General features: G+C 42.2%; 10 protein-coding genes and 1 long non-coding RNA gene across 25 annotated transcripts; 4 read left to right on the forward strand and 7 right to left on the reverse strand.

Moving 5' to 3' along the window:
• Positions 1 to 562: 562 nt before the first annotated feature.
• On the reverse strand, positions 563 to 7,687 carry LOC149303612 (ferritin heavy chain A-like). Its single transcript, XM_089479924.1, has 4 exons — positions 7,387 to 7,687; positions 2,870 to 3,016; positions 2,179 to 2,304; positions 563 to 873 (listed from the first exon to the last, which is right to left on the reverse strand). The coding sequence occupies exons 1-4, from the start codon at positions 7,486 to 7,488 to the stop codon at positions 715 to 717; spliced, it is 534 nt and encodes a 177-aa protein (XP_089336050.1). The 5' UTR covers positions 7,489 to 7,687; the 3' UTR covers positions 563 to 714.
• Positions 7,688 to 17,340: 9,653 nt separating this feature from the next.
• LOC149303613 (apoptosis regulator BAX-like) lies at positions 17,341 to 25,460 on the reverse strand. Of its 4 annotated transcripts, none has more exons than XM_089480329.1 (7): positions 25,310 to 25,460; positions 23,469 to 23,523; positions 22,341 to 22,376; positions 21,910 to 22,071; positions 21,562 to 21,694; positions 20,447 to 20,533; positions 17,341 to 17,996 (listed from the first exon to the last, which is right to left on the reverse strand). In XM_089480329.1, the coding sequence occupies exons 1-7, from the start codon at positions 25,362 to 25,364 to the stop codon at positions 17,961 to 17,963; spliced, it is 564 nt and encodes a 187-aa protein (XP_089336455.1). In that variant the 5' UTR covers positions 25,365 to 25,460; the 3' UTR covers positions 17,341 to 17,960. The 4 variants fall into 4 exon arrangements, with proteins under 4 accessions (XP_089336455.1, XP_089336457.1, XP_089336456.1 ...); XM_089480331.1 differs by lacking the exon at positions 25,310 to 25,460 and adding an exon at positions 24,504 to 24,652; XM_089480330.1 differs by lacking the exon at positions 22,341 to 22,376.
• Positions 25,461 to 28,196: 2,736 nt separating this feature from the next.
• LOC149303614 (apoptosis regulator BAX-like) lies at positions 28,197 to 44,722 on the reverse strand. The gene is made up of 6 exons (XM_089480021.1): positions 44,596 to 44,722; positions 41,275 to 41,323; positions 40,550 to 40,717; positions 34,763 to 34,898; positions 34,422 to 34,526; positions 28,197 to 33,513 (listed from the first exon to the last, which is right to left on the reverse strand). The coding sequence occupies exons 1-6, from the start codon at positions 44,666 to 44,668 to the stop codon at positions 33,412 to 33,414; spliced, it is 633 nt and encodes a 210-aa protein (XP_089336147.1). The 5' UTR covers positions 44,669 to 44,722; the 3' UTR covers positions 28,197 to 33,411.
• Positions 44,723 to 47,729: 3,007 nt separating this feature from the next.
• Positions 47,730 to 74,138, reverse strand: SLC6A16 (solute carrier family 6 member 16). 2 transcript variants are annotated; one of them, XM_089479829.1, is made up of 13 exons: positions 74,052 to 74,138; positions 67,214 to 67,349; positions 61,831 to 63,013; positions 61,071 to 61,228; positions 59,647 to 59,773; positions 59,364 to 59,539; positions 57,924 to 58,034; positions 55,492 to 55,733; positions 55,013 to 55,202; positions 54,564 to 54,765; positions 52,960 to 53,119; positions 52,598 to 52,760; positions 47,730 to 51,995 (listed from the first exon to the last, which is right to left on the reverse strand). In XM_089479829.1, exons 3-13 carry the CDS (start codon positions 62,024 to 62,026, stop codon positions 51,729 to 51,731), a joined length of 1,992 nt encoding a protein of 663 aa, XP_089335955.1. In that variant the 5' UTR covers positions 62,027 to 63,013; positions 67,214 to 67,349; positions 74,052 to 74,138; the 3' UTR covers positions 47,730 to 51,728. The 2 variants fall into 2 exon arrangements, with proteins under 2 accessions (XP_089335955.1, XP_089335956.1); XM_089479830.1 differs by lacking the exon at positions 74,052 to 74,138 and adding an exon at positions 71,938 to 72,018.
• A 17,714-nt stretch (positions 74,139 to 91,852) lies between these two features.
• On the forward strand, positions 91,853 to 110,227 carry CD37 (CD37 molecule). Of its 3 annotated transcripts, none has more exons than XM_089480217.1 (9): positions 91,853 to 92,041; positions 96,682 to 96,785; positions 97,490 to 97,562; positions 98,399 to 98,523; positions 99,077 to 99,151; positions 102,579 to 102,683; positions 104,665 to 104,853; positions 105,482 to 105,565; positions 107,793 to 110,227. In XM_089480217.1, exons 2-9 carry the CDS (start codon positions 96,720 to 96,722, stop codon positions 107,895 to 107,897), a joined length of 822 nt encoding a protein of 273 aa, XP_089336343.1. In that variant the 5' UTR covers positions 91,853 to 92,041; positions 96,682 to 96,719; the 3' UTR covers positions 107,898 to 110,227. The 3 variants fall into 3 exon arrangements, with proteins under 3 accessions (XP_089336343.1, XP_089336341.1, XP_089336342.1); XM_089480215.1 differs by having other exon boundaries at positions 108,457 to 110,227; XM_089480216.1 differs by having other exon boundaries at positions 96,711 to 96,785; positions 108,457 to 110,227.
• Positions 110,228 to 111,832: 1,605 nt separating this feature from the next.
• Positions 111,833 to 130,469, reverse strand: TEAD2 (TEA domain transcription factor 2). Of its 3 annotated transcripts, none has more exons than XM_089480223.1 (12): positions 130,444 to 130,469; positions 125,275 to 125,484; positions 124,267 to 124,331; positions 123,949 to 124,011; positions 122,379 to 122,504; positions 121,509 to 121,567; positions 121,102 to 121,166; positions 120,876 to 121,009; positions 118,849 to 119,019; positions 117,815 to 117,877; positions 115,306 to 115,461; positions 111,833 to 113,356 (listed from the first exon to the last, which is right to left on the reverse strand). In XM_089480223.1, the coding sequence occupies exons 2-12, from the start codon at positions 125,420 to 125,422 to the stop codon at positions 113,243 to 113,245; spliced, it is 1,164 nt and encodes a 387-aa protein (XP_089336349.1). In that variant the 5' UTR covers positions 125,423 to 125,484; positions 130,444 to 130,469; the 3' UTR covers positions 111,833 to 113,242. The 3 variants fall into 3 exon arrangements, with proteins under 3 accessions (XP_089336349.1, XP_089336348.1, XP_089336351.1); XM_089480222.1 differs by having other exon boundaries at positions 117,722 to 117,877; XM_089480225.1 differs by lacking the exon at positions 122,379 to 122,504 and having other exon boundaries at positions 117,722 to 117,877.
• A 13,024-nt stretch (positions 130,470 to 143,493) lies between these two features.
• DKKL1 (dickkopf like acrosomal protein 1) lies at positions 143,494 to 152,871 on the forward strand. Its single transcript, XM_089480343.1, has 5 exons — positions 143,494 to 143,549; positions 146,187 to 146,364; positions 148,382 to 148,516; positions 149,010 to 149,099; positions 151,450 to 152,871. Exons 2-5 carry the CDS (start codon positions 146,209 to 146,211, stop codon positions 151,786 to 151,788), a joined length of 720 nt encoding a protein of 239 aa, XP_089336469.1. The 5' UTR covers positions 143,494 to 143,549; positions 146,187 to 146,208; the 3' UTR covers positions 151,789 to 152,871.
• On the reverse strand, positions 144,807 to 157,350 carry LOC149303619 (uncharacterized). The gene is made up of 4 exons (XR_016271972.1): positions 155,666 to 157,350; positions 155,442 to 155,571; positions 152,661 to 152,852; positions 144,807 to 144,953 (listed from the first exon to the last, which is right to left on the reverse strand). It is a non-coding gene; the product is annotated as an uncharacterized LOC149303619 (long non-coding RNA).
• A 2,412-nt stretch (positions 157,351 to 159,762) lies between these two features.
• Positions 159,763 to 191,632, forward strand: KASH5 (KASH domain containing 5). 6 transcript variants are annotated; one of them, XM_089480408.1, is made up of 18 exons: positions 159,763 to 159,994; positions 163,630 to 163,759; positions 164,433 to 164,549; positions 166,894 to 167,074; positions 169,624 to 169,785; positions 170,998 to 171,115; positions 171,236 to 171,286; positions 171,690 to 171,767; positions 171,890 to 171,946; positions 173,453 to 173,512; positions 176,625 to 176,689; positions 179,569 to 179,656; positions 180,736 to 180,846; positions 181,833 to 181,987; positions 183,070 to 183,148; positions 188,056 to 188,105; positions 189,697 to 189,804; positions 191,360 to 191,632. In XM_089480408.1, the coding sequence occupies exons 2-18, from the start codon at positions 163,684 to 163,686 to the stop codon at positions 191,556 to 191,558; spliced, it is 1,755 nt and encodes a 584-aa protein (XP_089336534.1). In that variant the 5' UTR covers positions 159,763 to 159,994; positions 163,630 to 163,683; the 3' UTR covers positions 191,559 to 191,632. The 6 variants fall into 6 exon arrangements, with proteins under 6 accessions (XP_089336534.1, XP_089336536.1, XP_089336537.1 ...); XM_089480410.1 differs by having other exon boundaries at positions 159,763 to 159,956; XM_089480411.1 differs by lacking the exon at positions 159,763 to 159,994 and adding an exon at positions 161,125 to 161,460 and having other exon boundaries at positions 180,739 to 180,846.
• A 4,509-nt stretch (positions 191,633 to 196,141) lies between these two features.
• Positions 196,142 to 203,591, reverse strand: LOC149303621 (GTPase KRas-like). Its single transcript, XM_089479618.1, has 5 exons — positions 203,439 to 203,591; positions 200,278 to 200,410; positions 199,589 to 199,767; positions 199,016 to 199,175; positions 196,142 to 197,873 (listed from the first exon to the last, which is right to left on the reverse strand). The coding sequence occupies exons 2-5, from the start codon at positions 200,386 to 200,388 to the stop codon at positions 197,763 to 197,765; spliced, it is 561 nt and encodes a 186-aa protein (XP_089335744.1). The 5' UTR covers positions 200,389 to 200,410; positions 203,439 to 203,591; the 3' UTR covers positions 196,142 to 197,762.
• A 14,941-nt stretch (positions 203,592 to 218,532) lies between these two features.
• LOC149303622 (galanin peptides-like) lies at positions 218,533 to 224,897 on the forward strand. Of its 2 annotated transcripts, none has more exons than XM_089481299.1 (5): positions 218,533 to 218,613; positions 219,891 to 219,945; positions 222,503 to 222,628; positions 222,722 to 222,796; positions 224,806 to 224,897. In XM_089481299.1, exons 1-5 carry the CDS (start codon positions 218,533 to 218,535, stop codon positions 224,856 to 224,858), a joined length of 390 nt encoding a protein of 129 aa, XP_089337425.1. In that variant the 3' UTR covers positions 224,859 to 224,897. The 2 variants fall into 2 exon arrangements, with proteins under 2 accessions (XP_089337425.1, XP_089337426.1); XM_089481300.1 differs by having other exon boundaries at positions 222,539 to 222,628.
• The last annotated feature ends 1,897 nt before the right edge of the window (positions 224,898 to 226,794 follow it).

Below are 226,794 nucleotides of genomic sequence, written 5' to 3' on the forward strand. Positions count from 1 at the left end.
TCCACCCCTAGACCACATAAAGCAGCATTCCCAAACCTAACATTCCAGTGGTTCATGACTATGTAAAAGACACCAGATTAGGGAAGATTGGCAAAGAATTTGAATTCAACTAGGGATGGCCAATTGTGACCCTTCTGTTGGTGGACTGCAGCTCCCATTATCTACAACCACCATGGACTGAGAGAGCAAAGGAAATACAGTGCATGTTAAGGTGGAGAGCCATTGTGGTGCAGTGGTTTGAGTGTTGAACTAGGACTGCAAGAGACCAGGGCTTTAATGTAACAGCAACCCACTGAGTGACCTTGGACAAGTCACACCCTCTCAGCCTCAGAAGAAGACAATGGCAAACCTGCTCTGAATAAATCTTGTCAAGAAAACACTCTGATGTGGTAGCTATAAACCAGAATTAACTTGACATAACATATTTAGAGGGTGACAAACTGGCCATCCTTATGTTAAGGAGTGAAATCTCTTCATTATGTCTTTACAACAGCACTTGTTTGGAATTGTTGAATTTTCCTTCATTCTTAGACACACACACACACACAAATAAAAGGCAAGCTTTAAACTGGTGAACCCTTGTTTATTGGAAGCATGCCAACTGAGAGATGGCAGGTACACATCCCCACTTGACTGGGGCACGGCAACTGTGATGGAAGTGGGTTGGTTTCTGTGGGTTCACGGAGGGAGCGGTCACAGGAACTGGGGACACAATCAGCTGCTGCTCTCCCCCAAGGTGTGCTTGTCAAAGAGATATTCTCCAAGCCCACCCTGGGCGGATCCCAGCCGACGGAGGTTGGTAATGTAGTCACCCAGGACTTTAATGGCTTTGACTTGTTCGTCAAGGTAGTGTGTTTCCAAGAAATCACACAGCTGGCAAGAGAAATACAGAAGGAAGGAGTGAGATGCTGTGAACAGTAATCCATGTCTAGTGCAAAGATCAGACAACCCACCAAGAGTGCAACTTTAGAAGTAATGAAGCCATGGCTCCATCTTACACAATCCTGGGGTTTGTAGTTTTGTGGGGCACTAGCACTCTTTGGCTGCAAAGGCTAAATGCCTTATAGAACTATAAATCCCAGGATTTCATAGGCTGCAGCACTTAACACTGTGTCAAACTGCATTATTTCTACAGGATGCATCCCAAGTCGCTCTGATTAGAAGCAAATCTATGTTTTCTCCACAAGCCAGACTTTCTGGTGCAGGGGTCACACTAGGTCAGTAGTAATCCAGAGGTAAAAAGATTGTTATAAAAGCTACTGTAGCTTTAGTTGGAGGATCACATGAGCAGCTTTGCAGAGATACTTTCCTCTTTTCTTCATGCCCCCCCCCCCCCCCCGGGCTTCCAACCTGGATTATAAAATTGGCTCTCCCCATAATCCCTCATCCATTATTGGTGTTGCTTGATTTCCTACAATCCTTTACACCGCTGGTGCTGTTGGTTTTGTTTGGAGAGGGCAGAGTGCCCAGCCATTTCTGCCCAGGATGAAAATACACACGTGCTTCTATTAACAAAGCCTCTGACAAAGAAACTCCTTTTCACAAACTCTTTTTATCCTGCCTAGTTCCCTCCTTCCCCTTGGTCCTCTATCTGGCAAAAGCAGTATTTAACCTTCCTGACAACCCATTGGATTGTAGAGAGAAGAGGGAGAGTCAAAGAGGAAGAAGATGTAGATTTCCTCCCAGTGAAACTGGTCCTTGATGGAAAAAAGTTCCTTATCTCTGTCTTAGGGAAGTGGTGAGACACTTGTGGTCCCTTAGATATTGTTAGCTTACCCTCACCGATCATTCTCAAGCTATGTTATTGGAAGTTAATGGATTTTAAGCAACAACATTTGGAAACACACAGGTTCCCCACCCATGATTTGGAGTATAGCAGAGGCTCTCAATCTTTTGCCCTCCAGATATTTTTAGGACTTCACCTCCCAGAATCCTCTACTATTAAGCATGCTGGTCAAGGTTTCTGGGTGTTGAAGTCCAAAATATCTGGAGAATCAAAAGCTGAGAACCACTGAAAAAAAGCCCACTACTGGCAAAGATGTCTGGACCATTAAAACAATAGTCCAGCAGCACCAATTTTTTTGCAGTCCACTATCATTTAGCATCTCAAAGAACACTCTGCAGGTAGTAGCAGCCAAAGGTGGACTCCACAACTCTACCAGCACCAATAATACTCACATGTGGGTCTCCCTGTTCACTTGCCAGTCTGTGCAAATCCAGGAGTGCTTTGTTTACACTCTTTTCTAGTTGAAGGGCTGCCTCCATGGCGTCAAGTGTTGTGCCCCAAGCATCCTTTTCTGGCTTCTGTAGACAGAAAGCAATAGATCTGGTTTTGTTAAAAACAACAACTAACTGCTGTTTTAGCTCCTGGGACAGCGACTTTCACCATGGGTAGAGGTAGGGTTTGGAATGAGATGAAACAGAGCCAGCAAGGGTCTCAATTCACCCTAGTCTCAGTAAGCAATGTTGAGAGGGAAGGGGGAGATGGAGGAGATAGAAAAGCTTGAACAATGGAAAGGACCTTTACAATTTTGTTTAAAGAAATTGTTAAAGGTATTATCAAGAGTCATCTGGGAGAAGCAACATCAACTTTGTTCTTCACATGTAGCTAAGAAAACAGCATGGCAATGCTGCCTTCAGAAGGTGTTAGAGAACTTCTCCCCCCTTCTTTTTCAGGGGGATCAAAGGGTAGCCCTTAAAGGAGGCCAATGCAGCCCACTGATCCTAAACAGTTGCTCTTTATGATGGGTACCCATGCATTAGGAGTTCTAATTTGATACTTCTGGGCAGTGTGAGGTCAGGGAAGTCAGTCCTACTGGATTGCACTCAGTCCTAGAGATCCAGGGCACTTCACCCATCTAATGCATACCTTGACATCTTGCAGAAGTACCCGGCCACCACGCTGGCTCTGGAACTTCAGCAGCTTCTCAGCATGTTCCCGCTCTTCATGTGACTGTGACCGGAAGAATTTGGCAACGTGTTGAAGGGCAACATCATCCCGGTCGAAGTAGGAGGACTGTGAAAGGGAACAGAAGGAGGCAGAGATGGCATTGGTATAGCAGGTAGACTAGAGCAGGATGAGCAAAAGGTGAATTTATTTTGTTTATTTATTTATTTTTATTCTGCCTTTCACCCAAGTTGGGGCCCTTTAGGATCTCCTAGTAGAATTCCAGATGCTTAGTACCACATCAGCCACAGTACAAAAAAGTAAACCCATGCAAAAAAGGAGGGGGAGGGACTGTAGAAGGTAAAATTATATATGAGGTTTCATGTAAGATTTGAGAACATGGTTCTGGTATTGCCAGAAGTTAGTTTTTCAAATTAATTTGGTATGCAATTTGTTACAATCCCCACCACAATATTGTAACAAAATTTAAAAACCTTATAAGCTAATTCCACTACTCCATTGTGTAAAAAATCTACATTGAAATAAATGGCTTAAAATCTGGAGGGAAAAATATGCTTCAAAAAGCACCACAAAACCTTAGTGCAAAAGTAGCAAGAAAAATAAACATTACTTATTGCACAAAAAAATAATGTTACAAGTTGCTAAATCATTTGCAATAGGAGCATTATTATATTCTTGCTATTTACCAAACTGAAGTGTTATGGGCAATTGTTATTTTGCCAAACTCTGGCAATGCTTGGGCTGTTCCTTCATGAAACATGAGACAAAATAAAATTTAAGTTTATTTGATCCTGGGTTGAAAAGCCTAGTTGGTTTGAAAAGAGGTATAGGGATACGTTTCTATGAAACTAGGAAGTATGTGGGATAGAGAAAGGTTGAGGAGAAAGAAAGATTCAGAAGTGATACACAGAACACATCTATAAAGTTCGTACAAAACAGGTTGTTCATGCGGTGTCTCTACACTCTGTAAGGAGGTATGGAAGGAACTCAAAGTTTTGGGGAAAGCCCACAACCTTTGGGTCTGTACTAGTCAGGGCTAGGTTAACACATGCTAAGGCCATAAATTATGTCAAATGTTGATAAGCCCTAGAGCATTACCCCATAATATAATGTGAGACTGGGAATGGAGGCTGTGTTTTTGCATAATTTTGTTTTTAATTGTTGTGTTTGGCATTCCCTCATATTCCGATGCCCTAAGCTATGTCTTACTTTGTTTATACATAAACCCTGTACTGCTGATGGTTAAAGATGTGCCAACACAAAATGGCTCCCAGCAAGCTGATGCTGCTTGTTTGGTTTGCTGAGGCGCCAGAGAAAACAAGAACTCCATTCAGCATGTGCACACTGAGACCCAGAGCATCATCCTACTGCTTTTCATTTACAAAACAGTTGAGCATGTCATTACATTCATTTTTCCTGTTGTTATATTACATGAGCAAGTCGTAACAGAACAAGGAGGTACTGCACAAGCCACCTCACACCAGACACACTTGGTTTGTGTGCACTGGACCAGTAATTTTGTACAGAATGTTATTTTCTCTTGTTGTGATAACAGTGTTAGAGCAAAAATAAAGATAAACAAGCTTGTTCATAAGGCTGAAAAGGAAACAGCTGTCTCCATCGGACAGACACAGCAGCCTTTTGCTAGTTCCATGTTTATCAAATGTACTTCTGTCCAGCCACACAAATTTAAACCAAGAAAACAGAAACTATCAGGAATCCATTGATCCATGATGCCCAATATTGTTGTTTAGGGGCATAAAAATAGAGCTTGGAGCAGACACACAGAACATTTTCCATGTCTGGAAGATATACTGTGATTATACACTGTTAAAGGCAAAGGAAACTGGACAAAGATGAGAAAAATGTGAACATGTTATAGGAAGGGGAAGTCAAGTCTGGGGTAAACATAGGACTGTATAAAGCAAATGAACTGCACAAAATGGAGAAGTGAGATTACAGCACATGTTGGAAGCCATTTAGATTTCAGTGTTTCCAGAGAGTTCTTCTCTAACTTTACATCTTTTGGATGACAAATCCCATTAGCTCTATAGCAGACATTGCAAATAGTTTAGGATGATAGGAATTGCACTACGTTTCTGGAAGTCTTCTCTAGAAACTGGTAATGTGGAGAGAAAGTGTTCTACGTATGAAGAGTTATGTGCATGTAGTGGATCACGAAGTGAACTGTCTAGGAACAAGACGTAACATCTTAGAATATAAACCAAATAAGGGTAAGAATAGATTAGATTATGTGCTTTAACATTTCTGTTTTTTTAAAACTTGTTTTTAAGGTGTTTTTTTATCTCGTGACCAACCTTGGATCCCTTTTTGGGAGACAGGCAGCTTAAAAATGAAATAAATAGATAAGAATAAGATTTGGTCGGCTCAGAGCTGAAGAAAACACATACAAAATCCCTTTCTCACATGGACACTGAGGAGCAGGCATCAGGATGAAGGGGATTTCATTTATTCTGAGTTAGATCATTCCTTTTGATAACAAGAAACAAAAGGGAAAAACTTACACCTTTCTTGCAGTCCTGGAAGTGGGGCAAGTAGAGATTATAGTGGGCAAAGCAAAGAAAGAAAAGGTGGATTGGGAAGGGAGGTGGCAAGGGAGAATAACTGCCAGGGGAGGGACGTTGTTATCACCCCAACCCAATGGATTATCTCTCCTTCCCACACTTGTGGATCCACCCGAAACGGGGCCTGAACACATCATGGGCAAAAGAAACAGTTGGGATGGTGAGTCTGGGGGAAGATGGCTACATTATCAGAATAAAGGTACTATTCTAAAAGAAACAAGAACTAAGACATTCTGTGGACAAAGGTCTCAGCAACTACAGCAGACATCCAGAAAAAGAGGATGTGAATTAGTTGTGTGCACCTCCAATTTCCTTGGCTGACTTAGGAAGACCCCATTAATGACACTATTCAGTGGTGTTTTGCCATTACATGAATGTGTTAAATTGGTTTTGTGTGTTCTAATCTATGCTGTAGTCTGCCTCAAGCCTTGGGAAGAGGTGGGTAAGAAACAAAAATGTATTATTATTGTTGTTATTATTCAGAGGTACCTTGTCATTGCTCTCCTGTGGATTACAGTTGATAGCCTCACTTCCAAGTACTAACCAGGGCAAATGATGCTTAGAGAGTAGGATAAGAAAGGAAAAACCTGGTTACCAAAGCCTCTTCCATTCTTGTGCTGAGCTACTGGCTGAAGTAGGACAATGAAGAGTTAGCTAAAGGAAAACGGAACTGCAAAGCTTACTCTTCTCTCCTTCTTTCTCTTTGGAAAGGTAAGAACTGTTGCAAACAAAGGTTCTTGGATAGAGGGAATTGTTCAGGGAGGTTCTCATAAATTGGGATGCTCCACTGCATTTTTAGGTGGGCTTCCCCTTCCAGAGTTTAGGAAAGTTACTTCAGGAAAACGAGAGAGTGTCTTGCCCAAGGGCACCCAGTGGGTTTCTCTGGCTGAGCTGGGATTTGAACCCTGGTCTGCAGAGACATAGTCCAGTGCTCAAACCACTACACCACACTGGCACTCATGTTGTTGTTGAAGAAAAATAAAACTGCAGATTGGGAAGGGGCTGCCTCTGTGTGTGTCTGTGTTGTGTGCCGTATGGCCACCCTATAGGCGAACTTACCATGGAGTTTTCTTGGCAAGGTTTAGTCAGAGGTTTGCCATTGCCTTTCCCGAGGCTGAGAGAGTGTGACTTGGCCAGGGTCACCCAGTGGTGTTAACATGGCTGGCCAGGATTTGAACCCAGTGTCCTAGTCCAATGTTCAAATCGGGCTCTCCTAATAACATAATGATGATGTCTAGGTTTGCCACTACCTTTCTGAAGGCGGAGAGTGTGTGACTTGCCTAGGGTCACCCAATAGGTTCACCTGTCCCAGCAAGGATTCGAACCCTGGTTTCCCAGTGTCCTAGTCCAATGTTCAAACCACCTTAAGAGATTTTGGATTTCAACTCCCAGAATCCCAGCCAATAGCCTGGGATTCTGGGAGCTGAAGTCCAAAATCCCTTAAAGAACACAGTTTGGGGACCACTGCACCACACCATGCTGTCCCTCCTAATAATAATAATAATAATAGTATCTAGGTTTGCCATTGCCTTTCCCCTGAGGCTGAGAGAGTGTGACTTGCCCAAGGGCACCCAGTGGGTTTCATGTCTCCAAAGACAACAGCCCCCACACTCTCTAGGGCAGTGCTTCTCAACCTCTGGGCCTCCAGACATGCTGGACTCCAATTCCCAGAAGCCCCAGTCAGTACCCTCATTGTTCAGGAATTCTGGGAGTTGAAGTCTCAAAAAATTAAACCCAGAGGACCCAAGGTTGGGAAGCACTGGTCCCGGGGGCCCTGATATAACACACCCACACCAGCCTTCCAGCCAAACTGAATGGACTGCAACTCCCATCATTCCCATAAGGAGGTTAATGGGACTAGTTGGAACCCATGAGAAACCCTGCACTCCTCACCATGGAGAGGTAGACGTAGCTGGCATAGAGCTCCATGTTGACCATGCGGTTGATGGCAGCTTCGCAGTCGCGGTGGTAGTTCTGGCGGACCTGGGACTCCATTTTGTCTGGAAGGAAGGATGGCTGGCAGTCAGTCAGTGGGTGGGTCTCTTTCTCTCCCTGGGAAGCGGAGCAAGGGAGAAATGGGAAGAGGCTGGTTCTAGACGGAGGAAGAAGAAGAGGAGGAGGAGGGCAAGAGGTGGAGTGGAGCCGATTCCGTTCAAACACTGTTGAAGCAAGAACCCAGCTCTGTCCGGACAAAGGGAGCCGCGGCCCTTTTATAGTCCACGGCGGCTGGCCGAGCGAGAGGGACGTGCACAGCAGCCAATGAGCGCCCGCCGCCACACGGCTCTGGCCGAGGAGAGTGGACGAAAGGAGGAAGGCGGGACCAAGGGGAGGTGGGTGTGGCCTAGAGCCAATTTAGCCCTCTGAGGGAAGGCTGGGCGCCAAGCCAAAGAGGGAAAAGGCGCCATTCTGAGGAGAGACAGACAGAGCCCTTCTAGCCTTTCGCAGGCTCTGGGGGATGCGCCTACATGTTATAACAACAACAACAACAACATATTATATATTATAATATATATTATAATATATTATAATATATAATAATAATTGTAATATAATGATGTCACTTGTGAATGATCAGTGAGAGAAAGAGGGGAAGAATCTAAGATTAAAGAATTGTTTTTATTCTGTAAATATATCAATAAAGAATATTATATAAAAAAGAACAGAAAGCTGTTTAATCTCATGGTTTGGTTCTCTTTCTCTTGGATGCCTCTTCTTAATGGATGTAAAAGGCCAGTGTGGTGTAGTGGTTTAGGCCTTGGACTAGGACTCTGGAGACCAGGGTTCGAATCCCCTCTCCGCCATGGAAGCCCATTGGGTGACTTTGGGCAAGTCACATCCTCTCAGCCTCAGAGGGAGGCAACAGCAAAACCCCTCTGAACAAATCTTGCCAAGAAAACCCCATGATAAGTTCACCTTAGTGTTGCCATAAATTGTAAATGACTTGAAGGGGTGCAGCAACAACTATCCAGAGCCCAGACTCTTTTCAAACCGATGGAGTGTCTCTCTTGAGTGCATCACACTTAGCAAGAAAACCAATTCTTATGAAGCATAAGAGTTTTCCAACTTGTGCCTGGAGCTAGAAAATATAAACGGCTTCATTTACGTAGACAAATTAGAGGGAATATGCTCAGGCGTGCCTGGGAAATCTGTGTGTATCCCATAACACAATGATCCTTGGAGAGGGGCCATATCATGATTACTTTTTAAGTCTGCTATTTGTCTTCCTTCTGGGTACTTTAAACTTGCATAATAACTCACTGTTTTATAACGCCTACCAGTGTTTGCACACTTGGTACACTTCCAAACCAAGGAACTGGTTAAGATACACAGGGATGGGATATTTTAGGTACCTTAAGTCACAATTTGCTTCAGAATCTCTATGGAACTAGACCCACAAAATATGCATTATCTGGCCTTGTCACATGAACAGTTGTGAGCAAATGTACCGGAGTTTTACACACTTGTTTTGTACGGTTGGCTAAATCGGCTAGGACTGATGGGCCTGTATGTGTTCACAATTCCCATCCTTGTTCTATGCTAAAACTGACCCAATCCTAAACTTAACTCAGATGTGTCTGTGTGTGTTGTGTGCCTTCAAGTCGTTTCTGAATTATGGCAATGCTAAAGTCATGGGGTTTTCTTGGCAAAATTCCTCAGAACAGGTTTGCTGTTGCCGCTCCAAGGCTGAGAAAGTGTGACTTGCCCAAGGTCTCCCAGTGGGTTTCCATGCCCAAGACAGGATTTGAACCCTCCTCTCCAGAGTCCTAGTCCAATGCTGAAATCTCTTCACCACACTGTCTCTTTTGCATTGCTAGAAAAGTTCACAAGTTAAGAAGAGGCATCCATCTAGGAGGAGAAAGAGAACCAAACCTCATTGAGAGTATACAGATTCTGCTCTTTTTATGGGGTTTTTTTGGCAATATTTGTTCAGAGGCTGAGAGAGTGTGACTTGCCCAAAGACACCCAGTGGGTTTTATGGCTGAGCTAGGAATCAAACCCTGGTCTCCAGAGTTGTAGTCCAACACTCAAACCACTATGCCATGTACCCCCAAATAAATGTATTCTGGGTGATTTTACAAATCCTGACACCCAATCTGCCTTTAGGACCAATCCATACTAGCTTTAACTATCATATTAGCAAAATACAGAATCCAGTGTTCTCCTTTCAGTGAGTTTTCATATCCCGCAACTGTTCCAACTACAGTATTTGGAACAGACAGTCCCAATTCATTCTCTATCCTACCTTTCCAGCTACTTTTAAAAGATTGCAGTTTCTCTCTCCTGCTCCCACTTTTCACCTTTGTTTTTTGTCTTTCCTGGCAAACTCAGGCTGCATCTGCACTGCAGAAATAATCCGCTTTGACACCACTTTAACTGCTATGGCTCCATGCTATAGAATTCTGGGGTTTGTAGTTTCGTGAGACATTGAGAGCCTTCTCTGTCAGAGAGGGCTCTGGTGCTGCAAGACACTATAAATCCCAGGATTGCATAGACTGCCAGGGCAGTTAAAACAGTGTCAAACTGGATTATTGCTGCAGTGTGGATGGAGCCCTAGGCAAAGTCAAACTGCTGCAGGCTCTCCAAGCTTGCATTTTCTTCCTCATTCATAACTTTGGCCGTCTTGACCATACTCTGATGTTGCTTGGCCACATCTGTCCCAATGGTCATATGCAAAAAGTGGAGGAGGTATGAGGTTTTTGTGCTTGGTCATGGTCACAAGGCTTAGCTGGTCTGTTTCCTCACCGTGAGTCAGCATAATCCAGGGTTGTAAAGTGTGTGAGGAAGGTCAGGGGAGGAAGGAAAAGGGGGGAATTTAAAGCTTATATGAAGCACACACCCTGCGGCTATTAGGTTTCCGTTCAGCCAGGAAACTGGCTCAAACTGGATTATCTGACGTCAGCACTTCCAAAGCACGCTACTCCTCTCACGTCTCTTACTACATGTCCCTTACTACAGTCCTATGTATGAGTTTGCTCTTCTTTCAGTGCCCTAGTTCCATGTTCAGTGCAGATCTTGGAAATTTTCCATTTGTTCTGAATCCCAGCTCCCTTGAACCGCCAGCCAGCGCCATTGACCATGCTTCCTGAGAGATTCTGGTGTTGTCGTGTAAAAAGTATATTATTTTCAAGCTGCGTTTTGGCATTTGTGGTCACCAGTACAGGACTGACAGGCTGGAGCATGTCTAGAGGAGGGTGATCAAAATGGTGAAAGGTCTGGAAACCATGCTTTATGAGGAACAGCTTAGGGAGCTGGGTATGTTTAAGCTGAGGAAGAGGAGGTTAAGAGGTGACATGATAGCCATGTTTAAATATCTGAAAGGGTGTCAAAGATGGAACAAGCTTGTTTTCCGCTGTTTCAGGGACTAGGACATGGGACAATGGATTCAAACTACAGGAAAAGAGGTTACACCTAAACATTAGGAAGAAAGTTCTGATGTAAGTACAGTAAGAGCTGCTGGACAGTGGAATATGATGCCTTGAAGTGCAGTGGATTTTTCTTCTTTGTAGGATTTTAAACACGGTGTGGATGACCATTTGTTGGGGGTGCTTCGATTGTGTCTAGTTGGACTGGATAGCCCTTGGTTTTTCTTCTTACTCTATGTGAGTCTGTGATTCTACTAGCAGGCACAGTGGGGTAGTTGTCTCAATTCAGGCAGCAAATGAAAAGGCAAAATTTGGGCTGGCATCCTGTTAATGACATGCATAAACCGCCCTGCAGAACCCACTGGCTGTTTGTGTCTAACCCAGAAGTCTGAAGCTTGCAGAAGCAGAGTTGTATATGATCACACATGTGGTGCCATGGCATCCTGCACATGGAGGTGTACATTGCCTATTACAGTTGTGTATTTCACATTTGTTTGCATGCTCAGTTGCACAGTGTTGTTGCTCACTAATGGACAATCATAACTCTGTGAATGTAAAGTTAGGGCCACGCATCTAAATGACACACGCATCTTAAGAGGCCAGAAGCTGCATCAAAGCGTGGCTTTGGCATGGCTTCTGGCCTCTTAGGACGCATGCATCATTTAAACAGCATACCTCCAAAGTGACCCAAAGCAGCTTTATTTTGCCCTATCTGTTTGGGCCCTTACACTCCATCTCTTTGATGTAGGATCTCAGCCACATTTAGTTCATTTGTTAATATTCTGTTTGTTTTGATTTCACAGCCAGCAGTGGGAACAGGTGCTTGTGAGATATTTTTAGTGCCAAAGTAACTTGTCTTGCTTTGGATACACCTTCATTTGTTGTTGTTGTTGTTGTGTGTCTTCAAGTCATTTTGGACATATGGCAATCCTAAGGCTATCATGGGGTTTTCTTGGCAAGATTTGTTCAGAGGAAGTTTGCCATTGTCTTCCCCTAGGGCTGAGAGCGCATGACTTTCCCAGTGGGTTTCATGGCTGAGCTGGGATTCAAACCTCGGTCTCCAAAGTTGCAGTCTGCGCTCAGACCACTGATGCCATGCTGGCTCTTCCTTTGGGTGCATGGCATCATTTGCTACTCTGCCTCAGACAGGAACTTGACTCGGGCTGGGCCTGTTGTAGGAAACTGGAGCCATGGAGGTTAAGGTCTGTTGGGCCTGGAGGGAGTGGTTTGCTGTTCCTATAAATGCAACCTTGCTGTTCTAAATTGCTTAATCAGCAAAACCTGAAACATAGTCCTTCAGGCACTGAAGTTATTAATTGCTAATTAAAAGCCACTAATAGTACCCAGAGCTTGCTGAGCTAGAGTTTTTTTGTTTCCACTCCTGTGGCTAAGGCTATATTATTTTAATTAGATACATTAACAGATGACATCTTTGGGGTTACAACCCTTAATCTCTCACCACTCTTCTTGTCTTAATCTCCCAGCCTTGTGGAAACTTATTATTTTGCTGAGTGTGACAGAGGAAAAAATACACACAACACACACCCTCTAGTTTAAATTCCCATGAGATGGTGTCTGGCTTCTGAGGAGGCTGATGGAAGGTTTTAATTTGTGCTCATGAGCAAGTGGATTTGCTGATGGGCCAATCTGTAGTACATATAAGGGTGAGGAGATGAGGCCTTGCCTCTTTTTGACATGATGTCTCACATGCATTACCAGAGGGATAGTGAAATATCCACTCCAGCATGACACCTGAGACAAAAGGAGTCAGAAAGAAACATACAGGCTGTGCTCCCACTATGATTTAAAGCGAATTGCTGATCTGGTTATATGACCATCGTTCCCATTTGAAACTGGTTCTGATCCTACTGTGATTGGTTTCAATTGCGATGAAGTGAGGCAAACTAAAAAAAAAAGCTCTTTCCTCACACTAGTTCTTCGGTGGTTCTTTTGAAAAGAATCGATTCCGAAGCGTGTTCAACAAGTGGGAACGACGGATCTGAATTACATCATTCTGGAAGGAAGGGACTAATGTGGCAGAGGGGTGTTTACCATCCCTCCTCAGTTTTTGATAGATCCACCATTCCCACCTGCCTTTGTGCTTGTGGTGGGACCTATGGGCACATGACTTTTTAAAAATAAAATAAAATTGATAGAAGATGCAATTCACTGATTTTGCAACTACTTGCAATCAGTGAGGCAAGTAGTTGCAAAACCAATGAATCGAATCTTCTATCAATTAAAAAAAAAATATTGAGTTCCCAAGCTGGGTTGCTGCTTACGTCACAGATGACACATGGATGATTGACATGCATTTTGAAGTGGAGCAAACTAGTGAGGATGACAATTGTGCCAAAAAAGAAGCGATTACAAGGCGATAATGAAAAGATCTGCTTTCATAGTGGGAACCATGGACCTTTTGGAATCAATTTACCAACACAGAGTGAAGGGGAATCATAAACCAGTTTAAATGTTAGTGGGAATGAACCCACAGTTGGCACTTTTGATGGTCCTTCAGCCAACCATTTGAAATGCTATTTTTACAGAGGTGGTGATGGGGGAACCTTATGCCTTGAGTCTTGAATCTAGACCTCTTGGTACAATGGGTCCTTGGCATATGCTGGGGTTTTGGTGTCTGTTGATGCTCAAGTCCCATTATATATAATGGTCTAATAAAATGCTGTCCCTTATATAAAATGGCAAAATCAAAGTTTGCTTTTAGGAATTTATATATACAGTCAGCCCTCCATATCTATGGATTCAAGCACTCATGGCTTGAAAATATATTCCAAAAATAAAACCTTAATTTTGCTATTTTTGTAATAGACACCATTTACTATTCTGTTGTCTTTAACTGGACTTCAAAATTAGGAGTCCCCAGTCATTAAGTTTTAAAACACAATGCTTATCAGCGCTTTCATGAAGAATATGTTCCAGGGCTACAGAAAGCTCTATATTTCTATAATTTTGGTATAATTTTAGGACTGTTGCCACACTGTAGAATTAATGCAATTTGACACCGCTTTACCTGTCATGGCTCCATCTAATGGAATCCTGGGTTTTGTAGTTATGGCACTGGAGAAGGCTAAATATTTCACAAAACTACAGATCCCAGAATTCCATAGCACTCAGAAATGACAGTTGAAGCAGTGTCAAACTGAGTTCATTCTGAAGTGTAGCTGCAGCCCATATAACCATAATAATATCTTTTTTAAATCATTTTAACAGTTGCTAGTTGCCCTGAATGTTACACAAAGATGAAAAGGGCAGGATATAAAAAAAAATTAAATAAAAAACATAGATAGAAACTGTAACATACCCACTTCTCACCTGCAGCACCCATCAGTTCTTTTGTCTGTTTGTCTTCCATTGCACATAGGGTTCTATGGTTGCTCACGTTTTCCAAAGAAGGTGGCACAGCTGAGAGACTGGTGGGACATAAAAGGCAGTGACTGCATCCTAGAGGTTGGACAATTCACTTTTTTTTATTCCAGCTTCCAGAATTTTTCAGCCAGCATAGCCAGTGACAAGGCAGGCTGCAATATTTAGGGAGTTGTAGTCTGAGAAGTAACTTCTCCAAGCTGTGGATTGTCTCTTCTTTTAGTGGCTAAGAGTTTTTTTAAAAATAAGAACACAAAAAGCTCTGTAGGATCAGGTCAAAGGCTTCTCCAAGTCTACCATTCTGTTTACACATCTGTTAACCTCTTGCCAATAGAAGCCCAAGAATCAGGATGTGCAACTGATATGCAGTGGCATATTGCCTCTGATAAGGACTAAATACCTTAAAGGCTCTCTATCTTGTCTGATCTTGGAAGCTAAGCAGGGATAATGCCAACAAATGCCAGATGCTGTGGGATGTATTTCAGAGGAAGAAACTGGCAAAATCGCCTGTGAGTACTCCTTGCCTAAGAAAATCCTGTGAAATTCATGGGGGTGCCATAGGTTGACAGGTGACCTAAAGGCACATACAGTACTCTGATACTGGAAATGGCATAAAGCCATTCTAAATAAAAGCTTTTGATGGCCCAATCCTTCATTACATTAGCCAATTCCCTGTTATAGTCATCCAAATCAGTAGCCACAATTACATCATGTGGCAGTGAATTCCAGAGTTTACTATGCACTATGTGTTGTACTTTTAAAAGCTATCATGAATATTTCACCATGAATTATGGCGGGTTACAGACCGCCCGTTTGGGGCGGGCTGCACCCGCCCCTTTCCCCGCTGTATCGGGGCCTCAGTGTCCAGAGCGGCAGCCACTGAGGCCCCAATCAGCCGCTTTTCAGGCTGCGGGGAAGCGGCAAAAGGCCCCTTCCCTGCAGCCTGGAAAGGGGTGTCCTTGGGGCTTCAAGCCCCAAGGACACCCCACGGCGGCGGGGAGGAGGAGAAAGGGGCCGCTTGGCCCCTTTCTCCTTTGGTCTGCTGGGCGCAGCCGTGTGAAGGCTGTGCCCAGCGGACCAAACCAGGAAGGAGCTCCGAAATGGAGCTCCTTCCTGCTCCGCGCTAAGGGCGCACTAAGCGCCCTGGCGCGGAGCGAGAACGTCACGTCCGCTCCGCCCTGTATAGAGGCGGTGCGGTCGTGACGTCCTCATGGCGGCGGCCGTGTGGAACGGCCGCTGCCATTTTGTGCGCGCAGAGTGCACACTAGGGTTAGGGGGGTGCGGAAGCACCGCCCCTTTCTAACCCTAGTATGCACTCCGCGCGTACTCATGGCGGCGGCCGTGTGGAACGGCCGCTGCCATTTTGTGCGCGCAGAGTGCACACTAGGGTTAGGGGGGTGCGGAAGCACCGCCCCTTTCTAACCCTAGCATGCACTCCGCGCGTACTTTCCTGCCCGTTTGTAACAGGCCTTAGTGAAAGCAGAGTATATTATTATGCTAGCAGGGCTTATGTGGAAGCTCTGATCCAGAAAAGTTACATTTCTAAGTTCTGCAGTGCATCTTCTCTTGGTGGCAGAAAATTTTAAGAGTACTTCTACATTCTTTTCTGCACATGCAATAAAGGTACTGAAGAGTTTTCAGTCTGGCAACCATACACACCTTTCAAGGCAACACTCTCTCTCAGAGATTCCCCAATTGCTTGGAGAGCTGGAGAAAAGGGGCCAGATCCTGAAATTTAGCACTGCCCCAGTTAAGACCAAAAATAAGCTCTGGTCCAATCTCCCATGCCTCTAAAATTTTGCACCCTCTCCATGTAGCATATCTAAATCACTGGGACATACATGTTTGTGTGTGGGAGAGTCTGTCATGACATGATACAGAGCCCTGGTCAAAAACCAATTTTTGTAGTACTGTAGTATTGGCAGTTTGAAGTGAACCATATTCTTTTCCCTATCCCTTGTGGACTATCAAAACTGCCATTCTATGCTCTTTGTGTGTGAAAATGTCAATTCCCTTCAGGTGGCATCCTATTATAATTTTGTAATATGTTAAATAGTTCAATAGAGAATGCTGCCTCAGGGCTGGCCCTACAGTTCAGGAGAGGGAGGCAGGTGCCTTAGATAACTGATACTGGGAGGGAAGTTTCAGTGTGTGGAGTCTTCCCAACATTGCTAAGAGTGCTTGCTGTGACTCAGACATTATCACTTTTCTTCTGCTGTATGATTTTTAACATCTTTGCCTGATGAAAAAGCCAGTCAAGTTTCAAAAGCTTGCATCATGTACTGTATTTTGTGTATTTAGTTAATCCAATAAAGGTATACATTTTTGTAGATTCTGTTGTAAATTGGACCGTCCACATTCAGAGGTTAGGGGTACAGGACCATGAAAAAGACCGCAAATAAAACCGTGGCCCCATACAGACAGGCCAAAATAAAGCTGCTTCGGGTCAATTTGGAGATATGCTGTTTAAATGATTTATGTGTCCTACGAGTCCGGAAGCCATGCCAAAGCCATGCTCCAGTCCTAAGGACTGGAGTGTGGCTTTGGTGCAGCTTCCGGACTCTTAGGATGCATAAATCATCCCTGAATAACAAAGTCTGCAAAATTCAAAGCCACAAATGTGGAGGGCCAACTATATTTTGCTGAATGGCTAACACTGCTAGTCATGAATATGTTTGGTGTCCTCAGGTGTGTTGCAGGAACCTGTCCCATTGCCACTGTTAAAGTAACAGTCAGCTGCCATTTGGTGGGTCTCTATATACAAAACAGGAGAGAAACCATTTTGTCTTTTTCATGTAACAAAATGTCTTGGACCAACTTTGTGTTCTTTCAGTAAAACACAGAATACACTGTTCAATATAATCTGCTGTTTGGAAACGTGTGAAGTAATATCCATTAAAAGGACTAGGCGTACCCAAAGTATCTGTACTATGTTACTCAGTAACCAAAATTAACCTTTTCTCTTCTTGAATTAGAAGAACAACCTTTTGTGGGTGGATCTGCATCTCTTTTTGATTATTATACAGTGCCAAAGGGCAACTTGGTCAATGAAAAAAAAGTACACAAGAATAAATTTCCAGGAAGATGGAGAAAGAAACCAGCGTTATCAGAAATGGTTTATTAAAAGGTCATATAACTGCTCTTGAAATGGAACACAGGGCTTGCCAGAAATAATTGATTCATTGTGTTACTTAAAAATTAGTTTATTAACTTTATATCTCACCTGTCCTGCCAATCAGTTTTGGATAGTAGGAGTGATTTCCCCCCCCACATGAACCTTGCAACAACATTTTGATTGATTGAAAGATACTGACTGGTTTAAGATTTCTTAGCAAGTACTGTAGTACTGGATTAATACACAAACTAAGAAAACTACAAATTAGGGCCCCTGATTATGAGAAGTTTCTAAATAACAAGTTATAATACTACATATTTTGACAGGTGATGCTGTGGGGCCTCTTAAATTTGATATGAGTTAGGGCAGTTAGGGTAAAGTGCAACTCTACAGATGCTGCTGAATTGTAGCTCCCAGCAAGTATAGTTAATAGTAAAGGAACATGGAAGTTGTCATCCAACATCTGGTGTATTTCTTTTCACCTCACTTCCCTATTATTTTAGTTAGGGCCAAATCCTGCCAAGAAGGAGCCAAAGTCTTTTTCATTTTTGACTCCAAGTGCATTTGGTGGCAGTGCTAATAGTGTTCCATCTTCTTCCTTCATGTTTCTATTCTGAAGATGGAGAGTAACTTAGCATAGAAATCTGCAAAACAAAGATCAAGAATGGAGACATTTTGGTATCAGTTTATTCATAAAGCCACATACAGTGCAAGGGGGGGAAGATGCAAATGTTTCCAGATCATTTGTCTGCAAGCTTTGTTAACTGCTCTTTAAAGATATTTAATCAAGGAATGGAGTATAGTGTTTTTGTACAAATTGGGTACAACAGTGATTTATCAATAGTGATTCATGTTGGGAATTTTGGTCAGGACTATGCTAGAGAAAAAAATAAAATTTCTGTTTTGAAAAATCAAACCCAGGTTCTGCTCCCAGCTTAAAAGTCTGTATATATTATTTCTGTGTCCTCTGACTCCACAAGTCAAGTGGATCTGGAGTCCAACAGCCTGATCACAGGAAACCCTAGGACTAGTTTCAAGTTCTGGATTTCTTTCACAACTTGGCAAGTTTGCTGCTTGCCTTTGCAGTCTTGTTGTTGTGTGCCTTCAAGTAATTTCTGACTGACGCTGACCTTTAGGCAAATCTATCATGGGATTTTCTTGGCACTATTTGTTCAGACAGGGTTTGCTTTTGCCTCCCTCTGCAGCTGAGAGAGTGTGACTTGCCCAAGGTCACCCAGTGGATTTCCATGGCTAAGTGGGGATTTGAACCCAGGTCTCCAGAGTCATATGAGTTTATCACACAGGGGAAATCCTGTGCAGAAACAGTATTTAAATCAGAAAAAAAAAACCCTGCAAAAGCAGGTTGATTTTCACACAACGTCATTGTTAGGGTGGTGTTAACCTGAATGGAAAGTTGACAAAAGCTGCTCCTTTTTACTTTTGGAAAATCCTGAAAGTGGCTTTTTTCTATTTTCCATTCAGGTTAACTTCAGTTTAACGATGTCTGTGAAAACCAACCTGCTTTTGTGGTCCCCCCCCCCCCCCCAGTTTTTAAATCCAGTTTTTGCACAGGATTTCCCCTGTGTGATAAACTCCATAGTCCAAGGCTCAAATCACTACCCCATGCTGGCAGTCTTAGGCAATGTTGCCAACAAGCCTTGAAGAGATTCCCTGGAAAGTTTTACCAAAATCCCAAATCCCTGGAGTTCCCTAATATTTATTATTATTATTTAGTCAAAATCCCCAGAAAGAAATTAATTAAATTCCCCAGAAATTGGCAACACTGGTCTTAGATAACTTAAAAGTAGGAACGTAAAAGAAGATAGAAAATGTAATCCTTCTGCATTTAATTACTTTGCACATTCCACTTTCAAAGAACAGGAGTTGTCAAAAGAACAGTAATGTTTGGAAATGTGTTTTTGTTGTCATGTCAAGTAATTTTCAACTAATGGCAACCCTATCAGGGGATTTTCTTGACAAATCCTCTTAAAAATTGCTGGGTGATTTGAAGTCTCCCTAAAATATCTATAGAGACTGGCCTGTGAGTGACAGATGTGGTGTGCCTGCCCCCTGTTGGATGTGTTGGAAATTAACTAAATAAGAATAGATTTAAAGTTAATCCAACAAACACACATATGATGGTGGTCTCTAGCAGACATTTGTCATAATGACAGGCAAACTCAATCCAGAAATGCAGTTAAGAAGAAATTTTATAAGTGGGTTCATTCAATGCTAATCATTCTTGTTGTTATTGTGTGCCTTTCTGACTTATGATGATCCTGGTGGCTTGAATGTTGGACTACAACTCTGGAGACTAGGGTTTGATTCCCTGTTCAGCCATGAAACCTACTGATGACCTTTGGCAAGTCATATGCTCTCAGACCCAGGGAAAGGCAATGGCAAACCTTCTCCAAACAAATCTTAAATAAAATAATAAAATAAATGTTTTATTTGTATACTGCCCTTCCGTGAGATCAGGGCGGTTCACAGCATTAAAAAATACACAAGAAACTCCAATAAAACGATATTAAAATTACAAAACAATACAAAGATAAAAACAACAACAAATGCCCCCGGGTTAGCCAACCCTTGCCAAGGGGACCAATCTTGCCACTGGCTGTCCAGATTCTGTCATCCTCTAATTCAGGGCTGTGGAAAATATGGCCTTCTACATGTTGTTTGACCAGAGTTCCCATCAGCCCTGTGCAATGGCTAGTGGTTAAAGACCAAATTCTAGTCTAAATAAACCCAGAGGGCCAGTTTCCCAGCCTCAGATCTAAAGGGAGATGATAGGAATTGAAGCTTAGGCCTTGTCTATGCGGGAACCAGAGCTTGAAAAATCACTTTTAAGGAGGATGAGTATAATGAATGCTGAAGCCATTCAAAGCTGTACAGTGGTAGGTCTGGTGGAACTTCAGCATGTAATTTACTGCTTTTAAAAGTATTTTTTCAATCTCTGCAAAAACATGTCTTCTACCCCTGAGCTATGACCCTTCTTTTGAGAACCAGGGTCTTTCTTCCCAGATGCAAGACAATCTCTTTCCCCCTTAGGAAACCATGGGGTGTGGATTATCCCCCCATTTATAACACTTACCCAGCCCCCCTTCTTCTGGATCCAGTCCGCCAGATATCCCTTTAAGAAGTTCATGGCCCAGTCCACCACAGTATCCAACAAACTGGACTAAGATCAGAGAAAGAAAGAAAGAAAGAAAGAAAGAAAGAAAGAAAGAAAGAAAGATTATTTCAGATTTTTAAAGGAAAGAAAAAATAGTTTAACAATGTTATAACCAGCAAACAGCATAAAAGTAGTGAGCAGGACTGCAGGTCCCATGAACTGGATGGTCAGCTCTTGTGGCAAGCAGCAGCACATTTGCTCTTCAGCGTCCCATCTCAATAGGACTGCTGCTATTAGTCCTTCCTGCGTCCCAAAAAGAGCCCCCCCCCAAAAGAAGGCATTACAAACCACATGCTACAAGGAGAAGGTAACTGATTATTGGAATGAGAGTCCTAACCACGTATTCCAAAATTCCTGATTGCTTTTAAGCACCTTTCTCATCTATTCTTCACTCACCTGGAATCACAGAGACCACAAGGGTCATCCAGTCCAACCCCCTGCCATGCAGGAACACAGAATCAAAGCACCCCTGACAGATGGCCATCCAGCCTCTGTTTAAAAACCTCTAAGGAAGGAGACTACCCTACACTCTGAGGAAGTGTGTTCCACTGTCGAACAGCCCTTACTATCAGGAAGTTCCTCCTAATGTTGAGGTGGAATCTCTTTTCCTGGAGCTTGCATCCATTGTTCCAGGTCCTAAACTCTGGAGCAGCAGAAAACAAGCTTGCTCCATCCTCAATATGACATCATTTCAAATATTTAAACAGGGCTCTTAACCTTCTCTTCACCAGACTCTAAACATAACCAGCTCCTTAAGTCTCTCCTCATAAGACATGGTTTCCAGATCTTTCACCATTTTGGTTACCCTCCTCTGGACATGCTCCAGCTTCTCAACATCCTTTTTTGAATTGTGGTGCCCAGGACTGGATGCAGTATTCCAAGTGAGGCCTGACCAAAGCAAAATTGAATGGCACTATTACTTCCCTCAGTTCAGACACTATATTTCTGTTGATGCATCCTTTAATGACATTGACCTTTCTAGCTGTCACTACCTTAATGCTTTCTGGGGCTTTCTTTTGCTTCTCTGTTTTTACCTGGGCAATAACTTTGTAGGAAAAGTAGAAAAAGACAACAATCCGACCCCAGTTGATCCCATTAGCAAACATCGACTCAGACACATCAGCCAAGGCTTTCAGAGGGTCTTCACCACTGATGCTTTCTACCATGCTGCAAGGAAAGAGAGGTACCAAGGAGGAGTCTGAGATAGCCAAAGTTAAGGGGAAATTGTTAAGGAGAATGCAAGGTCAGAAAATTTTATCTTGTCCAGCATTCTTTGCAATCACCAGACATCTGATGGTCCCCCAGAAATTGGCCAGTGGCTCATGAGAGAAGCATAATCTTCCTTGCTCCTATTTTAGCAATTTACTTCAAGATCCTCATACCTGGGGATCTCTGCATTATTGCGGAGATCCTGCAATATGCGTAGCATGCAGTCTTGCAGTGAAGTGACTTGGACAGCATCTGGGACGTCCTCTTCCACTGGCAAGTCTTCCCTGTGTGTTAGCTCTGAGGCTTTGTATTCCTGCCAAAGGGTCTTAATGAATCTGGAAGAGAAAAGGAGAAGGATGTTATCGGGTTGGCCTCAGGTAGCTGAGATGTGGGTTGGGTATTGGCAGACAGCACAGCCCTGGATGTGTGGGAAGATGTATGAGACTCTTATGGCCGCTTGGTACAATCAGAGTGTATGCCTTGCAGGGAGATTGCAGTAAAATGATTCCTGAAAACCTTGGATGGATATGTTAGAAAACTGGGGAGACTATTTAGTGTCAAGGGCTCCATATTTTTTTTTATATTTATTTAGTTTATATCTCACCTTTCTCCAACATGGGACCCAAAGTGGCTTGCAAAACTGAAACAAAATGGCTAAATCAGTATGTGATACACGAGTTTAAAAGCATTAAGCAACCCATCTAATTAAAGTATTAATATAAACATGATTACAAATACATGAAATAGTTTGTTGTAGTTTTTAACCTGTACTGGGTTGATTAATTTGTAAGCCACCATGAGTCCCAATATTGGGGGAAAGGTGGGTTATATGAATGAATAAAATAATATTATTAATAATAATACATACATACATACATAAATTCTACATATAAAAACAGCACACCCACACCACACCTTTTAATCTCAACCAGTTAAAGGCCGAAGGCCTGCTTGAATAGTAAGAACTTTGTTTGCTGGTGAAAAGACAGCAGAGAGGTGGCCAATCCAGCCTCCATTGGGAGGGAGTTCCATATCTTAGGAGCAGCTACCAAAAGGGCTCTCTTCCATATCCTCACCAAGCAATCCTGTGAGCGTAATGGGATGCATAGTAAGCCCTCCCCCAAAGTCTGTAAGACTTGTGCAGGCTCATGTGGGGGAGATATGGACTTCCATATTGTCTGAACCTAAGTTTAACAGAGTTTTATAGATCCTAACCAAGATTTTCCTGGGGGGTTAATGTGCTGAGGGCCACATGATGGTGGAAAGACTGCACCCTGTGGTGGATGGGATCATAAGTATGTGATTTCTACCTGCTTTGCACTCACTGCCATCCTTTTTCTCTCTCCTTCTCTTTCTTCACCTTGCTGGATGAAGCAGAAGGGACTAATGATAGAATAATTGAGTTGGAAGAGACCCCAAAGGTCATCCAGTCCAATCCCCTGCCATGCAGGAATACATAATCAAAGCACCTCAGACAGATGGCCATCCAGCAGAAGCCTGAAGTTATCATTTATTGCAGAGGAGTTTTGAAATTAGGCTGAATTCCAAGGGCCACAACTGTTCTTAGGGCTTTATAGGTTGCTCTCCCTCACACACACCCCATAGGCACTGGGGGTCTGCTTTATTAAGGCAGTGGGAACATGTACTTGAAGCTTGTGCTCAGTGCTCAACGCTCAGTTATGTTATGCTCTAGGACTGGGAATACCACTTGCAGAATGCAAATCTTGCTTACCCAATAAGGAGCGCTTTTCCAATTCGAAGGATTTGAAAGATGCTGTCGGACATTGCTTGGCGAGAAAGAAAAGACAATAAAATTAATTCTTTTATCACCTGAAACCGCAGTTGCAAAGGAACCAGACCCTACTTTCCACTTTTGCAGATCTATGGCTGCATCCACACTGGAGAAATAACCCAATTTGGCACCGCTTTAAGTCTTTCTGGCTCAAGGCTATGAAATTCTGGGAGTTGGAGTTTGTTGTAGGCCTAGAACGGAGCAGAGATCTGCTCTGGGCCCCACAACAAACTCCCACTCCCAGAATTCCATAGCCTTGAGCCAGAAAGACTTAAAGCGGTGCCAAACTGGGTTATTTCTCCAGTGTGGATGCAGCCTACCTGCTTGGTCTATGACAGGGGAAAGAATCTCACACTTATGATCTTTCTCAAGTCCCATTGTCTTGGCATGGCAAGATTACACTGTGAGCATTTGGCAACCTATGGCTTTAAATGGCTTGGCTGTGGTTTAATTCCCTTTTAATCGTCCTTTCTGTATGTTTTCAATTATATTTTTGTAAATTTTTAATTGAAGGTTTTTAGACTGTAAGGTGCTTTGGGTCCCAAGTTTGGGAGAAAAGCAGGATACAAATGGTCATAAGCTGGGAATGACTTGAACGCACACATCATCATCATCATCATCATCATCATCGACTCTTCTGACCACCATCTTGAGGGGGAGAGAGGCCTGTTATGTTTGTTTGTTTTTTTACTTTGTATTGTACTTCCTGTTGTACACCGCTTTGATCTAATTTGGAAAAGCGGTATATAAATAAACATTATTATTATTATTATTATTATTAGCTGCATCTTCCAGAATCTTGAACTCTGTACATGGTTAGATATTAGAGCACTCTGGCAAATGATGATGATGAGTCGATCAGAGAAACATGCTGGTGAACCACAAACTTTACTTCCCAGAATGCCATAGCATTGAGCCAGGACAGTTAAACCAGTGTCAAACCAGATCATTTCTACAGTCTGGATGCAGCCTTACCTTTCTCTGGTGCCACAACAAACTACAGTTCCCAGGACTCCCTAGCACTCAACCAGGGCAGTTAAAGCGATGTCAAACTGGATTATTTCTGCAGTGTGGACTGGACCAGGATTTCCAGCCTCTTTTTCCTGAGCTCAGCTTTCTAGAACCCAGGGCAGAAGTGGGGCAAGTGCCTTTGGGGGGGGGGGGGGCTGTAACTCCTAGGATCCCCAGACAGAAACGGAGTCCAAAAAAGGAACTTTTCAAAACGCTGAGTCTGCAAGTGCTGATTGTTTCGGTTTCGAACTGAATCGGGCTTAGCTATAAAAGGGAAGCGAAACCTCAGAAGTCCACCGTTGAATGTCAGTTTCACTCCAAAGCAATTTGTTGGCTCCTTCCATCCACACTGCGGGAAGAATTCGGTTTGACATCACTTTAACTGCCATAGCTCAGTGCTATGGAATTCTGGGAATTTGTGGCACCAGAGCTTTGCTCTGTAATAAATTTTTTAATAGCTGCCGAGAGGATAAATTAATTATTTTTAAATCGACTGATAAATTAAAATCAACTTTCAGGACCATTTTAGAAAGTGGTCCAGAACACACTGCAGCAATAATCCAGTTTGAGACCGCTTAGAACTGCCCTGGCTCAATGCTAGGGGATTCTGGGAACTGTAGTTTTGTGAGACCTTTAACCTTCCCTGTCAGAAAGAGCGCTACAATTCCCAGGATTCCCCTAGCATTGAGCCAGAGCAGTTCCAAGCGGTCTCAAACCGGAATATCTCCGCAGTGTGGATGCAGGGAGGGTACTTGTCCCATGCCTCCTACCTGATCCTCCATCAGATGGGGCAGTTTGCCAGGGTTCTTGCCCCCCTGAAGCCATCCAAAGTGCCACCTCGCCTGAGAAAGCCAAAAACAGTGCCCCAGGGCAAGGGCCAAGCCTTCTCTGACTGCGAAAGAAGTGGGTTCCGGTGGGCAAGGCTTTCGATGTCGACCTTCCTTCCCTCTGGGGCTATGAACCTCTCCCAGCCCCACCTTTTTAAGGGTGTCTGGAAAAAGGCCCCTGAAACTAAAACAGAAAGGCATCCACTTTGGGCAAAGAAAGTCCCAGTTGGCGAGACTGGGCTTGGCATGGGACTCCAAAGGCATGCCAGGCTGCTCTTTACAGCTGCAGACTTCCATTATTCGCCTGGTTGCGGTTGTGATGGTGTGCCTTCAAGTTCTTTGCCAATGCCAACCTATCACTTTCAGTGCCAGGGCTACCGGCTACAGCCTCCAGAATCCTGAGATCTGGAGATGGCGAAGAACTAGAGCACTCTGGCAAAATAATAATAATAATAATAATAATGTGCCTTCAAGTTGCTTCCAAATTAGGGCAGTCTTATGGCGACCCTATCATGGGGTTTTCCAGCCAAGTTTCTTCAGAGGGGGTTTACCTTTGCCATCCTCTGAGGCTGAGAAAGTGTGACTTGCCCAAGGACACCCAGTGGGTTTCATGGCCAGATATCCCCCAGTTGTCTCCACCCAAGTCTCCATTGAGAGATCCCCTTTTCCAATACTTAGCCATTTCCAATCTTGCAAAATAGTGAGCAGTAAGCTGCATATAAAGTGGAAGGCAAGAAGAGGAAGTTGGTTCCATAAATTAAGCCACAACCCTGAGTCAGCAAGACCTTGATGGACCTTGCTCATCCTATTAGAGAATTATAGCACTATGACTTTAACTGTTATAGCAGTATCTAGTGGAATCCTGGGCCTAGTAGTTTGGTGAGGCACTAGAGCTCTCCAGCTGAGAATACTAAATACCCCTCTCTAAACTACAAATCCCAGGGTTCCATTGGACAGAACAGTGGGAGTTATAGTGCTATACAATGGGTCTCTATCCACTGGGTTTGGTTCCAGGACCCGCAGTGGATACCAAAATCCATAGATGCTCAAGTACAAATACAATAGCATATTCAAATGGTGTCTCTTATATAAAAAGGCCTCTGAGCAGGGCCATTGATGACCAAGGTACACTGGTGCCTCGGGATACGAAATGATCGGGTTACGAAATTTCCGGGATACGAAAAAGTTGGATTGGCAAAAACTGTTTCGGGTTACGAAATATTTTTCGGGTTACGAAATTCATTTCGGCACGAAATTCAAATGCTGCAAAGTGCAGCTATAGGCTTTCCAGTGCTAACGGATTATTTTTCGGGTTACGAAATTTTCGGGTTACGAAAGGAATGGCGGAACGAATTAATTTCGTAACCCGAGGCACCAGTGTAGTTGGAAGTCTTCCATTTATAATAGTCACGAATCAGGGCTGTGTGAATGGTTGATTTTAAAGGCTCTTTTTAAGTTGAATCAGACGTCTCCATTTGTGTGCCTTCAAGCCATTTCCAACATATGGCAATCCTGTCATGGGGTTTTCTTGGCAAGTTTCTTCAAAGTGAGGCTGCCATTCAATGTAGTACCCAATTATTATATCCCATGATCAGAAAAAGAAACATTGGTTCTTACCTGTGAGATGTTCATTTGCAGCGATGTAGGTGGGAATATCCTATATTATAATATGGGTTGACTCTAGTCTTTTTCCTGCCTATTTCGGAGCAAGAGATAGAATCAAGCCATGTTATAGGATGTTTCCACCTCCATCGCTGGAAAAAGATGCATTTCTGGGGAAAACATGCAGGCATTTCAGTGGCAGGGGTGTCTGGGGAGTTAGAAGTATAGCCAGTGGTTGTGCACATACCCTAAAATGGTAAAGGAGGCAGCCCTGCCAAGTATACAAGCTGCTTATTGAGACACAGTAAAATGAAATGCCTTGCATGATTTCAGGGTGCAGAAATGAAAAAGCATTTTTGTTTTAATCTCAATTTCTGCTATACTCTTGAATAGTAAATCAGGCAGGAGGCAGCTAGCTCCAGTTCCATGCACTGCTAGTTTTCTATCTACATGTATTTCCCCCTTAATGCTGCCTCCATGTATGCAAGCGATATGGAGGTAAAAGCCTCCAGGTGCTTTTTGTCTTGTCTAAAACTTTGAGGCAGTCTTTAAAACAAATGTTTTTTGAAACTAATAAGGGCTTGCAGTCTATCTTGGCAAATACAGGAATAGGGGAAACAAGAGGCAAGAGGTTCTTAGCTTTGGGCAGGCTCCTAATTACTCCTTACTTACTTTGGGCCCTTTCACACTATACAATTATAGCACTATGATACCATTTTAACTGCCACGGCTGTATTGTATGGAATCCTGGGTTTGAAGTTCAAGGAGGCATGAAAGGCATCTCTGGCTGAGAAATCAAAATATTCCTTCCTAAAAATGCAAATTCCAGGGTAACATAGGAGGCAACCATGGCAATTAAAAGTGGAACTATAGTGTTCAAATTGTGTACTGTGAAGGAGCTCTTAACTGCCATTGCATCTGAAAACCCAAAGGACATGTACCTGCTGAAATGTATTTACCTAGATCATTGCAATCTGGTTGTCTTGTTTAGGTACATTTGAGTTAGTGTCACCAATGGAAAGCTAGGGCATGTTGACTCTCTTGCAGCCTAAAAGCCTCTGATCCCAAAACAGTAGGTATGAATAATTTCTTCTGCAGCATTCAGAGATATCTGTTAGGTTTCCTTCCTTCTGTGTGTGCATATGAGCTAGCTAAATTCTGCATTTCAGAGATAGACCCCATCTTGTTTCCACCTCACAAACCACTCTGGAACTTGCAATCTGTTTTCTTTTAATGTCCACACACCAACAAAAATAACCAGCAAAAATATTAATGTCATAGCTGAACAAGTAAAACAAATCATAAAAGATGTATCAAACATTTCTTTTAAAAAAATTATAAAACAGGAAGGTAGATTTAATTTCTTTTTAAAAAAGCATAGGAACTATTGCATAAGGAAGGAGGCAACAATTGCACAGAACAGCCAGATATGAACGAACCTCACCATTAGGAAAGCTGTCCTAAATGCAACCAGATGAAAGTGATGTTGGTTGTGCCTGTTAAAGAGTCAAACACCAAGTATGCTGTCAAGACTGTGGCTGTTTCATCTATGCTAGAACTCTAGAAAAACGCTATCAAAAACTTGTTTGCCACTAAAACAAGAAGGCATATGAAGACAATGGTACTGTTGAACAAGCAAGCCCATACTAAGATTGTGTTGCTCATATGGGTTCTCTTGAAAGTACAGGAGACCCTTCTCATCCACAGGGGTTTCGTCCTGTGACCTCCCACAGATGCTCAATGGGCAGTGACATGCGCACATCCACATGCACATGGCACCACTGAATAATATGGAACATCCAGAGATTGAAGCCTGTCAATCACCTGCAGATCACTAGTCTGCCGATATGGCTGGCTCACTGTATCCATCTCCCCAGTCCCCAAAGAAAAGCCTGGGGTCAATCCATAATTAGGTTTAGGGAATGGGGCAAAGTGTAACTAGGCCTGATGTTTTTAAAGCAACCACTCACATGTTGCTAGTGTTGAGTCTTCTCCAGTTTTCACTCTGGCAGAGCTATCTGAGGAGTATCCATTGGCAGCACTGCCAGAATGAAAATTGGAGAGGGCTCCTATGATTTTAATGTTTGTATAAACATGGGGGATTTCATCAGGTGTTGTTTGTTACCTTGTTGTGTGACAAACATGTGCTGAAACTCCATCTTCTACACAACCATTAAAAGTACAGAAGCCCTCTCCAGTTTTAAGCCTATACATGGGCAAACTATTTAGGACTGCAACTCTCAGACCACCCTATCGAACCAGTATGACTAGTAGCCATGCTACCCAGAGGATTCTGGGAGATGTAACCCCCCCCCCCCCAAGTTATATTTTCATATTCTAATAAGGAGTCCTTTCTTGGAAACAGAATCCTGAGGCCCTTTTAAACTACAGTCATAGCACTATGATTCCACTTTAACTGACATGGTTCTATCCAGTTTTGTTAAGTATTTAGACTTCTCTACCTGAGAGCAATAGTGACTTGCCAAACTGCCTTCTGCAGGAGGCAACCATGGCAATTAAAGTTAAATCATAGAATAATTTTGTCATGTGAAAGTGCCCTTGGATAGTAGAGGATGTTTCCAGCACTGTGCATGGAGTGGAAGAATGAGAACCTGTGGCTGAACACCGAGCAGCTCTCTCATCTTTTATACAATGGCATTTACTTGTCTAGGACTAGTTGTATGTTCCATATCTACCTGGCCTTAATGGAATGAGCTGGCCAGTGCAGACACCTAGATATAATCCTTCAGCACTTGCTTGCCTCAGCACCTTTAGCCCTTGCCCACACATACTATAAGTTCAGTGGGTTCAAGATGCTGGTAGAGGGGGAAAAAAACCTCACAGTGATAACCAAGGGCCCTTTTACAAGGCACAGTTATAATGCCATGATTGCTGGGGGTTGCAGTTTGGAAAGGCAGTTGAATTCTCTGGCTGAGAATACTAAATACCTCTCCATGAACTACAAATCACACCCAGGATAGGAAAGGAGGGAACTATGGAAATTAAAGTGGAATATAACCATGTTGTAACAGTGTAGAGTGGAGGGGCCCCAAGTGCTTTGTGGGAAAGACAGATGATGTAGCTGGGGGTGTGGATTGTAGAGACAGAAACAGGTGTCCAGACATATGCCCATGAAAGGGGCAAATCTGGAGACAGACAGTAGTAGTTCAAGAGAATTGAAATTAATCCTACAATTAACAATGAAAATCACATTGCAACTGTCACAAAACCCATAACATTAGGAAATGTTTTTGGAAAGGAGAACTTAATCCGACGCAAATAACTCAAGAAAACCTTCCTTCATGTTCTAACTCTGTAAACCAACCCCATATGAAAAGCCAGACGCCTGGAAAAAAGATGGGGAGATAGATAAAGGAAGATCAAAGCTTGAATTTACAAAGCACTGAAGATCTGGGACATTTTTTTTAAAAACAAGCCCCCACCCAGGAGAAAACTCTCCCTCCCCACCCCCGGCTCAGTAAATGCTCATCCCCAGATTGTTTTAGTTCACAAACCCAAAGTCATGACCTCATGAAAAACAGTATATATATTTTAAAGACTTCTCACAATGCCTCCATGAGCCCAGCATTCCTAACACATCAACATATATTCTGTAGTTCTTTTCACCTCTTATCTGTAATAACTGGAGTTTCCCGTGTCCATCCCTTAATGACATTACACTTCCAACCCCTGAGGTAACAAAACTGTCCAATATTTATATTTATTCAAGTAAAATTGGCTATGAAACACCCCACTGGATCCTGTGCTCACCCCCCACATCCCTCTCGTTTTCTCACTAACATCTGACCAAATCAATCTGCCTAAATGAGCAGAAGGGGAATTCACAGCTTTAAAGGGGCTTTCCTAATAATAAATATTGCCCCAACTCAGCATAAAGTTAAGAGATTACTTACAGCTGTAAGATGTTCCAAGACTCTGGTGGGAAATGTATGACCCTCCAAATATTGTTGAATTGCAATTTACATTAGCCCTCACCACTGATTTATGCTGGCTAGGGCTGCTGAGAATTGCGATTCAAAATCTGGAAGGCCACCCATTCTAGCCTTTATTTATGAACAACTGGAGACTTCTTAGCCTTTGGCTCTTCATATGTTTTGGACCTCACCTCCAGAATCTTCAGTCAGCACAGCCAGTCATCAGGGAATCTGAAGCTTGAAATCCAAAATGTCTGGAAGACCACTGTCAAAAATCACTCCACTAAAGTTCCTTTTTTGGATTACCACACCAGGAACTCCTAGCCAAAGTGGTAACAATTCATATTGATGGGGGAATTTGGAAACTTGTAATCCAGAAAAGTAATTTTGCCAAGCTCTGCTTTTCACTACTTCTTGCCTCTACCCGTGCCCCAATCCTGTTCACTCATAGACCCTTCTCAGCTGAAAGATGTCATCTCCCTGCCTTTAAAATGGGTTGAAAGGATCACCCTCTGCTGCATCAGAGAGAAGCTATGTTGTCAGATGTGATAGTCCTAGCATTATAAAATGATGCCTTATTACAGTGCTGATCCAAGCAGTGGGAGAGACTAAGCTACCCCATCTTGCCAACTATACCTGTCTCTGTGCCACTATGTTTCCTTAAAATGAGCACAACCCACTCCTACCCACATCTCCCTTGGCACACGAGTGGAGGCTTCAGGGCCATACAATTACCTAACAAAGAAAAGAGCCACAGGAAGTGGGTGTTTGCTGGCTCTGGAGGAAAAAAACCCAGATCCATGATATGTCTCAACAATAACAAAATGTTATACTACATTTAGGGCCCCCTGTCTGTGCCTGGCTTGGAACAACCTGACCTGAAATACCAAGGAAGATAATAACCGGTAATCAGTATTTTGTTTTTAAAAAAGAACACACTTAGATGCATGTCCCGGAAGACAGTGAAAAAACAAAGACTTCGATGGCACTTTGAGGCTACAATATTAATACAAAAGCCCTGTTCCTTTTGAGTAAGGAAGTTCCTAAGCGCCAGGAGACAGATACACAGATTCCCCACACTTCAAGGTGCATGTCTGCAGGGTAACTCCGTAATCGGAGTGGGTGCCTGTTGCAGATGACTGTCATGAGGGGAAGAAAAGGAAAAAGTGAAGTCACTTTTTTTTTACCATACCCAAACTGTTTCCCATCATAGTAATTTACAGGTATTTCATACTGGGACTTTCTTTGGGACAGTGGGTTTGATAGAACTGTTTGGTGCTTTTTTTTCTGAGCTGAAAGGCTAAACAATCTCAGAGGACATTAATTCAGTAAAATAAACCACAGAACAGGCCATCAGTAAGAGATGCTTCCACAGCACAGAGAGAAACCTGACATACTCCCTTTCCCCAATTCTTAAGCCATCAAAGCCTCAATGTAACTGGAAAGTTCTTCCTCAGATGAACAGAAAGCAGCAGATGAATCCTTCATACAGGCAAGAAAATTTGCAGAGGTTTGCATTGTTTTGCAATGTCTTCTATTTGGAGAGCAACTGTTGTATAAAGCCATGTTTTTGCTTTCTGAATCTGAGGCAGGTGGTCCATCTAGGTATAAACACTTGTTCTTTTCTCTGGTGCCCCCTGGAGCATTTCTCTAGAAAAACAGATAGATCCGGTAAAATGAAACATCGCTCCAAATTGTTTGCTTTACAACTGCAGTTTCTTTAAAAAAAAAAACCAAACCAACACAACGAACAGGTGCCTCAGTTGCTATGCAGAATCTGCTGAAATTCACCCACTCCGCTGTGTTAAATCTTGTCCTGATCAGTTGCCAGCTTTAAAATAAAAATAAAGATTGAACTGATGAAGCCAAAATCTTCTGGTCAGATGAAAAATCTTCAGTTCTTTCCAAACAAAAATTAGGTTTTCTCCAGTGGAATTCTGGATCTGCATTTCTGAAAATCTGTTCAAATATAACTTCTAAGATTTGCCATCCGAAGAGAGAATGGTAAAGGATAGGAAAAAACTTGCTTTACACAGATGCATTTGAATCCATTTGGATTTGAGAAAGGTGGAGAAACATACAGCTGCTGGTCTTGGTGGGAAAAAGCTAGACTCTTTCTTTCAGAAAACATATACAAGGTCAGCAGTACCAAGTGACCTCCCAGCAAACCAGAACAAGCTTGTCACAACCTTTGTCTTGTTCTCCCCATCCTTCCAAAGCTTGGATAACCTCCATGGTCCTCTGACCTCTCATCCCTGAGGCACAGATGGTCAAAAGCAAAGCCCAAAAGTACACACCCCTGGAAAAAGAAGGGGGCATATTTTCACCCCCTAAAAAGGCACCAAGATAAAGAACATCAGTATTTGTTGGCTTGATAAAGCCCACAGCTGAGGGGGGGGGGGGAATCATCATCATACATATTCATTCTTGAATAGGAAGATCAGGGGAACCTGCCCCCCCCTTGTTCCTGCAAAACAAAAATGAACCCCCATCAAAGGGGGCTGAAGATTAAGACATTTTCCAGAAGGTCAACGAGGCAGTCAAGACGCCAGCGGCAAATACAGCAATGGTTTGCCAAGTGGGGGTGCCGAAGTAGGACAGGAGGCCTTCCTGGAAGGAAAATAAAAGGGGTGGGTAGGAAATATCAGTTAGACAGCAAAAGCTACACCATGGTGTTGACAAAGCTGTTTAACATGCTAATCAGTGGTACTTATGCTTTATTAACCTTTAGAATGGATTATAATGGGTAATGCTCTCTACAGGGGTAGTTTAGACCAACCAGCACATCACACTACTGAAACTAAAGTCACAAATTGTATCATTTTCAACAAATGATTCATTGGGTCTACTCTAGTTGGGACTATTAAGAGAGCTAAGATCTAGGAATGCATGAAGAAAAATGAGGAGTATTATTTCTGGATGAAAGGGCTGCAATCTTAGTCCTAAAACAGGTAAGCAAAGTGTAGTAAATAGGCCGCATGTGGCTCCCAGCACTGTTTTTGTGGCCCCAGGGGTCAATTTTTTTTAAAGCAATACCCCCCAAAGCACTCTGGGGGTGCGGAGGACATTTCCACTATGTTTGGAGTCCCCAGGGCAAAATCAAATTTTGCAAATTGTGTTTCTTTGTTGCTTCCTGTCCCCACAACCTCTTAATGATGGGAAGACAGAATCGCTGCACATTGGCTTTTGATGGGCAAGTGATGGAAACTCCTGGGCTCAAAGCAAGCCAAATATATGGACTTTCCTTGTTTTGCACCTGATTACAGTTGGTGGACTTTGAAGTAGAATAAAAATGAACAAATACATCCAACAAGTCTGAAATCTACTTTTTCCTCTGGAGCACTGGTTCTTCCACTTAGGTGTAGTAAAGGATTTCAGCTCCCAGAATTTCTAGCCGGCATGGCCCATGATTATGGTTTCTCTGTGAGTTGTTGTGCACCACCACTTGGGGTTTCAAGTTTGGGAACCATACTGACCTGGAGTGTTCCCAAAGCTAAAGAAATCAGCTTTCAACTCACCCATCCACCCTGGGCTTGGATCCAGACCAGGACATGATTCTGTATGTATTCCATTGTCCAGCTAATGATGGTCCTTATTAGCTCTGGTAATTTAGTGCAAACTGCCTGTCCGGGGGTGATGAAAGGGAAGGAAGGAAGACGCAGGTATTAAAGGTAGTCAGGGTGGGACAGTGCTTGGAAAAGTTACTTTTCTAGACTACAGCATTGCCAATTGCAGTGCTGTTTTTGATAGCCAACACTGTCAGTGGCCATGAAAACCACTGGACTTTGTGAGTTCCAGCTCCAAGCTCTGAGCAAGAATCAGAAGATGGTGAAGGGAAGGGTGGTGGCAGAATACTCACCTTCAGGACCAACTTGCATGCAAAGTAGAACAAAGCTACAACCCGTCCCCAGTTAAAGGTCCCATCAGAGAACATCTCAGCAGCTACTCTGAAGAAAACCTCCTTTGGGGGATACATCTGGACCTGCTCTATCATTCTGCGTGAAAACAGAATAAAAAAACAACCATGGTTAGCCACATTTTCTCACTCACAGGGAGGACTGTGCCAACACTGTGGATTCTGAGAATGAAATCTCAGAGTCTAGTGAAATGCAATCCATGTAAAACAAAAATGAGGTAATAGGAACAACAGCACTGAGCTTCAGCCTCCATAAAGCTTAAAAGTCAGCAAAAATTCACCTAATGGATCTAACAAAATGGAGTCATCAGCTGGTACGAAAGCAGAAAGTAATCAAGCCATCACATCAAATTGAAAGACAGAAGGAAGATAATTTCCACCCACCCACTTCTGCCCTCCTGAGAAGCCAACTCCGTCAGGTTTTGTCTTTTCCCCAGTGGGCACCCAGTAGTCATTCTACCAGGCCATGCAACATCATAACACTGAGAACATGTGCCTAGGTTTTTTGTTCCTGGGCTTATTGTCTTCCTCATACCCCTTTCCTCTTATGTTACGTCTTTTTTAGATTTAGATTGTCGATGACAGGAAATGTCATGTCTGTTAAATGGATACATACCCCCACTGAGAAATTTTGCAGCTGCAGAGTGGAGTTTAAAGTAAATAATAAATACGTGTCCTCTCAACCAAGATGACTAGAAAATTTGAGCAAGGAAGTTAAACCACACACTACAAATAAAGGCAACAACAAATGGAACTATGTCCAGACACTAACCTCAATGCCATGGGTGGGGTTGGGGGAATAGGCGGGATTCCTTCCAGATGACCATTTCAGATGGAGCACAAAACTGCACCATTCAGAAACAGCCATACGTTCTCCAAAAGAAATTTCCTTGTTCTAAATATCAAACATCATAAATACAACCTAGTTTTTCATCAGTCAAGGCTGTCCCTTCCCTTTCCAGAGCCAGGATCTCTAAGTGGTACACATAGGATACTAAGCAGTGTTGTATCAAGTCAGACCACTCATCCATCTAATTCAGTACTGTCTATTCTGGTTTTTCTCAGTTCTACATGCAGGATGTCACGGATTTAACCTGGGACCTTCTTTATTTGAAGCATGTGTTCCATGAAAGGAATATCGCTGAATGGGTCACAAGGGGCATTCAGTCCAGCCCCTTTGCCATGCAGGAATACACTGCAGCACTGTTAAAAGGTGCCTATCCAAACTCTGTTTAAAGGCCCCCAAAGAAGGAGAGTATACCCCATTCTAGCAGTCTATTCCACTGCCACAGTAGTTAAAGTTCTTCCTAATGTTTAGGTGGAACCTTTTTTCTGGTAATTTGAATCTATTGTTTTTGTGTTCTAGTTTCCGGTCAAGCAGAAAACAAGCTCAGTCCATCTTCAATGTGACATCCCTTCAGATAATATCATGTCACCTAGCACCTAAATACCCTAAGGAAACCAGATCCTATCTGATCTTGGAAACTAAGGAGGAGTCAGCCCTGGTTAGGACTTGGATGGGAAACCACCAGTGAACACCCTGGTGACATTTAAGAGGAAGAAAGTGGCAAAAACACCTGAGTATTCCTTGACTAAGAAAACCCTATGAAATTCATGGGGTCGTCAAGAGTCAACAAATGAATAGAAGGCACATGTACACACACACACCAAGTTCTCTGTCTTCTATTTTCTAATGCACAAGATAATTTTATTTTACTGTGCTTCAACTTTCTCAACCCTTTCAAGTACAATGCCACAATATAAGAATTTCTCACTACCCTGCTTTTAAATCAGTGCCCAATCCATGTGCAAAAGACAAATGGCTGGTAGTTGGATCTTTACATTGTAAACTTGGAACTATGAGCAGATTTAGCTTTACTGCAACAAAAGCCAGACTCTTTCTCTCCTCCACTCCCACTACTGGAGGGCCTGATGCTCCCAAGAACAAATTGTATAAGAAGCATGGTGTGCTTGTATCCTCAATGCATGCAGAAATACACACCATACCCCAAGGGTTCTTGTTCTAGCTACTTGCATTTTCCTATTCAAGCAAACTTTTCACAGTGCCAGTCGGTGATTGTAAAAGGAGCTTTTAATCTAACCAAGTGCTGTCTTCTTTCCCCCCCTCACTGAAGGATTGTATTTGCTATGATTGTTTTATTGTTAGCTACCTGGATCCATTTTGGAGGGGGCTGCAGTTCTAACAAACAAAAGCAATTAGTTGTGTCTTTTATACTTTGCTTTTTTCAAATTACACTCAAAGTTGCAACCTCTCATCCAAGAACTGTCACAATCCAGCCATACTTATTTATTTTAATGATAATTTTAAGAGTTACCCTATTAAAAACTAGTACTCTGAAGCAATGTAAAATCATTTTAAAACATGATGACCAGGAATGCTCGCCCAAAAGCAGCTCAACATCTTTGATCTCTTTTTGTCACTAGGCAAAGCTTTATTTATTTTTCTGGCCTGCTCAGGCATTCCAGGATCTTGTATAGTTGGTTATCATTGTTATTGTACGGCCTGATTGGCCTTTAGTTGAAGGCAGCTACCATTTCCATGTGTTTGTACTGCTCTTACTATGGTACACCACCCTGATTTTATACTGAGTGACAGTTAAGAAGCTTATTGAAGGCGACACATAATGATCCACTCACAAACCGTCTTTTATTTATTTGATTTCTATTGTCTTTTCTTCCAAAAACATGCAACATGGGGCAGCTAACAATGGCGGGATACAGACGGGCAGGGGAAGACGTCTTGGAGGTGTATTCTGCTGAATACGGAGCCTCCAGACCGCCCGCCCCGGGGGCGTGGCTCAGGTGTATGGGGCTTCCACATGGGGGGCAGTGAAGACGCCTCACCTGGGGCCGTTTCTGACCCGCAGTTTCCAAACCGCCGCCTCGGAGGACGCTGCAAAGAGAGAGGCAGCTTCTGCACGGGCGGCCAAAAACGGGGCTTTTTTTTCTCTTTTGCCGGCTGGCGGATGCGCAGCTGCGGCACTCAGCAGCGGCGGCAGAAAGCTTATGTGCACATTTAAAGCGCCCAAGCCCCTTTAAAACTTTTTCCCTCGCCCTGCCCAAGAACAATAGTGGTCTCCTGCCAGCTGGTGATCAGCTGGTGTTGGCATCCTTGTCCGCTTGCACGTTGCCAATGTCACCAGCATCATGGATGCCTCCTCTCCTTTGGTCCCCGCGCTCTTGCTGAATCTGCAATGCACAGCCACAGCTGTCGCCGCTGCCACCGCTGTCCCCCTGCCATCCCCCATCACCTCCCTTGTACATATGTAAATATTTAAAGTTTTAGGGGTTTTTATTGTTAGGTGAAAATGGCACAGGAATGTGTGTAGGGGTTCACTTTAAATTCCAAACTTTCCCCGATTCTAGCAGCGCATGCGTACATGTTGCTCTAGGGTTAGGGTTAGGGTTAGGGTTACGAGTCTTAAAATGCGCTGCAGCTGTGCTGCAGCTTCCACACCTGCATGGCAGCTGACGCTGCAATTAAAGCCTGACTGCAAACTGCGCATGTTCCAGGACCCCGACTCATTATGACGCAGCAGACACAGAGCTTTTAAATGGGCAACTTAAATTAGCAGCGTAACAATTCTGGCGTACCGGTGCAGCAGCTTACAGACAGAGCTGCACAGCTGCGCATCATACAGAAAAGAAGCGGGGAAAAGCAGCACCTTTTTAATGCCGCTTCTTCCTGCTTGGGGCGTGCAGGCAGCGTGTTCATGGCGGCATTCAGGTAAGGGCTGTCTGAAGGCTCTACCTTCATGACGTCATGAACACACCCCTTTTTGCCCATCTGTATCCCGCCAATGAAATAAAACAAAACAAATGTAATTTTAGAGTTGAACAGACTTAATTAAAAACTATGAATGAAAGAAAAGCCATTCAGTTTTCCTTCTCCACCTGGCAGTCTCCCCATACTCTCCCAAGAAGTTCCTGCAATATTCCAGTGAAGACTTCAAGAAGGTGCTGATCAATTTAATCTGCCAGCAGCATTTGTTCTGCTGTTGGAAGGACACTATGGGATACATCCCAAAGAAAGAAAGCAGTTCCTTACTCCCTGTATTCTAGGGCTGCTGCTACACTGCAGAAATACAGCAGTTTTATTTATTTGTTTGTTTGTATCCCACTCTTTTCCCAGGAGTGGGACTCAGAGCGGCTTCACAGCATTAAAAAACAGTACAATAATAATATTTTTTAAAAAGTACACGGAAAATGATTTTTAAACTGGTCCAACATCCCAGCCTGCCTTATAGTAATTCCCTAAACGCCTGTGTGAACAGGTAGGTCTTCACCTGCTGGCGGAAGGCCATTAAGGAGGAGGCTGTTCTGATCTCCCTAGGCAGGGAGTTCCAGAGTCTAGGGCCAGCCACCAAGAAGGCCCTCTCTCGTGTCCCCACCAACCGTGTAGTTTCATAGGGAGCGCCAGAATTTACAGGGAAGGCTAAAAATCTCAAAAAACTACAAATCCCAGAATTCCATATCATGAGTCATGGCAGTTAAAAGTGGTAGCTGGTTTATTTTTGCAATGTGACAGCAGCCCAGGATGGACTTCCACATGTGCCTGGACTATATCTTTCATCACCCTTCACCAGTGGTTAGGGCTGATGCAAGTTGTAATCCAACACTATCTGGAAGGACACATGCTCCCTATTCCTTCTATACACAGACCGATACTGATGGATGTTTTTCCTACTGCTATCTGTAAAAAAAATCTCACACCAAAGTCAGGACTGCCCATCCCACTGTATTTCCAATTTCTATGTATAGTTGTAGAAGCTAGACAATGAGGAAAGCTGACAGGAAGAAGATAAACTCATTTGAAATGTGATGCTGGAGGAGAGTTCTGTGGATACCATGGACTGCCCAAAAAGATAAATACATGGGTCCAAAGAGCAAATCTATCCTGAACTCTCCCTAAAAACCAAGGTGACTGAACTGAGACTGAGAAGCCATGACTCACTAGAAAAGACAATAATGTTCACTAAGGCAAAAGGCATTAAGAAAAAGGGAAGACCACAGTATAAGGGGATAGATTCAATGAAGGAAGCCATTGTCCTGTGTCAGTGAGACCTGAGCAGGGCTGTTGATGATAGGGTGACATGGAAATCTCTCATTTGTAGGACTGCCATAAAGCAAAGTTGACTCAATGGCAATTAACAAGATCATCATCTGTAAAGAGGCATCAAAGGACTGGTAAGCTACAGGAAGGCAACAAGATTACTCACTGGTTCCACATCTACACCAACGGGAATGAAATGCTTATGCTTATCAGTAGAAAGATCAAGACCTGGTGGGCTGCATGTTTGTTATGCATAAGAAACAATCTGGGGACTTAAAAGATCCCCCCACTCTTGAAGCTATTATTCAACAAAGGTACTGTATTTCTATACATTATGCACTTCATTGAGATGTGGGAAACACAACATTTTGTTGGAATGTGCCTTCAAGTCAACTCTGACTTGTGGCAACCCTATCATAGGGCTTTCTTGGCAAGATTTATTCAGAAAGAGTTAACCATTGCCTTCCTCTAAGGCTTAGACAGTGTGTCTTGTCCAGGGCCACAGCTTTTATAGCTGAGCAGGGATTCAAGCCCTGATCTCCCAGAGTCTTAGTCCAACACTCAAACTACTACATCAAGCTGACTTTTGGGAAACACACCTCCTAAATAAATGGGAATGTGGTTTCTCAGCAAGGATTGGTAACAAGAAAACGCACCTCTGTAGCTCCATGTTTCCATCCAGCTCATCTCCGATCCGGCGCAGGCATTCACTCAACCGCTTGGTGTTAGGGTCACAAACCTGAGACTCCGAGCCCTTGAGCTCTGCCATTGTTGCCTGGATACGTTCAGAGTCCCCACAGCTCTGCATTCGATCCCAAATAAATCTGCCACAAGGCCAGAAAAAAAGGGAGAAGTGAGACAGTGTTTAGCAAGCAAGCCGACTCTAGCCACACTACTCAATCAATTCCCTGAAAAGATTCCCTTAGTTCATCCAACACATAACCTTTATGCCCTGTTCTGCATAAGTCCAGACATGCTTGCCCTTTCAGACCAAGGGTCCATTCACACTACAGAATTATAGTGCTGTTATACAATTTTGGCTGCCATGGTTCTGTTCTTTGGAGTCCTGTGACTGGCTGTTTAGGGATGGGCATTTAGTATTTCTAGCCAAAGAGCTCTAGTATGTCACCAAACTACATGATTCCATAGAATGGAACCATGGCTGTTAAAGTGGAATAATAGCACTATAATTATGCAGTGTGAATGGGTCCCAGGACTGTGGCACAAATGACCTTCCAGATGTTATTGAAATCAAGTTCTCATCAGCCTTACACAGCTTGGTCAAAGGTGAGGCATCTTGGGAACAGTAGTTCACCAAGACCTGTGGGGCTGAAGATGCTCTAGACTCTTCTAGCACATCTATTCCTGTTTGGATACTCACCCCTTCAGAAGCACAGTTCCTGTTTGAAGGATCTGGTCTGAACTTGTGTCTGTAAAGAGAAAGGACTATAAGAAAACAAGTAACCCAAAAAAGAAAACAGAGAAGCCCTGTTGAGATATGAAGGTTTACTGAGGTGAAAAAAAGAATAGAAAAAATCCAAGAAAAAAACATTTTCCTCATTTTTTCCAAAGTCCCTTTCTCCCAGAAAACTGAAAAAATTAAAAAGTAATGGATAATGAAATATCTTCTTTTAAAATGGTGAATAAAATGTTTAAGACAAGGTGTTTATATATTTACTTCCCCATTCCCCCCCCCCTAAAAACTACAAAAGAGGAAGAGTTTATGTAAGATTATATACAGTATCACATCATTGTAATTTCTGGTTTTGCTTTCCATTTCCCGTTCTTATGGACTGAGCATTTTATGTCTTTTTGATGCTATGGAAAATGAAAGGAGACAAAATGATGTCCTCTCTATTACTAATGTTGACAGTTTCACCTATTTTTATTGTAGTTGATTTGCCTATTCCTAATAAGTGCAAAAGCAAAGAGATTCCATATAGCTCCATACAGCTTTCAAGATAAAAATTTGGAAAAGTAAATTCACTTTGGAATAATTATTTAAAGGAACTATATTTTTAATATACCAAACATGGTAATTTTATGCCTATCATATCATACATAATAAATTTTACATTATTAAAGTAACAAAGTGACTTTTCGTCTGCAAAATATAACTTTTTGTTAATTTTTTTTTACTGAAAATTCTCATTTTTTTCAAAAAATAAAAGAAAAAGTTTTATTCTATGGCTTCAACATTTCCAGAAATTTTACATCTTTAGCCTTGTCGGATCAGACCAGTGGTTCATATAATCCATCAGCTTCTTACCACAGCAGCTGACCTGATACTAGAAGTCCATAAGCATGCCATGAGAGCGAGAGCCCCATCTCATTGTCATACCAAAGTAAATGGCATTCAATGCCACTGGACATCCATTTCCCATTGCAATTAATAGCCATTTAGACTCAACAAATTGGCCCTACTCCCTTTTCCTTAGCTTTGAAGCCATCTGACATCACTCCATCTTGTAGCAGTGAATTGTACATATTTACTACACACTATATAAGGGGTGAGGAACTCTGCAACTGCTGTTGAATTCTATTTCTCATCAGCCCCAGCCAGCCTTGGCAAATGACAAAGGATGATGGGGGCACTTCTCCACAAAAAGCTGGGGGCCCAGATATTTCCCAGCCATGGGCTATTTGATGAAGCACCTTCTTTTGTCTGAACTGTCTTTCTCCCATATACAGTGGACCTTGCACATTCGCTGGGGATAGGGGTACAGGACCTCCGTGAAATGGGAAAAATCACAAATACACACACACACACAAACCCTTTTTTAACCTGAGAGAATACGTCTCTAGGAATCTCTAGGTCCTCCAAGGCAATTGCATGGTCAGCATCTTCCAGAAGCTAACTATGAAATTGCACTCGAGGATGTATAAATGCCTAGAGAAGTATTCTCTTTAGGAATCTCTAGTTTCTCCAACACAGCTTTTGGGGAAAATTGACCACAGAGTCATGATGGAAGACCTAGATATTCCTAGAAAAAACATGCTAATCAAATCCTTGAATAATCAAATCCACAAAGCCGCAAATGTAGAGGACGACTTTATATCTTTTCCTGCTAAGGTATGTGTATGAGCTTTGAAGGCATTTGTTGACTTATAGAGACCCCATACATTTCATAGGGTTTTCTTAGGCAGGGACTACTCAAGAGGTGGTTTTGGCAGTTCCTTCCTCTGAAATACTGCCTACAGCACCTGATTTTTTTTTTTGGGGGGGGGGGGTCTCTCATCTAAGTTTTTACCAGGGCTGACAATGCTTAGCTTCCAAGACCAGACAGGATCCTTGGGCCTTTCAGGTATTTAGGCACTTTCCAGCCAATGCGAACTGAAAATTCACAAGCCTTTCCCAGATAAGCAAGCAAAGAGCAGTGAGGGAAAAGGTATGTCATTCTAGATGTTATTGGTTTACAGCTCTGATCATCTCTTACTATGGAGTATGGTCCAAAACACATTGCAGACATAATCCAGTTTGAGACGGCTTCAAACTGGATTACTTCTGTAGTGTGTTTTGGACCTTAGTTGCTTACTGTTGATGGAACTGGAGTCCAATGACATATAGATGACCATATATCTCCCAGTCCAAGCTTAGGTCTAACATCATGGGAAAGGGAGAAAAAACATTGATCTTTGTCCACCTCACACTTTCTAAACGGGACGCATGAGCTCATGCGTGAGATCATCTTCCTCCCGGCAAAAGACAAGGCACCTGGAGTCCACTTGTCTTTCACTCGCTGGGACTTGTTCCCCTACTTTCCTTGGGGACACGGCGGCAGGAGACGACTTAAGGAGGCAGAAGAGAGACTCACCAGTTTACCTTGCTCCGTCAATCGGAGCTGGATGTAAATATGACACAGAAAGAAGCAAACCTCCGAACTGGAAGATGTGGAAAAGGTCAATAAATGAGCAGAGCCAGTGGGGCATAGAGGGTTGAGCACTGGACTACGACTCTGGAGAACAGCGTTCGAATCCCAGCTCAGCCATGGAGGCTCAGTGGGTGAGTCACACTCTCTCAGCCTCTCTCACACCTTAGGCGAGTCACACTCTCTCAGCCTCAGAGGCAACGGCAAAACCCCTTTGAATGGGCATATTGTACTCTTCACACTCATGACCTTGGGAAAGTCACACTCTCTCAGCCTTTAACTCTTTGTCTCGCTCACTGCTATGGAATTCTGGGAGTTGGAGTTTGTTGTGGGGCCCAGAGCCCCACAACAAACTCCAACTCCCAGAATTCCATAGCAGTGAGCCAGACAAAGAGTTAAAGCGCTTCCAAACCGGGTTATTTAAAGGATGCCAATAGACAACATGAGAACCAAAGACACTTTCATGCCCAGGCATGCCCTTTACTATTATTATGGGGGAAGCCCCAGGCACACACACACATTTCAGGGGGTCTCTAGGCTACTCTCCCTCCAAAGCAGGCTCACCCACACTGCGGAAGTAATCCGGATTCACACCGCTTTAACCGCCAAGGCTCAGTGGTGTGGAATTCTGGGACTGGCAGCTTTGTGAGACAGCCTTTCCCTGTTCTCTCTCTCTTTCGAAGAACTCTGGTGCCTCCACAAAGCTGGAATCCACTCCGTGGCAGTTAAAGCGGTACGGACCCGGATTATACCTGCAGTGCGGCCGGTGTTGTTTTGTTCCCTTCCCGCCTAATTCCTCAACCGCCTCGCTTCTTCCCTTCCCGGGTTCTCACCCGCTTTGCAAGGCGGAGGCTCCGGTTCCTGAGACTTCCCAGGGCCCCCGGCCGCCGCCGCCGCCGCCGCCATCTCGCCGCTGCACCGAGATTCAAGGCGACCCTCTTTGCCCCGCTTTGCTTTGCTCTGCTTTGCTTTGCTTCCCGCGGCGCCGCCCAGCTCAGCCCCGCCCAAAGCCGGCGAGCCGAGTTCCAGCGGAGTCACGTGATCGAGGAGGGAGCCAATCAACAGCCGAGTTGGAGAAGGAGTCTGCGAGTTGCAATTCCTAGAGCGGCACACAGGCGTCCATTCAGCCGTCTCTTCCTGTTTCCGGTTTGAATGGGAAGGCCAGGCAACTCTATGGTTTCAATAGGCAAAGAGATCTCCTAGTAGTAGGTTTACCCAAAGCTGTGCCTTTTAAGGGGTTTTGGACTTCAGCTCCCAGAATCCCAGGCTATTGACCAACATGGCTGAGGCTTCTGGGAGCTGAAGTCCAAAAGCTCTTAAAGGGCACAGTTTGAGGACCATTGTTCTAGTACTTTTGAAGACTGACTGACAGTAATGTATTCCAAGTCTTTTAGTCCCAAGTCTTTGCAAGAGAAATTCCAAGTCTCAAGTGAGTCTCAGGTCTCTGCCTTCAAGTCTTGAGCCTCAAGTCCTTGCAAGATACTTTCAAGTCAGGGGAATTTGTAGTTTATTGTGACAGAGAAGGCTGAATGTCCGTCCCACAAAACTACAGTTCCCAGAATTCCCTAGCACTGAGCTTTAGCATTGCATTACTCACACTCCACAGAGCTAGATGCAGTACTGCATTGACACAACGTTAAGATAATTAGTATTAGTGATGGAGTTAGAAACCAACATGGGAATCATGTTAAAATAGACCAGTAACACCAAGGCTAGTAACCACCACCCAAGAACCAGAGACAGAGTGGTAATATCCTGCTATTTTGTACCACAGAATGAGTGAGAATGGAGAGTGATAGGGACATAGGGTCAGGACACACTGCAGAAATAATCCGGTTTGATGCCGCTTTAACTGCCGTGGCTCAATGCTGTGCAATTCTGGGAATGGTAGTTTGCTGTGGCTTTATATTTCAACAGTAGGCCTGCCTTTGCGCGTTCCTCCTTGATCTTCCTTAGTAGTCATTCCAGGTCTGTGAGGCTTTCTGCTAGTACTATGGTTCCATCTGCATATCTTAGATAGTTGATATTCCTTCTTTTTGTGTCCAATCCTACTTTCCTTACAATATGTTCTACATATAGGTTGGTGAAAAACAACAAAGGAGAATTACAGCCTAACATATGCAAAAGAAAAGGGAAAAAAAGTTAGGTATTATAAAATATAAAATGTAACTCAATCTATGAAAAAATATTTAAATTGTGTGTGTGTGTGTGTGTATGTTTTGTTGTTGTTAACAGTCCTCAAGTTGATCTCGACCCATGGCGGCGATCCTGCTGCTGAGACATCTCCAAGACTCCCTGTCCTCCACTGCTTTGCGTAGGTCCTGCAAATTCATACCTGTGATCTCCTTAATAGAGTCCCTCCATCAAACATGTGGCCTTCCTCTCTTTCTTCTTCCCTCCATCTTTCCTAGCATTACTGTTTTTCCCAGTGAGTCGTGTCTCCTCATGATGTGGCCAAAGTACGACAGCCTCAGACTAGTCATCTTGGCTTCCAGAGAGTTTTCTGGTTTGTCTTTTTGGCTGTCCATGGTATCCTCAGCACTCTTCTCTAGCGCCACATCTCAAATGCATTGGTTTTCTTCCTATCCGCTTTCTTAACTGTATATGCATATAGTATATGTTTTGTTATTAACTGTCCTCGAGTCGATCTCAACCCATGGTGATCCTGCTGATGAGATGTCTCCAAGACTCCCTACCCTCCACTGTTCTGCTTAGTTCTTACAAATTCATACCTGTGATCTTAATAGAGTCCATCCATCTAGCATGTGGCCTTGTTCTATTTCTTCTTCCCTCCACCTTTCCTAGCATTAATGTTTTTTGCAGTGAGTCGTGCCATCTCTTGATGTGGCCAAAGTGCAACAGCCTCAGACTAGTTATCTTGGCTTCCAGAGAGATTTCTGGTTTGATCTGCCCTAGGACCCATTTGTTTGTCTTTTTGGCTGTCTGTGGCATCCTCAGCACTCTTCTCCAGTACCATATCTCAAATGAATTGATTTTCTTCCTATCCGCTTTCTTAACTGTATATGCATATATGTATATAGCATTAAAAACTCTCAAATAATCCAGATAATATTGAAGTTGTACTGTTCAAAGAATACACAACAGAGGAACTCAGGTCCTGTGGTGTCTGGGAGTGCAATAATCAGTTTCAAATATCACAAAAGTCCTTTGGAAGACAGTTTCCTGGTGGGGAATAAAATCCTTTACCATTATTTCCAGCCAGACGTGTTTCGAGCGATGGTCTTCTTCACCATGGCAGTTAGAGCAGTGTCAAACTGGATTATTTCTGTAGTGTGGATGCAGAGAGAGAGCAGGGATTCTTTTAATGGGAAGTGGAAATAGAAGTTACCGTACCAATTAATACATATTAAAATTTTGTTGCAGCAGCAAGGATGGCAGATGGAATTTTTAAGGGTGCATCTCCACTGTAGAAATCGTAATGCAGATTGACACCACTTGAAGCGCGCTGCGCCATCCTGTAAAATCCTGGGATTTGTAGTTTCACAATGTCTTTTGCCTTTTCTGCCAAACAGAAAAGTGCCATACAAAAACTAAAGGATTCAGTTGGATGGAGCCATGACAGCTGAATAACTCCGGATTTGCCATCTCTGTGTGTTCTCTGGACTACATGGAATTACTTCTACACATCCCATGTTAACTGTGTTGGTGGGGCCTTTTTGGATCAATTGGTTATATTCTAGTATCACGATACTAAAATAAATTGGGCTTTTATAATGTATATCCAAGCTTGTAATATATTTTTGTAACTATACATGAAGTTTTGTCAGTGTTAATCCATTACTCTGTTATTTGGGATACTATAATTGAGGTGGGTGCTGATTATTTTTTTGGGTTATTTGTGATGTTTGTAGCATCTCCAAAGGGGCCTGCCTTACATTGTAACATGTACCACAGATTATTCTCCTCCCTGTATATTATTTATTATTATATTTATTTGAATATTTATATCCCATCCAGTATGACAAGATCTCAAGCCAGCATACAATTAAAAATCAATTTAGAACAATTTAAAACAGTACAAAATAATTTAAAAGCCTGTAAAAGCATATGAAACAATTTAATACACACAAACAGTTTTAAAACCATCTCCCTGCACAGATTTGGATGAAATGGTTAAGACGCTACCCAAAGGGCTTGGATAAAAAGCCAAATTTTAATTTGGTGTCAAAAAGGAGCCAAATGCTGGCACCAATTGGGCCTCAAAGTGGAGGGCATTTCACAACTGGGATACTACAGCAGAGAAAACAAAGATCACATTGGACTATAATTCCCTATGAAGCTTAGATCAGTATTTCTTAAAGTATCCAGTGTGGTGGAAAGGCAACCCTTTCCCCCAATATGTCAAGGACTAGTACCATTAACTGCCCAGGTTCAATGCTATGGAATTCTGGGAACTGTAGTTTGTTCTGGACCCAGAATTCCATAGCACTGAGTGGGGTCAGACCGGATTATTTCTGCAGTGTGGATGCAGCCTGAGTAGCACTGATCTAGATCACTTAATAGGTTATTTCACTTTGGGTTCAGCTTGCCTAATCAAAATGAAATATAATGTGAGACTTTTGTGTCAGATGCCCTTTAAAGAAGAACACATACCCATCACAAACTATAAGCTTGTAAAGAAGCACAGCTATGTTACAAAATCTCTACCTTGGTCAAGCAAGCTTAGCACATGTCCATTTCCCCTTAACTGCTACTAGCATTAAGAAATAATGCTGAAACTGAACACAACAAAAATTTGCTTTTATATACAAAGGTTGATTTTCCCCTCCTAGGTGTTCAGGCAGTACAACTGAAATGCTTGTTTCTAGCAAATAGCTTTTATTGGGAAGAAGGGATGGGGGAGCACTTTCTTTGATTATACCTTTGTTCTCTTGTTTATGGCTTGCTTTTGGGAACAGCAAGGTATATTTCCCTCAACTGGTAGGAAACACAGACTATCACCCCAAGAGTGGAGTGTTTCACCCGAGTTCCTTGTTTTGACCTACTTTAACGGAAGACAACTCAGAAACAAAACTCCCTTATACAGTTCATTTAATGAACTATTCATAAATGTTTAGTAATTCCCCATGGAGAATATTATAAAAACGAACAGTCTGCCGACTGACTCATATGCCCCCAACTTCCAATACCACTAGGAGGGGGAAAATACTTGGCAGATGCTGTTTTCACAATCATAACAAGCCAGAGTTATGACTTTGGTTCCCCAGAAACACAGAGGTTTTGTCCTGTTATGGTGGTATCTTGCAGACAGGTGCAATGTGCAGCTTTTCTTAAGTCCAGTCTCCCATGCTAGTCAGTGTGCTCATATCAACTGCAGGCTGAGCATCACCGTTAGTCAGTTCCTCAAAGATCCTGGTTTCCATCTTCAGCAGATCACAGCATGTGTATGGATGAGATCTTCAATTGCACAGAGAAGCACACTGAGTGAGGGAACATTGAGGGTATTACTGAAGGTCCTGTGGATGTGCAACTCCTCAGTCCAGAAGGATGGTGACGATGACAATAACAACTATTAAAAACATGGCACCATCAGGTACATGGTACCTTTTAGATTCATCAGCAAAAAACAAACAGGTCTCTGCTGTCAAAGAGCTTATAATCTAAAATCACAATGTGGAAAACAATGGTAGGAGGGAAATAAGGCATGAGTAGAGAGGGGTGTATGTTAAGCAGAGGTAACCAATGCTTTAACAGAGTCATTGTCCACAATTTCTCACAGCTTTCATGTCCTCCTAGATCTCAATTATTCTCCATACTTGGAGCTTGGCCCTCCAAAATAACCACCAGCAGTTTTATTTATCACCAGTATAAATATAGCTCCCACTTTCTGCATCCCAATTACACTCTGGTCCCATGCACTCCGACTATGTACACTGTGCACATATGCCCAAGATTGTTGAGCAAGTGGACTGTAACCCAATCCATGATAAAATAGATCAGTCTTAAAGGTGCCGTAAGAAATTTTGTTCCTTTGCTGGAACAGACTAATAAGATTAGCCTTTGAAAATAATTCCATAATCAAGTAACTTTAGTTTCCAAACTGTACATTTCTTGCTCTGTGTCGTTGATGGGAAAGCTACAAAGCTATCCTCTCAAGTAAAACAGGAATTCACGGTGCAAGCTATAAACTGGTTCCAGAGCTCTTTGAAAAAACAAACTTGAAATGCCCCTATTTCACTGTTATTTTCTAGGTCTTTTTAAAAACCCCTCTGGGGTTGTCCTGTCCATGGCCACAATCTTCACTAGGCCTTCATTCTCTCTAGGCTTTTAAAGTGCAATCCCTGCATCATGTTCACTCATATTCTACAGGGATTGTAGATGACACTGACATCCATTTGTAATTCTGCCATGTCTTCCATGTGTTGCTTCTGCTTTTTTTTTAATCACACTAAGTCCAGTTTTGTTTTGTTTTTAAAAAGGATAGAAAAGCACAATTACCATAGGTGTACATGTGTGTAGCAAAGCTTATTAAAGTTACTTGTTGGGATCCAAAATGTTACTTTCTCAAGCCCTGATCAAGCACTACTCTTGTAAGCACTGATGCCCTTATGTCCGTTCAACAGTTGTGATTTTGAAGTGGGCAGTGATTCTCTGATCAAAGGAGCCCACCACAAATCATCAGACATCTTCTTTAACTTTTGCAGTGAGTGCCATTTCATCACTTGATTTTTCTATATAAAATTATTTTCATTAGTGCCAACATGCTTTTCATCTACATTTTTTGAAAACGATATCAGTGAAATACTAGTTAAGGAGTTATTAATCAGTATGACATTGTAACATCATTTTAAAAAACCCAAGAAAATCATTAAGTCACTACCATTTCAGTAATGTGATTTCCCCTACCCACCCAATTAAAAAAATCCAATCTATAATTCTGACCCAGTTTTGAGCCAAAACAACTGGCAATTATGCGTAAGTGACCTAGTGTCCAGTGCTAAATAGTTGAATTTTAAAAGATTATTGCTTTATTTATCTATTTTTCTAATGGCCACTCGTAATTTTTCCTAATGGCTCTATCCATATATCTTGCCTACCAGAGTGAATAGAACAAGTAAGATGAATACACAAAAAAGTGCAATATCCACACTGCTGTGGAAGGTTCTAGTGCAATCGCACTTCTTGTTTACAGTGGAAAAGCAATGATTGGCACAAAGAACTGCTCATCTGGAGGCAGATTAAATGGAAGAACAGTTTGTATCGACTCAAATCAGCCTAAGCAATTTAGCTTCAGCAACCTTCTTTGGCAAGCACCCATTATACCACGTGTTGGGAGACCTTTTTTGACCCTAAAGCCAAATTTAAAGTTGTAAAGGGTCTTGATGACCACACTACAGCACTGCATGGGACAAAGGGTACAGTCCGGGGTCAAAGCAAAATAGGTAGGACCATTTGTAAACTTTTTTGAACTACTCCATTGCAATACCTTTCAAGAATGCTAAACGCTGCTAGTCTGTAAACCCGCACTTCCTATTCCACACAGAATGTTATCAGTCTTTAAATAACTTCTGCCTCCAATCACTGATCAGAGATAAGGGCAAAAGTTCTTCAGGTTGAACTTGGGGGCAAAGTAAGCTGGCCCAGGACCAGTTGTAAATTTAACCATTGTACCTTACTGCAGTAACTTTCAGGAATGCAAACCACTGCCAGTCTAAAAACCTGAGCTCAGAATGTGACCAGTCTTTAAATAATGTGTTATCTCCAATCACATTATCTAGGAGATAAGAGCAGAAGAAACTCTGTAGGCTGGATTGGGAGTGTCATGTGTTTGGAAGCTCTCTTTTCCTACACTATAAATATAGCACCATGGAGGAGTGGGGCTAAAAATCATGTCTCTCCTTATCAAAGATATCAGAGGCTGAAAAAAAATCAGCAGCAGTCTTCATGATCCAGGAGCTGGAACAATCGCACCGCACGTGGGGCACATTCCTAAGGGAGGTCGCAACTAATCCTGCCTGTCTTCTGCCTGGACCAACACATATCCATTGCCTCTGTGATCTGGATCTGCTGGGCTCTCTTTTTCTTCTGCCTCATATTCTTCCTCTGTTGGCACGCGTTCCACTGCCAAGCCGGACCTTCTGCTGCGCCGAGAAAACCATTCTATCACCAGCTGCCGAAGGAACATAACCGGGATTGGAAGAGCAGCCACAACAATAAGGCTGAACAAAACGCCCATGGCCCATGGTGGGTATTCCAGTTGCTGTTCCTCTGCCTGCAAATAGAGAGATGAGGAAGAAAGATAATGCAGGAGCCCATTTGTCATTACAGTCTATTGTGTCTAATGCTTTCAATGGCGGCAGCATTGAAACAGTTCAATAAAGAAGACTTCATATCATGGCAGAACTCCCTCACTGAGGCTGCATCTGCATTGCAGAATGAATGCAGTTTGATACTGCTTTAACTATCATGGCTTCTTCCTACCTAGACAGTCCTGGGATTTATAGTTTGTTGTGGCACCAGAGCACTCTGATAGAGAGAGCCAAATAGCCCACGAAACTTCAAATCCCAAAATTCCATAGCATTGAGCCATGGCAGTTAAAGCTGTGTCAAACTGTATTGTTTCTGCAGTGCAGATGCAGCCCTAGGGATGTTGTACCCATGACATGTGCTATGAGACACAGAGTTCTCATCTCTCATTTCCACCATCTTTGCTGTGAAGCGAACAGACTTTTGGGTGCAAAAAAAGAGTCCGTGCCATAAAGTCAGGGACCCATTTAGGGCATCAACATTTTGTCTGTAATTAAATTACCTAAACTGTATTCATTAGTTAATTTTTTTTAAAAAATTAAAATCTAAATTAATTTTCTAAATTACCTTTTCTCTGTTCCAGGACCGGTAGGTGGGCCGCTTCAAAATCATGCGTACCAAACTTGCTATCAGCAGGCACAACATTGATGCCAAGCTCACAAAGCGCCACATGTACTTGTAGATTCTCCAAGGGCGCCATCCTAGCATTTTTTCTATATCACCTAAGAATCTGTGGAAATAAGAGACATGACCAAGATGGATTATGGGACAAAGAGTGAAAAAATTAAGATGTTTTGGAATCTCCAAGGAAAAATATGCAGGATTTGTCAGGGCTACGAAGTAGACACCAGCAAATCCCAAAACAAGAAAACAGCAAGAACAAATTGGCAAGTGGTTAAATAATGTTAGAAGACAAAGTCAGGAATTACCTGTCAGCTCCATAGATCCAGGCCACAGCAAAAGCTTCAAAAGCCACAACTATAAGTAGGGGAAGAGTGGCTGAATAGTCATCAAACATGGTGACAAAATAATTGCCTGAGCGTTGAACGAAAACCAGGCCAAACAGGAATCCAACAATACAACACAGCACTGCAGGAAGAGAAAAGAAAGGCACATTGGCTGATCAGGTTACCTGTGGACCAGCAGGGGTCCTACTGGACATTTGAGATCCTGGGAAATAACACCTAGATGTCTTTGAGGGCTCAGGGGTGCTTGCTCTTGTTATTGTTCTGTGCCTTCAAGTCGTTTCCAACATATGGCAACCCTAAGGTGAACCTATCACAGGGTTTTCTTGGCAAGATTTGGTCAGGGGGAGTTTTGCCTTTGCCTTTCTCTGAGACTTAGAGTGTGACTCTCCCAAGGTCACCCAGTGGGTTTCCATGGCTGAATGGGTATCCGAACCCTGATCTCCACAGTCATAGTCCAATGCTCAAACCACTACACCACACTGGTTCTCCCTGGGAAGTGCATGTGAGGTTAAAAGAGACATGTACCTCCGGCAACCAATAATGAGCAGTTTACAATTACTGGGTTAGTCAAAGGCAGTTTAATGTTTAGGCAGAATCTCTTTTTCTATAGTTTAAATCTACAGCTTCATGTCCTAGTCCCTGGAGCAGCAGGAAAAAAGCTTATTCTTTCTTCAGTATGATATCCTTTCAAATATTTAAACAAGGCTATCAAGTCACTTCTTAACCTTCTCTTCCCCAGGCTAAACATACCCAACTCCCTAAGCGGCTCCTCATAGGGCATGGTCTTTTACCATTTAGGATACGTACCACCATGGCAATATCTTTCTTTAACTGTGGTGCCCAGAACTGAATACAATGTTCAAGGTAAGGGCTGACCAAAGCAGAACAGAGCAGTACTTCCTTCCTTCGATCTAGACACTATACTCCTATTGATACAGGCTACAATCACATTGCATTTTTAAGATGACACATCACACTGTTGGTTCATATTCATCTTACGGTCTACTAAGACTCCTAGATCCCTTTCACATAATTCCACTTTAATTGCCATGCCTGCCTTCTATGGAATCCCAGGGTTTGTAGTTGGAGCATTCTGGCTGGGAATTCTAAAGGTCCCTCTCTAAATTGTCAATCCCAGAATTCCATAGGATGAAACCATGACAGTTAAAGTGGGACTATGGTGTTACAGTGGAATTGTAGCACAAGTGGAATTGTGTACCATGAAAGGGCCCTTGATGTAGCCCACAGGTACCTTTGGTGTCTCCACAAGGAGAGCAGAAGTCAGCCTGTTTCCCACAGAATATGCCACACTGGAGCTGCGACAGCACAGAAGGGACTGTGATGGCTGGTCTTATGAGGACAAGAGGAGGTAGATAATCCAGCACATCTGGGATAAAGTTATGCTAATCTTTTCAGGTACTTTCTCACTCTACCATTTTCCAGACATATTAGGCTTCAGTTCTCTTCCTCCTTGCTGTGCACTTTGCAGCCTGATGTGGTATATCTGGAATGCTATTGAGCTCTGTTCCACACCCAGCATGCTGTTGTTGGTTGCTTTTAGGTACCTGTAAAAAGGGTCCGTCGACGCTGGAGACTGTGGAAGTTGTCCAGCAGAGGAGTGATGATCCCTTGCATGTTCCCCAGCATGGTGCTCAGCCCCAAGTTCAGCAGCATGAAAAAGAATAGCACAGACCAGAAAGGGGCAGTTGGAAACAGTGTCATGGCCTCTGTGAAAGCGATGAAAGCTAGGCCTGTACCCTCCACGCCCTGGAAGAGAAAGAGAGGGTGAATTTGGAGAATATCCACTGAAAATGGCAAGCAACAAGTTTAAGCTAAATAGAAGGGTTCACCTGGACAAAAGGCTGCATTTTCACAATGAATAGGCAAAGCAGACTTCAGTGACCTCATATCCTCCCCCCACCCCCCATGATAAACATCCCGAATCCAGATGCTTATTGGGTAGGGGACAGGGAGCTACTTTATGGCTGCCCATCTCATCATCCTCCCTGGTCACCTTGTGCATTTCATCCTCTGCACGGCAGTCTCCAATCTCCCACTTCTGCAGGAGTAGCTGCTGCTCTGTGTTGTTTTGGAGCTCTTGATACCAGGAACTATACTGTGAGGCAGAGTAATATGTGAAGTTTTCAGGGAGGACAACAGAGAGGGAGCCATTCAATGCTAGTTGTGCAAGAACTTCTGTATTCCTGCAAGAAACAAACAATATGCAAGATGTAAGTCTCAAAGGTTATGGATCAGTCAAGGTGGCTAACAAAAGTGAAATTCAAATGAAAAGAAATAAAAACATTTTTTAAAAAAGGTTTAAAATCTTAACTGAAAGAATAACAGCCCCCTTGAATTAGAACATAACTTATATCCTATAGTGGTACGCACAGCTTTTATTTTGGGGACCACAACTCCCAGAATCCTCTAAACATGTAGAAGACATGATGTGTGGGAAAGTCTGGGAGCTGCCTCATTAAGTTGGCTACTGACCTCTCAGCGCACTTCTGTGCAATGATGTTGGCACGGAAACCCAGCACAGCAAACACAACCAGTGTGGCTAGGACTGAGGTAAGGAAGTTGACCAAGGCCACAAGCAGCCCGTCAAAGTGGCAGTTGTTGTGGCGGGGGTTGTAGCTGGAATAGGCGATGATGGTGCCAAAGCCCAGGCCCAGGGCAAAGAACACCTGGGTGGCTGCCTGACGCCAAACCTGCATATCTCCCCAGATGGACAGCTTGGGGGTAGGGAAAGGGAAAAGTGAGAAACAAACAGTTAAACAGTGATCACAATATATCATTCTTTGGACATACATTTATTGCATCTTTACCTCCACTATTTCTTTTCCAGTTTTTCCCAAAGGTAGCAAATATCATCAGACTTTGGCGATTTTGGTGATGATGGTGTGCCTTCAAGTCATTCCTGAGTTATGGCAACCTTATAATGTAGTTTCTCCAGCAAGATTTGTTCAGAGGGTGTTTGCCATTGCCTTCCTCTGAGGCTGAGAGACTGTAACTTAGGCCCGGTACAGATGGGCACACTGAGGCGATATTAGTGCTCGATAGGGCTGGGCATCCAGACGTGCCCAGCCCTAGTGATGTCACAGGTGTGCGTGCCCATCCACACGGCGGGTGCCACAGCTGCGCAGCTGTGGCGCTGTGTACAGATCAGAAGTACCATCATATGCAGCCCTGATGATGCTGCAAAAAAGGAGCTGCCTAGAGCAGCTCCTTTTTGAGTGTGCATCTGTGCAGCAGCATGTGGATGATGCTGCACAGCTGCGCAGCAAAGAGGAGTGGCATTTTGCCACCTGTGTGTACTGGTCCTTACTTAAGGTCATCCAGTAGGTTTCCATGCTTGAATGGGGATTTGAACCCTGGCCTCCTGGAGTCCAGGTCTAACATTCAACTCACTACACCATGCCGGCCAATTGCAAACTAGAAGTGAATTCTATCTAATTAGCTCCGATTTCAGTTGGATTCAACTCCTTTAGGACAATGAGACAAGGTAATGGCTTCCTCTCCTGCTAATGGAGAGTTGGAGAGCCTATGGCCTTCCAGGTATTGTTGAACTATCAGTTCCCATCAACTCTATCTAGCCTGGTCAATGGTGAGGCAATTCATCAACATCTGGAGGACCAAATATTTCCTGACCCTGAACTACAGGCTGTAACATCAACCTACCTTTGTTATATTGCATATCTCCAACTGCTTCTGTGGTTGATAGTCACTGTGTTTATCTTGTATGGCTTCGAGCCTTATATAGAAATATTGTGGACTGTACTTCTTGCATTTCATAGTCATTAGTACCTATTGTTCACAATTTTTCTCTGCTTCCATATATTTAGCTACCACCTGAGAATAACACCCTGTATTTCTGACTAAGTGCTCTCTAGTCTATGACACCTTATGTCACAATAAACCTGGTATAGCCCCACCTTGAGGATGTTCATTCAAATTCAAGTTTCACTGTTGTTCATATAAATAAATTGACTTCAGTGGGGCTTATTGTCATAGATCTGCCTCTTTAGACACAAAGCTTGTGTTGCTTTTAGTGTGTGGCACTATATCTTTCCACAACCTCATGCCAGAGTTTGCAAAAACTGGCTTGCATATTCTACTTTGGACTATTCATATTTTGCATTAATCTATGTGCAGACACAATGGCTTGGGTTCTGGGTGTCTTAAGGATTATCTGCTCTTAAAGCTTGGAAAAGTTACTTAACTACAAGTTACAGAATCTTACAGCCAGCATAACCCTTGGGAATTCTATGAAGTGGAGTAAAAAAACGAATAAACCTTCACATTGACCTACTCTGGCTTCCATTATGATTACAAGGCTAATTTGACTTCAGCTAGAAGCAAGGTCTTCTTGACTAGAGTCATGGGTTTGTGGATTGCCCTTCCATCCTCCTTCCTGACCCTAGGCAAACAAGCTGAGATAGTACTCTTTTGATTTTTGTTGATTATTTTGGGTTGGACCAAAACATTGTTGTCATTGCAGCAGACCCACTGAAATCAAGGTAGGCATGGTTAAGCGTGATTACATATGGATCCAGTCGACTGTTCTATTGCTTTACTGAATTATTTAAAAACATTTTGGTTGCAGTGCTTCTATTCATTTTATTACTCAGAGCTTAAATATTACTTGTGTAAAAGAGCCTAGCAAGTCTGTTAAGTAAACAAAGGCAATAACAATAGTCCATGATTAGTGCTAAAAAGGGGAGTATACATCTTGGAATGAAAGAAACAACGTGCAATAAAAATGTTATGTCCTGAGTATGGAGTAGTTACTTTTTGGGGGCTTACAACTCCAGAAGCCAGGAACCTCCAACAATCATGCTGGCTGATGGATTTTAGGTGTTGCTGTCCAAAAAAGTAACTATTTCAAGCCCTGATTAAGCCTACATGGAGCTGTGATCTCTTACCTTTGGTGTAAACATGATCCAGATTCCATCAGCAGCCCCTTCTAGCAGAAGTGCCCTTATGAGGAAGCAAAAGAGAACCACGTAGGGGAACAAAGAACTGAAATACAGCACCTGGGATGGGAGGAGAAACAAAAGACTAGGAATCACGAAAAGGTATCTACTCACAGAAGAGCCATTATTGGTACAAGACTTTAGTGCAAGACACCCTGTAGCTTCCTTCCACAGACTCTTTTATCTGAAAACCTGCCAATAGATTGGGGACATTTTTAGAACTTTGTATACTGCATTGATCCCCTTGAAAGATTTTAAAAACCCAACTGCAGTTCATTTTCTTAATGAAGTAAAATGCACACTGTAACATCCATGGCCTTAATTGATTTATATTCTGTATTTCTCCTTGTATAAAATCCAAGGCAGCTTACAAATGTTTAAAAAACAGGATACTTTAAAAATATGTGTATGAAAGGTTTTTTTGGGACAGCACAAATTGGGAGAACACAAAAATGTTAGGTATGGTCTTCTTGGTGTGACTCCTAGACCTCTGGACACTATCCACTCTGTACACTACCCACTCTGTTACACACCCCACAAGTCAAAATCCCAATATCCGTTTCTATAGCTGGCAGCCACTGACAGTGACACAGTATCTGAGAAATGGCAGACAACCAAAACACCTGCTATCAACAGCATTGTAGGGACAGGGAAAAGGTACATCTGCCCACCTACACATATGACTCATGAACATATACACATTTCTCCTGAGAGTATGGGATGCAGGTCCACAGGCAGAGATGGTGGGTGGACAGGGGCATTAGAGTACAATCAAGAAAGAATAGCCAGAACCAAGATATTTTAAATTATTTAATTTCCAGTCTTCTGTACTTGTTTGCTCTTATTTGCCATCAAGTTGGCCTTGACTTATGGCAACCCTACAAATGAGAGCTCTCTATGAGCCTCAGTCATCAACAGTCCTGTTTAGGCCTTGCAAACTCAGGGCTGTGGATTCCTTAATCAAATCCATCTATTTGTAATGCAGTCTTCACCTCTTCCTACTGACCTTCACTTTACTAAGCAGTATCATTTTTCCCCCAAGAAGGCATGATGTCTCATGATTTGTACAAAGTACAGTGGCCTCTGTTCAGTCATTTTGGCTTCTAGTGAGTGTTCCACTTATTTTACTCTTGGACTCATTTATTGATCATTTTGGTGAACTATACTAGCCATAGAACTCTCCCTCCTGATAATTGTTTGTATGTAACAACCCTAGTGTTTATAACTTCTTATTCCAATACTGTCTAAAAACAAAAGTAACAGGACAAGAGATCTTGTCCTAGATTTTTTAAAACACCAAATGGTGAAAATGCAGAAGTCCCCACCTCCAACTCATGGCTATGGCCCAGATAGTAAGCTTGAAGGTGGAAAAATGTATTAATGACTGACCTTGCCAGAGGATTTGATGCCTTTAATCATCGCCAGACCCACCAGAACCCAAGCAGCAAAGAGGCAGCCAGTAAGTGCTGGATCAAGACCTCCACTCTCCTCAATGGAATTGGTCACATGCAAAGCCTTACGGTACCAAAAGTAGACAGTGGCAGAACTCTCCAGACACTCTGTTTCTATAAAAAGAACGAGCAATTTAAGTCTGTGGTGCATAAAAACCCTTACTGAGTAAAGCACAGGCAGAGGAGACTGTCTGTCTGTCTGCCTGCCAATTTTCAATTACCTGGGACAGTTTGGTTGACTGTTTCTGGGCAGTCGTTCCAAGGCAGAGGAAACTGGAAGGAGTTAGCCAAGTAGAAAAGACTCCATGCAATAATGACATTATAATATAGAGCAACAAAGGAACAAACCTAAATGGAAGGAGAAAGAACTCAGCATCTCAATAGTCTCTCTAAATACCAATGCAGCTGCCTCTAGCAGGAGGGTAGCTAATTATATTAAGGTTGTGTTTAGAAATCACAATATGTCAAGGTTCTGCAGCAATCCCGGTGTACTGAGGATGAACTCTCTGGCTATAAGCCTGGAATGCCTATAGATTTTGACCAAGTTATATTTTGGACTACTATTCCCTGAATCCCCCATAAACCATGCTGGCTGGGGTAGTTCTGAGAACTGCAGTCCAAAAAGTAACTACAGCGTGCCTTCGGCTTATGCGGGGGATCCGTTCCGGACCCCCCCGCGTAGGCCAAATTCCGTGCATGCTCAAGCCCCACTGAAATTGAATGGGGCTTGTGCATGTGGTGGCGTGGCGGTGCACGCGCGCCATGGGCACATGCCCCATTCATTCCAATGGGACGTGCTGCTCATTGCACCTCCGCGTGGCTCTACATGGGTTTGAGTGTATGCCAGTTTCTGTCCATAACATTCAGAGAGATGACATACAGTAAGAAGAGCTCAGGGTGGGAACCATGTCAGGATCCTTTTATCTCTTATAACCACCTAACCAACTAGTACTTACTCCATGAACTGGTTGAAATGTCCAAGCCACCAGCTGCTGACATGTGATACTCTCTCATATTGTACAGATTGATTATCCCTTATCTGAAATACTTGGAACCAGAAGTGTTCTGGATTTTTTATTTTATTTTGCAATACAGTGCATCTGTTCCATACGCGGACGCACCATACCTGGCTTCCTATTTACGTGAAAGCTGCGCAGCAATCTGTTGAATGGCACACATGTCTGTAGCGCACGTGTGCTGTGCCGCCGCAAGCACGAGCCCCATTATACTGAATGTGACTCGAGCATAGGCAGAATTTGCCTTACGCGGCTGGATCTGGAACGAATCCCCGTGTAAAGCAAGGCTCCACTGTACCTGGATTTGCATATATGTACATAATGAGGTATCTTGAAGATGGGACTCAAATCAAAACACAGCATTCATTTATGTTTCATATACATTTTATACATATAGCCTGAAGATAATTTTATAAAATATTTTTAATTATTTTGTGCATGAAATTTGAGATACTGAATCATCAGTAGGCAAATGTGTTGCTATCTCAGCCACTCATGAAAAAAGTTTTGGGTTTTGGAATATTTCAGAATTCCAGATAAGGGACACTTAACCAGTATTTTTTAAAACAACACAAATATATGAACAAAACTCTGTGACATTTCTGAAAGTGCTACTGCAGGATACTCACCACACAGCTTGCAAAGCCAATGCCCACCAGGCGGGGACTGATGTACTTCCAGACCCCAATGCTGCCCTGTCGGATAATTTGTCCTGCTGCCAATTCCAAGAAGAAAAGGGGGATCCCAATGACAAAGAGGAGCAACAGGTACAGGAGCAGGAAAGCACCTGTGTCCAGGGAAAGAAAAAAATAAGCTGTAATTCCTTTCATAGACTCCAGTCTCCTGACACCTCATTCCACCCAGCCCTTATCTTTCATCCACAATAATTAAAAGTTGAGGACAGATTCACTTATAAGATAGAGTAGGCATGGGCAGTCATGTTTGAATGGGAGTCAGGTTTCAAGGCTGGTTTTAATTTGCTTGCTATGGTGCTTTAGCATTGTTCCTAAACAAACCCTTTGAAAGCCAAGCATGGTGGAAAGATGGCATAAGGATTTTAAAAATGGAAAAGAAATTACCAGTACAATAGCCCTCCTTGGAGGGAAAAAAGGTAGCAATCTTACTGTTGTTTCTGTTGTCCCATCAGTTCTGAACTGTGGTGACCCTAAGGCAAATCTATTACAGGGTTTTCTTAGCAAGATTTGCTCAGATAGGATTTTTCATTGCGTGTCTCTAAGGCCGAGAGAATGTATCATGCCAGGGTCACCTAGTGGGTTTCCATGACTGAACAGGGATTTGAAACCTGGTCTCTTGGAATCCTAGTCCAACACTCAGACCATTACCCACACTGACTCAGTCCTAAATTTACTCAGTGCCCCATCAACTCACCTCCCCCATTTTGATGGCAGAGATAGGGAAACCGCCAGACGTTGCCAAGCCCAACAGAAAAGCCAACCTGGGCCAGGATATATTGGGCCTTTGATCCCCAAGCAGGTCGGGCAGCAGACTCTTCGGAGAGCAGATCTTGGTTGGATTCATCTTCAGGGGTCGCTACAGATTCTAGGTCTGCTTTGGACTTCTCCATTGATGGTGCAGTTATTCAACACACAAACACACACACACACACAGAGTACACACCAATAAATCCTTGCACATTCACACACTTTCAGACTTGTGATTTGGATGTGCATACACAAATACACACAGTGAGGACACAACTGCCTGTTCTAGCACATGCTCTTATGAAGTGCAATTCTGGACAAACAGAAAGTACACGGTTGAGAATTCATAGTTTTTTTGCCTATTAATCGGCAATTGGAATGTTATTTTTAAAACCCCAATGCATTGGCAGTTTATTCTTTTAAATTAGAACACATTAATGTTCCTTGCCTTTATTTTTACATTGCTTTATAAAAGTATTGTTTTATAAAGCCTTTAAAAATAAGATGGCCAAGAATGACCAGTCTTCCCAAATGACCTTTAAAAATGTAAAGTTTTATCTGTAACACATAAATGTTATTAATTACACCAAAAATCAAATCAAATAACTCATTAGTGTTAACACTAATGGGAGAATGCTTGTGTTAACATTTATGGTAGTATTCTTACTCCTTCTTTACCACCAAAAATAACATATTACAGGTGATGTTGTTAATTGTAACACACTACTTCTGTGTTAACAAATATAGACACCTTCCGCTCTCTCAGATTTACGCATTCATGGGCCAATAATCTTGCATATTCATTACTGTGTAAAAATACACACACAAAAATTCTTCCTTCACACTGTTGGGTATTCACAAGTATAGATGCTTCTACACTTCTTTTTAATCCAAACAGTTGTGCTGAAAAATTGCTAACACAAAAAGGAGTACTTGCTGGTGTGTTGATCAGTTCTTGCCTGTTTTCAGTTTACTGAATTTGGTCTCATTCAGATATATAAACTTGCACATTTAGAATCACACACACAGAAGGAGGAAATAAAACACTGTCCAATAGGCTTAATGATCTTCACATACAGTAAGAGGCACACACACAAACTAATCCTTATCCAAAGCAAATGGGTTCCAATCTGGAAAAGAAAAAAAGAGTCACAGAAAAGACAAATGACCAAAAGGTAAAAGAAGAACAATATGCTGAAGAGTCAGGTTGGTTTGGATATAACACACCCAAGTCTCCAAACCAAGGTTTTGAAGGTTGGGAATTTCTCCCAAACTTCCACGCTGCCTCCTTCCCCTGTAATTACAAGGATTGCTCAAGTATCTTGAATCAGCATATAGCCTTATCTGAAATGCTTGGGACCAGAAGTGCTATTGATTTTTGATTGTTTCGGATTTTGGAATACTTTTATTTATCTTTACCTTTACATAATGAGATAACTTGGAGATGGGACACAAGTCTCAACACAGCATTCGTTTATGTTTCATATACACTTTATCTACATAGCCTGCAGGTAATTTTATACATTTTTTAAATAATTGTGTGCATGAAACAAAGTTTGTGTACACTGAAACATCAGAAAGCAAAGGTGTCACTGTCGCAACCACTCATGAAAAAGGTTTTGGTGTATTTTGAATTTCGATATTATGGATAATAGAGACTCAACGTGTATTATAAATTTGCCTCCAAATCAGGGAATCGACCAGAAACCTAATTTAAAGTTTAGCCTCAACGGTGGCTAGGAGGCTGGGCACTAGAATAGATTTAGGTTTGTTTGGGTATAAAAGTACAATCAGTGTTTAGAGTGTTGCTAGCATATTCATAATAGGGATTATCTCTCTGCAATGTATACTGCATTAGGAGTGGAGAAAGTGTATCTTGAAAGCTGGATTCAACTCCCACAGTGCTGCATTTTTCTAAGATTGCTTTTTGGAATTTATATTTTTTTTGAATATTTTCAATATGTGGATGGTTGAATCCGTGGATAAAGAATCTGTGAATGAGGGACAACTTTAAAATGGAACACTATATAATGTTTGTCAGAAAAGCAATTAGGATTGGTGGGAGAGTATAATAGACAAAGCGATGGATTGAACCCTAGTCTGTTTTTGAGCTGCAGCTGCCTCCAGTCTGCTCTGCAGAAGATTAATGAGAAGTATTGATAACCACAAACTGGGTGCAACGGCTCCTCCAAAAATACCCCAGTACAGTGTAACTTTTCAAGCACTTGTTGGGGCATCTTCTTACTATTACTGTCAGGGGGATTCAAAACATTTCAAAATGCACATCCTTCTAGGTCTATTTTTGGGCCGTTGGAATTATTCAAATGGACATGAATACACTTCATTTAGCTGCTTTGCAAATTTCCGTTGGTATCATTTAAAACTTGTTTGTTTGTTTTTGAACAAACAGGATGGTTGTTCGTGGTTGTGAAAGACAAGCTGCTTCTTAAGAAACAGGACAGATGGAAGGAAACAAGAATAAATAATTCTCTGGTAGTTTGAAGGAACTTTAGGCAGAGACTGTGTACTAAATTAAAAGCATTTAACCCATTCCCCAAAGTGTTCAGTTTTATCCTCCTCGGAACTCTCAGCAACTTTCCAAAAACATTCCAGTTTGCTCCTCAATAGATATGAATAATGCAAACTTAAAAATAGTAGATAATAATTTGGCTATCTAATTCCTACATTAGCAGAGTGAAATAAAGGGAGCATACATCATGGCAACTGGAGGTCTCTAGATCTCTGGCCTTTCAGATACTTTACAACAGGGGAGGAAACCTTCACTAGGGCTGCATTGACATGGGAGAATTAATGCAGTTTGACACCTCTTTCAGTGCCATGGCTCAATGCTATGGAATTCTGGGATCTGTAAGTTTTATGAAATATGTAACCTTTCCTGTCAGAGAGCTCTGGTACCACAACAAAATACAAATCCCAGGATTCTATAGGATGGAGCAATGGTAGTTAAAGTACCGTTAAACTGCATTAATCCTGCAGTGTGGCAGCAACCTAGGTCTTGATGTTTTCAGAACCCACTATAGACTATTATTCCACCCTCTCAATAAATCAAGGACTTGCATTTTGTGTTAGAGGAGGGTAATTGTTCCTGGAGGTTTCTAGAAACAGATACCCACCTCCCTTGTGCATTTTTTCTCCTGAAGCAGTATGTAACTGGAGGATTCAGGAGCTGCAAAAACAGCTTGAAGGTTGCATGTGTTGTGTGATATGCTCCTTATAGATCCCCACTTTTTGCTATCCCATTTTCCTACCAGTCTCCAGTTTTTCCAGGAGCACCTTTTTCCTTTCTTTCTCTCACTAGTTAATGCTGGACTAAAATGGTAAGAACTGGTAAGAGCCAAGAAAAGTAATATTTGGATTGTAACCAGGCAGCAGTTGTCATGCTGGCCAGGAGATTCTGAGATTTGTAGTCCAAACAGGAGCTCTCCTTGGCTCTCAAAAATAGTAAACCCTTTCTTTTTGCCCACTGGGTAACCGTTCAAATTTGCCCGCACTATGCCCCTGTAAAACCAAAAGAAAAGGGTCATGACAACTTCAGTGGAAAAATGAAAGGCAATGCCAATCAACATACCCAGATTTGTGTTCATGGTAATCTTTTGTTCTTTGCCCACCCCTTTTTCCCAGTAACAATGTCTGTGCCAAACTCTCATTATTTTCCTACAATGAGGACTTGGGGCTGCTGTAACCTTTGCAGAAGAAGAGTGCCCAAGGTCAGATATGAAACAAAAGGAGCAGGTGCCAACTCATGAGGGAAGGGAAGAGTTCAGGAAAGGGGCAGTGCCAGCACAGGACAACTTGTGCCTACCTATCAGGCAATGCCAGCCGTCTTTCCACAAAGGCTCCAAGGCTCTGTTTACAAAAGACATAATCTTTTGTAAATTAGAAAGAGGCATTTGTATCTTTACGTCTGCATATTACGCACACGACAGTTCTCCAAGGCAGATATCTTATAGTCAAATATGAAGCACAACTATGCATGTTTGTGGGCTGTCTCATGAAAGATCTTCCACATGACTTATCATTTTGTTCCCAGGGAACATTTGCTTGTCCTTGGCTCTTTCATAGTTTATGTTGTCAGGCAGATTTAAGTTGTTAGCATGGGCATATAAAACCTCAAACAGCTCAGGATCCAGGTACTTAAAGGAGTGCCTCATTTCCTACCAAACCACCCAGGATTTAAGATCAGCTGGAAAAACTCTATTTGCAGTTTTCCAGAGTAATGTAGCTGACTGTGCTACCACATGTTGCCAGGCTTTCTTGGTTGTGGTGACCACAGTTGTGAAGGAGGAGAAGGTTGCTCATGGCAATGGAGCCACAGGTGGAGGATGGTTCACCTGCATTCTACCTTTGAGGTAAAAAGCTTTTTTTTTTTTTTTAGCTTTATATGAGAATGGAGATTGGCTACACTCTTTCAGTGATAAAATACAGTCACTCTGAACATGGTCTTTAGGACTGGCATGCTTTATGCCTTAATCCCAACACTTGAAGCAAGCAAGGGGCCATAGCTCAGTGGCACTGCAAATGGAAAAGAGAAATACAGAAAACTACATTATATCAAGTTAAATCACACTGGTCCCTTCAGCTCAATATTGTTGACACCTAACAGTAGCTCTCCAATATGATTCCAGCAAAAGTCATTAATAGACCTACCTGGATATATTAAGGACTGGCCCTGGGACCTTTCACATGCAAAATGTATGGCCTAACAGTGAGCTATAGTCTTTTAAATCAGGTATGTATGCATGGAAGTTGGGAGGACTATTTGCATGTTCTCCTATATGGCCCTTGGCAAAATTATTTTCATGAACCAGAAATTATGTCCCAGTTACTTCTGGTCAACGTTGAAGGAAATGTTTGGGTCAAGATTGTGGCCCCAATTGTATTTGGAGGGCTTAAAAAGCTCTTGTGCTTGTAAGATACATGATTCTTGTCCCTGCCTTACACACAGAAAGTCTGGGTTCAGCCTTTTTACAGAGTGAAAGAGAATCTCTCTCTCTCTCTCTCTCTCTCTCTTTTCTGAGATTTTGGAAAGTCATTGCTAGTAAGTGCACTGTATTGGGCAAGGCGGGCTAATAGTCAGAGCTTGAAGAATTTAGTTTCTTGGGCTACAAATCCAGAACTTCCAGCTAACATAACCAGTAGCAAAGCTGGTTAGGGAATTCTAGGAGTCATACACCTATCCAAAGTAATTTTTTTCCAAGTTCTCTCTGATTTTTTATGAAGCAGATGCATATATGAAAAAAGGCAACAAAACTAATCCCAAACTCCAGTTAAGTCACATCCATACACACGAAGAAAGGCTTCATATTTACCTGCAATGGAGGTTTCTCATGTACTCATTGAAGAATATGATAGGCAAAGTATGGTTCAAAGCAGAGTGTATGTTTCCAGTTTCTCTTCTCTCAACACTTGGGCTTCTTTAGTTCACAAATACAGATGTGGTGGCCTCTGTAGATAGAGCAACAATAACCTTAAGTAATACCCTAAAGGCATCCATTCCTATCTGATTGTGGAAGCTAAACAGGATAAGCTCTGGTTAGTATTTGGATCGTAGACTGCCTATGAATACCAGGTGCTGTAGAATATATTTCAGAAGAAGCTACTGGCAAAACCACATCTTGAGTATTCCTTGCCTTAAAAAATCCTATAAAATTAATGAGGTTGCTATAAGTCAACAGGCGACGGGAAGGTGTGCACGTGCGCACAAACACATGCTGGACTGTGTATTCAGACATTTATTTACTTATTTCTAGCTGCCTTTAAAGGCAAAGCTCTCACAAGTCAGTTTGTGAGAAACAACTATGAAATCTCACAAGTCAGTTTATGAGAAACAACTATGAAATTCAATTAAAAACAGTCATTTAGAACAGCAGTACAAATCAATATGCCGTCTGGAGATAACATCATGAAGAAAAAGAATGAAAACAACTTGATACCACCAGCATCATCCTAAAACCGTTAAGACAAAACATCTCAAGATAGAGTTTTAAGAACTGTTCACATGTATCTGAGGAAGGGGTTTCCCAACTGTGGGGCCATTGCTGGAAAAGCCCTATCTCTCAGCCCTTGCTAACATTACTTCAGTCCAGTGTTAGCAAAGCATAGTTTCCAGTTTTGATTTTGTCCAACAATCACAAACCCTAGTTTGGCAAATCAGGCACTTCAGCAAACCAAATTTCCCTAACTACTGCTTGGCATTAAACTTGACAACTGCAAACCTCCATCTGTACATGGCTTCTGACCAATTGCACACACAAATACACATTCAGTGGCTTTCTGCTCCACAAAGAAAAAAGTACATGCACACATACAGAGCACAAGTTTTCTATTTAGATTGCTATCTCTATGACTGCATTTTGCCATACATAAAGAAAACCAACAAACTAGGAACACTGGGACCCAAAACTATGCATGACTAAGCCACACATATAGCTGGAGCCACCAGGTACACAAGGATCTTGCTCTTTGAGGTGATCCATGTTTAAACAACTGGGCATGGTAACTGGTATGCTGGCATCCCATGAAACAACAATCTCAATCCTTTGAGGAGGAGAACTGCAGAAGTCTCACCCTGCTGCCAAACTGGTTCAATTGTGCCACTCTATCTTTATGCAAAAAGAGCTTCCTGTTACCTGCCCAAAAGGCTGCGTTTACCAGGGTGATCAAATCCCCAATGACGTGCTGGGGTTTAAAGAGTTCAGATGAACAGAGGTTTTACAGACCCAGTTGTTTAACTGGTAAACAGCCTGTCCTGACCGAAAGGGCAGCAAATAATGGACAGAGCTGTTTAGCATAGAGGGCTATTTTCATGTTAGTGGGTTACTATAATAAGGATCCAAGAAGAAAATAACTGACAGTCAGCAGTAGCTTGGCCTCCCTCTTTTAACAGAGTCCGAGTGTTATAGGAGCAGGCTTTGTGGTATAGTGGTTAGAGCGTTGGCATGGGATCCACATTCTAGTATCCAATCAATCATGAAAGTCACTGGAAATCTTGGGCCAGTCTCAGCCTCACATACCTCATAGGGTTGTTCTGAGGATAAAGTAGAGAGGAGAGCTAAATACACCATGTGAAGTTCACTGGAGGAGAAACAGACTAGCAATGTAACCAAGAAATAAATGCAACCAAGGCCTTGCCTGCATGGGTCAAATGAATCAGCTTCTCCATGTCCTCTCCGTGTGGAGTAAAGACGATGATGGCCCAAACCCCAGTTCTGGTGCAAACAGACTGGTTGTACCCCTCTTAATACACATTTAAATAATCTCAATGTTCTTTGCTGGGCCAGAACAAAATGCCCAGCCATGAGATCAAGGCTTGGAGCCTTGTTGTAACCTCAGAGCAAACTGACCCAAAGTGGTAGTGAACTTGCCAAGTGGCACAGCAGGCCATGCATGTGAACAGCTGGCCAAGTGACATAATGGAGGGTTAGGTAATGGGGGAGGTTGGGGCATCTCTGGGGCCAGGATACTCCAGCTTGCCTCCAAACTATCCTGGATGATGCAAACAAGGCCCTTGTTGCATGTACCTTTGCGTCTTAATTTTATACTTGATGTCTCTCAGGAGGAGAGATCTGTCTCATTTGTATGAAACTCACTAATGGCACTGTAGAAATATTTTATTGCATGGCAAAGTGGTTTGAGCATTAGGAAAGTCACATATTCTCAGCCTGGTAACCTACTCCAAAAAGGACAAGTAGGTGAAGAAGCAGGGATGGCAAGGAAATGAAAAAAGAGGGAACAGTCACAACTACTGGCACAATCGACGCTGCCAACTATTTAAAGAAAGTGTCTAGAACACACAAAACAGCCCAGCACTGGATTTGCACCTAATGGAAAGCAAAAACAAAGAGAGATGTGAAAGACATTCATATACATCCCTAACAAATTCAATGATGGTTAAGATAAATCAGGTTTCTGTGCACTGGCCATGGACCCCTTCAACACTGATGTGCCTTCAAATATATAGCCACTTACACATATGGTATCACAAAATCACATGGGTAGGTTTTTAAAGTTATGCAAGGACTTCACAAGTTATCAGAAACATGTAACTGTTATCTTTTTTCCACAGACCATAAAAAGGATAATGATACCCATTTACCTGGGGCAGTCTTGCAGCGATATGGGCGAGACCAGGGTATCCTGCTCCAAATTTTTAAATAGGATTCCTATCAAGAGGTTCTCACTAAACTAAAGCCAAAACTAAAGATTATATCGTACTATCAAAGCTAAAGATTATATCTTACTAAGATGCTTCTGGCAACAGGTCGACTTTTTGTTGTAATACATCAGGTCAATCTCAGAGCCTGTTTCCAGATCCTCTCTCCCACTCATCCCCTTGATCGTAAGCTGGGCATCGTGTTACAAAGTGACCTACAAGCCTTGGCACAGAGGATGCTGTCACTTCAAAGTTTTTGGCCTTGAGTTTTTGCTTTAAAAGGCAGGGGCAGAAAGCACAATTAAACCCCAGACCTGCCATTTGTCCCTTCCTCTTAGATCAGAGGACTATCTGGTTATAGCACTGATTCTCCTGTCTCCACCTCACTCTCTATTTAAACCCATGCTTTTGGGAATCATCCAGCCTATAAATGAGCCTTGTAGAACTATATGCAGCTTGCTGCTATGTAAAAAATCATGGGGTCAAGTTTCAAGTTGGCTAAGAGCAACCCTTGACAAATCAAAACAAAGCAACTGGCAACGCAGCTCAGCTCCTACATGAGCCATGTACCCATTTAACGCTATTTCAATGGGCAGTTACATGTGGTTATCTCATCTTATTATTACTATTTATTTATTTATGTATATCCCATCTTTCTCCCAATATAGGGACTCAAGGCAGCTAACAAAATTTAAAATACCAAATGCATCTGAAGAAGCGGACTCAAGTCTACGAAACCTCATGGTACCAACTCCTTTCTTTCAGTTAGTCTCAAAGGCGCTACAAAATCTCTCTACATACCAACATTTTAAAAGGCACAAGTAAAAACAACCACAACAAAACATTAAAATGTAAATACAAAGTTTAAAAAACAATTAAGCCATTTTAAAACACTACACATTAAAATTTAAAATATATTAAAAACAAAAATGTAGTTAAATACAATATTTCTGGAACAGATGCTGTTTGGTTGCAACTCTTCCCTAGGGCACACATCTCCATGGGAAAACAAGACAATCCCCAGCTGTCCTTATCCTTTTCTGACAGAGGTGCCTCAAGGCCAGATTCTCTTTTCCACCACAGAAACAACCTTCCGTATCTTCTCATTCCCATTGCACCACTCCCTGGGAATGGGAGCTGCACCACCCTTAAAAACCACACGCCACAAAGCCCATGGTGCCTAAATACTAGTGGATTCTGGGAACCTTGGTTCGATTTTCACCTCCATTTATCATCCAGGCCCTCCCACTTCCACATATACAAACATGCTCATGCTACCAATGACCAGCTCAAATTTAGACATAGTTTAAACTCTTCTTTTGCTGCCTCTTCTACTAAGACTACATGGTATAATGGTTTGGGTGTTGGACTATGACTCTGGAAACCTTGATACTGGAGATCAGATTGAGCATAAAAACCCACTGGTTTTACCCCTTGGGCAAGTCACACTCTCTCAGCCTCAGAGGATGGCAATGCAAACCCCCTCTGAAGAAACCTGTCAAGAAAACCCTATGAAAGGTTCACCTTAGGGTTGCCATGTATCAAAAATGACTTGGAGGCCCACAACAATATGGATACACTCATGTACTTTGGGGGAGGAATGGGAGAAGCAACTGTAATGTTTTCAGCTTCCTAACCTGGCCAATGAAATTGAGCACACAATGTGGCCCTAATGATTATTTCACATGTTCTGAATCTCAACATGTTTCAAGAACCCACACTAAACATGTCTACAACAGCTGGTGCCAAATAAAACCTGTTAGTTCATATGATGCCACCAGGCTCTTTGTGGTTGTGTTGATGTGACAGACTAACCCAGCTAATTCTCTGCAATAAGCACAAATATGTTCCACAACCTCACAAGTCTCCATCCTGGCTTACCTTTCGAACACTGGGAACCTCTCCTTTCCTCTCTGACTTCTCCTGCCCAACTCTACCGAAGTTTGCCTTGCTACCCATTCTCCCATCTGCAGCAAAAAATAATATTTTATTGCACCTATGCCACCGATTAGCTGCCTTGAGCCGCTGTGGGACAGGCAGAACTCCAACAGGTAAAGCATGCCCCAAGATGTCCTCCTTTTCCAGGACATAACCTACATTTTGGGCTTCTGTCCAGGAGGAATTCCAAAACATCCTCTGTTTTGAGCGTAAGTAAGAAGCACTAATGTGTGGAAGCAGACTGAAGTTTATGAAAGCTCATGCTGCCAATCTCTTTCTTTCTGTTAGTCTCAAAGGTACTACAAGATCTCTCTATGTACTGATTCTACAGACTAACACAAGTATATTTACATAAGTATTTTTTAGCTTTTCTTTTGCAATGTCCTACATTTTTCTTTAATGCATGAAAGAAAGGGGAAAAAGGCATTAAAGAAAAATGTAGGACATTGCAAAAGAGAAGCAAAAAAAAAAATACTCACGCAAATTTAAATTACTTGCTATTTACATTACACTTTGCAGTGCCTTGTCCTCCTTTGCCTATGGATATTTGGTCACCCTGAGCATTCCCTCACCTGAAGTTGTACACATAAACTGGAAGCAGAGGAGGAGGAAGTTTCAGTTATGGGTGCATTCACATTGAAGAAATAATGCGGTTTGATACCACTTTAATTGCCATGGCTCCGTCCTACAGAATCCTGGGATTTGTAGTTTTGTGAAACACCAGCCAGTGTGGTGTAGTGGTTTCAGCATTGGACTATAACTCTGGCTTGGTCATGGAAACTCATTGGGTGACCCTGCCCAAGTCACACTCTCTCAGCCTCAGAGGATGGGCATGGCAACCCACTTCTGAAGAAACATGCCAAGGAAACCCCAGGATAGGTTTGCCTTCAAGTTGTTTCTTATTTATGGCGACTCTAAGGTGAACCAATCACGGGGCTTTCTTGGCAAGATTTGTTCAGAGGAGGCTTGCCATTGCCTTCCCTTGAGGCTGAGAGAGTGTGACTTGTCCAAGTGAGTTTCATGGCCGAGTGAGGAATCTTTCTTATACAGTACCTGTTGCGATGCAATTCTCCCCACATTACTCTGGCTACTTTTGGTTGTGTTTCCTCCCAAATCTCCCCTCCCAATGTTCCCGCCAACATCACAGGTTGCATCCACACTGCAGAAACAATCCAGTTTGACATCCCTTTAACTGCCATGGCCCAATGCGAGGGAGTCTGGGGAGTGTAGTTTAGTGAGACAATTTACCTTTCTTCATCAGAGAGCTCCCTGAATCCCACAGCAGTGAGCCATGGCAGTTAAAGTGGTGTCAAACTGGGTTATTTCTATAGTGTGGATGTACCCACTGCTCTTAGTCCACACAACTATTTTGTATGGGGAATCCATTGTACAATAGACCATGTTCTTTTTCCCTTGATGGGTTACAATATTCCCTCTTTCCATACCACACACACACACACACACACACACACACACAGAGTTGTTTGTTGTGTGTGCCTTCAAGTCTTTTGAGACTTATGGCCACCCTATCACGGGGTTTTCTTGGCAAGATTTGTTCAGAGGAGGGGGTTCCCCATGGCTCATCCTCTGAGGCTGAGAGAGTGGGACTTGCCCAAGTGGGTTTACATTGGCTGAGCCAGGATTCGAACCCAGGTCTCCAGAGTCCAAACACAGACACGTGTATTTCTTTCAGTGGAGGAGCCACAAAACGGGAGTCAAATGGGGCAGATGCCATCCAATGCAACACAAATAGGGAATACAGAGTGGCTGCATCCACACTGGAGAGATAACCCGGTTTGGCAGCGCTTTAACTCTTTGTCTGCCTCTTTGCTATGGAATTCTGGGAGTTGGAGTTACTCAAACTCCCAGAATTCCATAGCCTTGAGCCAGAAAGAGTTAAAGCGCTGCCAAACCGGGTTATCTCTCCAGTGTGGATGCAAAACCAGCCCCTCTTCTGCCCCCAGGGTGGATCTCAGGCAGGATCCTCAACCCTGGGGGGTCCCCCTTAGTATCCCAATGGCCCCCTGGACCACCCACCCTCCAGGAGGACCACCCACCTGCTTGTCGCGGGTTCGTTCCGTCCGGACGCCTGGCTGGGGATCAGGCAAGGGAGCTGGGGCTGCTTGCAAGCGTGGCCACGTTGCATCAGCCAGGGATGGAGGGAGGGAGGGAGGGAGGGAGGGGTGGCGGCAGCAGCAGGCGAGGCGGGATCCGAACCCAGACCAGCCCCTCTCTCCGCCCAGTGGGCCTGGCATAACCTTGGGTCTCTCCCTGGCTCCCATCCCAAGGGCTCCGCTTTCATCGCCAACGCCAAGGAGGGAAGGAAGGCAGGAGAGGCATCCCAGCCAAGGGGCCGCCCAACACAATTTGCTGCCTGAGGACAAAAGACTTGGAACAATATGAGTGTGTGTGTGTGTGTGTGTGAATTTCACATGGAGAAACAGTGGTTCCCAGCTGGCAAAGGGGTCAGGCAAGGCTGCATCCTCTCCCCATATCTGTTCAACTTGTATGCAGTTATATGTACATCAACTTATATGTACTGTATAAGAAAAGCAGGCTTGGACCCAGAAGAAGAAGGAGGAGTGAAAAGAGGAGGAAGGCATATCAGCCATCAGAGATACACAGATGATACCATACTCCTAGCCAAAAACATCACAGACTTGGAACTCTATGTATATGTTTATGAATATGAATATAACATGGAGAAACAGAGTGGTTCCCCAGCTGGCAAAGAGGTAAGACAAGGCTGCATCTTCTCATCCTATCTGTTCAACTTGTATGGAGAACATATATGAAAAGCAGGCTTGGACCCAGAAGAAGGAGGAGTAAAAATAGGAGTAGAACGAATATCAACCGTCTGAGGTATGCAGACAACACCAAAAAGTTACACCGATTCAACCTAGACAATGAGCAAATAGAAAGAGTCAAAGAATTAGACTCGGACAAACCATTGTACAGTCCGTCCTCACCTTACGCGGGGGATCCATTCCGGATCCCTCTGCGTAAGGCGAATTCCACCTATGCTCGAGCCCCATTGGAAACAATGGGGCTCGTATGCGGCGGCGCGGTGGTGCAGGCGCACGCGGGGCGCAACAGGCGCACGTGCCCATTCAATTGAATGGGACGCGCCGCCCCTTCCGCCCTGCGCACGCCCCGCGGCTTGAGCGCGTATGCTCAAGGCCGCGTATGGCGCACACGCGTATGGCGCGGGCGCACTGTATTCCCTATTACCATGTATGGATGTGAGAGCTGGACAGTTAAGAAAGCAGATAGGAAGAGAATTAATTCATTTGAGATGTGGTGCAGGAGAAGAGTGCTGAGATTACCATGGACAGCCAAGAAGTCAAACAAATGGGTCCTAGAGCAGATCAAACCAGAAATCTCTCTGGAAGCCAAGAGGACAAGACGGAGGCTGTCGTACTTTGGCCACATCATGAGGAGACACGACTCATTGGGGAAAAAATAATGCTAGGAAAGGTGGAGGGAAGCAGAAGAGAGGAAGGCCACACGCTAGATCAGGGGTAGGCAACCTGCGGCCCGCGGGCCGAATGCGGCCCGGCAAGGCCTTGGGACCGGCCCCAGCCCGGTCCTGCCGCCGATTGCCACCGGGGCCTTTGGGGGGCAATTGTCCATAGAAGCCTCAGAAACATGCATTTATATTAACATTTTTTTAAAAATCAGCAAATTTTTTCGCGTGTCCTCCATTTTTTTTTAAAAAGTGTCTTCCATTTGAAAATTTTGTCATACATTTGTCCTGGTTTATTTATATATTTAAATTTTTAAAAATTATTTATTTATTGGCTTCGGCCCCCCAGTTGTCTGAGGGACAGCAACCCGGCCCCCGGCTCAAAAAGGTTGCCTACCCCTGCGCTAGATGGATGGACTCTATAAAAGAGGTTGTGGGTATGATAAAAAGATCCATGGATATGGAGGGCTGGCTATACTGATTTAACAGACTATAATAATAAATAATAAATAATAATAAATAAAATTTTTATTTATACCCCGCCCTTCCAAACGATCAGGGCGGCTTACAAGAGCACCAGAGTGCAAACATCATACAAAGTTAAAAACAGCCAAGACCAAAAACATAATAACAATCCTTAAAAACAATAAAAAGCCCCTTAGCCCAACCTCTCGGCCACGAGAGAGGAGGGAGGCCCGTAGGATATTTAGTCGGGGAATGCCTGATTAAATAGGAAGGTTTTAAGACCCTTCCTGAATTGGGCCAGGGTGGTAGATGAGCGGAGCTCCATGGGCAGCGTATTCCAAAGGGCTGGGGCAGCTGTGGAAAAGGATCTTCTGGCAGTAACGGCCAACCTGGCCCCAGGCACCTTCAGGAGTTGCTGCCCAGATGTTCTGAGGGTGCGAGGCGGAATGTACGGGGAGAGGCGGTCCTTCAGGAAACCTGGGCCCAAGCCATTTAGGGCTTTATAGGTAATAACCAACGCCTTATATTGAGCTCGGAAGCGGATGGGCAGCCAATGGAGATCTTTAAGCACAGGTGTTATATGGCTGGTCCTGGGGACACCAGTGACCAGCCGCGCTGCCATGTTCTGCACCATTTGCAGCTTCCGAGTTTGGTATAAGGGTTGCCCCATGTAGAGTACATTGCAGAAATCCAATCTCGAAGTTACCAGAGCATGTACGATGGTTTCAAGGTCCCTCTGGGCCAGGTATGGGCGCAGCTGGCGAATCAGCCGAAGCTGATAACAGGTACTCCTGACCGTCGCATTCACCTGAGCAGTCAGGTGGAGGGACGAGTCAAGAAGCACCCCCAGACTGCGCACGGAGTCCTTCACGGGGAGCGTGACCCCGTTCAGGACAGGTGGAACCACCACCATTCCTGGACCAGGGGAACCTATCACCAGTACCTCCGTTTTCTCTGGATTAAGTTTGAGTCGGTTTTCCCTCATCCAGCCCATTACTGACTCTAGACAGGCCACGAGAGGAGAGACGCCATCCGTGGTCACTGCATCAGTCGGAGACATAGAGAAAATAATTTGGGTGTCATCAGCGTACTGATAACCCCGCGCCCCATATCTCCGGATGATCTCTCCCAGCGGTTTCATGTAAATGTTAAATAGCATGGGAGACAGAATGGCTCCTTGAGGGACCCCGGTTTTAAGGGCCCGCTCGCTGGAGCACACGTCTCCCAGCTGCACCATCTGGGACCTCCCAGAGAGGTAGGAGCGGAACCACTGGAGCGCAGTGCCCCCGATTCCCACCTCAGCCAGGCGCCCCAGAAGGATACCATGGTCTATGGTATCGAAAGCCGCTGAGATGTCCAAGAGCACCAACAGGGACACGCTTCCCCCGTCAATGCTCAGACGGAGATCATCGACCAAGGCGACCATGGCCGTCTCAACCCCGTGACCCGCCCGGAAGCCAGTTTGAAATGGGTCCAGATCACAGCTATATCTTTGAATTCTTCCTCTGTGTTCTTGTTCTTGCCTTCAAGTGCCCTCCTGTCTTACATTTATTATTACTGTATTTTATTTGCTGGTACTTTACCACACTTATATTGAATTTTGATGGCTTATGTTGTTGGTGTGTGCCTTCAAGTTGTTTCCAACTTGTTGTAACTTGTTAACTGCCCTGGAGTGAACCCCCTGCTACTACTCAGGGTGACCCTGTGGAGGAGACATCTCCTTTCTGCTCAGGCCTTGCAAGTTCATAGACCTGACCTGCCTAATAGAGTCTATCCATCCAGCATTTGGTCTTCCTCTCTTTCTGCTTCCCTCAAACCTGTTCAGTTCAGTTTGTCTTTATTACAGTCACAGGAGTTTAACACACAGGAGGGAAGTGTCCAAATTCCGTGGATAAACGGGTTACATCCGGGAATATCCCGCAAAAGTGAGGTTGTTTTCAGACGATGTTCCCCGATGTTGCCATTATCCCACACTTAACCTGTGATTAAAGTGGCCAAAACACACCTCTTTTTACTTCTGGGATTTCCCCGAAAGTAAAAAGTGGCCAAAAGCAGACAAAACGTGCACTTTCATTCATGAGTTAAATCCGGGATAATGGCAACATCGGAGGACATTGTCTGAAAACAATCCCACTTTTGTGGGATGTTCCCGGATTTAACCCCCATTTAGCCACAGGATTTGGGTACTTCCCTCCTGTGTGATAAACTATATAGACCAGTACAGCTAAAAAGGGGATACAGAATAAAAGATAAAAGAATGTAAAAACAAGGTAAAAGCACAGGTTGAAAACATATATTTAAAATATGTAATATCAGGGTTGGTGTCCGAAAGCAGCAGAGAAGTGTCAAATGGACTGGTGTGTCCTTCGTGTTTCTACAATAGAGGTGAAATAAGCCTGAGGTGGATGTCCCTGTAGTAAGAGCACTGGAGTAATACATGGTCTGTTGTCTCTATTTGGCCAGAGTCACAGGGGCATAATTCGTCTGAGAAGGGTCCCTCCAACCTTCTTAGCATTACAGTTGGCCTTCCAGATCCACTGATTCTTTATCCATGGATTCAAGCATCCACCCTTGAAAATATTCCCCAAAAGTCTAAATTCCAAACAGCAAACCTTGATCTTGCCATTTTATATAAGGGATACCATTTTACTATTCCACTGTATTTAATGGGACCTGAGCATGCAAGATGGGGAATACAGTGGCTTGGGCGATTCTCACTTCAGTGCTCAGTTGTATCTCCTTTATAGGGTCTCGTCTAGTTCCTTCCTGGCTGCCCTTCCCCATTCCTAGACTTTGCCTTATTTCTTGACTGCAGTCTCCTTATCAATGTTTGATTCAAGGTACAGGAAGTCTTTAACTATTTCAATTTCCACAGTATCTAGGTTGAATTTATGTACATCTTCTATGGTCATTATTTAATGTTCAGCAGTAAAACTGCCTTTCCACTTTCTTCTTTAACCTTCCATAGTAATTGTTCCACATCTGTGATGTTTTCCACTAGTAGTATTGTGTCATCCACGTATCTTAGATGGTTGACGTTTCCTCCTCCTACCTTCACTCCTCCTTTCTCTACTTGCTCTTTGTATGATATGTATTTTCTGCATACAATATGATGCCTATCAGTTTTACTTTTGTTTATAATGTTGTATCTGCAGGGGGAGGTGAAGTACAAATAAAATTCAGTTAAAAAGAAAAGACGACAAAAGAGCAAGTCCTTTGTGTTGTTAGCGTAGCACACACACACACCCTTAAATCAAAAGAAGTGTATCATCATCGTAAAGGCTTATGATGTTTGTACAAGATCTTCCACTGTAGAAACTGCCAGGGCTAGAAAAGGGGAAACTGCAATTCTATGTGCCTCTTGTGGTGAATTGTCATAACTGCAGCTCAGAATAACAACTTTTCTGATCGTGAAGTAGGCTGCATCTGCACTGCAGATTTAATGCAGTTTGACACTGCTTTAACTGCCATAGCTCAATGCTATGGAATCCTGGGATTTGTAGTTTTGTTATGTATTTCGTTTTTCTGTCAGAGAGCTCTCATGCCAGAACAAACTACAAATCCAAGGATTCCAAAGGATAGAGCCCTGGTAGTGCAGTGGTTAAATGCCGCCACAACACTGCCACCACAACATTGTGAGTTCGATCCCAAGACTCCAAAGTTGACTCAGCCTTCCATCCTTTCGTAGGTCAGTAAAATGAGTACCCAGCTTGTTGGGGGCAATTGGTTTACAGATGCAGTTCACTGGTAAGTGGTACAGAAATATAAATGCTATTGCTATTGCTATTGCCATTGAGCCAAGACCGTTAAAGCAGTGTCAAACTGTACTTGTTCCCCAGCATCTGTAGTGGCAGCATCCTTAGTTTCAGGTTGTTGACCTGCCTGAATCTCCCCATTGGCTACAGTGCTATTGAACATTGCTTTTTGGACGTCTTGTTGTTGTGTGTCAGAATCCACCTTCAGTCAAGCATTCAGGGTGTATTCTGCCATATAGATAGATAGATAGATAGATAGAGATAGATAGATAACCAGACAGCCAGACAGACAGATAGAAAGATAGATAGAGGGATGGATAGATAGATAGATAGATAGATAGATAGATAGATAGATAGATGATAGACAGTAACGTTGAGAATAGGGGGGGATGCCGACATGGGGACTAAGCCGGATGGTCACGTAGGGCATGGCAGTTAGGCAGTTTATGAGGGGTTGTTGGGAATCTGAAACCAACCCTGTATACAGCCTTAGATCTCTACTTGGTAGAAGAGCCGGGAACCAAACGATCAAACCCCCCTTCCTTTCCTCCTACAGATCAAAGGGAGGGATTCTACATCAAAGGCAGAAGAGTAGGGTACCAACTCAAAGGGAGGGGTTTGGGGAATTTTAAGGTTCTGACTCTATTTGGGGCCCTCAGTTTTGACAAAGACGTGGCAAGAATACTTACTTCCAAGTTCTTCAATAAATTTTCTGTATTACCTGAAGTTTGTTGTGGATTTTTGGTCAGAGTATTTCCAAAGTTTCACAGTTGTGTGCCTTCAAGTCATTTCCAATGTATAACAATCCTAAGATGAAGCTGTCATGGAGTTTTCTTGGCAGGTTTCTTCATAGGGGGCTTGACATTGTCATTCTCTATGGCTGAGAGAGAGGGTCAGCCAGTGGGTTTCATGGACAAGCTGGGAATCAAGCTCTGGTCTCCAGAGTCATAGTCCAGCATTCAAACCACAACACCATGCTGGATCCTATAAAAAAGAGTTGGATTACTACAATTGCCATCATTCCTCAAACAGCACAGCTCTGTTGGTGTGCTAGAAAAGGCTTTCTACTTAGGCTGGGACTTTATCTGACCAACAATGTCTCCCCATTCTGCTGCGCATCTGTGAAGCTGCTGACTCAGCTCCTGATTCACCTCTGACAGGTGCCTACAGGCCTGACAGCCCTGGATCTTCTATGTAGGTTGAAATTACAGTCACGTGGCACAAACTTCCTCAGGTCCACAGATAGTTTCAGAGATCCAGCACTACATGTCACTGTTGCAGTACAATTGGCAAAAGAAACAAAAATCCCAAATATTTAAATAGACTCATGGTGCAGGCTTTCATAGTTTTTGATGGACACATCATTACTCCACCACTGAATCACAGTAAATCATATGTATCTCCTCCATTCTGCAGAAACTAATAACAGAATGCAGCATCACAATAGTGTGTGTGTGTCTGTGTGCATGCACACACAGAGAGCTCCACGGAAATCCTTAGAAATTAATACATTTTTAATGTGCAGATATCCCTAATTCACTGTCCAGTTACAAATCACATAGTGATGACAGTCTACATTTTTGAAGCATCAGTAGACAAACTGGTAATATCAACACCGTGGCTCAAAAATCTAGACCTAAGTAAAAGATCTTCATGGTGTTTTAGAACATGACGGGGGAATACTGAGAGCTGCAGTCCAACAAGTAACTTTCCCAGGTTTGGTTTAATGCAGCCTTTCTTGATCTTTTTACCCCAGAGGAACACTTGGAATAACCTTGGGGTCTCAGGGAACCCCTGCATAATTTTTTTATATCCACAGATTAAAAAAAATATATTGTTAAAACCATAATCTGTCATGGAACCCTAGGGCTTCAGGGAGTCCTAGTTGAGAAATCTTGGATTAATGGATATAGAACATGCTGTGTAGAATGTAAATCTCAGTCTTGCAATAGAAAGGAGTGGTTGCAGGGAGGGAATTTATTGTTAAGACATCTGGTCACCCTGCTCTTACTCTTTGCTTACACCGATATTCAACTGGTATATTCATAAATAAACCAAATACTACATAATATCACAAGTCTCCTGTGACTTAATCTCCAAAATGAAATCAAATCTTAGGCTAAATCCACACTGTTTGCAAAGGGATCTTATAGCAATTGTGAGACTAACTCAGGGGTAGGCAACCTGCGGCCCGCAGGCTGGATGCGGCCCGGCGAGGCCTTGGGACCGGCCCCAGCCCGGTCCTGCCGCCGATTGCCGCCGGGGCCTTTGGGGGGCAATTGTCTATAGAAGCCTCAGAAACATGCATTTATATTAACATTTTTTAAAAAACCAGCAATTTTTTTCGCATGTCCTCCATTTTTTTAAAAAAAGTGTCTTCCATGTGAAAATTTTGTCCTACATTTGTCCTTTTTATTTATATATTTAATTTTTTTTAAAAAATTATTTAATTATTTATTTTTTGGCTTCGGCCCCCCCAGTTGTCTGAGGGACAGCAACCCAGCCCCTGGCTCAAAAAGGTTGCCTACCCCTGGACTAACTCAAAGAAAGAAGTTGGTAGTTCATGCTACCAACTTCTTTCTTTCAGTTAGTCTCAAAGGTGCTACAAGATCCCTTTGCATACTGGTTTTCTAGACTAACATGGCTATAATATATCCACAATGAATAGTCTTCAACTACCATGGTTCCATCCCTTCCTTAGAATCCTTGGATTTCCACAATGTAGATAGCACTATGGTAAAGTGATTTTAATGTGTTCCCCTGAACAACAGCACAATTACACTTCCCTGAAAGAGAATTCACAAATCCCGTGATGGGTCTATGACAAGTTAAACTGGTATTAAAATGCAACAATTGGGTACAGTTGACATGTTGTTTCCATCCCTGAAATTTTCACTGGTTGGGGAAGTAGAAAGTGCATGACACAATATACCACAAAACAGCCGGACGTTCACAAGGTTAATGGGCAGACATACATCTGACACTTTGCATAATCCTGAATTGCACAAACCCAGCTTCTTGTCAGCTTGAGAGAACATGCCCTTTACCAAAGATCAAAGCTTCCTACTTTTTGGCTGGTCTTCAGAAAACATATTTTCATTATCATCTTTGGCACATTTATTTTAAAAAGGAAGAAAAACATGTACGAATATCCGGATCTCACATCCATGTTTTTATACAATGAACTATCACGGTTGTGATTAGTTATTGCATTATTTGGAAATGAATGTGAGCTAGGATTGAATTGTTCGTAAGGACTGCTGTAATTTACTAATGAAAATCATAAGGATCCATATCTTACATCAGAATATCATGTAAACCCCATACTTTTGTACCTCAGACTGAGGTTTTTGTAGGGACTGAAAAAGTTTCTTGTTCAATGATAACTCCCAGAATCCTGCAGCTTCCATGATGACAGCTATAGTCCAAAAATTAAATATTGCAAAATATTTGTGTCTGTTATCTGTAAGGTACAATTTAAATTTATTTGTTGTTTAGTAAGCATTTCTCAGCCAGCCCTAAGAGGGAATCGTGTACATTTTTTGTTCATAAAGAAAGTTTAATCAAACAAGTTGGTACTTTTATCCTCCAAACACATTTTGATATTCACAAACAATATACACTTTGCAGTGTTGTTAGCAAGAAACAAAAGGAGCATCCAGTTCATGAAAGCCACAAAGAGTAAAAATGAAACATAAACATTTTTATTTAAAGGAACTAAAACAAGAATTCTGGTGTGAAGAGCTCAAACCTTACAAAGATGCAGGAACTATAGAGAGAATCTTTCCTAATCTGGTACTAGACAGATGTGTTTGACTACAACTCCCATTATCTCTGGGTTGGCAAGAGATGCAGTATCACATAGTAAAAAGGACTTAATTCTGAGAGGACTGGATTGTATTTAGGAGTGTAGTTGGACGATAAGGATAAGGGTGTTGGTCCCTGCAGTTACATTTTGTTTCAGTTCCCAAATTTCTAGCATTGCAGAGAGTGAGATACTGAATATTGTTCACACCCAGAACTCATATTTGTTGTGGTTGCATTTTCTTGGTGACTTTGCCTGCCTCTTTGCTTTGAACGTCTACATTGTATTTTTAAATTGTTCAAATGAAGTTTTAAGTTACTATTATGCTAGAAATTTGGAGGCTGAAGGAACATTATACAATACCTACTTGGGGGATCACTCCCCCAGTGGTTTTAGATGCCTCTTCCCATAATTCCTGGGAACAAAATGCAATTGTGGGAGTTGAGTTCAAAAAGTATTTTCCTTGCTATGTAAAAATTATAATGCTGTTTTACATAGTGTGCTGGTGCTTTACAGAATACAAGAGGATGGGACCCTGTTTGGAGGGATATTCAATCTAAAACTCTACACAGGGACACAATAAGTTCTAGAGGTAACAAAGGCTGCATCCACACTGGAGAAATAACCCGGTTTGGCACCGTTTTAACTGCCCTGGCTCAAGGCTATGGCATTCCTGGGAGTTGGAGTTTGTTGTGGGCCCGGAGCGGAGCTCCACTCCGGGCCCACAACAAACTCCAGCTCCCAGGGATGCCATAGCCTTGAGCCAGGGCAGTTAAAGCAGTGCCAAACTGGGTTATTTCTCCAGTATGGATGCAGGCACAGTCTGCTAAAAGCACAAATGAATGTGTCTTAGAGCAAATCAGCTCCTAACCCTCAGTAGAAGCTAAAATGACTAAAGTGAGGCTGTGACATCTCATGTAATAATGTGACTCACTGGAAAACCCACACTACAGGTGGATTGATTCAGTTCAGGAAACCACAGCACTGAGTTTGCAAGACCTGATCAGGACTGTAGATGACCTGAGCTCTTAAAGGTCTCTCTTTCATTCATGTTGTTGTTAACAGTCCTCAAGTTGACCCTGATTAATGGTGACCCTGTGGATGAGACATCTCCAAGATCCTCTGTTTTCTACTAGTCTGCTTAGGTCCTGCAAATCTATTCATCTGGCATGAGGTCTTCCTTTCTTACTACTTTCTACCTTTCATAGAATTATTACCTTTTCTAATGAGTCATGCCTTCTTATAATATGGCCACGGTATGACAGTGTCAGTTTGGTCATCTTGGCTTCCAGGGGGATTTCAGGCTCGATAGGGTCAAAGGCCAATTTGTGTGTCTTTTTGGCTCTCCACAGTATCTTTAGCACTCATCTCCAGCACCAAATCTCAGATTAGTTTTCTTCTTATCTGCTTTTTTCACTGTCCAGCTCTCACATCTGTACATGGTGATGGGGGATACCCTGGCTTGGACAATTCTAACTTTAGTGCTCAGTTCTATTTCTTTATTCCTTAGAGGCCTGTCTAGTTCATTCATAGCTGCCCTTCCCATTCCTAGTCTTCTTCTGACTTCTTGGCTGCAGTTTACATTTTGTTCATTGTTTGCTCCAAGGTACGGCAACTTTTCAATGTTTCGATTTCCTCTCTGTCATTCACTCTCATTCGTAGGATCATCTTAGGTCAAAGTCGACTTGATAGCAAAAAACAACAAAGCAATTTGTTGACATTGAATTACACCTAAAATCAGATGTCTGAGGCTCAAAAACCTTGTATGAACCACCCCAGCTTCCCAAAAGGGCACAGATTTCTCTATCATCTAGAAATAATCACCCATAATATTTGTCTTTGGCAAATCCATTCCTTCATGCGGGCCAGAATTTCAGAATGGTCCTGGGCAATCACACTTTAATCTGTCCCAAGATTTATACTAGACTGGAAGTACATGAAAAGGCAAGGGGATTCTGGAAGGAAGAAGAGCAGACTAACTTTGCATGCAAGCAAGAAGGAATACAGTTAAACAATACATCTATTAAGCTTGATCTGACTGAATCTAGAGCCATATTTCCAAGACTCTCCAGCCTTTGCATGCACCAAACAGGCCTTGTAGAAGGAATCTGAGAGCCTTTGAAGTCCTTTCTCTTGCCCCCAGCTGTGCAAAGAAAGAAGCTCTGTATTCATAGAGGAAGGGTAGCCCAGAATAGTGTGTCTAAAGTAATTCAATGGGGTGTACAAACAATAGCAGGGGCTTTTTGATTCTGTCAGCCAAGGCAACTATTCAGCAATGGCATCCATAGCCTTTTAAGTGCCTCTCTGATTAAGATGAAAGGGTTTGAAACCTTGTTGCTTCATCCACCCACTGCTGCTGCTCTCCCGGGCCATTAATAGCCTATGACTTGATAAAACAAACAAACCAAACGAAACTCACAAACAATGCCTTTCTTAGGATCAACAACAATGCCACAGAAGTCTGCAAGCTTTAAAATCCTCCAGAAGCTGTAATTAATTTACATACGTTTATATACTGCTTAGATCTGGAGATTTTAAAGTGGTGTACCACCGTGACAAAATATGTTGTTATTGTTATTGCTATCAAGTCAACGTTGATTTATGGTGGCCTACAAAATGAAACATCTGAGAACCTCAGTCATCAGTTGCTTTACTCAGGTCAGTTCCTTTATTCAATCAATCTACATCATGCAGACTTTCTCTTTTCCCAAAGTCTACCACTTTGCTGAGCCTTATGTATAATCTTTTGCAGTGAGTCATGTTGTCTAATGTCTCATGATATGTTAAAAGTACAATAGCCTCTGTTTAGGAATCTTTGCTTCCAGGGATTGCTCAGGACTGATTTTCTCTACAACCCATTCATTTGTCTTTTTAGCATTCTTCAGCAACATATTTCAAATGGATTGATTTTCTTCCAGTTACTTTTCAGTACTGCCCAACTTTCACACACACAATGGAAAACAGAAATACTATGGCATGAATTATTCTGGCTTTGGTATGTATTGTGTGCCTTCAAGTTGTTTCTGACTTATGGCGACCCTAAGTCAAACATATAATGGTATTTTCTTGGTAAGACTTGTTCAGAAGCCTTCCTCTGAGTCTGAGAGAGTGTGACTTGCCCAGGGTCACCCAGTGGGTTTCATAGCCAGGTGGGAATTGAACCCTGGTCTCCAGAGACCTAGTCTAACACTCAAACCATGACACCACACTGAATATATCTTTATACTTGAATAATAAAACATATAATATTGAGAGAGAGAGAGAGAATATACAATACTTCTATTGTTCATAAAACAGAAGGCTTGCAAAATAGTTTCAGCATGTGTCAAAAAAGAAAAAAAGAATTGGTGCCTGTTGTGTATTAGAGCAAAATATGTTCCACGGATGGGATGCCACCATGCTAAAGAAATGCTTTGCAAATAAATGGCTGTGGAATAGACCTACATATGTGGGGCATTACAAGGCCTTTCCAGCTGACCCAAAGGACCGAATGAGTCTATAAGGGAGAAGGCTGTTCCTTAAGGTGGTACACAAAATAAGGAGACAGCATACCCATGCAACCCAATTAGAAGCGCTGAAGAACTTGGAAACTTGCACATTTTTGTGGCATTTCAGTTGGTGCTAATAAAAGGCCATTGTCTGAGCAGGGATGGTGTGCCACATCCTACCACTGTATCTCCTCCCCCCCCCCCCCCCACCACAACTCCCTTGCACACACATCCAGACCAATATAGCTACAGTAGATATGTTTTTGTATAAGACAGGATAAGAAACCCACATAAAGCCTGGGCAGCTCTCCTTGAAAGAAAGAAGGTGCTGAGTTGCCAGTTGCTCAGAGAAGAATAACTCTGGAGCATATGAAATAGAAATATTTCTCTTAGTCAGTGTCACGCTCTCGTCTCCCTCTCCCTCTCTCTTTCTCTTAGTGGCCTGAACAAAGAGATTCTGCTGCCCATTGGAAAGGACAAAATGTCACACATACACACACACACACACACCACAGAAGCTAAGTGAATTTTGCTTGAGCACTTCTGGCAGAACTGCAGGCTAGTTTAGCAGGCACAGGATGGGATATGTGACACATGCAGATTGGCCCCTACTTCCTTGATGTTGCTTGGTAGCACTTGCTACCACCTAGCACCTGCCATCTTTGCCAACTGGTAGGGCTGGCCTGGTTCTTTCTCATCCTCTTCCCTGGAACCACCATGAATTACTGATAGTTCCCTCCTCCCCCAATCCATGCTTTTTATGGTCCTGTGTGTGGCTAAAAAAATTATACAGTGGACTTTTGGTATCTGCTGAGGCTTGGTTCTAGGACCCCCCATGAATACCAAAATCCGTGGATGCTCAAGTCCCAATCAAATACAGTGGCATAATGAAATGTGCCCTTTACATAAAAAGGCAAAAACAAGGTTTGCTTTTGGATTTTATATTATTTTTTAATATTTTCAAGCTGTGGATGGTTGAATCAGTGGATAAAAAAATCAGAGGATAGAGGGGGCTGACTGTATTGGAAAGGAAGGAGGGTTAAAATTCTAATTTCACCATATGGGTTTTGAATAGAAAACAGGACATCCTGAACTTTTCCCAGAGCTTGGCATGAATTGGCTGAATATTAATTATGGTGTGGTACAGAACGCTCGAAAATGGCGGTCTGCAGGTGCCTGTTTTAACTCCAGACGGACGCCACAGCCACCAAACCGTGTGATGTCCCTCTGGAGTAAAAAGAACCCGGTTCTTTCAGGTTCTTTTTGCGGTGCCCGGCTTACATCGTGAGTGTGCCACTGGCGCACTCATGACATGCAGCGATGCGCAGCGACGTGTGGACACTGCGTGTCTGTTATGTAAAGATGGCGGTCCCTGTGTGGATGGGAGGATGCCATTAGGCCGCCGTCCACACATCATAGGGCTCAGGACTGTGCGGTTGGTGTGCGGTCCCGAGCCCTACTATCGCCACCAGGACACCGCTTCCTGGTGGTGTGTACTGGGTCTATGTTAATTATTTCATCATATTAATTATTTCCTCCTAATAATAAAGTTAGAATTTATTTTAAAAAACATAATTAAATGCTTCCTAATCCAATGCCAATCCACATGGGATTTAAGATCAGATGAGGAAACTGTGTGGGTGATACCCCTGAGCTGTGTAGATGGGAGGACCATCACATATAGCAGGACTTTCTTGGTGGTTGATCCTTGTTTGTATAACTCCCTTCCTTAAGAAATTCAAGGACCCCCACAGTTCTGTCTTTTAGGTGCCAGTGAAAAACACATCCATTTGTACAAGTTTTTCTGGAATAAACAACTATTTAATTTGTCCTTGCTCCTGCTCATATTATTGTTGTTTTTTTAAGTTGTATTTTAGTAACTACTTCTACTAATTGTAGATATTTGTAGCTTTAGACTTATGTTTGAGGGCAATGAGGAATATGAAAACAATTCTGTATATATAAATTATATGCTCAAAGTAGACCTGCATTGCAGCTTCCATTTCATTCCCTCCAAAACTTCTCATCCCATTGCTTCCCTCCAGATTGCTCATCAAAACTGATATTACTCTTAGATTCTTTCCCCATTTCCCCAATAACCAGCTACATTCACTCTTGAACAGTTCTCTCCCAATTACACACTTAATCATTAAGTTAGTGAAATAAGATCACTTACTACATATCTAATGTTATTATTAATACATCATCATTAATGCTGTTTAAATGCTGCATGCGTCCTAAGAGGCCAGAAGATGTGACAAAGCCATGCTCCAGTCCTAAGGACTGGAGCACCACTTTCGCACAGCTTCTGGCCTCTTAAGATGCATGTGTCATTTAAACAGCATGCCTCCAAAGTGACCCAAAGCAGCTTTATTTTGGCCTGTCTGTTCATACCCATAGTCTACCCAATTGGGGGTGTTTCTGTCAGCGCATGAGTCAACAAATGTATTTTTGTAAAAAGTTTGTCATGATCTAAGATGTTCCATTCTGCAAAAGAGCCGGAAAACTAATTGTGGTTAACAACAATCACATACTTTGTTAATGTGTTGATGGCAACAACTAAGCAGATGATACACTGTCCTTAACACAAGCTGAGTCAGAGGTTATTCACATGGAGTTCAAGAGAGTCACTTATTACTCCTGGTAACTATTTCCAGGGAGGGGGGACCTGGTCAGTCAGGAATTATGCTGCAGTAACTGTGGATGTATCTGTTGCTGTTGTTGTGTGCCTCCAAGTCATTTTTGACTTATGGCAACCCTAAGGTGAACTTATCACAGCGTTTTCTTGGCAAGTTTCTTCAGAGGAGGTTTGCCATTGCTGTACTCTGAGGCTGAGAGAGTGTGACTTGCCCAAGGTCACCCAGTGGGTTTTTATGCTGTAGTAGGGAATAAAATCCTGATCTCCATTTATAGTCCAACACTCAAACCGCTACACCATGCTGGCTCTGTGTCTATAGTGTATTTACAGTGCAGAAATAATGCAATTTGATGCCACTTTAAGTGCTGTAACTCCATCCTATGGAATCCTGGGATTTGTGGTTTTACAGGGCCATTAGCCTTCTCTGCTGAAGAGTGCTGGTGCCTCACAAAATTACAAATCCCTGGATTAATTCGGATGGATCCATGGCAGTTTAACATCACTCTAACTGCCTTGGCTCCATCCTAATTAAAGTGCATGATTTCTGCAGCAAGGTACAACCTGTGTTAATCTTTAAGGCAAGGCTGGGAATCATCAACAGTTTCTGTGGTCATTATTTTTGCTTTCGTTATGTCCAGCAGTAAACCTGCCTTTGCACTTTCTTCTTTGACCTTCCTCAGTAGGAGTTTATCACATGAAGGGCGAATTGGTAAAATCCCGTGCAGAAATGGGATTTTAAAATTCAGGTGTTCTTTGTCAGATACTTTGGTGTGAAACAGAAATACAGTCGGCCCTTCTTATACACGGATTTTTTTACACAGATTCAAGCATACACGGTTTGCAAATGTTCCAAAAAAAAGAATACATTTCAAATATCAAACCTTGATTTTCCATTTTTTATAAGGGACACCATTTTGCTCTGCCATTATATTTAATGGGACTTGAGCATATACGGATTTTGTTATACACAGGGGATCTTGGAACCAAACCCTAGAGAATAACAAGGGTCCACTGTAATGCAAAAATAATCCCAATGGAAAGCTCCTTTATACTTTCGGAATTTAGCGAAAGTAAAAAGGAGCTGGTTTTGACAACTTCGTGTTTGGGTTATTTTCGCGTCATTTCTCTTTCACACCAACATTGTCTGAAAAACATCCTGCAAACGCGGTTTTCCCCCAACTTTCTGTTCGAGTTAACCCCAAACGTCATCTGAAAAACCACCCACACATGTGGGTTGTTTTCTGTTTTAATTTAGTTTCTGCATGGGATTTGTCCTGTGTGATAAACTCCTGTGAAGCTTTCTGCTAGTAATGTGATGTCCTCTACATATCTTACAGTGGTTCCCAAACTTTGATCCTCCAGATTTTTTTATCCCAGAATTCCTGTTAGCTAAGCTGGCTGGGGCTTCTGGGAGTTGAAGTCCAAAACACATGGAGAACCAAAGTTTGGGAATCACTGTTTAAGATTGTTATTATTTTTTCCTCTTGTTTTCACACCTCCTGTTTCTGATGATGGTATGCTTGCAAAAAGAAAAGGGAAAAAAAGGGGGGGACCCATTCCTAGGCCGCGTTCCCACTTAGAAATAAATTGCTCTGTGATCCGAATTGATGGATCGGTTTGGCAGCGGAGTGTGGTTCACACTACATTTGCCCCAATCGCATTTTCTTACTGCAAAATAAAATAAAATAACCCACTTGTGGTTTACATTCATGAATGAATTGATTCAAAATTGACCCGCTCCAGCCAGCCAAAGGGCAAATTTAAATCGATTCCAATCCGCATCTGGTTCACATTTGCACGAAATCGATTTATCCAAAAAGACGCAGAAAAAAACAGCATCAAAAAGACGTGGATTAAATGGGTCTAGCACATGCCCCCCCCACGTCCAAATCACTTCAGCGGTTCGGTTCAAGTGCGAACCAGAGTCATTTAAACCGATTTGTGATCCGGTTTAAAAGGTAGTGGGAATGAGGCCCTAGTTTTGTGTAAACCTAGTTTTTAAAAAGGAGGTGATCCCTTCCTGGGTGCTGAGGGTGCTGAAAAGAAATGTCATGTGCCCCCAAAAATACCCTAAAGGAAAGGTTCCACCTTAATGAGCAAAGAAAACCCCAGCCTTGGAAAGCTTGGCTGGAAACTCTAAGCAGTGGGTGGAACTTTGGCATCTATTAATTATTAATATATGCACACCGCCTCCTTTTCTTCTTCTTCTTTTTCTTCCCAGGGACCAATCAGGAACGAGAAAGGCCCATGAAGGAGGTGGGCTCTTTGGGGTGAAGTTTGGAAACTTTGTACTTTCAAAAGAAAAAGAAGGAGGGAGTGGAAAGAGAAGAGAGAGTACAGTACTTGGGGGTGAATTGCATCGGAAGAGCAGCTCCAGCAAAAGAACAGAGAGAGAGGAAAAAGGGATCCCTGGAAACTGATCATCTTAAGGTAAGCCATTCAGATCTGATACTAAGGAAAAGGCTGGAGTGCAGAAGGTTATACAGAATGGGGATGAGTTGGAGTGATCTTGTCTGAGCAATCTGGAGTGGGATGGATTGGGGGAACAACTCTTGGTTCCCTACCCCAGATTTTCCAAATGCCCTTCTCCAGGATCCCCAAGAGAATTTGGCTCAAGAGCAAGGTGACCAGATGTCCTGACCTCAAAGGGGGACAAGGCACCAGTTAAGAAGACACCCATCATTGTAAGGAGTTTAAACAGGCTTTTGCCATTGACATACATTGACAAACTCAATGAAGAGTTGTTTATTTATAATTTTTTATCGTTTAATTTATTCTTAATATTTTTTTTAAAAAAGGACAAGGCACTTCAAAATATAGGGCATTGAAGAAAAATGGAGGACATTTCCCAAAGAAAAGCTCAAATCAATCATAGAAATATAAATTACTGCCTCTTAGTCATGCTCAAAATGGAGGAGATTTTGGAATTCCTCCTGGACAGAAGGTTGAAATGTTGGAGATGCCTTGGAATAAAAGGAGGTCTGGTCACCCATTCCCAAGAAGACATGAATATTCATCAGTGGGGCACACGAATGGGGTAGGACGTGGCTGGAAATATGTGATGAGAAAAGGTTAGTGGGATGTGTGTTGTTATTGTGTGCCTTCAAGTTGTTCTTGACGTATGGTGACCCTAAGGCAAACTGATCATGGGGTTTTCTTGGCAAGATTTGCTCAGAAGGGGTTTGCCATGGTCTTCCTCTGAGGCTGAGAGAGTGTGACTTGGCCAGATTTACATAGTGGGTGTTCATGGCTGAGCGGTGAATCGAACCCTGGTCTCCAGAGTCACAGTCCAACATTCAAACCGCTATGCTGCACTGGCTCTGTGTGTAGGGACCCCATAGCTATTAACAGACTTCCAGCCTGGTCTACCCCATTAATGTGCCCCACAGATGAATACCCATGTCCTCTTGGGCTGAATAAGTTCCCTTGTGGATACTGGAGAAGAGAATAATGGGGTGTAGGTATGGGGTGTTTTGGGTGCAGCCTGATGTAAGGTGAGTTTGATTATGGATCTGTTTTGCGAATGAAACTGGCACACTGAGAGTTTTGGAAGCTGGAAGATATGTGGAGTGTAGGGGGGTCAGAAGTGGTCTGGGTTTGAGTATGGGGAGAGATGGGGAACATTGGCACAATATGAGAATACAAGGGATCCTAAGTGTGTTAATCTGTCTCGGTTTGCATAACCTTTTTGTCCATAACTGCATGTTCAGGCAAGCTAAACAGAATTTGGGAAAGTTACTCTTCGGGAGGATAACTTCCACAGCCCTGCAGACAGTATAGCCCCTGGTGATGCTGGGTAGGGGATACTGGGAGTCTTTGTCCCTCCTGAAAAAACATTTTTCAGACTTTGTCTAAATATGTGCATGACTGCTGCACAGAAAATTCAAAGGCTAGGGAGGCTTTGCTTCAAAAGGCAGTATGGAAATATTTGAAACAAGTAGGTAAAAATGCCCAGTGTGCATGTCTGTGTGGATGAAAGCTGGTGTGCATTAGCACTACAAAGGGCCAAGTATCGGTTGTGAATATGCATGTCAGAGACCACACTTGTGCGCACAATCCGAGAAGCCATTGTGCAACCCAAGAAGTTCTCATGCATATAAATGTGTCATGGAGGGGGTTACATAAGTGGTAGAGATTGCACACCCTTTTTTGTATGCATGAAGATGAGCCTAGCTCCAAATGTCTTGTCTGAATTAGGGCGTGAATAAACCAAAAAACAAACAAAAAGACAACACCACCAACTGCAGACATGAAAAAGCTGTATGGACAAACCTAGATAGTGCTGAATGTTTCTGTAATGTCTGCATAAAGTAAATGTATGTAGAAATAATTGTATCAATGAAAGTGTGGAGAGAGGTGAGGTTTGCACATACACTCAGCCCTGCATATCTATGGCTTCTTTATCAACCATCCACAGTTTAAAAATATTCCAAAAAGCTATTTGCTATTTTATATAAGGGACACCATTTTACTATGCCACAGTGTTTATTGGGACTTGATTTTGTTATCCTCGGTGGGTTCTGGAACCAAACCTCAGTGGATATGAAGGGCCCACTGTATTATCTAATATTGAGAGTATATATTTGTTTGTAAGGAAATATGATGGTGATGGAGAATAACCACATAATTGTACAAAGCAGTCCGTTATGAATGCATGAGAAATATTGTTTTATTGCAAGCAATCAAATAGGAGATCAGTAGCTGCCGGGGAGTTGGTGCTTAGTGTCTGTTGGGCAAGATGGCAGTTTGTGAAGCTGCATGAAAAATACGATTAAAATCAATTACATGAAGACCCCAGGAAGTGAGCCTGTCTTTCTGAGAATCCATGATGCATGGCAACTTTGAAACTCACCGCTTACCGCTTCCTCTTCTGCTCTCTTTAGACATCATGTCACCTTGTCTTGTTGCCAAGGCTCAGCTTTGAAACATCTTTGTGAATGTAGAAACTGGTGACGTAGTAGGAGAGGAGGGCTTGGGAAAGTTACTTTTGGGGGACCATATGTCTCAGGGTGGTGCAAAAGGAAACACCTCTTTTTACAGAGTGCAGAGTTAAAACTGGAATTCAGATGAGTGATGGCTGCCAATTTGGAAAGCTTTGAAAGGAGGCTGGATAAATTCATGGAGGTTTGGGCTTATCAATGGCTACTAATCAGGGTGGCTGTAAGTCATCTCTGCTATCAGCAGTGGTAGGCCTCTGCATCTCAGTCACTGAAAATGTGAGATAAAGGAACAGTTGGATTTGTGGCCTGCCAGTCAGATTCCCATAGGCAACAAGCTGCCCTTTTGTATGCAAAAGTTTGCTAGACTAGATAGGCCTCTGATCTGAGCAAACGTGGTCCTTCTTAAGTTTTTAAAGTATATGTCATATTCCTCTCCTTTATTTATTTATTTTGTGGGAAGAAAACAAGAGAGATGTGGTGGAAAAACATAGGAGGGTTACAAGTGGAATATGATACACCCACTAGAGCTGGTTTTCCCAGACTTTGGTCCTACAAGTGTTTTGAATTTCAGTTTACAGGCCCCAGCCAGTTTGGCTAATGGCCAGGGATTCTGGGTGCTGAAGTCCAAAATACATGACTGACTAAAGCTTGAGAACCAACAGACCTCTTGCAAAATTCATTAATCAATGACATGAGAGACTTGTGAAAGGACCCCTATCTCTAGCCCTATGGTCTACCACATTTTAAAATAAACACCAGGATAGTTCTTAATATTGGGTGCCTTTGCTTTGAGCCTTTGGCCAGAACTGTTAAAAGTGTTGGTGTGGTGTTTGGAGTACTGAGACCTGAGACTTTATCACACGTGAGGAATTTCTCTTAATTTCAAATGAAAAGAAAGTGGGGCCAGAATGCATTCATGCGAATTCGCTAGTTCAGCAAATTTACGTGAATGCAAATTACATTTGGACTGGCTCCGCATTGCCTGAAAATAGCATGCCATTGCCTGAATTTGCGTGTGGTAGTCTATCACGCAATAACATTAAACCCCATGATTGCGTTCGGATTGCCACTGGATTATACTTCCAATTTCCCTTGTTTGATAAACTCCTTGGAAAATTCAGCTTCAAATCCTTCTTGAGCCACGTAATTCGTTGGGTGATTTGGGGCCAGTTGCTCTCACTCAGCCTGACCTGACTTGCAGGGTTGTTGTGAGAATACCATTGGAAGGAGGAGGAGAGCCATGTTATGTAGGAGGTATAAATTTAACATATACATGCACTAACTGTAGGTCTTGGAGGAGGCAACAGGCAGAGATGACAGGCTTCTATAAATTCCATGCCTTGATTCTTGCAGTCAGATAGAGACTGTGGTTTTGTGGAGGAGGGGTGTGTGTAATGAATGATCACCAAATGATCAGAGGGAAAAGCAGCCTTGGACTAACAAATTATGCTTTCCACAACATAGTAATAAAGATAATGCATGGTTTGAGTGTTAGATTAGGGCTCTGGAGGCCAGGGTTTGAGTTCTGGCTCAGCAATGTAAACCCACTGGATGAACTTGGGCAAGTCACACTCTCTCAGCCTCAGAGGATGGCAACAGTAAACTCCCTCTGAAGAAAATTGCCAAGAAAACACCATGATAGGTTCACCTTAGGGTTGCCATAAGTTGGAAGCAACTTGAAGGCAAACAACAACAAACAACATGCTGCTGTATAGCTTGAGCTGCTTTTGAAGGCATGGCTACAGTGGCTGGTTATGCATTTAAAAGCTGCTTTGGAGTGCCTAAATACCATAAAGGCACCAGATCCTGTCTGATCTTGTATGCTAAGCGTGGCCAGCCCTAGGTAGCACTTGAATGGGATACCTCCAAGAAAGACCAAATGGCATAGGCTGTATTTCAAGTGCTGGAATGAAACTAGCTCCAAAGATGAGAGACTTTGTTTCCCAAGCAACCATGTGAGCCATGATTGTGACCTCATGCCAGAGATAAAGACCCAGGCCCCATCTTTTTAGGAGGCATTTTTAAAAAGAAAATCACAAAGGAATGAGTTGGACTACAATGAGATCAGGATGAGAATGGGCCCCAGCTAAACTAGACTGAATTGAATTTGCATTTTCTGTTTCTCTACAGCAACCCTCTTCTCCGTCTTCTCCTTACAGGAAGCCACCATGTCCCACAAAGGATGTCTCAGCGTCATAAAGTACTTCCTCTTCATCTTCAACCTCTTCTTTTTTGTGAGTAATTGGCATGGCGCAGGCCAAAGGCCAGGCTAAATGGATCCCTGGGTATGATCCTCATGTGCTCCTAGAGTTCCCCATTTGTGGGAGGATATGAAAAAGGCAGCTATGAAATAACTAGAAAAGATCCTAAAATGTAAATATATACCACTGACCACAAAAGTTAGAATCATACAAGCCATTGTATTCCCTGTAACCATGCATGGATGCCAGAGCTGGACAGTTAAGAAAAGCAGATAGGAAGAAAATCAATTTATTTGAGATGTGGTGATGGAAAAGAGTGCTAAGCACTCTGGGGATAGCCAAAAAGACAAACAAATGGGTCCTAAAACAGATCAAGCCAGAAATCTCCCTGGAAGCCAAGATGACTAAACTTGAGGCTGTTGTACTTTGGTGACATCATGGGAAGCCATGACTCATTGGAAAAAACAATAATGCTAGGAAAGGTGCAAGGAAGAAGAAAGAGAGGAAAGCCACATGATGGAAGGAAGGACTCTGTTAAAGAGACCACAGGTATGAATTTGCAGGACCTAAGCAGAGCAGTGGAGGACAGGGAGTTCTGGATATGTCTCATCCACAGGGTGGTTAATAACATAAATGAAAAGATGAGAGAAAAATGAAAGAAATGTTGAAGCAATATCTTGTAACATACATTTGTTATGTTAAAACATTTTCTCCTTCCTCTCCTCCATCCTCTCCAGATGCTCGGAAGTCTTCTCTTCAGCTTTGGCTTATGGATCCTTTTTGACCGAAATAATTTTGCTTCTGTTCTTGGTGAGTATAGAGGATTCTCAGTCCCATCAAACATACAGTGCACCCTTAGCATATGTGGGGGATCCATTCCGGATACCCCTTCCCCCACGTAAGGGAAAAACCTCAGGACCTCAAGTCCCATTTGCTTCAATGGCTGTGTGCTCTTGCACGTGGCACTGAGCAAGTGCCACTGATGCACCCACCATTTTAACATCCGGGGCTTGCCATCGGATGGGACTGGCACACTGTACTTTTCTTTTCATCTTTTCCTAGATTTGCTAATATTCCCAAACAATACTGCTCCTAAAGACCTAAACAGTACTAGCCCCTTACCCTCTTAGCCCACTGGGAGAGAATTGGGGGAACCAAAAATGAGCCTTCAAAACATCTGTCATATTTTTCACTTCCCATTCTGTGGTCCGTGTCAGATCCTTCATCTTCTCATTTTAAGAACTGAAAGAACATGACAATTCTTGCAGAAGATTTCAAGTACTTTGAAAAGGATCTGAAAAAACTGTTTTTTGACTGCAACTTCTGGAATTTCCTGGCATGGGCTTGCTATTTGGGTGTTATAGTCAAGAAATTAGCTTTTCCAAGTTCTGGAAAAAAGAGGAATATCTTTGAAACAATCTCCACTACCTTTGCCAGTATGGTGTAGTGGTTTGAATGTTGGACTTGGATTCTGGAGACCAGGGATTGATTCCCTGCTCGGCCATAGAAACCCACTGGGTCAGTCACACACTCTCAGCCCCAGAAAGTCCCATGTATGATTTGAAGGCACACAAGAACAAGCCTTTTCCATCTTGGGTTCTCTTTCAGGTTGGTCTGGATTGACTTGTCTGCTTTTCTTTCCACAGGATCATCATATTATGCCCTAAAGGTCTGGTCCTATATTTTCTGTGGCGTTGGCATCCTCACAATGTTGATGGGTTTCCTTGGATGCCTAGGCTCCCTCAAGGAAGTCAAGTGCATGCTGGGATTTGTAAGTATCATCTGGGGAGATATGGGGAGCCAGGTTTCTGGAGCTTTCTAAGTAGGAAGGAATGATAAGTCAAAACATCTGGAAGACAACAGCTGCCTGCCTTTAAAGTAAAAAAGGGCTATTATAGAGTTTGCAACATCTAGGTTGAAGAGATGTGGGAAACCTGAAAGGTTTCTTAGTTTTGGGAGCTATTTTAAATGAACCTCAGAAAAATCTTGGACCTCTTTTTAAACAGTCTCTCTCATTTTCTTCTGCCGTTTATTTCTAGATGATACAATTTTATTTCCCCTTGGAAGCACTCTGGGGCATTTTTTCAGCAGATATTGTATGTTTGTGTGTGTTTACATGCACATTTATGTACATATTTATGTGAAATGTGTGTGTATATATACATATACATCCATCCATATGCATCCATATACATCAAGACACATACAGATGCAGTGAAAGGCAATAGTAAAAATAAAAAGTTAATTTGGTATGAAAGTTGTAGCAGCTTTGTAAAACCTGATAGCTGAGTTTTGCTGGTCTCTCTTGTTTTCTCTGTCAACAGTACTTCGCTTTCCTGCTGCTTCTTTTTGTTGCTCAGATCACCATTGGGATCCTGATCTATACACAGCAGAACACGGTGAGTTTGTATCACAAGTTAGGGGAGAAAGTGTGTAACCTTGGTGTGTGTGTCTCATGGGGAAAAACTTCCCTCCTCACCCTGAGGAATAAAACCATTTGTGTACTTTCTTCCCCCTCCCGAGTCCCTGAGGTCAGGATTTTACATCTTTCCGATGGCAGGTTCTTCTGCTAAACTCTAAACTATAACTATTCTGTCTTTTAAAAAAAAAAAAATAGATTAAATTGTTCCATCTTTATTCTTCTTATGTTTCATATCCTGCCTGTCCCACAGTGTGGGGCCCAAAATGAATAACAACACAGACTGCAAGAGAATATGGCTAATATGGAATATAAACACGTATAATAGTTTAATTTTTAAAATTACTTTTTACTATCAGATCAAAATAGCACTGAATCAAAAATAATGTAAAAGCATTTAAAACAAATAAGAGAAGAAAATGGTGCAGGAGCATATATACACATTAAAAACTGTTCACAACAACAAATTGATGGTTAAATTAGCATAAATTTAAGTTAATTTATAAAAGGGGCTTTGCATTACAGCAGAAGGAGAGCAGAGAGGAGCCAGCATGGCTTCCCATGGGAGGGCATGTGACAGGACTGAGAGCAAACCTTCCTCCAAAGGAGAACATGTGGCCCTTTAGATTTGTTAGACCAATCTCCCATCATCCATGCCCTCAGTCTGCTGCATCTGTGCACCATTTTTGAAAGTTTCATTGTATAATTTTCCAAGTTCTAGTCTAATGCATTTCCTGTGGGCAGATTTTGCTCTGACTTTTATGTCTTGACAATGGGGAAAGTGTTCCGTCTTCAGAAAATGTGCTCCACCACTGTTTTGTGAAACTAAACCATCTGTTCTGACATCTCACAAAGGAGCAGGAGAGAGAAACTGGGACATTTTAAACACAACTGAAAAAGTGGAATGGCAGAGGGTTAATTGTGACTGTCTCTGCCAAATCAGGACAGTTGGAGAGTACGCAGTAACTTTCAAAACTTCAGTAGTTGAGACATCCAAAAAGGCAAAGCATAGTTAAACAGGAAATGCGAACACAGCAAATGTAAGAATTCTAGGTGTCAATGATTTTCAGTGCCTCCTTCTCTGTAGTGCTGGATATTGGGGGACTGAAGGAAAATATCATTTGCAGGGATAGAATTGTTATTGCAGGAGGCAACTATCAAGGGACTTTGAAGAGCTCCATTGGCTTCCCAAGGGACTTTGGAAGGTCAGAAACCCTCTTTGGTCTTGAAAATTTTTAATCAAAAATTTTGGACCCAAAATGCCCCCAATTAACATGATGGCAGTTTCACCAGGTTGAATCCCCAGCTTGAAAATGGGGTGGAATTGCTCCTATATCCTTTGTGGATCATTTGGGACAAACATTCTCTCTCTAATTTAAAATGTTATTTTGAAAAGAAAGTAGGTGCTAGGAATCTCCAGGGACTTTAGAAACAGCTTTATGCAGCTATGAGGAACCTGTGAGCCTCATTTTCCCCACCCTGGTATAGACCAAGCCTCAGTTTCTGCCCTGCCCAGCTTAGGGAACTGGGTGGGGAAGAATGACCAAGCCATGCGGAGTTGGAGAGACTGTTCAGGCCAGGTGATCTCTCAGTCTCCTTCTGCTTGTGCTTGTGACTCAAGGCTGGGAGAGGAATCAGGGAGGCGGGAAGGAGCAAAGTCATGAAGAAGATAGGTGTGCCTCCCTCCAGGAATGGGTGTGAGATTTTTTGGGGCTGGAGGCACATGGGGCTTCTAATCATCCTTGTTCCTCTGGCCCTGTCTCCAATGCAGGTTTTTGTTCTCCCTCTGTGGCTTCAAACAGGTTTTACATTTGTTTTAAACTTTTTTCCTTAGGCACCCAGCATATTGATGCAGTTCATTTATTGGGCATGTTTTAAAAAAAAAACTTCAAGCAATCAACAATTGGTTGTCCTCTCAGATGAGGCTTTGATCTTCCTCTGTCTCAAAACACCCCAAGTCTGGAGCATGGAAAAATGACGTCTTTAGATTATATGTGTGGGTGGATGTGCCTTCAAGTCGCCTGTGGTTTTATGTAATCCCATTAATTTAATATAGTTTTCTTAGGCAAGGTATACTCAGAGGTGGTTTTTCCAGTTCCTTCCTCTGAAATATAGCCTAGAGCACCTGGTATTCATTGGCAGTCTCCTATCCAAGTACTAAGAAGGATAGCTTCCAAAATCAGACAGGATCTGATGCCTTTAGCGTACAGTATTTAGGCCTACAGTTAAAAAAAACAACCCCAACAAATATGACAAGCGTTCTTACTGGTTGGTGTTCTGGGGAGTTATAGCCCAAAAAGCACCTTTCCTAAGCTGTACCTAAGACTTTCATGTAGGAAAACTACAGTTTATGGACTGCATGGAGCCTCAAGGCTGTTTTGTGTCCCCGGGGAGCCCAGTTTTTGGTAGGTGCAGGGACAGACTCATCACATTTCTCTCCTCTCAGATTGGGTAAAATGCCATTTGTGTGCCTAACATGTGAAATTGCCCCCAGAAGGTTTTGGGAGGCCTTGCAAGACAAACTCTCCCAAACAAACTGTCATCTCATTTAGGGTGGGATAATTGTGACTCCTCCTCATCTTTAACAGGTAAAACTCAGATGAAATCAGCAGACCTTGGGAGGGATCATGGGAGCTGCAGTGCAGCAACTTCTAGAGGCTACCATGTTCCTTTTAAACCTTAAACTCCTCCAGGATGGGAGATGTAATTGTGTGATTACCACAAAGGCCAGCTGTGCACTCTGCAGGTCTGATGGGAGGGTGGGGGAGATGTGGTTTTGTGATTATTGTAATCAGTGTTAGACAGCGCTGGTGCCTCTTGTAAAGAGGAAAAATGGTTGCTCTTGCGATGAAGTCTGTTTGGACGTTCATGAGGTCAATGTGGATCCAGGGCAGGCTTGCTATGCAGAGTTATCTGTCAATTTACATGCAGGGGCTTTCTTTGCTTAAAACTGGGCAGCTAGCACAGAAGCAACCAACACCAGAGATTAATGTTTTTTCAAACTACATTACAACTCCTAAAATCCCCCAGCTAGCATCATATGGCTCCTGGTTACATAGTAATTTGCCATCTCGGCTAGGGGATTGTTGGAATTGTAATCCAGAAAAGTAACTTTTCCAAACTCTGTCCTAGACTCAGGCTAGCCAGTTTGCCTGTCTTTGTGGTCATGCCAGCATGGGGACTTGGGACTTGGCATGATAATTGTTGTGGCTCTGTGCCTTCGAATCATTTCTGACTTATGGCATCCCTAAGGGGAGTATCATGGGATTTTCTTGGCAAGATTAGTTCAGGGGAGGTTTGTCATTGCCTTCCCCTGAGGCTGAGAGCATGTGACTTGAATGTAATTATGCCTACTTTTGCAATAGTGAAAGACCTTTTTTTAACCTTTCTTTTCCTTCCTTCTTCAGCTCAGGAAAAGAGTTGGAGAATATGTAAATGGCATAATTGAAACATATGGAACAAAAGATTCTTACTCGGATCATGATGAGAGCTGGGATTTTGTGCAAAAGCAGGTAAAATGCTCACCTGAAGAAAAAATTATTCCCCCTACTTTCATCCGCCCCAAGGCTGAAGAATTTGTGGCTCTCCAGATTTTCTTGAACTAAAGCTCCTATCAGTCCTAGCCAGCATAGCGAAGGCAAGGGGTTATGGGAGTTGTAGTGCAACAAAATCTCAAAAGACACCATTGTCAGTCCTTGCCTTATCCCATAGACACCACCTACTAGCTGTGGTCTTGTTTGTGGATAGTCCTAATTTTAGACTTTTTATTTCAGGGATGGGCAAAGTGTGACCTGCATTATGACACGTTTATTTTGCCCCAAACAGCCAGTAGCATCCTGTAGCGCAGGGGTGTGCAAAATCCAATCCAGCCCCAGAAGCCCCTCAATAGTTGCCTGAAGCTCCTCACTTAAAAAAAAACTTTTTTGGGAGGGTTTCACTATCAAACATCACAGAATTCCCCCCAAATCCATTAAAACACCCTCAGCCTCACACAGAAACCTTTCAGGACCCCTCTCCCCGGCATTCTCAAATACCACTATTTTCATTTGAGTCCTTCTCAAAATGGCAACAGGAAAGGAGTTGACACAATATCACATTCAGACATTTTGGGAAGAACACCAGGAAAGATAGAAGTATGGGGTATACTATTGGGATGTATGTGGCTCATGAGTCTGGTAGAGGAAGGAAAATTGACCCCAGTGCCCACCTTTGCTCTAGGGCATCGCTTCATGAACTATCAGATGTGGGAGACGGGTAGGGTTCCCCCTCCTCTCACTGTGTCAAGAGCCAGGACCATATTTGTACCCATTGACTACAACTGTTTCATTCTTTGTTGGAACCCATCTGTTTGAACAACACTTGTCTAGAGGATACAGTAGGCCATTTTGCCTATACGGGGGAGTGTCATATTTTAGTCCTCTGAGCGGCTTTTTAGTGACTGAGAGTGGGGTGGGGGAATATAGGAAAATCCTCTGCTGCATTCCCGAAGAGCAGTGGTTTGCAACCAGGGTGCCCACACCCTCAGGATGTGCAAGATGGAATTTCAGGGGGGTACGGCGACTGGTTTGTTTCCTTCAATGCTGACTGAGTGACAAGTCACTCCTCAGCCAGTTCCCAGTGTGCCTTGAGAAGTAGTAGTAGGTGGCTGTGTTGCATAGATAGTACTCCAATCATTTATTTAATCAAAAGGAGAGCACTTTACAGTTTACAGTTGTTTACAATTTTCTTCTGAATAAATTAGAATCTGATCACTCAGTCTACATTGGCATTTTATGCACTGAGTTAAATGCTAATTTTTTTAAGTTCAGTTTTTTCACCCACGTTATTGTAAGTGGTTCAATTTGCACTTCTGAAGTTAGAAATTAGATTTCAACATCTTCAAATGTGATATTAGTTTTGTGAGGAGTTCAGACATTAACCAAGCATTCCCTTGGGATGTAGGGCATAGAAAAGGTTGGGACTCATTGCCCTAGAGAATGGTATTTAACATCTGGGGTTGCTTGGAGCCTCCAAAATGTGTGTGTGTGGGAGAGGGAGAGTTTGAAGGAGTCCCCATTATTGCCTTCTGGGATGGGTGAATGTGATTCTCAGGCTGCTGGAAGTCACCCACTATCACCATAAGTATTTTAACTGGACTGGATCCTTTCTTCTGCTAAATAAGATGAAGCCTGGATCCAACCCATTATCATTATTTTTATTTATAACTTTCCTGCCTTTCACAACGGAGCTTAAAATAGAGATCTTCCATCCACATACTGATCTGACCCAGATCTACTTAGCTACAGCCATGCAGCAACATCGCAGGTCTCCTGGCCATACCTTGGTTCTTTTCCCTGCAGTGGCTTTCAGTGTGGTGGGAAGACAAGAGGCAACAGATCCTGCACAAGGGACAACTCTGACACTTCTCAGATGGTGTAATACTCCATTATCTCCCCTCCTCTACCTGCTCCTCTTCATTATGTTCAACCCATTACCCCTTTTTAAAACCCCTAGCTCCAGTGTTGCGGATGGATGTCCTACAGGGACTGGAAGGAGAACAGCAAAGTCAAAAATGCCTCTGACCTCTATCCCTGCTCCTGTTACAACACCTCTCAGTCTGGCCTTCCAGAGACCAACCAGACAGCAAGCATTGAGCCTCCAGGCTTCTGCAAGGCTCTGGGAGCATGGGCAGTTTACAAGGAGGTGAGTGGCTGAGTGGGGAAGAGAAGAAAACTCACAGCTGCATTGAACTTCCCGTTCTAAGTTTTTTTCATTTTCATTTTTTCATGACTAAGGGATGGGGGAGCATGACAGAGGTTTAGGAAATGCTGTGTGGGCAGGAGGAAATGGATGGAGAGAGAGATTGTTGCTTTCTCCACAGAGAGAAGGAGAGGGAAAGAAGGAGGGAGGCAGGAAAGGAAAGTACACACACACTTCTAGAAGCTCAGTTGGACCAGTTAAATTAATTGGCAGTGCGTTCAGGACAGACCAGAAGCAGCAGCTCTTCACACAATGCCTAATGAGTTTATGGAATTCATTGCCACATGATGCTTTTGCCATGGGTGGCTTTAAAAGCCACAGGTAGAGGGGGGGAAAGGGCTACAAGGAGGATAGGACTAACAGTGGCTATTGGCTGTACTAATTATATGAGGTTTCCATGTTCTCGGAGTTTTGGGGTTGGAATCTGGGATCGAAAAGGCTAATCCTGTCATGTCCTGCTTGGGCGCTTCCTGCATAAACTGGATTGCATGCTATTGGAAGCAGGATGCCAGGCTTGATCTGACAGTACTCTTGTTCTCCACTTTTAAAACCAGATTTTGTCCCATTGTAGGGCTGCATAAATAGCGTTGAAGTCTGGCTGACCAATAATATCATCACCATTGTGGGGATCTGCCTTGGGATTGCCCTCCTTGAGGTAAGAGATCTTGACTAGCAAGGCGTATGGTGCAGTTGCAGAACCACAGTTGGGGCTGCAGTTGAACTCAGAGCTTGGAGAAGTTCCTTTTTCAGATGCAGCTTCCAGGTGGCTGAGGATTCCAAGTCCAGTCCAGTCCTGTTTTTTTGTTTTTTTAAATGGAAGGTGAAAATCCTACACATCTCTCTTTCCTCGTCTGGCACTAAAAATGCAGCACAAAATTAAGTAACATATGAAGTGACACATGTGATACTCCAAACTAGCTGCTCATGGTGTCTTGTCTCACTACCTAATGGTAGGGCCAGCCCTGCTCTTTTAGGAGAAGAACAGATGCTTCTTAGGCCTGCAGTTCTTCTGTCTTCTGTGTTTTCCCTCTGTTCTCGTGGTCTTCAGACTCACATCCCTCACTTATGTGCAAGGAATGAACAGAGGGGGAATGAATGGTGCGTGCTTGGGGCTTGAATATGTGAATCTCCATTTTTGTGAAGGGGTCTGGAATGGATCCCTCGCAAAAAAGGAAAGGCGACTGTATAAGTTAGGGTGGTTGTTTGCTATAGTTGCTAGATAACCAAGGGTATTTTAATATTAAATAGGAGGGCAAATATGACAATTCTGCAACACAAAGAATGTGCCCTCAGAAGATTATCATGAGTAAATCCTCAGGCAGTGTCAGTTGTATAGCTCTAATCTTGCCCCCTAAAATGCTGCTGTTTGATTGCAGAATTGTATGTATGTATGTATGTATGAATGTGTGAAAGAAATTGGATCTGAAATTTCCTCTCCTCATACTGAACTTTCTTATAGTTCCTCCAGCTGCTGTGCAGGTTACTGATCAGTGTCATAGAGCATAGGGATTTGCACAGTGGTGGCTCCGAGGAGATCCTCTACTTCTCTAGCAGGTGGCACTTAGCAATGCATTTGTATACTTGCATGGATGTATTCTGCTTTCTGGCATATCTTTTTACATGCATTTATGTCTGCCAGCATGATGTGAGGGTTGCATTACTCCATGCTTCATTTTATGTTGGTTGCATTTGTGTTTGCACCAGTGTTTGTTGTAGGTGTGTGATTCTCTTGAGTTCTCAAATGCTTCCCAGATAGGTTGTACTAACATTTCCATGTCCCCAGCCAGCATTGGAGATTTTGTCTTCCTGGGCATGAGGGATTCCTCTTTGCTATATCAATTGGATTTGTTATTGCAATCTGGATTGCTTTACTATATCAATTGTGGCTTGTTTTTCCAGGGAACAGTTAATTTGGAAGACTCTGCTGTTCTCTGCTGCTTTCCATTGGTTTTTAGGAAAAACAACTACAAACACTACTGCTAGGTCAGCTATCAGTGTTGAAAACTTGAACGCATGGCATATGGTCAGGGTCTGGGTATTAACTTAGGAAGCCTAGTGTTGCCTGAATTATACAATTTGGGGAAACCCAGCCTGTATGTCTGACCATTGAAGGCTAAATCACCTTTGCATTTGGAAGGTCTATATAGCATTGATTAGTGGCATGGATCTAAATTTTAAAAAGGAGTGTTTCAAGTTCCTTCTCTTGTTTGAATACTTCCTGGCCACCCAGACTGGGCAGGAGAGATTCTGGCTCTGCCGTTCTTCCTCCTTCTCAAAAAGTAGCAGCTATCCTTTTTGATTGTGGCCTTCCAAACATTGTTGGACTGCAACCCCCATTGCTCCTCACCATGTCTAGGGTTGGTGACAGAGCTTCTGGCAGTTGTAATCCAACAGCATATGGTGAGTGGCTTGTTTGTAGTCCCTGTTTTTTATGGTAGTTGTTCTAAAGCCAGTTGCAGGCTGTTTGCATGCGTTTGTGAATGGTGCCGAGGCTGCTGCAGTCATGCACACAGCTGCTTGTCTTGTGGTTCTCTGCACATGCCAACCATGAGTGTCTATGAATCTCTTTTGGTCTGATAGGCTACCAAAAATGATGCTCAGCAGATCTAGCATGTGCATGTCTTATTCTTCTTTCCGGTGACTCCCTTGTTCCCACATACTAACTCTCCCATACCTGCTTTATCTCTCTTTTAATTACCATTTTTTAAATCCTTCTGGGCTGCACAGGGATTTCTACTTGGAGTACTGGCAAGGTAATGACTCCAGGCAAAGCAGGAGGGCTGAGCTTTCTCTCTTCTGCAGAAATGGGGATTTAGCTGTTGCAAATCTGTCTGTCATCAGCACCTCCTCTTTCCCCCCACTACCCTGTTTCCTGCTTGCAGGTAAAGTGCCTCTATCTGTCTTGTCTGCTGTTTGGTGAAAAGAACTTTGGTGGCCCCAAAGGGAAAGAAGAGGAAGTGTGCCATCTGTCTAGTCCCTGGATCTAATTAGAAGTGAATCTGAGCAGCCAACAGGGAAGCTAGGGAGTGAGCACACAGCAAAGAGCAATAAAGAATTTAAAAACATTACAATGCGACAGGGAGTTCACAGTGAAGAGTGGTTATTTCTGGGGAGCAAGAAAATGGGAAAATCTTTACACCTTGAATTACTACTCCCTTTCCTTAAAAGGTGTTTACTGTGTAATTCTCATCTCTTCCGTGTCTCCTTTCTTCCTTATCTGTTTAAAACAGCCTTCCCCAACCTGGCACCTTCCAGATGTTTTGGATAACAATTCCCATTAAGTCCACTCATTCAGGCTGATGGTTAGGGGTTCTGTCATTTTTGTGCACAACAACTGCAAAACTGCAGATTAGGGAAAGATGATTTAAAGATTAAAAGCCAGATATCACATTTAGCAACTTTTCTAGATTCCAGGGCTCGGGGCTGTTGCAAATAATGAAGATAGTGTCTGTTTTATTTTGGATCCCTTCCCGCATGATCTCTAGCATGCCTTTTTCACATGACAGCAACATCCTATCCTTTAACAAGATCTCTCTCTTTCTACAGCTCTGCCTCATGACCCTATCGATGTTTCTGTGTAGGACCATTGGCCCCAACTATGACAAGCTCACACGTTATTCCTAGAAGGAGACTCACCAGTTCCCAAAGTTGGAAATCATTCCCTTGAATGCAACCATTCCACTTCGGGGATTTAAAACAGCATTTTGCATGGTGCCTTGGGAGGTTCCGTACCTAACCTTCTTACCCTTATCTTGGTAAATGAAACTAAACCTGCAGGAATTGCTGGCACAAGCAAAGAAATAGGAAGTGCTGTACTCCACAAGAGTGTTCAGTTTCATGCAGCTAAATGGATTGTTTAGATCTTAGTTCATCTCCAAAAGCCACAACCATACTGCCATTTGCCTTTACAAAAGGTGCAACAAATCTATAAAGCAAGATGCCATTCCTGTGTTTTTATATTACTTGGATGTTCAAACTCTTAACATCCAACCCCAGAGTGTGCTTCGGTATAATCCGAACTGTTTGACAGGAAATTACCCACACACTGTTAGAATCTGACAAGTCTCAAAAGATAACATACAAACTAACTCTGTTTTCTATTTTAAAAAAGGGGAAAGAAGTTTGCCTTGGTTTTAAATCCCCTAAGGATTGTGTGGGTATTAAGCCTAGAGGTTTTTGATACCAAAATATACCTGCAATTAAAATCTAAATTTGAAATGTTATGTTAACTATGGCAACAAAATTAGAAGGGTAGTGACACCCTGGCTGTTGAACTGTGTTTTTGAGCAATGCCTTTTGGGTGTGCTTTGCTGAGTCCACCCAGAATGCAATGCCAAGAAGGCACTGGTGCAAAGGTTCTCTCTGTGTGTCCAGGCCTGGCATTCATATGTTCTATGACATTTATGCAACCAGAGCTTGGAAAACAGGCTCATTTGGACTGTATCTCCCAGAATCTCCCAGCCAGCATGGTCATGTGCCATGTTGGTTGGGCAACTCTGGGAGTTATAGTACAAAAAGCAACTTTCTCCAGTTCTGCTTACAACCCACTTCAGTGTTTAGCTTGTTGTATTGCTGTCTCAAAGTCACTGTGATAGGATTTCATGGTGCAAAGGCCTTATTTAACAGGGTTGGAATTCTGCTGCCTAATTTTAGTCAACCACTAGTCCTGCACTCTGAACCCCCAGATAGCTCCCATGGCTTGAAGATACTTTCCCCACAGTATAGAAATTCTTTTTATAGAATTTCTTTATATAGACATTCAAGCGCCTCTAGGAAGAGCTGCAAAAGACTTTTCCATCCATATCACTTGCAGAGGGGCCAACAACCAGGTTGGCTGTACTTGTGTGCAACTCTTAAAACTGATCTGAAAGGAAAGGACAAATCCTTTGCTTGCATTGGGCACTCATGCATTGATGCTGCTTTCTCAAGGTTTGGATGGAGCTACATTCCCTGGAGCCCTGCTCCCGTGCTGAGTTTGGTAACTGTACAAAATAATTACGTTATTGAAGGACCAGGGAAACCAATTGTCATGGATTTACGTTCTGTCTGCATGTCGAATCTTGTAGAACGATTGATGGAAAAACCTACTTTTAACCTTTGCTGTATTTGTGTATTTATGTATATATTCTACATGGATGTTTGATACAGTAGAATGGGGAGGGAAAACATGCCAAGGCGAGCAGGTAGGTGGAATGAGGTACGCATACAGTTTCACTTATCTCCTCGTCTTGTGACATTTTGTTCATAAAAATTTTGGGACTGTGTGTTCTTTTTTAATTCTCCCATTTTGTAAATAAATAAAAAAAAACCTACAATCCATCAGTAGTCTTTTTTGGTTCATTGCACTTGTGGAGAACAAGAAACAAACCCTAATACAATGGTTCTAGAAGGGATAGTTAACCAGACATCCAAAAATCACAAACCTTGATGTCAAAACCAAAAAGCCAGTGGAAAAATTCAAGGTTTGGGGCTTTTGTTAAAAGCTAGAGTGCCAACTTCAGAGCTTTTAAAACCCGTTGTTTTAAGATTACTGCCCGGGGGACTCTCAAGAGTTGTAGCCCACCAAAAGTTACTTTTCCAAGCTTTGGCTGGGTTGAGACATTGTGATCTAGTGACCAAAGAGCAAGCAGACACCACAAGCTCAAACCCAACATGGCAGAAGCCAATGTCTGGTTTGTTGTGACATGCAAAAATATCAGCCAATCAGTGCAGGGGGTGTGGCTTTGTGTATGCTTAGCCACACACTCATGCTCCAATGGGTGGGTCTATTCTGATTGGTCACGTTTGAGTCATAAAGGAGCCTTCTGAGACACAGTTGAGTTCCTAGCAGGTTGCACCTTAGTTGGCTCTTAGCAACTGGTACCTTGGACAAGACTGGTCTATGTTAAACTACTTTATTCAGAATCTTTCAAGGGCTGGGTTCGAACTCTTCACAAGTGAGGTAAGTGTAGCAATCATCTTTTGATTGGTCTTTCCTTATCCAGCTTTCATTGACTGCTACAATCTTGCTATTTGTTAATGGCTTTGGTTCCACTTCACAAATTCCTCCACCCAAGTTAACCTTGCAGTAGAACAGTGATTCCCAAACTCTGGTCCTCCAGGTGTTTTGGACTTCACCTTCCCAAAGCCTTAGCCATCTTGACCAACAGTGTGGGATCCTGGGAGCTGGATTTATATTCATTCATTCATTTGGAGTATTTATACCCTACTCTTCAGCCAAAAAGGCTCTCAGGGTGCCTTACAAATTGTTAATTACAGTTCCCTGCCCTCAGGCTTACAATCTAAAAAGACGTGACGCAAAAGAAGGGTATGGTAGTGGGGAAGTGGATCAAGTCCAAAAGCCTTGAAGGCCAAAGTCTGGGAATCATTGTGGTAGAGGAATGGAAGTGTAGTGACCTGCCAAGATCCTCCAGTACAGGCCCCAGCTTAAAATGGACAACTGTATCTCCCATAAGCCTTGGGAGAAGGGCACAATTTTCCATTTTAATGACATTTCATCTCTTTGAGCTTGCAGTAGCCTTTTACAGAAAACACTTGGAAGTGATCAATCACTTCTGGTTTCCAAAATAAAATGGGCAGAACCAGGATCATGAAAGAAAATAAATATGCCACCACTCTGAACTTCCACAGTTGACTATGTACCAGGACTGAGTATGTTTCAACGCAGGGTTACCTCCAGGTGGCAAGAGTGGACATTTGCCAGGGGCCAGTTTCCATTTCCACTTTGTATAGGCTATTCAAAATGTGCAAGTATGGCCTAAGAGATTGCAAATCTTACATTCTTCTTGCTAGTGAGGGCCACTGATTATACCATGCCTAAAGCCTCACACTGGCACTTTTCCAAGATAAACTAGCAGGGTGTGCATCTCAGTTCTGTTTCTTTGCTGTGGAGCCAAACACCAAGTATCCATATTATGTCAAAATAAATTTTATTCAATATCAGCTTGTTTTTACCTTTTCCCAAAAAGGTAGGGGCCTGTTACAGTTCCTGTATGCCACAGGGAAGAGGTTCATATAGTAGAAAGTACACAAAGTCCGGATGAGACTTATTCACACTGCACTTTAGAGCAACACTCCCCTCCCTCTTACACTTTGCTTCTTTTTAGAATGGCTCTCCATCTCTGCAGCAAGAGACGTTCACAGAATAGGCTGAGGAGATAACTTCTTGTAATGTTTGCCTAGATATAAAATCCCCTTTAGGCAGAAAGCCAGCAGAGAAAGATGAGGGCTAGAACAGAATCTTTATCCCAGCTCTATTTGTGCAGAATTGTTATCAGTATCTAACAAAATATATCCCTGCACAATTGCACACAGAAGAGGCATAGTCAACATCACCATCCTCCACAAGCAAATGATGCCTAAATCTCTTCCAAGATGAATATATATGCTCGTGGTCAAGCCTGGTTCTCAGTACTTAGCAGTGTCAACAATGGGTGGGGAATATGTGGCCCTCTTAACATTTTATCAAACTTCCATCAGCCCCAGCTAGTGACAATGGTAACTGATGTGTGCCTTCAAGCAGACACAGATTTATGGTAGCCTGTTCATAGGGTCTTCTTGGCAAGATTTATTCAGAGGAAGTTTGCCACTACCTTTCCTCTTAGGGTAAAAAGGTTACTTGCCCTAGGCACCCAGCGGGTTTCCATGACTGAGCAGAAATTCGCACCCTGGTCTTGGGAGTCCTAGTCCAACACTCAAACCATTACACCACACTAGTGTTGCCTACCCTGAGGAATCTTCACCTGCACTCTGACATGGAGAAACAGACTTACTGTCCTGTTTTTTGTTTCGTGAGAATTAATGGTCAGATACACTCTTCTTCAACCATTTTCTAAAACAGGGGTACTAGGAAATGTGTTCCAGTTTGTTACAATGGAGTGGTTAAAAGCCCAGGAGAGGTAATGGCAGCTGCAGTGTGAGGTCAACTATTGTTCCACATACAGAGGTCAACTGATGAGACAAAACTCATTTCGTGAGCATGGCTGCTCTGAATGAATGACCATGTTGACTAAGATGTTGCCATGGATATAAGACCGGCCACTGAATAATAGCAGTGGTTAAGGTTTCGGCCTAGAACCTGTTCTTGTAGACCATTAGAAAGACAAACGTCATCATCTTGCATAAGTAGATGGAGCCCAAATCTCTTCTAAGGTGAACATCACTGGCAAACACAGCAGTTGGTAGCCCAACGATTGTCAAGGAAAAGAAAAACCATTCTCAGAGAAGGTCTCATGGCATCTCATCCAACCAGTTCAAAAGAGGCTGTAGCCGGAGTATCCAGAGAGGAAGGCGAGTGGCTTGATGCTAAGGGTGGCAAGGTAAAAACCGTTCATCAGTCCCGGCCCAGCCGGTAGATGTGATGCTGTGCCCCCCGCTCGCTGGCAGACACTTCAAACACAAACGCCACACATAGTAGTAACTCCTGAGTTTCTTGATCCCGCAAAACCTGTTGTGAGATACATTGTAAGAGTTGTTTCACAGATGAACAAGCATTTCCTATGTTAAGCGTCCCTCCCCACAAAAAATTATTGCAACCCATCTAGTAAGTGCAAGGCTCCTGCTCTCCTCAACTCCTCAAATCTCTTATTTCACAAAAGCTACCAAGAATTTATTGAATTGTGGTGCTTCCAACTTCCCTTCACTAGTTTATCAGATCTTTTCCCTCAATGGTTAGATCACAGCAAAGCTGTTATTTTACTGATAGCAATAACCAGAGATTGTAAGTAACTACTCACAAATAACTAGCTGACTGCATTGAATACCTTTTCCTAACCACAAAGACCTAACTGCAATACATAATAAGATTACTGTTATTAAGGGATAATTTGACTTGTGATACAGTATGACAGTGATTGTTTTAGTTATTTTTATAGTTCCATGGTTGTTGCCATATTAAATGAGGAGAAAAGAATCTCCCACAATTCAAGTACTGACATGTGCTATTTGACACCTGGTCTGTTGTTGATATTGGGGCAATGTTGAGTCAGATGAGAGGAAAGTGTATTGTCTCATAGACCAGCACTTTGTACCATTCTATTTTTTAAAAAATTAACTAAGTTTATTGTACGAAATGGGAAAACAACTTTCTGAAATCTCTGCCTATGATGCAAACTAGTTACTTTGGGGGTGACAGCTTGGTATGGTAACTATTATTTAAAATCAATATTCTAGGCTCTGTCTTTGATTCAGTTGAAGAAATTTAAGTCTAAATGATAGTCAGTTAACGATATGCAGATTTAAAACACGTACAGAGGAAAACATTTGCACATGAAACATGTGCATATATGTGAAAATATAACTCCAAAGAACATGTTTTTAGATGGTGCATACTTTGTTATCTTAACCAGAGGGCACCCCCCAAAATAAAAAACCCATTTCATTTGACACTGAAATTAATGCCTCTTCTATGAAGGTGCTTATCATTGGCATATTTTGTAAACACTAGTACATGCTGAGTATCCTTTATCTAGAAATCTAAAATCCTCCAAAAATCCAAAAGTTTTTGTGTGCCAATATGATGATTCTTCAACACTTCATTTCCGGAATATTTTGAAATTTGTAATATAGTACACTGTACAATTAGCTTAATACATACCTGCACTGTATTTGCAAGGCTGGAGAGAGCCACAAGGATCTATGAAATGGCTGTAGATTCATGTGAAACACTATGCTTAAATTCCTTCCATTTAACGGAGATTTGCCTCTCTCTCCAGCCTCACAAATACAGTACAGGTACATACTAAGCTAGCTACGTGTAATCCAAAATTCGGGGGGGGGGGGGGGGGAAAGAAACCTAGTTCCAAAATATTTCAGGTCCCAAACATTTCACATAAAGGATACTCAACCCCTTAAAAAACAAAGGTTCTTTTGGTTCTGAACCTGCTTCATTACATTACAGGCACTTTTTCAAACATACAAAACTGGATAACCTAACTGATTAAATGCTTCAAAGTTAACTTTAATTGTCCTCTAACTGTCTTGTGATGCTGGGGACAATGGGAGCAGACATCATCCTGTCAGTGGACACTAAAGCAAAATAGCTTTCTTCAACCTGTTGTGCCCTCCTGTGGAGATGTTTTGGTATCCAACTCCCATAAGCACCAGCAGTCAGGAAATCCTGGGTGATGTAGATTTGGCAGGGCTGGATGGTGTTTTTTGTTTTGTTCTGGAACTCAATTGCCTAAGGGACTTGAAGCAGAATTGTTCTTCCCAGGGCATATGTGGGGCATACCTGAAATTCTGACAGTCACCCAAGGGTGCAACATTGTGACTCTAAACTTGTTTCTGTTTACACAGAAATCAGATTTTGGGCATACAACTTGATCCATCTCCCTACCCCTTTCCCAGAGTAGTTGCTTTGGAATAAGAGATCCTCAGACCCTTCCTCCAAAATACCTGTAGGATGGTAAAGTTTTCAAGCACGCTATCCATCATTGGTTTTTCCGGCAGTGTTCGCAGTTTACGGATAAAATTGATGAGGTACTCGCAGAGCGGTGAGCGCTGCAATTGGAAAACAAAGCGCCCATCTTCCCAGTGGGGAGGCTCAGCCGTCTGTAGAGTTAAGTGTGTAAAATGGGATGGTTAATGGCAAGCTGGTTTCAGGAGAGAGAAGCTCTAATCTTACTCTCACACAAGTCTAGAGAAATCATTTCTTCCTACAAGGGTACCTTTCCAAAAAGGCACGTGATCCTAAGCAAAAATATGTAAAAGTGAGTGCCACTGAAATTAAGGTGAATAGTTTCCAGTTGGGATGTAGAATACTTAATCGCACCATTTGGAGCAAAACTGGCTTAACTCTCTTTACATCTTGAATGTATTTGTTGGGTCCTGACATCTCACTTTCTACTAATCTTGCTGAATTGCAAGCCCTTCCATCACCATCTTAAATCATGTAGCCTTAAATCCCCATGTCTGATTCTGGCCTAATGCTGCTGAAGTTTGGACATTTAATGGCCAGCTTCTTCATTGTCCTAACCTTGAAGTGATCTCTCCTAAATGTTATGAGCTATAGATTAGCTTGCAAATGCAATAAAATGAAGTAAGTAGAATCAGTGAGTGATTCATGCCACTTCTGAATGGTCTCAAAAATGGAAGTGAAAAAATCTTCCTTCGTGTTTTTTAAACCCAGCACATCAAAACGAAAGGTTCTAGCTCATCAAAATCACTTCTGTGCTGATTTTCCATGTATTCCCTTCTAGTGATCCTTGATTGCAATTTGATATTATCCAAGAGACTATTGGGGGTGGGCAACCTGTTATGCCCCAGATGTTCCTGGAATGCAACTCCCATCAGTCTTAGTCAATGATGAGGAATGATGGGAGCTATAATCCAACAACACCTGAGGCAAGAACCAATGGTGTATTTATGCTATATCCCACTATTTCTGCCAGAAGTGTCTATTCCCCTTGCTCCTGCAGCTTTCCGTGCTTCCTAAAAACCTGCTCTGGAGGGCTGGGAAACAATTTTGCAACATTTGTCAACAAAGTATAAACTTTTCAAATCAGTTTTTTCTTATTCAAACTATGGAAAAAATGAACTCTTCCCTGAAATGGCCTCCCCAACTAAACCCCAAGCAGGGCAACATGTGAGGGGCAATAACTTTGCAAGAAGGAAGAAATATTCTTATTATTCACAAACTCCATGGCTGAGTATCAACTGCGAAGTCTTGGTTTTGGTAAGTGCCAGAATTTATAGCTATAACAAATTTGGCTTCTCCTCTGCCTACTACCATTTGCTTGCTGTGTGAAAAGTAGTCATGCATAGTTCTCTACTCCACCAGTAGAGAAACCCAAAAGTTCTCCTAAAGAAAAGCAGAGAAAGTGAAGGGAACTGCAGGCAAGTGCAGAAAGAAACAGGAGTTGTTGGCCCCCTTTATTCTACTATGCAGTTTTATCCCTGATTTTCCTTAGGAGTTGGGAGAGGCAGGGAACATTGACCAATGAAGAGAAGGAGAAAGTCTCCATATTTTCATGTGCTCATCTACTGTCCTTTCTAGATGATGTTGCTTCTCCTTAAGCTATTGCTCAGCTATTGCCAAGCAGGCTAGGAAAACAAAGCCAAGGGAGAAAGAATTGTGCTAGATGGAATCTGAACTAGTCCAAGGCAGGATCCTACACAGTAATACAGCAGAGCCGGGGTTTTCAGGGTCAATGTAATAGGACTTTTTTTTATTAACTGGGATAAAATAATCATATATGCCATCTTGCTCAGAATTCCCTGTTCCATGGAAAGGATGGAGGACCATGAGCTCTCCAGATCCTTCATACCTCAGCTGCCATAATCTGTTATCAACCATGCTGATTGGACTTCTGGAAGTTGAGGTCCAAAACTTCTGGAAGACCAAAAGGTTCTTACTCCTATCTAAGCTTGTTGCAATCCTTAGAGTAGCGCAGAGTAGAGTAGTGCAGTGCATGGGTGGGATAGATATCCTCAGCAAAGATTTACTGTTGCACGCTCTTGTCACTGCAAGTCAGGTATTTGGGTTTGCTCTTGAATGAGTAATTAAGACTCACTGGCTTTATAGAAAACTTGCCCCAGTAGAGTTAAAAATTGCTAGCACTGGTTTATTATACACAGTAATCAATTCCCTGAAGCTGTGCACTCTCAGGGACGTCAGATATGGTCACAGGGTTTGTCACAATGAGCACTTGTAATTATGTATCACAACATCCCTGTCCTTATGTTCCTCCTCACAGCTCTTTTTTCACATGGTGCATCCTGGCATTCTGCTAACTCTCTCAACCCACTTTGGCCACCCTCTTTTCTGCCCTTCAGCCCCATGGTTCCCTCCCTTCCCTCCGCCCGCACCCACCTCCAGCTTTTCCACCACCTGTTTGCCAAACGAGCAGACCTTGGAGGTGCAACTGAGAGTCAGAGCCCGTGGGCCCTCGTATCGGCTGCTCACCCCATAGAAAGCCCCTCCTGTGCCCCCTGGTTCTTCTTCAGGGAGGGGAAAGCTCAGATCAGCCTATGGCACAGGAGGAAAAGAGAGAGAGAGAGAGAGAGAGAGAGAGAGAGAGAGAGAGAGAGAGAGAGAGAGATGACAACATTTGTTATGACTGATACACAAAATAGTATTTCAGGTGATTTACAAAAACTCTTAACAGTTATTTGGCCACAATGGCTAAGCATAACCTCCATGTACAGGAACAGTACACCTGTTGCTAGGAGGAACAAACAATAGCAAAGAAGAAAACCCATCATCATTATGGCTCATTGTAATCCTCGCAGGTATGCCTGGACAGACTAGATAAAAATTGTACTCTAATCTTTCTAACCAATTCCATTGTTGTTCTACTTAATACCTATGATTTATTTGGACTGGTATTTGGACAACTATTGGAGTGGTAGTGGTGATGATAACGGATTGGGTGTATTGTGGAAGTAGCAATGTAATAGGGACAATCTACACAATAATGTTTTGCTTCACTGCATCTTTCCTTCTGTTGTAAAGCTGCCCAAACCAACTTTTAATTAGCCAGGGCCAAAATCCAGATCTTGCTTGCAACAGTTTAGATGGATTGGGCTATCTTGCTCTTCAAGAGGCTAAAGGTAGCCATCATTTGCAGCTAAAAAGGGAGTCGAAGCCTGGTCCAAGGCCAAATAACAATACCTCTTTCATTCATTACCTCAATTTTAAAAAAGACTTGTCCACCACTGCCACCAAACCAGTGACTAAGTGTTACAAGCTGCCAACCATTCTTGAGAGATCTGGCAAAAGTGCTTTCAGAATCTGTCCCAGGTTCATCTGCTCTGGACATCAAAAATCATTCTGCTGACCTCAACATGCTGAGTACATAAATATATGTGGAAAATATAGAAATGTTGCTTTCTAGGACTCCAAAGGTGGCCAGTGATTTCAGTGAGTTGTCATGTCCAAAGTATATTTCTAATCTGTGGAGTGGGGGATCACATGTAGAAGAGGAGATAAATTCTCACCCAGAACTTGACCAAGAAGAAGGCATGGGGAGGCCCTTGGTCATACAGATCTCGTAGTCCGCCTCCCCGCTCAGGGAATTTGTCGTAGATTTGGCGCACATCCACCACCTCCAGGGGTGGCTCAGTAGTGGGTGTTGGGTCGATGTGTACAAAACGGTGTTGCTGCTTACACTGCGGGGAAAAGAGATAGGAAGTCAGGCATGGGCTTCACAATATGTAAGACAAATGTGCATGGACAAACCTATATAGCAGTTGCCAAGATTGCCCATATCAGCACTTAGTAGCCTGAATTTTATTCTTCATTGAAAGGACTGACACCACCACTCAGTTTTAAAATGTTGCTATTTTGAATATAAACCCCCATACCCCCCCTACTAGACCACAAAAATAACAAACTTCAATTAGCATATACATCTAGGCTTTTGAGAATTGACTGTGGCAGAAGGAGTTATTAAAAAAGTAGTGCTGTGCTCCTTGAGCCAGAGTGGTGTAATAGTTTCATGGTGGACTAAGAATCTGGGAGATAAGGGTTTGAATCCTCATTCAATCATGGAAACCCACTATATGATCCTGGACAAGTCGCACTCTCTTAACCTGAAGGAGGCAATGGCCAGCCTCCTCTGACCAAATCTTGCCACAAAAGTCCTGTGATAGGTGTGCCTTACGGTAGCCATAAGCTGGAAATGACTTGAAGGGACAAAACAACAATAAACTATACTCCTCCTTTCACCATGATTTTTAAAAATTGCTTTTAATTCAGTGGTTATATTAATGTGATAATCAGTGTTTCAATATTTTTGATTTCTTCATTATTAATTCATTAATAGTTTGATATATTTTTAATTGTATCTGTTTTTTTTAATAATGCTGGGAGCCACTTTGAGTTCCAATCCTGGGAGAAAGAAATATAACATCAATCAACCATTAACTGAATACAGCATTTGACAAACTCTATAAACATGGCTGCAACAGTACTCTTCCCAATATCACTGTAATCTAGTTTTACATGATCCTCATATTGCAAAGGAACATTGAGAGACAGCAGCTTACTTCAGGGCACCTAGTAAATTCATGCCTAAAGCGAGATTTCAGCTTTAGATTTCCTGCCCTTTATATGTTCTTCTGTTGGACACAGCACTACCCCACAACAAATTTGTTCTGGATACAGCAGTCAGCTTGCTGTCACTTAAACCTAAAGTTCTTACCATTCAGTTCCAGCACACAGGATCCAGTTTCTTATACTGGTCCCTCAGTTCACCTCTCTAGATCCCAGGGTTGAGCATTTTTTTCTTTCCAGATATTTTGAATTTCAACTCCCATATGCCCATGAATACAGACAACTTTAAGGGATTATGGGGAATACAGTCCAAAACACTTAGAGAACCTAAGACGTATCTAGATCTGTAGCTTCTTGTCATTTCTTCAAGAAATGTTGGATGAAAGAAACAAGGCTATCCCATTTTTATAATCCTAATACTTTAGAAGACAAATAAGGCAGCAAAACTATGGCAGGTCAAAGGCTGCCTGCTGAGTTATCCTCAAGCAGACACTTTAATCCTGATACTCAGGGATTGTCAATTTCATGATCTCCAGAATTTTGGATGACTCCTATCACCACCCCCATTATTATTCATGCTAGCTGGATTTTATGGGAGTTACTTCCAAAATAACAGTAGCACAGCAGGTTGTTTACATATTTAAGCCATTTGGTCTGGGGGACCAGCAGAGTTCACCCCCCCCCCCAAATAATCCAGGGAATAGTACCATATTTGTGCCTACTGGCTACAACTGTTTCTATCCTGGAAAATCTCAGCAGTCTTGCAGTCTAGCGCTAGTCCATGGACCCCTACTTTGAGTAGCACAGGTTTGCACTATGCTGACTCTATGCTGAGATGGCAGGGGACACGAAGTGTGTGAGTATGGGATATGTACCCAACACCAACCACACTTCTCATACATTTTTATACCATTTTGTCCCATGCACAGCCTAATCCCACTGCCTTCTCATATGCACACACTCATCTCACCGCATCTTGTTCACCCTGCCGCTCCACAAAAGCAGTGAACTCCACCAGTCGAAGAGTTTCCGTACCGATGTGGCTTCCTTGCCAAGAGGTAGTTGTGGGAAGATGAGGGATTCTCCCTGGGGGTGTGTGGTAGCCTGCCAAGCCAAGCCAAGAAGATGTTGAGGCCAACTAGAATATTTCTCTACGTTTAGCTGTGCAGCAGTAAATAATGAATGCAGTACTTTACCTGGGGCAGCAGAGGGCGTTATGATTGGTGGGAGAGGATAAGGTGCTTGGAGGACTGGCTTGATGCTAAAAAAAAGGGAGATAAAGAACAGAATTAAAGAAGAGCTTTTCAACAGAGAGTGTTTCAAGATGTAGGTATATATGCGATTGACAAAAGTAGCTGTGTGATCCTTAAATAAACAGAGCTGGGTCACACCTTTATTAGGACCACTAAACTCTCACATAATAACATTTATGACAGCTTAGAAGTCCTAGTAAAGGTATTATTCAATTCACTGTCCAAGTAAATATATGAGTCACACTGATTTTTTCATATATGATAGTCACAGAAGGACGAGGTAAATGCGGTTCTCAAGGTCTATGGCGATACCAAGGGGGAGGGAGAGCCTATTAACAGCAGGAACTTACTCTGGAGTGGTTCGGGACTGATTTGCATCACTTGCCCAGAACTGGAAGAACTCTGTGGACTGGAAAAACCAGAAGGACAATCAATTATGGTCACCCACATACTTCAATTAGGGCTACAGCAATCAGTCAGTTTAATCAGTTAGGTCTAGACTAACTCAAGGAATCACCCAGCCAGAAAGGCCACTGTCTGGAAGGACCCCTGGATTTGTAATCCAAAAAAAGTATCTTTCCCAAGAGCTGTAAACTGGACATCCTTTAAAAGAATACAAGCACCCATAAAACCTACAGACAGCAAGTACCATTTTAAGAGAAACACTGTCCCCTCCTGAAGGGAACATCTCCTCTTAAAATGTAGGCTGCTATTATGATTTAAACGGTATGTGCATCAAAAAACAAAGTATGCTTCTTGCTTCAAAAGTAGGTTTTATCCTACTGCAAATTCAGATGATGATTATTTGCATAATTATCCATCTGAAATTTAATTCAGCAAATGTTTCCTTAACTGGATATTTCAGCTGGTCTAATAATTGTTCTGTCTCCCCATGGAACTGTAGATATATGATCAGAGAATGCGTAGCTTTTCAACAAACTAAAACTGCCAGGATTTCCTTGCAGAAAATTCAAAATGTTGAACTGACATAGGCTTCCTACAACCCAGTACAGTCCACATATGGTGAATTCAACTTCCATAATCTCTAGCCAACATAGTGATGCTGTCTGGGAATTATGAGGAGTTGTAGTCCAACACATCTGGAGTGATGAGAAACATAAACAGGCACAAATTCCAATCTAAAACATATTGTATAAAATGCCCTAAAAGACAGCCCCACAGAAAGCCCACTTCACAGTCCCTCTTCCATATATGCTTACGGTGGCACTGGGTGGGTAGTGGGGTTCTGACAGGCCCAGTTTTTCCTGAAGGACAGTAGCAGACACGAGCTGAGCAGAAGACATGGCTGCCATAGTCTGAAGGGCTTTGTCTTTTGCTACCTGGTCCTGAGGGGGAAAAGGAAAAGACAAACCTTTCTTTTGAAGAACTGTTTTTTCTTGCCTAAGGCTTTTGTGAGTAGCCTACCTTCAAGATACTCTTTCCACACTGTTACCTTACTTACAAAGGCCTGATAGCGATTGGCGAAGGCCTGTGTGTATGTTGCAAGGGATCTGGGGATGCATAGTTAAAGTACACACTCTGATCATGGAAAGCCCTGGAATTCATTTTGGGACTGTCATTTCCCTATGACATACTGAGTCTGCATCAAGGCTAATGCCCCCTTCACAGTAACTGCTCCTGAAACCACTGTTAGTCTCTTCAGTGCAATGGCTGGGTCATTAAAAATGGGGGTCACTAAGGCCGAGGTTGAGCCAAGCACCTCTTCAGTTCATCCTTAATTTGTTGCATCACTGCTGAAAGGGAAGCCTTGCCAGATGAGGCAAGAGGCTAGTGGGACCCTAGCAGCAGCCTGACCATGTGGGCCTTATGACACTCATTGGTAGACATCTGAATTGGGCAAGATGCCTATCACAAGTCTGTCAGCCCTTGAGAAGCTGTCAACCACTTCATAGAGAAGGTGTGCAGCAGGTTCCAAAGAATCCCAGAGGGCATTGGGTCACTTGGGACTAACTAGGATACAAACAATTATCTATTATTCATTCAGTCCATATTTTTCCCCTTTCATCAAAATGACAGTAGCCTACATGAGCTTCCTGCAGGGCTTCCCCCTCAGGCAATGACCTGATCCAAACCTACTTAGTCTTAGAAAGCCAAATCATTCAGGTGCCCTCAAGATGACACCTTATTTTAGTAGTTTTGAAACCATATCTCCAAGGCATGTGTTGAACCTTTGACCCTTCAGACATTTTGGATTTCACCACCCAGCACAGCCAATGGGATTGTGGGAGCTGTGGTCCAAAACTTCTGAAAGGCCAAAGGTCCTTCATCCACCCAATCTTGGACTGTAGTACAGTTTTTCCCCTACCCCAACCCACAAAAATGGTTCCTATTAAAATTACTTCCCAAGAAAACCAGGAATCCTGTTTTTAGTCATTATCTTTTCTTTTTCTACTAACTACCAAATATCATTCAAATATAGAGAAACCAAAAGTTGGAATTCCCTTCTCTTCGGCCACGCACATTTCAGGAATATGCATGGAGAAGCAATCAGTGCCACACACCCCACAGCTCTTTTGGTAATTTCCCACCTGGGCAGATAGAGACAAGTAAAGAATACAAACAAAATGTGATGATCTTGTGACATTTCACCGCCTAGTTTAGAGTGCTGATGAAGCATTGGGGGAATTTGGTCAAAATGTGCATTCCACTCTTTCCTACTCTTTATTTATTTGGAGATTCAAAGGTAAACTCTCCAAACCTTTCACTTACAGTAGGATGGGTAGCAAGTCTTGGCATCAACAAGTCAGAGGTAGCAGTAAAGGATCTCACCTTGAGCTTGGCCTGAATTTCACGGGTTTTCCGCCGTGCCAACACCTGGATGTGGCTGGAAACCTGAAAAAGGTTGGTGAAAGACAAACAGGAAAGTCTTAAGGTTAGTTCAAATGCATCTGAGGAAGTAGACTTAAGACCCTAAAAGCTCATGCTGCCAACTTCTTTCTTACAGTTAGTCTCAAAGGTGCTTCAAGGTCTCTTTACATACAGAATAGTCATAAGGGAGGACTGGACAAATATGATTCCCTCAACCCCATCACTCAAAAGTTGTTTCCCATGGGCCTAAGGCTCCCAGACCAAGCTCTTTAGGCTCACCTGCTTTCTTGTCCGTGTTTTTCCTGTCCTCAGTTTGATGTAGCGGGCAATAAGTTCATTGCGGCCTGACGAACAAAAAGCAGAAAATCAAAACTACATTCCATCCAGCTAAGGTGCCACTTGTAACAGTCAACAAACTAATTTGCCGCACTGGCTGACTGGAAGTATTGTGATGTTGCAGAGTCCTAGTGTGGTGTAGTGGTTTGAGTGTTTGGTTCAAATTCCTGTTCAGGGTTCAAATCCCTGATCAGTCATGGAAACCCACTGGGTGGCCTTAGGCAAGTCACATTCTCTCAGCCTCAGAGGAAAGCAAAGATAAACCCCTCTGAACAAATCTTGCCAACAAAACCCTTTGGTAGGTTTGCCTTAGGGTTGCCATAAGATGGAAATGACTTGAAATCAGACAACAAAATAAAAAAATTTCCAAAGTCAAGACATACTTACAGTCAAAATTCCTACAAATTACAAATAACTGGGACTCTGGATTTATAAATATTTTAAATGCTCAATTAGAACCTGACCACTTCTTCCTACAGTGTACCGTTCACATGTATTGTGTGCTTTGCTCCCTACTGATGATTCAGACCTTGCTATCTATTGATTTGTATTTAATATCTAGTTACTTTATAGGTGTCCTTCAGGCCTTAGTCCTCTTCTGATTTCTTGACCAAGGTCTCCATTTTGATTAATGACTGTGATAGAGCCCAGTTTAAATCATCTAAGCATAGACTGCATCTATTACCAGATTTCTCCCCTCCTCAGAGCTCACGGAGCAGGTGCCATCAGCACTGTGCCACAGAAATCTAGCACAATCATATCCGCCACATTAATTCATCTTGTGAGAGCTCCAAAGCATCTTTCTACATGTTTAGAATTAACCCTGTCTTCATCTATTTTAAGTCCAATGCTTCTCACCATATCCTATAGTGTTCAGGATAAATCCTCAAAGAGAATGAAGGATGTGAAGGGGAGGAAGCAGCCAATCTGCTCCTAAAAGAATGCACCTACCGTACATCTTCCCCTCGTCGGAAAGAATGATCTTGCGCCTCCCACAGGGTGGATAGATTGCCAGCGCTTCTTGGAAACTCTGTTCTATGTCAGGGCTCCAGACCCCTTCTGCATCATTATCTAGACTCTTCTCCCCAGCATCCCCCATCTCCCTGGAGGGGCTGGCCACCTTTGCTTGGTCGCCAGGCTCTAAAATGTCAAGAGTAGTTTCTGAGGAGAAAGCAAAGAAAAAGGAAGAGATTACATTGAGTCATGATTTAGTGGAGCTGATTTCAATAGTCTGTAAGACAAGGTCTCATATCCCATTATTTATATACCCAGGCGGCAGTCCACAACCATGGGTCCCCAGCTCTAATCCAACCACAATTCTCATTTTCCCTGTTTGCTGGCCAAGATGCCTCAAGATGGCAGAAGTTGCAGTCCAATCTTATTTGGAGTCAGGCGATCATGAACCAGGGTCTTAGATAGCTGATCTAGAAAGATCGTTGCCCCCATGCATCCTTGCAAAGCCATTGCCAGTTACAAAGCAGGACATGGTACTAGAGGTGGCTTCAAAGTTACTTTTTTTGGCACTACTGCTTCAGATCATCATGCAGGAGAAGTCTGGGAGTTGTCCAAGTAACTAACCAAAGGTGGCCCAATGGCCTTTAAGACAGATTTATTCACTCAAAAACATGACAACAATGAGAGAATGTTAGGAGAATGGATGTATATATGTGTAGGGAGGGAAATGTTAGCCTTGGTTGTAGTACTTAATCTTGTGCAAAGCATATGTTCAGAGGCACCCTGTTCCCTAACTGTAGTAGACTCTGAAACACTATTTTGCAACTGGATCTATCCAGTGGACCTCAGGGTTCAGCTAAAAATGTAAAACAATCCACATCAGAGTTTGGAAAAGCCATTGGTCATGCTGGTTGAGAGGGTCTGCTGTAGCTGTTGTTCAATAGAGTAACCTTTTCAAGCTTTACTCTGGCTCCATACTACCCTGGCCCCTGGTCAGCCATATTTTGAAATGAGCAACAGCTGTAACCGCTAGCAAATATGAGTCCTTCCACACTACCAGAGACAGGAAAAGGGTTCTTTAGCAGACATAAACAATACCCTTTGCTCGCCTTAACAGGATGAACAGAAACCACTGTTGGAATTCTCCTCTTAGTAGGCATCTCAGATAGTCTATACTACAGTATATGCCTGTGATTTGGCTCACTCCCCCAAAGGAAAAATCATAACCAACTGATGCCTCATCCGCACTGCAGAAATAATTTGGGTCGACACCACTTTTACTGCCCTGGCTCAGTGCTATGGAATGCTGGGAATGGTAGTTGGTTGTGGCTACTGTAGTTAAAGTGATGTCAAACCAGATTATTCTGCAGTGCAGATGCAGCCTGAATTGCATTCATGGATGGAGACAAATAGGGAAGCTTTTCTTATTTGGGGAAGAAGAGGCTGGGGTACCTAGAGGCATCATTTGAAGGGTATCAGTTCCTTGCTAGGAAGAAGAGGGGGATAGTCAAATATCTCTATGTTTTTGTTGTTTTTACTGGTATAACATTTGTATAAGATTAGTTAATGCTTTCATGAACCTGTTAAAATTAATAAAGAATTGGATTTGTCTATAATAAGCCCCCATTTGTGAAAGGTAGCTAAGAGGTGCATGGAAAAAATGAATTAAATGGAAGTGGGGAAGGTAGCAGTCCTGGAGTCTCCCTCCGTGGAGGTCTTTAAACAGAGGCTGGATGGCCATCTGTCCGGGATGCTTTGATTGTGATTTCCTGCATGACAGGGGGTTGGACTGGATGGCCCTTGCGGTCTCTTCCAACTCTGTGATTCTATGATTCTATGATCCTGCTTACAGACAAGATAAAAGAATTGTTGAAGTTGCTGATGAAAACAATGACATTTATTTGTAAAACCCATTCCAACTTACAGTTGTTACTCCAAGGCTAACCCAGTATATTTAGGAAGGAAAAGAAAGAGGATAAAAGGCCACAGACTGTCCACTGCCCATCCCTAGCGCATGCATAGTACAACATTTGGAAAAGTATAAAGTTGGAGACAAGCAAAAAATACAGGGGGTTCGATTCCAGGAACTCCCATAGATACAAACTCTGTGGATGTTTATGTCCCAATAAATACAAAGGATAGTAACATGGTTATCCTTATACAAAATGGCAAAATCAAGCTTTTTGGAATACCTTTGCTATCTGGAATGTATATACTGTATTTTGTGAATATTTTCATGTGGTAGATGCTTGGATCTGTGGATAAAAAAATCCACGGATACAGAGGGTTGAGCTCAAACTTTTGCAAAGAACAAAACAAGTCTGCCTCTCCTCCCAATCCAGCATGCAACAATTAAGTTTCCTCTAGAGAAATCAGAACACTCAAAGGAAAGAATGAAAAGAAAAACCACAGGTCTCTTTCTCCCTGTCTCGCCCCACTTCACTGCTCCCTGTCAAGTCAAAACCCAGTTTCTTTGCCTGGTTACTCCAGTTCCAGTGACCCCTGGGAGCACAGTTCAGCAGTGAGACAAAGAAACCTTCCAGCATGGATTATATCTTGCATTAAAGACAGGAAGGGGGTTGGCTCTTTTAATCTGTGATCAGATTCCCTCCTTCCCTCCCCCCAAAGCAAATTGTAGGCCTTGGGTTTCCTTTCCCCCAGGGCCACAAGGCTTCCAAACAGCTGCAACCTACCCAGACGGATAAAACTTTGCTCGAAGAAAAGACACTTCCCTGGCGTAAGATTAATCACGACCACCAGCTTCCTCAGAGCCTAGCCAAGGACAAGCAACTGTGGAAGTTAAAACAACTGATTTTTGTTTTTCTTGGGCCCAGAGGTTTTCCTCTGCTTTTGATACTGATTTGAAAACAGCTGGGCAAATGTTCTTTTTTGACAAACTTCCTTTTTCTACACACACAAAAGCCCATAGGGAACAGCTTCTTTCAGGTTGCACTCTTCCTGGGAGTGTTTCCCACCCTGTTGGGTTTCCTGTTTCTGCCACTGCAATCTTGAAACCACTTATACAGAAGTGATTTTCAGACCACAGCCTGGTTTTGGGAAAGCAAGCCACAGAAAGATCTGGAACAAAAGCAATTGTACAACCAAAAAAAGAAAAGAAAAGAAAAGAAAAGAAAAAGAAAGATGCCTTGCAAACATTTGACAAACACAAATACTCTAAAAGCATAAAGGTTTACAGGCTTAAAGGCAAATGTTTCCCAAACAGTAGCGCAACAACAACAACAAACATCATTAGAACTAATGACAGGGAGGAATGTAAGAGAACAGAACTGGATCCATCATGAGAATCATCTTCATAAATATCTAGCTTAAGAACAATCACTGGACAAAACAAAACAGAAGGGCTTTGGTGAAGAAATAAGAGACTTTCTGATTGTACCTTTAACCGACATCCCAATTGAACAGACAGCCCCAAATCTGTTGATTTGCTGTATCTCTGCACAAGTACAGAAGAGAAGATGGGGACTACTACTACAGAATTGGAAAGATGAAACCTACAGGGTGACCTTGGGTGAGTCACACACTCTCAGCCCCAGAAAACCCCATAATAGGTTTGTTTAGGGTCTCGCTAAGTCTGGAAAGGACCTGAAGGCATACAACAACAAAAAGCCTACTTGACAGAAAAAGAATCAAATCTTGCAAGATATATTTATCAGCGGTTTTAGAAGCTGTTGTATAGGTAGCTGTTTATCACAAAGGATAAAAAAACACTTTTATACTGCAACTAGACAGATTTTTTTTGGCAAAATAGAGTTGATTCTGTCTTTTATTTTTGTACTGTTAAGGTGATACAAAGAAAGTAACAGAGATATAGAAAGGTAGACATATCAGTAAAAAGTCTTGTGGACTAGTATTTTCAGTGGATTTGTTTGAAAGCAGCTATCAAGTTAAAAAGAGAATAAATTCATTTGAGATGTGGTGCTGGAGAAGAGTGCAGAGGATACCATGGACAGCAAAAAGAACAAATAGGTGGGTGCTAGAACATAGCCATAATAATACAGTTGGAAGAGACCACAAGGGCCATCCAGTCCAATGCGCCACCATCAAGGAAGACACACTGAAAGGACTCCTGATAGATGGCCATCCAGCCTCTGATTAAAAACCTTCAAAGAAGAAGACTCCACCACAATCTAGGGCAGCATATTCCACTGTCGAACAGTTCTTACCACCAGGAAGTTCTTTCTAAACAGATGGAGCCTGGAGGCAAAAATGACTAAACTGAAGATGCCATACTTTGGTGACATGAGAAGACTTGACTCATTAGAGAAGATAGTAATGCTTGGAAAAGTGGAGGGAATTAGAAAGAGATGAAGACCACATGCTAGATGGAGGGACTCAATTAAGGAGGTCACAGATATGAACCTGCAGAAACTGGAAAGAGTAGTGGAGGATAAGGTGTCTTGGAGATGTCTCATTCACAGGGTCTCCATGAGTCAAGACCAACTCAAGGGTGATTAACAACAACCACAAAGAGTCAGTGTGGCATAGTGTTGGACTACGATTCTGGGGACCAGGGTTTGATTCAGCCATGAAACCCTCTTGGGCAAGTCACATGCTCTCAGCCTCAGGGGAAGACAATCACAGACCTCCTCTGAACAAATCTTACCAAGAAAACCCCATGATAGGTTCATGTTAGGGTTGCCATAAGCCCCAAGTCAGAAACAGCTTGAAGTCACACAACAACAACAACAACAACAACAACAACATGCAAGCTGAAGTGTGTGAGAGGCACTGGTTACTTTCACATTTCCAAGCATCCTTCATTTCTTTCTGCTGTGTGCTGACAATACTTTGGTTTTGCAGCACTATGCTACTTGATTATATATTTAGGATAAGCCTATGATTAGGAAATGAAAATTGCAGTACACAGTTTATTTATAAGGAAGAGAGTACATCTTGCTCTCCTCACTAATTTTAGTGGGATTTACTTTTGTGAGTAGGGCATTTATTTTACTTGTATCCCAGCATGTAAGATTCCTTTTCATTCTGATAACAACCCTGTAAAGCAGATGGGATGGAGAAATAATGATTTGACTAAAATGACAGAGTAAAATTTATGGGCAAATGGGTTTTAGAACTTGTATCTTCCCAATCCTACTGGGACACTTTACTACATCACTCTTTAAAGACTGGAGTACAGTTACATACTTGCATGACTTAGGTGCTATGCAGACTTGACTGGAAGAATGCCAATTTTTACTTTCCACTTATGCAAATAATTGGCTGACAAATTTTAATATCCATAAACAGTTCAGAGACAGTTCTAACAGACTCTAAAAATCAGGATCTAGGCTAAATCCACAAGCTGGAAAAGTGGCCTACTATTCTCAGAATTCCCCAGCAGACACATCCACTGACCATAATGGCTAATGGATTATGGGGACTGCAACCCAAAAGAAAAAACTCTCAAGTTCTGATTAATCCTCTGTAAAGGTATTTTTTAAAAAAGCACAGCATTTAAGTTGCAGCAGTTGTTGTTGGAACAAAGTATTTTAATAAATAGTTAAAAAAAAACCAAGGCTGTCTCTTCTAGGCTGTTTTCAAAACAAGCTAACCTGGAGATAAAATTCACTGAGCGCAGCTGGCTTTTGCAAGGTCTGCTCTGAAGAAATGCCAACATAGATTTGCTCCTGCAAAACTGAGCAGATTTTTTTAATTTATTTTTAGAAAGCTCTGATGAACACTGTATAGATTTGAAAAGTCTCCTCTCTTTAGGGGATTCTGGACTTTCAGTTGAAAAAGCTAAGATTCTGCAAGGCAGACATGTTGCAGACTAGAGACAAGAAAGATCAGTCGCAGATGAATGTCTGAAATCTCTCTGATGCAGTGTTTTGATTTGTTTTCTCCCTATTAAAAGGTTTTTTTAAAAAAGATAAGTTGCAGAGGAGGTTAAGAAAAACGAGTTCCTTCTGCCCTCCACAAAGCAGGAATGGGCCCCAACCTTATCCTGTAATCTGAGTAACACATGCACCCATGTGAAAGGTCATGTTTGTTTTTGGAACAAGTCACATCAAGGTCTTGTGCAAATGGAGACTGCTATATCCAAGTCTCTCTCTGTTATACGCCTTCCCTTGCATGCAGACACTACAAATGCAAAAAAGGCCAAAGCACATTCACCTTACAAAGCCTGTCCATCCATTTTCACATCCACAGAACAGGCACAAAGATTACCAGTATCCCCGATAACACCATCTACTCTCCAGATGTTACTTCTGTTAGCAAAGGGGAGAACTGAGATTCCAGCCCCACCAGCAACAACCTAAATACAAACCAGGCTTTGGAGGGTTTGTTTATTTTTTTAAAAAAATAAGCCATGCAACCATCTCAAACGATCCTTTTGAACCCAGTAACTATAAGCAGGAAAACGACTCTTGTAAAACTCTTTTCCTCCCTCTACTTGAAAGGCCTTGGGTGAAATGGGTGTGAAAAGAAATGGAACAAACAAGAATAGAAAGAAAGTAGATCAGGATTTACTAGCAGACTACTGGGTAGATCCTCAAAGGTTCACAGTAGATCTGCAAGGATTTCTGACTCTCAGTTGCTGAACACCAAGAACACAAAAGGCAGCAGTCCTGAGGCTGTATCCGTACCTCAGAAGTAATCCAGTCTGAACCCACTTTAACGGCCACGGCTCACTGTGATGGAATCCTGGGGATTTGTAGTTTGTTGTGGCACTAGAGCTCTCTGGCAGAGAAGGCTAAATGTCTCACAAAACTACAGTTCCAAGAATCTCATAGCACTGAGCCATGGCAGTTAAAGTGGTGTCAAACTGGATTATTTCTGCCTTACAGATGCACTTTATGTGCCAATTCTCTGTCTAGACTAGCCCTATCATTAGGCAGAGGTGGATTGTCTTAGTATCTGATACCAGAAAGAAAGACAGGTGGCTCTCCAGCTATTCCTCTTAAGCTCATGGCTTTTCCACTGTTGGAGAACAGAACAGTATATACAGTATATCACAGGCATTCTCTCAATTTCCCTAGCCTACAATGGAAGGAACTTTCCCATTTGCAGGGCTGAAGTAAGGTTCAGCCACCAGTCCAGTTGACTTCGATTTGTGGAACGGGGAGCAGTCACATTTTGCCCTTCACCGCAGTAAGCAAAATGGCTTGGATTAAGCATGTCTTTCTCCCCAGCCTGTGTTTCTCAAATACAAAATGGGATCCTACTTAAGATTGGGTGTTGTGTGCCTTCAAGTCATTTCCGACTTATGGCAACCCTAAGGTATGGGATTTTCTTGGCAAGGTTTGTTCAGTGGAGGTTTGCCATTGCCTCCCCCTGAGGCTGAGAGTGTGCGACTTCCCTGTTCCTTAAATTTGCAAGTGAAAGGAACACTGCAGTATCGTGTCTTGGTTTGAGTTACTGGATTCATAGCTTTCAATAAAGAAGGTCCTTTAACCAGATCACAGGGCTGTTCTGCAGACCCATTTCACAGATTGGTGTTGGAATTCATGATCTATACTAATTCATATGCAGATTTGAATATGTACTCCCTGGTTCAAAGAAAATTGGCTCCATTCCCTTAACCACAATTTTGCATTTGGTTCCTCCAACTTGATGGTCTGAAGGTTTCTCTGATAATTTATCTATACTACACCAGTTTAAAACCGCTTGAAATTTATTGTTGTGTGTCTTCAAGTCATTTCCTACATACGGCAACCCTAAAGTGAACCTATCATGGGGTTTTCTTGGCAAGTATCTTCACAGAGGATTTGACACGGTCATCCTCTGTGGCTGAGAGACTGTGACTTGGCCAAGGGCACCCAGTGGATTTCAGGGCCAAGCAGGGAATCAAACCCTAGTCTCCAGACTCATAGCCCAACACTTAAACCACTATGCTACGCTGGCTTTTTCACTTGAACAGCCATAGGCCAATGCTACAGAATCCTAGGATTTGTATTTGGCATGGTACTTCAGGCTTGCTGCTAGTTATTCTAGAGTGACATCACTTTAACTGTTACAGCTCCATCCTTTGGAATCCTGGAACTTGTAGTTTGTAGATACTCAGCCTCTACTATAGAGCCTAGTGCTGTAGTTCAGGAAGATCTTTCAAGAGGTACCTCATAAATTACACATCCTAGGATTCCACAGAAGTGAGCCATAACATTAAGTGGTATCAAACTGCCATAACTGTGTAGTACAGAAAGTACAGCCATACCTCAGTTTACAGATCCCATGACAAAGAAGTTCCTTTTTACAAAGTGTTTTTACATCTGCCCAGTCTCCCTTTCCTCTGTCTAGCTGGTAGATTTTTAGCAGCATCAGTTTTGGGATAATAGTGAAAGAGGACTGGACGATCACAAACATGCTGTCAGGTTGCAGCAACATGTCTGCAATAGACAGTGCAATAAAGTTTGAGTTGGGTTTCTATTTTAACTCATCCTACTGTAGTTATGTATGCCTGCCTATAACAGGCAAGGTAAATAGCTGCTGCCTCTTCAGTCCCTTACTGACCATGTATGAATAGCAAAACAGAGAGGAATGGGGAAAGCAGACAAACCTGCTTCACTAGCTACCCTCTAGCATGTTAAAAACAAAACTAAAATCAAACCTCTGATCTCTTCTTTAGACTACCAAATGAAAAATAAAAATCATAAGAAAAGTGTGATCTGGTGAACAAAGAATTTATCTCTAGTGATTCGATTTTTTTACTTATGCAAGGATCACCTGACCTGACTGATTCATTTTACATGTGCATAATGTGAGTTTGGGATAAAAGGTTTGCTGAAACATGTCAGAGTGCTCCTTTTTTATGGCACAGGAACTTATCCCTATTTTTTCCATGTTATTTCTGCCTCTGGTACCTTGAAGGTGTAATATATGTTACTTAGTTGAGTATACCTGTAGATCCCCAAAGAGTGAAGTTTGAGTGCACCTCACTTGAAGGCACAGGGATATACACTATAGCATAGAACCTAAATACCTGAAAGCCACCAGCTCCTGTCTGCTCTTGGAAGCTAAGCAGGGTCAGCCTGTGTTAGGACCTGGATGGGAGGTCAGCAATGAATCCCAGATGCTGTGAGAGGAAGGAACTGGCAAAACTACCACTGAATATTCCTTGCCTAAGAAAACCCTGTGCAGTTCATGGGGTCACTATAAATTGACAGGCAATTTGAAGACCCATATCCACAACTTGGAAGCTTTTAGGAAGACGACCTGCTCTCTCGATCCCTGTCCCTCATGGCTGGCGGCTCAGGGGGGACCAGTGGTAACTTCCATGTTACACCAGATTATTAATACATCTTTCAGGGATGGCCAATTTCCTTCGAATTTAAAATTGGCCACTGTAAGACCTTTATTAAAAAAGCCCTCCCTTGACCCCCTGATGCATAATAATTATCGGCCTGTATCGCTGTTGCCATTTTTGGGTAAGGTGATCGAGAGGGCGGTTGCGATCCAGCTCCAATCGATCCTGGATGAAACGGATTATCTAGACCCATTTCAAACCGGCTTTCGGGCGGGTTACGGGGTTGAGACTGCCATGGTCGCCTTGGTCGATGACCTCCATCTGGGCATTGACAGGGGAAGCGTGTCCCTGTTGGTGCTCTTGGACATCTTAGCGGCTTTCAATACCATAGACCATGGTATCCTTCTGGAGCGCCTGGTAGAGGTGGGAGTCGGGGGCACTGCGCTCCAGTGGTTCCGGTCCTACCTCTCTGGGAGGTTCCAGATGGTGCAGCTGGGAGACGTGTGCTCCGACAAGAGACCCCTAACATCTGGGGTCCCTCAAGGAGCCATTCTGTCTCCCATGCTTTTCAACATTTACATGAAACCGCTGGGAGAGATCATCCGGAGACATGGGGCGCGGGGTTATCAGTACGCTGATGACACCCAAATAATTTTCTCTATGTCTCCGACTGATGCAGTGACCAGGGATGGCATCTCTCCTCTCGTGGCCTGTCTGGAGTCAGTAATGGGCTGGATGAGGGAAAACAGACTCAGCTTGAATCCAGAGAAAACGGAAGTACTTGTGATAGGTTCTCCTGGCCCAGGGATGGCGGTGGTTCCACCTGTCCTGAATGGGATCACGCTTCCTGTGAGGGACTCTGTACGCAGTCTGGGGGTGCTCCTCGACTCGTCGCTCCACCTTACATCTCAGGTGGACGCGACGGTCAGGAGCACCTGTTATCAGCTTCGGCGGATACGCCAGCTGCGTCCCTACCTGAGCCAGGGGGACCTAGAAACAGTGGTACACGCTCTGGTAACCTCTCGGTTGGATTTCTGCAATGCGCTCTACATGGGGCAACCCTTGTACCATACCCGGAAGCTGCAATTAGTGCAGAATATGGCAGCAAGACTGGTCACTAATACATCTAGGACCAGTCATATAACACCGGTCTTAAAAGACCTACATTGGCTGCCTATTCGCTTCCGGGCGCAATACAAGGTGTTGGTTATAACCTATAAAGCCCTAAATGGCTTGGGCCCAGGGTACTTAAAGGACCGCCTCTCTCCGTACAATCCGCCCCGCACACTCAGATCCACCGGGCAGCACTTGTTAAGAGTTCCGGAGGCTAGATTGGTTAACACCACTAGAAGGGCCTTTTCCATCTCGGCCCCCACCCTCTGGAACTTGCTGCCCATCGAGCTCCGTTCAGCAACCTCCCTGACCCAATTTAAGAAGGGGCTAAAAACATTCTTTTTCAAGCAGGCTTACCCCTGATTCTTTGCCCTGAGAGTCCTCTTCCCCCCTCTGTCAGTTGTTTGTGATCTGGCACAAGTTCTTTTATTACTGTTTTAATGGTATTGTTTTTATAAATTGTATTGAATATTGCTGTTAACCGCCCTGATGTTTTGAAGGGCGGTATATAAATAAAGTTATTTATTATTTATTTATTTTATATACAATGCTTTCTGGCCTTTTGTATGAATAGATTGTACTTGTGTTTTGTAGGCACAATTTACATTTCCGGATGCAAGATATTTTGTGCATATATGTACTCCAGCATGGCATAGTGATGTGAGTGTTGGACTACAACTCAAGAGACCCGGTTTCCATTCCCAGCTCAGCCATGAAACCCACTGGGTGACCTGGGGCAAGTCACACACTCTCAGCCTCTGGGGAAGGCAATGGTAAACCTCCTCTGCACAAATCTTGCCAAGAAAACCCCATGAAGGCCTTAAATCAGAAACGACTTGAAGGCACCCAACAACAATAGACTCCTGACCTGGTGTGAGGACCCTTATGGACCTTGGTCCAACCAAATACAGTAGCCTATCCCAGACCACCCAGAAGACCAAAAAATGGGCCTGGCTGATTCCTCACTGATTTAGCCTTTCCCTTGTTAATAAATCTCCAAATCCTTGCATAGAGCAACAGAACTAGGCTTCTTCTCCTCCTCAATTGTGTTGGGTGGATTTAGTCCCAAAGAGGTTAACCTGGAAGAGAGTTTGTTGACTCCTGAAAAGGGTGGGAATGTTTTAAAAAAGCCTTTCCTTTGGTGGCGGAAATTAGGAAGGAGTAAATCAAGTACGCGCCTCCCTTCCAGTAGAACACCCATGTTTCCCAGAATTGAACAAAGTACAATTCAGCAATAAACAAACAAACAAATAAATAAAACCCATTCACACCCTTTACTGAAAGCTCAGTAGCAAAGCCAACCCCCATTCACACAATACCCACATAAACTATTGCACAAAAGGAAAGCCACACTGTTTTAGAGACCAACAGTTACCAGCCCCTGGGCTTCTCTCCAAACAAAGAAAATCTGCAAGCACACAATCACAATTTCTTTTTTTTAAAGGTGTGGTTTTCTCATCCCTTTTTGTTTCAGGCTTTCTGATACAGAAACCTTTTGATAAAAATCAATGGGGGAAAAGGAAAAAAAATCTTTGTAAAAACTTTTTCTCAAACACATGTGAGGACTGAATCTTTTTATGTTTAAGACAACTTTTGAAAACTCAGGTAAGCTAGGAAGAAACTCTGGTTATTACTTCTTTTAAAAAATTGTTTAAATCCAGTTTGCAATCTAGAGACTCACAATCCATCCACAAACCCTCCAACTCAACCCACCACCCCTTTTTAAACAAATAAAACAAAAATTAAAGAGTTTCCAAACAGGAAAATTAAGTGGCAAACATTTTTCCCTGCCTGCAATTGAAAGGCAATCCAATAAAAGAAGAAAAGCAATAACAAACAAAAGAAAAAAGGAGAGAGGGGGAAAAAAAGATGAAAGCACAGCTAAAATATATTCTACAAAAATACATTGTTGCTGCAGATCTGCCTTGATCAGGAAACTGTAATTAATTCAAGGGAGAAACAGAAAGAAGAAACCCTTGGGAAAGGAGGAGAAGGAGAGAGAGAGAGAGAGAGAGAGAAGAAGATACTTTTACTTACTTTGATAAGTTGCTAGTGGAAGTGAAAAAGGAAAGTTTTCCTGAACTTTGCTTTAGAGAAAAGAAAAGAAAAAGTGGTGGAGGAAAAAAAAAAGGGGGGGGGTGTTTAGAGAGAAAGAGTGGATTCAAGCTCTCCACCTCCAGGGTTAATTTTGGTTCTTCCAAGAGGTTCCTGCCCCCTTTTTGGGGTTTGGAAATGGGAAGCTCTGGAAAGAGGCGGAATGCGCAAAAAGGGCGCAAGAGGCCCGCCTGGTATTTTGGAAGGGTGACAGTTTTCCTCTGGAATCCTTGGAATGAAGCAGAGGAATTAAATTAGCAGCAGTGACTCAGTTTTGCAGGAAGGGGGAGGAAAGGGAGGGCCTTTGCAACAGGCCACACCACTACCCTCAGGAAAAGGTGGACCAGGGAAAGAGGAGGAGGTTGTGCGAGACCTTTATTGGTTGCATCTGCACTGGTGCCCGTTTGAGGGCACTTTAACTGCCATGGGTCCATGCTATGGAATTCTGGGAATTGCAGTTTGTGGCGGCACCAGAGCTCGTCCCTCTACATTTGCGGCTTTGACTTATACAGATTTGATTATTCACGGATTTTATTAAGATCTTCTCTCTAGGAATATCTAGGTCCTCTGGCACAACTCTGTGTTCAGCTTTCACCAAAAGATGCACTGAAGAGCCCTAGAGATTCCTAGAGAGATTATATTAATAAAATAATCAATAAAATAATCAAATCCACAAAAGTCAAAGCCGCAAATATAGAGGGGCAAGTCTACTTCCTTAGGTGTTGTTGGGAGTTGCAGTCCAACAACATGAGGAGAGCCACAGCCTAGCCCTTCTACTCCTATGGTACTTGGTCTGAAGGGCTGCATCAGCACTGGAGCAATAATCCGGTGTGAGTCCAGTTTAACTGCCTTGGGTCCATGCTTCTCTCTAGGAGTATCTAGGTCCTCCAGCACAACTCTATGATCAACTTTAACCAAAAGGCGCACTGAAGGGCCTAGGGATTCCTAGAGAGAACACTCTACTAGGCCTTTGTAGCTCCTCCAGAGCAATTCTGTGATCAATGTCTGGCAGATGTTGACCACAGAGCTGCACTGGAGGACCTAGAGATTCCTAGAGAGGTGTTCCCTCGGCTAAAAAACATAGTGTTTTTATTATTTGTGGGGTTTCCACATTCACAGGAGTCCTGTGCCCCTAATCCCAGTGAATGTGGAGGGACAAGTATATCTTTTTGTGTTGCAAATGGATGTTAGATTTGCAGGGCTTTGACAATCTCCCAGTAACCACATGGCCAGAAGGAGCAGATGCCAGCCTCCTTTCACGGCATTTAAGATCTGCACAAAACTGCCTCCTGGCTCTGCCTAATGCTAGGGCTAACCTTGACCAGTACTTATTGATAAAACTGCCCTCCATAAATTTTCATGAGCCCCCTTTTATAAAACCAGCCATTATAAAAAAACCCATAAAACTATTTGTAGAAACAAATAGCAGAAGTTAATCATGTATTGCTTACCTACCAAGACAGGAAATTATCAGGAAAGTGTGGATGTGTTTATTATTAAACAAAAATAAATAAATATAAATCTAATCCAATTCCATTAAAGTTAGAAGAAAGAAAAACACAAGTGTTGTTTATATTAAATCACCATTTAACTTAACTCACTGCATTGAAAGCTTTCCCAGTTGATACTGAAAATTTCAATTTATTGTTCCCCCCAAGCTTGTGAGAAAAGCAAAATAGTTGCTTGAATTTATCAAAACCACATTTCTCATCCATCCCTATGTTTTTTCTTATATCTCTCTTCATTTTTAAAAATCCCAAGGTGGTTCACATTAAAAACAGATACAACATAAGAGTAGCTAAAAGGAGAAAATGGTAAAAAATTAAATGCAGTTTTTAAAAATCCCATTATTAAAAATCAGGGGAAGCTGATGGAGTTAACACTTAGAAAAATGAACAGGAAAATGCCAGTGGCGGAAACACTCAGTACTGGCTTCCTGCCTAATTTCAGCGAGGAGACCATTGCACAGGGTAGGAGTTACAACAGAGAAGGAATTAATTTAGGAATGAAGGCTTAGAGTAAAAGCAAGAACAAAATAAATAGCTTTGGGAGTCCTTCCAGGCACACTATAAATATTGCTATAGTGGAGAGACCAGAAATAAAACTGCAAAAGCCTTTGTAAGCCCAGGCAAGTTTTAGGGTTCAGTCAAACAGGTGGGATGGAAACTCATTTTTAAAAGTCTGCTTTGGCATTGAATTGTAGAGTTGGAAGGGACTCCACAGCCCATCAACTCCACACTTCTGCTCAGTGTAAAAAATCCAGCTACAGCATCTGCAGCAAGTAGCTATCTAGCATCTTTTTTTAAGATACCTGAGAAGAAAGAGACCCCACCACCTCTCTACATAACTGGTTCCACTGTTGATCAGCTTTTACTGTCAAGAAGTTCCTTCTGTTGTTCAATCAAAATCTAGCCTCAGTCATGTAACTTAAAACCATTAGATATAATCCTGCTTTCTGGGAAAGCAGAAAACCATCCTGCACCTTCCTCTCTGACTGTCCTTTGGGTATTTAAAGAGTGCTCAGTCTGGCCTTCTTAAGGCTGAACATGTCCAAATCCCTCAACTTTTCCTCATATGCTTTGTTTTCCATACCTCTTCTTCATTACTATTTTCTGAACCAGCTCCAACTTGTCTATAGCCTTCCTAAAATGAGGAGTCCAGAACTGATTTTAGTACTCCAGATGAGGCCTGACCAGTGCAGAATTTAGTGGGACTATTACTTCCCTTATCTTGGAAACCACTGTTCTCTTAACAGAGGCTAAAATATTATTTGCCTTCTTTGCATCAACCCATAAGTGCTGGGCCATGTTCAACCTATGATCAACAGTAATCCCAGGATCATTTTGATATGTTCTGCTGCTAAGCGAAATATCCTCCATTCTATAAGTGTTTGTTTGGTTTTGTGGCCTAAATGTAAAAATTTCCATTTGCCTTTGCTGAATTTTGTTTCCGTCCAATTTTCTAGCTTATCAAGGGACATTTTGAATTCTGTTATTATCTTCCAATGTGTTTACCCCTCCCAGTTTTGTATCATCTGCAAGTGTAGTAAAGATTTTCTCCACCTCATCATCCAAGTCATTCATAAAAATATTGAAGAGTGTCAGCTCCAGGACAGAACCCTGTGGCATTCCACCTGAGACTTCCCTCTAGCTTGAAGCACAGCTGTTGATGATGACTCCTTGAACATGGGTTTCCCACCAACTTAATCAGTTTTCTAATCAAAATATCATGATCTGTGAATTTTACTGTTGTTTCTGAACATTGTATTGTATTGTTGTTGCTGTGTACCTTCAAGTTGTTTCTGATTATAGCAACACTAAGGCCCCATCATGGAATTTTCTTGGCAAGATTTGTTCAGAGGAGGTTTGCCATTGCCTTCCCCTGAGGCTGAGAGCATGTGACTTTCCAAGGTTACCCAGTGGTTTTCATGTCCAAAGTGGGATTTGAACCCTGGTCTCCAGAGTCCATAGTCCAACACCCAAACCACTATGTTAAATAAGGAAACACACCGTTGGAAAGGTGGAACAGTCTGCACATATTCAAGAGCCCTTTTGTTACTGGTTTAATGAGAGAAATTATTTGAGCTTTTCTTCTTCAGGATAGGAGACACATACTTATTCAGAGACACTCAAGCTGACTTTTTAGGAATTTGGACAATAAAGAGCTTGGCAAGTGAAATAACAAGTGATCTAGAAGTTTCCCTCCAAGAGTATTTTCATTCTTTGGCTAGTGATCTACTATATGAATATTACCACAACAGTTTTGAATGACGTGATCTCTGTTCCTGCTCATATATGCACACACACACTTTCCGGAGGAGGGAATAAATATTTCCTGACATTTAAATATAGTGGATGGTTGGGACAATATGAGTATCACTTTTTCACTACACTCCTAGGTCACCACCTAATGGTGTCATGGAAGAATTACACTTTTTGCCATAGTTCCTCTGAATAAATCTTACCAAGAAAACACCCTGATAGGGTTGTCATAAGTAGGAAAAGACTTGAAGAACAATAATAACATTGTATTCGGTGATGCAGCTGCTCAGCTGGCTGCCACCAGTGGTTTTCTGAATGCCTTCGAGAAAAAGGCATGTTATAATACATTAAACACTCAAGAGGGGTGGCATATTAAATAAATAAATAAAATTAAATAAATAAAATTATGCCTGTGTGGTGCAGAAAATCAGTAATGACATACTAACTTCCTTTCAAGCTTTGGCTTGCAACTTGTTTACTATAATCTGCACCTCTGCTTTTAAAGGCACATTGATTTCCAGATGTGCTGTGAACACCGTCACCTGCTGGCTTCTGCAGAGAAAGTTGCTGTGAAAGTCACAGCACTAGACCCAGCTGGTTCCTCCTGCACCTACTGTGCAGATTGACTGGCAACCCATCAAGGTTCCTAGACAAGTATTGCATCCCATACCATTTAATTAGTTTGTGTAACTCTAATGGTATGTCATGCATTGCGTGACTATTATTTGTTATTTGACCTTTTAAATTTGTTGCCTGCCTTATTTTACTGAACCCCTTCCTGTATTGTTATGTATTATTTATACAGTATGTATTATGCTATTATTTCTAAGAATGAACGGCTTGGGCAGGTTTACTTTTGTTTTATTGTTTGCATGTACAGTGCTACATAAATAAAGCATAATAATAATAATAATAATAATAATAATAATAATAATGGCCTAAATTCTTGAAAGGCACCAGATCCCATCTTTTGAAAGCTAAGCTTTGAAAGCCTTGGATGGAGTATTCCTTGCCCAAGAAAACCCTATGAAATTCATGGGGTCACTATAAGTTGAGAGGTGACCAGAAAGCCGCCCCCCCCCCCCCCGCACAAAACATATGCCACCCTTCTCCAATTAGGTTGCCCTCCAGCCATGTTGGATTATGGAAGCTACATCCCTACATATCTGGAGGACATCCTGCTGAGAAAGACTCAGCCCAGTCTGTCCCTATATCGATTTGCCAGTGTTGTCAGCATTTTTTGGCCTTGAGCTCCGAGAAGCCCCAGTCAATATATCCAAGAGGAATCTGAAGTCCAAAACATCTGGATTTAGATTCTAATTCTGACATTGTTTCCAATTACTTTATTAAAGGTTGGTTTTCTCCCCACTCCTTCTAGTACTGGCTTAATGATTTAGGATGGCACTGGGCTGTGGTATAGATGAGGCAGGACTCAGCATAGTTCTCCCATCTTCTCCCCCTCCCCACTCTACCCCTTACTTTAGATGCAATCCTTATAGTCCACTGGGGAGAAGTGTGGATTTTCCTGGTCCCTTTGTAATGCGAAATATTTTGGAATGGCTTGGCCTGGGAATAGGCAATTAAGACATGTTAACATTACAAAAGACAAAAGTCCTGCTGCCAGTAGGGGTTACATGGCAAGAACTGGCTTGTTGCCTTTGAGGGCACATCCACACTGTCCCTGATTTTGTTCCTGTTCTGATTTTATTTTGGAGATCTATACACGTTTTATCCTAGAATATTTTCTGCCAACTCCTGGTATGATCAGAGACTTCTTCTACCAGCTCCCCAGGTTGGTTTATTCAAATCAGAAAGAAGAGGAACAAAATCTGGGACTTTTCAATCAGACTGGATGTGCCCTTTGTTCTTGGTTGTGCTATGTTTGTGTTTGAAGACACATGGTACACCATTATCTCCCTTTCTCTGCAGTATGGTTCTGTGTAGAAACAGGTGCACAGTGATGCCAGTAGGTTCTGGAATCAGAACCTATTTTTCAATCAGCACCTTGGTAGAAACTGACTGACTCACTAGTGTTCCGGTGTGGGGGCTATAGGCTGGTTAGCAATCTGGAGGTGTAAGAAGGGGCATGCTTGAGCAAGGTATGGAGAAGGGGCTATGGTGCATGAGAAGCCACTGTGAGTGGAGGGGTGGTGGTTACAAAATCAGTTTGAGTAGATTATGGGCAAAGCCACCACTATTTACAGTATTTGTTAACTGCCTTTGAGTTGATCTCGACTCATGGTAATTCTGTTGGTGAGACATCTCCAACTCTCCCTATCCTTAACTGCTCTGCCCAGCTGTTGCAGGTTTAGGTCAATGATATCTCCCTGGTTGAGTTTAACCTGGCCTGGGGGTCCTCCTCTCTTTCTATTTCCTTGTAACTTTCCTAGCATTATTGTCTTTTTCAGTGATTCATGCCTTCTCATGTTGTGGCCAAAGTACAACATCATGAAGTCAAAGGCTTTAATGGCCGACATCCATAGTTTTTTGTGGATTCGTAGAACATGGCCACATAGCCCGAAAAACCCACAAAAAGCCTACAACAGCGTGAATGTATTAATCTTGGCTTCCAGGGAAAATTCAGGGTTGATCTGTTCTAAGACCTATTTGTTTGTCTTTTTGGCCATCCATGGTATCCTCAGCACTCCTCTCTAGCACCACATCTCAAATGAGTTTAAATCCTGATAAATTGATTATCATGTAGCAGGATTAGAAAGTGGTGTAATGAGGACTGGATTGCTGGCATGGCCTCAAATGACCACTTAAGAGGGTGGGCAAGTGATGGAGGCAATAGGCTCACCTGCATTGCTATGGGGCCGACACTTTTTGCTAGAATCATAAAGTTGGAAGAGACCACAAGGGCTATCTAGTTCAACCCTCTGGCATGCAGAAACTCACAATCAAAGCATCCCCAACAGATGGCCATCCTGCCTCTGTTTAAAGACCTCCAAAGAAGGGAGTGTGTTCCACTGTTGAACAGCCCTTACTGTCAGCCCTTACTGCTACAGCATCCTTACCCTCTTATTTAAAAAAAGCCTAGGAGGTGGCCAGGAAAGCATGTAACATTGTTAGAGGTGGCCATTTCTTTACATGTAAAATATAATAAATCTTTTCTAAAATGGCCTTCAGCTACTTATTCCCACGCAAAATATTTTTGATTATTTTATTATATTTTTTCTATACTGATCCTTCATCTCAGTACATGGAACATAAAACTATTCCAACCACCCTCCAGCAAAAAGTAAGCAGAAACATACAACTCATTAATCAAAATGAGAAAATAAAGAGTAGCCAGTGTAATAACAGCTAGACTATAAATTTATTTCAAACTCAAAATATCAGAATTCTCCCCAAGTTGTCTAAGCGAACAGGAATGTTTGACAATAATGTTCAACATTCAAAAAATCAGTGATACCTTTATTGGGCCAAAAATGCACAAAATGCATCCTGCAAGCTTTCAAAACTCTACTGGTCTCTTCCATCAGACAAAGTTGTTGAAAATCCTATAGGAGAAGAAAAAGAAAATGATGATCTTAGAGTTACAGGCCTACATTTTGTTAAGTATGTTGTTTCTGTTGTCAGTTAAGATGGTCTGGAATGTTTGAATTTATCACTGGAAAGAAAACAGAGCCAGAGTGATGTAGTGGTTTGAGTGGTGGACATGTCTCTGGAGACCAGGGTAGATTCCCCACTTCACCATGAAACCCACTGGGACTGGGTGGATGACATTGGGGAAGTCACAAGTTCTCAGCCTCAGGGGAAAGCAATGGCAAACCTCTTCTGAATGAACCTTGCCGGAAAGCTCATTCTGCCAACTTCTTTCTTTCAGTTAGTCTCAAAGGTACTGTAAGATCTCTCTACAAAAAGAAAACCTTGTGATAGGATTTGCCTTTGGGTTGCCATTAAGTCAGAAATAATAATAATAATAATAATAATAATAATAATTTCCCGCCTCTCCCAGGGGGATCGAGGCAGGATTACAACCCAATATCAATATACAATATACAAGTACAATTCACAACAATAAAAACAACTATGTAGTACAATAAAATATAAAAATAGATCACAGTTAAAAAGATATTATCAAAGCAAAAGAGGAGAGAGATGTTTCAGTCTAGAACAAAGAGGTAAAATATGTTTTATAAGGGATTAGGTGGATAAGCACACTGGAAGAGATATGTCTTGTAGGCACACAACAACAACAAAGGTGGTCTGGAATGTTTTAATTTGTCACTAGAAAGAAAAGAGAGCCAGCACCAACAGTTAAGCTCTTCAGATATGTTTAGCATCAGGGCAGCAGAACTCCTTTTTATCCCTTTTGTTCTCATGATGGTGCTTTGATTTCAATTTGTTCACAAAGTGCACATTAACCATAGAGTTGGAAGACCTTAGTTCTATGATTCAGGTGCAGTTAGTATTTATTTGTTAACAAAATTGGTTGTTGCTTAACATATCAGAAATATAAAAGCCAGTGTTAAGACATAAAATGCAGGAGCAGGCAATAAGTGGAATGGTAATTGTGTGCTATACAGCTGAAAGTATACCTTTGCCTGAAATGCCATTAAGGCAAAAATCTAAAATGAACTATCTGCACCATGCTGGGATGAAAGGATGGAGGGATGCTTTTTGGGGATGTCTGAGCATGAGGAAGGCATGGAAATCTGACAGCAGAGGCGGTGCTTCCAGCCTCCCTCTCACTGTGATGATCTTTCCTTGGGCTTCTGTCTTTTGCGCAGGTCTGGCTGGGGCAGCCACAGAATGGGAAATCGGGCCAAGATGCCGCTGCTCCCACTGGTGTGGGGATTATGGTGCCTGACAGCTCTGCAGAAGGAGGGCACTGCATCTGCTGCCTTCTTGCCCTCCAGTGTGGAGAGACTGTTCCAGGACTTTAGCAACATGATTGCAAAGAGCCAGGTAAGGAATGGCAGAGGGTGGGGGGGTCTGATGCACTTCGCCGCATAAATAGAAGGCATGCTCACATACTATGCACATCAGTAATGTTCTAGAACACTAAGGTGTCCAAAAGAAAGGAATACATACTTTAAAAGAAGTGGGGAAGCTTGTGAGAAACAATACGTCTGGCTATCCTAGGGAGAGTTCATTGATTTTTTTTCACATTCAAGCTAATATAATATATGCATAATAGAATTTATATCCTCAGCCCTTCCATATTAGTATCCTTCCTGTATTTATTTTCTTTCCTCCTCTCCCCGGTATAAGCTTTTAGTTCTCTTTCCTTTGCATAGCAGACAGTTCTATGTTTTGGATACATAGATGGTATTTATTGACCCCTTGGGAAAGGAAGTGCATGTGGCATGACAGCATCTAAGCACTGACACATTGGGTATTCAGAAGAGGACTAATTGCCAGCTTTCAACTACAAACACAACATTTTGATTTCTCTAATTTATTCACAAACAAATCTCTCCTCTTAAAGAACCCATATATGTGGGGACATGAGTTACCTAATGACAACTAAGCTGTAAAATTTTAAAACTGCATCAAATCTGCTCTTCTTTTCAGATATAGCATATGGTCTTTTGACTTGCAGTTTGTTTTACCTGCATCCTGTGTACTGCAGAAATCACACTGGTTATAAATTCCTTAACTGTTATACTTCTCATGGAAACTGCAGATAAGCTCTAGGCCAACTGTACTTCTGAAAGAGATCTTTATGCTCAAGGGACTCTCCTTCCCACCTTTTGGGACTCCTTTGATAAAATTTACAGCTATGTGTCTGTTATTAGGACTGCAGAGCTTCATCAACTGGCATTCTTGGTGGCTAATCTTCAAATGTGTTTGCGTGGGTTCTTTCAAAATGCATTATTTATTTCTTAAGCTAGTGTGGTTACACTGTTGGATTGGGACCTGAGAGACTCATGTTCAGGTCTCTACTGAGCTATCCCTGACCTGGGATCAGTCACTCCGTTGTCAGTCTAACCTACATCGGCTGTTACGAGGATAAAGTGAGGAGGAAATCCATGTATGCTGTCTTTAAATTTGCTAGAGCAAAGATGAAGTATAATAAATGTAATCAATAAACAACTATTTGTAGAAATATGAAAAACTTTTCATGGGATAAAAAGAGTGTAAACTTACTGTGTTTATTCAACTTCTAAATAATTTTGTTACATTTTAATCCTACACACCTGACAAATATTGCTGTCTGGCTCATGAGGAAAGCTGCAAAATAGCCACAGCAAATAGAGGTGCGGAGCAGCACAGGGGAAAGAGTTAAAACCTCTCCAATTCAAAGATCCAATCCTGCAATTCCATAATCCCAGTCCTGTGAAGAAGACCCGTTAGGGGTGGTATTTAACATATACACAAAATCCGAATGATTTTAAATGCAACCATATATTTCATAAACAATTAAATCAGGCTTTGAATGTAACAACATACATTTGTGTTATGCTGAGTCCTGGTATTTTGTTACATCTAACTTCCTCCCTGCAAACAAAACACAGTTTGCAAGCAAGCCATAACAAAACATGATAAAAAGTTATGTATGTTGTTGGCTTATACATTCTGGCTCATTTAAACCATCATATCTAGACCTAGAACTGTGGCTTCTTTGGTTTGTTTCTCCAGCTGTCCACCTTGAAACAGAAGCTGGCAAAAGCAGCAGGAGAGAAAAAAATGAGTCTTGAAAAATATACTAATTTGTTTGGTTATCTATATGACCAACATAACTAACATGTGACTAACATGACTATTCATGGCTAACATAAATTATGCCTTCCTGTGATGCATAAACATGACCTTTGTGTGATGATGTACTGCCTTTTGTCAGTACTGAAACTGATGCCCAGCATTTTAGTTAAGTGATCTAAGTTCTATGATTATGATACAGGGAGAAAAATAAAAATAATTTTCTCTGTTCACTTTCTATTCTTCATCATGAGGAAAGATAATTCTTTGTCCTTTATAGGAAGTTCTAGGCACAACAGACAAGTTTGAGACGTCTGTGGACATCAGCAAGCTACCCTTAAACTACCACAATGAGGAAAAGCACAATAAGAAGGTGGGAAATGCCACTGTGTACAGCCACCGTGAAATCGACAAAGTGAGTGAGCTATAATGTAATCACTGTCTGCATTCTGAAATTATACATGTCTTTTTGATCTCTTCAGCACTCTGTTGAGGGCTTGAAAGTGGCCATGGTGTAAACCAGGCTTAAGAGATTATTCAAATGGTGGTATGGTTCCCACAGAAAATGACATCTCCATGTCATGGTTTACACAACACTGTGGGAATGTGGGAATCTACAGTGACCAGGCTGTTGAGGGATGTAAAAAATTAATTTTCCAAGCTCTGCTACAGTACCACCACCAAAGTGACTTCATCTATGGATTCACAGTGCTATTGAACCCTTCATGGAAAGCCAAATCATACATCCCCACAGCCATGTGACATCTTAGCTACAAGGGAGTACTTGTCAGCAGCTGTGGTTCCTGCCCTTCACTCCAAAATGCTGGACTGCCCCCAAAAGCCTAACTGCTCATCTATGCATCCCACGGTCTCACTCATTCTCCATGCTGTTCTTTTAATATCTGCAGATGACTGATAACCGTACTGGTGATATGATTTTCTCAGAGAAAACTGTGACCTCCATTGAACAGGTAGACACCCATGCAGCTGAGGAGAAGGTAAGTACAAATGCAGGAGGCTGATGTACCTCCTCATCTTTCACCCCCAGATTTAGGTTGAGTCATTTTGTGGGTTGGGGGCAAAAAAGAGAGAAACGAACTGTGAGTGAGTGAGTGAGTTGGGGTAAAGGGAAAAAAACAAATTATATTTTAGGCTCTAGAAGTTGTTCTGTATGCTGTTCTAAGTGTGAGATAGGTGTGCTACCCTTGTGAGTGAACCCTCTCTGACACTTCAAATGGTTAGGGTAAGAGGAACATTGTTCTCATACTTGCCTGGTCAGAAATATTGTATGGTAGACAGGGTAAAACTATATGTGCAGCCAAACATAACTTTGACCCCTAGAATTAGGATTCTCCTTCTGCTTGTTTTTTTTCCAATCAAATAAAAGCAGTCAATGGGACTCCTGATTTGGATCAGGAGAGGGGTTTAACCTTTTCCCTGTCTTATTTTTCCAATGAAAGTTGCCCACCAACACTGCTGTTTGCTCCCCTGTTATATCCCTGTTTGCTGCTATTTATATCCGCAGTGGCATCAACAAGAGTTAGTAAAACAAGCAAGCAAGCAAACAAACAAAAATCACCTTTTACCTCACAGCCGTGCTCCAGGTATGGGCAAGCTCCATCCATTTTTGTGGCTGCTGATTTGTTTTTTTTAAAAATGAGATAGGCAGTGAGAATCCTAATTTTGGAATTAAAGCCCACATTTACTGTCGTATGTTTCTCAGCCCTAAATATCTGCTTGATGAGATATTGGCTTTGCCAAACCAGAATCTGACATATGAGGGTACAAGAACCATGAAGTGTAGCAGACTGGATAATCCATGTTCCTAATCCATCTTGGAGCCACCTGTTCCACAAAAGTAAACAGCTAGACTATACTTCCTACCGTTAGACTCCCAAACTAGCCCAATTTTCTCTTTTTACCCAGTAAGGCATTATCCCCCAAATCTAGTTTTTCCTACCCTGTTGTCTTCCAGGTATATTGGGGGAATGACTCCCATTTCCCTCTAATCAGCAAGAGCAATGGCCATCTGGTTGGGGGACTTTGAGACTCGTAGCCCAGTTTATCTGGACAGCACTATGTTGGGAAAGATTATCCTAACCATTTCCCACAGAGAGAGAACTCACAAATGAAAACAATCAGATGACTTTATCACATGAGGTTTTAAATCTACTGTTAAAACTCGAGAATAACACCGTTGGCAATGCTTACTGCATAATGTCATGGCTGTTTTGTTGCTGCTTTGCTGTTAAAGCATCCCTATTCATTGAAGGGGAACACCAATCAATAAGATACCAAACATATTCCTTACCTTCTTCTCAAGTGTGATAACTTCCTTGGATAGCATTTCCAATACTGGGCAATCATTTGGTATCAATGTCCCCTCCTGCCTCCTCATCCCTCCCTATTCCTATTTTTAAAAACTTTCTTTTCTCCTCTTCCCTCCCGTCTGCCAAAGGAGAAATTAAGATTCTCTCTTCATGAGGAAACTATAATTTCTCTCTTGGTGTGGAGTGAAGCAGCGTCTCTTCCCCATTGCCCAACCTGCAAAAGGAGAAATGTGAGAGAGGAGACTGTCATATCTCCTTTGGCAGTCGGAGGGAAGAGAAGCTAACTTCCTCCCAGGGAAAAACTACTCTGGAATTGGATTACAAATACAAATAGAAATTATTATTTTTGTTTAAAAAAAGGCATACTAGGTAGGGCATAGGGCAGGGATGCAAAGTCATGAGGGAAAGAAGAGAGTGCACTGGGACCCTCGATGGCGCAAAAAGCCCCATTGTGCTATTGAAGAGAGGTGTAGCATTAAAAGCTCTGAAACCCATATGTTTTCATTTTCTTTTAATGACGTGACTGCAACGAGATCAGTAATAAAGTCCATAGTCTTCCTGAGCAGTTTGTCAGCTGGTAAAACTGACTTTTTGACCAAAACGCCCTAGTTTTTTTGTTTCCAAATGCCCTTCAAGGGCTGGGTGAGCAGTTTTTTTTTTATTTTTGGGAGGCCCTGCGCCATTTTCAGCCCAGGGAAGGCCTTACTTCTAAGCATGTTGAACCAGAAGTTGACTACTAGATCATGTTGTTGTGAAAAAGGCCTATTCTGTGCCTACTATGTGCCCAGGGCCTCCAACATATAACAAAATTGTTCCTATGTGCACAAGAGGCTATTTGGAGGCAACATATGTTTCTGACTTTTTGCAGAGGGGGGCAGTCCTTTAACCCCAGACAATTGTCCATTCCCATAAGTATATATTTCTATTCTAATTTAATCAATAGTAAAATAAAATACAATAAAATAAATCACAGGTAATATTCACATCCCCCCACTGCATTTTATCTCTGTCTTTCTAGGAGAAAGTGCCAGAGGCTAGTCAGGAAGGAAAAGGTCTTGAGGCAGACGGAGAGGATACTGGGCTCAGGTTCCTAAAGCTGGGTCTCCCCCAGCCTCAGCCTCGGCTGACCTTTCTGATCTTCCGCTTGCCTCAGCATCTTAAGAGTGAGCAGCAGGTACCTGAAACCAACTGGTTAAAGGAAGAGCCAGTCAGTGATAGGAGGCACAGGCTGCTGGCCATTCGAAATGGGCTTTTAGCTGCTCCCCGTCCCATCAAGAAGAAGGCACTGCTTGTTACCCCAACCAACACATTCATCCCACGCAAGCGTCACTTCTTTTTCTTCTGGCGGAAAATATAAGGCACAAGGAAAGGCACTTGTGTGGGTCATGGAGTCTGCCTCAGTTTCTGAGGAGTAGGATGGGTGAGGTTGGGGGGCTCCTACCAAAAGGGGAAAACTGTTCCTCACAAAATCTTGAAATAAATATTAATTCAGAGCAAAACCTGAAGATGAACGGTTGGTAATCGTGTTTTATTTTAGTTAAGTTATAGAACTGGGAACTTACTTGTTTTGAATATACTGCACACTGATGGCAGCTGAAGAAGAAGTAGCAATAGTAAAGCTTGTGAAAGTAATTATTCCAAATGCTTAGTAGTAGTATTACTGTACCATCTGTGCACACAGCACCTTACACAGGTTACTAGGGATTCATTTACACATCGCTAAAAAGTAGATATACAGTCATGCCTCCATATTTGCGGCTTTGATATTTGCAGCTTTGATTATTCACGGATTTCATTAATATGTTCTCTCTAGGACTGTCTAGGTCCTCTAGTGCAACTCTGTGGTCAACTTTAACTAAAAGTTGCACTGAAAGACCATTTGTAGCTACTCCAGTGCCATTCTATGGTCAGTGTATGTTAGACATTGACTACAGAGTTGCACTGGAGGACCTAGAGATTCATAGAGAGGTGTCCTCTCAGGTAAAAACAGTGTTTTTGTTATTTGCGGTTTTCCCATATTCACGGGGGTCTTGTTCCCCTAACCCTAGCAAATATGGAGGGACAACTGTACATAACTGAAAAAGAGAACAGAAAAGGCAGATACACATTACCAACAAAGAGCACAAAAGAGATGCCAGTGTAGATTAAATTTCGTATGCTAATTTATTTGTAAAACTGCAAAATGATAACATGGGTTAATAACTTTAAAAGAACTACAGTATATCTCACCTGCCAAGACATTGACCGGTGATCTGTTGTCCAGATGCTAAGTGCAGATGAGCAACTCACAACGAGTCTCTGATCTTCATCCTTGTGGTTCTTTATCTTTAAGTTAGCCTTGGACTAGATAGCTCCTGCAGTAGAGGACACCTTCAAAAAGAGGACTGTTTTCTGGCAACCCTTCAAATAGAGGCTTCTCCTCTGTAAAAAAAAAAAAAAAAAGGGGGGGGGGGGAATAAATGGCCAAACAACAAGTAACAAAAACAGATCTCTGTTATTAAGGAACTAACAGTCTAAAATAGACATATGAGAAACAACAGAGGGAAGGCAGAATGATGGTAAATGTCATGACAGTGGGACCAAGAATTAGAACAAGGAAAAGGCCATGGGGGAAAGCTGGATACTGAAGGATGGGAGCCCCATGTACCTTCCTGCCCTAATTGATAGGTGGGCAACTTCCTGGTGGCAGGGGGCAACACTGGATTCCCTTCCCCATCCACTAGGATTTATATAACCACTAAAGTTACAAAGTAGCTTCCTATGGTGTAGAGGGGTGCCAGAGTGCCCCCCATACCACAGAGCCTTGAAGTTTGGCAGGGCAGAGTGTCCCCTTACAGAAGGCCAAAAAAGCTTTATTTCATGACAGGAACAAAATTGGGTGTCATGCCACTGAAAGAAAAAACAAACCAAAAACAACCCAAAGAGAGAAGGGGGTCACATACAGCCTGGAGGCTGCACGTTGCCCAGTCCTGTCCTCCTTGCTTCTATCCCTCATCCATCAGCTAAAAAAAAGGAACTATAAGCAGGGCTGTACATAATGATCAAACATTTCAGCATTCCCTTGGTTTCAATTAGATGCTTAAAGCACATGCTCAACTCTCTCACTGAAATCAATGGGGCATCAGTGCACTTCATGCTGATTGGCTCATACCCACTGCTGTTCAGAAATAATGGCCCAGACAAGAATGGCACTTGTGGAGAGAGGAAGAGGGCAGGAAATATGCAGCTCTTCTGGCACTCTCCTTTTGTAGCCATTGTGAAATTATTGGCGAGCCCTAGAAGCTGGGTGCCTGTACTACTTGCTGTGTGCCTTCGAGTCATTTCTGACTTAAGGTGGCCCTATCATGTAGTTTCCTTGGCAAGATTTGTTCAGCTGGGGTTTGCCCTTGCCTTCTCTGAAGATGAGAGGGTGTGACTTGCCCAAAGTCACCCAGTGGGTTTCATGGCAGAACAGGGAACTGAACCCTGGTTCCACAGAGTCCTAGCCCAACACCCAAGCCACTACACCATGCTGGCTCTCAGAAACTTTGTGCCAAGGTCTAATGAACAGGCAAGTGCTCTGACAGCACTGTGACTCCTTTGCAATCAGCTTCTATGATGCCACCTCTGTGATCTCTTTTACTTTGAAGCTGATGGTACATCAGAGCTGATTTTGAAAGGGTGGTAAGCTTGTAGTCACTAATAGCAGCACTTACTGTATATACATGTGTACAAGTTGACCTCATGTAAGTCAAGGGAAGGTTTTACGGCCAAAATCATGTATTTTAATATAACCTGTGGATAAGTCAAAAGTAAAACTTAGGGAGGAGAAGGTTTTAACATCAGATTGAGAAGGAAATGTAAGAAACTGGGTGTTTGGTGGGAAGCAACGGAGAGAGAAGGGAAGAGAGAAGCAACGGAGAGGAGAATCTCTAGGTTGTGCTTAAGAAAACAGTGTATAACTGAATTCACAACTGGAATTGTTATGCTTCAACATGTATTTAGCAAGAACAAATACTAAATGTTTACAATTCCTAATAATATTTTGAAAGAAAGAGCACAGCATCACCCTCAACTATACAAGGAGCAACTTGTGACATAGTTACAGCTGAGAAGCTAACAGGTAGGGGTAAATTGCTCTGTCTCCTTTCTCCTCACCCCACAACCTGCCTTCATTATAGAAGAGTCCCCATTAAATCACTCTGAAAGTCCAGTTAGTTTGGTAATCCATTCTTACTTGGCTGGCAAGATGCTTCTGAGAAGCCTACAAGCAGCATTTGAAGGCAGTAGCCCTCCAGCTTCCCCACCAACTGGTATTCAGAGGTATGCTGCCACTGAATCATTATCCACTGATGGACATATGCACTATGTTGTTCTTCTTCAACAGGAATGTGTGAATGACAACGACTGCCAAAAAGATCAGTTCTGTTTTAGGTCTCTTCTTGCTTCACAGTGCCAGCAATGTAAAGCCAAGGATACAGTGAGTACACAAAACTGCTGGTTTGCTGCTGTATCCAGAGAGGTGGAGTTGCTGTGGTGTAACATAATTCAATTTTCAGTGGTCTCCCTGTACAGCAAGGAGGAGCAAGTGGCATGTCTTCCCATTCCCCCCCCCCCCCCCCCCCCAGAATGCTAAGGTTGACCTCTAGATCACTAAAAAATGCCTCTTGTGGGCTTTCAAACCCCAGGAAGCAGGGAATGTGACAGAATTTCCAACTACGACTTTTAAGGGATACTGGAGGCTGTTTTTTCATGATTTTGGAGTGGGTGGGAAGCAATCTCACAGCGCAACAGTTTTTCTGACTCCTGTTCTGGAGCCTGTTGCATGAAGGAATTTGCTAGTTCTGAGATACATGTTGTCATACACCATGTTTCACCTACTTTTGTCTTCTAGATGTGTTGGAATAATGGGGAATGTTGCCTGGGTTACCTGTGTGTGTGGGGCAAGTGTACAGAAGGTGTGAGCCGTGGTGAGAGTGGAACAAGATGTGACCCACACCAAGAAGAGTGTGCTCAGGGATTATGTTGTACCTTCAGCAACTGTGAGATGACCTCTTTGTAGCTCTGTCTCTTGCATGCTTCCTATCTCCTCACTTTGGATCAGCATCAAACTGTTGCATCACTTGAGGGTTGTCAGTCTTTTTTTAAATGTAAATAGCAGCTGCAGGGGAGGTAATTGAAGATTGGGATCATGGTGCATGAGTAAGGGAAATTTAACACATCCTGTGCCATAGTACTGACAGTAATTCTCTCACCCCACAAGCTGCAATTTGGCTGGTATGAGAAGCTCCTATTGTTGTCCAAGGGATTTTTTTCAGACTATTTTTGGTCATTTTTCAATTAAAATGCAACTGCAGCAGCAGCAGCTTGTCTGGAGCAGTTAAGAATTACTGAGGGTTTGCAGAGCTATTGTGCCTGTAGTTAGAAGCTTCCTCTTTGCAATATCTGCACCAATATTTGTGGCTTACTCAGCCTTGCTAATATTCCCCTGTACTTTCTGTATACACAGACTTCCCCAGTTTCTCTTCTGTCTCCAATACAGCTCTCCCATTTCCCACCTGCACTCCCCAGCCAAAAGAAGGGGGAAAATGTCAAATCCCCAGTGGCACCTTTCTTGCACTGATGGGTTGGGGCAGCCTGGAAGCATTTGCCAAACCAAAGGAGCACTGTCCATGTGCCCAGGGACTGAAGTGCAGAACTAAAAGGTAAAAAGTAATTTGTCTGTGTTAAATCTCTCAAATGGAACAACAGAAGGATCTCTTAAAAACATGGGGTTGTTAAAGTGATGTAAACAGAACTGATGATGTGAGAGTTACATATTGCATTCTTGAAAAGGCTAAAAGCAAAATAGCTCCAAATACTTTAACATTCTTACAACCCATTGCCCAAGGTAGTACACAGATTATTAACCAGAACTAAAACTGAAGTAGCTACAGAGAATGTTCTTCAGTGTCTGTGTACACAACAATGTAAGCCAGAAACATGCCAGTAGCAATGAGTGTGAAAAGACAGCCTGAAAGAGATGATGGCAAAGTATGAGAAAATGGGTGGGAATATGTGTAAAGGTGGGACAGCAGTTTTGGTAAGCATCAAGATGGAAAGATGAAGAAAGGTAACCTGAGCACAGATACAGCAGACATTAGGTGAGGGCAGAAATGGGAATGTGGGGCATTAGTAGATTTGTTTGAATGAATGTAAAACTATAAAAAGGGTTGCTGAGTTATATCAGAAGCCCATTTTGTCTAGCATCTTGATTCTTCCAGTGTCCAACCAGATCCTTTTGGGAAGACGCAGAATAGGAGATGAGGATCTAGAAAGGACAAGATTATATATGTTGCCATACTGGGTGTATGTTCACCTTTGGCCCCATCTTCTTTTTTCTCCTAGGTATTCCATGATCTCTACATGTGAAAAGCTGGAGAAAAGACTAGATATAAGTAACCCAGATCAACAAATGTCTTTTTTACAACCAATCTTAATGCGTCAGAATAAAGACGATGATTACTATGATGACTTTAGACAAGATGGCCAAATGGACATACTCAATCTGTCTAGACGACCTTCTTCTATGGAAGATATTAGCCAAACCAAGGGGCTAAGTGAAGACTATGATGAGAAGAGACAACCATCATGGGAGAAAGATATAGCATATCTCAACCAACCAGAATTCCAGGAACTCAAGGAATTGGCTGATGAAATGGGCCAGGATTGGAGGCCTGGCTTTTACTAATTACATTTGCCTTTTGCTTTTAATTGCTTGTTGCTCCTCCTCACCTCAGTCCCCTCCCATGTCTTTATCTTATCTCCTTTATTTTTCTTCATCATACACCAATTTCTAGAACCTGTCCAGCAAACCAAACTTGAAATTGTTTTTCTTAAGTAACTACTAGCTGTGTAAACGTTGTTCTGTTCATACTGGGAACATACTACTTACTGTACAATGTGAAGAAAGATGTGGATCATATTTCACAAACTCCCTTTCAATAAAACCTTGGGCTAGTTTTGAAATACTGCATACCTATGGTCCAGTGCAAACAACTTATTCAGTGCTAAGAACTATTAAACAGTTTGTTCCAGGGAGAATACTTACATTTATTCTAAAATTCCCATAACGCCAACACTTTTTAGGTAACCTACAGCCTAGACATAAAATTCAATAGAACTACAAACTTGGCTACTTAATTACTTTTTAAAAGATTTTTTAATAATACAGATAACAAATTGAGAGGGTATTTATGTATTCACTTCTTTATGTACACTTCTCAAGAACTGAGTATGTTTTAGGGCTGGAGCTATGAAAAAACTGTTTTAGGAAAAATATGAGTACTAAGGATCTTCCTGAGTATGTAAGGACAGACATTTCCCAGCAGATGAATACAGAATGCAAAGTATTCTAGGCAAGCTACATAACATTAAGTCTGCTAGAGCAGATATAAGTGGCAAGAGAACATAAGAAGCCTGCTCAACAAGACCAAAGCCACATCTAGGCCAAGATCCTATTTTCCACAGGGCAAGCCAGATGCCTATAGCAAGTATAGGCATCATGACCAGTAGCCATGGATAGTCTTATCTTCCTTTAATTGTTCTCATCTTTATAAGCTTTCTGATTTGGTGGACATCTTGGAGCAAGAAAGGTAGAAACCAGTGGGAAGTTAAGCACAGCAACAGGTCTGAGATTGGCAGGAAGAAATTCTTAGACAGGGCTGTATAACATGACACTTAAGGGGCAATTTTGGCCTCTGGGGCATTCTAAATACTCACTATAGAGCAGGGGTAGGCAACCTTATTGAGCCAGGGGCCGGGTTGCTGTCCCTCAGACAACTGGGGGGCCGAAGCCAAAAAAAAAAAAATTTAAAAATTTAAAAAAATTAAATATATAAATAAACCAGGACAAATGTAGGACAAAATTTTCAAATGGAAGACACTTTTTTTAAAAAAAAAAATGGAGGACATGCGAAAAAATTTGCTGATTTTTTAAAAAATGTTAATATAAATGCATGTTTCTGAGGCTTCTATAGACAATTGCCCCCCAAAGGCCCCGGCGGCAATCGGTGGCACGACTGGGCTGGGGCTGGTCCCAAGGCCTTGCCGGGCCACATCCGGCCCGCGGGCCGCAGGTTGCCTACCCCTGCTATAGAGGTAGTTATAACCTGACTGCATATGAAGCTTTTCCTACAACTTTTCTGGGAGATCTAAAGGTTGACCCAAACTAGTGAAGCAGGGATGGAAAATTGCCTGCCTGCCTGTCAGTGAAGGAGAACACCCTAAAATTAGTAATTCTAACTCTAGTAAATCAACTCTAGAGGCACAACTAGGGAGATCCCACTGAAAAACAGGATTTAAACTACAGTAGATTTAAATTTTTAAAAGCCTTGCAAATGTGGGAAATTTATCAGATGACGTCACTGTTAAAGTGAAATAACGTGAAATTAAACCGGAAGTAAAGCAGAGAAAAATGGCAGATTTTTACTTTCTGAACTTCCTGAATTTCTCTGCTTTACCTCCAGTTTAACTTCGCGTTATTTCACTTTGGGGATCATTATGTGTGATGAACGCATTTGCGTTTTTTTAAACTGAATTTAGTTTAAATCCCGTTTTTCAGTGGGATCTCCCTAGTGTGATAAACTTATATGAAAGTTAAACTTGTCCATCGGAGAAGTGCAAACTTAGTCTTGCCTTTGTCCACAATATATGTTTCTAGGTTCTTTCAGGAACTGACCTTCCTACTGATTTGGGTAGAGGAACATGGCCAGCCCTAAATAAAAGCCCTAATGAATCATACCAAGGGTCTATCTATTTCAGAATCTCAATTCTCACAATGACCAGCCAGTTGCCCACAAGTAAGGAAGACCCTTCTCTTGATATTGCCCCAAGTAATAGTATTCTGTATTACACTATCCCCGAGAATAACATTTCCATTTTGCCTTTGTGTTCAGTAGCAACTAGTATATCTTTGTGGAAAGCATCATCACCATAACTTGTGTCAATAAATTCCATTGATCATGCCCTTACATGCAGAATATTGCAGGGGGTTGTAAAATATGACAGGCTGAGCAAGTAGAAGTGATGTCTCAAGATACAAGCCTTTCTCAGCAGCAACCAAACACTTAGTTGCCCATTAGTAGATTTATTTGCCCCCTAAAGAATATATTTAACTGATTTTTTTCTTTTGAAGAAAAAGATGCAATGGGGGAGTAGTATGCTCTGGAAAGAAAGTGATATAGGCATCCTCTGTATATATTCTCCAGTCAAGTCTTCCAGCTAGGTATATTATATGGTCCATTTGAGACTTCCTCAGAGCATGAATAATTGAAAAGCTTTGTTGCCATGTTGTTGCTCAGTGTATGCAGAACAGCAGAGGTGAAATGAAGGGAGGCAGGCAGAAGAGATAATCAGGAATACAAACACGAAAGGGATAACTAATAGCACAGCACACAAAGCAAAAAGTGGGTGGAAAGATGGTATACAATGACATAAACCAGGTGCAAGTTTGAGGTTGCAAAGTGTTGTAAGGTAAAGAGAAAGAGAAGCATGATGACGGTCAAGGTAGGAAATTATTGGACGCAGACAAAGAAGTACGGTAGGTAAGAAATGGAAAATACAGAGCAGGTTTGGCTGGTTTAAACGAGGTTGGTTTGAAACCCAAGTCCAAAACACATTGTAGAATTAATTCAGTTTGAGATCACTTTAACTGCCCTGGATCAGTGCTAGGGAATCCTGGAAACTGTAGTTTATGGTGATACCAGAGCTCTCTTCTGACAGAGAAGCCTAAATGTCTCTCAAAACTACAATTCCCAGCATTCCCTATCCATGGCTACTGGTCATGATGCCTATACTTGCTATAGGCATCTGGCTTGCCCTGTGGAAAAGCATTGAGCCAGGGCAGTTAAAGCGGTCTTAAACTGGATTATTTCTGCAGCGTGTTTTGGAGAGGGCCAAAATGCACTGCAGAAATAATCCAGTTTGAGACCACTTTAACTGCTGCTAGCGAATTCTGGGAATTGTAGTTTTGTGAGACATTTTGCCTTCTCTGTCAGAAAGAGCTCCTCTGGTGCCACCATTCTTTTAACACATTCACATTTAAAACACTATCTCCTAACTATTATAGCTTTATTATTGATCAAAACAATTTGTTTTTTTAATGTACATTTTAAAAGGACAATTACATTATTTAAACTAGTGGGCATAACATATGAACACCTGCATTTTGCTCCTTTTGATTCCCCTGCAGTGGAAGCGGCGCCAAACTGGATGGTTTCTGCAATGTGTTTTGGCCCAGTAAAAATGCCTCACAAAACTACATTTCCCAGAACTCCACAGCATTAAACCATGGTAGTTAAAGTGGTCTCAAACTGGATTATTTCTGCAGTGTGTTTTGGCTTTCAAAAAAAGTTTCACAGAACTACACTTCCAGAATTCCATAGCACTGAACCAAACTGTTAAAGCAGTGCCAAACTGGCTTATTTCTGCAGTGTGTTTTGGCTTACAAAAAAGCCTCACAAAACTACATTTCCCAGAAGTCCACAGCACTGAGCCAGGGCAGTTAAAGTGGTCTCAAACTGGATTATTTCTGCAGTGAAAAAAAAAATTCCACACATAAAAACTACAGTTGCCAGGATTCCCTAGCAGTGAGCCAGGGCAGTTAAAGTGGTGCCAAACTGGATTATTTCTGGCCCAGAAAAACGCCTCACAAAACTACATTTCCCATAACTCCATAGCATTGAGCTAGGGCAGTTAAAGCGGTGTCAGTTAAAGCTGGGTTATTTCTGCAGTGTATATGAAGCGGCCAAAGCCGTTCATCATCAGCCTCCACAGAGACTGAAGGCAGGGAGGGAAGGCTCTCCTCAGTCTTCCAACCCTTTTCCTTCCCTCAGTGTGGCTTTATTAAACGCCATAGCGCCCTCCTCCATTTTGTTTTTTGTTGAGGGAGGGAAGGAAGGAGGCCTTTCGGCTCCCTTGTTCCCATCCAGGCTGAGGGGTTTCCCCCATCTTCCTCCTCCACTTGAGGCATTCGTTTCCTCTTTTTGCCTTGGCAGGGAGCCTTTTCCAGGTGATTCTTTCCCTGGTTGTCCTCCCTCAGCCTCAGAGGAGCAACAATAACAATAATGGCGCCTCCAAAAAGGAGTAGGAAAAGGCAGTGAAGAAGGGGGTGTCTGCTACCAACAGAGACCCCTTTCGTTTGAATCTCATCACATTAACATTTAAAATACTATCTCCTGACTATTATAGCTTTATTATTAACCAAAACAATTTGCTTTTTTTATTTTAAAAAGAGTACATTTTAAAAGGACAATTATATTATTTAAACTAGTGGGCATATCATGTGAACACCTGCATTTTGCTCCTTATTTTTCTAATTTGGTCCTATATTGGGGAAGTCATACACATTAATGCAAAACTTGGTGCTTTTTTTAAAACACCTTTTAGTAGAAACCTGATCCCCCTCTCTATTTACAATTAATAGTGAAAGATACTCATAAAAACTGTTTTTCCCCACTCATAAATAAATGAATAATAACTTTATTTATAGGCTGCATCCACACTGTAGAATTCATGCAGTTTGACACCGCTTTAACTGCCAGGGCTCAATGCTATGGAATCCTGGGAATTGTAGTTTGGTCTGGTGGCACCAGAGACACAACTTTAACTGCCATGGCTCAATGTAAGGAATTCTGGAAAAGTAGTTTTGTGAAACATTTAGCTTTATTTGTCAGAGAGCTCTGGGGCCACAACAAACTTAAGTTCCCAGAATTCCATAGTATTGAGCCATGGTAGTTAAAGTGGGGTCAAACTGGATTATTTCTGCAGTGCGTATGGATAGAAACCCTGTTGAAGTTCCCCATCATTAGGAAGATGCGGGTCTGAAAAGGCACAGAATTTAGGGCAAGACTTGTGTACAAGTTGCAATTTCCCCTTCCTACTCAGTCCACATATGAGCAGACTGAACTCCTGGTTGGGCTTAGAAACTTACTATATGATACTCTGGAGACCTGGGTTCGAATCCCCTTTCAGCCATAGAAACCCACTGGGTAACCTTGTACAAGTCACACACTCTCAGCCTCAGAAGAAAGCAAATGCCAGACACCTCTGAACAGATCTTGGCAAGACCTGTGATAACGGTCACCATAAGTCAGAAATGACTTGAAGGCACATGAAAACAAAATAGTAATAGTACACAACAATTAAGTGCATAACACCAGTTAAGAAATGTTCTCCTTAAACCAGCGTATAACAGTAATACAATCAGCCCTCCTCATCGACTGATGTTTTTATGCATGGATTCAAACATCCACAGCTTGAAACTATTCCAAAAAAAGTATAAATTCCAAAAAGCAAATCTTGATTTTCCATTTTGTTATGCCATTGCATTTAATGGGACTTGAGCATCCACAGATTTTGTTATCCATGGAGGAACCTAGAACCAAACCCCAGCAGATACCAAGAACCCTCTGTATACTTCCTCCTGCTAAATACATAATTACTTTTGAATTAAATATTTAGATGAAAAAGCCTGAATACCATGCACAGTAGAATAGTCACCCCAGATAATTTTGTCCAAACTAATGAGAGTAGTTTAATGTGAGTAGTCTTCATCCCAAACTATCACTTAAATACTCTTGAAAATGTGGGTCATATTGCCTTTATTATATAATAAATGCATGTTTGTTTGCTTTTGATTGAATATGTGGTAGGATATCATGCAGTCAAAATATACTGTTGTAAACCTACATTACACAGTGCCCTGTAGGAGAGAAAAGTCTGATTGTTGAATACTCTTTCTTCTTACTCTGTCAAGCTTTCCTCAGTTTCTAGAGGTGTAAAAGTCTACAGTGTGAATCAATCTGGAGTTTGAATTTTGATACATTCCTGACAGTAGCAATGAAAAACTTCAATCCCAGTACACTAATGGTACATACAACCATGACAAAAGGACATGAAAATAATTCCTAATTTTATAATTTATTTTTAAAATTAACTTACAGATTGTAGTTTACCGATTTTTGAACAAATGGGATTGTCATACCAATGGTGTAGTCCAGATTACAAATAAATTTAATGGTAATCCAGGTGTTTCACTACTTTCACAAAGCATGGAAATTAATTATATATATATAAAAAAGTTTCTTGCTTTGTAAAGGCTGGAATTGAGTTTCTGCTTTTTTTCCCTTTTTGCTGCAGGTAGATAAAGAATTGATCCTAACTTTTTCTTTCTTTCTAGTAAAATAATGTTTCAGTGGAATAAAGCTCTGCTTGTAGAGGAACTTCACTGATAATGGAGGAGGATATTTACCACAAGTCTTTTGAAAATGCAGCAGTTGCACAGTTAACTGCAGCCTTTTCACCGGAAAGTAAGTATAATTGCTCATTTTTCAAATTTTATATCTTGTAATTATTTATGTTTTATTTTAGTTGGAGCTTAGAACCATCCTGTCCTCCGGGCTAATTTAAAACAACAACAACAACACATAATTCATAGTACAATTTTGTTTGCAATGCTGAGGGGAAAAAATAAAACTATGGAATTAGACTCCTCATGCTTTTAAGTGATTAGCAAAGGTTGATAAGCAATTTATGTAGGAATGAAGAAAACCTGTTTGAAGTTAAAGTTATTGACGTATGAGTTTTGGATAGATGTGAGAGATGCAGCTTGAGTAACAAGAATGAACAGTGGGGAATTATGAATAGAAGAGATGAAGAGAAAAGTACATTGTAAGATTTTGGTGGTTGGAGAACTAACTTTTCATTTGGGCAAATAACATCTGTATTTTCTTTTCAGTAGAGTGACGTAACACATATACAGAAATGGATTAATATGTTGGATTTTTTTTGTAGAGCTAGCACAGATGTCACCGGATAAAAAAATACTGTGGAAGTGCCTCTGCAACAACTGTATATCACAGCTATCAATAATAGGCATTGTAAATACATTTCGTAACAGCCTAAAAGGATGACTTGTTCTGCAGATAATCCAGGCTTAGAAAAAAAAATCTCATTTATGTTAAATGTTACTTCCTCCTATAGCAGTGCAATGGGACAGTGCTGGTGTCAGCAGCAAGAACATCATTCTCAATGTGGGCCAGTGCTCTGAAGAACATGTTTTGAAATGCACATTCAAGGCCTGTGATCCTGAACAAACAGGTAGAAAATTTTCCAACATTCGTTGGAAACAGTCTTCAAAACTATAGAGAAATTTGTTTTGTTTTGTTTTTAAGGGCATCTTTTGTATCACATTTTGGCCGTGTATTCATGTTATTTTGTCAGTGCACTCAAACATCTGTGAAGAAACAAAGAAACAAGTAAATCCAGTGTATTTATAGTAAGAACAAACTGTAGGAGAAAAATGTGTCCCCCCACATTTTTTTGAATATGTTTTTTGTTACAAAAACATATCCTATAAAATGGAGATTATCCAGGAATAGGAATAGATTATTCAACCCAGCTACTCAAAAATAGGGTTATGCAGTTGACTTTCTGTTCGATCTCTTTTCATCAAATAGGAACTCCTCTTCCAGTCTGAGTAGAATATTTATGTTTGGTTAACAGCTTGTTTTGAAATTTGTTTACCTGGCTGGGATGAGTAAACTTCTGTTGCTTCTCTGTCATATGCTTTGTGAAGGAATAAATACAGCTTCAAAGAGCATAACTCAGGGCTAGTTCTAGGGAGGAAGCAAAATATATCAACAGTCCTTTGGCAAACTAGCTCTTGAAGCTAGCTCTTCATGAAAGGAAGTATAAATCAATCTCATGCATAAATCAAGGACAGGTTTTGGGACCAAAATTATGGATTTTGATATGATCCGTGAATAAGTGGAGGGTAAAATTTAGGATGTGAAGAACTAGGGATGTAAAGAACAAAGCAAAGGAAAACAATGCCAAGGAACTTACAAAATTTGAGCAGGCATAACTGTTTGTGCTCACCCTGAAGGCTGGATGGATGAGAGAGCAGAGGGGTGTCTGTCCTTCTAGGACAGTATACATACAATCTTGCCTTTCACCAGGGTATGGTTCCTTTTTAAAAAACGTACATTACTTAGAATGAACTGTGGATAAGTTGACTCAGGTTTTTTGGGTCACTTTTTTGACCTAAATTTCTAGACGTATACATGCATATATATGGTAGTTCTGAGTGATATAAACTGATTTTACTTAAACTCTACATAGCATGGTGTAGCAGTTTCGGTGTTAGATTATCAGACAAGGGAAATTGGAAGTATAATCCCATGGCAATCTGAATGTAGTCATGGGGTTTAACATTATTGCATGATAACCCACTACACACAAATTCGGGCAATGGGAAGTAAGTCTGAGCGCAATCATGGGGTTTCATGTTGTGTGATAGACTGCCACACACAAACTCGGGCCATGGCATGCTATTTTGGGGCAATGGGGAGCCAGTTTGAATGCAGTGAGCATTCACGTAATTTCGCTAAACTAGCGACTTTACGTGAATGCATTCTGGCCCCACTTTCTTTTCATTCAAAATTAAGAGAAATTCCTCATGTGTGATAAACTCCTAGGAGACTGGCCATGGAAACTCACTGGGTGACCATGGGCAAGTCACCCTTTTTTCAATCTCAAAGGAAGGCAAAGGCAAACATCCTCTGAACAAATTCTGCCACGAAAACTCTATGATAGGCAACCTTAAGGTTGCCATAAGTCAGAAATGACTTATAGCAGGGGTCAGCAACCTACGGCCCGCGGGCCGGATCCGGCCCAGCCAGGCCTTGGGACGGCCCCAGCCCGGTCCTGCCGCTGATTGCTGCCCCCACTGCAGCTTCCGCGCCGCTCCGGGCGCCATTTTGAGTTCGGCCCCCCAGTTGTCTGAGGGACAGCAACCCGGCCCCCGGCTCAAAAAGGTTGCCTACCCCTGACTTATAGAATCATAGAGTTGGAAGAGACCGCTAGGGCCGTCCAGTCCAAACCCCTGCCATGCAGGAAATCTAAATCAAAGCATCCCCGACAGATGGCCATCCAGCCTCTGTTTAAAGACCTCTAAGGAAGGAGACTTGAGGGCAACCAGCAACAATAATAATACATTGAAGAAATAAGTAATAATAAGAATTAAATTGGGTAGAGAGGAGAATATATATATTTTAAAATAGACATTTAAGAATAGTGACAAATAGTGCAACTTGCAAGGCATCTTCCCATGTCTCCTGTCTTTCTTGAATTTCAGGTTTATTTTTCATGCATCAGCCATTTTGCTTGAAACAAAGGACTGGAATTTGGTTTTCAGTTACCTTCTGACCTGCTTCTATGGGGCACTTTAAGATAATACAGACAAGTAGAATAGCCACTCATGTACTGATAATTAGTTACAGCCAGGAAAAATATAATTTCCTTTTTTCACCCAAGATGAAAAAAACTAGTGACATAGACAATATATTTTAATAAGCTGTCCTGCTAAGTGGGGAAAGAACTACTGTATTCTCCTTTTCGGTTTTTTATTTGAGTCATTCCTTTATTTCTGATATGTTTATAGGAGAGGTATCTGTTTTCCGAATCATTGAATACTTACAAGAGATGACAGGGCAAAGTTGTGAAGACTGGAGGTTTCAGTCACTCTATAAGAGATTGGATCCTGAAGAAAGAGGAATCACTGTCGATTTTTCTACCTTTTATTCTGTCATGAAAGATTGGATTGCAGACTGTCGACAGGAAGGGTTCGTAATATTAATAGTCAGATATTGACTTAACCATAGTGCTATTTTCAAAGAAGTAGCATCTTTAAGGATAAAAGGGAGGAAGGGAGGGGAAAAAAGGGAATGTGCCAGTACACTTAAGACTAATTTTAGCATGCGTTTTCTTAGATATACACCCATTTCTTCAGATGCAGTACAGAGTGATATTAAGGCCTCAGGTTGTAAAGCATGTTTATAAATTTGTGGGAGTGGGATAGAACGTAATAAGGTCCAGAAAGATGCAAATCTCTTCTTGGCCCTAAGTTTTTACACCATAGCATTTAAGAAAAATGGAGGACCTTAAATGTCCTACATTTTGGGCTGAGTTTTGTCCTGCAGTTTTCCTACAGTTTGGTCTAGATTTTGTCCTACATTTTGTCCCAGGTTTTAGTGGACAATTATGGCAACCCTACAGGTCTTTTAGGCTTGTAACATTTCTTCACAGTGGTCAGTTAGTGTTGATGTGTAAAAGTAATAAATCTGCTTACCAAAAGTCAAATACAACAAAAACATTTTTTTCTTTCCTGTACTCACTGACAGGCATCTTTGCATGAAAGAGAGGGCAAATGTTTCTGCTCTTTGCATGACAGAGGGCAAATGTTCCTGCCCCAACACATAGCAGAGGAAACAAGTGTGACTAATAAGAAAAGGTCAAGCAGTACTGATTTACTTTTTCAGAACAATAATAAGGCAGGAGCAGTGGCTGTTAATCTATATTTTAGCTAGGAGATTAGACAGTACTCAGGAACTAGACAAGTTTATAGGCTATATTTTCATGTTGCCATCTGGTGAAATCTTGTGCTGAAAAAAAAGAAAAGGAATGAATGAAGAGAGGCCAGTGTCCTTGAATGTCTAAATATAGTTGCTGCAGATTTTGGTACAGTGGGTTAACTGCTCATGGGTTCCTCTTACTTAACAGGAAGGAAGAAATTTAGGCGAGAAATGGGAAAATTACTTTTTTGAACTATAGCTCCCAAATCCCTAATCCATCCTAGCCAGTGGCCAAGCTATCTGGGGGATTCTGGGAATTATAGTCTAAAAGAATGGTACCCACCTTTGTTCTAGGCAGACACATAGCTGTTTAAGAAGCTACCACTTTTCTGATTTTGAAAGTAACACTTCTCTACATTAAAAACAATTGTTTGTGGTTTTGAGCAATAAGTAAAAATAATTATGTTTTGATTTGGATTCTGTATACAGACAAGGTGTTCAGGCATTCATACAAAAGAGTTACAACATCAACATCATTTTTCCATTTTGGTGTTCACTTTAGTTAGATGCCTTTAGTGGGGGGGGGCATGGTATTTGAAAGTTTGTAACTGTAGATTGACACATGAGGAAATGTATAGAATCAGAGTTGGAAGAGACCAACTTAAGTTTAAAAGATTTCTAGAAGCATTCAATTTAGGCCTTTTTAAGGAGTAGTCAGTCTCTCCCCTAGAAGCATTCTGGGTTGGGAGGAAGATTGGGGTTCAGAGATAATCACAAAGTTGGAAGAGACCTCAAGGGGCATCCAGTCCAACCCCCTGCCATGCAGGAATACACAGTCAAAGCTTCCCTGAGACATGGCCATCCAGCCTCTGTTTAAAAACCTCCAAAGGAGATTCCACCACTCTCCAAGGAAGTGTGTTCCACTATTGAACAGCTCTTACTGTCATTAAGTTCCTCTTGATGTTTAAGTGGAGTTTCTTTTCCTGTAGTTTGAATCCGTTGCACAATATGAGAAATAGAGAAATTCCACATTATCCCTTAGTAACGTGACAGTTCAGCTACAGTTCCACTTGTAGAAGAACAATGTTTTATTAAACTTAGAAGCTCCCTGTCTGGAAACACCTAGGGCCCCTTACCTGTAATGAAAAAATCATATTGCTTAAAAGTTTTTTGTTTGGGCCCCGGATCTTAAGGGAGAGGAGAGAGAGAGCATAGAATATAGTGTTGCCCATAACATATTGGTGTGAGCATATGGCTAGGATCTGTGATCTTCACATTATTTTATGATAACATCAAGTCTCCCAACCAGTGAATTAAAAAAAAATTGAGAGTCACTTGAAGTGAAGTTCATTTTGAAATTAATCTTCAGTTGCATTAATATATGGACCACTGAATTTGGCTTCACTGTGTTCTTAGGATTCTTTATGAGACCTAAATGACAATAGAAATTCCAAAATTGCTGGTGTATCTCTCCTTCTTTTGTGAAAAGCCTTTATGAAGGCTATCCCACTTTGGAAAAGAGAGAAAATGGATTTGAGGTAAGTATAAAATTCTCACATTTCCCAAGACAAAAATACAGCTTTAATTCTTTGCTTTTGCTGGTTCTAGCAGATTTTTGGCTTTCAAATTTTAACTATGTTGGTAGTGTCTGCAGCCATGTTGGTAATGTCTGCAGCCACTTGTGCTCAAGATTGCATGTACCTATTGTGTACATAATGAACAAAGTGACAAATCTGGTGTAATTAGCTTTTTTTAATGGAGCACAATGGTAAAAATAAATTTCTAGCTCATTGGCCATTTCTGTCTCTTCCTAATCTTAGAGAAGAGGCTGCAGACTTGATGAACAGCATAAAAGACTTGCAGCAAGGAAACAAGCAGCTAGCAGTGCAAAATATCAAGTTGCAGAGGACTATTGAGACTGCAGAAGAACTCAATTCAAGACTCTCTGAAGAGATCTCTGAGCTGAAAGGGAAGCTGAAAAGGTAAATATGAGGAGTCGAAGGCTTTCATGGCTGGTATCCATAGTTTTTTTCTGGGTTTTTCAGGCTATGTGGCCATGTTCTAGCAGAGTTTCTTCCTGACATTTCGCCAGCATTTGTGGCTGGCATCTTCAGAGAAATTTCTTTGAAGATGCCAGCCACAGACGCTGGTGAAACGTCAGGAAGAAACTCTGCTAGAACATGGCACAGCCCGAAAAACCCACAAAAAACTATAAATATGAGGACTTTTCAACATGGTGCCATGATTTAGGACTAATTGAAAAATGAAAACATTAGGGGCCTTCCTCATCTGGTATCTTCCATATCTCTTTGACTAAGCTCCAATGCTGGCTTGAATATGAGTATGATTGGAGTTATTGCCCAGTAAAGGACAGGCCCAACACCATCGGGCCTGAAGAGGAAGAGCCCTCCTCTCCCTCCTTCCAACTGTCATCTTCTGGCTTGGGAGGGAGTGAAAGGACAGGCCCAATGCCATCGGGCCCAGCCTCGATTAAGAAAAAGAGCCCTCCCTCCAGTCCATCTGCCTTGGTCCAGGCCTCAGAGGGAGAGAAGAACTGCTGGACCTGGTCCCTCCCCCCCACCATTCCCTTCTCCTTTTGTGTTGTGTCTTTTTAGATTGTAAGCCTGAGGGCAGGGAACTGTCTATTATCCCCTCTGTTGTAAGCCGCCCGGATTCCCAGTGACTGGGCGGCATATAAATAAATCCTATTATTATTATTATTATTATTATTATTATTATTATTATTATTATTTCTGGAGGGTATCATGCTAGGAAGACTAGCTTAGTAATATTGAGGGGTCTGTAGGATGTAGAAAGAGATACTCTGTTAGAAATGTCTGCAGTAGTGAAATGTAATTTGTTGTGATGAAAGTTCATAAAACTGATACCTGGATGTGTCAGTGCTGATCCTTTTAGCCAACACCTTGTACACATGTGAAGTCTGCCCTCTATATTTCCTTCTCTTCAACATTCATCCCTAATGAGTTTTGTGTTCTGAGTTCATTGGCAGCTCCTTGAAACATGTGAACTTGGATTACGTTTTACTCATCTGAATTCTGATGCCATAGTTTGATCTCCAACTCTTTCACCTCCTTTCCTTGTTGGATTTCTTTGCCCTTCTGCAAATAATATAATCATACTGAATTTTTGAGATAGAATATTAATAACTGAACACCCACCACACTTTATTACAGCACCCAGCAAGCCCTGGACCAAGCTAGAGCTGTGGCAAATGAATTAGAAGATCTGAGATTTTTTTCAAAAAATCTAGAAGAGGAAAAGAATAGATTGTATTCACAAGTCCGACAGCTAGTAAGTTCTTCTGAACATTTATTTTCACTTGTTGTATGAATTGTCCTTTGGCTGCAAAATCTTGAAATACTAGATTCTTTTAAAAGACAAATCAAACTGTCACTTTTCCCCATGTTTTAGGAAAAAGAACAACAGTTTCTATCTGTTCAAGTGGATAATCTTCAGGAGGAGGTGAGTATGGTAGATACAACATTGAACAGGTAAAATCATCCAGGTCAGCAGTGGGAGAAGACAAGCAAACTCAAGATAGCTAGTTATGTGGCTCCTTAAATGTATCTGCTTTTGCATTTATTGCATTAAGACACAAGAGAGCTCTGCAAAATGTATAATAATATTCCATTACATGAATAACCATTGCACACAATATTAAAGTCTATATTAAAAAAAATCATGCTCCCCATACCCATATCATCATATGTCTGTTTCATTGCATTACAGATTGTGGGATGTCATCACAATGAGTCTCATCCTCATTTATTTGGACAAGAGGCTAATTAGAGTACAACCAACAGAGCTGATTTCTTTAACACATAGAGAAATAATAAGGATAGGAGTCTGTTTTGTCTTTTTACAGAACAAGAAGTTGCTTCTAGAGAAAGAAAACTCTACATGTAAAATCAAAGAGTTATTTACAAAGAAGGCCAAAATGAAGGTACTCATAAGCTGAAAAGTATACACCATTGTAGCTTTGCAGATAATTGCTGTAAAACTGCTGTTCTTCTAACTTTGATTTGTACCTTCAGAACAATTATTTGTATTTTTGCTTCCTTGCAGTTCCAACTCTGTGAATATGAAAACCTTATTTCCTGCAAAGATGCTGCCATTAATGAGGTAAACTGGAACTAAGAAACATGCAAAGTTTAATTGTAAAATTAAGGCACTAGTGAGTATGGAGCCTAAATGCCCTAAAGGCAAAAATCTTGTTTGATCTTGGAAGTTAAGTAAGGTCAGTACTTAGCTCTAGTTAGTACTTAGATGGGAGACCACCAATGAATACCAGGTGTTATAATCTATATTTCCGAGGAAGGAACTGGCAAAAACTCCCCTAAGTACTCTTTACATAAGCAAACCCTATGAAATTCATGGGGGCGCAATAAGTCAACAGGTGACTTGAAGGCACATGCATACAAGTGCAGTGAGCATATTTGTCTTAGGGGTAGCTCTTTTTCAATTAGCTGTTAAGGGAGATGCATTTGCCTGTGATAAACCCATTTTTGCTTTCACAATAGGATTTCCTTAGAGATTAACTCATCAGCAACTAGATTTGCTAATTATGTATTTTCCTTCCAATAAGTAATTAGAAACAAAACATGCCAAATATATGTAGGAAAAAACAATCTTGTGCCTTGACAAATGGCACATGAGGAAGCCTTTCTTAAAAACATGCTGAATACATCTTGCTTTGATCCAAAGTAACACTATGGATGTTAATACCACCAACTATTATTTATAAAATGATAAAGTGTCAAGTTGCTTGGAACTTTAAACAGGAAAAAAACAATTTTGATACTCTACCGAAACACTGGTTTAATAACAAGGTACTATCTGAACCATTTTCAGATAGTTGGCTATCTATTGAATAGTAATTTTCATGGTGTGTATAGGGAGCCAGTTATTTGTAGTATCCACTTCTGTAATGAAAATACTATGTTTCCATTTTTATTTCCATTTGGAAAATAGCTATGTGAATAACTAGCATGCTACTGTTGTAAGTTGCTAGTTTGTATCTCATGTTTTCACCTTGATGAATAAATTCAAGTTGACTTTTATTTGATTAACTGATGAGATTGCTAAATGGACAAAAATAAATAGCATGCATGTATTGCACCAGCCATTATAGTAGTGGCATTTTCCCTCTTCTGTCTTGAATGAGGTTTCTCTTAATCTTTGAAAGAGGGTATTTGCCACCTCTGATGTATCTTTTATAACTACATCTATTAAAAATAATAAAATCAAGAAGTCTTTAGTCTGTTAAACAAAATTAATAATCTATTAATCTACATAAGTAATTGATTAAACATTACAGTTCTATTTGTATATATTCTCTGAATAATTTTATGTATTTTTACTCTGACATTACATATACAGTACATGTAATTACATTATATATGGAGGTAAAATACTGTTGCAAAATAAACTTTGCTCTGTTTCTTCTTTAAGGAATCACTAGGTGTCACTACAGTCTCATGGCCAGTCATAATTTGGCCATGAAAAGAAACATCCCTCTGTTTTTTTAAAAATTGGTAATATATGCCTATGTAAGATCACAGTTTGCTTAGACATGAGGCTGAGTTATATTCTTATTTGATTATTCTTGTTTGTTCATGTTATTTATAGAAATCAAAACGAACTGAAGAGCTGACAGTGATCCTGGATGAATACCGAACAGTGGTAGAGGTAGTGGACGTTTTATTTGCAGGCAGGCAGAAGTCCACTGGAATGGCACATGTATTGCATGGAGATACACAATTTCTAGAAAGTTTGAAGCTGTGGAAAAAAGGGGAAAATTTGGAAAAATTGAAAACATGCTGTATTATTATTATTTCCCCTTACAGACTGAAAGTCACTTTGTTACTTTAGATACATAACAATAGCAATAGCAAGTACATTTCTATACCATTATCAGTGAACTAGCACTCCTTAAGTGGTTTACAATGAGCTATGTATATCTCGTCTTCCCACCAATGACACTACCTTTCCACAGTGGTGGGATTGTATGCTCCTGTGACACAACAGGTTATGTTGATGGTGCTACCAGTAGGGTCCCTCATGTTAGATAGACTAAATGTGTGAAATAGCTACTGGGCAGCAGCCATGGCTGAGGTCGGAGGGTGCCACTGGTAGAGGATCTGTCAGAAAAAGCAGCAGTGGCACCATTGCTAACCCTTGTTAGTACTGAGCAGAAGGAGGCATGGCACATCCATTCTGAATGTCTTTTACCATAAAAATGAGATAGCTTAAAATTAAATGCGATAGTGCCAGAAGATCAGACTCCCAGGTCAGATGGCACTCAGTGAGCTACTTGAGTAGAGCAGAGGATGACACAACTGGACTCAAACAGAAAGGATATTCACCTGTTGACATGCTCAGAGGTGAAAGGAAAATAAGAAGCTGCACAACACATATTATAGGAAGATGGAATGTGGGAAGCATGAACCAGAGGAAGCTAGACATAGTAAAACAAGAAATGGAATGTATAAACTTTGCATTCCTTGGGGTGAGTGAACTAAAGTGGGAAAGTGGACAGGAATGGGATACAGTGCACCCGCATCATATGTGTGTACATTATATGCGGCTTTCAGCATACACTGAAAGCTGTGCTGGAAGAAGCGGCACCGCTCACCAGAATGAGTAATGGCACACGTGCCTGTGGCATGCACGTGCCGCTGCAAGCACGAGCCCCATTACTGCTAATGGGGCTCAAGCATATGTGGAATTTCTTTTACGCAAGGATTCCCCGCGTAAGAGAAGGGACCACTGTATTTTGAGTCAGATAATTACACAGTATTTTACTCAGGAAATGAAAATCTAAGAAGAAATGGGTTGATATTTACAATGTGGAGAGATGTAGCAAGAGCAGTCAAAGTCTGACAAATCATATAAATAAGACTTCAGGGAAAGCCCATAAATATAACCATAATCCAAGTGTATGCTCCAACTACTGAAGAAACAAAGGAGAAATTGAAAGATTCTGTGGTGGACTCCAGGAGGAAATTGATTACACACCAAATCTTCTTGTTAATCTTAGGCAATAGGAATGAAAAAAAGAAAGAGAGGGAGTGAGGCCTCAAACAGATGGTCCAAAAGGGCCGCTGTTGGGCCGCATTGGGAGCATGTCGTTCAGATGACTCATGCTGCAAATGTGGTGAGAAGCCACCCCAGGCACGGCTCTTTCCCAAAGAACTGGCCCAATAGGGAGTAGAAAAATACTGCTCCTGTTTGGCTCCCAGTTCAGCAACACAGCAGCAAATGGCAGTGGTGCAGTCCCGACGTGGACCTTTTGCACTGTCTGCTTCACCCCTTAGTGAGAGAGAGACAAAATAGTCTCTAGTTCTTGATAGTGTCAGGCAAACATACTCATTCCGATAAACATGCAAGAGAGAAGGACACCATGACTGGCAGCCAATGGCTTATGTACTGGTACTCTTCAATAGAGTAGTATTGAGTAATGTTGCTGTTTAAAGTCTGCTACACAATCCATTCTTTCGGTTTTTCAAAAAAACAAAAACAAAAAAACAAGCCTAGCCTTTTTTCTGGCTTTCCCCATTTGTTATCAGGGCTTTAGTAGTATTGTTTAAACCTGATTTGAATTAGTTTGAGGAAACAGCCATACATTAAAATTCTCAAGTATGTATCCCCCCATCATATTCCATGACCACAGTATCCCAAATTAGAATTGCTTACATGGATTTAGAATGAGAAGTGATTAATAAAACTGCAAAGGAACCTATTCTTCAGTTTCAGGCAGATATCTAAGGCGCGTTACAGACTGCCCCTTTGGGGAGGCCTGTAGGCGCGCCTTTCCCCAGTGTATCGGGGCCTCAGCTGCCAGACCGGCAGCCTCTGAGGCCCCGATCCGGCGCTTTGCAGGCTGCGGGGAAGCGGCAAAAGGCCGCTTCCCTGCAGTCTGGAAAGGGGTGTCCTTGGGGCTTCAAGCCCCAAGGACACCCCGTGGCAGCGAGGAGGAGGAGAAAGGGGCCGCTTGGCTCCTTTCTCCCTTGCGTTGCTGGGCGCAGCCGTCTAAAGGCTGCGCCCAGCGACGCAAACCAGGAAGGAGCTCCAAAATGGAGCTCCTTCCTGCTCCACGCAAAGGGCGCATTAAGTGCCCTTGCGCGGAGCGATGGCATCACGTCCGCGCCGCCTCATTTGGAGGCGGCGCGTTCATCACGCCATCATGGCGGTGGCCGTGTGGAACGGCCGCTGCCATTTTGTACGCGCAGAACACGTACTAGGGTTGGGGGGGTGCGGAAGCACCGCCTCTTCCTAACCCTAGTATGCGCTCTGTGCGTACTTTCATGGCGGTCTGTAACTTGCCTAAAGGTTACTCCAGGGAAGGAATATATAAATCCTAGTGAGGAGGTATATAGGTTTATGGATAGGAGTAGTAAATAAACAGTGCAAAAAGTACTAGCAACACTCATTTGGGTTTTCTAAAAAATGTAAATTAAAATTGCTGTAAAATTAAAGAATGGTCCAAAACACACTACACAAATAATCCAGTCTGAGGCTGCTTCAGCTGCCTGGCTCAATGATTGGTAATTCTGGGAACTGTAGTGAGATATTTACCCTTTTCTGTCAGAGAGCTCTGGTGCCACAACAAACTACAGTTCCCAGGATTCCCTAGCACTGAGCCAGGACAGTTAAAGTGGTCTGGAACAGGATTATTTCTGCAGTGTGTTTTGGACCAATGTTAGAAAGCTAGATTCCTACTGACTTCTTTTGTTTCCTTCGTGTACTGATAAGAGCTAGCATACCTTTATATTAGTTTCTCTTTATGATCTCTATGTAGGAATTGAAAATGGAAATCAAGAGGCTTCAAGACCATTTGTGTCAGGCTTATCAACTCCCTGACATGTAAGTGCGGTCAGAATTAGCTGTTTTCATTTTGGTCAGTGGTTAATGAGACTGAACCCAGCTAAATCCAGCATGAAGTGGGATGTCCAGCTACCAGTATGTGTGATTTTTATCACAGTTGCTCATAAAATTACTATCATGTCTTGAACTAAGAATAATCTTTTCAGGACAGGGAAGTGATTTTGAATATTAGTTAAGTGCCATTTATACTATAATGCAGGGGTGAACAACCCAGTATCCTACAGATGCTGTGGACTATGACTCCCATCAGTCTCAGGTAACATGACTAGTGGTCAGGAATAATGGTAGCTATAGTGCAAAACAGCTGGAAAACACCAGATTGCATCCCCTGGCAGAATGCACACACCAAGAAAACACCACAAAGTTAGTTATTGCATTCTTGAACATTGTTTGAAGGTTTGTAATATATTTTCATTTTGTGGCCACAGAATTAAGCTTTAATGGATATGTTTTCACTTCTCATGTTTTAGTTGCAAGACTAAATTTGGATTTCTTTCTTTTAAAAAGCCCGTCATGAGCTTTAATGGTTTAAAGTACAGCTTTTTGGAATTATTGGCACGTTACAGACGGGCAAAAAGTACATACTAGGTACGTACTAGGGTTAGGAAAGGGCATCCTTTCCGGACGCCCTAACCCTAGTACGTACCTAGTACGTACAAAATGGTGGCGCCCATTCTAAATGGGTGCCACCATTGGGATCACATGACCGTGCCGCCTCCAAATGTAGTGGTGCGTAAGCAATGTCCTGGTGCCATGCAAGGGCACCTGGGGCGCCCTTTCCACGGCGCAGGAAAGAGCTCCTTCCAGGTTTGTGTCGCTGGAGCAGCCTTTACACGGCTGCACCAGGAACACAAATGAGAAAGGGGCCGAGTCAGATGTTGGGTGTCCTTGGGGCATGAAGCCACAAGGACATCGTTTTCCAGGCCACAGTGAAATGGCCTTTTGCCGCTTCCCCGCGGCCTGGAAGGCGGCGGATCGGGGCCTCAGAAGCTGCCGCTGTGGCAGCTGAGGTCCCGATCTGGCAGGGAAAGGGGCAGGAACAGGCTGCCCCAAAAGGGCGGTCTGTAAACCGCCATTGAAAGATAAAAATTACTCTTGGTACTAGCAATAAAAGTGGTGTATTGCTTTCTCAGTAATATGTAATACATCTGAAGCACTTGAAACCTTAAGGTGGCACATAATTAGCAAAAATGATAATATATTTTTAATATATTAAAATGATAATATGTTTTTCTTAAAAGGTTCACAGCTGCACCATAAATCTAAGAACATATTTATTTTGCACTTATCTAAGACCATATTTACTTTGCATGAACATTAATATAAGTGTTGCCAAATACCATGAGTCTGCAGTGCAATTTGCACAGAAACCTAGAAATGGGGATGGGAACGAAATTGGTTCAACTACCTGACCTGCACTTTAACCACTTTTCAAACTGAAATGTTGTTATCCATTTTTTCAAATTTTGTCGTGCAGTTTTCCAACAAACCTGTATACTAAGATTGATATATTTGGATTATATACTTACATACTTGATTACACACACACACACACACACACACACACTTGGAGAACATGTACACAAATATGTAATTAGTGAAAATAATGTAGAATTCAGTAATTGCATTTGAAAAAAATTATACCCAAAAATGTATTTTAAATTAAATGTACATATAAATGTGTGTGATTTTTTGTGTAAACTTGAAAAGTAACCTGATATAGAAATGGGCCAGATTAAGAAACCAAGTGAACCCAAAACTGACAGATTTTTCTGTCCTAAAATGGAAAATATAAAGATTTCTTCTGTATCAGGTAGCTGAATTTGTGAGTGTTCGAGCAAAAGAACAGATGTAGCTTAATTTGCTGTCTCCAGAGAAATTAGTTTTGTCCTCTGCAAGACCTATCCATCTCTCTTTCTTATGCACGCACATCATGCCCTGTGACCCACTTCTGTGTTACTGGCACTAAGAATCTGCAGTCATTTTTTCTGACTTGTTGGCAGACACTGAGGTCAAGTCTAGGTACTTAGGAAGATGCATAATTTTGTCTTGGACTCCAGTGAGATAAGAACAAAGTTGATAGGGATGAATGTTTAGAATTTTAAACTCAAAGCTTGAAGAAACTTTGTGGGTGAAGAAAAGCCCTCTTTTCTTTTTTAAAAAAGGTTTCCTCCCCATCTGACTATCTCTCTCTTTTACACACACACACACACACACACACACACACACTCTATCTCTCTCTTTAAAAGTCTAGAAAAGTATACTTCATAAATTTCATACGTAACCTCTTTCTCAGTAATTCTTAAATTGCAGGTTATATTCAAAGGTTTGCATTATCTCCCATTGGAACAGCAAGCACAAGATTTTTACAGATAATGAACTCCTCCTCTTCTCTACATGTGGTAGCCATGATCCAGCAGTAGTTGTGATACTCTTTGACCACACAAAGTGTAATTTTACTGTAGGAATTGTGTTCTTATGGAAAATAAATAAATACCACTTTTAAACAAACAAACAAACAGGAAATGTGCAACTCAGCATAGGATCAACTTTGAAGAAAGGAAGAAGCATGAAGTGACAGGCTATTGCTATGCAGAGAGTTAGTTCATTTGCGTGCGCGCACACACACACACACACACACACATTACATAAAGCATTTGGGAAGTTGTGTCTACAGAAGTTTCTTTTGCAACCTATAACACAAGACCTATCTGTGATCTCTCCAATATTTTCTGACATCTTAGCAATTTTGCATATTTGACAGGATGCCTGCCATCAGATACAGATGAAAAAAAGAACACTTCGCTGTTGTATATACCCCTGTTGTGAATGTTGTGATCCATGTCTTTCTGACACAGGAATTTGAGAGATTCCCTACAAAACATGAAGACTTGCTTTCAGGCTCCTATGCAGCCGCTCTGCATGGAGATTGAAGAATCACAGAAAGTAAGAAGCAATTATCTGTCGGAGATGCTTTGACTGAGAGTTCCTGCATGGCAGGGGGTTGGACTGGATGACCTTGTGGTCTCTTCCAACTCTACAATTCTATGATTCTATATATATATATGAAGTTCTTTTTGGAGTTTTATGTCCTTGTATCCATAAAGAGGAAACAGATCCAGATTCATCTTAAAATGACCTGAGTAGGTGGTAACTGTGCAATGTTTATATTTTAATAATTTGTCCATAAATGAGTCTTGTCAGATGAGAAAGGAAGACCAGAATTTATTAAATGTGGTTCTTTGCATTAGCCCCAGTCAAACCCCAGCAGCAGAATATCCCATTACCCTGGAATGGATGGAGATTGGTAATTTCAAACAGTCTCTTAGAAAAGGGCAGTAAAAAAAAAAAATCACATAGCAAGCAAATGGGATATCGTTATTGTGTTTTAAGTAATGCTTTAATAAAAGTTGGATGGTGTTAACACACGTAACACAGAATCACTAAGGGTAGACTTTTAAGTGTAAACCTAAAAATCAGGGAATGACATGGGCATGGTTTAGGAAACTGTGTTAGGAATGGAAATCTTCATTACTTCTTCATGGGCTGTGTGACACAAATGTGCCTTTTATGTGCATCGAGCATTGGTCAGAATGTTGTAGAATTCAGTAGCTAGCAGGGACTACCCACTTCCAGAATGTATTTTTCAAAGTTTTTTTCCCATTTCATGTTTTTTTAAAATATTAAAATTACATTTTGTGCATAAAGTCTGTGCAAAAACCTTTTTATCTGTACATTTTTTGCAAAATGCCCCAAAATATGAAAAATCATACTTGGATAAAAATAATTTAGATCACTCAATGATGTGATGTCATAGGTACTTTCTGATAGTAGTCTGCGATACTCTTAGTATTGTATAAAATCTTACAGTAGTTACACATATACTACTGGGAGATGAATGCCATCTTCCCAACAATAAAATATTGGAGAAACAATATCTGTAAAATAAAAATTCTACCTTAAAGTAAGATAGCATAAGTCTGTATAACATTGACTGAGTTATAAGGTATCTTTACTGTCTTCAGCAGGAGTTTGGTGAGAGTAATCATTTGCCTAGCCCTTTGTGTGGGGTGCTGCCATCTTTCATGAAACATCCAGTGGTCTTGGAGAACATTAATTCCTCAACAGAAGAACTGGTGAGTGTAAAAATCACAAAGAGGAGAGAACTAACTTTTCATGTTTGAACTCTCAGTTGCCCTTGGAACTTAGAGAAGAAGCTTTAGCTAAGTCTGTCAACAAACCCTACTTATACTAGGAGACTGTTCAGTCTGAGTGGTTCCCTAACAGTCTCCTCAGGGAGATGTAAGGGGGCATGGAAGTGCATCATCCTCAGTGTTGCTTCAGCATCCACTTCTAACATTGCAGTTTCTTGACATACCCTCCTACATGGCTGGTGCTAGCAGGAAGGGTAATCATCTGTAGCTGAATTCCAGAGTTTGGTGGACTATGTTGGGGAAAATATGAATCTGAGGGGGAGGTGGACATAGTGGAAGTAGAGGCTGCTGATAAAGCTTTACTCGAAGACAGTTTGGAGCCACTTACTAAGGGAGCAGTTTAGATTAATGTTGTGGATAAGGTTTTGGTTCTCTTCATAAGGTCTCCACTGCCAGCAGCTGTTGTTTCTCAACAGAGGCTCCTTCCACCATTTTATACTTTTTGAGGCAGCCATTTTGCACTGCTGTCAACATCTGATGGCCACTTTTAAGCACCTGTCTCAACCCCCTTGATCTTAATTATGAATTGATTAACTTTGTCATAACCTTCTGTGGTCTATAGCAGGGATTAAATTCATGTACTTTCTAGATGTTGTATGACTTCAGATTCTAGAACTGTAGTTAGCTTTCTCAAGTAGCAGCTCAGCATTCCTTTTGGGGGTATACAAAATTTACCAATTCCAAAAGATGTGATTGTAAACAAATGTACAACTTTTGAGGATTTGGATTTCTTCCTTCCTTCCAGTTCACATAATGACTATTCTTTTGCTGGTGATGAAAGACTGTGGTCTGATTCACAGGAGGCTAATAAACTGATATTCACTTGTGTATAAATCAGAATAATCATGGTTGTTTTTGTTGTTCATAAACTTTTTCATCAACATATTACAAATACAATCTCTCTCCAGGAAGTGAACGGATCAAGAACAGATGGTCGCAGAGCATTACTACAGAGGACCTATAGTTTGTCTCACCTAACCCTTGTGACAGATGCTAAACTAATATTGAAGAACAAGGAACCTAACCAGAAGCAACAGTACTTTTCATCAGAGATGTTGGGAAGGTATGGACAACAGTGACTTCACTTGTATAAGCCCTTGCTTGAGTGTTTGTGATATAATTACAGTACAAGCTATGTACTTCTTATGGCACTCTTTGTAGTTCACATAAAAATGATTGCCTTAATTGCTAACTGACTAGTTGAGGCATAAGGTTCTATGAATTATAGCAGGTATAAGAATCATGAGGTCTCCAGGTGTTGTAGGATTGCATCTCCCAGCATCTGGAGCCACCATAGCCAATGGTAAGGAATACTGAGAGCTGCCAGCAAACCATGGCTGGAGGGCTGCATAATTTTGACACCTGAATTGGAACCACAAAAGCATATACCCAGTAAATCAGTTAGTCTTTAAGGAGTCAGTTATCTTCTGTGTTTGTTGTAATAGACTGACACAGCTAGCTATCCTTCTAGAATTTCTGAGGTTTGAATCCCGACAGAAATATAGCATAAAACATAGATCACAAAATACTGCTACTGACTATCCTTTGGGTGAGTTTTCCTTATGCAAAAGTTGATTCATATAAAAATAAAACATATATGTCTCATGTAAAAATGACATCCTTAGATATAGAATTATACCTTGATTTTTTAAAAAAAGTCATTTAGATTTATTCATTTTCTATATCCATAGAGTATGTGAAGTCGAAGGCTTTCATGGCCGGCATCCATAGTTTTTTGTGGGTTTTTCAGGCTATGAAGATGCCAGCCACAGATGCTGGCGAAACGTCAGGAAGAAACTCTTCTAGAACATGGCCACATAGCCCGGAAAACCCACAAAAAATCCATAGAGTATGTTTTAGCCTCTAAGTAGAATTCTCATATTGTGATTGATCTCTTCTGTGCTTCTGCCTCATAATAATTTTCACAACTTTGCTTATTGGTTGCCTTATTGTTTAAAGGGGTTGCTCGCACATTATTTCCATGTACCCGTGAAAATGTATGTGTACAATTAAGACATTACACCAGGATACAACAAATATTTATTTCCATATTCTGAGTTCCTGTTTTTCTATTTCCATTAGTGGAAATGTTTTTGTTTATGTGTTTTTAGCGTTGCTAAACATAATCTCTCTCTTCCAACCTAGCAAGGAAAAACCAAAACAGATTGGGGTGACTCCAAACAGAAATGAGATCTGGACCTGTTCATCTAATAAGGAGACTCAGGTGCTTTCTTATCCTGGAAAAAAATGTCAGGCAATCAAGCCATTTTATTTAACCCAGAGAAGGGGTGCTTCCAAATAATGGCTCCTAGCACTATCAGTTAAAAGACACTATACAGCACTTCCATCTTTCCCTCCTTAACACTTTTTTTAAGGAGAAAAAGGATGGAAGAAGCAATCAAAGCACTTGGTGAGGAGGGCAGGGTTAAAAATGGAAGGCAATCATATTTTTCGCACTCACCCTATAAAGCAATGAAGCAGGGCAGTTGCACAATGAAAGCATCATTTGAAAGTACCCACAAACAGTTAACTGAGGGCTTTTCCAGATTATCTAAAGGTTTTTGTGTAAAAGATATGCAAGATGTATTGAATATCACACAGAGATCTTCTCAGTAGGGAATATTTCTATTGGGAAGAAATACTGTATTTCTCTAGCACTCAAAGTACAGTTTTGTTGCTGGGTTGTTGTTTTAGGCAGGTAGCTGAGAGGGCACCCCAAGTGCAGGAAAACTAGCCATGCCATATTTGGAGATCTTGCTGGTTCTGCATGGGAGAAGCCAGGACACTTAACCCGGAAAGATCAATTAAGATCATAATCTGCACAATCCCTTCACTAATAGGAGTGATAGTGAATGATAAACCTTGGATTTACACATGAGTAGAAGTCCAAGATTGCCTTCTGGGAGTGAGATTCCTGGTGATTGTCCAGCCAATTACAGACATCCAGTTCTTTTCTTTCTTCCTGAAAACTTCACCTTAATCTCAAAACTTTCTCAGGATACTTTTTGTCCTGTAAAAATGACTGCCAAAACACCACCAATTTGATCTCAGTTGAGGTCAGACAGACACCCTGTCAGTATCTTCCTTGACTCCTCAACATTGCTGTAAACAGTAATAATAGCAATAGCTAAAACCCACCAAGCTATGCCAAGTTGATTGAAGAAAAGAAACCTTTTGTTATGTTTTAGGGGAGGTGATGTTCATCTTCCTGTTCCCATAGTCCTTATGAATGTAACAGATCCTGATGATATAAATATATGCTTATGGTGTTGCAGTAAAAGAAACAAAGTCCTTACTGAAAATGTAAAAAGAGACAAATGGCCATCAACCTACTTGTAAGCGAAACTCTGACGTTAGAACTAGGAAAAGAAAAGAAAGGGCCATTAGCTTCCCAGTGGTGTCTGCACATTACATAGTCTTTGCCCAATTATTACACAGGCACCACCTAATAGGGACATTATTAGCAAATGGGAAATGTAGTATGATGAATGTTAACAGCACAATATTAACCACTTGACATCTCAGAAAGCAGGTGACGTTTTGAACAAAATAATCATTCCTGAGATAATGATTTGGATTAGTGGAGATGGTTTCATCTGCTTCTTCCTGGAAGCATATAGTAACATTTCAAAGTGATTTGAAATGCTATTTATGTGGAAAAATCAAATATGAATTATTGTCAGTGTCACATGTTCTTTTGAACATATTTGTATTGTAGTTTGGAACCTCAAGACCAAGTTCTCATTTGAAACAAAAGTACATTTTTCAAAGATCAATCTTTGGGATTTTCAAGATTATTAAACAAATTTCTTAGGAATGGGTGTGGACTATGGGCCACATTGTAGCCTCTGAGTCTGTGGCCCTCAAAAGCCACAGGCTGTTCTGTTATATTTTGTTTGTCAAGAAGAGCAATTCAGGTTTTCCACATATACTCTTAACAAAGCAGAATGCAGGAAGGCATGCTTTTCTTTCTTGGTATTAGAAGAATTGTTCACGTAGGAGAGGTCCATTCTAGGGCCAGAGCAGCAATCCTCAGAATTTGTTAAATACTCTGTAGAATAAGTAGTGATCAGCAACGTATGTAAAGTAAAAGAAAACAAGTGGTTTCCTGTCACAGGATCAAAAACAGCCTGACTCCAGAAATCCAAATGTTGTCTGCATACTCCAAAGTAAATGACTGTATTACAAACAACAACTGTTAAGCAGCTTTTGTCTCCCATAACATCTCAGTAAAAAACAGTCCTATTTCAGATCCTTTCTTGTTTCCCACTAGTCACCCTAATGTCAGAATCCATAGTCTGTCATTCTTGTTGCTCTGAATTTAAGACTCTCTTTAATCTGAAAACTAAAATTTCTAAAGCTAAACTAAAATTTGTTTCTTTGGATGTCTGTTTTAAAATTATTCTGGTTTGACTGGCAAAAGTTTCTAGATGCAGGGTACTCTGCAGTAGCTTCTTATCCTTTAGTACACTACACCTCAGATAAGAGGCTGGGACAACTAAATTCTGCTACCATTTCTGTTTATGCCACAATGTCTTTTGCTCATTTTGTCTCAAAGGTACTAAAGGATTACTTTGCATACTGATATTCCAGACTAAAACAGCTGCCTCTATTCTATCCAAACACCAAATTCTAAATAAAACATGGGTTTTTTTGAATGAGAAAATACATTCAAAATAAACAAATTTGTATATGATTGATTTTTCTAATTTAGTTTCCAGATTAAGTTATTTAGTGCAGGGCATGAACAATCCTGCCTAAGACAAAGTGGGTGGATTTGTGAGAACTACAGAACATCTTGGTCTTACTTTTTTGTTTGGTATAGCTATCTTTTTTATTTTCCGTTCCCATTCTGTTAAGTCTAATGGAAATTGTTTTTTTTTTTTTTTTGCTTACAATGAGATAATGTCCCTACTATTGTATTCATAAATTACCCTTTACCTAGCTAAAAGACTTTCCCCCCAAACTGCACAAATGCAGGTAGAGAGCTTTGTCCTTGCAGAAAGGTAATTGATTTTCTATTACAGGAGCAAAAGACAAAACAAAGAAGAAAACCACACTCTCATCTATGTCTAATGCCATTTATGCAGCGCAATTACTACCAAACAGGGTTATTTACTGCAAATGGGCTTATTTTCCTGTAAGAGCCACCACCTGGCTATCATCATCTCAATGCTTGTTTGATTGCCCTGGAGGTTTCATTGAAAGAAAAGCGAAATTCAAAATTTCCCTTTTCTGTATAATGCTAAAGAAAGCCAAAAATTTAGGCAAGCAATACAGACGTTTTGTTTGAAACTATGACACATTGTGCTTCTATAATCCCAATTTATAGTTGATTGGACTTGCAGCTACCCTTCTGTATAATGGAATTTGGCAAAAACTGAATTTTACAAGGCTTGAGAAGTATTTTCCTTTCATCTGTACTTCTTCTGCCTGCAGGCAAAGCCATTTTTATTTAGATGGGCCTTTGACTATAAGCTAAATGGCAGTTGGGGTCTAACTGATTGGAGCTTGGCACAACTTTTATTGTTGTGTTTATTTTATTGTAATGTTTTAATTAATATTGTGTTCTTAAGGTATATTATATAACTGTTAGCGAGCTTAAATACTGTACGTTTTGGGAAACAAAGGCAGTATATAAAGTAAATATTTGGGGGTCGACATTCACCATTTGATTATTTTGTCCCTGGGATCAACCAGTTGAAATTGGATTGGTACACAACACTCCTTAATTGTAGCTCCCTCCACAGCTGTCAAAGTCTCTCCTGCCAGTTTCATACATGCTAATTTTTCTCCTTTTGCTGTTAATAGCAAAGGAAGAACTAACTGCACCAGGATCACTGGAACAGAGAAAAAGTTCTGGTATCTGGGCCAAGAAGGCTGTGTGCCAGCTTCATATGCAGCTTTCAGGGCCAAGAAGGTTGCATGCTTCTGCCCCAGGAAACCCTATTTTTCTTAGAAAAAGGAAGTTATATCTTGGTACTCCTTTGTGGATTACAGCTTCAAAAAGAACCAATTCGTGTCTTCTCAACATATTTACATCACTGTACAAATGTTGGGAGTGTGCATGATTTTTGCTAGGGCTAACTGTTCTCCTGGTCTCCATGCTTCCAAAACAGAAGTTCTTCTTTCACAAAAATGGGCAGGTAGTCAGTGTCTGAATGTGTTTTCCTGAACTTCAGGCTGCACAGTGAGGGTATTTGTATAATATTTGAATATTACAAAAAATGCTGTGAATATAGAAGAGTAACACACAGTTGAAAATGGTTTAGCATTTTCCATTAGTTACTTTTTCTAAATACAGGGAGATTCCCCTGCACTGGGGAGGGCGCATTGAAGCATGCTGTTTACACCTGAAATCCGTAATGTAATAATTAGAGAGAGATATATAATAACAGTAATAACAATAATAGCATGATTCAAATCCTAAGGATTTGGGGTCTCATTGGGGTTTTGGGGGGTATAAGTTGAATTATGTGGGGCTAAGAAGTAGCAAACCAAATGAAAATCTCAAAGAAAAACCTGTAAGCTCAATAGTAGGTGATAAAGAACAGGAAGTTTTAAGAAGGTAGAAATAAACTTGATGAAGATTGAATGTAAATATGTTATTTTAAACATTTTATAAGGATAAGAAATTTGTGTCAGAATTAATGTTTACACAAGAAGCTTTTTTTAAAAATAATATTTCCTATGGATGCTTATTAGCAGTCTCAAGCATTGTCTCGTTTCACCCACATAGTTAGCTACTTGAACATTTGATGTGTTGTGTTAAGTACTTTATGTGCGATGACAAGCACATTAAGGACTTTTCTGTATCAAAATTGATGTTTGAAGGACAGTGATAGTTGAAAGCCACTATAACTTGGATGAATTAATACAAGTTTTGTGTGCAGGATTTTGTTCCATGTAGAACTGATTAGTTCTGGCCTATTTTTTTATATGCCGGATGAAAAAATAGATTAGTTATTTGAAAATATAAACGGTATTTAGGGTTTTATCAAAATGTACTTCAAAGTCTCAGATTCTCAAATCAGGAACAAAAAGACTAAAGTTATAAAGCAGTAGGGAGATTATGGCTTTAACTGGCCTTAAAGCATTCTGATCATGTCAGTCAATTTTATTCCCCTAAAGGTGGCATTTTCTACCTTTCCAGAAATCACAGTAGCCAGCTCAACGGAACTGTAAGTGTTCAAATTGTTTCTACTTTTAACCAGAAGGGGTGGTACACCTCAGATGGCAGACTTTAAGTTAAAAGGGCAACAAAAACATCATTTATACCATATTAGAATGAGTCTGACTCTGCATGGTGTAGTGACTGAGTGTTGTAACAGATCTCTGGGGACTTTATCACATGTGAGGAATTTCTCTTAATTTCGAATGAAAAGAAAGTGGGGCCAGAACGCATTCACGTGAATTCGCTAGTTCGGCGAATTTACATGAATGCAAATTGTGTTCAAACTGGCTTCCCATTGCCTGAAAATAGCTTGCCATTGCCTGAATTTGCGTGTGGTAGTCTATCACGCAATAACGTGAAACCCCATGATTGCGTTCGGATTGCCATTGGATTATATTTCCAATTTCCCTTGTCTGATAAAGTCCGGGGAGAACAGGTTTTGAATCCACATTCAGCAATGGAAACCCACAGGGTGACCTTGAGCAAATCACATTTTCTCAGTCTCATAGGAAGGCAATGTCAAATCCCAGCTGAAGAAATCTTACCAAGAAACCCTTGTGAGAGGGTCACCATCAGTCGGAAACGACTTGAAGACATAACAATACACAACAATACTAAGCTATGAAATAGCAATAGCATTTACCTTTTTATACCGCTTCATACTGATCTAAGCAGTCTCTAATTGGTTTACAACATGTAAGCCAATTGTCCCCAACAAGCTAGGTACTCATTTTACCAACCTACAAAAGGATGGAAGGCCGAGTCAACCCTGGCTGGAGTTCTCAGTATTGAACTCACAACGTTGTGGCTGCAGTACTGGTATTTGGGCTCTTTCTGCTTGGGACCAGAAGTGTTGAAATGGGCTTTTTCACCAACAGAACATGAACACATCTTCGCAGAGAGAGTGTGTCTATCTTCAGTTGTTCAATTTGATGACTAATATGAACATAACTGTTATAATAAATGAAAAGCAAGGAGGACTTTCCACACCAATTAACTTCCAATAGATGTGATGTCAAAAAGTGAGTTTCAGGATATTGAAAAAAAGGAGATATTTTATTATTGAAAATAGCCTGAGAAAATATTCTTGAAAACAACCCATTTTCAGTAATGAAAACATCTCTTTTATTCAATGTCCTGAGACTTTCTTTTCAGCATCACATATTATAATACAGGTTTAGCATCCCGTATCTAAATTGCTTGGGACCAGAAGTATTGGATTTTTTTTTTCAATTTTAGAATACCTGAATATACATAATGAGATAACTTGGAGATGGGGCCCAGAGTTTGTTTCATATACATCTTATACACATAGCCTGAAGGTAATAAAATTACAATATTTGTAATAATTAAATAATAATGTAATAATAATTTAGTATTAATAATGCAACGTATGAAACAAAGTTTGTGTACGCCAAGATTTCATTATGTGAGCCACCTGTGTGGAGAATTTTGGATTTCCATAGCTTTTTAGCACTGTTTTGAGAAGTACATGAAGTGGATGTTGTAAATGGTAGGTAGCAATATAAATATTTGCCATAGCAAATGAGGCATTTCAGCATCTGAAAAGCTGTGATACGTTTGGCTATTTGTTACAGGAGTTCTGAAAGAGCCTTGGAGGAACAAGCTTTAGTCCCAGTTCATGGTGAGCTAACCCCAGCTATTGAGAATCCAGGTGGCACCTTATTTGAAATCCTGCTTCAATGGTGAGAAACCCCTATTGTCAGATGTATACTTTTGACAATATTTTTACTCAGATCTTCACAGAGAGTAGAAGATATATACAGTATTTTTTTTGTCTCATCAGGTTGTGGTTTCAATTTATTCACATACTTGTCTGCTCAAAGTAGTTTCAATTGTTTCTCATTTTTCTCCTTCCCTAACAAATTACTTGCTGCCACTAGCAGGATAAGAACAGTCTAACAGTTTAGATCCAGAACAACATGTGTACTAAAGGTCACATAGGCAGAGAGTGCTTTTCCTTCATTATTCAGTAATCATAACTAGTTTTGTGTATTTGCCTTCAAGTCACTTCTTGAAGGAGTTTCTTAGGGGTTTCTTAGGCAAGGAAACGTCCTCTGAAATATAACCTACAGCACCTGGTATTCATTGGTGGTTTCCCGTACAGATACTAACCAGGACTGAAACTGCTTAGCTTTCACGATCAGGGCAGTATTTTCAAAACTTTGGTCTTCCAGATGTTTTGGATTTCAGATCCCAGAATGCTTGATTGTTGGCCATATTGGCTAGGGCTTCTGGTAGCTGAAGCCCAAAACACCTGGAAGACCAAAGTTTGGGAATCCCTGCCCTAGGATATTTAGGGCCATAACTAGTGTTGCACATCTGGAATGAGAATTGAGTATTCCTAGGAGAGATGCTGTTGCTTTCCAAGCAAGCACTGGTTAGACTTACAGCTAGCAGTGAGTATTGGTTCACTATACTGTATACTAAGGTGGTGGTGCTTGGGGAACATGAACATAGTGTTAATAACACTTATGCAGCTCCATTTTCTATTTGCTAGGCAAAACAAGTCACTAATATGTCTGCATTTGGCAAATAATTTTGAGGTTTTTTAAAAAATGGAAATGGCCTAAAGGGAACATTCAGTAATAGTCAACAGAGGGGAATACTACAGCACACACACATAACCCCGCTGCCGCCATGGCCTATCAATTTGGTGACTTCCCAGTTAATCTGCTTTGGGCCTGGAAGGAGAAAAGAACCTTCCCTGCACTGTTAGTGAAACAGGACTATAGCTTGTCAAGGTCAGACAACAGAGTGAAGAATACAGGCAAAGCAAATCACACTGATTTTGAAGGCTGCAGCATGTATACACATTATTTCTTTCCCATTTAAAGGGACACAAGTGGTATCTGAATTTTTTCCAATTTAAATACATTTTGAAAGGGGAAATCATTGTCCCTACATCCTCACCTTTCTTAAAATGAATGCACCCTTCACCTGTTGAACTTGAACAGCTACAGTATGGTATAAAACACACACACGACAGTCCTATCAACCTTAAGAGGAGCCTCCTAGCTGTACCCATCTTGTGACGAGTGCAACCCATATTCCCTCCCACTTTGCAGCTGTGTTGCTTAATTTGAAATCCACATATGCTTCCAATTGACTTCTTTATACTCCCCCATTGCTTTTCTCCTTCTTCCTCTAGTGCCCAAGCTCCAACTGTTGTGACTTTATTGAACTTGGGGGCATGAATTAATTGTAGTTATCCCAGCATAATGTCTTCTCTCTACACAGGTTCGGTGATATCCCCTTACACGGCTTATTATACATCTTGCAGAAATTGTTGCTTCCTGGACTCCTTATGTGTGTTTCATTGCTGGCAATATTGTTCTTAGTTCTACCCTACGACCAACATCCTAACTGGATTGAACCTAAGGGGCCAAACCCTTGGCCTCAATTACAATTACAGTACTTACGGCCACCACCTGTCTAATCCTATTCCCTTTCTCAATTTGTGCAGCCGAAAGATGATGTCTGGAAAGTGTTATTTATCACAAAAATAAATTTAAAAATTGCAAGAATAATCTGAATCCCTTTAAGCTCATTCTTCAAGTGAATACTATATACTTTTAAAACTGAAGCAGATCTCTGAGATGTTGGTCTTAAGTTTCACGGTTGTTTTTTTGTGCCTGTTGCTACTGGTAATTTTGAATTTAATGAACATGTTTTTGCATATAGCTTGTACAGTGAGTAATTGGTAGTGTTTTGGGAACTATAGTGGCTCGGTGCAGGATTTTAGAGCGTAATTCTCCCCCTTCAGAATTTTAAATTTTATTTTTTAAACTAAAAATACCTTCACACTGATGCAATTTTTCACTGTACTTTGGAGGTCACTTGGGCTGTTTTAGAGCAAAGAGAGCTTTATTTAACCAAAGCGTTACTGGGAAGCTCTCCATGTGATAACATTGCCCTACAAATCCATGAAGGGGGGAGGGGATGAGGAATTTTTTTAAAAAAAAAAATCCAAAGGGAAGGGTCTATGGGGCCTAAAACACCCTTAAGGGCTTTTTCCTGACCTCTGCTGCAGTTGAAGTCTTGAGTCAACTGCTTTCATTCAGAAAAAGACACCAGCTTTTCTGGTAGATTGACTGCTATGCAGTCTACATAAAAAAATCTTCATGCACGGGCTCCTGGTTTACCTCCGGACTGGTAGCTTCTAGTGCTATTCCAGGCTTTCTTTTCCATTGTAAGCTAGACAAGTAATTGAGTGTTCAGACAGTCAGAAGTACTGCAATTTACATTCTGCTGTGTTCAGCATTAGCCAATTCAAGTTCAGCACAAATTCTCAGTACCATTTCTATTGGCCACCATTTTATGACTCCTTACTTTTGAAAACATCTCAGTCTTTTTTTTGTTTTGCTTATACTTTAATAGAAAACAGAGAACACTTTAATGTTAAATTCTGTATTACTTTATGAACACTGAAATGTTTAGAAACTAGTTAAAAGACTGCTGAAAATTTGACATAAAACACTCATCATAGTTACAATGAAGTCACACTGAATTACTTTCCTGATGTTATTGCTTACATCTGAATTGCGACAATTGCTTTCCTGATGTTATTGCTTACATCACGATTCTATCCTCTAATGCCAAATGTTTCTGTAACTGCAGATTGCATTACGCTTCTATTCAGAGGTGAGGGTGAGCATGCAGGTAAATGGTCTTTTTCTGCTGTGAAGAAAAATATAAGTGCCCCAGAGGAACTGTATGGAAATCAGATGCTGATATTGTGTGGATGTTCTGTAAAATGAGGTATGGAGATACCACACTAAATCCTTGGTGTAAAAGCACCCATGTCATTCCTTCCTATATGCACCAGTCACACTCCAGCATCTGCATACTATTGTTTTCTGGAGTGGATGCTCTCAATTTAACAGATTTTCTTTATTCTCATCCTGTTCTGATCCCAGTTGTTGTAAACCTGGAACTATATGTCATACAGCAAATACACAGTTCCCTGACCATACTGCCAAGTACTGCTCATATTGAAGGGTTCTTGTTCTACCCTTTCCCCCTTTCCAAAGCAATTTCTCGGGGTTTTTTTCCCCTACCCAGAAATTACTCCAATATGAACTACAAATGTACTAAGCAGTTACCCTTCTTACTAGTCTCCTCTGCAACCATTAGCAGAACCCTGTATGCAGAGGTAAAGTATAGATTCACATTAAGATTTTCTGAGAATTAGATATTTAATTTACGATTGGGTGTTTGCATTCTTCTGTTGGTCTAATGGAAAGAGCCAGTGTAGTGTACTGGTTTGAGTGTTGGACTCTGGAGGCCAAGGTTCAAATCCCAGCTCAGCCATGGAAACCCACTGGGTGACCTTGGGCAAATCACACTCTCTCATCCTCAGAGGAGGGCCCCTCTGATTAAATCTTGCCAAGAAAACCCTGATAGGCTCACCTTAGGGTTGCTTTAAGTCAGAAATGACTTATAGGCACACAATTGGTCTAGTGCTTATTCCTGTAAACTCCAAAAACACTGCTTGAAAGAGTTAAAGGTTGCGTAGATTTGCTCCAACTTCTTTGGCCACATTTCTACTTCTAATACGAGGTTTTACTTTCCTGATATAAATCAGAAAATGACACCACAGACTTTATCACACACCGCTTTTAAACCACCATAAAGGTTTGATGATAGTGCCTTTGGTGATACCTACTGCACAGCACCATCTGCCTCTCATCACTGCCTTGTCTGCCAACTGTGGTTAGTCCACATCTAGTCATTAGCCCTTATCAGATGAGTCTGGAACTGGGGGTCTTCAGCACTGGGCGGTTCGAATTCACGTTATTTCGCACAATACCATCATACCAGCATTCGAATGGCCCAATCCGCACTCACGTGAATGCGCGAGATGCCGAACTGAATGCGTACTGGCTCCTCTTTTTGGAGCGTGTTGGCCAGTGCGCTGAAAAGGGGATTGGCAATATCCTGGATTGGGGCTCTGTTCGATCTCAGTGCGAATGGGTCTGGTGTGACTACCCAATCCTGAATTCCATCGCAAGACCCCCAGATTCCAATTTTAACTTCCGGTGGGTCTTTCCTCTTGCCGGTTCCAGGGAAGCGGGGGGGGGGGGGGGCGGTTCCAGCGGCCTCCTCCTCCTCCTCCCGGCTTGGGAGCCAGCATAAGCTGCATCCCAAGAAGGGAAGAGGCGCGGGGGGCCGCTGGAATCGTGGTTCCGGCAGCCTCCTCCTCCTCCTCCCGGCTTGGGAGCCAGCATAAGCTGCATCCCAAGAAGGGAAGAGGCGTGGGGGGGCCGCTGGAATCGTGGTTCCGGCAGCCTCCTCCTCCTCCTCCCGGCTTGGGAGCCAGCATAAGCTGCATCCCAAGAAGGGAAGAGGCGCGGGGGCCGCTGGAATGGCGGCGATCGCCGCGATTCTAGCGGCCCCGCGCCTGTTCCCTTCTTGGGATGCAGCTTATGCTGGCTCCCAAGCCGGGAGGAGGAGGAGGAAAAAAGCATCCCCATTTACTTAGATGGCCATCCAGCCTCTTTGACAGCCGCTGGAACTGGTCCTCCCCCCCCCCTCAGAATACATATTCACACACTCACACACACACACGTACAACCGGGCATTGCTAATTTGTTGCAAGGGAAGGTCATGGTAACGTTAAAACCAAGCAGGAATGTAGAGAGGAAACAGAGAGGAATGTAGAGAGGGCACGTTGTATCGCGATTGTTAATGTGCATGAGCTGGCTCTCCAGCTGTTTACCGGGCTGTCATGACGTGACCTCCCCTTTCACCCCGGAAGCGTTTAAGGTCGCAACCCATGCAGGGCACCACTGAGCATGTGCGAGGGGGCCGATACGAATCGGCCAATCCTCATGTTGAGCACCGGTGTGACAAAACATTCTGCACTGAATGCACTTCGCGCGAATGCGTATTGGCCAATTTGAATCATGCCAATTCGGAGGGGCTCCCAGGTATGATGGTATTGTGCGAAATAACGTGAATTCGAACCGCCCAGTGCTGAAGACCCCCAGTTCCAGACTCATCTGATAAGGGCTATTGACAGGGAAAAAATCATCAATAAGCTTTCAATCATGCTGGTATAGCACTAGTCAATAGGTGCAGTAAATTATCTTTTGGCAGTTCTGGGACTGTGCAGTCATGCACTATCAGTGTCCCTCCTCTCCCTCTTGCTATTCTAGAACAGCTTTTTTGTTTTACCTTTTTTCCCTTAAACTGCTTTAGCACAACTCCAGAACTGCTTCAAAAACACATACACGAGAAGCACACTGGGCAGGGCAGTGTGGCAGGGTTAAGGACAAGGGCAGAAGAGAACGCATGGGATCAACAAAGCCCAGTAGTACAAATGAAGGGACATGTGGTAGGGAGTGCTCCCAATCCGGTATTTATGCACTTCCCTTCATTAATGCGATTGCAGTGAGAATGGCGGTTGTGTGGTAAAGTCTCATGATGGTAATAACATCCCAATATATTATTAGGTTTGCAAAACTGGATTACAGCAAGTCAAATGCTCCAGATTTCCAATAGCTCCCTTTGAACTCTATATTTATCGCCATACAAATACAGGGTATATGTTCCTTTCATTAAACAAGATGGGGGCGGGATCTAGATCAAGCACTTGCAGAAGCTGTTGGTTTTAGCTGAGATTTTCTTCTAGTGCCTTCCTGGCTTTCCTTTACTCCTTCAAGAAATCTTGTGTAAAACAAAGTTGATATTCTTGCAAGTATCTGGAAGGAGCCCAGTTTGTATCTGTTTAGACGAGAACATTTTCTAAAAAGGACAGGGGAGAAAGGTAGATTATTAGGCGACATAACTATGGCGGCGCAAAAAGAACCCAGTTTTTCCGGATTCTTTTTACTCTGGAGTGATGGCGTGTGGTTTGGGGACTGCGCCGTCCCTCTGGAGTAAAAACAGGTGCCGGCAGGCCGCCATTTCTCTGTGATCTGTACTGTGCTGAGATTGGATAACTTCCCATAACAACGTGTTCCAGGAAAGAGTAGGCAAAATGAACTGGTACTACAAATCTCAGTAAGGAATGGTCCATCATTGTAAAATTCACATCCCCTTTAGAAAAAGATGTCAGATCTTTAATCAGGTAGCTTATTCACAGGTTTATTCCAAGTGGTGGCATTTTATTGTACAGTTCCTCAGGACCATGGAAAAAAGATCAAATGAAGTTAGCAATGGATCTGAAGGCAGTTGGGAGAGGGGCAGGAGGAAAGGAAGGAGTATGTCAAATACACAACTGGACAGAATTGATGCTTTTAACTACTGTTCTAGTAATAATTCATACTTCTGCTCTCCTCCTGCCAATCCCATTCCTACTTCCAGGACTAGGAGATTAAGGTAGAGAGGGAGCTAAGTGGTCTTTGGATCATATATCTCCTTTTAAAAAAGAAGTGTCACTATACTCCCAAGACCTGAATAACCATTTAGTAGAGGCTGCAATGATGGCAGATAATATAAAAACGTTTTGCTCAGTACTGATATTCAACTATCTTCAGAAAAAGAATACCGGTAGTTTCCTAATGCACAACTAACAGATGCCACTACCTTTGAGGAAACTGTTTATACTAGTTCCCCCAACCTATTTCTCATGTTGTTGACATGACCCCATCAACAGACATTTCTGATAGACAGAAATGGTCCCCCTGTTCACCAGGTTCTATTACTTGAAGGCAACAGAGCCTTTGCTTAGAATTTAAGGGAGCCCTGGTGGCACAGTGGTTAAATGCTGGTACTGCAGCCACTCACTCACAAGGTTCTGAGTTCGATACCAGCCAGGGGCTCCAGGGTTGACTCAGCCTGGCATCCTTGTGAGGTTGCTAAACTGAATACCCAGCTTGTTGGAGGCAATTAGCTTACACATTGTAAACTGCTTAGGGAGTGCTTAAGTGCACTGATAAACAGTATAGAATTGTATTTGCTATTGCTAATTTAAAACAGCCCATGTGAAACCAGGAGGGAAAAAAAGAGAAACAACTAAATATGGAATTCAACCACCCAGAAGAAAAAGAACTGAGCACCATCTATTTTAATACAGTGGGAGGAAAAACTCAGCTACAGAGAGGGTTTTGGCTTTCCACATTTGCTCTCTTGGCATTTCTCACTGCCACTTTCAAATAAACCACCTTTCTCTGTTCTCATAACAACAGCAAATGTGATGTTGTTATGAGGTGTTTAATATTTAAACAAATCCAAGATTCACGCCTGGAAAGGTGGCACAAGACTATGTGGCTTGCTTTTCAGCCCTGCAAGGAACCAAAGTAGGGAAATTGCTACAAAAATGAGAAAGGCCCACCCTAAGATTCTGAGACACTGTGTTCGTTCTACCACTTCCATCTAACCTGTAGGGTCAGGCTACATTAGGCCACTTTTTAGGAATTACCTCTATAATTCTAAAGACCTGAAACACGATAATCGTTCTTTTTTAAATGAAGGGGAAAGAACACCAGGATCAAATATAGTTACAAATCCTCCATATTGGATGCAATGTCCCATTTTAAAAGAGTAAAGTAATTGACATTTTGAGAACTCCACCACCTTTGCCTTCCTGCTGTAAAGGGTGAGGGGCATGGCCATCAAAATTAATTCAGCAGCTTGGGAAAATCCCCAAACTTAAAAGGGTTTTTCGCACTCCCAACAGTGCAATAGTGTCTCTCCTTCAGAGGATAATACACTTCCTTTTGGAAGATTTCTTCTTGCGCCCATTGCTGATCTTCTCCTTGTGTTTTCGGATTTCTCGCACCAGAGTGTAGAAAGCATCCTCCACTCCCTTTAAGGAAAAGAGACCAAAATGGAGAAAAGGCATGGTTAGTTGACCTAATTAAATATTACAGAGGGACTAGGATTTTTATGTAGTTAGATCCCAAAGTCTATAGCTGGGTAGTGGCTTTTTAAGGGTAACCACAGCGTGACAGATGGTGAACAAGGTTTAGAGTTGAGCCTAATTTCTTCTAGCCATTCATCAACAGGCAGAAACAATAGAGTAGGTGGATGTTATTATGCAGATATTATCTATAAAAGCCTTCCCCATGCTATTTTAATATTTTAACATTTTATAATAAAAGGGCTCTTCTCTTCCTCCTTCCTTGCCAAGGCAGAGGCTCCAAACACCCTCCCTGCCTTCCTCTTCCTCTCTAGGACAGAAAAAAATTGGGAAGAAGAAGAGGGATCAGGACTGCCAAGTCTCACACTTCCCTTGAGCAATCACACTTCCCAAGTTACTGTAGTAGCACTGCACCAATATCACTTCTAGTCCCACTGAAATATGAACACAGCAATTGCACTGGTTCATGGAATAAACATGACAGCAGTTTAGAGCAAAATACTACCTTTGGCCCCACATGTCAATAAATGCTTTTTAATATCACATGTTAGCTCCCCATAAGTAAACTTACTTTACCTTTGTAATCTGTCTTCTATTTTACTGTATTTGCTGATACTTTTTTTGGCTTTTTCTTTGTTGATTTGACTGATAGCATATGGGTTTACTATAATAATTGTAGCCAACATATTTAAGTTGTACAACAGCAAATGTGATGTTGTTATGAGGTGTTTAATATTTAAACAAATCCAAGATTCACACCAGGAAATCAGACTGAGAACGTCACAACAATTATGACTATACACAAGTCACCATAATCTGCACCAAATACCATTAGAGGCATTGGGCAGTTTTTTGCTGGATGAATGAAAGAATCCAGTGGAATTGGGAAGTACTGATCTTTTACTGCTCTGCAGTCTCTCATGCACCCCAAAAAGCACCCCCATTTGGGGGCAATTTGCTGGGCTAAATGGAAACAGAAGGAAGGTGGGAGAATTCTAATTGTAGAAAGTTGGATTTAGCTCACTGTTTGAGTGTAAAGGCAGCAATTCAAGAACCATTCATCTCCCGCTATTTGAACAGTATCCTACCTGTCTGGTTTTGGCAGAGGTCTCTACAAAGGGGATTCCATAACTTCTGGCAAGTTCCTGAGCCTGTTTAGTATCGACCGTCCGAGAGGGCAGATCACACTTATTGCCGACAAGCACCATAGGAACATCATCAGAGTCTTTCACACGATTGATCTGTTCCCTGGAATTACACCGAAGGAAAGGCATAATAACAATGAAAGGGCGCACTCGCATTTTTGTGTCTGTTTAAACCAAATGTTCAGAATGCAGCAAAGTTGGATGGAAAAATGTTTGACATGATGAAACTCTTTAACCTGCTCTCCTTTGGCCCTTTTGCTGCTTTAAATTTCACATAACCAGCTATTTTTCTCCAGTGGAGAAAGAAACATTTGAGAAGGGCTCTTTTAAGCAAAGAGAGAGCCAGAATGAAAAATACAGTAACTGAAGAGCCCTGTTGGTTTTGCCATTTCTCCCATTTCCATCTCCCAAGGTTGTCTTTGGCTTGCTTATTTGGTATGCCAACCAGTATCTCTGTTGGCTGGTGAACAACAGAGGCTTGACAGATGGGCTTCCCAAACATAACTGTCCTCTCACCTGTAGTGGTGAACATCTTCAAAAGACTTTGTGTTGTTGATTGCAAAGACACACAGGAAGCCTTCTCCTGTCCTCATATACTGGTCACGCATAGCACTGTACTCTTCCTGCCCAGCTGTGTCCAAGATATCCAGGAGGCATGTCTCTCCATCGATTACCACCTGCTTCCGGTATGAATCCTGGGTTCAGAAGCACCAACAGGAGAAAAGTAAAAATGAAACTGTAACAGGAAGAAGTCAGTGTGCAGCAGGGGTTACTTTTTACTTTTGCCCATTACACATTTATCTCTTGAACTCAATTGTTAGTGCAATAGTCAAATACTAAACCTAATTCAGAATAAAGCAAAAGAGGCAAGAAAATAACTACAGCAAGTGGACAGCAAACCCAACATTACTTAAGGATGTTTACTCTTATTTATTTATGGTATTTATACCCCGCCCTAAAGGCTCTCAGAGCAGCTTACAATTAAGCAGAACTATAAATTTGACATATAATTCTATTATCAAAGACACAGAGCGAGGGAAACAGAACAGATTCTTGAAACTATGGAAGAAATTTGAAGAGGTGAACAGTTTTTCTTCAAAAAAAAAATGAAGATCACAGGCAAATAAAGCAGAGAATGGATAAAGAAGAGACTTGACTGACTGGGTCAAACAGAAGATGTTCCCAACACTGTGAAGACTGCGTACCTCTATAGTGGGGTCATATTCATCCACAAAGTGATTCTGGATCAATTGTATGGTCAGTGCACTCTTCCCAACACCACCAGCACCCACCACCACCAGTTTGTATTCTGTCATCTCCACTGGGTTCGAGGGCAAGCTGAACAAAGGAAAAATATATAGGATCAACCTTACAGAAGACATGCAGTAGTTTATAATCCCATCAAAAATTCATAAGAACTCAGCCTACTTTTCTACTAATTTTTTCTATTCTCACTGCAATTGCACTACTAAAAGGAACCAGATACAAAACTGTTTTGAAGTATTCCCTCTCTCATGTCCTTGCAATAGCGCAAATGGGGCCTCATGCTCTCTTCTGCATCCTTCCCTAACCGTGCCTCCCAACATACCTTTTAGGGTTTAAAATTTTTGTGTGTTTTAAACATTTTAATGCAATCCTGGGGATACGATAGTACGATTTCTTTCAAGTAAAATATAAATTTTAAAAAGGGAAAAAACCCTTCTGCGACATAGTGAGGGGGATGATGAACAGGGGAAGAGGAGGGCATTGATACCACTTGCCCAATCTCAGAACTGCAGTGTAAATAACTTATCACACGGGGACTAATGGGACAACTGTGAGTTTGGGAGCTTATTGATGAATTTCCCCATCAATGACAGGGTGTGTTGTAGCCACAGCTGGATGGCAAACCAGTGATGAGATTGAGATTGTTGTGTAGTAAGTAAGCCAAAAGTGTTATTTTTGAACGTTAAAAGCTGTTTAAAAGCCACATGTGATAACGTCTATGCTAGCCACCATGGCAAATGAATATGCCTGCTTTTGATTGCCAAAGAACTTAACAAAGATTCTTGAACTTCTAAGAAAGGTGCACAGTAGAAAACAGAAACTGATATTCATTGTCTCCTTAGCAGGATTTCAAACATTAGACATAGTTATGGCTCCTAGGTTCTGATTTTTAGTTGGTTGAGAGAAAACCAGGGACACTCAGGCCCTGTGCAGACCATCTTTAAAGGCCGGACTGAGGGCAGAGTCGGAGCGTGGCATCCATATTACACACGTCCTGGCTCTGCCCTCAGGGCGGCGTGTTGCCGTGTGCGGCATCATGGCGCTCCTCTGGCACTGCGTCTGCAGCAGCACTGAAGCAGCACTGTAAAGCCATGGCATCATGGTAAAGGAGCTGCTTTTTGTGGCTCCTTTTTGTGCCCTGGAAAGGCCAGATCGGGGCCGTGGCATGTGGTTGCTGTGGGCCCGATCTGGCTGTAAAAGGGGTGGCTGGAGGCTGCCCCTTTGGGGCTGTCTGCACAGCCCCTTAGTGAGACACTCAGCCTTTTCTTGCAGAGCTCTGGTGCCACAACAAACCACAGTTCCCAGAATTCCACAGCGTTGAGTCATGGCAGTTAAAGTGTGTCAACCTGGATTATTTCTGTAGTGCGGATGCAGCCAAAGCATATGTGTGTGTGCGCGCGATGTGTGCCTTCAAGTTGTTTTCAACTTATGGCAACCCTAAGACAACCCTATCATGGAGTTTTCTTGGCAAAATATGTTTAGAGGTTTACTGTTTCCTTCCCCTTAGGCTCTCTCAAAGTGAGGGTCCCAGAGCTGGTACCAGTCCCTGAGTTTCTAGGAAAGAAAGAAACAATCGCACCCAATGAACACAAATATAGCACAGGTTCTCTGAAACATGCTGGGGTGGGGCAGTTCTCCCTCATATCAGAAGCATCACTTTAGAGTCCTTTTGTGGTCATAAGGACAGCTAATGTTTGACCTCAGATCTACATGCCACGATTCTTTCTTGCAGTGTTGTGTAATGGTTTGAGTGTTTGCCTATAACTCTGGGGGCTAGGGTTTGAATCCTTGCTCAGCCATGCAAACCCACTGGGTCACCTTGGGCAAGCCACATTCTCTGTCTCAGGGGAAGACAATGGCAAACCTCTTCTTAACAAATCTTGGCAAGAAGACCCCACAAGAGGTTCGCTTTATAGTTGCCGTAAGTCAGACATGACTTGAAGACACACAACAACAACAACAAACCACCCTCTATCCCAAAGCACTCATTACATCCTAAGGGGCTCCTCCTCGCCATATTCACCTTGGTGCCTTTGTTGGTTGTACTACAAAGGAAACCCAGAACCTGCCTCTTGTCGTCCCTTGAAGTGACAATGGGTAGAGACCCCTTTATTGCAACCAGGGTGACCAGATGTCCTAACTGCAAAGGAGGACAAGGCGCCGCAAAAACTTGGACCTTCAAGAAAAATGTACAGCTAAAAACACTCATATGAATGTAAGCTCATTCTTAGTATAAGAACAGACTAAGGCTTCTTAGTCATGCTCAAAATGGAGATTTCAAAATTCCTCCTGGCCAGAAGGCTGAAATGTAGGACTTGTCCTGAAAAAGGAAGACACCTGGTTGCCCTGCTTTACTGCAACACCTTCTCTGTACAATCCCAGCCCTTCTCTCCATCTTCCTCCAGCATTGCACTGGTTCCTCCAAGAACAGCCCCCCTAGCTGTGCACCCCCCCCCCCCAAAACACACCTTTCTGAGATTTTAGGCTCTAAACAGGTGCCCCACCCTAATGCAAGCCTTCCATGGCTATGCATATTCAGGAAGACTGAGACTGGGATTCAGAGCCCACCCCCAGGAATAAGCATGCCAGGCACCCCCTCCTTCCCTTCCCTCCCCTCTCCTGCACCCCACTCCCCTTCCCTGCACTTCCTCCTCTCCCATGCACCCCTATTCTCTCTTCCTCCTCTCATGCACCCCTCCCCTGTACTTTCTCACCTCCCCCATGAACCCCTCTCCTCTCCCATATGCACACCCTCTTCTTTCCTCTCCCCCTCCCTTGCCTTGCATCCTTTCCCCTCTCTCCTCCACCCTCCCCCTCTCTTCTTCCCTCCTTTCCTGCATCCCACTGTTTCCCCCTCTCCCTTCTCCCCTCCCCATGCCCTCCTTGCTTTCCTCTCCCCCTCCCCTCCCCATGAACCCCTCTCCCTCTCCCCGCCCCTCATTAACCTCTGTATCCTCCCCCTCCCCTGCACTTCTCTCCCCTCCCTCTCCCTTCTCCCCTGCCCTTCCAGGAGCCCCACCCCTCCCAGGCACAGCCCCTGCTGGGCTGCTGCCTCTCAGCCCAAGGCAAGCCCCGTCTTCCTAGTCCGCCCCCCACTCACCCGCCGCGCAGGGGAGGAAGAGGGCCGGGCTCTCATGCGCCCCCCATGGGGAGGGGTCTGTATAGCAGCACCAGCAGCAGCAGCACCAGAAGCACCTCTCCCCGCGAAGGCCAGGGCCCAGGGCCGGCAATGGAAAACCCCTCCCTCCCTCCCTCCCTCCCTGGCTCGGCAGGCTGACAGCTCCCCTTTGCACTCCGCCAGGCACGGCCGCCCAGCCAATGGGAAGGCGGCGTGGCTCCCGGACTGGCCAATCGGAGGAGCCGGAGCCATAGAGAGGAAGGGGAATGGGGAGGCTAGAGAGGCTGCTGGGTTGCTGGAGGACTAGGGCGGGGAGCGGAGAGAGGAGGGAGAGAGCGGCACCCGGAAGTGGCGGAGGGGGAGGGGAGGTCTTAAAGGGCCAGCGCTTCTGTCTTTTCTTCTTCTTAATTGGGGAAACGGGATTTCTTGTAGGGAGGTCACTTAGTCCTGTTAAAGGGAAGCTAGTCAGTGCGGCCTAGTGGTCTGAGTGTGGGACTATGACTCTGGAGACCAGGGTTCGAATCCCAGCTCAGCCATGGAAACCCACTGGGTGGCCTTGGGCAAGTCACACTCTCTCAGCCTCAGAGGAAAGCAATGGCAACCCCCCTATGAAGAAACCTGACAAGAAAACTGTGATAGGGCCTCCATAAGTCAAAGGCAAACAGCACGTGCAGTTAATAGGCTATGCATAACATCTGTATGTATTGTTGGGGAAAAGACCAAGAGACCATCTGGATTTTATAAACTCTTGTGAAAACTTGAAATGCATCAGGAACTCATTAAACCATCTGTGATTAAATGGGCGCAGGACTTGGGCGAAGGTTTGCCCTTAGAACAATGGGAACTAAACTGGGCTCTTCGTATAAAGTACTGTACTGCGTGTCTGTGTAGCAATCAAAGGAAATCTTTTTAAAATGCAGAATAGGTGGCACCTGACCCCCTTAAAACTAGCTAAAATGTATAAATGTTGGAAATGTTGCAAAAGTCCTATCTGTTGGTCGTGTGAATTTGCAAAACAATACTGGTCTCAAATTCATTAGAAGATTCAATTGATTGTAGGCCTTAAACTCCCATTAGATCCAAAAGTGTTTTTATTGAATATGATTTCGGACAGAGCTATTGAAAAAAACATGGGGAATTATTATTTTATATGCCTTCAGCTGCCAGAATGGTATATGCTTCTCACTGGAAAGGTGCCGAACTGCCGCCCCGGAATGATTGGATTATGAAACTGCTGGAAGTCATGGAATTAGATAAACTTACCTGTTATGTAGAAAGCTTGGACTGGGAAAAGACCAAAGTAGTGTGGCAGCCCTTGGTTAATTTTATGTATATTGAAAATATATCCTCCAACTTTTGTTGGTAGTACATGACTTCTCTTGCGCTGGATAGATGAAGGTTAGACTTCGATACTCAGAACATCTGTACATAGGAAGATTTAATGCTTATAGGGGAAAATTCCCTAAAAAAACATGTTTTTAAACAAGCTAGAAGTTGATATAACGCTGAGAGGCGTAAAGTATTAAGGTCCTTTTCTTGGCTTAGGCAAGTACCAATCCCTCTCAGGAAGTGAATGGCTGCTATTTCTATGTTTCTCCTGAAGCGTATATACTCTGCTTTTCTTTTTTATGATATGTTTATAACTACTCTATTATACTTACTCTAAAGCAGTGTAAGAACTACTTCTGTTTATACATATATGTTAATTATTTGTTATCATGTATTATTGATATGTCTTTTTAATGTAAATACTCTAATAAAGATTATTATAAAAAAAATAGGCTATACATAACATCTAAACACCCAAAGGCTCCAGAGCCTGTCTTATCTTGGAAGCTAAGCAGGGCCAGCCCTAGTTAGTACTTGGAAGGGAGACCGCCAATGAACACCGTGTGCTGTAGGCTCTGTTTCAGAGGAAGGGACTGACAAAGTCACCTCTTGAGTATGCCTTAGAAAATCCTATGAAATCCATGGGGTGGCCCTAAGTTGGCAGATGACCTGAAGGCAGAGACACAAATTCACAGGGGAGGCATTGTGGCCTAGTGGTTTGGGTGCTGGACTAGGACTCTGGAGACCAGGGTTCAAATCCCCCTCAGCTGTGGAAACCCACTGGATGACTTTAGGCAAGTCACAGTCTCTCAGCCTCAGAGGAAGGCAATGGAAAAAAACAAAGCAAAAACCCTTTGAACAAATCTTGGGGGTCATTCACACTACAAAAATGATCCAGAATGAATCCGGGTTGAATCCTTGTTGTTCACACACATCCCAAATTCACTTGATGCACTTGTGGGGGGGGGGGGCTGACAAAAAACCCACCTTATTATTACCTTATTATTATTATTAATGTTTATTTAAATAGCCCCATAAATCTACATGGCGCTTCGAAAAAGCCGTCAAGACAGATCTCTTCCAGCAGGCTTTTCCTGATTGATTGATCTACCTCTATAGATATGGATTGTCCAAAGTCTGCCCCAAGATGTCTTGCCCCATTTGTAACATTTTAACCTGATTTTAACTGTTTTATAATGTTGTTTTATAATTATATGGATTAGTTTAAGGGTGGGAATAAGGGGATTTATATACTGATTTATGTATTTAATTATGTATTTTATTTTATACTGTAATCCACCTTGATCCTTCTTGGAGAGGCGGCATAAAAATTAAACATTATTATTATTATTATTATTATTACTATTATTACTATTATTTATAGACATCATAAAATCAACACATAACCTGCCAATGGAGTACAACCTAAAGGAAAGACATAGGGGACTGGGGATGTTTAGCCTGGAGAAAGGAAGGTTAAGAGGTGATCAAAAGGGATTACGAGGCGCTTGGTAGGAAGCTGAAAGGAATGGATGTACAGGTTGTCATCTCGTCTCTTCTGCCAGTTGAAGGGCATGGTCCAGGAAGGGAGAGGAAAATAGCAGATGTGAACAACTGGCTTCGCAGATGGTGCCGCCGAGAAGGATTTGGATTCTTCGATCATGGGCTGCGGTTCCATGAGGAGGGACTTCTTGCAACGGACGGGTTGCATCTCACGCCAGTTGGAAGAAATGTTTTTGCCAACAGTCTCAAGAACTTGATCAGGAGAGCTTTAAACTGAGTTCCGAGGGGAAGGGAGACAATATTAAGGAAGGCGAAAGGGATGGCGAAAATAGTCAAACTGACACAGAGGAAACAAGGCAAACAGTGCAAGGACCCAACAGTGGGAGGCAAAAAAACTTGCACAGGCAGCAAGTAAAAGGGAACCATGGTCTGCGATGTCTCTACACTGATGCACAGAGCATGGGAAATAAGCAAGATGAACTTGAACTCCTAGTACAACAAAGCAAATATGATATAATAGGCATCACTGAAACCTGGTGGGATGAGTCTCATGATTGGAATGTGGAAATAGAGGGGTATAACCTCTTTAAGAGAAATAGGCCAAACAGGAAAGGAGGCGGAATAGCACTATATGTCAGAGATATTTCCACCAGTGAAGAGATCCAGGACATCAATCATGGAAGCCAGGTGGAGAGCATCTGGATAAGAATCAAAGGGGAGGGAAACAACAAGGATGTTACAGTGGGAGTCTACTACAGACCCCCAAGTCAGACTGAGGAATTGGATGATGCCTTTCTAGAACAGATGACCACACACTCAGAAAGGAGAGATGTAGTAGTGATGGGCGACTTCAACTACCCTGATATTTGCTGGAAGTCAAACTCAGCAAAATCCTCAAGGTCTTGCACATTCCTCACTTGCCTGGAAGACAATTTCATGGTCCAAAAGGTGGAAGAGGCAACAAGGGGGTCAGCTATTTTAGATCTGATCCTAACCAACAAGGATGACTTGGTTAATGGGGTGCAAGTGGTGGGATCCTTAGGTGGAAGTGACCATGTTCTCCTGGAGTTTGTAATACAGTGGAAAGGAGAAGCCAGGCAGAGTCAGACACGCATCCTAGACTTTAGGAGAGCGAATTTCAGTAAACTTAGAGAAGTATTGAGGGCGATTCCATGGTCAGAAATACTAAAAGATAAAGGAGTTCAGGATGGATGGGAGTTTCTCAAAAGAGAGATACTGAAGGCACAATTTCAAACAGTTCCAGTGAGAAAGAAAAACGGGAGGTGTCTCAAGAAACCAGGATGGATGACTAAGGAACTTTCAAGTGAGCTAAGTTTGAAACGGAAGATGTATAAGAAATGGAAAAAGGGGGAAATCACGAAAAAGGAATTCAAAGAAATAGCAGGCATGTGTAGGGGTAAAGTCAGAAAAGCTAAAGCGCAGAATGAACTCAGGCTTGCTAGAGAGGTTAAGAACAATAAAAAGGGCTTTTTTGGATATGTCCGCAGCAAGAGGAAGAAGAAGGAAACAGTAGGGCCACTGCGTGGAGAAGATGGCAAAATGCTAACAGGAGATAGAGAAAAGGCAGAATTACTCAACACCTTCTTTGCCTCAGTCTTCTCAGAAAAGGCAAAGGGTGCTCAACCTGAGGATAATGGAGCAGAGGACAGAATAGGGGAATTTCAGCACAGAATAAGTAAAGAGATAGTAGAGGAACACCTTGTTAATCTAAATGAATTTAAGTCTCCGGGACCAGATGAACTCCATTCAAGGGTATTAAAAGAACTGGCAAAAGTAATATCGGAGCCATTGGCAATCATATTTGAAAACTCCTGGAGAACAGGAGAGATCCCAGCAGACTGGAGGAGGGCAAACGTTGTCCCCATCTTCAAAAAGGGGAAAAAAGAGGATCCCAACAATTATCGTCCAATTAGTCTGACATCAATACCAGGAAAGATTCTGGAGCAGATCATTAAACAGAGAGTCTGTGAACATCTAGAAGGCAATGCCATAATCACAAAAAGTCAACATGGGTTTCAGAGAAACAAGTCATGCCAGACAAACCTAATCTCTTTCTTTGACAAAATTACCAGCTTGGTAGATGAAGGGAATGCTGTGGATATAGTATATCTTGATTTCAGTAAGGCCTTTGACAAGGTTTCCCATGACATTCTTGCAAACAAGCTTGTAAAATGTGGGCTAGACAAAGGAACTGTTAAATGGATCTGTAATTGGTTGACCGGCCGAAGCCAAAGGGTGCTCAACAATGGCTCCTTTTCATCCTGGAGAGAAGTGACCAGTGGGGTCCCACAGGGCTCTGTCCTGGGCCCAGTGCTATTCAACATCTTTATCAATGACCTGGATGACAGAATTGGGAGCATACTTATCAAATTTGCAGATGACACCAAATTAGGGGGAATAGCTAATACCCCAGAGGACAGGATCAAGATTCAAAATGACCTGAATAGACTAGAAAGCTGGGCCAAAGCTAACAAAATGAAATTCAACACAGAGAAATGTAAGGTATTGCACTTAGGGCGGAAAAATAAAATGCACAGATATAGGATGGGTGACACCTGGCTGAATGAAACTACGTGTGAAAGGGATCTAGGAGTCCAAGTAGACCACAAGTTGAACATGAGTGAACAGTGTGATGCGGCAGCTAAAAAGGCCAATACTATTTTAGGCTGCATCAATAGAAGTATAGTGTCTAGATCAAGAGAAGTAATAGTGCCACTGTATTCTGCTTTGGTCAGGCCCCACCTAGAATATTGTGTCCAGTTCTGGGCGCCACAATTCAAAAAGGACATTGAAAAACTGGAGCGTGTCCAAAGGAGGGCGACAAAAATGGTGAAGGGTCTGGAGACCATGCCCTATGAGGAACGACTTAGGGAGCTGGGAATGTTTAGCCTGGAGAAAAGAAGGTTAAGAGGTGATATGATAGCCCTGTTTAAATATTTGAAAGGATGTCATATTGAGGAGGGAGCAAGCTTGTTTTCTGCTGCTCCAGAGAACAGGACCCGGAACAATGGATGCAAGCTACAGGAAAAGAGATTCCACCTGAACATTAGGAGGAACTTCCTGACAGTAAGGGCTGTTCGGCAGTGGAATGCACTTCCTCGGAAGGTGATAGAGTCTCCTTCCTTGGAGGTCTTTAAACAGAGGCTGGATGGCCATCTGTCAGGGATGCTTTGATTTGGATTTCCTGCATGGCAGGGGGTTGGACTGGATGGCCCTAGTGGTCTCTTCCAACTCTAAGATTCTATGATTCTATGATTCTATGATAGCCCTGTTTAAATACTTGAAGGGATGTCATACTGAGGATGGAACAAACTTGTTTTCTGCTGCTCTAGAGACTAGGACCCAGAGCAATTGATGCAAACTGCAGGAAAAGAGATTCCATCTCAACATTAGGAGGGATTTCCTGAGAGTAAGGGCTGTTTGACAGTGGAACACACTCTTTCCTCAGAGTGTAGTGGAGTCTCCTTCCCTGGAGGTCTTCAAACAGGGGCTGGATGGCCATCTGTCGGGGATGCTTTGATTGAGTGTTCCTGCATGGTTCTAAAAAGTCATAAGATATAAATAAAACCTAATCCACTGAATACATAGTACAGTTGAGCCTCAATATCCACGAGTTCTTTATGCATGGATTCAAGCATCCACAACTTGAAGATATATTTAAAAAATCTCAATAAATTCCAAAAAGTAAACCTTGGCTTTGCTGTTTTATATAAGGAGCACCATTTTGCTATCCAGTGTGTTTAATGGGACTTGAATGACTTGTATGTTCCTACCTTTTGTGCATTTTAGAATCTGTTCTAGTTCTTTCATAGCCGCTCTCCCCATTCTTAATCTTCTTCTGATTTCCTGGCTGCAGTCCCCGTTCCAATCAATGTTTGATCCCAGGGATGAGAATTCTTTTACTATTTCTATTTCCTTATTGTCTAGGTTGGATTTTAAACTCAGTTCCTGTAGTCCAGGATGCCAGCTCACCAACAGGCATCACTTTGGGTACCCTAAACTTCTGGCTGACAGCCCTTTCCCAAACCACTGTTTATGACAGCAAGTAGCGAGAACTGGATATGTCAAGAGAATGCTTTTCGCATGTTACCAGGAGAGGCCTCAAGTGCCACTTTAGACTCTCAAGGGCCTCTTAGCTTCTGATAGACCAGTTCCATCAGATTAGGCCTGCTCCTCTCCTGGAGAAGTCTGAAATCTGACTTCCAGCAGCCTCTTCTTTCCTGAAAGCTCTTCATGAGGCTCTCACAGACCATCTCTGGGTCTTTGGGCTGGTGAGGTCACATGAGGGCTCTAATGGCACTGTGGTATTAAGGTGAAGAATTCACATGTACTTAAAGCAAACCAAAGAAAGATGAAAGCTCTTGTGCTTAAGAAAGCCGGATGCCAATTAGATCCAAGTGGTGGACTCTGGTGAAATGTCACGTCACAGAACGCTGTGAAAAACAACCTCGGATCACGGATTCAGTAATAGGGAAGCGCAGTTGAAAGTAATAGTTGGAAGCTGAGGACCCAGCTTAGAAAAAGGAAGTTAAAAACATTTCAGTGGCTGGTTATGATGGCACCCCTCTCCAGACACCACAGTTTCGGCCATAGGGCTCCTGTCCAGGGTGACCAGATGCCATAACTGCAAAGAAGGACAAGGCACCACAAAATGTAGGAGATCACCAAATAAAAGTTGAAAAGATTGCTATAAATATAAATTCATGCTTCTTAGTCATGCTCAAAACGGAGGATATTTTGGAATTCCTCCTGGACAGAAGGTTGAAATTTAGGAGATGTCATGGAAAAGGAGGGCATCTGGTCACCCTGCTCCACTCCCTTCACTCTTTTATCCTCGGGATCCCCAGATCTGATATTCAGGTTTCAGAGTGACCTCTTGTATAGCAGTGTTGATCAGTGTGTTCAGTGTGGTAATGCATAACATCCAGACCGGCAGAGAAAATAGAGTGAACATTTATTGTAAAAATGAAATAAACATCTAGCTCTACATACAATACCTAGAAACACTTCAGTTTAAAAGAGAATAACCTCTCCCTGAACTTCCATGTTCTTAGCTCCCAGAAACCCAATCCAGAGCTCCTCCATTCCTCCTCTCCTAACTGGCCCTTACTCCATTTTTCCCTGCCCTAACTAAGGAGACTATAACATGGGAAAAATCAGGGGATTAAAAAGGCATTTTCCTGGGAAAGTCACACAATTGTGGCAAAGATTTTCTGATAACGTCACAGTCTAAGAAGTTTATCAGACAAGGGAAACTGGAAGTATAACCCAAAGGCATTCCGAACACAATCATGGGGTTTAACGTTATTGTGTGATAGACTACCACACGCAAATTCAGGCAATGGGAAGTTAGTCCGAATGCAATCATGGGGTTTCACGTTATTGCATAAGAGGTGACCACATGCAAATTTGGGCAATGGCAAGCTATTTTTGGGCAACGGGAAGCCAGTTCGAATGCAGTTTGCATTCACGTAAATTAGCTGAACTAGCGAATTCACGTGAATGTATTCTGGCCCCACTTTCTTTTCATTTGAAATTAAGAGAAATTCCTCCCATGTGATAAACTCCTAAGAGCCTTATCGCATTAGATAAATCCCGCTCAGAAACAGAATTTTAAAAGTAGAAAAAAACCCAGCAAATGCGGGATGTTATTCAGACGCATTTGCACCAAACAACAATAATGTGAAAATAAGGCTGCTCATCATTTTTTGTTGTCTTCCTCTGGACACATTCCAGCTCATCCGTACCTTTCCTGAATTGTAATGCTAAGATCTTGGACTTATCACACAAGCCTGATGTCCCGACATAATCCACTAGTTTAAGAATGGAAGCATACTGGTTTGGCATTATCTCTCGTCACACTTTCCCCCATGATAGTGCTTTGGCAGTCTGTGGTTGTGTGGTCTGTTTTTTTGCACTGCCAAACCTGGTGGGGGGGCACTTTCAGGGTGTCCCATACTCACTGTATGGCCGGGCTGGGGCACAGCATGGAGAGAGGAAAGAGTTGTAATGGCGGCCCCAGGTGGTCTGAGGTGACAACAGCAACAGCGGCGACGGCTTGGCAGGCACAGGTGGGCATTGCTAGTGGAGGGCAGGCTTGGACCCTTTGGGGTGTCTGGAGGAGTAGCGGCATTGGCACAAGCAGTCAGCAAGAGTGACTCTGATCCAGCAGCCCACCACTTGGGCTCTACAAGTCTTGGGCTCGTACTTTTGGCTATACTGCCGCCACTGCAGGTCCTGCACACAGCAGCCTCATGCTTCAAGAAGAAGCAAGGGAACAAGTGATCCTGGCTGCCAACACCTGCTCCGAGGCTGGACAAGTGGTAGTGACATCTTCTGAAGCCAGCCAGGGCCGATCCTCCCGCCACAAAGCACATTCACATAGCAGCTGGCTTTGGGAAGGTTCGGTAGCCGTGATTGCTGCAAAGGGAGAGGAGGAGAGGTGCAGAATCATGCTCACTCACATCAAGTGAGTGCCTGGGAAACAGGACTGCAGCAGAAGGGACCTATTGCACCAAGGCAGTAATGGAATAGCAGCAAGCTTGAGAGCCTATTGACAGGTTTTGCCCATCAATGAAAAGGTGCACTACAGTAATGAATAAAATGTAAGGCAGCAGCAGGAATGAACATGGCATCATGTGATAAATAACACTTATCCAAAAACACCTTTATTCTGCTAAAATTATGTTTTTTGCCTTGTGTGATAATGTCCCTAGGCACCATACTCCCATGCACAATCTGACCAGATGAGAACAGAGTGCTAGCATTTCTTGATTTGGACATTATGTTCCTGTTGCTTCAGTACACAATTGCATTAGTCTATTTTTTGCTGCACATCATCACACTGTTAATTCATGTTTAGCTTGCAGTCTGCTAAGATCCGTAGATCATTGCAACATGTACTGCTGCCAAGCCAGCTGTCACCTATCCTATATTTGTGCATCTGATTTTGCCTAGCTAATTGTAAAACATTTTCATTTATCTCTATTGAAATGTAATTTATTTTAACCCAGTTCTCCAATCTGTCAAAGTCATGCTGAGTTGCGTTCCTGCTTTCTGTGGCATTAGCTCCCCTTCCCAGTTTTGTGACATTTGCAAATTTGATCAGCATTTTCTGCAGTCTTTCAGCAAAACCATAAATAAAAAGGGTGAACAACACCAGATTTAGTATAGGTTGTGAAGCTCTGGTGGCCCAACCAACTACAATTCCCAAAATTCCATAGCATGGAGCCAGGGTGATTAAAGTGGTGTCAAATTGCAATATTTCTTCAGTACAGATGCATGAAGGGTATTCTTCATGGTAATGTCCCAACAGTGGAATTTTGTCCCTAGAGCAAATCACAACATGCTAGTGTTTATGCTACAGCTTAAAACACCACTTTCCCAAATATGCCTGGCTTCTCCGTTCCATTGTATAACAAACTCCAGGAGTACATGATCACTTCCACCTTAGGATCCCACCACTTGCACTCCATTAACTAGGTCATCCCTGTTGGTTAGGATCAGATCTAAAATAGCTGATCCCCTTGTTGCCTCTTCCACCTTTTGGACAATGAAATTGTCTCCAAGGCAAGTGAGGAATTTGCTAGACCTTGAGGATTTGGCTGAGTTTCACTTCCAGCAAATATCAGGATAGTTGAAGTCACCCATCACTACAACATCTCTCCTTTCTGAGTGCATGGTCATCTGTTCTAGAAAGACATCATCCAATTCCTCCACCTGATTTGGGGGTCTGTAGAAGATTCCCACAATAACATCCCTTTTGTTTCTCTCCCCTTTAATTTTTATCCAGATGCTCTCAACCTGGCTTCCAGGATCCATGTCCTGGATCTCTTCACTGGTGTACCCAGAACAATGGATGCAAGCTACAAGAAAAGAGATTCCACCTCAACATTAGTAGGAACCTCCTGACAGTAAGGGCTGTTCGACAGTGGAACACATTCCCTCGGAGTGTAGTGGAGTCTCCTTCCTTGGAGGTCTTTAAACAGAGGCTGGGTGGCCATCTGTCAGGGATGCTTTGATTTAGATTTCCTGCATGACAGGGGGTTGGACTAGATGGCCCTTGCAGTCTCTTCCAACTCTATGAGAATTCTATGATTCTACTGGGGTTTTCTGTTACTTCCATTATAAAAGTTACAATTCCGGATCCATTTAGTGAGCCCTGCTAAACTAAGCTGGACTTGCTTCTGAGTTTCTAGGATTATACTGTAATGATGAAGCAAAGGTTGCCCAGAGGAGCAGGGGTGACTGAATTGTACCAAACTTTCCCACTGGCGGTCTCCAAATGTGGTGGATTGCAACTCCCATAATCCCAGAGCCAGCATTGCTGGAAAGTACTGCATTATGGAAGGCTGTTTATATAAAATCTGACACTATACAATAAGCAGAATGATGCAACATAATGAGGTACATCTTTATTTATTTATTTATTGCATATATACCCCACTTTCTCCTGGGGTGAGATCTAAGGTAGCTATCATTACTTTGTCAGCCTCTAGGATACAGAACCATGTAAGTCAATGGAGTCAGTGAAGCATCATGGCCCAGGCATGGGACTTGGTATACACTTCAAAAAGTGGAGCCGTGTTTGGGCATGGGAACCATGAAATTAAGGAACACATTTTGCAAGGCAGCCTGAATTTAATTGCAGGTCGACAAGGTGCGTGTTATACTGGGAAACTGGAAACATTTGTGGCTTTGGGGTCTTATACATATATACAGGGAAGTATGCTTGGATGAACTTCACATCTATGTGTTTCATCATATAACACAACAGTAGACCAAAGACCTGGACTGTTGTTGTTCTGTAGTTTTTGACATGTTGACTCATATCATGGGGTGTTCTTGGCATGATTTGTTGTGCTTTTGCCTTCCTCTGAGTCTGAGAATGTGTGACTTGCCCAAGGGCACCCAGTGGGTTTCCATGGCCAAGCAGGATTTGAACCCTAGTCTACAGAGTTGTAGTCCAGCATTCAAACCTTTATACAACACTGGCTCTGAGTACTTGGATACTCTGTAATCATTTAGTGACAAGATTACAGAAAAAGGCCTTCCAATGTGCACATTTTGCTAGCTCCAGTAAACAGGGAACTATTATCCAGATCTCTCCATTTCCCCTACTTCTTTTTTTTTTTTGGGGGGGGGGGCGGGGCAGGGGGACCAATAAGACAATTGTGGAATCCTGTTTTCAGAAGCCCTCCTCCAGTTCTTCTTGAGGAGTCAATTAGGGCTAATTACCCCCCAATTTTCCAGCCATTTGCTGACAAAGGATGAAAATAAATTACACATTAAAAGACACTGGAGCATCTTCCCCCACTCCATCCCATTGAGTCTCAAGGGACTATTAAAGTCAATTATGCAGATAGCCCTACATGCTTTTGTCTGTGGAGTAATGACGCACCCAAATCTGTAATTCCTCTCTCTATAAAACCTGGTATCCCTGCTGTTTCATTGATCAACAGGTCCAGCAATTCAAGACAGATTGCAAGGTTTGTATTGTAAGTAAGGAGTTTGGGGCCTTAAGGATATCAGTTAAGGGCTGGGGTTAAGAAGTTGGCTTACAGAAAATGGTTTATATAACATGGTTTATATAAAATGGTTTATTTTATATGTAACAAGCTTGCCAGATGATGCAGGTTCTTTCTGAAATGTGTATGACCAAAATGTTACGAGGTGTTCCACATTTTTACTGATAGAACTCAGGCACTTCAACAATCGTAGAACAGGCAGAAGTTCCAGAGGTGAAGTCTTTTCCATCAGTACTTTATGCCACAAAAAGTTGTGCCTTTTCGGAGTGTTATGTTTGATTAGATGCATGTTGCCTTTCATGTATCCTTGTGGTGGCTCTTCTATACTGGTTGATCAGTGAATCTGTCCTGTGTTTTAGTTTGATCTTTTAAGCAGCTGAATTATGGGGCTGTACAGACGTGCAGCAGGATGTTTCCCCTTTTTGCCCCAGATTGGGGCCACGGCAAACACATGCCGTGGCCCTGTTCCACCCCTCAGAGGACTCAAAAAGAAGCTGCCCCAAGCGGCTCCTTGGAAGGGGCGTCATAAGTGCTGCGGTACAGCGTTATGACGACCCTTCTGTGCTATGCTGTTTGGTTGCTGTGCTGGAGGTGCATCATGGCATGCCATCTAGAAGGGCATGCACCATATGGTGCCCAGGCAGCGGCGTAAGGGCTTGGAATGTGCAGACGCTCAGCTCTCACCCTGCCCACAGGCTGGCACAATGTGCCGGCCTGTATAGCCCCTTTGGGCTAAACAGACAGGTCAAATGATGTGGCTTTGGGCCACTTTGGAGGTGTGCTGTTTAAATGATGCACATATCCTAAGAGACCAGAAGCCATGTGGCTTCCGCACTCCGATCCTGAGGACTGGAGCGTGGCTTCCGCATGGTTTCCAGCCTCTTAGGACATGCATATTGTTTAAACAGCACACCTCCAAAGTGGCCTGAAGCTGAAGGCTTTCATGGCTGGCATCCGTAGTTTTTGTGAGTTTTTCGGGCTATGTGGCCATGTTCTAGAAGAGTTTCTTCCTGGCATTTCGCCAGCATCTGTGGCTGGCATCTTCAAAGAATGCATTTTCTGAAGATGCCAGCCACAGATGCTGGCAAAATGCCAGGAAGAAACTCTTCTAGAACATGGCCACATAGCTCGAAAAACCCACAAAAAACCATGGCCTGCATCCACTTCCTTTGGCCAGTCTGGTTGGGCCCTACATCTCCTAAACAGGGGAAGGCAATGGCAGAACACCTCTGAACAAATATTGCCAAGAAAACCTCATAATAGGATCTCATTAGGGTCACCATAAGTCGGAAATGACTTGAAGGCACACAACACACACACACACACACACACACACACACAGAGGTTTGAAACCTCAGATAGCTCCTTTAAAGTTTGGATTAAAACTCAGAGTGGATTCGCTGCCCTAATACCACGAGAATCAACAGACACCACAGGTATAAACACTATATTCCTTACTGTACCTTACACACTGCTTGTAGTCCAACAGGTTTTGCAGATATCTTAGGACTTTATCACATCAGGCTGCTAAGATGCCACAATCACGTTAGTGTAGAAAATGCAAACATACTGGTTTTGGGACAGTAATTTTTGCACAGCTCTTCAAAACTGCCATGGTACTGCTATAGTCCTGAGTTCTGTCTTCTACCCACGAGCCTTCATAAAATTGCCTTCCTGCCCTATGTCCTTCCCAGTGTGCCTTTTGGTCTGTGTTTTTAATATTTTAAATGCTGTGGTCACAGCAATTGATTACTGTACATACCCATGTATAAGTAGAAATTTTAGGCAAAAAGTGATCCAAAAAACCTGAGTCGATTTATCCAAGGGCCAATGTAAGTACTGTACTTTAACTCTTATTTTAAAATTTATTATTATTATTATTATTATTATTATTATTATTATTAAAAAGGAACCATTCCCTGGTGAAAGGCAAGAGTTTAATCTGTCCTAGAAGCTGTAATTTTGTTAGTTCTTTGGCATTGTTATCCTTTGCCTCATCCTTTACTTCATCCTTCACATCCTCTGTTACATGCCCCAAGGTTTTACCCTCGATTTATCTACAGGTCATATCAAAATCCATAATTCTGGACCCAAAACCTGCCCTTGACTTATACATGAGGTCAACTTATAGTTGAGTACATATGGTTAGTAAAAAAAAATGAAAAGAAAATAAATTGAAAAAAGAAAGGAAAATAGCAAAGAGGAGAAGGAAAAGGACAAAGGAGCATATTTATGCTCACATGCACCATCTGACTGCCTGACTATCAGAACTGCAGTGGGAGGAACCTATCACATGTGAATCAATAGTGGAAAAGCAGCGTAACTGGGAGACATTGACGGGGTTCACACATCAATGAAAAGGAGCACTCCAGAAAGGCTCAGAAGCAGCAGCAGCTACAGGATAGACACGGCATTGTATAATAAGGTATGATCACTGACTCTATTATTTCACTGTAATTCTGCTTTGGCAGTCTCGTGTGATAAAGTCCTAGGTGCTTGAAAAATCTGTTTGACTAGACAACACCAATAGGAGACATTGTATAAAAGCACCAATGCTTCTATTATTTGACTTTAGCCTTTTATGTTATGTCTGTCTCTGTCCTGTTTTCCTGGATAGAGAATGAGATGTAGCACAAAGGAACGGTGGGATTGGACACCAGGAACTCTTTTTTAGTTTCTATTCTTTCTTGCATTAGATGTGGAGCTCTCGGGCCATGTTCTGTCTCTCTTTGATCCTCTGTGGACTGCTTGGGGAATGCTTTGGAATTGCACTTGCGGTGAGTTAGATTAATTACTCCAGACCTATCCTGTCAAACCTTCTTGCTAAACAGACATCAGGGTCTCTGCACTTTCCATCCTCATTGCTTATGGTGCAGTCTGGTCTGCAGATACAGAAGAAACATAGTTGTAGAAACACCATGTCTAATCACAGATGAAAGATTCCAATAGTGCATGCTTTTAATTGGAACACTAATTGTGAAGAGTTTACTTATGAGTAAATTCATGCTTGATTCTGAATAGAATCTGCTCGTTGTGAAGAGAATATTGCTCTGCAGAAGATTCTCTTAAAGTCAGTATCTAGTAAATCTCTCCCAATAATGGACCAAGTTGCCTTTTCTTTCCTATGACACTAGGGAGACTTTGTATACATGTACAAACACACACACACACACAGGGTTAGTAAATTAGAGGGAAGGGGTGGAGAGAGGAAAACCAGTAAAACTAAGCCTTAAAACATAATCTCATGTAAATCTCAAGAACAAAGCTACATCCAGAACTGAAGGGGTAGAAAATTACTTTCAAACCAGGAATTATTCTCTGCAATTCTGATCCCATTTTAAGAAAATGAGAGATGAAGGGGGAAATATAAAATCTATTGAAGAAAGGAAATCTATATGTCTGATAGATACTGAGTGACAGCCTGGTGTCCAGTTCTGTACATGCTGTATTTCAAGGGAGATCCCTTCAAGGCAGGCCATTCCACTTTAATTTTGTATGTTGTGCTTTCTGCTTACTGAAATAAATTACTGGGATCACACAGTTTGTTAAAGCAGTGGAAACCTCCAAGTGGCTGTAGCACCTCTTATTATTCCTTACATATTGGGAAGGGCAAAACTCCATCTCCTCCTCTCCTCTCCATAGGAGTACAGATTCCTTCCTCAGCTAAAGGAGAGCAAAATACTTTGAAATGTGTTTTCAGGGACTCATCCAGCTAAGAATCTGGAAATGCAGAGGACAGGTTGTGGCAGTCCTAGTTGATCTGTGCCTATTGGAAGTGATGGTATATACTGTATATGTAGGTCAGACTAGATTAGTGCTTCTTGAATTGTTTGGTATTGGGGATCATATTTCTCCTCCAATGTGTCAGGGATCATACAATGGGAGTTATGCCTACTGTCTACAACTGTTTCTTTCTTTCCTGAAAACTCTCCAGGCACTGGCAGCTGATCATAGCCTGGCACCAGTCCATGGCCTACCACCTTGAGTAGCACTGGTCTAAGTGATGATGGCAAAACCCTAACTTACTATAACATTCCTATTTTTGTTTCCATAGCCCAAGGACAAGCGTGGCTGGACCCTGAACAGTGCTGGCTATCTGCTGGGACCCCGTAAGTTAACTCAAGTTTTGGGTGACATAAGAAAGATAACAATCAAAATGTAAAGCAGGGACGGGCAACTTGTGGCCTCCAGGCGTTTTGGACAGCCACTCCCATCAGCCCTAGCTGGTGATGAGGAATAATTGTGGTCCAACAACATCTAGGGAATCTTATATCCTCCATCTCTCAAAAATCATCTTAAAGGCTAAATGTACACTTACTGAAGTCATGTCCCAATCCATAAAGTGGGAGTTCTAAGCAGGATTGTAAGATTGTGCTGTAAGAGATCTGCTACTTTGGCAGAGAGGGACAAAGTGATAACCTCCATATGCTATTGAACAGCAGCACTCATAATCCCTCACCACTGGCTTTTCAGGTTGTGGTCCAAATACGAGGTACCAATAGCTTTCATAGGATCCCCACCGCTTCTCTGGTGGTGGAAGAAAGTAGATGATAGCCATAGCTGCTTTTGGAGAACACATACATTTTGATGGTCCCATTGTGTTCTGCTCAAATAACTTTTTACAATCCTTCCTGGTACTTCAGAAACTTGCAAAATCTGTCTGACTACTAGAAATGGAATGTGGAGAAAGAAAACCAATGTGTACACTACAGGCAACTATGCTCATCCATAACATGCAATGAATTTTTATATTCATTTCTATAGCTATGATGAGAAGCCGTGGCCCTCCAGAAATTGCTGGACTGCAGCTCCTGTCGGCCCTGACCATAGTGAGGGATGCTGGAAGTTTCAGAGGCCAGAAATAGCTGGAGGGCCAGTGCTGGCTACCTCTGTTGCACAAGTAATCCAACCAGCAATGCAGGTTAAGTTTTCACATGAATTACTATTCCACAGAATAATAGGGTTGCCATAATGGAGGACCTCCAAACCGGGACAAATGTAGGACAAGGTTTAAAAATGTAGGACATTTTTTTAAAAATTTCCTGGCTAGGAAATTTAAAAAAAAAAGTCCTAGATTTTTAAACCTTGTCCTCGTCCTCCTCCTCGCGGCCTGGGAGGGAGCCTAGGCCTGCTCCCAGGCCGGGAAGGGCGCGGGGAAGCTTGGCATCGCGGCGATCGCCGCGGTGCCAGGCTTCCTCCTCCTCCTCCCGGCCTGGGAGGGAGCCTAGGCCGGCTCCCAGGCCGGGAAAGAGGCGGAGGCCGCCCCTCATCGCGGCAATCGCCGCGAGGGGAAGCGGCCTCCTCCTCCTCCCGGCCTGGGAAGAAGCCTCGGCCGGCTCCCAGGCCGGGAAGGAGGCGGGGGCCACTCCTCATCGCGGCGATTGCCGCGATGAGAGCAGCCTCCGCTTCCTCCCCGGCTTAGGAGGAAGCCTGGGCCTGGCTCCCAGGCTGGGAAGGAGGCGGGGGCCACTCCTCATCGCGGCGATTGCCGTGATGAGAGCAGCCTCCGCTTCCTCCCCGGCTTAGGAGGAAGCCTGGGCCTGGCTCCCAGGCTGGGAAGGAGGCGGGGGCCGCCCCTCATCGCGGCGATCGCCGTGGTGGGAAGCGGCCTCCTCCTCCTCCTTGGCCTCGCGGAGGCCTTGAGGACCCCGCGGCCGGAGCTCCGACCGCGGAGCCGCCTCCAAGGCCTCGCTGGGGCCCGGGAGGGAGCATCTCCGCGGCTGGAGCTCCAACCGCGGAGAGCCTTCCCAGGCCTCAGCAAGGCCTTGGAGCTGCCGCAGGGCCTGAGGTGGCCGCGGTGGGCAGGGCCATCCCGGTTTGGGCGCCAAACTGGACCGGGACCGGCTTGGCACCGCCCAAACCGGGATTGTCCCGCCCCCTGGCGGGATATGGCAACCCTACAGAATAATCAATAATTCTTGTATTATTTGTTTGTAGCACATTGCTGGCCTAAGGTGGGAGGGGAGTGCAGCCCATGGGCCACGTGTGCCCCAGGGCCATTTTTATAGCCCCCAGGGGCTCTCAGTCAAGATTTTATTTTTGCAAAAAAAAAAAAAGTGTTTGTTCCAGAATGCCACCAAATTCACTCTAGTGGCATGAATGGCATTCCCACCACATTTGGAGACCCCCTGCACCCCCAGGGGTAAAAAACAAATTTAGCCAAATTTTGCAAAAAATTCTTTTGCCCCAAAATGTCCTCCAGGGGACCTGGGGTGCATTCTCACCATATCTTGTAATCTTCCTTGTTGAATTTAGGCCTAGGAGAGGCCTTCTTTGAAGCAAAAAATGAATAGAAAGTGACTTTTGCTCACTTCCAGTAGTTAATAAATTCTTCTTCTGGGTCTAAAATGGTTCAGGACACCCTCAAATCACAGTGAAAATGCCTCCCTTCCTGCCTTGAAGACCTTTGGGGAAAAGAAGTTTTGATTTTCTTTTTGTAGGTGCAATGGAGGAGTGTGGCCTTCCATGATCTCCTGGGAGGCTAATGCACCCCCCTGGGCTTCCACAGTTTCCCACATAAGGGAAAAGAAAACATTCTTTTCAAACTAATGAACGTTTCTTTCCTGGTCTCTTAGGGGTTGTGATTCTTATATGCCACCAGGCAAACCAGGCAATTATTTTGTATCCTTGCTGTAATTTGTCTTCTTTTTTATTTAACTGCTGCAGCACTTCTCCCCTTCTACTCTCCTGTTCCCAAAGCAGATGCCCACCAGACTTTGCCTGATAAAGGAGGCCTGGCTGGTAAGCGAGATACCATGGAGGACTTGTATTCTCTAGGGCAAGACCCCTATGGTGAGTAAGTGCCTCTACCTGATTCTTCTGTCCTGACTCAGTGTTCTCCATTCCTTTGCTCTGACCCCTTCAGCTGTTTCCTCTGTGTTTCAGGGCATGCTGTGCACCCTGGAGAGGACAGCAACCTCCAAAGTATGATGGATTTTCTCTCTTACCTAAACCTTCGAGGTGAGTTTAGAGGGCAGTATCTTTGCTAAAAGAACAATGTGTATGCACATACCTACATATGGACAGAAAGATGAGAAACCTCTGGACTTCTACTCCTTCTCAAAGAGGAGGTAGCACATCTCCACAAGAAAGCATATGTATTGCATGCAAAAGGTTGCAGATTCAGCCCCCACCATCTCCATTTAGTTAGGAGTTCATAGAATAAGTTGATGGCTAACACCCTCTACCAATCAAAGTAGGTAATACTGAAATAGATGGACTGGAGAGCAAAGCTTCAATGCATTATTTGTTTGGGCTACAACCTTCAGACTCCCCCCATACAGTATGGAAGTTATAGTCTCCAAAGTATATTTTCCAAGCTATACTTAGGAATATGTTTGTGCCAGGAAATTTTCACATGATCTGTTTTAATATCTAATCCTGTTCAGTTGTACTAAATAATGCTCTGAAGTTAGTAAAAGCAGCTTCCAACATCATGGTGATGCCCTTTATTGGTATAAGCAATCATTTGGACAAAAGTGATGGAACCACCTCTTTCCATCTTCCTTTATCTTTATCAGGGCCTCCCCTTCACAGGCTGTCTGGAATTCTGTTAGAGACATACACATCTTTATGTCATGCTATGTATGCAGGGCCATAAAGTTACCATTGCACAACAGACACATTCTGCTGATTATGGTGGAAGCGGAGTCATCAGACAGCATGTTCATCTGTGCCTTTTCTTTGCAAGTTGTGCATTGTGCAGTTCATGTTATGCACGTAATCCTATATTTTGCATTGTGGTTGTGCATCTTGTATTGTGCGTATTGACACTTCATCATTGACATGTGTTGCACAATGTTGCTATTCTGGGTTTAGTAGTGCTCATGTAGTGTATAACTGCATGTGAATATTTACACTCCTTTGAGAGGATGTGCGATTGCAGCAGCCTATGTCATTTGCATGGTTTCTTCCTTGCAAGTCTCCAACCGTCTTTTAATCCAGATAAATATATGATAATTGGAGCTGAGTGAGAGAGAGAATGAATGAATGAATCTGGACAGGGAAGTGGGAAGAGGGAAGAAGAAACATGAAAAGGTGTGGGACAAATGGGCACAAATGGCCAGTCTGGGGAAGTCCTAGAACATAGGAAACTGCCCTATACAAATTTTAGATTATCAATCAACATCTGACAACAGCTTTCCAGGAACCTTCCAGCTTCACTCTTTCCTGCATTGGAGTGGGTAAAGCAAACCAGAAATCAAAAACTTGGTGGGAACACATGTGAACCTGAGTTTTTGATTTGTCATTCTTAAAGAAGTTGTATCATATATTCATATATGATAAAAGAGATCCAGTGTGGTGTACTAGTTTGAGCATTAGACTATTATGGCCTTTATCACATGTGAGGAATTTCTCTTAATTTCGAATGAAAAGAAAGTGGGGCCAGAACGCATTCACGTGAATTCGCTAGTTCAGTGAATTTACGTGAATGCGAATTGTGTTCAAACTGGCTTCCCATTGCCCAAAAATAGCATACCATTGCCCAAATTTGCGTGTAGTAGTCTATCACACAATAACGTTAAACCCCATGATTGCATTTGAATTGCCATTCGATTATACTTCCAATTTCCCTTGTCTGATAAAGTCCTATGACTCTGGAGTTTGAATCCCTGCCACTTCAAAGATAATACTTCTTGGATGTGTGAGGATATGGTTTGGGTGGGGTAACCCCTGCATAGCGTAGTAGTTTGAGTCTTGGCCTACAACTCTGTAGACCAAGGTTTGATTTTCTACTCGGCCTTGAAACCCACAGGGTGACCTTAGGCAAGCCACACTCTCTCAGCCTCGGAGGAAGGCAATGGCAAACCTCTGAACCAATCTTGCCAAGAAAAACCCATGATAGGTTTCCAGCTCATGTTTTCCTTGGGCGTGTGGTATGACCACACTACATATAGGCAAAATATATGTAAAAGAAAAAAGAACTGGCATGGATAAGAACTTAAAAACGCTTGTGTTTCTTTTTACAGACCAAAGAGCTGTTTCACGCCTGGCCTTTCCAGAAGAGTCAATGCAAAAGTAGTGGCCTCTGACTTGTGCTTGCTAGTGCCACAGTTCCTCTTTTCTCTCCCCTTATCTCTTCTCTCTCTCTCTCTCTCTTTTTGCCTTCTTTTATTCTGACACATTCCTGGGTTAATATATGCTGCTGCCCAACCCTTCAACACTCACTAGAGACTGCTCTGCCTCCTGTGCACTTGGCAAAACTGTTGTCCACTTTCACCCCCCACCCCATGCTTTCACTCCTTCTCAAATTTATAATCTTTCAGGGAAAAGTTACTTTTTTGGAGAACAGATTCCCCTGCTGAAGCGGTCTCTTTATCCCTTGCTGCAACATTTTCACTTAAGTAAACTAATTTCCTCCTGTCTGTGGTATGGAGAAACTAGAACTTGGGGCTGCACTTGTGCCTCAGAAACTCAAATGTGGGAGAAGCCTTGTAGACTCACTGAATAAACTTTTCTAAATTGCTTGTCTCCAGTACTGATGTATTTGAATGATTAACAGTTGTAGGGAGCAAGATGGAATCAGATGCACCATATTTAGAATTCTTAACCATTATGGCTCTGGGAGTTGTAGTAATTTTTCCAACCACTTGACTCTTGTTCAGAGATCTATGCATCCGTGTGCAAAGTCTTTTGCCTCATTTTTCAGAGACGGATTATCAACAATGCTTATTCACCCTCCCTGTTATTACACTCCAATGCCTCTTATGTCATGTGCATTGCCTACTACATGCTTGGATTTGGATGACAGGCGCTTGTTCTTAAAAAGAGGGGATGTATATGTTTTGAGTGTGAAGTCACAACAACATTTGCAAAGTGTTGCTCTCTTGCCATACCATGCCTGTAAGCCTTTCTGGGAGCAGCCATAGTTTAGGAGTAAACCTTATGCTTTATGAACAGAAAGCCCCACTTTTAATTGCTGGTGTCTCCATTTGGATGGATCAGGTACCAAGTGATGGGAATTACTTTGGCTGAGACTCCGGAGAGCTGTTGCCAGAGTGTACAGTACTTGGCTTGATGGACAAATAGTCTGATCTGGTATAAGACCTATGCCCATAATGCTTGCACTCACTTGATTAACCAAGCAACTTTGGAGAAGTTACTTATTTAGACTACAACACCCCAAATCTCCCTGGCTGGGATATTCTGAGAATTGTTGTACAAAAATATTTTTTCTAAGCCTGGAAAACACAGAGAGAAATATACACACTGCCCTGCTGAAGTGATCTCTTTACCCCTTGCTGCAACACTTTCACTTAAGTTTTTCCCCTGCTTATGGTATGGAGAGATTTGTGGCTGAGATTGTGCCTCAGAAACTCAAAAGCGGGAGAAGCCTTGTAGACTGACTAAATAAACTTTTCTAAACTGCTTGTCTCCTGGCTGTATTGATATGTCTGAATGATAACAGTTGTAGGGAGCAAAATGGAGTCAGGTATAGCATATTTAGAATTTTCAACCAGAGAGCTTCAGTTCATCACCAAACAACAAATCCCAGAATTCCACAGGATGCTGTCAAGGCACTTAAAATAGGATCATAGTGCTATAACTGTGCAGTGTAAAAGGGCCCCAAAGTAGCATCAGTGACAATAATTTCTTTGTTTCTTTAAGACAGGAACTGGCTAAGGAAAACAATAACAGAAGCTTTGCATGCTTGTATCCTTTTAATTGAGAATTGCTGTACAGAAATTAGCAGGTAAAGTTTTTCTGGCAATATTGTATAGCCAAATGCATTTGCCTTGAGGCAGATCAAAACTGGAAACCTTATATATTTATTTAGTACCTCTACAGACCACCTTTCTCTACACAAAGCTCAAGTCTGCATACATGGTTTATCCCTGCTCACACCAATTTTACACTCACAACAACCCTAGTAAGTAAGTTAGGCTGAGAAAATAATCAGATGGAGAGGCAGTAGTGGTATTCAAGGCTGGGAGGGGATTTGAACCTGGATCTTACAT

Source organism: Sceloporus occidentalis, unplaced genomic scaffold (assembly GCF_023333645.1).
Source record: "Sceloporus occidentalis isolate IW3139 unplaced genomic scaffold, rSceOcc1.0.p SCAF_14, whole genome shotgun sequence".
Lineage (NCBI taxonomy): Eukaryota > Metazoa > Chordata > Lepidosauria > Squamata > Phrynosomatidae > Sceloporus > Sceloporus occidentalis.

Excerpts from the sequence above, each read along its gene's own strand:
- LOC149303612 (XM_089479924.1), bottom strand. The coding sequence starts at position 7,488 with ATGGAGTCCCAGGTCCGCCAGAACTACCACCGCGACTGCGAAGCTGCC. Across the intron at positions 3,017-7,386 it reads GCTACGTCTACCTCTCCATG|TCCTCCTACTTCGACCGGGA; the intron begins GTGAGGAGTGCA and ends TCCCTTTCACAG. Across the intron at positions 2,305-2,869 it reads TACTTCTGCAAGATGTCAAG|AAGCCAGAAAAGGATGCTTG; the intron begins GTATGCATTAGA and ends TTCTGTCTACAG.
- LOC149303613 (XM_089480329.1), bottom strand. The coding sequence starts at position 25,364 with ATGGCTTCAGGGGGGCAAGAACCCTGGCAAACTGCCCCATCTGATGGA. Across the intron at positions 22,377-23,468 it reads GGAAAAGCGCTCCTTATTGG|TTTTGCAAGCCACTTTGGGT; the intron begins GTAAGCAAGATT and ends ATTTTGTTTCAG. Across the intron at positions 20,534-21,561 it reads CCTACAAAGTTATTGCCCAG|TCCAGTTTGTTGGATACTGT; the intron begins GTAAAAACAGAG and ends CTCTGATCTTAG.
- LOC149303614 (XM_089480021.1), bottom strand. The coding sequence starts at position 44,668 with ATGGCGGCGGCGGCGGCGGCGGCCGGGGGCCCTGGGAAGTCTCAGGAA. Across the intron at positions 41,324-44,595 it reads GCCTCCGCCTTGCAAAGCGG|ACACAAGTTCAGACCAGATC; the intron begins GTGAGAACCCGG and ends TTCTCTTTACAG. Across the intron at positions 40,718-41,274 it reads GGAACTGTGCTTCTGAAGGG|ATTTATTTGGGATCGAATGC; the intron begins GTGAGTATCCAA and ends GCCTTGTGGCAG.
- SLC6A16 (XM_089479829.1), bottom strand. The coding sequence starts at position 62,026 with ATGGAGAAGTCCAAAGCAGACCTAGAATCTGTAGCGACCCCTGAAGAT. Across the intron at positions 61,229-61,830 it reads CTGCCATCAAAATGGGGGAG|GTGCTTTCCTGCTCCTGTAC; the intron begins GTGAGTTGATGG and ends CCCTGGACACAG. Across the intron at positions 53,120-54,563 it reads TCGACGGACCCTTTTTACAG|TGCTGTGTTGTATTGTTGGA; the intron begins GTACCTAAAAGC and ends CTCTTCCTGCAG.
- CD37 (XM_089480217.1), top strand. The coding sequence starts at position 96,720 with ATGTCCCACAAAGGATGTCTCAGCGTCATAAAGTACTTCCTCTTCATC. Across the intron at positions 97,563-98,398 it reads TAATTTTGCTTCTGTTCTTG|GATCATCATATTATGCCCTA; the intron begins GTGAGTATAGAG and ends TTCTTTCCACAG. Across the intron at positions 99,152-102,578 it reads TCTATACACAGCAGAACACG|CTCAGGAAAAGAGTTGGAGA; the intron begins GTGAGTTTGTAT and ends TTCCTTCTTCAG.
- TEAD2 (XM_089480222.1), bottom strand. The coding sequence starts at position 125,422 with ATGGGGGATGCTGGGGAGAAGAGTCTAGATAATGATGCAGAAGGGGTC. Across the intron at positions 121,010-121,101 it reads AACGCCCTCTGCTGCCCCAG|GCTACCACACACCCCCAGGG; the intron begins GTAAAGTACTGC and ends TTGGCTTGGCAG. Across the intron at positions 115,462-117,721 it reads AGGTGGTGGAAAAGCTGGAG|ACGGCTGAGCCTCCCCACTG; the intron begins GTGGGTGCGGGC and ends TTAACTCTACAG.
- DKKL1 (XM_089480343.1), top strand. The coding sequence starts at position 146,209 with ATGGGAAATCGGGCCAAGATGCCGCTGCTCCCACTGGTGTGGGGATTA. Across the intron at positions 146,365-148,381 it reads ACATGATTGCAAAGAGCCAG|GAAGTTCTAGGCACAACAGA; the intron begins GTAAGGAATGGC and ends TGTCCTTTATAG. Across the intron at positions 149,100-151,449 it reads CCCATGCAGCTGAGGAGAAG|GAGAAAGTGCCAGAGGCTAG; the intron begins GTAAGTACAAAT and ends CTGTCTTTCTAG.
- KASH5 (XM_089480408.1), top strand. The coding sequence starts at position 163,684 with ATGGAGGAGGATATTTACCACAAGTCTTTTGAAAATGCAGCAGTTGCA. Across the intron at positions 179,657-180,735 it reads AGATTGAAGAATCACAGAAA|CAGGAGTTTGGTGAGAGTAA; the intron begins GTAAGAAGCAAT and ends TACTGTCTTCAG. Across the intron at positions 181,988-183,069 it reads TCATCAGAGATGTTGGGAAG|CAAGGAAAAACCAAAACAGA; the intron begins GTATGGACAACA and ends CTTCCAACCTAG.
- LOC149303621 (XM_089479618.1), bottom strand. The coding sequence starts at position 200,388 with ATGACAGAATACAAACTGGTGGTGGTGGGTGCTGGTGGTGTTGGGAAG. Across the intron at positions 199,176-199,588 it reads GAAGATGTTCACCACTACAG|GGAACAGATCAATCGTGTGA; the intron begins GTGAGAGGACAG and ends GTGTAATTCCAG. Across the intron at positions 197,874-199,015 it reads CCTCTGCCAAAACCAGACAG|GGAGTGGAGGATGCTTTCTA; the intron begins GTAGGATACTGT and ends TTTTCCTTAAAG.
- LOC149303622 (XM_089481299.1), top strand. The coding sequence starts at position 218,533 with ATGTGGAGCTCTCGGGCCATGTTCTGTCTCTCTTTGATCCTCTGTGGA. Across the intron at positions 218,614-219,890 it reads GCTTTGGAATTGCACTTGCG|CCCAAGGACAAGCGTGGCTG; the intron begins GTGAGTTAGATT and ends TTGTTTCCATAG. Across the intron at positions 219,946-222,502 it reads TGGCTATCTGCTGGGACCCC|CACTTCTCCCCTTCTACTCT; the intron begins GTAAGTTAACTC and ends TAACTGCTGCAG.